Source organism: Metopolophium dirhodum, chromosome 8 (genome assembly GCF_019925205.1).
Source record: "Metopolophium dirhodum isolate CAU chromosome 8, ASM1992520v1, whole genome shotgun sequence".
In the NCBI taxonomy this organism is placed as follows: Eukaryota; Metazoa; Arthropoda; class Insecta; order Hemiptera; family Aphididae; genus Metopolophium; species Metopolophium dirhodum.
The window spans coordinates 3498461-3786818 of NC_083567.1; the positions used below are offsets into that span (position 1 = coordinate 3498461).

At 36.4% G+C, this 288358-nt stretch overlaps 6 protein-coding genes across 6 annotated transcripts; 1 reads left to right on the top strand and 5 right to left on the bottom strand.

Annotated features, from left to right (window-relative positions):
* The first annotated feature begins 16043 nt into the window (after window positions 1–16043).
* Window positions 16044–21846, top strand: LOC132950050 (POU domain protein CF1A). Its single transcript, XM_061021245.1, is given in 3 exon segments — window positions 16044–17860; window positions 17863–17949; window positions 17951–21846. Coding segments are annotated over 3 exon segments (1323 nt in total). The 5' UTR covers window positions 16044–16711; the 3' UTR covers window positions 18038–21846.
* A 15936-nt stretch (window positions 21847–37782) lies between these two features.
* LOC132950744 (uncharacterized) lies at window positions 37783–58460 on the bottom strand. The gene is made up of 4 exons (XM_061022285.1): window positions 57945–58460; window positions 50555–50615; window positions 49929–50066; window positions 37783–37997 (listed from the first exon to the last, which is right to left on the bottom strand). The coding sequence occupies exons 1-4, from the start codon at window positions 58004–58006 to the stop codon at window positions 37833–37835; spliced, it is 426 nt and encodes a 141-aa protein (XP_060878268.1). The 5' UTR covers window positions 58007–58460; the 3' UTR covers window positions 37783–37832.
* Window positions 58461–58930: 470 nt separating this feature from the next.
* Window positions 58931–64228, bottom strand: LOC132950651 (uncharacterized). Its single transcript, XM_061022172.1, has one exon. It carries the CDS (start codon window positions 64226–64228, stop codon window positions 58931–58933), a length of 5298 nt encoding a protein of 1765 aa, XP_060878155.1.
* Window positions 64229–75145: 10917 nt separating this feature from the next.
* Window positions 75146–81767, bottom strand: LOC132950652 (tigger transposable element-derived protein 4-like). Its single transcript, XM_061022173.1, has 3 exons — window positions 80621–81767; window positions 75265–75334; window positions 75146–75203 (listed from the first exon to the last, which is right to left on the bottom strand). Exons 1-3 carry the CDS (start codon window positions 81765–81767, stop codon window positions 75146–75148), a joined length of 1275 nt encoding a protein of 424 aa, XP_060878156.1.
* An 8962-nt stretch (window positions 81768–90729) lies between these two features.
* LOC132950745 (uncharacterized) lies at window positions 90730–212144 on the bottom strand. The gene is made up of 5 exons (XM_061022286.1): window positions 211969–212144; window positions 211710–211873; window positions 208729–208816; window positions 140202–140346; window positions 90730–90844 (listed from the first exon to the last, which is right to left on the bottom strand). Exons 2-5 carry the CDS (start codon window positions 211769–211771, stop codon window positions 90816–90818), a joined length of 324 nt encoding a protein of 107 aa, XP_060878269.1. The 5' UTR covers window positions 211772–211873; window positions 211969–212144; the 3' UTR covers window positions 90730–90815.
* A 23823-nt stretch (window positions 212145–235967) lies between these two features.
* Window positions 235968–239203, bottom strand: LOC132951262 (E3 SUMO-protein ligase ZBED1-like). Its single transcript, XM_061023058.1, has 3 exons — window positions 238499–239203; window positions 236734–237811; window positions 235968–236643 (listed from the first exon to the last, which is right to left on the bottom strand). Exons 1-3 carry the CDS (start codon window positions 238684–238686, stop codon window positions 236032–236034), a joined length of 1878 nt encoding a protein of 625 aa, XP_060879041.1. The 5' UTR covers window positions 238687–239203; the 3' UTR covers window positions 235968–236031.
* Between the last annotated feature and the right edge of the window lie 49155 nt (window positions 239204–288358).

Consider the following 288358-nt stretch of genomic DNA (forward strand, 5'->3'; position numbering starts at 1 on the left):
TCCTACACGCCGCCACCGCTCGTTAGTAATTCAAATAAAATTTGACAATCCGCCATCAATATATTATATTCCACTCCGTTGTTTTATTGCCCTTAGACAGTAAACTGGTATATAAACTTATACATATTACGTGCACAAGTATATATTGTATGGGTGTACACACACACACACACACATACACACACTACGTATACATTATATACCGGTAAAGACTTATTTTTCTCTCTCACTCTCTCTCTCGCTCTTTCTCCGTTTTTATTTTTACGATAATTGCGGTGGTAAGAAATAAAATATTTTTTTTTGTACAAAATAATATATATAGGTATGGATGTGCGTCATTTTGTCGATATCGATTTAAAAAGTATCTATATTATAATCTATTAATATTGTTTTTTTTTTTTTGGCATTAAACGCGAATACACCTACATATTATATTATATAAATTTATTCACTTAACTCGACGGACGTAATATTATATTATAATATGTTATATTATGTGAGAAAAACGAGTATAAATACACGGAGTACAGTACTTATATGATATTTTATAGTTACCCACGTATAGATACTAATTATAATTCAAAGTTAAGAGTAGTTTTAGTTTCAGTTTTGGTTATTATAGGGTGGGCCCGTTTTGCACTTCACCTGCAGTTCCCGCCTAAATCTGAGTTCAGTAGATATGTCTTGAAATAGCCGGTACTTGTTTCTAAAAAAAACGTATACAAGTCGAAAGGGTCCTGCCCGATTATCGGTTTTTACCTTTTATTTGAAAATTACGCTCGTAATTCACTCGACAATGAAAACATCGCCAAAAACGCAGAACACATGATATGTATGGAACACAGATAACGGTCTTATACATTGAAGCTCCTAGCCGAGGATTTTATCATAACATCGTCCGGGCGGAATTATTATTATTATTATTATTATTATTATAACATATGCGAATTATTGAAAACCTTGCGACGCGCGTCAAGTATAAAAAGGGACGATGATGTATATACCCACTCGGGTATACCCGTAGCATTACAGTCGTAGCTAAATACTCGCCCACGTGCAGTGGCATCGCGTGACTTATGAAGTCGTAATGCGAAGACGTGTCCGTGCTCGAGCGATGGCGGTCCATGGCGCCACGCCCATGACAAAGTAAGCGTTGACGCCGCTCGTACCTATATTATAATAGTTGTAGTTGTTTGACGGGAGCAAATGCATACGATTTTATAGTGGATTTCGCGTATAAACCTAACTACCTAATCTCATGATAAGTGTCGCATCGAAATCATTATAATATTATAATATGTAGTGTAACGTTGAGTACTTATATATATATCTACATACAATTGAATACTTTAGTGGATATAATATTATATATCGGCAACTCCAGTATTCGTGTATTTACTTTGGACCTACGCGCTTACGTGTACCTATACTGTAAGACGTCTCGTGTAAGTTATCTGAGTATATAGGTACATATGCTGTGTAATATTTTTGAATAATATTTCGAAAACGCATTACATCATATTTTTCTGAGAAAACGGTACACGGAATGTTCGCATAAAAATAGGTACAACACTATTTATTTATACGCACTTATTATTATTATAAACAATTTTCGTGTTGAATAAAATACGTAACAATGAATATATCCTTCTATTATATAACATATAGTTTTTTAAAGTGGTTTCGACAAATAATTACCTTGGCAACCAGTATTAGAGTTATTTTGTATACGTTTTAAGATGGATATAGAAAGATATGTGCAGATGAATAGACGCGTTACGAAAAGAAGAACAATATTAGAAAAAAATCAGAGAAAATAATAAACGAAAACGCTTAGCTTTGATAAAATTACATTATTTTCTACATATTGTAAAAACACTATATTTAGACGCATAGGCAATTTTATACGTCGCATTTTCACGATGAAAAAGTCGTGAGGAAATCTGGATTGAGTGAAAATGCGTAGAGACATTAATTGAAAATATTATATTTGATGAGGCATTACAACTATATAGTCCATGTTCCCGAACATAATATTTCACTTCAAATATTAATAATTTATTATATTTGCGCTATTACTTATTATTTCATAATAATCAGTTCGTAAAAAATGAATGCAGGTAGGATGAAGCGGCCAGGGGGCCAAGCCCCTTAGTAAATAAAATAATAATGGTTGAATCTTATAATATAGCTTGCTATACAGGGTGATTCATAAAGCGTAAAACACTCATTATCTCAAAAAGTATGATGAAATTATGAAAATATTTTTTTACATAGTTTCAAGTTGTTAAAAAAAACTATGTTTTTATTAAAAAATTATATTTTTAAATATGTTTTATCTATATAATTTTTTAAGTTTCTTACTTTTTTGAATGACAGCATAGAGTTTTAAATTCATATTCCAAAGCAGAATATTTTTCTAAGTATTTTGATTCATAAAAATCTAATTTAGGGCGAGTAGTCTATGAGGTATAATCATTTAAAGTTTAAATGGGCGGAGTGGAGTGGTATGGGTTTACCCCGCAAATGTGTGTCCACTACTCCGCTTGTCTAAACCTTAAATACTTATAACTCATAAACTACTTGTCCTAAAATACTTAGAAAAATATTCTGATTTGGAAAATGAAATTAAAACTCTATGCTGTCATTCAAAAAAGTAAAAAACTTAAAAAATTATAAGGATAAAAAATATTTAAAAATATAATTTTTTAATAAAAATGTTGTTTTTATAACAACTTGAAACTATTTAAAAAAAATATTTTCAAAAACATTAATACTTTTTGAGATAATGAGTGTTTTACGTTTAATAAATCACCCTGTATATTATAATTGCAGGTATATTTTAACGAGTTCATTGATATTTACCTGCATACTGCATGTAACAATATTTCCAGGGGGAATTCACCAATAATACAATTTCTAAAAAAATAATAAATATATGGTCCGTCTCCCGTTCAGCACCTATATGCGTGAGCTATAAGCAGCCGTAAATACATTGTCATAATATTAAAATATAATATTATAATAGATCGAAATTTTACACAGAGGTCTATACTTTCGGGTTATTTAGTATATAGTCCATACTGTATAGGTACCTACATATGCATATAGCTATAGAGTGTATATAATCGCAGACAATTTTATTTTGCTGTCGCAAATGTAAGACTTAACTATTGGTACCTATCTACGTATAATGCGTAAGATATAATTTTCAATTGAATTAAAAACACAAACGAAAATATATAGCATTCGGAATACCTATCCAGTTGGTCCTCTAAATACGACCTACCTAAATACGACGTATCCGCGAGTATTTTGCGTCTCAAACGCGTAATCATATTACATTATTATACACGTACGGAACACGATAGTATTAAAAAAAAAAAAAAAAATAATAATCTTATACCACGCGAACACGCGCACGCGGTCGAAAATTAATAGCTGGGCGGGCGAATAGTATATGTGTACCTATATATATATACACGCTATATACAGTGTACTACATATATAATAATAATAATAATGATGATAATAATAATCGAGGAGGCGGAGATGAACCCGAGACCGATTTAGCCACGAGCTACCGTCCGGGGCCGACCTCGCGTCTCTCGGGCGAGAGGGTACGCGAAGGACTTTAATATATATATATAAAAAAAAAAATACAAAAAACCAGCACGTCTCTTCTTCCGTACCGTAATAATCATAATAATAATATAATGTACGCGCTGCTGTGTATGACGTGTACGGCTCTCCGGAGACTTCGACGACTATTATATACGACGACGACGACGACGACGACGGGTAATCGGATGCTGTTATTGCAGTCTGCCGCCTTCGTGAAGCCCCCGTGGTCATCCGGAGAGTCCGTCGTGTATGTATAAAATATATGATATTATATATAAGTGAGCCAGTGAGATCGTATATATAATAATAACATATACCTCTATTAGACGCGCGTGCGTTTCGCCAAAACGGCGTTCGAGATTATTGGGTATTTATTTGAAAAAAAAAAATATATTATTATTCGTACGTCACACAATGTCTACAATACAACATTATGCACATTACATATTATGATATATAATCACATACCGCGCGCGCAGGTACCTATACCTATATTATATCGTGTGTGACCGCGGTATAATATTGAAAACCGCGTCGAAACACTTGTCACGTCACGCACCTATAACCTGCACCTATTCAGCGACCTCTCATTATTATTATTATTATTAGATACCTATCCGCATACGCGTGTGTTCATTTATAGCCTGTGGGTGTACCCGTGAAGGAGCAGCAGCAGCAGCAGCAGCAGCAGAAGCAGAAGCACGCGATGTCTCCGCGGCAGAGGCGCCCGAGATGAACCTCGCCGAACCGTTTATATACATATTATTATTATTTATAGGTATAAAAAAAAATAATATATAGGTATTGTAATATAGTGTTATTATATTATTATCGTACTGCACATTGTATAATAATTACCACCGGCGTAACTAGGGGCGCTAGGGAGGGGGAGGGGGAACGCAGAGCTCCCCGTAAAAGACGTGTCCAGTCCCCCGCTCACCTTGGCATTCAAACCGAGTCTTTGAAAAATCCGATGAAAGTTTGGTAAGAAAAATTGTGAAATTGGCGTGGAAAAAGCTCTACCGGCGAAGATAAAGTCCGACAAAATCTCTGCGGAGTGGTCTGAATGTATATGTCCAGCAAGGTACCTATATACATTTGTTGGATATATTCCATATTATATATGACGTGCCTTTATCTGTTATAGTCATCGTTGTACTACTAAAGGTATTTAATGAAGGTGTTCAACGGGTAAATACGCAAAATAATTTATGATTTCCCTACGTTATGTATTGTATGTGTATTATACCGATGAACCTATATTAAAGGTATATAAATCGTATGAATACAATTTTGATTATGAACTTAAATATAGAGTTGGTAAATAATGAATAATAATAATATGTAATAATGTATCGTATGTCATGATTATCACAAAACTGATATTTCAAAACAATAATGAGGCCACCGTCTTATAGAAACCGTTTTTTTCTTCAAACTTTTTAACAAGAGCTCATGACCGTAAAGGAGTTGAAACTATCTCGCGGTGTACGAACTAGGAGTTATAACACTATACCGTTGGATTTAACACTATCTCGCGTATATAGGAGTTCACACGACCGCAGTGTCAACTCAGAAGATTACTTACTTTTGTAGAAGTTTACCACGCGACGAATCCTTGCCCCGCGTAACAACACTCGTTCAAACCGTATAACCCTCCTAACACGAACCCAATTGCCCGGGTTGCCGAGGGTCGAAAAAAAATAATAATAATAATAATAAACAACGTTTGGTTTTTTTTTTTTTACTCGGACTTATCGCTAATATTGTAGTTTTATTGACGTGATGTATATCATCATCGTGTTATAATACAGCCGTGTAAGCCGCAGTGTACACAAATATAATATAATAATATTTTTACGTACGGTAGTCATAACGATATAGGTAGGTACGGCCATTTAACACTGAAGTCATAAATTGTTTTTGGCAGTAATTATGCATGCGCGGCCGGTCTTGTAATATTATCATGGAAAAAAAAAAAACCGGCGAAGAGAAAACTCAATATTTTATACATCGCGATCGTAATAATTGGTTGCACTTATTATAAACCTACCTATATTATATTATACATAATATAAAGTATATTTTTTATTAATAGAGTGTCCAACTATACTGTTTTAATTTAGGTAGTACCTATAAATATAATGTAGTTTTTTGACCTACTCGGCTTTTCCGCCCTTTCACCCGAAGTCAATAAATTTTAGGCGACCGATGAAAGAACTGACATATTATATTATAATATTTACCATAGGTACATTAGGTATTTGGATTATTATGTGGTGTATATTTTCTAGTTATAAGTAATATGTGTACCTATACAGGGCGATTCATCAAGCACGTGCATTCCCGTTTTTCCTTTAAAAATGAATTTCTTCAAATTCTGACTTTTGGAATTTTCAATTATACACATAGACCATTTTTTTTTTTTTTACTACTTTATTATCAGTAGGTATAGTACAAACTTTTGTTTTTCCAGTAAGAACGTCTCCATTTTTACTGTAAATTTTTAGTGGATAATTTTTTGAACATTTTGTTGTATCTACCTAATTCTAAAAACGGACGAGCGTTGTTTCTCAGTTATTGAAATGATTGTACTAATAGATGATAGTTCTTAAAAATGATTTAAAAAAAATATAAAACAGATTCATTACCTATTAGACCTGGTATTTATTACATTATTTTGGTTATTTTTAAGAATTATTAATATTAATTTTTAAAATGTTCAAGTCCCCATATATCCTCCAATATCTTACTCATTATCATATCCATTAAATAATATACATTATACGATATAAAATGTTGAGGGGGGGGGGGGGGGGGTGGTAGGTTTCTCATTTTAAAAACCCCAATAATTTTAAGAATATACTTTAAATATATTTAAAAATTAAAATATCACGTTTTGAATAACTACATTATTGAAGAAAAAACGGGAGAGCATGCTTGGTGAATCACTCTACTTATATATTAATATCACAATCGATAGTTATACGCACACGAAAAGATACGATGTCAATGGTGCTAATATGGAAAACTATAGGTAAATACATATTTTACGTATATTATTATACACTGCAGAGATTCGCCAGTCATGCTCATCCACCTCGTTTATCCCTTAAATATGTATATTGTATTTATTATATTAAAATCTAATTTTTCAGGACATTTTAATTTTTAAGTATTCTTAAGACGACCTGCACCATATTTCCGATACATTAATTTTTTTATACCATTTAAGTATATGGTCGTCTGTGAAGGTCACAAACTCTTCTTTTTTTCAAATAATAACTACACCTTTTTTTCCGTCGGTTGTTGAACAAATGATTTTTTTTTAAATGTTGATGTCTTACCTACTAAAACTCGAACGGCCAGTTTTTAGAGTTATACAGCTATCCATAGCAGTAAGATTTACTACTGCTAGGAACACAATATACCAAGAACAATAATGTAGGCATTTGCCAAAAAAATAGGATTATGACGATTCTATAAAATTGTACTAATTAATATTAATCTATTATTGTACCTTTATGTTCATTTTAGAATTTGGAAACATTTTTTTGCACATTCAATATACTATATTGCCAAACTAAATATTAAATCTAATTTTATGTATTTCAAACCGTTATTAAAGGCAGCAGCTAGTTTCAGTACCTACATGTATATTATACCCGTTTAAATAACTGAAAAACTGCTCTTTCTAGTCTCGATTTAGATAGATGGGTGTCTATATCAACATTTATACTATGTATCTACGGTTAAAAATCATAATTTGATTTAAAACGTAACTATTGACGAGAAAAAAATGTTAAGCGCTCGTGCTTTGCGCGAATCACCCTGTATAATATTATTTTTCATCGTAGTATAAAGTTGAACATTTTAGATATTATACCAGCTACTACCTAGTATACATCGATCGACAATTTTTTATCAAATATAAATCTTCGGTTCCATCTATGATAATCGCTTTCACGATCGGTTTTTGAATAACGTTCTTGACCGTTAAAATAGCTGGCTATACGCGCGTGGCTATAATGTGTATAGGCACCGTCCTATAATACCAAATAATCAATTAAACACTTATCGTTTCGTAAGTGTTATAATATGCGTATGGGATTAAACTTGGTTTCTCATTAAAATTTTCGAATCGGAGAAACGACCGCTTCTGTTATTTACACATCGTAAATTACTGTTTTAATGTTCGTTAACTGCGTATATATTATAATTAGGTGGTGTCCAAACGGTTGAAATAAAATTAATTATAATTTATCAATAGTATATAGATAGGTAGGTATATAATATATTATATTATGTATGGCTGTTTATATGTACACAATATGTATACAATAATAATATTATGTACCTGCATAGTATTCTGATCCGATCGGTAAACATTTTGCATGGCACGTGAAGCTCACTATGGTGGGCGATATAAATATTACCTGTTGATTTCATGGGAAAAATATCTCGAGAAAAACTCAAATTAAAAACATTGTTTGTACCGGCCCTATGGCGCGCAGGTATCGCGTATGATACATTTTATGTTGTCATAATAAATAGAGTCCGTAAACAAATTTTCGAAAGAAAAAATTCGAGTCAAGTATTATAATAATATTATAAAGCAACCGTTTCCGTCGATAAAATATTTTATTACGTATTACATCGACGAGATCGACAATGAATCAAAACGAGATTGGGCGCCGGAGGCGTTTTATTATCCAAAAGTGATATCGCGCGGCACGTTGATTTATGACTTAATTATTTGAAATATTATTATAATATACTGTGTTTGAAATATTCCGCGTAACAAATATTATGCACTCGCGCATAGTATAATATTATATTAAAATACACTTATCGGACCTGCGATAATACGTATCATATTAAAGTAGTTTCGATAAATATGTTATGACGTGTTCGATCGCAATATTCGTCGCCCTGAAAACGGACGCAGACAATATTATAATAAATAAACACACACAATAATAATATCATGTGCGTATGCACGATAAGCAGCTGATGATGTTTTGAAAACAGTAAATCGTGATCCAGTGGTGGCCACCATAAGTCCTGAAAACGAATAAGTGGTGTCGATTTACCATTGTAATTCAGCTGCATCCATCCCTTGCGCTGTAGACTATAATATAGTACACCCATTGGTTTATAGCTGTAGTGTTGCACGCGTATAACAATATTTGAAACTGCAGCGCAGCGAGTTGTGACGAAAACCAAACCTAACTTTTTCATACATAAAAATATACTCTGATGTACCTACAACCAGTTCTGACCTACACAGCATAATATTAAATGCACCCACCGAAATCGAAAGCGTGTCACGGGATGGACCGTGTGGGATGACCGCCAATGAATATTATTTTTGGTAATAGTTATGTACAGCTGTTAATACGTCTCATGTCCGTATATATAGTCAATGTGTGTGTCAATACATAAGGCGTATTAAGTATCTAAAGTTAAGACGGACGGAGTAGACAATTTAGATCCACTATTTCTCCGATCATCAAAACTTAAATAACCGATTACAACTATTTAATAGATACCTATTATATTCTCGTTCGAAATTCAAAAGTTTAGCCGAGCGCATTGTAGGCCAAAATGTTGTGATGCACAGACAACCCGCGGGTGTCCCAATTAACTTTTCGTCCGAAATTCGATTCTTATGTATCGACAAACACGCAGAAACATGATATAATTATAATCATCTAGTTACAGGAGTATAAAAACTAAACAAATCGAACACTATATAATGTGATATGATATAAGATATGTAATTTTTCTTTTATTTTATTAAAAATATTGTTTTGTAAATGACTAGAAAATTGAGTGAGAGAAATATTTTCAAAAAAAATTGATGTACGTAGGTAGTCTTTGAGACTTAACGACTATGTTTACTGTACAAAGAATCGCCAAGTATAATATTATATACATACCCATTGCGCAGTATAATATGAGCATTTAGTTGTTCATGACACGCGATACCTATATAATACCTACAACTTACAACCTACCTGTATAATGTGTTATTACCATTATTATTACTATTCTTATTGTATGGCGTTCCTCTCCTTTTGTTTTGACCGATGATTGGCAAAACAGCAGAAATGTGTGTATCGCGTATAACATGATATTATTATAATATTTTGATGTAGTGCTCGCCGGCGTCATAATAATATAACATATCATAATACCTATATAATATATATATATAATAATAGACCTATTATAATAATACATTATATCTCGTCCGCACAATGGCGAGTATATAATACACTGCACGCGTATCATCATACAATATATAATATATATTATATAAATGCGTATAAGTTCTCTTCGAACAAGCGTGAAACGATCGATGCGATTATTATATTATATTATATACGCGTTTATTGGTAATTATTTTAATTCGTTACCGCGGACTTATGTTTCTACACAATATCATATATATATCGAGTTTACCTACGTGTATATATATATATATCTCGAGTTTACCTACGTATATTTATATATATGTTTAGAATATCGGGGCTCGCGTGGACTGCGGTACAGCTGCCCCGCGGCGCGTATGGGTATAATTTTGAAGTGCACGACGACGTGTACCAGTTTATATTTTTTTTCTCGACAGTTTTCGGACGACTCGGCAGAGACCGATGAGATGCGTACGGCGGTAATAACAACAACAATAATAATGATTATGAGTAATAATAACCTGCTGCTGCAGCATACCTGTATAATACGAGTACAATATTCATAAAATAAACATAATACTCGACGGAGCCCCTGCAGCAGCAGTAGTCATCTCTGCGAATGATATACAATAATTGAGTGTACAGAGGTATATTGTTATACACAATATATTATTATTATACTATTGTTACGCATCATATCGGTTAGGTTTATCATGCCATATATATATGTACAGGTATGCCTTTAAATATATTATTATACGTCTATAGCTATAGCTGCTGCGATCTAATAATTTTTTTTTTCCTGTAACCAATGGCAACCCTATATATATATTATAAACGACAATTTTAAAAAATTTCATTTTTCGTGATTGGCTCATTCCTGCAGCGCGAGGCACTCTCAAAATAAAAATTTAAAAATTGGCTTCGAGACGCACAATATACATCGGTAGTAAACCTGCTATGTGCCAAATTGCAAAACCGTTTGAGCGAACCCGGACGATATAACCAAATGATATATCAAAATCTTTCTCCGTCCATACGATTTCCTGATAATATTAACATTTTTATTCATTGCATTTTACATATAATATTATATATAATATGTCCAAAAGGAGAACATATACAACCCCTTATCCCCTCCCCTTGGATCCTCTCCCCCGCAAGTTTTGTCTATGTTGATGTGTTTTATTTGTGAACGAGTATCCTTGACGGTGCATAATACCTTACCTACAATACTACTATACGGAGTTGTGCGTAAGTACTATATTACATAAAATACATAAAAGTAGTTATGCCAATAGACAATACATATTGGTGATAATATTGAATTATATTTTTGAATTATATAGAACGTCTGCAAGCTTTTAAACTGAGCCACCTCAACATATGCATGTTATAATATTTACCTAGTTATACATATTATCTGCATGCGTGCAACGATCACTGAAACACTTATTTATCCCTATATGTGTATTGTAATTTTTACGCAATTTTTCGGCAGAAGCCGAAGAAGCTGCGACTTCGTGTGGCCCCGGTGTAGGTATCTATAAATTTTAAATGTTGTCGTTGTGTTGCCATCATAAGACTTAAGCACATACAACGCATTATCTGTACGCGCTGTATGATCCATGCACAGGCGTAAATATGGTTAAAATCCTTGGAGGAGAAGGGGGGGGGATAAAATATAAATCAACACGTATTAATATTATAATTCATTATACACACGAGGTCGAGTCGGAAAATATTTGGTGGGGGGGGGCTTTAGGAGTCGAGGGGACAACACCACCGCCCAGGGTACACCTGTGGTGATGATGATGATGATATCATGAAGAGATCGCCGGTGATCAAAGCAGTCTCATATTTTGTTCGTGTTCTAGACTATTAGATATTATATGCATGCCTGTCGCTTAGAACCTGTGCGTAAGTCTCTGTGTCAAGTATATTATAATATTAAAGTTCTACGCGTTTTAATAACAACAATAATACATTCGGTCGCGCTGAAAGTGGCGCACTCGGATCGCACACGTCGATCGCTTTCGAGTTACGCGGCGTTCGCTCACAGATAGCGCTGCGCGTATGCGGCGCGAGACGTTCGGCGAGAATAATATTATTATTATTATTATTCCTCGGCCCGTTCGATTTATCACCGTCCCGTCCGGGGTGCAGTCGACTTCTGTCAGCCGCGTCGTGACGGTGTCCCATTCGATTTCCACGTGTTTCCGGTCCAACTGAACCGGAACTCGACAGCACAACCGTATATGTTGACTTATCATGAAATATAATATAATAGCAATAATTGACAATAATTGTTAATGCAATATAGTATAATATTATCAAGACGACCGCGGAGGAAGCGCGACGAGGAATATCGGCAAGGATCGCGCGCGATACCCCACGAACAATATATTAATACAGCTATTGTACAGTTGGCTTTGCAAGACGATCAAAAGACACAGTAAAACATATTATAAATGGATAAACAGTAAAACGCGCGTGCGAGCGTATTAAGCTATAAGTCCCTTTTTTCTAAACGAATTTTAATATAATATATATACAACAGACCATAATACAAATTAGATATAATTATTTCCTCTACCGGTGTTTTTATAATATTGACCGGTTTGAATCAATATTAAGTAGATATTTTTTAATACTGGCCAATATAAATTTAGGTATACTCGCGTATACTTTGTACATAGAACCGTATGGTGAAATCTGAATAGAAGCGAGTGACAATCGTAAATCGTTACGTACAGTGACACTATATATACGTCATAGACTACGGATTTTTAATAAATAATATACCGTGAAATCAACAATCGTATTACCTCGCCGCATATGTTGTACTTGTCACCAACGGATGGGCGGACACAACCACGGGGATATGAAGCGTTCTAAACTTACGTTTTGAAACCAAAAACTTTATCATAGTTACTCAAGTTCGCCTACATCATAATATTGTGTGCGAAATACATTTACGATTTCAGTTTTATAAAAATATATCATATCGGCCATTGGGTATATTATGAAATATTATTCACACCGTCGCGGCCATTTTATGCGGCATCTGAGTCCATTTTTGCCTATATGTAAATATATATATATATACATATCACATAGGTATATAACAAAAGTATGCGGAGCGATATAATATGCCTCTTTTCTTGGAATATACCTAGCCTATTTAATAATATCTACATGGATATATCCGACGAAAATATTATATTGATTTTCGAATTATCCACTCTGCGCCCATCGCGTTGGCACCTTACATAATATGTATATAACCATAACATAATACGTATTAAATTCTATGCCGGTTTCGATTTTTCTATATTTTCCCATAACATTGCATACAGTATATTGGGTATGTGTCGTGGAAATCCTTCTATGACGCGTATAGTACAGGGTGATTCTTTCATCACGGAAATAATATTGTACGTATAGGTACAGCCTGCATATATCGACATGTCTCGTGTACACATGATTTTTTGAAAATGGTAATAAATAGTTAACTATAGTTAGGTACCTATATATTAGCTGTTATACCTTTATTGAGTACAAAATAACTAAATCACAAATTACAATATTTGACCTGGCTAAAAGATACAATTTTACATTTTAATCGGTAAGAAAATTATACTATCAAACTTTTACAGCGGTTTTAATATCAAATATTATATATATAACAATATCCCATCGCGGCGCATATCTTTATTAGGTATATATGCCTTTAAAACACCCAATACCAGAGTTAACATTTAGGTATAGTCTATATTTCTAAAATATTAAAAAATGGTAATATACAGTATCAATACCGGTTTTAAATATACCTACCCGATTAAATTTTGAAAACCCGATATACCGCCAATCACGACGAAGAGAATACTTTATATCATAGTATATGAAGTCATTATTATTAATTCGGGTGCAGACCCCTGCAGGTTAATGTTGAAATAAGACTTAATTTTAATACTTCTATGTAAAAAATTTACTTGAGCGTATATAGTTAACACGTCAGGTGGGTATGTAGGTATTTATAAATGCATCCCTATAATATGCTGTTAATAAAGTAACTTATATACAATTAAAAGTTATTACCAATGAATAGTATACCTTTAGTGATGATATATTACCTATATAAAGGTAATATGGTTAGGTAGGTATACTATTACGATTTAGTTATATTTCAATATTAACCTAATTTTAATGTTATATTAACTCGTTAATGTCCTGCAGTAGCCTTGACTTTTTCGTGCTTTTTCGTATAAGTATATATAGGTATAGGTATAACCTACCTTTATAATACCAGCTGCCTATAGCTATATATAGGTACACAAACATGATAGCGCCGTGCAAGTACACTGTATGTCTAAATATTTAAATAGGTATACCATATACACAGTACACACACATAAGGTATACCGGATGTTATAGGTATTATATACACTATATTGGCGCGTGTAAATAAATTCTGTCGGCGCAACAATTCATTATTGTCCGATATACATTATGAGTATCATAATATATGTTATATTATCATGTGTTCTCAATAAAAGTGCGAATTCCGTCCGACTGTTTTAATATATTTGCAGTTTGCCTATATCGCGTGAATTCCACCGTTATCACGCATACATAATATAATGTATATAATGTGTACGTAATAGGTAGATAATATTATATAATATTATATAGCAGCTAAAATATTATAGTTATATATAATAATATTTAGTAGGTATTATCCTTTTCGGAGAAGGTCAACCGAAGGGTCGCCGTCCCCGCAGCAGCAGCAGCAGCAATATTAGAACATAATTACATTGGTATATATAATGATATGTAATATTATGCCAATACCTGGTACATGTTTTAATATCAACCCGCCTACCTACGTATATAAACATTTCGAAAAGCGAAAAAAAAAATTATAATATAACAGTAACTAATTCTTGCTGCGGAGTACGTAAGCGCCAGGCGTTATAACTATATCCACGCGCAGGAAGACGAACCCAATATAATATACCGCTGCTATACATACGCGATAATTGCAGAAATCAATCGTAAATCCGGCTGCGAATAAGTGGGTATACCTATAGGTCCGGGGTGTGGAAAAAATATCGTTGGCGGAATAAACGAAAATTATTGCAGTCTATAGGGGCGTTTGAACGGTGCCGCGCGCAGTTTAGCTCACTGGACCTATACCTACCTACCTCCATATGCATATATATATATATATATATATATATATATATATACAACTTGCGGCAGCAGCTAAAATAAAGCGGCGGATTCGCACCCGCGTAATTTTATTATAATAATATAATATGTGCATGATATATAGTGCATCAGGCATGAGGTATATGCATCGCCCGGTGCATCAATCGTGGACCGTGATATAGGTGTACTGTGATAAAGTGCCATGATATGTTATCACTACGACATCGACAGGTATAGGCGGAGCGGTATATACCAATACTGCGGCGGTATACCATTACAATACCTATGATTGTAGATTTGTGGTATACAATATACAGATTGCTTAGGTACCCGACTATATCATCTATAATACTATACGGGCGCCATCACCGTGGCGATGGATTGCGTCGCGCGGGAGTATGAATCGCGGGGCAAAGGGCCTTTTGGAAATCAATTTGGCGAGTGGATTGTTTTCGGGCGAAGACGCGTCGTCGGACGGACGAAAGGGCGGGCGGGGGTGGCCGTAGGTGTTCGGCACGGCGATAATGTCGCGATAATGTATCCATTTACGTCGGCGCGCGCGCGCGCGCGGCGAGACGACGACAGCGGCGACGGTGGCGCGGTCTCGCGACGGCGGCCCTTCCGACGCGGCACGACAATCGGTGACGCGCGCGCACGAACGCACACGAACGGCGGTCGGTGCGAGAGAGAGCGGCCGTTGTACATGCCGTTGCCGTGGCTACTGCGCTTGCCGCCGGGGCGCCCCGCCGTCAGCTGACCCGGGCCCGTCCCCGGGTGGGCGGGGCGCGGCCGCGCGCTCGGGCCCAACCGGCGCGGCCTGGGCGTGCACGCGCGACCGGCGGCGGGGGAAACTCCGCGGCGCGCGTCCCGCGGTCCCCGCCGCGCCATGGGTCTCGCTCCCGCCGGCCCCGGTCTCTCGCTCGCGCCCCGCGTCCCCACCACCGGCGCGCGGCCGCGCGGCTGGAACGCCACCTCGCGCGCGCCGGCAGCCGCTCTCTGCGGACCTCCGCCGCCGATCAGTCCGTATACGTACTGCGCGCCGGCCGCTATGTGAACGGTTCACGCGCGTGTGTGTGACTTGTGTGATATTTTTTTTTCTCCCAGAACGCAGGCGACCGCCGCCGAACATTACCGCCGCACACCTATGACATTACGCGTCGTCGGTACGATATTAATAAATTTTATTCGTTCGCAAAGCATGCACCACGCGATACGATAGCAAACAATTATATTTCGATCGTCCGTTCGTCGTTTTATTTTTTTTTTTTAGTTTTTACATTATTTTTTTGGCGTTTTTCGCCTCACGCGCCCGTCATACCGCAAGACACGGCGCCACGCGCCGCGATAAGGATTTTTCTCGGCCCGGTTTCGCGGTGAAAACCGAATGATAAAAAAAAACCTGACAATAACAATATAATAATTGTTATATTGTTATTCATCATATCGTTGTCGTAGTGGTGGTGAAAAAAAATCGCACGTCGCCGGGGACGTCGTTGTCGCGCGGACAAAGTGCGCGCGCGCCGCGCGTACCCACCGCACACGCGTGCGGTGCAACAGTGACAATTTTTTTTTCTTCATAGACCGGTGCACGAAAAACGTTCGCAATTACGGACCTAACGATTTACCCGCGCAGTGTTCGGGGCGCGTCGGTTGAATGTGATTGGAAAGCGCGGGTGATGGCCACCACGTACCTGCCGGTTGGCAGTGGCGGTGGCGGTGGCGGTGGCGGCGGCCCCGGCTCCGGTGACCTGGACGGCATGGGCGGCATGTCGGTGGTCAACCAGCCGGGCGGCCCGTACCAGCAGCCGTCACCGTCGCCGCGCGGCGGCAACGGCCAAGACCACCCGGCCGGCGAGCTGAAGTACATGCCACCCGGGCAGCACCACCATCACCACCACCATCACCATCAAGTTCCTACGTCCCCGTCGCCGGTGTCGCTGTCGGCCGCGGCCAGTTGGGTGGACCCGTGGGCAGCGTCCATGAGCATGCACCAGCACCATCCGCACCATCCGCACCACCCGCACCAGGGACTGGACATAAAGCCGCCACCAGACATGCGAGCCGTGACCGGTGGTGGTGGCGGAGGCGGTGGCGGCGGAGGCGGCGGAGGTGGAGGCGCGCAGACCTGGCACACGGGGCCGCCGCCGCCCGTCGTCTCGGCCGGCCACTACAACGGCAGCGGGTCCGGGTCGCCGCAACTCGGCCACCACGGCGCGTACCACGTGATGAACGGTATGCTGGGCCACACGCACCCGGCCGTCCAGATGCACGGCCACAGCCCGTCGTACCCGCAGCAGCACGACCCGCAGTCGCCCGGCGGCGAGGAGGACGCCCCCACGTCCGACGACCTCGAGGCGTTCGCCAAGCAGTTCAAACAGCGCCGGATCAAGCTGGGCTTCACGCAGGCCGACGTGGGCCTGGCGCTGGGCACGCTCTACGGGAACGTGTTCTCGCAGACCACCATATGCCGGTTCGAGGCGCTGCAGCTGTCGTTCAAGAACATGTGCAAGCTCAAGCCGCTGCTGCAAAAGTGGCTGGAGGAGGCGGACTCGACGACGGGCTCGCCGACCAGCATCGACAAGATCGCGGCGCAGGGCCGCAAGCGCAAGAAACGCACTAGCATCGAGGTGTCCGTCAAGGGGGCGCTGGAGCAGCACTTCCACAAGCAGCCCAAGCCGTCCGCGCAGGAGATCACGTCGCTAGCCGACTCGCTGCAGCTGGAGAAGGAGGTGGTGCGCGTGTGGTTCTGCAACCGGCGGCAGAAAGAGAAGCGCATGACGCCGCCGAACACCATGGGCGGCCCGCAGGACGGCAACGGCATGATTGGACGGCGGGCCTGGGTGGCGGCGGCGGCGGCCCGATGGGCCACGGCGGCCTGCACCAGGCCTACCACCATCAGGACCACGTGATGCACGGGCTCGCCGATGGGCCCGCACTCGCACTCGCACAGCCCACCGATGCTCTCGCCGATCGGCAACCATCAGTCGCTTGCGGCCCATTAACGTTTCGCCCAGTGGGACGTTGAGTACTCACGGCACCTGGCTAAGATGCAGCAACATCAGCAGCAACACCAGGAATGCACGTAGTACTGTTGTTTACTGTTTCGAACAACGTCTCGCTGAGGGCGATTTAAAAAAAAAAAAAATAATAATAATTAAATATAAACGTGTGCACGTCACAGCAACAGCAACGGAGCGCACGCACGACAAACGTGTGCTTATTTGCGCGGCTTTCGCGGTATGTCATGTCGCATGGCGTGTCGTATTTCGGGAGATCGCTGCAGCCCGCACCGCGACGGCGCACTATATATTATTATTATTGTTTTTTTTTACCAATTCGACTATACATAAATATATATAAATATAAAATATAAATATTAATTTACAAACGCGGATCGTATAATAATATATTGATAATTATAATATATATTATATGATTATTATTATTATTATAATATATTATAAGAGTAGTGCTGGCCGTGAAATGCACTGCAAAAATCGCGTACGGCGGCCGAAGAAGAAGCCCATAACAAACATTACAATATTATATGATATTTTCCGTAAACATTATTATTATTATTATTTTTTCCAATCGTTATTAAATATATAGAGATGTGTGTATAATGATATCATATTGTTATTGTACGCGGTATATAATATAACGATGATAAAAGATGATGTCAATAATGATGACGAATAATGAACGATATGATAGCGAAGATGATGATATATTATAATAATATAATACCGAAGACCGTCGATCGCATACCCACCCCGCACGAGTATATTATTACTATATACACGATGTACAAGACGAGACGGCGAGATGAAGGATTTGCGACCGGCGAGCAGGATATCGTCTTCGGAGACGCGGGAAGTCACCGCGAGCAAGGGAAGTCGCCGACCGCGAGAAGTCACCTCGAGCACGAGAAAGTCACCGACCACGATGAGTCGCCGAGCACGAGAAGTCGTCGAGCTAGAGGAGTCGCCGAGCACGAGAAGCAAGCACGGGACGGACGAGCCATCAATCGACACACCATCTTCTGTCGCACTGTGATATAAATCGATTAATTCTTTTAAATTTGTTTGTTAATTTTCCGTCTATAAAAAAAACTATCTCCCCCGGACAAGTATATAACAATAATATACCTAAGTATACATAACTTCGCAGCCACGTACACACACACACGCGCGCGCGCGCGTCCACCCACACACCCACTTTACGGGTACGGATTAGTTGGCCTATATTATTGTATAATATTTTATTTCTGTTTCGTTCATCGTATTATACTAAACGCGAGCGCAAATACCTGGACCGCGGTCAGAGTCACGATGCGAATATCCTTCCGATAAAATTCTTCGCGATTTTCCGATAGTTTTCCACGCGACGTCCGAGCCACCCGGACCGCATATTATATAATAATTATACGGCTAAAGTCACGACCCCCTCGCCCCCCCCCACCCACCCCAAACCGCACTGAAAAGCAATCGATCTCAACGCACGTGCCTATATATATTATATTATACGCAGATAAACGCCAAACGGAAACTACGAAAACAGTATAACGGCGACGGTCTCAAACTTCGTTCCGTTTACCATGCGAGTATAATAACGTAAGGTTTGGGTCGCCGTTTGGTAAATTTGGTTTTTCGTCGGTCTTTCAACGTAATGATATCAATTATATTGTACCTCGCCGAGGCTGTGCACCGCCTCGATTTTCTTTCCACCACGGCCCCCGAAAAACACTTGTTCGTCGCGCGTTTACCTCCACACCTCGCGCGATCATATACCCCGAAATAAACGCGCCCGGGGTACGATCGCGTACTTGTAAAAAAAAATTACAACACCTATCCCCATCGGCAGCCGGCACCGCACCGCACCACACGAATCAAAATATTACTATGTACGGCCTACGAATAATTTTAAATAAAATATTATATTATATTATTATTATCGTCGTCGTCGTCGTCGTACACACTAGCCATACACGCGACGTATATTATGTATATAGGCTGCATACCCATATGATATACAGTAATAGTAATAGTACGAAAACCGGTTCGTCCGAACGATTCATAATTTTTGTCCATATTTTTTTATTTTTTCTCCCGCCAGCTCGGTCTCTCGCTCACTCCTTTTTATTCGTGATTTATGTGACGGATGGAGAGAAAAAAAAAAAAAAACCGAAAAAGGTAATAATAAAATTACCCCGAAAATATAATAATAATATATATACATACGCGACCCGGCCGGCAGCAGAGGTATATAATATAATGTATATATGTGTGCGCGCGTACATCATACCCGCCGACATATATTTCGTGTGCGTATAATATAATATATATATATATATATATGATAATATGATTAGGTATTTGTGTGCGCAAGTGCGTACAAGACGCTATTTTTTCCTATATATAATATGATATAATATACACATGTATACTTTTTCTTCTCCTCGTTCATATTTTTTACGATCGCCCTCCAAATATATATTATCGGTCCGCGCGGCGTATAAACACATTATGAAATAGCGTATATTATCCGAATAAATCAACCCGCCGCCGCCGTACCTGCCTTATTTATATAATATAATATAGACGATAATAATAAATTTAAACTCTGAAAAATAAATTTCATATTCCGTCATTACAATAACCGTGTACAACATTTGAAACGTTGTGCGTATGTGTATGTGTGCGGCGAGGTATATAACAATATATTATATTATTATAATGCGTATATAGGTGTATGACGATAACATTGAGCGTTGTCCGATAATAATTATAATATATATATATATATAATGTGCCGACGACACAATTTTGGCGAAACGTCCAAATATTAATATTATACGTAAGCAATACGACAAGAATATTATATCATAAAATCGGCGTGTTTCGGTCGACACGTATATATATATATATATATTATAATTAATACCTATGATATGATACCTGTACAACGAACTACGCGTTATACTATATATATATATTATATACACTATATGATAATAAACTATTAATTACCTATACTTGTATAGAGGCACCTACGGACATGAGACGCGTTTCGCCGGCGCGCTTTTGTATTTTGTAACGAATTTATCGAAAAATATTATTATTATTATTATTATTACTATTATTATAAGTGTATATACTTACCTATATATACGTACGCGCGTATAATGGAATAATGTACAATATTATTGTGACGTAGGTGTGTGTATATGCTGTTTATCTCATTTTTTGATTATAATTTATTATTATTATTATTTTTTTTTTTGTTATTTTTAACGATTATTTTTAGTTTTAACAATCGCATGTGTCTACAATATAATATATATATATATGAATAATATATATTGTATAATACACCCCTCAAGTGTTTATCGATTAATTTCAAAATTGTTATCCTAGCGAAAATTTATCTTTTTCTTTCAAAAAACACTCGATTTGTCGTTAATTGACATTCGAACATTAATAATAATACTATTATGATTGATATTGCAATATATTATAATATTACTATGTATTATTATATATTTGATATCATTATACTATTGTCATCATTATTATATTAATATTGTTTATTTTTTAAAAAGAAAAGGAAAGAAAAGACGGGAAAATAATAATCGTAATATAAAAATATTATATACGCATACATGTATACATTTAGCCGATAACAAAAAAAAAGTAAATTAAGGTACAAGATCTTTTTTGTAAATACGAAAATAGATGTGTAAATAAAAAATTGTGTAGTTAGATGAATATATTATCATTCACGAAATATATAGAGAAAATAATAAAATACACTTTTGGAACGTGTAATTTTTGTTTGTTCGTATATATAATATTATGTTTTTAATAAAAATAAATTTAAAAAAAAAATACAATTGTGGAATTAAGTCAAAAAAACATTAACTGTTTGATGTTTTTTTTTTTATTTATTAAATTTATATGTGTTGTATAAAAAAAAAAAATGGGATATAAAAACGATTTGAAATAAAAATTTGAAAACAGAAAAACCAAAAGAATTTTTTATCAAAAGTTGTGCAGCTCTCACGACATGGTCACCACCACACAATAGTGTATTATAATACAATTGTTTGACGTGTGTGTGTGTATCGCAGCAGTCGTCGCTACAATATTATATACACAACACGTGAGGTAAATAATTATGATAATGCGCACCCGATCGAACCCGATCGTTCGTTATAATATAATATGGTCTTGAAAAAAATAAGATTATAATATTATTACCACATTACAATAATATGTATGGCAACGATACAGCACAGGTATAATGCGGTTGTTTGGTTAAATAGGTACGATGAGTCACACAGGTAGGTAGGTACGTGCGAGAGCAATAATATTATAATGCATCATTCGTTTGCGTGCTGCAAAAACAATCATTGCAAGACGACGTAAGCGACTTATTGCGAACCAACAACAATGCACCGTCGTCGTAACGCCATTGATCGTGATTGAATACCGTTTATTATTATTACTAATTGTTGTCGTCGTTGATCTCGAACTCGGTCTCGAGCAGCAGCCGTGACGTGCCATCGTCGGACTTAGGGGTCGTGTCGCATTCCGCGTCATCGTCGCGGACTTAGGGGTCGTCGCACGCCACGGGGGGGCTAAAGCCCCCTTCTACCAATATACCAATAGATTGGATTTTTTTTTTACATCGGTACACTCCTTATACATTATAATCATTTAATTTGAATTTATCGCTATATACCGTCTTATATTTTGCTCATCACATAATATCATAATATGATAGCGAACGCAGACGATAAGATTCAACAGAAGGATATAAACTGTTTTTCTCTCGTCCGTCTGTACGATGATAATAATATATTATGTCGATTCACTGTCAACAACGACGACTGACGAGTTGCAACAACACCATATTATTGTACTATGAATTATAGTGTATTATTATTATGATTATTGCATAATATGACATAGATTTGGCGTAGGTAAATTAATTAATGGCATGGCCGAGTGGAATGAATATGTTGTTAAACGATAATAGATAAGTGACTAAAATAAAATGCATACAAGTAATAGGAACAAAAATCATTGGAATAAAATATACGAAATGTAAAAATAAACAAACTAAATAAACGACATTAACCTAAAATCTAGACTAGAATCTATGGGATCGAGATATGGCAGCGTGTCAAAAATGGTAAAACGACTGGTTTAAAATAATTGCTCTTCCAGCTTTTCCGACCGTAGAAAAGCTTCCGCAGTACCTGGACCTTGTGGATTTTTGTCGATGCCTCATTTGGTTCAAACGGCTACGATGTGACGAAATGTTTGTGGGTACCTCGCCGCCAATAGTTCTCGGCGACTCACTCACTCACTCGTGTCCCGACTGAAAAGGTATACCATCAGAATACAATATTATAATATAGAGCTATACTTGGTAATGACAAAACGATTGATGGTATGAAATACTTTTAGATAAAAATAATATTCCGTGTAGATATCGACCTACATGTCGAGAGTCTGTAAAGATCGTTGGGGCCCGAGTTCTCCGCCTCGTCGCCCAAAATAAACTAATCCCGAGTCTGCTGCCCATATGTGCGACGATGTGCGGGACGTTAGAAGTGCTCTCGCCTGACCCATATAAACGCGAGCGCTTTGCAGGGGCGATCGTAACGCATATTGTAATAGGTATAGATGACGACGGTGTAGGTGCGACCTACAACTGCAGATGTGACGTATAACTCGTTTTCGCGCCACCCAAAGGAAACCGTTGCATATTACGCCCGTGTCAACATCAGCCCACTTTTCAGGAGAGTAAAATCAGTAAATTATACATATAGGCATACTGCTGCGGGGTTATTCGAAATCAATCGTCCGATGCTTTGCACCTGGCTTTCTGGGTCACCTGCAGATCTTGCGCACCATACGTCTTATTTTCGGGATAATACACTGTTATCACTTCACACTTGTCACCGTCGTCATTGGAGCCATCGACCACGGCAGAAGAGCAAAAACAAACCGCCGTGAAGTTGGCCCTTACACTTTTTCAAAAAAGTTTTGCACAGTACCAATATTTTGCAAGTAATTAGCAAGAATTTGCAAGTCCAATCCCAGAATTTGCAAGTCAAAAATAAAGGAGTTATAAGGGGTGGAACCGAGGAAGGGCTAACTTCACGCAGCCCTGACTTGTTGTCAGAAACTTTCAAAACTGGTGTCAAAACACTCGTTATAATTAGCAAGAATTTGCAAGTCCACTCCAGAAATTTGCAAGTCAAAATTCCCTACCCCTACGATTTTTCAAAGTATTTTTCCCAGCCCTGACATGTTGTCAAAAACTTTCAAAACTGGTGTCAAAACACTCGTTATAATTAGCAAGAATTTGCAAAGTCCACTCCCGAAATTTGCAAGTCAAAAATCTCACCCCTACGATTTTTCAAAGTATTCCACCCCAGCCCTGACTTGTTGTCAAAAACTTTCAAAACTGGTGTCAAAACACTCGTTATAATTAGCAAAGAATTTGCAAGTCCACTCCCGAAAATTGCAAGTCAAAAATCTCACCCCTCCTACGATTTTTCAAAGTTTTCCACCCCAGCCCTGACTTGTTGTCAGAAACTTTCAAAACTGGTGTCAAAACACTCGTTATAATTAGCAAGAATTTGCAAGTCCACTCCCGAAATTTGCAAGTCGAAAATCTCACCCCTACGATTTTTCAAAGTTTTCCCACCCCAGCCCCGACTTGTTGTCAGAAACTTTCAAAACTGGTGTCAAAACACTCGTTATAATTAGCAAGAATTTGCAAGTCCACTTCCGAAATTTGTACATCATATATTTTTCTTAGTATTATCATTCTCTTATTTTAGAAGTTGTAGGGGGGGGGGGGGGGAAGACACAAATTTTACCACTTTGGAAGTGACTATCACGCAAACTATTCAGTTAAAAAAAAAAGATATTAAAAACCTCAATATCATTTTTGAAGACCTATCCATAGATACCCCCCACGTATGGGTTGGATGAAAACAAATTATTGAGTTTCAGTATGGGCAACCTCTAAAATGTATTTTTTTTTCTATTATTGTGTGAAAATCTTAATGCGGTTCATAGAATACATCTACTTACCAAGTTTTAACTTTTAACAGTATAGCTCTCATAGTTTCGAAGGAAAAGTGGCAGTGACACCATGACGGAGAGACAGACAGACATGACGAATCTATAAGGGTTCCGATTTTTGCTACGGAACCCTAAAAAAACAGAATTTCAAACTTAATAACAAGATTTTGAAGATTTTTTTAACCATAATTTCCAAAGAAAATTTAACCGACTTTTTTTAAAAGTGCCATTATTATGCTTATAAAAACAAACATTTTAAAAAACAAAATTCATAAAAATCGCTTTAGAGCTAAATAAACTGGTATGGTTTCAATAATTCATATTTTCATGTATTACTTTTCTCTTAAATCTCTAGAAAAACAAGTGTTAAATAAACATTATAATTTATAATATTACATTTGACATATTAAAAATGAATACATTGATATCTTTATAAGGCATTTAATTTTTTTTTCTTATTATCAAAATAAATTACTGTACATATTATTTAAATAGCTATCAAACTGAAACTCATAACTATGTTAATACCAATGTTAATTTTTTACAAACCTAATGATTCTAAGTAATTATTTGTGGTGGGCTAGTTTTGAAAGTGTCTGACAACAAGTCAGGGCTGGGGTGGAAAACTTTGAAAAATCATAGGGGTGTGATTTTTGACTGAATTTCGGGAGTGGACTTGCAAATTCTTGCTAATTATATCTAATAATATTTATCTTAAGCAACCTATAATAAATTCTTAAATGATTTACATTGTAATTTAAATTATTTCATTTTAAATTATTTTTTTACATTTAATTATTTTAGCATAAGTACTATAGCTTACTAAATGCCATAATTATGTAATATAATATGTTAAAGTATAATTTTGAGTTGCAAATTTCGGGAGTGGACTTGCAAATTTTTGCTAATTATAATGAGTGTTTTGACACCAGTTTTGAAAGTTTCTGACAACAAGTCAGGGCTGGGGTGGAAAACTTTGAAAAATCGTAGGGGTGAGATTTTTGACTGAATTTCGGGAGTGGGACTTGCAAATTCTTGCTAATTATATCTAATAATATTTATCTTAAACAACCTATAATAAATTCTTAAATGATTTACATTGTAATTTAAATTATTTCATTTTAAATTATTTTTTACATTTAATTATTTTAGCATAAGTACTATAGCTTACTAAATGCCATAATTATGTAATATAATATGTTAAAGTATAATTTTGAGTTGCAAATTTCGGGAGTGGACTTGCAAATTCTTGCTAATTATAACGAGTGTTTTGACACCAGTTTTGAAAGTTTCTGACAAGCAAGTCAGGGCTGGGGTGGAAAACTTTGAAAAATCGTAGGGGTGAGATTTTGACTTGCTAATTTCGGGAGTGGACTTGCAAATTCTTGCTAATTATAACGAGTGTTTTGACACCAGTTTTGAAAGTTTCTGACAACAAGTCAGGGCTGGGGTGGAAAACTTTGAAAAATCTTAGGGGTGAGATTTTTGACTTGCAAATTTCGGGAGTGGACTTGCAAATTCTTGCTAATTATAACGAGTGTGTTTTGACACCAGTTTTGAAAGTTTTTGACAACATGTCAGGGCTGGGAAAAATACTTTGAAAAATCGTAGGGGTAGGAATTTTGACTTGCAAATTTCTGGAGTGGACTTGCAAATTCTTGCTAATTATAACGAGTGTTTTGACACCAGTTTTGAAAGTTTCTGACAAACAAGTCAGGGCTGCGTGAAGTTAGCCCTTCCTCGGTTCCACCCCTTATAACTCCTTTATTTTTGACTTGCAAATTCTGGGATTGGACTTGCAAATTCTTGCTAATTACTTGCAAAATATTGGTACTGTGCAAAACTTTTTTGAAAAAGTGTAAGGGCCAACTTCACGGCGGTCAAAAACAATTATCGCCGAGTCGATCACGGCCGATATATGGCGCATGTGCGATGTTCCGACCATGGATGATGTGTTGGTCCGAGGGAAGCAACGTAGAACTTTTATTATGTATATTATGTGCGCCCGATGTGGGTACTGTTATAAATGAATTTGCAATGTTATTCTTTAAATCGATTATTATATTATTATTGTATTTTATTCCAAATTTAAAAGCTGAAATCGGACGAACCGTTTTGAATAACCGAATTTAAATGTTATTAATTGTTGACATATTATTATAATTAATATTTATTTTTATGCAACAAAGCATATATTGTAATATCGTGTCACTGCGATGAATCATAAACATTTTATAGAATATTAGTCGTCAACATGGGAGATATTATTTTTATAAGACAGTAAGTTATCAACTGAATATCGTGCTGATGCTATAATAGGTAATATGTTTTCATAAAAACCAAAATTAACATATCATCGATGGGGTTTGTTACTTTCAGTACGTCACAGCGACTACGACGACAACGGTGATGGTTTTCAAGAGAATTTTCGGATATTTTACCAACCACCGCCGAACAACATAAAATTTTCATTCTGTTTATTGATGTAAATTTTGCCCATTTTGGTGACGCGTTTGCGGTAACCGCGGACGTAACCGCGTTAATTTATCACACAAAAGTTTTGTCTGTCGACTATATAATAGTAATAAAATGCATTATAGATGATAGCTGATCCCCTCCGCTCGCTGCAGCTGTCGCTCCTATCGATTTATCATTGTCCGCACACACCAATCGATCGCGCCAATACACGCATTATGTTTAGGTAAACGTTTTAACGCCGCGATTTAGTCCGTTTTGAGTATTATTATTATTATTATTTTTTTTTTTTTTGATCGATAGCCGGCGGCGATTATATCACATAATAGGTTAGGTACCCACTGGTCTTACGACCCACATAATTTTGTATCATTGTAATATTATCGTGTATGGCACTGCAGTCGAGCGCACCCGCGAAACTCTAAATAGGTACCCACAACCCACTCGTCGTGTGCAGCTCGCACGATGACACGTCGTCGTTAAGGGCGCAGGTACGTTTTCGCGACACAAATAAATCCATAAAACGATTTGGGTTTTGAAGATTCCGATCGATCCAGTCGCCGTATTTATGACAACATTGTTATCGTTGTCCGTTGTACTATATATATATACCTATACATCACACGCGTGGAGGGACGCGTCGCACTTATATACCACCACAGCTGATCCTTACAGAGACGGTTGTACCTTCGCTCGACGGGAACCGAAGTGCCGTCCTACAAAAAAACGTACGTATTTATATATCCTCAGCAGCTTCTTTGAATAGGAGGGATACGCATTTTTGACTATTCGCAGACCCCGTCGTAAAGACATTCATTGCTGTATCGTATGTTTTATATGGCAAAAATAAACCAAAGGGAGTGAGGGATATGACAACACCCCACCCTCTCCCCCCAACCACAACTCCGTGAGCACGTCCCTGATACTCGGGTACGTATGCATGACGTGTCTTGTTGGCCGCAAAGAAATGCTCAGCGATCGAACGCGAATGGTCGGGTATAATAACGCCATCAGATCTATGCTCAGGTATGCAACCCTTTCGCCGCCCGCGATGTGGGTCCGAATCCCGTCACCCACTTCGTCCAACCGCGTGTTCGGACCATTCTTAGACGGGCCAAGAGGGAATGGATACAATTTCAGTCCGCTATTGTCATGACATTTTTTTTTTGAAACGGAAAAGTCTTCAAATATTACACATTTGTACATATTGCCTATAGACGAGTATCGACCCGCTACAGTAGCGTAGTTTAGGAATTTTGTATGTGTATGGAAGGATTTATATGGAAGGAGTTATAGGGAGGGAGGGCTGTAGGGTTTTTGAAAATCATTTTTTTTTTTTAATATAAGATTATCATCATATGGGCTAAAATAAACCACGATTAATGGGGTGGAAGGGGGGGGGGGCTATAGCCGTCATAAGCCCCGCTCTCCGTGGGGCTCGGGCTGGCTAGGATAATATTGTATTATACAGAAAACTTTCTGTTTGCACACGATTGATGGACTGAGCAAAGTAATAAAACAATATAATATTGCTTATTTTGATTTATTATACTAGCAGGTTTAGGTATAATACTATATTTGTCTTATAAAAAATACATTTTAGTCACATATTTTCGAAAATTCTTTTCGTGAATGTTATTATTGGGTAGTCTATAGATTTCATCAACCTACAGCGTAAGGACCAGGTTTTTGGATAACAATTAACAGATAACAGATTGCTATTTTCCAATATAACATAGTCAGAATAAACATTATGTGGTAATGGGGTAAGTTATAGTGAATTGATCAACAATAATAATCTACGATTTCCTTAATATAGATACCAATCATTTTTTGACCGCCCAGCAGCTTAATTATTATTATATCATATCATCGTATGGATTATATCCATCATAGGTATAGTTTTTAATTCTTGTACTGAAATAAATGTTTATAATATAAAAATATAAAAGTTCTAAATCCGAATGTAATCAAAATTAATAGGTACCTATTACCAGTGGCGGCTTGAACTTTTTTTTTCTTGACTCACATTTAATATTTTTACACCAACCACCTTAAAAAAATTTTCACTGCTCTCCAAAAGGTGAATTCATAGTTTTTTAGCGGATAAGTTATGCCAGTTATAGGTATTTAATTGGTATACACAGTAAATATTATATAACCCTGTATCACCCCTGAACCATATAATAATTGTACTTATATTACATATCAATATATTTATATTCCATTCTTTACACATGCGGGTACCGGGATTAACCGCTTAACCTAATGTTGGCTGTTACTGTACGACTTACGCTGATACACATGTAGTCCATATAGAGCTGAACATTATATTTCTAATTGAATTACCAACTTTTAAAACTTCTTCAAACTAACTTTCCCAACCACAGGACACCCACCCACCCACCCACCCACCCATTAATATTTCTATGAATCACATGATTCAAATATACCTCCTTCGAGCCGCCACTGCCTATTACAACAGCCATATCAAACCTTTGATTTTTTGATAAACGCTTTGCGGTAGGGGAGGGTATATTTTTGAGTCGGCGCCAATCAATATAGCCAGTGAATTATCGCACTATATAATACAGTTGAATAGACAAAGTTTTTAGTGCACTATAATCAGAAACTTATTGTGTTTTTGAATAAATTAATCCGCTCACATACAACTATACTACCTTATATTATATCCTCTATACTCCTTACCACTGCGTATTATATTAAATTATATTTTATGGTTTCGAGTTTTCGACCAATCACAGAAGCAAGACCAAACGTATCCAACTATACCTATATATTATTATATTATTATCGCCGGACGAAATTACAACCATTCTGCCGGAACCGCGGACCTGCATTCCGCCCCTGCAGATCGACCACCGCGGTATACCATGGTATATAATATTATCAGGACACACCGACTGCGGTACACTATATAGTATGACGTTATCGATCGATTTATGCGCACTATAATCTAATAATATACTCACTTCGGACGACGGACGTGTGCCGGGATCGATCGACGTTTTTATTTTCTCTCCACGACCTGTTAAAATGTACAATATACCCATATAACGCGCATCATCATTATTATTATTATTATTATTATTGTCGTGCGTCTCTCCGCCCGAGGATTTATTATTTTTCTTTCGAAAATGTGTCGGATTATATTATTATACACACACACACACACACACAAGCCACGACATGACCGAGGTCCTTCGGGCGAGGTATTATATAATACGTATAAAGTATACCTTTATATTATATATATATCGTGACCAAGGGTCGTCATCGCTCCGTACCACGTGCATGTTTATACATACATATATATATGCAAGTGGCGGTAGAAATTGGAGGTCTCATAATATATATATATATATATTATATACTTGACAGGTCACAATAAATACGGTCGATCGTTCTTATATAGCGTACAGAAACGGTCTTTTCACGGACGAGCAAAGTGTACATATTATATTGTAATAATAATGAATATTATATTCCTTTATATACGTCTCCTCGTAGCAACCAGCGCCGCACACAAAAAGGATTTTCGACCACTGACGACGATGTGCAGCTGACGCATTATTATTACTATACGGATCGTCGGCGGTATGTCTGTGAACCCGTTACCGCGGAAAAATTTCACACGTCCGCCACAACGATTATAATGAGATATTATATTATATTATATTATGCGATCATAATGCGTTCGTAATGGGTGCGGCGTCGTCGCCTTTCTGGGTGCCGAATTCGGACGTAAAATAACAAGTGTGTGGATATACTCAACGGTACCCAGGTACCAGGTAACAATACGTACAACATAATAATACAGTCATATAGACGCGCAATGCGACAGTGCACTCGCCCGCAGTGAGCTGTTGACACGGTGCGGTGGACTGCAACTGCCAATTATTATGACGTCGATATTCCATTCGACGGGACGAACAATAACGATATTTATAATACGATAAGGTAGGTACCCGTAACATATAATACGTAAATTTACATTTTCAGACCTTGCGATACTCAAATATGTACTGCAAATCTATACGCCAGCGATTCACGACGATCTTTTAACGTCCGCCATTATACCACACGTACGATGTACCTGTGCATACATTTTGGAATTCGTTATTCGTGTACAATCGGATAGGCCGTTGTCGGACTGAAATAGTCTTTTAGGTACTTTGCAATGTCCTGCCAATACGCGGTCATAATATTATGATTTATATCAACTATATGGTTCTAAGTGTTTCCATTAAAGTCGCGTACCGCTGCACCGCTCGCAGACAGACGCTATTCTACGCCGTATAATATCATACATCATACGACCGATTATCGAATGGTTATACGATTCATGGTCCACATCGGATAGTATATCTTTAGTTTGTGTCTTTACGACTGTCAAAATCACCAGTATCGTCGACGATGAAAATTATTTAAAATATTATGAATATTTTGTAATATAACATTACTATAGTGGGTATGTAAATACGCACACGCGAGTGCATCTGAACGGTTTTATGTACTTGAATAACGGAGTCACCCAACAGTAATATAATTATTATTTATTACTTTATCCGATTTTCGTTGGGTATCAATATGTCTCCTATATTGGGATGTAAAAACGCTGTAGGCAATTACCGACGTAGATATATAGGTAGGTTAGGTACCTGTAACCGATTGACCGTTTAATCGTCTCCCCGTCAGATAGGGCGTTTCGAGACGATTATCATTCACACTCGAGAGTGTACGCCATTCGACAAGCGTTTATCAAAAAATTCCGATTCGGAGCTCACCCTGTATAACAGGCGAATACTTGAATACTTCGCGTATATTATATACAAGCCGCGGGGCACATTTTCTCGGTCGTCCGCAATGCATAATATATTATAATCAAAATTGTTGTTGTTTTTTTTTTTTACAAATTCTGGTCCAATTCTATCCATTTTTATTATGTCACAATAAAAAATTAAAATAATCGACCTCTGCTCCACGTAGTCGGCGTCGCGTACGATCCATACGTATATACACGCATTTGCGCCATTTGCCATCATAATAACCTGCACGCGCAGAAGAGTAAGTCATCTGTGACGGACTGCGGCAGAGACCACGGCGATAGAATTGCGTAGGTACCTATATGGATACTCGCACCTAGGTACTCGTCGTATCACAACGCCATATGGTGGTGAGATCAAAATAATAATATGTATTTCGTCGGTTAACCTATAAGAAGTGGACCGGACGAGGGGCGGCGATTGAGGGAAAACCGTTGGCGGATACGTATTACATATTATGTATCATATAATACACGTACTATAGTATCACCGTTATCTGTATTTTATATAGAATATTATATAAGTTCGTGTGCGAACGTGACACTGTCCTGTAGCGCCGGGACGAGAGAGCCGACTGAGCCGCAGCTGCAGTCAGCGACGTCCGCTCGGCGATGATATATTGTCGTCGTTGAAAAAAACTATGTTTACTCGGCCGGGCGCGTTTAACGAAAACAATAATAATAATAATAATATGATGATGAACACGGTGAAAAAAAAAACACACATGCACACGGACGTACTATAATATATAATACCAGCTACGGTATTTTATACGGGTTTTTAATGGGCTAATAACACGGTGGTTATAACACACACACACACACACAATATAATAGGTAGGTATGATATATAAAACGAGCCGGAAAGAAAAAGTAAATTAATTCGACGTCTTCTCTCTCGTCTCATCATTCACCGCCATCGCGCGTCGGCGTATATTACGATTCATTATCGCCTTGGTATAAGGTAGCAATGTTAAAAGTTCGCGAAGTGAAGCTTACCGAAGATGACTATATTATAATATGTATCATTTTGGGAAAGCGCAAATATTCCGATCGCGTTCGGACGCGTGTGACGAGAAGACGCAGCGGAAACCGCGACATTTGAGAGCGGAAATATAATAGTATATAGTACAGATGAGTGGAGACCGGCTGGAAAGAGACGAAGAGGACCGCCGAGGGAGCTAGTCGAGGGACGAATTGGCGAGCAATTATTTAGGTGATGGAAGGCCGCTGCAGTGACGGCGGAGGACATAACACTCTTTAAGAGTTATACTATAATGGTATTGTGATGTCGAAAGGGTAAAAATATAATATTTTAAGTTTGCGGCTTAATTAGGTACTCGCAGGGTCCGTCGTCGAAACTTCGATGGCGCGATTAGATATTTGCCTAATTTTTCACCACTCGTAACCTAACGTAATAGGTACTAAATTACATGCAGGTAAGGTTCAGTGGTGCGTGGTGAACTGTTTGAAATATATTGTATGCTAAAATCCCATCCGTATCTACTTATATTATGTTCGTTTACCCGCATGCGCACCCAATTTGTAGATATTCGTTTTTACCGCGCAGTACTCTAATTTGTTCTTAAATTGATATCTATATTATAATATCACTTGATAAGGCTAATGTGCTGTGCCCATATAATCAAATTATAACAAGACGTTTACACACGAATTTGAAATACATATATATATATATATATATCGTTGGTATATATGTTGCAGCTGAAGAGTAGCGTATAGGTAATAATAATATGGTATATACCTTTTCGGTTTCACGCCCCTCAAAACCGCGGTCACCGCATGCCACTTACTTAGGTTATGGTCAATTTAGGTATGCACTGTACAGGTACTTATACGCGCAACGCTCAGAGGCCATACTTAAAAAAAAAAAAAAACAATTATATATTAATTGTATATATTTTTTCATACTCGCGTCGTACTCGTCTACATAATATTATTATTATTATACAATATACCTTCATATATATTATTATATACGGTCTCGACCTGCGATGGCTATCTGAGCAGTCGTCGTCGTGGAGGTACCTGCATCTGTGCAGTCTGCGAGTGTGGGTACTTGCTGCACCTGCCCCACCCCCCACCCCCGAGGACGATTATTACGAGATAATAATAACTATTCGAGACATGTGCACCGATATCTGTGCCGCAGCACGCAATCCGGGCCGGGGGCGTGAGATTCGGTTTTTTCCCCTCAAAATTATTATAACGATATGACGCACAATAATTTATAATAATATATAAAATGTAGGGGGGGGGGTACATTGTGGAAATCCAAGCGCGAATATGTCATGGGATGCCGCGAGTGCGTCCAGAGTACGTAATACGGTAGGCGTACAAAAATGTAATACATTGTTTTTATATTATTATTATTATTGTCAAAATACCGTTTAGGAATTCGAAATGGCGTTTATGAAGCACCTCCTCGTCGCTATATATCATTGCAAAATTTGTCTTCATCTTCAGCACCCGTCAAGAGTTAAAATTCTGGGGGGGGGGCTAAATTGGAGTAGAGCGCTAAGCTCTCATCATTTACCCTCCTCCTCCCCGTAGTCGCGTCACAGTCGGCACCTGAACTGACCTAACCTATAAGCCCGACCTCAACAGTCGTGCAGTGATGACCCTATCGACTTAATATATAGTATGGTATATTAGGTACCCATGTTTTATACGAAAACGGTGGGCTACAAGTGTGACGACGGTGGTTAAAAAAGATCGAAAGACAGAAAACATCGTAACCGATTATGATAATAAATTAGTGATATAAGTCTTATACGCGAACATCCCAAGCGTTTAGAGCGTAAGTACACCGCACAACAATAATAATAATAATAATAGGTCTAGGAACTCGCCGAGTGTACCTATATATTATTATTATGTACCGTTTCTCGCGTATCGAATTATTAATATTGTTTTTTAATGTATTCCGAAAACGTTGTTTATTTATTCAGTCGCGTTTATATACATATTATTTATAAATATAATATATACATGCACTGCACGGGCGCCAGTGTGAAGGTCGTTTGAATAAATCAACGGAATTACACGTACGTCCAAATATTATTAGTTTGAATAAATCAACGGAATTACACGTACGTCCAAATATTATTATTATTATTATAATTTTCATTACCATAATATATATCGTTGACCTAATTAGTCGGAAAAAAAAAATGGAAACAAATAATACACACTGCTACGATAGTAATAATACTAATAATAACAATAATATAATATATGTATATTTATACAACGGGGAGAGAGCGCAAGTCACCGGGAGACTACCGCCGTCGCCGCCGCATATAAAATATTACAATACCGCAGCACTGCAACCCCGCTCGGAATCAATTGTTTAACACGCGTATATTCACACATCGTGGTATTACACACACTTACAAACAAACACACACACACACACACACACACACACACACACACACAGACTTGTGTGAGTGCCAGACAAAGTATTATAATGTTCCAACGATTCCTCCGCTGTGGCGTATGTGTTTATAAAAAGACACAAAAAAGCGTTATTATAATATGTTTTTTAGCTGCATCAACAGTACCTAGGATTATATACTTGTAGCCACTGCCGGATTTTGAACAGGTGCCGCCCTAGGCCTTTTTAAATATGCCGCCTCTAACCCGAGCAAAACAAATGTAGTATTCATCACTAATAAATTAATTTCATTATGAACAAATCAGGTCAGTATATTATATAGTAATATTGTAAATTCTAATAAACAATAATACCTTTTTTTTTTCAATTTCTTACAAAATTTGCCCGCCTAGGTGTAAATCCGGCCTTGTTTATAGCTGATATATATTATATAGTTGTGTGCTGCAGTCGATTACCTATTCGAATCGTCGCGGAAAGCTCGTGTGGCCAACCGCGGTATACCTTGGTTGTGGATGGGGTCCTGCAGAGTATATTTAGCCATTATATCATAATATAGTATGGGTACATATTATTGTGTGGTACATGAATACCATAGGTGCCTCCTACCCATATCGTTATTATAAAAGTGACGCCGCCTCGCGTACATTATAATATACGATTATTAAAACAATTTTTTTCCGCGCCGACGGTATAGGACGACCGCGGTGGAAACAGGTTAAACAATATATGCAAACGTCCATTGTTTAATATCATAATTAACAAGTGCGCCGAAATGGCACCGACACACCGACACACAGCTATGAGTATATATGCCCATGTATATACTTCGCACTATATTATATTATAGGTACCTATGTATACATTCGCTTTACATAATATATACAAGCAGCATATATCGCGTATTACCGTGGATACCATTGTTAAGGTAACCCATAGCCACTCATAAATACATATATAATATAATATAAAAACAAGTATATATAACCTATAAGGTTATATAGACATCATACTCATATTATTATATAGGTACCTAGCTAAATGCGACGCGAGCGCAGACCATAATTAACTACGAATTGAAATGAAAACTCAATTTACAGAAGTTCGGTCGATTGCGCAAAAATTATTTGTAAAACAATAATAGTCGAGCAACTACAGTATATTGGTAACGTATATAGGTAATACATTATAATAATTAATAATATAAGGTTGTAAAACTATGAACAATAATATCATCGCGAGAATACTGGAGACGACGACTTCGATTTTCACGGGATAGAAAACAAACTAGCAATGCAAACGCTTTTTATAGTTTTTATTTTCTGGAACAAGTGACGAGCATTATGTCGTTATTGCAGGTCAAATAAACGCGACCGAACTAATATTAATTATTTAATATTAAATGTATTTATCTGTCATACCTTTTTCCCTCTTATATCAGAGGTCACACCTAGAACAATATTTTCTAGAAATCTACCTATGATATCGGATATGTATAGTATAGTCTTTTGAATTTCCCAAATATTCTTCTGATCGCGCGTGTATATACAATATACCTATTATATTATGTTTATGAGGTAGTAAAACATTTTGAATAAAACAATATCAACTATTGCTCGGAATGAAGTCCGTCCACGCGGGGCAACACCGATAAAAGCAGACGAATTTCCATCAGTCTGGATTATTGTTTCCGCCTGCAATCTTCAACAGGTACGTACCAATTTACATAATATTAATACATTAATGATTACCTTTGATTCGTCATGGTAACCATAACCATTATGTTATATTATGCTGCACAGTGCAAACTGAAAAGCTCTTTATAGTGTTTAATCGGTCTGATTTGTTGTGAATAACTAACAATAATCGTACGGAAGATTTCAAACCACTTGTTTTTCGTCGGATTATACTGTATATTATTATAAAATACATATTTTATGATCAAATTCGAGTTAAAAATACGTAATTGTGATTCGTCGAGAACGGCTACAGACTTGTCGACGACTTTTTTTTCCACACGATGTGGCTCTTGTCATCTGCGGTATTTGGTGCTGCTCGTTGAACGTTTTGCGTTGACGGGTGCAGGTGTCGTGCACTGCGCAGGTCATCGTAAGGCTCTAAACATAATAATATACAGATAACAAATCAAACTAATGTTTTGATATTATTACAATGATCGCACAATAAAAATAATAATCACAATAGGTTTCTGTGGGGTAGGGCCTCGGGTACCAATATTCTATCCGTTCGCGGCGTACATCGATGATATCGGTCGAAAACACCATAATAATATTATAGTGATTGAAAATATATTATATCGGCCGCCGATCACGAATTTGGGTCACTTAATTTTTCCTACGCCGCTGCAGAGCACGCCCATATGGTTTAGTATATATATATTCTATATAATAACCGACATCAGTTCAAACGGCGAGACGAATTGTTTCCACCAAAACGCTATTGTCGCGGTCGTCGACCCCCCCGCCGCCCCCCCGCTGACAACCGTTTCGCCAGCGGCTTTCGAGCTTACCGATTATTCGACGACTGCTACAATAAACGACGACAAATCGATCGTTTGTACTATTATAATATAGTTGTAGGAGGTACCTACGTCGATAATTATTTCACTACAGCTGCTGCACAATCGCTGACGATATAATATAATAATATATATATATATTATGTTGTTTGTTGTGGTAGACGAGGTATAGGACCTACCGCGGTCACGCTGCAGCGGGAGGTGACAACGGCGTTGCAGTAGAATATTTTGCGGTGCCATATCTAGGAGGTATCACTAAAATGTATAAAAAATATACTATAAATATACTCTATATAAATTAAATTTGAGCGGAGGTTATAAAAAAAAAAATATGTCATAAACACCATCGGCCAACTACTATACTTTCTGCATATTATACATATTATAGCATGTGCATGGAAGAAACATCATTATAATCATTATTATGATTTTAATATTTTTATGTACTTGGTTTCAAAATAATTTAAACACAACACTTGCCCCTAGCATCCCCCTCCTCCCCCTCTAGGACGTCGTCCCACAAATACCATCCGACTAGTCCCTTGTATACTGATATCGCGTGTAGGGTACACCGGAATCGTAAAAAAATTAGTATATGTGATACATTATAACGCGTGAATTACCGAGTACGTGGAAACGATATCACTGTCGAGTTGTCCGTCTACAAAAAAAATATTACACATTTTTCATCCGTCTACCTTGACCGTCGTCACTCGTCTTTTTCGAAACGGTCCTCCACGCCCACGCGCCCACGTTTTTCGAGAGGATATATGATCATTATTATAATGCATTCGCTCCGGCAATGACGCGACTTCGATGACGATGACGACGATGACGCCATTTATACATTAAACATATTATATTATAACCGATACGTTTCGCGGGCATGCACGAGTGCACGACCGCTCGCATGCTATAAAAACCGTATAAAACGGAAATATATTTTATTTTTTAATCGTCTTTCCGCAAACCGGGCGCATCATTCGGCGATAAACGATGACGATAATAATATATGCATTAGACAACCATATATGTATATAGGTGTTATTGTACGCGTATATGTACAATTATTGTATTATGTGTATCGCTCGAACTGGTTATTTGTGTCCCCGGCGAGGCGTTCGAAAAATGTTTTTGTTCCGCTGAAATCAAGTACGGCTTTGAATTTATTACAAAAAAATAAATAACTGTGCGCGTCATTTCCGCGCAGCTCGGCGTAACCGCAGCAGGTACCAATGTCAGCTGTTGTAGTCGTACATAATACAATAATAAACTATTACGATATGCTTACAATATTATGCGGTGCGCTTAATTATTATGCACGATTAGGGAAGGGGTGCTTGGGGGGCTTAGTTCCCCCTTTTATCTGTAGCTCCCTCCAGTTTTTATAATCATATTTCAGATTGACATACAAATTATCACATGGTCTGTGCTGTTGATACAATTCTAGCCCCCCCCCCCCCCTGAAATAATTCCCTAGTTGTGCCTACGGTGCGCTTTTTAGTGTTTTTTGTTTTTGTCGATTCAAATTGAATTTCGTTTGACCCCAGACAGTATGTTGTACGGGTAATATACGCGTGGAGTTGCCATTATAGTTCATGTGGATTTATTTGTTGGACGCACTAGATTTGACGGAACCCAATTTTTTGATTATTCCACGTTGAAATCATTTGATTGTCAACTTCAACGTGGCTAACACATTATACATTAGAGTCGTGTCAAGACTTTTCGAAAACTGTCCAATATATGTATGTGTGACAATATTTCAGTGTTATACTTGTTGTAATTTTCACGGTCTTATAAACGATAACCATTATTTTACCAACGCGTTATAATAATCCGAGACTACACATGGCGGTTATACTGGTATTATTTTCAAATCTAACTTAGATTATCTAAGTATCGAATACTTCGTACGCTGAAGTAGGTAAGTAAACGCGTCAAGAAGAGTTGAATATGGAAATAGCGGTGGGTAGCTGCAGCCGTATGGTCTGCAGCAATAATATAAACGAACATTAAACAGTCATTATCGTCAAAGAAATGCGTTATTGAGAAAAAATGACTCGAGTGACGAGTTGTAGGTACCTATAGGTACCTAATAGTCTGAATAAAATCTGCTCCATAGTGTGCGAAAATCTCGTAGATAGAAAACAGTATACGAAAGTGTACGCAGAAGTGCACATTTTTTTACAGCGCATAGCTGAGAAATCGTTCGTACTGAAAATCAAAATTATAATTTAGGTATACAGATTATAATATTATCGTTCGCTCGCATCAATGTTATGATCTATTGACAGTTGCAGCTCTCGGCTATTATAATAATCAGCCACGTACACGCGAGCACTGACCGACACCGTCAATCGGAAACTATAATAATATGATTGTTATAATGGCATTATTCGGTGTATTGTCATTGTACTATACTGTTATTATTATGATATTATATACGAATCGGAATACAAGTCGTGTATAGACGTGGACCGCTGGCTGGGGCATCGTACGGCGTCGCGTATGACTGTATTACGTGTCCGTACATTTATATATTGTATACATATTATACGTAGGGTTCCCCGAAAACGAGTAAAAATGTAAGAATCAACCCCCACGCCGCGACGGGGGTACACACGCGCGTGGTGTGCGCTACAGTGTCGGCGGCGGGATGATCACGAAATATATATATAAAACGCTTTTATCCGTATAAAATATTATTACGCCGCGGCTGGACGTGTATGGGATATAAGCGTTTCATGCGTGCGCGAGTATATTACAATATATAAAATAATAAATATCATTTTTTTTCTCCTCTCTCACACACACACACACACACCCCACGTCTATACGTATACACGCCGACCGATCGCGCGGAGCTCGCCGTTCCTCTCCCGGTCGGTCCACGACGACGGCAGCTGATTTTTTCGAATCATTGTGTCGGGTACGGTGCGTGTACATATTATAATATAATATAATGCGTTATATACATACTATACGATAATATACACGGGCCGCTGCCAAACGCTCGCGTATATCCCATTGTTACGGTCATGTCTCGACCATAACTCGGTCCACCCGAAAAATAAACGGACAAAAAATAAAGAGAGAGAGAGAGAGAGAGAGACGAAAAAAAAAACCAAAAATACCAAAATCAAACACACGCGCACACACGAACGCATTGCGTATATATTGTGTGTAAAGCCGGTAAACCCGTATACATAATGTAGAGGAGGTTACCCATATATCTATATATCACTATTATATACATTATAACCGCGACACTCGAGCGTCGTGGGCTGCAAGGACTGTGGCGGCGGCGGCGGCGGCACACACAGAATGTGGAATTCGTGGATACCTGTTGCGCGTCATCCTGCTATCATATATATATATAATATTATTATGTACATAATATATAATATATTATGAACAATAGCACTCACGCACACCGCACACACACTCGCGGGTATACCCACTATACATATATAATATACGTGTCGTGAATATTCGCACAAGTCGTATGTATGCGTATATACAATGACGCGGTATGTACTTGAGGTGTATACCTGCTTCGCGGTACATACGAAACGGAACACCGGTAGCCGGGGCTCGAGCACACCGCGGCGGGGAGACGACCGCAGAGGTCATCGTGGTCGTAGCCGCCGCCGCCGTCGGTCCGGTCGCGGGTAAAAGTTATCGCGCAGAAAAATGCCAATATAGAGATCCGCGGCTTATGTGTATAGTGCGATCCTATAGGCTTTGTCCGAGACCGTAAATTCTAATAATATAATATGATCGTCTACTTCGTTGTATAATACCGTCATCTCTGCTATCTGTTTTTCTATAATCTTTTCGTTAATATTACGCAATAGAACCACAAACAAGCTGAATGCCCAAAATGTTCCGAAAAATTAACTCACGAAGACGACGCATTATTAGACTGTAGTGTATGTAAAAAAACCAACACATTTCTACTCATCTCGGAAACCAATTTCGAAAAAATGTCCAGAGTTCACAGGGGAAAACGTATATATGCTCTGATCGTGAGCAAATCGAAACAACGTCAGGAAAAATCAATCATATGTGTGACGTGCGAGCGCGTGCGCATGATACGATCCCGCCCGGGGCAAGATATTAATGAATGAAATACTTACGATTCGATAATAGTTATATAGGCATATTGATATTAGAGAACACGCAGTTAAAAAGTCCCAGGGGGGAGGGCCATTTCGACCCCCTCAGCGGGGCCCTTGGTGACGATCGCACGTACAATACGCATAACAATATTATACCTGGGTATATGTAGGTACACTTGGGTGCATTATAATGTAATAAGAGGTAGGTACCTATGTAATACGACGCGGTATATGTATATTATAATACGGGAGGTCCGATCGCGTCCGTCCGTAGTGCCTTGTAAAAACGCCGTCGAAAATTTACACCTTCCCATCCCGTGCTGTGGGATATAATATTATTGTACCAGCTACACCGACCTACACCCACCTATACCCACCTTGCACGATGTACGTATATTATGTATATCGCCGTACACGCGCATATATGACGCGCGTGAACACAATAACGCAGACCTGGCTGCAGCCACACGGGACGGGCGGCGGCGGCGGTCGCGCGACCGCTCGAGTGTGTGTTCGCGTGTACCTATATATACACACACATTCGTACATAGGTATATATTATGTATATAATAAACATGATGTGTACACTCACGGTCCGAAATGTGTGCTGTGTAAACGTCCCCTCGGCACGACGTTTTTATACACGTATATATAATATGTACCTATGTGTGTGTTTGTACCGAGAGCTGGTGCTGTACCTATGTGTGTGTGTGTGTGTGTGTGTGTGTGTGTGTGTGTGTGTGTGTGTGTGTGTGTGTGTGTGTGTGTGTGTGTGTGTGTGTGTGTGTTAAAAGCCCTCCGCCGCTGTCGGTGCGCGCTGGTCGTATATTATAATGTGTGCCGCGTGCGTGTGCTCCGTGTGTGGTTCGCGTCCGGACCTGCTGCTGCAGCAGTGTCGTGTGTGTGTGTGGGTCGGTCGCGCCAAAACGATGGCGTTAATAAAATATACCGAACGAGAGCCCCGGAAAACTCATCGACAACGCGAGTATCAAGACCTACGTCATGCTTCGTATACGGACACGACGCATGTCCCAACACTATTTTCCGACGTTCGGGTGGACGATTTCGTGTCCGGGCGGAGAGTTCAAAATTATCTCTCGATTAAAATACGCGTTACCGAAGAAGAAAAAAAAAAAACGTCCATCAGTTTCTCAAAATGTTCTCCCTCCCACTTGTGGGCCGCCGCTGGCACTATGCACTCAACATTATATAACAACATTCAAACGAGGTCGGGTCTTCCTGTGCAGTGCGCTGCTGTTTTATACCACCTATATAGTATATTCCTATTATTCCGAGTTTGTAATAATTGTAAATTGATTACAAGGCCACGTGAAACGTCATTACGACACAACATGTCGACATGTAGCCATGTTGGTGTGTGTTAAAAGTGCGCCGTGTTACCTGTTATTAACGATTTTCAGCTGCACATTTTCACCGGTACGCATCGAGTGATATAGAGTTTTCGGTCGACTCGTCTCCACATAATATATAGTATACCGACGCAAAGTAACAATAATAGTATAAGAAAAAAGAAAACGATACGGTGAAAGAATAAATTAATACGTTTTATATTATTACCGCATACCGCTGACCCCTGTGGTTAATCTCTCCTCGGGCGGAAAAACCGTACAATGAAATAATGTATAACAGCTGACCAACCCCGTCTCACATGCCCGTCGACTAGACAACGACAAGAGACGCGTCGTCGGGTGTCTTTCGGATCCTCAAATTTTGTAAGCGTCCAACTCTCGATAGCGACCGTTCGTGCCCGCGAGAATCATTGTCGACATTTATTATTATTGTTGCACGATATCGTTACGGCGACAGAGTTTCGTCAACGCCATCGGACTACGCGACGTGTGTGACAATATAACAATAATAATGTATATTATATTATTACGTCCGCGACGGAGAGACCCTGCACCAGACTATGTATAATAGACATTTAAGTATTTAGGACGCGCGTCCTCGACGTTTTCGATATTGTATTGAATTATATGTCTCCGAGTTCGGACCTCGCCGTATTCGTATTTTTACGATAATAGCATGTATATTATTGCGACGACGACGACGACGACGACGGCGAATACGCGAACGGGTTTTTAAACTCGTCGAATTTCCCGAAGAATTGGAAAAAGGTTTCGTTTAAAAGTTTACGGTTTCCGCCCGCGACATTTTGCATTGTCGCGCTGCAGACGCGAATAACAATAATATAATGTGTGTGCGTGCGTGCCACGTGTTGGCGAGTGTCCGTCGAAATTATTCAAATGCGCGCGAGTAGCTACCTATATATGCGATACGCGCATAAACATATTATTATATTACAGTCGAAGCAGTAAAAAAAAAAAAAAAAACTTGGTAAAAACTTCTCGGGACCGTCTCGTTAGCGGCGGCAAACGACTTTATCGACGGATTCGATCGTGACTGCGTAGGCACACTGCGTGCGATAGAGATTCGCGTGTGGTTCGATAAACGGCTCAGATATAGATCGGCGTCACATGCATAGTATATATATATATATATACATTATTATAGGTATAAGCACGAAAACTATATATATATATTATTATATAAACGCGGTGCAAGTACCTATATATAGGTAGGTAAGGTGCTTGCAGAATAGAGAGAGACCGCGGGGGGAGCACCGAGTTCTTCTTCCTTTTAAAAAATATATTTATGGGTGCCCCTTCTAACTGTGTATTCATTATTGGGACTGTCGATTACAACAGGACATTATCTAAATATGCAGTTAGGCAAATTTTTTTCACACCTCCGCATCTCACTTCGAATTTTTTTTTCCAATTCAAGCACTGCGTAGGTCTGATCTATATCTGTTGCGTTTTCATATATATATATATATATATATAGGTGTATATCTCAGGCTAACCTTCCTTATTACTTATCCCCATAGTATCTATATGCACCACGAATCACCTGCACCCCCTCGTTGTACAGGACGACGCGGATCGCCAACGAGATCGACAACAGATTTTGATGAACGGTAGAGCTAAATTATTATTTTTATGCAATCCCTCAATTGTATAGTGATTGTCACTATACAATTAATATCGATTTATTGTTCTTATTCCATACCTACTTTCGTTATTGACGTGTATATTATTACCAGCCATATAGATTATATTATATTTGAATTATTTTATAAAACGTGCATATAGAAGTTACTTAAACGTATTGTTTTGTCTTTTAACAAAAATTCAAATATATCTGTGTACAGGGGAGCCGAAAAGACGCGATCTGGAGAGGTCTACAGTGACTTGTACCACTGTTGTACCTATCGGTCGGTTTTCCGGCATTCCACTAACCAGGGTGCTGGGCCCGTCCACCACATGTAATGATAATAATACATTATATCATATAATATATTAAAAATATTATATTACACCGTGGAGGGTGTCCCGCGGACTCTCAAGGTTCATTGAGCTCGCACTCACACACACAAACACAGACACTCTGTCGGTTTATTATTTCGTATATGTAAATATATATATAATACGCGTGTATGTGTGTCCGGCACATATTATAGTCTTTGGCTCCGGTGCGTGTGTATTCTTCATTATTGAATAGCCGAGGCGGTGGCCGGCTTTTTTTTTTTTTTATACTTATTTTTTAAACCCGTCGTCGTCGTCGTAGTAGTCAGTCGTCTTCTTCGTCTCTGTCGTCGTCGACTTAGCCGTCGTTGTCGTCGTGCAACCCACCGCGGCGGACACTATGTGCTCGTGTGCGTATGTGTATAGATAGGTACACCTCTACATATATAATGATAATATATAGGTAGGTACGGCCGTCGGGTGATGCGGCGGCGGAGGCTGGGGGGGCGAGGGGGGGGGCGAGGTATATATACGGCCGACGATGACTACCGCGACGCGGCGAGAGGCTGCAGAGAGACGCGCGCGCGCACGCACGCAAACAAACGAGCCGTAGATTCTCCTGCTCCGTCGCCCGTTCTCGACTGGATTCTTTTACCTTTAGTGTATATGACACGTATTTTTTTATTATTATTATTTTAAACGATGAGACGGTTTGCATCCGTCCGCGCGCGCGCGCGCGCGTTCGCCCGAGAGCCGTTCGACAAAAATGTTTGTATGCGCTAGAAAGTAGCTATTAAAAAAAATAAAAAATAAAAACGGGGAACGGCTTTCTTGGTCCATTGTGATCTTCTATGTGTGTGTGTGTGTGTGTGTGTCTGTGTGTGTGTGTGTTTACAATAAGTATAATAATATATATTGTATGTATAGTCCGTATATCGCTGCCGCCTTCTCACAAAACCCGCGAGCTCGCGTAACGTCCGCCGCCGCCGCAGCACGGATTTTTTTTTTTCGTCACCGAAACGTTATAATACTTTATATTATTATTATTATTATTACAAGTTATATTATTTATTATTATATTGTATATTATTTGTTTTCGTTTCGTTTTCGGTTCCGATTTTCGATTGTTTACACCGGAGGCGCACAATGCGTATATACAATATCCATACTGTGAGCGGCGGCGAGGGGGGTGAGGAGGGTCTGTCGTCCGAAGCTGCAAACAATGGGGGCTTAACACACGCGCGCACACGTGGGCAAACGACGAAAAAAAATAATAAAACGCAATAATATAACCGACGGACGGTGGACGGACGGACGGACGACGTGTGTATTGATAACAATAGTATAGCGCGAAATCGGATTTTTCCCCTCACCGTGATTCGAGACGGACGGATCGCTGCTCTAGATTCGAGGCCCGGGGGTGACCTAACCTAACCGCGGGCCTTCCGAAAAACGGTATCAAACTAACAAAAAAAAAAACAAAATGAATAAATACGAAATACTACTGAAAAAAAAAAAAAAAACGGAAAAGGGGTCGTCGAGGGCTGCTGCAGTGGCGGCGGTGTAGAGATCCGACAAACGAGTTATATGCGCTCGCGAGATAAATGCTCGGCGATAATTTTCGCGGCGGCACCGACGTCCGGGCGTTGTAAAATCATTACGACAATAATAATTTTACTCCGCGGCGGCGGCCCCCTCCGCACACGGAAGTCTGCAGCAGTCGGGCCGCGCCAAGCCGGTGTGTTGTACAATTCCCCAAAGTCTTTAAAATAAAAAAATACCCCACCACCGCCGCCGCCACCGCCATCACCATCACCTTTATAATATATATACGTATGCAAAGGCCCTTACCGCCGCCGCCGTCCGTAAGAGCACACGTTCGGTTTAATTTATTCGAGGGTATGGGGAAAAATGAAAAAAAAAAGAAATGGAAAATTATATATAAGGGGAGAACCAAATTGCTATACGGTTAAAAGAAAACAGTTTTGTCGGCCTTTTCGTTATTTTATATATAATGTACCTAGAGAGAGTGTATGTGTGTGTGTGTATGAGAGAGAGAGAGAGAGAGAGAGAGATTGTGAGAGGGTGGGAATGAGGGAGAGTGAAGGGAGGAGAGAGAGAGAGAGAGATCTGCAGGTGGGTACATAGGCACCAACGCGGCGGCGGAACGGGCTTCTTTTTCTTTTAAATTATACTCGCGGCGGCAGAGAAATATATCGTCCGCTTTATTATCGGAGCGAAAGCAAGCAGTTTTCAACCTTCGAGTTTTTCCACTCTTCCTCGCGGCAAAGCGATTCGCGGACGACCCGATACGGTATTATTCGTCGTCGCGCACACAATATTGCATATTATTCAATATCCGGTCCGGTCGGTGCAAACGCTACAATGACAGTATGATATTTTTATATATAGGTATATAATATGTGCGGTTGAATCTCGTCGTTGTCGAGGTCGATGACGAGGGGCAAGAGATTCGAAAAAAAAAAATTACAAACTAAGAACATCGATCAAAAATAATATTTTATATAATATTAATACCGTTTCACCGCGGACATCCAAACAGTACGACAGTAAAATATTAGCTACACCCTAAACACTATACTCACTCCGCAGATTTAACTCAAAATTATTAGAACATCCTCCTGCTGACCTCGCTATCGTGCTGGTGCTCTCTCCCTTGGAAATCTGAGCTTGACCGGTCAACGTATGTAGAGACTTGCCTACTTCATACAATAAAAAGCTTAAATTATTGCACAATAATATGTAACAAAATAAAAATAATCCCGTTGCGGGGTTCGATCAGTGGACGGGGCGATTTCCCTCACGTCTTATTCCATATTTCGTTATTTATAATTATTTGTGCGCTATCCAGTTTACATATTGTTATTATTGTGTTTGAATTACAGATCGTAATAAAGTGCATCTTTTACGCGCGGTATATTACTTTTTTAATTGTTTTTGATCGCGAGTATTATCGTTAAATTTTTGTTCGTCTCGCGGACGGGCGCAGACTGCGGTCGACTAAATATTGTTAAGGTTGGCGAACAGTCCGTAAATAACGTTAATATTATTATTATATTATACGCGACGTCTTGTTTTATTACATTGCGGCCGCAAATCGCAACAACCTTGCGCGGTGCTCTTCGCGGCGGCGTACGCCAACTTGCGCGACCTACTGAACTAGTTGTGCTTTCCAAAAAATCGTGGGACGTTCGTACGTGTGTGTGTGTGTGTGTATACACCGATAGCTTTAATATAATATAATATAATATCGGAAACCAGTTATTCTGACGTCGTGCGCAATCGCGGATTAACACACTGCACATTCGCGTGACATTCGTGTAAGCAGTGATTTTTTAAAATTTTTTTTCTGAAATATACGCGAACGGCGTGCGTTGATCTCGCGGACTCCGAGAGTTTGTTTACAAAAATATTGGGGGGAAAAAACACACTAACACTCGCACTCGCATTCACACGATATCGAACGGAGCGCGCGGTTACAAGCGTTATTTATGTGGAATCGATTTAGGTAACTTTATGTAAATCACGTGCTCATATAATATATATATATATATATTATTATAAAATACAACGGCGTAGGATTATTTCGGATGTAAATAATAATGAGCGGCTCACGCACATCGGACATGATATCGTGTTATATTATACACTGATAATAATATAGGTACCTAATTATACTATATAATATGACGTCTGCCCCGTACAAGTGGACACCATAGACGATTCGATTCGTAATAATATGCAGCATATTATGCCTATCTATATTACGGTTGGTATATATTATTATAGGTGATCGGACAAGACGCGCGGCATGCCGGTATAAATAGACAGGTACTGACCGATAGTATTTACTTTATGCGCCTTGTAGAAAACGATACCAGAAAATATTACAATCTCGTGTGTTTTAGCGTTTAGACGAAAAAAAAAAACAATAATAATATTCAATAGTTCGTTTCGAAATAGGAACGTCGCACCCTACGCGCGTCATATAATTTATTGTCAAACACAATAATATTATCAGCTATTATAATATACCTTATCGTGTAGTACGGCCATGGCGGTATTTTCGAGGGCGATTCGCCAAACACGATCCGTGCGCAGTCGTAGCTTTGGTATATACCAACACGATTTCCTTGTGGGATGACCTGCAGCGGACCTTCCGTATCGTCTAAACTGAAAACAAACAACAAAAAAAAAAGGTATAAAAAAAAATGAGTAAACAGCCAAATAGAGGTGTATATACCTATAAGTAGGTAGCTAAGATAGATAGGTAGGTGGTAGCTGTGGGAACTATATATATTATAATACGTACATAGGTATGACTTAGATAAAAACAATAATAATTGGGAATTGTCTGTACCTATATAATATTATCGAAGTCACTATAGATCGATAAGCATATTATTATTTTATTGTCAAATTATTATAAAGTTTCAATAATACATCATTATAAATTGTAGCGTGTTATTTACTGATTATATATATTATATATATTTATGTAACACTCTGCTATACCGACACACGCTATTGATATAAAGTTGGTAGATAGTTATTGTATAATCAAAATTGTTTTTTTTTAACGACTTCTGTTATCAATATGATACTGTGATAGTATTATGTTATGACAATAAAATGTTTAAAAACAATAAAGATATACTTACATGCTTATGCGTATTAAAAATCAACGGTTTACTGGGGTCCCCGTAACTCCTTTTTGAACACCTGCGACAATTTTAATTTATTAGCCTATTATTGTTGTAAACAACATTTTTTGAAAAAAAATTATCTCCACTAAATTAAACCGTTTTTGGGTGCCGAAGGTGGTCTAGTTAAGGCGGTCCTTGCAGGATTAAAATCGACTCAGATTTCTGTCTAAGTGTAGTGGACATGACATACAGCCATACGGGCAAATACCTATACCTAAACGGCTTTTATATTATCATTAATGTCCATGTATAGGCGTACAATACAAAAACGCAGCAAAGATGTCAGGTAGGTACACCTCTCGCTGCAGCATAGAAAGGCACAATTATTATCAACACAATACATAATAATATTATGATAGGAAAAAAAATAAATATTATTTCTAAAGACCACCGCGGTAGATGGTGTATGGACATCGGAGTCAACCCATTGACGATTTTTCACGTGCTCGGACCAGCCGGGGCACCGGATATCCGCGTCCGAGGTCACCCGCTGCAGCACCCCTCCCCCGCACCTCATACAGTGTAGGGAATTCCTAGACGCGTGTCCTCGTGCGGCGGATGTAAAAACTGCGCTATGTGCGAGTGGCACGGAAGGGGGGGTGGGGGTCGAACCCACGTATTTTTATTACTATTGTTGTTTTTTTTTTTCAATTCCCTATAACGCTCGCGCGTGCGTTTATTATTATAATATAGGTTTAGAGTAATATTATAACAATACGATGCATCAAATAAAACGATAATATTTCAAATCTGTTTAAAGGTATAGGTGCCTGTGTGCAGATGCTCTACGAGGCTTTTCTGTCGGACACATCTAGTGGCAAATCAAATTCAAATGCATATTATACGCACATGATCCGTTGTAATTGTCTCCTCCATTTTTTTTCCTTCTCCATAGAGGTGGTGGATGACAATGGCAGGGAGCAGCACTCAGACTACAGTACATTTAGCATATCCCAAAAAGAAGTTTAGTCACTGGAGTATGATCAGATCTTTTGTTTCTATGATTTATTCCGGCTTTACGATCCTCCGAGCAACCGCCATAACCATATTCTCCCATTTCCTCTGTCATACGTTATATTTTGCCAATGTATTCCAACTTCTTGGGCTACCGTATTTCGTAATTCATTTAAGGTTATAAATAAGGTCTGTCTATCTTCTTCGAGGTCTTTTCCTTGCAGGTCTCCTCCCCCTGACGTCCAAGTCATTATATCTTTTTATGTCCGGCCCATAGCATTCTTATACCTTCAATAAGCTGTACAATGTCTTATCCATTTTGTATAAGTTTTCCAGCCTTCTGTTTCGCCTAACCTTTCAAATAATCTTCTTAGCTTCGCTCTTCATCACCAATAGTTGTGGACCACGTAGCACAAGTGTGAACTTGTCTTATATTATGTAGCTCACATAGAGTTTTTCTTTGACATTTTTCGTTCCTACTCGTTTATACTGTACGATAATAATAATATAATCTTTAGGTCTGCAGCTTTCCCGTGGTGGGGAGGGATGGCTCGGGGGGGGGGGGGGCGAAGTCGGCCGAAGTCTCGCGGTTCGTCATGACGGTGTACAATAATATAATGACGGACGACGCCGAACCTCTTACCAATTGAAATCGTATTTTATATTTTTTTATTAAATTTTTTTTTTTTTTGGCGGATGTGCCAGTGGTTACGTGGCTCCGTTGTCGTTGTCGCCATCGTCGTCGTCGTTGTCGTCGTATGGTCGCAGAGCAGTCACCGGTCGACGGGAAAACAATGGGCACACACACACACACACACACAGGTGGACACACAGACACGTCGTATACTTACGCCGAACGGGGGGGGGGGGAGGGGGAGCCCGTTTAGAATGCACCGCAACACGCGACGGCCGTTCCGCCCACGAGCGCCTCCAAAACGGACGTGGCGTAAGCTCGCGAACACAATCGAATCTCCGTTTTGTATTTAACGGCGCTCACACACGTATAATTTATTATTACGCGGGAATTTAAAATTTTTTTTTTTTACCTCTCCATTCACCGCGTGCAGCAGCGCACACATTATCGTCTTTCGACGCGACGTCGGCATTTAATCACACCATTTATATGCATGCGCGTCCATGTTAATATTGTTATTACGTTTCGATCGTCTCGGGCGTGAATAATAAAACGCAGTTTTTATTTCTATTCGTCTCCGCGCTGCACGGCTGTCTACCTACCCCCACACGCGACATGTTATTATAAATATAGTTGTTATTATTATTCCGAATATAATAATATAAAATTTCGGCGCGGGTACTTACCATCGTACGAGACACCGGGTGTGATAATCTTGCATGAAACCGATGCTGTTTACAACATATAGATGCAGCAGCAGCAAAGTTGGGAAATTTCAGGACAACACGAGACCTGCAGACTGTAATATGACGTACGGTCATAATGATGCGGTCCATCGCGGTTACGGATGGTTATGAGTTCTTTACTTTAGTGAATCGAACAACTTTTTCACGGATATTAGATTAAAATTAGGTTTGAATTATACGCACAATAATATTGTATTATTATACTGCAGCAGTTGCAGGAGAGGACGTCAGCGTGACATCTGTTTTCTGGGTCAAACTCTGTACACCTATATACAAACTATATATAATATTATAGTATGTACTTTAAGTACGTATAAAGCCAAACCTATCTCCTAGGCATTTGTAAGCTGAACGATTAAGTGTTTATTTTTCTTCGAAACTGGCCCAGCGGTATAAGCAATAAGATTAAAAGAGATTTGCTACATATGAATGTATATTATTTTGTGCATTGTTATCGATTAAACGCAGAGCAGACTTGGCCGAAATGTAGAAATCACAGTATATACTATGATAAGCACACTTTTTTGAGAGGGGGTCTAGGTCTTATACCCAGAAGTTGTTAGAATGTTTAGTGTAGTATATAGTGCATTAGTGCCCTAATTATGATCAATATTAAAATGTTAGAGAAACTATTATTACCTATAATCTTTATCGTTCGGTTATAATTTATAACTATTGAAAAAAATAAAAACAAAAATTTAAAAACCTATGCTAGGTAGATTAACTCGTCTTGTCACCTTCATAAGATGCTTAGGTTGGCCAATGTGATCTACATTCACATCGTATATCACGTATTTTGTTAAATTTTTCTTATTTTCATTTACCTAGTCTAGTTTGTACTCGAATCTATGCTGTTATCCATCTGATTTAAATACGTATATACTGTATACCATTCTATAAAATACATTTGGCGTTAATCTTATAATAAATTAATAAATAAATAAGTAGATAATATATTGTAACAGGTCCTGCTTGCCTACTTTGAACAGTTTAGCTATACTCTGGGAAATCCGAAGAGCGATAATAATATGATATAATATAAGAACTGATAATATATGTATAAAGCTATATTTAATCTATATAACACTATAGCTACTACGACTCAGGTGTGTATTGTTATAATGATGTGTGAATAATAATAATAACACAAATAAGGCAGAGGCATCGATTGTTGATTTTACGCGCTATCGTCGTTTTTGGGAATTTTTTATTTGTATATAATAAATAAAAAAGTGATACAATATAGCCCTAAAGCCCCAACCGTATATAGGCAAAGATCGAAGTCGTATATATTAATAGTTCGCTACGACTACTATACAACCGCCTATGGTGTTAACAATATATTATATATATAAAATACCTATATGTAGCTGCGTCAAGTTTATGGTCGTTAAAGAATGTGAGTATATTAAAATACACATTAAATTAACACGTCAGCGTGTTGAAATCGGTCGTGGGAGGGGTAGAGGGGAAATCATTATAAAATTCACTTTTTATACGCGTCATCGCCGTATAATAGAGAAAAGAAAAATGTAATTTTACGTCTAGACGAATAGTAAATTATACATATGTTATATTATGAGGTATATCGAGTGTTATTAACTGTAAAACTATAATATTATATGGGTAGAGGTACACGTGTAAACCTATTAATTGTTTTAGACGAAAACAATTAAAACACGATTAAATTATAATGACCGTTTTTTTTTTTACAAATTTTATATACGTTATCATACAATATTATAATATAGTGATGCCCGTCGATTAAAAACAATATTTTAACACCTTCGCATCGATAAATTATAATATTTAATATAATACAGCCATATATAATATATATAGCTAATTGTGCGGTGAATATTAACGTTTCGGAATTGTAAACGAGATTTACATTTTTACTTTCAAGCTATATGCTAATGCATATATAATAATATTATGGTATACGAATTTTTACTTCCATATCATTAATTTATGATATGTGGTGAACCCTGATTTTTGAGAGGACGAACTCGACCTGCGCAGGCACCATTCAAATTTACATCGTCGACCGAACCGAACATTAAAAAATTGTTTAAAAAAAATGTATTGCGTTGGTAAAGTGACGCGACGGCCAAATAAATTAAAACTTACAATATTATACTCGACCTAGGTACAATAAAATTTTCGTTTTATTTAATTTTGATCGTTCTTCACTAAATTCGGTACGAAGTTTTATTAATTAGGTGGTTTGATGATTGAACCCAACTAATCATTTAGTCATTTCCATAGAATATTTTGAAATGTTACACTCAAATTTTCGTTCGGGTGGATCAAAAAATCTTACAGTTCGCGACATCCCCAATAATATTACAATACAGATTTATCTACTTCATAATTTCGTTTTTAATATTTAGCGCACACCGTTAACGTGTGGCACGAACAAATTTTTTATTAGATTTTTGCCGTTTATAAATATTATATATTTAGTGAAAACCTAAAGTATTGGGTACATCAAACAGCTATGTACCCATCGAGTGTTGACATTATTACGCAATCGTTGAAAAGGAGGAATAATAACAACACGATTGTAACAATGTTTTTTTTCCTCGTCACGCGTACATGCGCAAGTCTTGGCAATGTACACCGAGTGTGTAATAATATTTAAAGATCGAGGTAGTAATTATATTATTATTGTATACACGGTTTGTGTAAAGAGTGGTTTGCAAGAAAAAATAAATAAATGACGGAATCTTCGTAGTTAGATATTTACCTATGTGTGTATATAAAGGTAATATGACGGTAATAAAAATGTACAGAGACGTTTCTTCATATCATAAAAAAAATTCCGTAGGAAACTGATTATGTTATTAAACTATCATTGTTTAGAAATAGTTTTATACGCATAACTCGATCGTACCTACTCATCCCACTGCAATGAACAGAGGTTTAGATATAATATATATTATATTATTCAAATGAAATTGGCATTTTTTTTTCTATCATTCTATTTATTCAAGTAATATAATAATCATAAGAATATCGAAAAAAATATTCAAATCTGAGCAAAAAAAAATACGAACGGGCTATGGCCCGACGGTACAGAGAAAAACACAACACATTTTGCACTGCAAGCGGTAAGTTCACATATTAGGTATCATGTCCTGTAATTGAGACAACCATATAATTTTTTTTTGGTGGGTTTGGGAAAACATTTTATCAGCAATTATTTAAAATCACTATTTATTACCTATAGGTTATTATATAGATTGTCATAAAATAAAAATATTGCTGTGTTTAGTTGTTTTATTATTTTAATCGTCTAGGTATTATAATAAATTGTATAACACGTCACAACACTTAAAAAATGGCATTCTAGCCAAAAGTTAAAAAAAATAGTACAAATAATAGCTGGTATACAGGTTTAGTAATAGCAGCGGCTGGTATATACTATAATATATAGCTGTGAAAATATTTCAAAACACAAACAAATTGTAACCAACTATAGATTTAGGTACGGTAATCACTCGTATATAGTTTTTGACATTATATTATATATAATTATATAGATATGTATAATAGCGGTATTATACTCGTACATATGGCGTATAACAATAATTCAAACATTGTATTCGTCTATGATATTATATATAATATAATATATATAATTGACATAAATTGCTAACGAACAGAGTTTACACTTAGTAGTTTTACAAATTTACTATAAACGCGAACGCATATAACGAGTTTTTCCACAATTTATATTTTATACATGCCATTTGTAGGATATAGTATCATAGATAATAATAATTTATAATATTATGTTGTCACGATAAATTAAACATTTTCAAGGTACCCAAATCTATATACGTCTATACCGAACTATATTGAATTTATCGTACAGGTGGTTTACATTTTCCTGCAATTACATATTATTATAATTATTAATATTACCTATATTATTTGAATTGTGTACATGTGCCGTATCAAAACGTGGAATATTATTTAACGATATAGTACTGCTAACGAGACGTTAGCAAAATGTATTCTATAAAACGTATACATTTGTCATTTATATACACTTTAAAAGAAATAAATTGTGGCCAATGTATTCATTGAACGAAATTACTTTTAATAACTGCCAAGCTGAAGTATTAGGTACTACGAAATTTGTTATAATATTAAATTAACCGAATAAATGAGCGCTGCAAAGCTTATAATATTGTATTAAAAATATAGCTTATATAGGTCAGGTAAGTGTGGGAGGATTAGAATTTGTGAAGAATTTAGTACACGCCCACCTTTAATCGTCGTTTTCCGTTAAAATTCCCGGAAAACGATAAGACTCGAGAGAAATCCGCGAGTTTATGGGTGACACCTGACAGATGGAGATTGTCCGGTGTAGTTGACAATTTATGGAAGAGTGCAGTGGACCTACGTTAAAATATTTGGCCGACTGTGACTTCCGGTTCTGGGCATGCTTCGACGGATGTCGTGCGATTACACTGACGTTAGCGAACGATTTGAATAGGTATCCAAGAGGCGAATGATAAGATAATATTATCGTACTAGGCGACTGGGTCAACCAATGGGATTACGCCGTTACCAGAAAATTTGAAAAATTGTAAATCTCGTTTTTAGAAAACTTTTGATCGTAAAAAAATATATGTAATGTAGTATAAAATCCTTACTGCCGACCCAGAGGCATCGACCGACTCGGCTACACTTAAATAATATTTTTATCGTGTTGTATTGCTCCACGCTCTGACTGAACAAAATGATAGCGCTAAGCACCACCACGCAAGGCACGGATGAGAGTGGGTCCCTTATACGTAACGTCAATATAAATAAGAATGAAGAACTCAAGGTAATATGTTCTAATGGCGAGCCAGAAGCATCGCCCTAATATTAATATGTAAGATTACAATGTTTTACATTCATATAAAATGGATGGGCGCCCCCTAATGGATATACATAGGTAAAATTAACACGTAGGTACAAATGATACAAAATAATAATATAATGGTACAATCACCGGTCTCCCTGGTACCCGCAATGTTGCCACTCGTTCACCTTCCGACTGCTTAATTGGTCCATACGGCGAGTCGACGCTGGTGGACTGGGAATCCCAACGATGGCCACTGACGGGTGGCGCACACTAATAATTCGGACGTCGCCGATACTCCACGCAACACAATGGCGACGGCCAACAACCAGATACCTGCCCGCGTACACCACGAGACAACGTACCACAGGTGATCGACGGGTAACTAATATGGACGGATCGACTTAACACACGCGAAACGCCACGGCCGATGGATACTTAACACGACACATTCACAACATCGATCACGCAGAAAAATAGTCTGTCGCGCAACACGCGGACGTGACAAAGGTGCCGGGGCCGTTGCAACAGTTGCAACGAACAGACAGAGGGTCACTAACTAGACGTTGACGGGTTCGCGGTGAGACGGCAGGCAGTGACCGAGATGGCACAGGCGGGGCGGGGGTATCGAATATTCTCGACGTGGAGTCTACCGTAATGACCGACGACAATTATTGTAGATAACAGGCCGGCGGCCAAATAACGTTATCGAGGATTTTACAGATATCCGACATCCTCCCCCTAGTAAGACGAGCACGTCTTACTACCAAACACTGCTGGATGTAAGGCTGCAAACTGTTGAAATATGGAGATTGAACTGGTGAACGTTGGATTTGTGCTAACTGATTAACCTAAAAATACATTCTTTTTTTTTTTTTTTTTTGTAAATACACATTATAATAATAAATTTTAAAATTCAGATAGGGATATAATTCAAGTGCCAGGGCTTATATATACATAAATTACAACGTGCCCCTAATTTTTATGGCAGCTGATCAAAGTGCCCCTCCCCCCGTGACTCACGAACGTGGTGCCTAGGCGCAGGTGCAAAAGAGTGTATAAGTCAGAGAAGGGAACAATAAAAATAAAAAATAAGAAATAAACAGACATAGAGATAGAATGGAGATTTAAAATCTCTAGGGATGGCTAATAAGTTTAACCACTTTTACTACCGGACGGGTCACGATACCCGTAGCAGTTCGGAGCCGGACGACTCGGACAACCTTGTCGGAGCCTGGTAATACCTCTATCACGCGACCCATACGCCATTTCAACGGCGGAGTGTTGGCGTCTTTTATTACGACCATATCATCAACCGATATATTTGGAGCGTCACTGGTCCACCGACTGCGAATCTGGAGAGTTTGGAGGTATTCATTGCGCCACCGACGCCAAAACGCTTGAACACATTGGCTGACCAACTTCCACCGCTGTTCCAAGGTCCGAGTTGTGTTTGGAATGTCTGCTTCAGGAACGGCAAGTAACGGTCTGCCTATTAGGAAGTGCCCCGGAGTTAGACAGTCAAGTTCAGCAGGATCGGACGAAGCAGGAGTGATTGGCCGAGAATTCAAAATGGCTTCACACCTAGACAATACCGTGCCAAACTCTTCGATGGTGAAAGTGTGCTCCCCCAGAATGCGCAATAACAATGTTTTGGATGAGCGAACTGCTGCCTCCCAGAGCCCACCGAAATGAGGGGCACCTGGAGGGTTGAAATGCCACGTACAATGGACACTAGCTGTTAGTTGGTCACGACACGATGGATCATTAACAAGAGCACGAAGTAAATTGTTTGCTCCAACAAAATTTGTGCCGCAATCACTGTAAACATCGGTGGGCAGACCTCGGCGTGCCACAAACCTGTGTAACGCAGCTATAAAAGCCCCGGTGCTCAAGTCGGATACATATTCTAAATGGACAGCGCGTACTGTGAAACACACAAAAACGGCAAGATACATTTTGTACTGACGCGGCTTTCGAAGTCGGTTCTCTTTGACTGAAAATGGACCTGCATAATCTACTCCAACCCTCGCAAACGGATGGCATTCCGTCACACGTGAAGATGGTAGATCCGCCATCACTGGCTGAGGGTTTTTGGCCGTGATGCGTACGCACGTGATGCAACGGCTAATGATCGTACGGATCAATGTGCGGACTGATAGTATCCAATATTGACGACAAACCAACGATGAAACGATTTGTGGACCACTGTGACCTGTGAGGTCATGCCAATGCCGAATTAATAGAATAGAGAAATGTGATGTCTTTGCCAGCAGTATAGGATGTTTCTGGTCATCAGACAAATCTGACCTAGATAACCGACCGCCAACGCGTACTATATTCTCATTATCGAGGAACGGACGCAGACGTGCTAATAATCGCATAGAGGCAGCACCCCCCTGCGACAACTCCTGAATCAACGTACTGAAGTGAAAACGTTGCGAAGACCGTGCAATCAGAAGCGCTGCTTGGTCGAGCTCCTTGCGGGATAAATACCCATGTTCAACCGGTTGTTTCCTACAACGCGCGACGAACCTAAGTATACGAGCAGTGGTTCGGATCGCTTGTACATAAGAAGAAAAACGCTCAAACCACTCAGATTCCTCTTCTTGTATGACCATAACCTTCGTAGATTCAATCTTAAATTCAGGCAGTTGATCAGCTGTATTAATTGGGATATACTGGTCCCATTGTTGAGGTGGCAGAGACAGGCATGGAGGACCGTTGAAATAGAGATCATGTTTAATGAAATCCGACGGAGTAAGTCCTCGTGAGCCACAATCAGCAGGGTTAGTGGCTGATTCTATATAATGCCACTGACACGTGGGTACCAACGAGTGAATTTTGTAAATTCTATTTGAGACGAATATTTTAAATGACTCATGCGGACATTTTAGCCAACTTAACACCGTTGTAGAGTCTGACCAGGCATGGACATCTGTGAGGTGTAATTTTAGGCTCAGCGTGGCTGAAAGACGGGCCAACCAGCGAGCGAGCAAAAGTGCTGCACATAATTCCAATCGCGGAATGGTTGTTGATTTCACAGGTGCAATTTTCGATCGTGCTCCAAGCAACGAGACGATAGGGTTACCCGACGAATCAATTGCCCTAAGGTACACCACAGCAGCGTATCCGGTTGACGACGCATCACAAAACCCACATATTGAACACTGCATGTCTCGGCGTGTGCCTATAAATCGAGGGATGCGGACACATTGCAGATTGGATAAATCGGTAACGAAACTGCACCAGATCTCCGCGATATCTGAAGGCAGCTGTTCATCCCATGACAGCCCAGCTTTCCATACACGTTGCATTAATGTTTTTGCAAAGAATGTGACAGGTGATAAGAGTCCGAGTGGATCGAACATTCGCGCTATCAAGGACAACATACCGCGTTTCGTGCAGACGTGTCGTTCGGGTTGAAAAATATACATAAAGGCGTCATCTTGATGGGACCATTGTAAACCCAATACCTTCGTCCCTGTGCCAGTAGAATCATCGAGCGACAGTGGTTCGCACGTTCTGTCCTCGGAGGGGATCTTATCAAGTAGGACGGGCGTATTACTGGCCCATTTTTTCAACTCCATGCCAGCACAATGTAAAACTCGAATAAGACCATCTTGAAGGGAGAGGGCCTCGTCCAACGTGTCGCCGCCTGCGCAGATGTCATCCACGTATGTCTGATATAATAAAGCTTCCTTTACGAATGGAAGGTCACTACAATCCTGCTCAGCAATAGACCGCAACACCTTGATCGCGAGGTAGGGGGCACAGTTGATGCCGTAAGTCACAGTGTTGAGTTCATAAGCTTGCAACATTCGATCGGGCGATGATCTCCACAAAATATGTTGGTACCGTCGATGCGACGGAGATACAGATACCTGACGGTACATCTTGCTTATATCAGTTGTGAAGGCAAATCGGTGAACCCGATACAATAATAGGACGTCCACAACATCGCGCTGTAACTTCGGTCCCGGAAACAAGCAATCATTCAAAGAAACGCCGGAATACGATGTCGCGGAAGCATCGAACACTACTCGTATTTTTGGGTCTTTATCGGTAGGGCGATAGACGGCATGGTGTGGGATGTAATAATCCCCATTGGACTTGGCTGGAGACATGTGTCCCAACGTCAAATACTCAGACATGAAATCACAATATAAACTTCGGAGACGAGGGTTAGTGGCTAATTTCTTCTCCAAGTGCTCGAAGCGCTTCTCAGCTACGGCGCGTGAGCCACGGAAAGTGTCAACAGAAATTGCTTGGCGGAACAAGAGCGGTACACAAAAGCGACCAGAATTATCGCGGGTACAGCCATCACGAAATATTGCTTCACACTGCCCCTCCTGCGTAAACTGTTCTGGTGCCGCGTCGGGTTCTTCGAGCGCCCAGAACTTCTCTAGCAGCGTTTCGACAGAAGTAGTAAGTGATGTATGGCAAGACACAGAAATATTGGACGTTGAATTTGAAACCGGCCCGATGATCGTCCATCCAAATACCGTTCCGAATGCTGTCGGAAAAGCATCGCCTACAGACACACGTTTTCCATTTAGAATTTGGGCAAACAGGTCTGCGCCTAATAAAACATCGATGGTACCAGGGTTAATAAATGAGGGATCCGCTAGGGCAAGATGCTGATATTTATCTGCTATCGAACGGGATAGCGGTTGTCGTGGCATATCAGCCGTAATCGTCGGAAACACCCACGCATCAAAATTGAAGACGGGATCTGGTGAAAATCTTGGTTGTACTTGACAGCGCACTAACCCCAAAACGTTTTGTACCTGAACACCACCGATACCGGATACAGGTAATGTCCACTTTTGCATCCGGAGTCCCAACCGATTCGTGCACTCCGAAGTAATAGCACTAATTTGTGAGGCTGAATCAATGAGCGCCCGGACCGTATGCAACACGCCAACGTTGTCAGACATGTGTATGAGAGCTGTACCGAGAATGACCGACGGTGAAGTATTTTGGCCAAGACATGACGATGTGGTGGCAACGTCTGGTTGCCCCTCATCCGATGAATTCTCTTCTTTGGACGGAGCAGCAAATCCAGCTGAATGCAGAAGCGAGTGATGCCTTCGGGAGCATTGACCGCATACATTTGAAGACTTGCACTTGGTCACCCAGTGTCCTGTACGTAGGCATCGAAAACAAATCTTATTGACTCGCGCCCAATTGTTACGATTTTCTTGCGTCCAACCCTTGAACTTTGGGCATGACGTTAGACCATGAGTACCCGTGCAACATTTGCAAGACGGTGATACCTTTGACGGGTTGCTGCTTGTAACCATAGAGGTATGCAGTGGCGGCTTCCTCGCATTATGAGATGCAGTCTTAGTAGATTTGTGAGAGTTTGATTGTTTTGATGTAGGCTCTGGTGGAATGCATTCTAATATGGCCACACGAGATTTTACAAACTTCAACAACTCTTGTACCGTAGGAAACCCGTTGGCTAGTTGGGCTTCGAATAACTTGATGCTATAGGTAGGCAAGCATCGAGCGGCTATGGAGAATAATATAAAATCGCCTAAATCTGGTAGATGCAGGGACTCGAGCAACGATACGCCTTCATCGAATACCACTAACAATTTGTTTAACTCAACTAAATTTTCTGAAGGAGCTCGTGGTGCGTTTAACAGTTTCTCGATTAGTGAGCGTGCCACCAGACGGGGTTTGTCAAATCTTTCCTCGAGAGTGGACCACGCCAGCCTGTAATTGTGGTCTGATACCGGAATGCCTCGAATAGCATCTCGAGCAGCCCCCTTGCAACACCCAACCAAGTAGTAGAACTTATCGATATCGGATAAATATGTTCGATTGTCCACCGATGTTGTGAATCGATCACGAAATGTAACCCACTCATAAATGTCGCCCTCGAACGTGGGCAGTGGTATCTCAGGTAAGCGGGTGGGTTTGATGACTTGACCACCACTAGACCTCACAGAATCTGCTTTAGTTGATTGGACGGCACCTGGGCTCACATCTATGGCAACATTGTCGGTAATCACTTGTTCGTCTGACTTTTGGACATTCTGGCCGACATCGTTTAATGACACCTGTGAACCGCCGTGTGTAGACGTTGTTATTTGGTCGGGGCAGTATTGCATAAAACGATGGGCGGTTGCTTTTGAAAACGAGACCAATTCGAACATCTCGACGCCCTCCGTGTCGGGATATTCATTGTCAAGCTCTAAATCCAACAAATAATTCAACAATGCTTCATCTTCGATGGTAAAGGACGACAACAAGTGATCGAGGGATTCAACCATTACCAATAGCTGGGGTACCACAGACGTGTCCTCCGCACTCCGAACGGCCACACTATGGACTGCACGTATTTTATTGACGTAACTCTTGCGTTTGACTTCACAACTACGTTTCAACCGCTTGACCCGCGCGACTTCTTCATCACCAGCCATGACGACGGATTTTTTTTTTTTTTTTTTTAATATGCAAATACAATTAAATACTAAGCGCAAAATGAAATAATTTAGCCCAAAGTAGATTCTCACGCGACCAAGGGCGCGCTTAACGCGACAAAATGATCAAAATTATTCAACAAATTAAATAAAAGGAGCGCGACAAGTAGCGCGCTTCACGCAAAAATAATAATAATAAATTATTAGACGCAAAATCAAAATATAATAAATCACAAAGCAATAAAAGCGCTTTTACGTGAAATAATAATAATTAAAATCAATAACGCAAATAAAAATAAATAGAAACGACAAGTTGCGCGCTTCACGCACAAATAATAATAATAAATTATTAGACGCAAAATCAAAATGTATCATTACGCCAACAAACGCGCGCTTAACGCTAAATAATAATAAAATTATTAATTTGCAGAGCCAAACATAAATCAGAACACCACAATTAATGCGCCTTTCGCGAAATAATAAAACAAAAGGAATTATTCGACAAATTAAATAAATAACGCGGCAAGTGACGCGCTTTACGCAAAAATAATAATAATAAATTATTAGACGCAAAATCAAAATATATTATTACGCCAACAAACGCGCGCTTAACGCTAAATAATAATAAAAATTAATTTGCAAAGCCAAAATAAATTAAGATACAACAATTAATGCGCCTTTCGCGAAATAATAATACAGAAGGAATTATTCGACAAATGAAATAAATAACGCGGCACGTGACGCGCTTTACGCAAAATAATAATAATAAATTGTCGATCACACAATTAAACAATCAATACGTTGATCACGGGTAAAACGTGTAAAAGCAAAATAATTATGCAATAACAATTACACGTAGCTTAGGACGGGCCCATAAATCCTAAACGGAACACTAAACAATATGTGGATATAACCACGCTATGCTACCAAAAATGTAGTATAAAATCCTTACTGCCGACCCAGAGGCATCGACCGACTCGGCTACACTTAAATAATATTTTTATCGTGTTGTATTGCTCCACGCTCTGACTGAACAAAATGATAGCGCTAAGCACCACCACGCAAGGCACGGATGAGAGTGGGTCCCTTATACGTAACGTCAATATAAATAAGAATGAAGAACTCAAGGTAATATGTTCTAATGGCGAGCCAGAAGCATCGCCCTAATATTAATATGTAAGATTACAATGTTTTACATTCATATAAAATGGATGGGCGCCCCCTAATGGATATACATAGGTAAAATTAACACGTAGGTACAAATGATACAAAATAATAATATAATGGTACAATCACCGGTCTCCCTGGTACCCGCAATGTTGCCACTCGTTCACCTTCCGACTGCTTAATTGGTCCATACGGCGAGTCGACGCTGGTGGACTGGGAATCCCAACGATGGCCACTGACGGGTGGCGCACACTAATAATTCGGACGTCGCCGATACTCCACGCAACACAATGGCGACGGCCAACAACCAGATACCTGCCCGCGTACACCACGAGACAACGTACCACAGGTGATCGACGGGTAACTAATATGGACGGATCGACTTAACACACGCGAAACGCCACGGCCGATGGATACTTAACACGACACATTCACAACATCGATCACGCAGAAAAATAGTCTGTCGCGCAACACGCGGACGTGACAAAGGTGCCGGGGCCGTTGCAACAGTTGCAACGAACAGACAGAGGGTCACTAACTAGACGTTGACGGGTTCGCGGTGAGACGGCAGGCAGTGACCGAGATGGCACAGGCGGGGCGGGGGTATCGAATATTCTCGACGTGGAGTCTACCGTAATGACCGACGACAATTATTGTAGATAACAGGCCGGCGGCCAAATAACGTTATCGAGGATTTTACAGATATCCGACATGTAAGTCAAGTATAGTTTATTTTTTTGAATTTTTAAAATATCAAATTTTTTTGATCTACCTAAGACTCATTAATTTGAAAAGTAACAACTTTTGAAAAAATATTTGGACTTTTACAAGTACCAATAATATATTAAAATATTTTACATAAAATATTTTAAAACTGTTTCTACTTTTTGAATTTAAAATGTTTTTTACGACTGGATCTACTTTATTTAACAAAAATAATGAGATCTTAAAAAATTGTAAAAACTAAACTACATTATTTAAATAAATTACTTTACAACCAACCTATTTTTTTAAAAAACCAGATTTACAAATTGGCTTAATACTTCAAAAAAAAATTAGTTTCATATTGTTTTGTTTTTTAAATTATCACTAACCTACTAATTTGTCAGTGCTTTTAAGTAATTTTTAAAATATACAAACTAAAATGGTAGGTACATAAATGTATTGTGATTTCAGTTATCACGATTTGTTATGATTAATTTATCCAAACTAAACTTTGGCTGAATATAGGCCATTATAGTTACCTATATACACAACTTTTATTGGTTTAGTTTTTTTTCTATTGAACTACACAAGGTTGGCGTTTTCCTTGAGAATAATAAAATGTCCTGGTTGTTTTTGGGCTCTTAGCGTTGCATCGAAAATGTTGGGTATCTTGCATTCTTTGGGTTCCCCTTTATACTCGCGACATTCCTCCGGTGGGTGTTTGACCGTCAGCCGTGTTACTCCACAGCTGGTTTTGGATATAGGTATGGACCTTTTCACATTAAAAAAACCATGTGTTATTCCTGCGAGTCCGATTCTCAGTCTGTATTATTTTATTATTATTTATTATAATTATGTCGTATGATGGTTATTATCAGTCTTAACCGCGTAAAAAAAATACAAATTATGACACCGTATAATAACTGTCATATAGCGAGTCCGTAGTGCATTCATTTTCGACAATATATTAGTATAATATAATATGTTTATTCAATAAAACTCATATAATCGTATATAAACGGGACGTAATATCGGGTACATAATATTGCTGAAGGAAGGTCGCGTCGTATCGACAGGTGTAGGTTATATTATAATTTAAAGGAGAAGAAAATAATTCATTAATATAATATTATGCACAACCGAGTCTCGGAGACTTTTAAACCGACACGGTTTTTCATTGATTTCAATTTATTTATTTAAATAATATAATATTTATATTCATATTATATATTTTCGTACCTTGATAATAATAAATTAATAATAACATATATAATATAATATATATATTATATATTATATGATTTGTTAATCATCGCATAATACGTTGTAATGTAGCAATTTGTAATATGGACTAATTGCAATATATTAATATTAAGCACCAAAGACATATTATAATTCAATTTAATGTAGTTTGCTCCAATATTATTATTTTATAAAATAAATAAATTATTCCTTTTACGATTTGCCAATGTGTATACAATATTGAATAATTTAATACCGAGTATACCATAAAACGTCAATAATACCAATACCTGGTGAAATTAGAAATTACATTTACCTATAAACTTGTAATACCTAAATGTTTTTTTGATGAAGATTGTACGTTTGGCGCTTTTGAACGATATTATAATACCTATTATAATATCTGAAATTGACCACTCTGCAGGTAGGTACCTATGATTATACAATGTAAGTTCCTACTATACTTTTACTTATTTTCTCGTTTTAGAGCCTATGCCAAATTATTGTCAACCGCCGATAATATGGCAACCACCTGTCCACCTATAATTGTAGGCGTGTAATCAACACGCCGAAAAATGATCTATAAGTCGGAAAGAAAATATTTGTAACAACGCTTTAGCCTTTCAATAATGACAACATTTTAGTCTTGCTATTCGAAAATAAAATGAAAAACTCAGTTTCTCATGCAGGCTATACATTGCAATTATAGACCTTTATTATTTTTCGACCAAATCTTATCGGATACCAAAATAATTAAAATATCGAAACAGTTGTCAATTTAATGTGCAATATAGAAAATTTGCAAAAAATTACAGTAAGCTATCCATGCAATCACAACAAAGCGCAATGGACCACTCCGACTTTTTGTGTATTATCGTTTAACACCGCCGTAAATACCGTCAAAACCATAACAACTGCGATTATTGATAATGTATAAATTATCGGATTTCGGTGTTTGAAATCAGCTGAAAGGACCGCGACCACGTGGTTTGTAGAAAAACATATTTTACATGTAAAAATACGGTGAAATTTAGAAAATCAGTAAACAGTCTGCGGAGTGTGGGTGTAATTTTTTTTCATTAAAATTTTCAAAATTCAAATAAATATCACAATATAATATATTATAGGTACACATGTTTATCGTGTTCTACCCATACAAAACACTTTTATTAAATGTTTACACAATAATATTATTATAACATATGAAGGTTTTTACCGTTTTCACTATACCGCGGCCTCTTCCTAAAAAACCGTCCATAATGGAAACATTTAGCTAGATATTATAATAATAGTCGTATAATAGACCCATATACCCATACATTAGCACCTAAATAAAAGTTGTTACGCGACCCAGGGTCACTGGATTTTAAGAACCGTTTTAAAAACATAATTACCCGGCAAAATAAACATCGGCAAAAATGTATACGTATAAATTTACTTTTACCCGTAAAATTCACCGGGTAAATACTAAATTGGCCGAGCGCTCTCTGCATCTCCAATTAATATTATTTATTCATGATAACATACATACTTAATAATATCATAAGTATAATAATACCGACTGCGTGTGCATATATAATTAACGAGATATAATCATCGTGCGTTCGCGACTGCCGAAGTATCGTTATAAAATTATACGCATAATATATATATATATACCCATGTTATACCTATAATAGTAACCTACCTAAAGGATATTATGATGTTGTACATTAAGTAATTTACTCGAAAACCATTCAAATCCCAAATCCTTGCCCCAATTTACGCCGAGTGCATATTATTAGGTATTATAATATGCATAAAATCCGTAATGAATAATAACACTACGTTAGTATATAGGTAGGTAAAAATATAAATACGAAAAATGGTTTTAATTATACTATTTATATCTACAATATATATCTAAATAATTTGTGTGCGTATCTGCGCGTGTTTACCCGAAAGTATGTGTGTGTGTGTGTGTGCGTGTAATTATCATGTCTTGGGAAACATTTGGCCAACTGTCTCACGAATTTTTTTTCTTTCCACAACACTCTTCCATACCTATTAAATTCGACCCTGCGTCGTGGCAATGAACATTGAACATAATAATAATAATAATAATAATAATATGTAATATTAATAAAATATATTATTTTATAACTGGAGGAAAAAAACTATATTCGAACAATGTTTGTGTTTTGCGAGAGAATGTGTGCGTTACACCTAGATATTATAATATCTTTAATAGACGCGTGTACATAAGAACCGGATAAATACATTATATCTACAACATAATATTGTAATATATCTATGTACAGGCTAATTATACGTTTATATTATTATATTTATGCATATTATTGCCTATATGTGTGTGCTGCATTATTGCATAATATTATTATTTTTTTTTCTGCTGAAAATTATTAAAACGCGTGTATATATAGGCGTAGGTATATAAACGCTGCACTCGAGTATTAAATTAAATATTTGAGAAGGTAAACAAATACAATCACAACGTAGGTATAACACAATCTGCTCGTCGTACACACATTATTATTATGGTTACCCAAGACCGGACTAAATAATAGTAATAATATGTGATAACTGATAATACTGTACACTTTCGCGTTGTTTCGATATCGCGGAAAGTAAAAAATCTATTTTGAAGAGACTCTGCAGAGACCGACCGAAACGACTTTGAGCAACGGCTCGGTGAATTCAATTTAATTCTCGCGAACTTGACGTCTACTTATAATACTGATCTATGACCCAATAATAAATGATACGAACAAGAATAGAAGAAAACATTCTCGAGACGTTTTCCGATTAAAAAATAAAAATCGCAAATATTTATTGTGCATGCCATAGTATAATACCACATACTATCATCAGGGGGAGGGGGTGAAAATAGGACGTGCTTTAGATGTCATATCATTAAGTTGTGCAAATATAACCCCCCCCCTCCCTTACCCCCTAAAATTATTTCTACGGACGGCCTTGCATGTACCATGCGCATTCGCATGTTTAACAATTTTTTTCCCCAAGTTCGCACAGCCACGTCGATATCTCGCGTACGAAATTTCTCCCCGTAAATTGTAGGTACCTATAATGTTATCGCGAAGAACATTGTCGAACGAATACGTTGTAGCCGGTATAATATTATAATATATGTAGGTACAAGGTATGTCTCGTTATAGTTGTTGGAGTCGTATGCAAATATGCAATTATGAAAACGCGTTACGAAACAAAATTAATTCTTTATTAATTTTAATAATCTTTTATCATATTATCTGACCTACTACGTTTTACTCACATATACCTACAGTGTTATTATGTGTACCTGTGCCGACAATAATCAATTACGATTTACAAAACATTTCTAATTTATTATTAATCCGTGTCAAATGGTATTATTTACCTACCATAATAATGAAGTATAGTATACACATAAAATTATAAGAAATTATTTTTTTATACCCATTCCCATCGCCGCACACGCGATAATACTAAAAATAAAATATTTTCTCGTCAGCGATGCACGCTCGTGTAAACATCGATGATCGATGGTCGTCGTCGTCCATATTATTATTATACGGACCGAATCGTTCTACTCAATACAATAATTATACAATAATATTGTTAAATTATTTTATTGTAACCGGTCGGCGTAATTCGGACGATGTCATATTAGATCGTAACATTTGCGGAAACCGGTGCCGGTTTTTTCCACCCGCGGAAGATCAATAAATACTACCTACCTATTAGTACAGGTGAAATTCTCAATCTGACTTCACTTAACTATCTGTATATACTATATATATTATATTATATTATACCAAAATTAATGTACGTTTGTATATAGACTTGAGATTTGGAAACTATTCTGAACCAATTGGCTCCAAATTTTGCGCACATATTCCTCGAGACTCGCGGAGTGTTAGTAGCTTCGATTTTCAACCCCCCACGGGTTTCCATATTATAGGGTGACTCACAGTTGTTTAAGTTTTGGTCCACAAAAATCGAATACTTTTTTGTATATTTATGTAGGAATATATTGCCACTGGTGACATAAATAAAAGAGATAACAATAAATGTTTATAAAAATCAGTGTTCGGTCGTAGCTTATGATATTAGACCGATTTTGACGAAAATGTCAAATATATTGTTCATAGAGATATCAGAAAAGTTGAAGCGCGCTCGAAAATATACCAAATGCTTTATCCAATCCACTACAGGTAGATTATCCATTTTAGTCAAGTTAGTTCACTAAAGGATATAATATAGGTACACCGACGCCGATCTTTCCGTGAACTGATGTACGCTAAAACCGAGATACGCCCATATTATAGAGCCGTATTTTATATTTTTTAATTTTTTCACGGGCGAACAGTGGTCAATTGTTGAATTATTATTATATTTATACCTATAGGTATAGCTATTATATTATTATGATATGAGCATAAGATATAAATTCATCCACTGCAGTTATTAAGAGTCACATTTTCTAAGTTGTGTAACGATATTGTGCAGCGGTCTTCTGAGCAGCAGCGCATTATACCCTTTGGTTTTTGAGTTTAACTTTTTTTCGAACGAGGAGCTCCGTTTTTTCAACACGAGATTTTGGACGGTAAATATCTAGCCGAATAACAATAATATTGCAAAGAAAAAAATCATCCGACCACAATGACGAATACACGACAACAACGACAACAATACCGAACAAATATAATCGCGAGGGTATTGCCGAACGGCTATGCTGTAGACGACCGCGGCGGGAGAGGAATAAAAACGGTATTTATTTTTTTTTTTATTTCAAACAATATAATAATATAATATAATGATATTGTATGTAATAATATAATGGGCGCAGTTTGGGTGTCAAAATCATCGATCGGGTGCGATCGGTGGAAAAAAAAATCGCGAACACCGCGCACGCGCGTCCCCAGTAATTCCTATACCTATATACCTTCGCGGTAAGCACATATACTTACATATACCTGGTTACGTATAATATTATACGAAACGCGAGCGTACACCGTCGTATTATATTATTATTATTATTATTATTATTATTCTATAGCTGCGGCAGGGTGAATTTTTAATAACGGCGCGCGCGATAGATTTCAATTTGAATTACAAATCGGAAGAGACCCTCCCCGGGGTCGCGTCGTCTCACCTGATGATTGTTGACTGTGCACCAGTGTTTATATTATATGTACACGAGCACAGGTGCAGGCCTTCCGCGGTGTGTTTTATCATATGTTATAAACGGTATTTACCTACCTGTGTACTATTACTGTGTAATAATAACATAATATTACATACGTGTACATCGTAACGATTATACGTATACGGGTGGAAATTGTTTATTCTGCACCGATATATTATACTGTGGTGTTGGCGGCAATTAGGGGTGCGATCCGTGATTTGTATAATATGCGTATCAAGAGTTTTAGGTACCTACCCCTATCCTATATATTTACTAGCTGTACAACCCGACTTCGCCCGGGGAAAAATAAACAATTAATAATATGCAATACGGCGTTACGTCGCCACGCGGGTGTGTCTCGGTTTTAGTGTATAGGTAATTAAGTTCAGATATATTATTATTATAGTGTAACCTCTTGGTATACTTCCACTAGTATGGTTCAAACTACACTCTAAACTTTCCTGATACCTCTAAGAACAATCTCTGAAATTTTCGTCAAAATCGGTCAAGTAGTTTTTCGGCCTATAGACACGAGACATCAAACATAATATAGAAGAATCGTTTTTAGCTAATAAACTCTTCTCATATATTGTTTTGAGAAATTGTTTATTCGAGGCCATAAACACTTCGATTTTATACTTGCTTTTACTTCATCTGCCCAAGTAACCAATGACAACCATTTCTATTATACCCTTTCTATATCCTATCTTACCCTTTCACCTTCAAAAATAGTTATTTCTATATTATAATTTCTACTATTACAATTATAATCTGTAACCATTTATAAAGAAAAATAATTTTGTGTGAGCATATCTTAAAATGAGCATTTTGTAAAATGTATTGACTTTTCCTTCTGAGTCTATGTATATATTATATATATAACTGTATGAGTATCTAGGTATATATCAAATTATCAACCATTATGACTAGTTCTTATACAGAATTATTAGGAGTATCGTGTTCCATATAAAGTATTCCAAGTACAGTATTCAGAATACTATTAGAATAATGTTTCCCAAAAGTGTTTATTGCTGTTTTAAGAAAACGTGCATAGAATAAAAATTTTTAATTAAAATGTAATGTTTATCCTTATGTTGTAAATCACAAATTATCACAGTTATAATAATATACATACAATTGCAATATATTTTAACATTGGCCATAATTTCAAATTTCCCGAAGACAATTTATTATTGGTATCAATTTTTTAAATATTATATTTTTAACAAAAACATATTTTATAAGTATTATATGAAGACTTCAATAGTGTTTTAAATACTTGATGATATTCGGAATACTATTTTTAAAAAGACGACAAGACGTACCAACTCCGGTATAGTTGTTTGTTCCAAATACTTTTAACAAGTACTCTACACCGATCATATTATAATATAATATTGTAACAATATCCAGTATATCCCAAAGTCACACCATATCATTAGGTATAAAAATACTACAACCATAATCTATATAGATGCTCATCCGTATTGCATTTCGACTTTGGGGAAAAATCCTAATAATAATATGACTTTGGTATGAGGTGCGCCTGCCTGCAGTATATTATAATGAGAATGTAAAAATATCAAACGATTATCACTCGCGTCTGCGGCTGGAAGGTTATCGTTTTTTTTTTTTTTTTTTTTCACTACAATATACGGTACAATGAACACACGTCTTATTATAGGCCGGTACCACATATATAGGTGTAGGTACCTACGTATATTATATAGATCGTAAATTTAATAACGCAAACGCCGCAGTAGTAAAGTATAATATAATATAATAGTATATGGTTGAAGTCAGAAGTTTATCGAAGAGACGAGCGGCGGCGGGCGCGCGTTCATTAGCGAAAGAATTAAAAATGGAAAAAAAAAATAATAAAGATAATATTATTATTATTACACACTCCTCGGACCGCGAAGATTTACGTCGTACCTAGGTATAATGATAATAATAATGATAATACGCGGACCTACTGCAGGTTTGTGTCGTAGCAGATAGGTATACATTAATACATATATATATGAGTTTTGATCCGCGCGAACTGCGTTGACCGTGAAACCAAGGCGTTTTTCGTGTATTTTGTTATTTTCTGTTTATGTTTTTTTTTTTACGTTTTTAACGAGCCAGATATCCCTGAAGATATGCTCGCACGGTTTTCCTTTGAGTCGCTCATTAGACGAATATTGCGCAAATCGCGATACGGCGGGCGGCGGCGGCGGCGGCGGCGGTGGCGTATGTAGCTAGGTACCTATATTATATACCTAGGAAATTGTATTTTACAACACGACGGTATATACCTGTCTGGTATACAATAATATATACTAGGTATACATATATTGGGTACTTGCGTACATCGCAAGACAATAATGAGAAAACCGAAAAACGAGCTGTCGTGTTGAGCACCCGTGCTAGTATATTTATTACTTATTAGTTATTACCTACACAGGACACAGGACTAGTAATACACATCCTATGTCTTCATACATTACACACGATCCGCAAATATATATATATATATAGCGGTATTGTAATTATTATTATAATTAATAAAAATACCAACTCTATATGTTATAATATGATTTGTGTTCAATTCGTAATTTAATACCCGGCGTTTAGTGATGTTCAAAACTTCCAGTGACAAATATTCCCGTGGATTCACCCCATAAAAATCTTCAAATTTAATACATAATACAATCATTAGTCGTTAGTACTTACGCCAATCATAAAATACAGATCTTTTTTTTCATGACGACGTGGCCGGAACTTCTTGCGAATCACTTCGGCAAATGAACTACGTGGGTCTAAAATTATTATATTCAATCATGATAACTATTTTAGTTTTCGCAACCAATCGCAATACCTACCCTATATAATAAACAAAAATATATTATTATTTCTATAAAATATTCTCGAATATGCGATAAAAAGATAAAGGCCACTTATCGAGATAAAATATAGCCTATTGATCCTTGGGATAGTGTAGCTTTCCGATGGTATACAGAGATTACCCCCCGAACAAACAAACAATTTTTCTTCTTTATATATTAGTGTATAGATTAATGTGTACAATTAAAATATTATAATCAGGTAACCACTATACCTACATTATATGATAAATCATGTATATGCATACTCTTCATCGGGGTCGAAAATCTATTTATTCGTCAATTTTTAACGCCTTATAGCCTTGGACAGACTTCTAATATAATATGTGATTCTTGTAATAAAAAAAAAAAAAATAAACGATCCTTGGGTATATTGTTTTTTTATTACACGATGCCTACGGAATAAAAAACATTTTTTAACCGTTGTTGCAGCTGAAGGCGATGCATATGTGTTTATTATTCATATTTAGTGCAGTTCGTTACATAGATGTATACCTATTATGTACTGAGTATTTCACCAACCACGATCACCCCATTTTTTCCTTTAATAATGAATTTTTTTCTTTAATGTTGATGTAGGCCAGTATCTAAATCGAAATATTCAGACGAGTAGTTTCCGAGTTGTTAAAATATATGCACCGTGAGGACAATTTATTAGGTTAGTCATCTTTAATATAAGTGTTTTTGAATTATCATAGTCTCCATATCTTCCAAACCCATTAGTATCCATATATGACAGAAGGTATATTCCAAGTTAAGTAACTCAAAACCTACTCGTTCAAATCTCGAAACATCGACGCTATCAAAAAAAAAAAAAAAAATGGTTTGCTTAACAATACATTTTACTGCAGATAAAAATGGCGATACACGATAATCATTAGTTGAAAGAAAAAAATTATATTATATAATCCTTTTAAATATTATAATATGCTTAGCAATATTCCAAAAAGCTACAGAATTTTAATAAAAAAATTATATTTCAAGAGCAAAAGCAGGGGTTGTGCGATTAGTATACACGGTGAATCTGCACCCCGTACCTATATACATATAATTCGAGTGTCCTGCAATAATGTCCTCATATATATTTTATAATGACATAATAATAATGATAGTTATAATACTATGATATCATTCATACGCCTACCACGGATACCACGACCGTGTACCTACCAGGTTTTAGGTGCGTTTATATGATAATAATATAAAATTATTACACACCACCGGGCGTGGAGCATATTATATACCTATATATATATATAAATACATATTATTATACTACCTCGCCGTGATTAATGGATCACTTGGATATAACATAATAGTGATATAATGAAGTATGTACACACAACGCACCGACGTATTGTACACGAGTATCAAAATATATATATACACGTCGTTATATTATTGCAGTGTGTATGTGTGTGTGTGTGTGTGTGAGAGAGAGAGAGAGTACCCACATGGTTTTATGTCAAAATAATGTGTTGTATTGTTTTATTAAAACTCACCGAGGAATTATGACCACACCGCGAAGAGTCGTCGTCGTTCATTTATTATATACTATATTATATACCTACCTACTGCACGACGTATAACCACAACCTACGTCATAAACATTTCCGCGCGCTCGCAAGTGTGTGTGTGTGTGTGTGTAAAATGTGTTGAACATTTTTAACTGTGAGAACATCCTCGTAATTGGATTTAAGGGTTTTGGAGAGGAAAAAAAACCCGACAAAACGCATACGCCACGTGAATTTTTTTTTCTTTTAAGCGTCGCGTTTAAAAACGTGTTTTCGTCGTTTTATTACTATGTAGGTACGGGTTTTTTTCGTTTTTTTCGGACCCATTGACCGAGTGGGGTAAATCATTATCACCGCGTATAACACTGCACCAGCCACACCGTCGCCACCGCCCGCGCGTTATATATGGGGCCCGGCAATACGAGTATAATAATAACAATAATATATATATACATTATACAGCTGTAGTTATAAACATAATATATAATATAATAGTTGAAACCATGTGTGTGCTCGCGATGACGATTAGATAATATTGTAATGGTATTAAAAAATCGTAAACCGCAATCGACCTCGCGCCGGTGAGAATCTTTTTTCCAGAAAAAATAAAGTCTTAGACGAAAACCGTGTAAAATAGTGAATACCAAAAATAAAACAAATAAATAAATAACGGCGTTCCCTCGCGGGAGACTTAAACGTCGTCCGGCAGAGAATTCGTATATATAAGTACCTACTATATATTATAGCCAGCTATACCTATATAAGTCATGAATATACGCACTCCGTCTACCGCACTGCACTTTAAATTATATACGTCACAAACACGAGCCTGGGCTTGACTGAGTCGATGTACACAAGTCACCGCTACAATATCTCCCGTTACCGCGGTTTATCATCGTTTCGCGATCTCGGTATAATATTATAATATACGCGAACCGGAACGCCGACGCGATATCGTTGTCGTTATTGTTATCATTAGTGCAGTGAGCGGTATCTAGTTTAAGTACGTATTTCGGAGAGTGCTTAATAGATTATTATTGTTATCGTCGTTATCATCTTCGTTATAATACCTATATACACGAGACTTGGAGAGAAGCTCGGGGGAAGTTGTAAAATAAATTTAACAGACTGATCGCGAAAGCGATTCGATTCGATCATAAGATAATATACATAGGTATAGGCAGGTATACTATGTATAAAATATAATATATAATAACGAGCGTGAGAATACCTATAATACCTATCGATAAAAATGTTTAAGACAATACGGCCGAGTGCCGACGCTCAAATGCGTTTAGGCAAACGGTCTATATATATATATATTATATTATATTATACAATAGAGACGTATACGAGTTTGTATATTATGGAGAAATCCAAAAGGGCTGTCTGCACTCTTCTGCGCAGTGAGAGCGACGATTTAGGGATGTGTACAGATAATACGTTGCACCGTCAATCGTTGTCATCGATCGTATACTATGTACGCGATAATCGCATACGAAGTTGAGTCAACCATTGCAAGTTGCAACGTCGGACGGAGGAAACATTTTGACGAGACATCGGCTATGTGTGTCGTAAATATACATTATTCATTTATTTTTAAGCGTACACATATTATGTACTTACCGATTGGACTTGCAGGTGAACTGCAAGGGTTGTAAGGGCTCGGCGGACTACCGAATTGTTGTTATACGCTCGAAAAAGCATCAGCGGTACTATGGCTAGTTATCTATTATTTTGATTGTGCAACGATGGATTTGAAGTGTGGTCTGTGTAAAAAATAATTTTCCGTTACAAAATAATTATTTCTGGCAACGCGAAAACACGAAAATGTCTTAAAAAGAGTAAAGTGAAAAGTACAAGAATAATTTAACATTTCAAACCGGTGAAAAATAAGTAAAAAATTGTGTTAAAAGTCTTAAGCAATACAAAAATACAATTTATATAATATACCACTTCGCTTAGTAAGATGAAATGATATGTAAACAATTCTGGAAGCTAACCGGAATATAAAGTTGAAGTTTCAGATACATTTTGCAACGTTCTGTTTAATTTTTAGCATTTTCATGCAGTAGAACGGTTTTTGCATAATATAATATAAAGTCAAAATCATTATAGCCATACAATGTGTGTATGGAGTCTCCTCCTTACAACGGTTAATGTATAATATAAAAAATTGCGCATTATCATACCACGTGGTATACGTTTGTATCGAAAGTAAAATAGGTCTTCGCAACCGGTTGCGATAAACAGCAATATACGATGACAACAAACAACCCTTGCGCCCGTGTGTATATAATAATATTATACCGACGCAATAACCACTGCAGCTGCAGGTCTGGTCGTGGTTTATACCGAAATCGCGGTACGAAAAAATTGGTAGGTACTCTATTGTGTATAGTCGTCGACTCGTCGCCTACGATGGACGTCATTGTGTGTACCTATGACGTGTGTCTTAAAGTCTTGGAACCAAAGGATACAAACGTAGCTTCTCGCGTAATAAGTTATCCGACCGGAATGACACGTGTTCGGCTCTATATGTAGGCCTTTAATGTACACACACACACACAATATTTATATATATATATATATTGTGCAAGAAAAGAGGGGGTGACGTAACAACTTTTGGAAAACGTGACGACCTTATTGGGTTTAATTTCGATTACAAAGTTTTTCGGCTTCAGCTCGTCCGTTCGTTTTTTTGTTACGTGCTGCGCATTTATGCGTAAAACGTCGATACATTAGTAAATAAACAATATATAATATCATTATAATATTTGGCCGCGATATTGCACCGACGGCATAATTACGGTGGGGGAGGTGTAGTATCCCTAAATTAATTTTTTATTTTACCAAAGACTACATTTACCTTTACTCATTTAACACCCCATACTATGGATTATTTTATACAGAAATAACACAATAAACACCGAACGTGTTGGCTGTACATAACTAAGTTAATAATATTAACACGTCATGATAACACTGTGTGAAAAATACAAATAAATTATATCATATTTCGTACGAAAACAAACTGCCGAGTGGTCTGAAATTATTATTGTTTTTACATGTATTATATTAAACTATTAGATTAGGTTAGGTATAATATTAAAATATTGTTTCCACGAGTGCAGTAATGGGCACAAAAATGCCATCCCTCGCCCCCGCCACAGTCATCACAACAAAATCACTCCATTGTAGCTGCGTTTAATCGGAACGATGCATATAATTACTATAATATCTGAAGAAATGTTTTGCCTACAGCAGATAACCGCGGCACGCATATATGTATACGTATTATATATAGTACCCCAAGATATGTATGGAAAACCGCTGTCGCGTTTACCGGCCGGATGTAAAAATACCGAAAAAGCGTACAATATATTATTACAGTAAAACTCGCTTAAGACGCTCTTTAAGGGACCAGCTCTCTAAAACGTCTTATGCGGGAAAGCGTCTTATGCGGGAATGAAACAAAATGATGTGGTTGAAATATCGAGTTTATTTTTTTATTATTAAACATAATTTAATGAGAAATACACTTAAAAATTAATTATAATTACGATATACATACATACTTATATTTTTGTGCTACTGAATTTAATTTAAAAAAATATTATTATTACATACATATTTTATTATTGTTTATTAAAAAAATGATCTATTTTTGATTGTTTAAGGTTCTGACAATGTGTTTCAGCAAGAAAGTTTTCAATTTTATTAAGACAACCTAACATTTCTTCGGAATTTTCAACACAGAATAATACTTTCCGAATTTCCGATAAATGTTGCAAACCAGTAGTTATTGTAGGAGTAGATACTGGAAAGTCTTGATCTTCTTCTTCTTGATCGTCGTCTTCTTTCTCATTGTCCACTAAGTTCGTATCAGCGATTATTTCATCTAAAGTCCGAGTGCTACTGGTTACGAGTTCATCATCTACTGTTGCATAATCAGCAAAATTTTGCAGAAGCTGAAAGTCCTCTTCTTTTAAAGGTGAGCTATCAGCCTGTTCAGAGTTGTTCAACATACCAAATGCAGCTTTCCGAAAACAGTTTATTATTACATCTGGTTTAATTTCATCCCAAGCGGCACTAACGTAATGTATGGAGTCCAAAACGTTAACTTTAGTTGAAATTTGGTTGGTACTCTCCATGTCTCTCAAGTACCGCTGAACTAACTTTTTTCGGTACTTTTGTTTTATCACTTTAATGATACCCTGATCTAGGGGTTGTAACTTAGATGTAGTATTTGGTGGAAAGAAAACAAGTTTTATATTGGTAGTAGGGATATCTTTAGGGTGAGCCGGACAATTGTCGACGAATAGAATAATTTTTCTCTTTTGTTTACCGAAAAATGCATCTAGCTGTTGAATCCAGTTTATGAATAGTATTCCTGTCATCCAAGCACGACTTTGAGCAAGGTATTCACATGGAAACGTACGAACATTTTTGAAACAGCGAGGAGACCTACTTTTTCCAATGACGACCAACTTCAATTTATGGGTTCCGGTAGAATTTGTACATACTAAAACCGTGAGACGTTCCTTGCTCAACTTTCCACCATGGCATGTCTCATTTTTAAAAACAAAAGACTTATCTGGCATAAGCTTAAAAAACAATCCGAATTCATCAGCGTTGTATACATCGTCAGGAGCATAGTCACGCAGTAATGAAGGCAACACGTTATTTTTCCATGAAGCTATATCATCATTATTAACAGATTCAGCCTCACCTGATATTTGCCGGTACACAATGCTATGCCTACTCCGAAATCTATCCAGCCAACCAGTCGATCCACTAAATTCGGTTAAGTTGAGACGTGCGGCAATCTCCATCGCCTTTTCCGTGATTATACCTCCATTTATTGGATAATTTAAACTACGTACTTTTTCAAAATGTTGAGTTTGTCCGAAATCGTTAGCGCTTTACGTTTTATACCACTAGCCATAACGAAATTACGGTTATACACATGCGAACGAACAGCACTTACTAAATCTCATAAGACGATGAAATACAGTAAAACTGTTATAATAAGTAATGATAAAATAGGTATAGCGATAAAATAAAACGATAAGAACACGTATAATACTAAAAATTCTATTTTTATTTTCACAAAACTACTAAAATTTATCGTAATCTGCTGAAAAAAAGAGCGTTTTACCCGATTAGACAGAGAAAAACTGAGCGTCTTAACAGGTGATTTTTACATTGACTAGTATAGGAAATGTCTAGGGACCGACTAAAAACAGCGTCTTATGCGGGAAAGCGTCTTAAGCGAGAGCGTCTTAAGCGAGTTTTACTGTATTATAATATTATTAAACACATTCGCGCACTCGGCGCACCGGATCCGCACCCCCTAGGAGACCGGAAGTTCGGTGGCGCGGCGGCGGCGGCGCCGGAGTTACATATAATATATGAGTGATTCGATATATAATCACACGCGGCGGACTCAGCACACACATAATATCAACCCACCCCCCCCCCCCTGGTCGATCTTACAGCGTCATATTATTATTATTATATTATATTAAACATACATTAAGTAGGAGGCGCTATAAATGTTATACATCATTATGAGCCGCGCGCGATTGTCGGTCGGTCAGGGGTGGTTTTCTGCGTCTCCGGTATATATATATATGGCGTTTGAGGCATATAAAGGCAACCTATTTAGGTTGTACATTTCGGTACAAGGTGGTATTCACGCACACAACAACTGCAGTGTAACAATAATAATAATAATAATACGTCGTAATTCGGTAGGGCCGCAGGTAACCGCAGCGACGTGCGAGTATAGTAATAATAATATTATAATCTATAGCGCACATGTGTGTGTGTGGGAAAGAGGAAGGAAAAAAAACGTTCGCGGTAGTGTATTATTATTAATGATTGTTATTTCGACGACGACGATAATATTATATTATAATATTAAATCGCGTTTAAAACGTGACCGCACCACACGCGCGACATTTTTTTTTCGACAGTCGCCGTCCAAACGAATTACCGACTCGACAATAAAACATATAAATTATTATAATACTATAGGTACGTAACCTTAACGTCCCGACGCCCATAACGTCGTGTGTGTGTTCTCCGGGGTACCAAGAAATTTGCATAATATGAGCGTATTGTCGTTATTTACCCACATACCCACACGCATATTACAATAATAATATTATTGTTACAATATATCGCAATACGACTATATAATAATAATAATAATAATAATAATAATAATAATAATAACAGGGAGTGCGTGCACCTGGGGAGTACGCGCCACCGATTTCAGCGAAAATGCCTAGCTCGTTATAATAATATTTGGGTATTTATTATTTTATCGTGCAGCCACCGCCGCCGATCCCTGCTGTGGAACTTATCAGACGCCCGTGGCAAAATCGTCCGGCGGTCCTTTGGTTTTACGAATTCATACCACACCCCCCGCGAGGGACACGCATCCACTCACGAAAATTACCTCTAGATCCACCCCTGCCGCAATAGGTCATAAGACGTAATTATTAATGCCTATTCTACTGCCAATGTGTGTTTCCGTGATCACGATAACCTGTACAACTGTAGTCTACGTCATATTTTCTCGATTGCCACGTGAGATCTTCAAACAGCTGCAGCACGGCCGACGATTTACACTTTTTGAAGCACGATCGAATGACACAGCCACCGAGATGTCCGATTTATAAAACAGGTGTTTTGGATTGTCCAGTACACCGCAAAACAATGTTTTTTCCGAAAAGGATCTATGCCGTCCAAATCGTTAACAAAAGGTCCACAAAGCTATTACTGCTACACTACTCGCCGGTATAGACCACACACTATATGACAGCCGGTCGGCTGTGCCCGTTTCCAATAGTAATTATGGACCATATCCCTCCTAATTCTTAAAACAAAATAATATATAGGTAGAAGGTATTTATCTTCCTTTAGAAAGTGAACGAGCGATAAATCTATTGAAAGTCGTACAGATAAAAAATAATAATAGGTATTACTATTGCATAGGATGCATAGGCAATCGGTATCAGGACATTTTTTATGAATGAACAGCGAGTTAATTGGTCTCTTAAACATGATTCATAGTGCCCGCGATTCAATTTTAGTGAAGATCAGTTTTTTATGCGCAACTCACGGCGATATAGACTATTATGTGGCCAGATACATATAGCGGTCGGGGTATACTCAAAATCATAATATTACTCGATAGCACATTGCCAAGCAGAATTTTCTGTAATTTTCTGAAATTGATAAATTATAATTTGTATATTTCTAGAGATTTCCTTTATTACTTAAGGCGTGTAAAAATTAGATACGTATATTAATTGAATTTTGAAATATATTTCACGACATAAAAATATATCTACTGTACAAATTTATTAATTTAAGTATTTTGTTTTTAAATATATAATTAATAAGTACGGAGGTAATAATAATGTTTAATATTTGTACGGTAGTACAGCACTTACAGTATTACTATTTTATCTCAAAAAAAAAAATTAATGTCAATAATAAAAAATTGTTAAATATTTTTCTTGGAAATTTCTATTGGCAATTTCCGAGGGTCAGAAATTTAAAATTTAGTAATTTAGAAATTTCCTACTTACATCACTAATTTTAACGATAATTATTTCTACACCGCGGAGACTTCTGCGAACAGGTATAGCGATCGCGTTATACTCAAAATCTTACCGTTCTAACTAGTAACTACAGCTTTTATTTCTGTATATAGGTACCAAATACCAGCAGACAAAACTTTTTTTTTTTCATTGGTCTTAAGCCCGACAACTGAGGCCATTAGCTGTGGGATGTACTGTAGAGTTTTCGGTACGGTGGGGAACGGTTAGGGGAACACGTTTTTTGTGTTTGGCAGAATTTTCTAGTGGGCACCCGTAGGTATCCGTCATGCCCGGGTGGAGGGTGGCAGCCTCTCTCTCCGGACACCGTGACTGCCCGAAGAAAAATGCCGCCCGTGGCCGGGAGATCGAACCGGCGAGCAGACAAAACTGTGATATAGAAAATCTGCAATATTATGAAATCTATTCCAAATACGGTCATGCTAAGACAAAAATCTCGAATCTATGCGTATAATGTTTGTGTCCTTGTTTCGATCAATATATATATATGATATGGAGTACCTACCGCGACTGTATTATATTATGGTCACGGAGTATTATATACTATCACCGACCTTTGCACATCGCTCCGTCCTTGATGCTTCCGAGTACGTACTTATAAAATATTATAGAACAATATATTAAACTAATATTCGAATATAGTATAATATGGATAAACCATGTTACACATTCCGAAACGTTTCGCCGCCGCACCTGTATAATATTATAATGACGTCCACAGTGCGCTCCGATGGGTATAAATCTGCTCGGCGTAATTATCGCCCCGCGCCGATGCCGCAGACGGATTCGCATCGAGATTCTCGCCGGACACAAATATTATAAGTGCCTTCCACGGTGTAATGTAAAAATATATTATATTGTAATGAAACCGCTGCAATTATTTACAAGCTGCAGCACACACGGGATGCCGCAGTGGAGGCGGTCGCGATTTTAGCCGTACATATTATTATTATTACTATTATATATAATATGCAACCACCGCCGCGTTCTCACGACCTGATTACCGCGAATACCGCGTTTGCGGGACTGGATACCGGTGCCGGCAACCTATACCTGTACAATGTAGGTATAGGCACCTCCCAACGCCTGTTGTAATGCCCGCAAGACGCCGCAAATTATTGCAAATTATTTGTCGCGAGGAATATCGATTCCTCGAGACGACGCGCAAACCGTGATCGCACATTTATACCTGCAGCACAGACGGGTTGAAAGAATTTCATATAGTTGTTGACAAGATGTCTGAAATCCCTACATGTACCCACCTACCTGCTACCCACGACTTTATGGTCATAGATAATCAATGGTAGGAAAGTTAATGAAAATAATTAACTGTGGAAAGTTAAGTTGATTCAATTAAATTGCCTTCAGTCAAGTTAAAAGTTAACAAAATTTAACTAGATAAGTTTAAAGTTAAGATAGAAAATAAAATTAACTTAACTCAGTTAAAAAAAGTTAATTTTTTTTCAAGTTACAATATTTTTAATTCAACTGCCCTAGTATTTTGTGATACACAAACATTTACCAAGGCGTTTAACACTGTATAAAAAATTAGATTGTTATAATATAAAATACTTGGTTCCCTATACACTTTATACACATGGTCTACTATGAGCGACGAGTCAACTTTTAGTTACCACTTACCATAATATGTGGTTACGATTTAAAAATTATAATTTTTATCCATCCGATATCCGCCGATTTCCGAACCAAATATACTTCCCCATATAAATGTTTGTATTGTGGTTCTATTCATCACGGTTTGTTTTGATACCTATCATCACAACTTGATAATTAAGGTATTGAAATTACGACCATTAGTAACCTACGACTTTCGCTACCTAGCTGCCAGCTGCGACTTCGGCAACGCATCCACAATAAAGGTGCAAGTTATACGTACAATGTATTAGGCCTTTCGCTAATTTTGCGTATACGATGCGCACCTATTCTCATAATACAACAAATCCTGCAGTAGCTCGCAGAGGAATTTCGATATCACGTAATATGTATTCACCTAACAAAAGTATTACCACCCAGCCCCTTTGAAGAAAAAAAAATATTCTCGCTGCTCTCGACAACATATTTTTTATTCACACATGGGCAATCCTCAAAAATGAAATATTATAATATACACATTGGGCTTTCACATGACATCGGTAAACCCACCCCCTCTCAAGAGCGCATGCTGTAGTTGCACAACTTGGCGATCCGTGTGGACTGCAACCACGGTCTCGCGTCGTCTTCCGGTTCGCGGTACTTTGGAAGAAAATAAAATCATCGTCGTGGTGAATCTTTTCGCCCGAAATCTTTTCCACCTAACGCCAATCAAACGCTTGTCGGCGGAGGTGATACGCTGCACTCTGTGTAATATTATTTCGGAAGGCGCATTAACTGCAACTACGGCGATCATCATCATCGTTCATCAATTACGACTGCGATCGCTGCAGCAAAAGAGGCGTCGCTCGTAATCGTTGAACAGTGGCGCGCGGAAGCCTCAACACCGCCACCGGAAAATTATCACGAAAAGCGTATACTGTCGCATACATATGTAACGAAAAATCGACAAACGTCGAGTGCAATAATATTCGTACTTACCCGAATGACTGCGACTTTTGAAACTTAATTTCTGTACCTCATCTCCACGCGATAATTTGGCGCCATTGGATCGCCGCACGATTGTCCATCACATACCACTGCAGCTGCACCCTCTCAAACCAGTCACATAACATGAAGGTTGAGGTAATTTGTACGATGACGCGACCTAGTCTGGGCACGCGTCATCGTCTATCTGTGCGTCGATATAATAATGATATAATAATAATACACATAATAATATTATCATAACGTCGTGTCGTGTGCGTATAATATATAGGCGCCGCCGACACGCGGTCGAGCCGTGAGTTTCGATTTCATTTGATGTTACACGTGTTGTACCTATATACGTATATTATACCTACGCCCGCTGCAAACGCGACGGACACGCTATTATAATATATTATTGTTACTATTACTATTATATTATATACGTTGTTATTATCATCGTCATCTTCGGTTTTTTTTTCATATATAGAGGTATACGTTATTCTTCCTCGACATCATTATTATTAGCGTTGCACGCGCCGGCCCGTTTCCACGCCCCGGCCATTCTTCTCCTGCGCCGCCGTACCTATACCTATATTATACCCATAATATAACATTATTATAACACGTACGAATACGTGTATGTGTGTGTATAGAGACACTCACTCCGCCCCGCTAATGACAGAGTTTATACCGCTCTGTACACGGCACTATACAGATAATAATATGTAGGTACCATACATGCGATGGCCCGGCGAAAAAAAGATTTATTACGATGTACAGATCATCTATATACACGTAGGTGGTTTAGTCTAGAAAAAAAAAAACGGTTTCGCCGAGAGAGGCTACTCCGGTGTGTGTCCTCCGCGGGGTATTCGATGACGATCGTCCGTTTAATATTCGTTGTTTGGACCGGCTGCAAGTCTCACGCCTCCGCATCACATCACACGACCAATCCGTCGGACCGGGTGATTGTGGTGACAAAAGTACGGTGGACTATATAGTTGAAGTCATACTATGGTATTCTTTCCATCCCCTATTGCAATATCGTACCAAATAATAAAGTAAGTATATGTATTTAGTTGCGAACATCTTTAAAAATCACCGCTGTAACCACTCCTCAAACTGCATCCCCTCATCGACACATGACATCGATGACGTCCTAGTACAGGCGATAAGGAAAATCCTCTAGACGACGATGATGGGCGTTCCAGCTAAATCCCGGGGTCCCGCGCGCAAACATCATCACACGAGATGTAGGTACTAAGACAATAAGATCGGTTAAGTTACCTGTGCGTGTCGGACGCGTATAATATCATTATTATGTCGTGTGTGCGACCGGCACGTGGGCAGAAAACGACCGTTCATTGTTCCAATTCCGTCGCACAGGCGTATAATATTATAATAATAATAACCTCCGATTTTGGACTCGCGGCCCGGACTCTCCGCGAGCGCGCACACGTGCATTGCTCGCATATTGTTGTTTGTAACGAGCGAGTAAAATTCGAAATAATTCTATATCTAAGACCTATTATAATATTCTATATACCTAGGAGGTATCGCGTGGCGGTGTTATTATTACACAAACCCGAAATATCGAGCGGTGTGTATCACGATTGTCTCCGCGAGCGAACATATACGTGGTCGGATGGTTTTTTTTCTTTTGGTCGTGGTTTTTATGGGGGAGGGGGGGGTGTCGAGGGTTATCGTTATACAGAGTATAATATATTAATATAATATATATGTGGTGACGCTGCAAATGTGAGAATAATAATTATTATTATGTATTATTCAATCTGAATCCGAGAATAATAAGGCTTAAATATAATATGTATAGTTGGAAAGAAATCATGTCGGTATCTATATAATATATTATATACGTATCGGATATTGAGCAAATAATATTATGTTTTGATTAGTCAATTATTAAAGTCTAGACGAACGTACCTATATAGTTTGAACATCGACGTTTTACGAAGAGTAGGTACTCTCAAGGTAAAATTAAAAATACTAAAATGCCGTTTAGAAAATTTAAAAAAACTACCACGATAAAAAATATTGAGCTTAAACTTGACATTGACATAGAACATTAATCGATTCAACTAACACTTATCCGTACACAGACTATTCTATATGGTGTGCTGATTGCAAAGTCCATGACTGGAGAATTCGTAAGTGCTATTTCGGGGGGCAAACTAATAAGACCATAACTGCCAGCAAGTGCTTCCCCACAATTGAGCAATCTTATACGTCGAAAGAGTAATTACTAGCGGGATTTTCGGACAAAGAGATATGAGGTGGGTGCTTTAGAATATAATATAGGCGAGAGGCGCTTCAGATAGCCTCAAGAAATTATCATAATATACGTGTAACAGGAACACGTTCGCGCATCTATATTTAATTATACCATAATAATATATTTTTCTACGGTACAGAATAGGGACATGATAGGGACAAAATAGGGACATAATAGAAACTAATATGATAACAAATCCAAGCATTTGAGATGTGATGCTTCAGTAGGATTGTCAACATTTATTGGAGTGACAAAGTAACAAACGTAGAAGTTTTAAGAAGAATTTAGGCAAAGAATCAGAGGTGATTTATAGTATAAAATCTATAGGAAACTGAATATACTTAAGATATTTGCTGAGGGATGAGGAATGCCAGTAATAACATCTCATAATACCGGGAAAAATTGCGAGAAGATGAGCTGGGGAAGACTTAGAACAAGTTGACTGCAAAATCTAAGACAGTGGTTCCGACGCAACACTAATAAGGAGCTGTTCAATGCTTGTCAAGGACAAAGACCATTATATAGCCATGCAGACCCGTCGCTAGGGCACGAGCAAGTCCCGCGTTGTTTTAGGGTGGCATACAATTTTAAAGAAATTGAAGGCGGCCAAATCGAATAAATATCGATAAAGAAGAGCGGCACTAGAATTTTGGGTTTGGGGCGGAGAACATCTAACGACGGGCCTGTAGCCATGATAATATTTCAAACATTCGATAGAAGAGGAACACGAAGAAGAATATATGTATTGTAATATTATGAGCCATTATAATAGGTACGCCTTGTACAGATCATTTCAATAACGAATCGATCGAATGATTTCTGATATCGTTTCGATATATTTTTATCACGATGTAAAATATATAATGTGTGACGCGTCGCTAAAACGTTTATGGCAATATTATATTACAGTCAATACTGCGATAACAATAAATTATATTATTACCTGTAATAGTAATATGACGTGCGATCGTGAAATCGCACGCATTTCTTTGGGAATTATAATATTATTAAAAAAAAAAAAAAAAAACTAAAAACGACTTTCGTGTCGCAATGTTGATTATCGCCTCACACAATCCGTCTATATGTTAAGACTGTAAGCTCACCACCTACGCCGCCGCCCGAATCGCAATAATAATAATAATAATATAATATGTTATTAATAATATCATTATAGGTATATGTATATACGTACACGCGTGGTTCGTCTTTATCTCGCATCGTAATTTATACACCACGCGCAAAATGTGTCGTGCGTTCAGCAATAACCGTTAAGTCCCACGTTTTGAATCGGCATCCGACGTATGTATAATATTGCATTTGATCAAAACTGTGGCGAACTGTATACGCTTGTTTTTAACTTCTGGTGCAACGTGTTACAATGCACGATGGTTCGAAGCTGCCGCTGAAATATGTCGAAAAACGCACCACAGGTAAAAATATAATCATGTCGGCAGGTAACTTATTCGGTATATAATAATATGACACCTGCTCCATCACCGGCTGCAGCCATCGAGTTCTGACGATCGATTTTCTTCAAAGATATCAATTATTGGTACCTATATAGTCCCTATGTGTTGTACCTAAACGAGTTCGGCGCCTCGTCGTGGCTTTCGAATACAACGCAGGTCGTGGAAAAACGATGGCTTTTAAAGCTGGTATAGTGCATTTATTGTTTGAATAATTTTTTTTTTTAAGAACATTACATATAGTGTTACGTGTTGATTTATTTTGCGAAGCATACTAAGTATATTTACTTAAAATTAACACCTATTTAGTATTTTAATTTGAATGTTACCCATTATATGGATAGTTACGTTTAGTTGTATAATATTAGAAAAAAAAGAATTTTGATTTTGTTATATAAGACTATTTATATTACACCATGTTATGTATATTTAGTAGATATTTAATTACATTAAGTTATATAGATAAAAAAAAATGAATAATGTGATACGGATTAGATTGTTGTTATCCTTATAGGTACCGCTAAAATAGCGATTTTTTCTATTTTGCTTAACTAAACACATTTCTAATTACTTATATATAATTTGCATAAGTTACGTCGATATAATATTAGGTATATCAACGCGTATTTTTTAAAAAACGGATTATCATCATGAAAAAATCTATTGACACATAATTATTTTAGTTAATTACGTATATTAGAATATTAGAAAATGTAGATTTGTTATACAAGAATAAATTTTATGTTATATACGCCATATTATATAATATATTGTATATTTAAGTGATCTTTTAATAATAATATTATAGAATTTAAGTATAGGAATAAGAATTTTATATAGGAATAAAATCAAATTATACGATGGGCACCTATTATACCGAATAGATTGTTGTTATCCTTATAGGTCCGCTAAAAAAGATATTTTTCTCATTTTGCTTAATTAAACACTTTTTCTTACGATACCTACGATTTGCATAAGTTACATCGATATAGTATTATAATACTAATGCGTATTTTTTCTTTAAAAAACAGATTATCGACATAAAAAAATTTATGATATTATACTGTTGCAGACTATTTCAGTATATTAGCTATATCGGTGTAGGTATATAATATAGGTAATATGCATACTGTTTATGTATACTTACCTATTGGACGTGTATAGGATACGAAATAAGTGAAAGTAATTGTATGTGTTTCGTATCAAAAAAAAAAAAAAGTATTAATTAATAGTTTTATGACATAATATATTATTATAGTAGAAGCGTATTTCAAAGATGAAAGAGATCGTATAGTGATCGAGAGTTTGCATTTCGGGTTCCCGTGTGTTGTTGTGCCTTTTCGACCCGTCGTCATACGATTCGTTCATCATAGATCGCATTGTATATAAAACCGACGATATATAAACAACGATTAATAAAAATATGTAGTAAATATAGGTATAAGAAGTGTGGTAACGTGCTCATGTTATTGCAGAGGTGCAACTCGAAACGATGAAAATCTAACACTTTCATCAGGATAATGATTTTTTTTATTATAATTTTAAGCTTCTATGAAAATCTACGCGGTATCTCAACATGTATTAAGATACATACCAAAAAGTCACATCAATATTAAAATTTGGTAATGTAGGTAATTTTTAAATTGATGAATAATTAATATTAAACAAAAATAGATAAAGGAGAGCTGCTGCAGATTGTGTCATTAGCGATAGATTAGTTCATCACAGGAAAAGGACAGAAATAATATTATGGACCGGTTATTGAATTTAAATTTAAAACGAGTTGTGTTAAAATTTTAGAAATGGTTTTATTGATACGACATGCTGATAAAGAAATTTTCGAGTACACATTTTCGGTCACTGCACCAGTTCGTGGCTTATAATATTATCAACATTTTACATACATCTATAACCTATATAGGTGTATATTATAATAGAATAATTTGTACACGTCGAGAGCTCTTCTCTCCGACGGACTGCGTCTACAATGGTCAGGGCGATGGTCGGGGTACAACCGTACACGGTGTAAGTAGTCGTGAGGGAGTGAAATGTACGGTTTAAATTCTCAGCCCTCAAGTTTCACCACAATGTTATATACTTTTAGCCTTTAGGTACGTATAATACACATTATATTATTATAAAATCGTTATATGTACTCGCGTGAACTGTACACAGTGTATACAAATAATTTAGTAATAATATCGTTCGCGCATACGGTTTTATTGTTATAATATATTATGAGGTCTTACAAGACGGTTGGACGTTCGCATACACATTAATCAATCATAATAATATTATAAATTGTGTTTTAGCGTTATTATTTTGCGTGCGCGAAAAACCACCGCCACCGCCACCGCATTGTGTCCGGTTACATTTTTTCCCGTATGTTCATTACTCAAAATATCGCTTTATGACGTTATTTCTGCAAAAGGTCACGAGACTCTTGTAAAGGGGTTGGGGGGGTGAATAAAAATACGCAACAACAACGCGCCGCCGCGAATCAGTATAATAATACAATAATAATAATGCGTATAGGTCGGTAGCAGTGTATGCCATACCTATAATAACAATATATGTATTCCTTTATTCTCAATAAAATAAAAATTATAATTATTGAACACACGCTTTTGTGCTCCTGTTATCATTGAGTATATTATATTATATTGTATTTATATTACAATATATACCTAATCAATGCTATTATGTTCGAAGGAGCGCCGAGCTATTTTCAGACGAGTGTTTTATTATATTTTTTATAGATAATAATCCGTTCGGTTTCTGATGATGACGTTCGTCTGTACCATATAGAGTGATAATACTCTGTGACCTGTAGCACACAAAAGCGCATTGTGACGCGATAAAGGAAATCGCGAGTGTCGGTATAACGAGTTCGGGTGATAAGGAATAATAAACAGGTGTCGGCGAGGACGCGTCCACGTCAAACTCTCTTTACACCGCGTTTAAATATGATAATATCTTACAATATTATATTATGTCATCTCCACCTCTAATACTTATACTCTGCAGGGCAAGCGTGGAAGAAAGCCGACGATGAGTGCTGGAGGAGAGTTCACCTGCTCAGGGAGAAGACATCTAAAAGCGCGCAACGAGGATATATAATCATCATCATGCCCATATATTATTTTAGTTCATAAATATACAGACGTGTCTAGACAACTCTAATCTTTGAGAGGATGACAAATTTTAAAAATTCAATTTATGTATTTTTTGAGTTGTATACGACCTCAAACACAATTTAAAATCACTTAAAATTCCCCTTAGGACAAGAAAAAAATTCGAATGGTCGAGGATTACGAGTTATTATTGGGGTTCGAGTTGTCGAGACTTGTCTGTAATTAGAATATTAATTATTTAAGGTATATGAGTAGGTATATTAGGTTAGTTGTATAATTAAAAGAGTGATATTCTAGCTGTGTAAATGGATAAGGGTGTAGTTATCAATACATTACATAAGGTAACCGGCCGTCCATCAATAAATGGACAATGTAACACCACGAGCTGAGGCTCAGAGGCCTTTATTATATTATAGTTAAATTAATAATAACTACAACGATTCGAGCATCAGCGCTATAGTGTTAGAGAAGGAGATGTATAATAATTACAGTTAGACGAAGGAGCTGCTGCAGACGTATACCTATTACAGTTAGACGGCGAGAAGGAGACGTTGCATAATTCGGCGTACATTGTAGGTATACCTCATGCAAAATATTAGTGCAGGCAGACACAATATTATTAATGTGCACAAAGATTTGGGTTAGCAAATTTTGAATTTCGTCTCTCGTGTAACGGTTACTGATCACCTAATGCGTTCGAAGTCGAAAATTTCGGATTCAGCACGATGGGCTAACGGATCTCTCGCGTGCATACTGCGCGTGTAATACGCTAAATATACCGGAAAAATAAATCATTGTGTGAACATTTTCATTAAATTGTGTACTTATTATTTGTTTGGGTTTAAGTGGTACCTACGTTATTTTGATAGGGATGTGAGTTGAATGCACCATATAAAACTTTAGAAAATGCACTTAAAATTTTTTGACTCGCCTAAAGTGTTAAAACTGTATTAAAAGATGAAAAAAAATATCAACTATTATTGAAAAGAAAGGACTATGTTTTCATATTCATAAGGAAAAATGAACTTAATTTACTAAGGTAGGTGTTTACTAATTATAAAAAAAACACAGCTTGCATGTAATGCAAACAATATTTCATAAAATAAATTTAAATAAATTATTATTTTTTATAAATTCATAAAAAAAAATTGTAACCGATAGAAACTGAAATATCATACAATGCAATAGAATTGAAAATATGAGCTAAAAGGCAAATAAATGCCCTAAAATGGCTTAAATTAATTAATAAATAAACAAAATCAAAAATGACAAAATTAATTTTCGAAATCCGACAGTAAATGTTACATTATAATTCCGAACCATATGCTATCAAAACGTCTTACAGCAATAGTAAAAGATTTCGCGTCCTATTATACCTATATTGTGGCACGAAAATACCTGCATTGCTCGAATCGGAATCGTGCAGCAGCAAAGGGATTAAAAAAAAAAAAATCGTAAATTATATAAAAACAGGCGCCTAAATGATTTCGAAAAACAAATAGAGTATACCGCCAGGTATCACATAGGTACCTGCACATAACCGAACACCAGACTAAATATAATATATACCTGCACATGACCACACGCTACCAGCTATAAACACTAGGACACACACACACACACACACACACACACACACACACACACACACACACACACACACACACACACACACACACACACACACACACACAAACACGATTTATATATTTTTCGCGCGGTCGAATCGATAACTTGACCATATATATGCAGGTTGTATAGTAGTGGGGCTACGGTGGCGGCGGCGGCGTGTTTTCCGCGCGGTCAAAAGTCGACCCAAAAATATATTATTATTATCATGGCGAAACGAACGTAGAAAAAATTAAATTCGGAAAACACACACACGCACACAATATAATATTATATACGTATATGGAGTCCTAGTGGCTCGCACGTATATATCTATACCTATATTATATTATCTCCATAACACATAATATAATAATATTATAATATCCGCCGTTGGCAGCGTCACCCGGTCACCTGTGCCAACGATTAGGCAAACCGTCATTATCACACCTTTTTTTTTTTTTTTTTAAACATTTTTTTTTCACCATAAAAATACAGACGGGCGTGTGTGTGTTGGAGTCGGCGAGTGAGTGTAGGTATATCATAATATAATATGTTATAACACGTGTGCGCGAACTCCGGAGAGCCTTGGGATCAGCGCGCGCGGCTACAAATCACCGGGTCGTTTTGACATCCGAGAAACTCATATCTCCCCGCGGAATAATTATATATTTATACGGCGATTATATCCAAGCAATAGCGAGCAGGCGCGCGCTCACTTACATATTATTATTATTATTATTATTATTATACAGTAACACATATTATATACAGACGCATGTACATACGAGCAGTAGGTAAATTGTATCGGCATATACATATTATGTATAGCCGTAAATGTATATAATGTACTGCATAGCGAGGTATGTGCCTTCGTATGTTATGTATAAGTTTTAAGTTTATAACGTTTACGCTTATACCGCATACATATACCGCGCGTGCTGCACGTAGGTAGGTATACTACAGGTAGGTAGTTATATATTATTATATATTAATATATTAATATTATATACATGTAGGGTATTCACTACTCACGCATATATACATTATACATATTACCATGTGTACCTACCACTAATATGGTATCGGTAAAATTATTGTTATTATATCCGATTTTACTCGGCTGCAGTGAGCAAATATTGTGTGTGTCTGAGTGTATGTATATAATATAATATAATATTATTGATTATGTATTATAATAAACTCAATGATAATAATATATGCATAGTCTAGTCTCCATAACACGAATTTTAAAAACTCGAAAACCTCGATAACTCGAATTTTATTCTTGTCCCCCGGAGTGTTTTCTAGTTGAGTTTGAGGTACCGACTGCTCGAAAAATAAATAAATCGAATTTATTGTTATTCCCCTTGAGATACAAGTTGTCGAGACTCGGTTGTATATAATATAAATAGGTACATACAACGATAATTATTAGTAATTAGTTATTTCAGAAGTGATATATCGGAACCAAAAAGTGATATTTTGCCACTACAGCGCCGCCGGGTGTTGGAATAGTGACGGTAGCAGGTAATCTATAGTAGGACACTATAAACGATTTAGATTTTAGGGACTATCGGTTCGCTTCAGGTCACATGATAATATTATATTGCGTCGTTACGATTTGAAAATATTCACGGCACAAGAATCTAGGCCGTACACGACAGCGGTCAGTAGACCATATCATACCAGATACCTTGTAGGTACCTGCAGTATCTTTAATGTGCGTATGCCAGGTACTCTATACATGAAACTGCACCGCTGCACGGCACCACTATTGAGTCTCTCAAAAGTCTATGACTTCACAATACATGGTATAACTCAAATGTGGCGCTGCAGAAGCGGTGTATCGGAATCCACGAAAGTGACATCTGACCACTGCGGTGTTGGAATAGTGAATGTAGCAGGACGTAAGCGGACATTGCACTATACTGCACGATTTAGGGACTATATCGATTCGCCACAGGTCGCATTATATTGCGTTGTTACGATTTGAAAATATTCACGGCACAAGAATCTAGGCCGTACACGACAGCGGTCAGTAGACCATATCATACCAGATACCTTGTAGGTACCTGCAGTATCTTTAATGTGCGTACGCCAGGTACTCTATACATGAAACTGCACCGCTGCACGGCACCTCTATTGAGTCTCTCAAAAGTCTATGACTTCACAATACATGGTATAACTCAAATGTGGCGCTGCAGAAGCGGTGTATCGGAATCCACGAAAGTGACATCTGACCACTGCGGTGTTGGAATAGTGAATGTAGCAGGAAGTAAGCGGACATTGCTATATACTGCACGATTTAGGGACTATATCGATTCGCCACAGGTCGCATTATATTGCGTTGTTACGATTTGAGAATTCGCGGCACAAAAATCCAAATCGTGCGCGTCGGCGGTCAGCAGTGCATGCGTATACCATGCAATATACCTATATATCTGCAGATAGGTATATACATGTATACCTTTAAGGCTATAATACCTACAATGTGCGTACGAGTTACTTCTATACATGAACGCACGACTCCGTGGTTTTGGAGAAAAACGCAGGTGCAGTCGGCGGTGCGCGGGCACAAAAGACGGCGGGTTGACGCGCCGCAGATGTCACCGGGCCGGCGATCGAGGACTGTGCAACCCTGACGGTTGGGGGAGGGTTATCGGTTTCGATGGGATACGGTCTTATGATATTACAGTGGTTCGTCGGCTATAAATACGCACATATAAAGATTATAATACCGCCGGCGGCGAGTATTTGGGGTTTTTTTTTTCAAAAGAAAGGGAAATCGTGAATTTAAACGTCGTGGTCGGAGAAACCCACGCGGGGGGTATTCTCGACACACGCACCCTATGCACCCGGGAAGTATTCCGAATTTATATGCTTATAGAATGAGATACGTGCAATCTACAGCGCCCGGTTTTGATAATAAAATCGTAAAAACTATCTATACATACATATATATAGGTAGTTACATGTAACGAAATCATAATAACCATGTGTGTTGCAGAGAAAAGATAACTAAAATGTCATCTGGACAAGATAATAAAATATAACATAGATAATATTGTATACATATTTACTTAGATAATATTATAAGATAAAAATAATAATCACAGTTTTATCTAGACCACACAATTAGAGAAAAATCAATTTTTATAGAATTAAATATTATATTTAAAGATGTAATGAAAATTAATATAAATAATTTGTACAAAATATGTTGAAAGTCTTGAGATTTTTTGAATTACCTAAGTTAGAGTGACGTACTAAAGTTTTAAACCTCTAAATCTAAAATTAATTTAAATCGCCTAAAATTTTAAAAATTAAATTTAAAAAATCTATTAGGTACCAAGACTTTTAAGAAATTTCAAAACTCAAAATGAACAAAATCTAGATTTTACCGTTTCTGATTTAATATTCGGTATTGTTTATCATTGTACGCGTATATGTGCAATGTACATCTAAAATACCAAAATTCTCAAAATTACATTTTACATGTACCCATCACCTATATTATACGATTAATTGCTAGGAGGAAATTGATAATATACGTACCAATTAAGAGTCTGAGTAGAGTCTTCTAATAAAAAATAACTATTATACCTATAATTCATGAGGAAATAATATTTTATTGAAGGTGGTTCAAATTAAGTTTATCTATATTAGGAAATTTTTTACCGGAGGTAACCATTAGCTAGATTTCTGAGGCAATATAGTTATCTGGATAAGATAATAATTAATAGTTATATTATTATCTGACTAGTCGTTTTTTTTTTTTTTTATCTAGATTAGTCTTTACACTTCTAAGCACATAACTAACGGAAACATCAGCGATCCGTTGCGTGGGGAGCTGTCAAACTTCTGCCGAAAATCTTCAAATTTTCGCGTATATTATAATAATATATTATATAGTTACTCATGATGTGCAGATACAATGGAAAAAGTGCCGGAAGTAGAAGTCTGGAGCGTGGGCAGGCCAAACATCGTCTCGGCTACACGTCATCGCACATTCGGCCGGCGCGCCTCTATGGTTACATTTAAGTACCTATATATAATAATAATATTGTACGCTTTAAGCGCGATGTAACAGCGATTTAAATATTATATACGGACGAATTGGGTTCCGGGCGTGATTCTAACCGATTAGATCACCGTGACGAGATTATGATGGACACAATATAATACTGTGATCCGTTTAATTTTCCAACAAAAATAATGTTTTCCCCGGTTCTTAAACCTCGAATACTTGTCCATCGAACGGTTTTTCCAAGACGGACGCGTGAATGATATACGTCATAATAATCTTGAATATAAATAATATTCAATTTAATCATAAATATCTTCGGACGCTATTAAATTCGTATGTTTATATACCTATCGGCGCGTGTAATAAAATATATGTTGCGGAGTTTAATTGAAAATATTAAGCATAATTATTTATGCCACGTTTCAAATAATATTACGCGATATAAATATAACATTATATTATCTTTCGGAGACTGCGATGCCCGCAGACGTAATATCATATTTTTAATACAGATATAATATCATATATGTATACAATATCTACTTACTATCTAATTACGTTTTAATTGCGTTCGATATATTTATAATAATGTATATTTACCTTCGCGAGTTTATTTCGATCGTGTCGAAGGCAAAAAAAAAAACCACTCGGAATTTGGAACTACTAAGTTTAAATAAATATTTTTTATTTACAATGTAACAACAAACGACACTGCAGTATTATGTACCTCTACCTATAAACCTATAGCTGTAAATCACGACGGTCCGTTTGTCGTACCCATAGCGATTTTCGCGTTACTCGAGAGAAAGAGTGTGTGTGTGTGTGTGTGTGTGTGTGTGTGTGTCGGTTTCACGGTTCGATTTCCCAACGATCTTGGCCCCCTTATTATTTTGCTCGGATCGGGTTAAAAATTGGATATAACAACATTTCCACGCGTCTAGTCGGCCTTGGGTGATCACAACTGCAGTGAACGTTTATCACACACACACACACACACACACACACACACGTGCAGAACGGATTTTATTGATATTGGTAATGTGTATATAATGTATATATACGAACGCGAGAGGCACGTAACGTATAGGTATAGCGTTATAGGTAATATAGGTATACGCGCGGTTTAAACGTTGCTGCTGCTGCTTCGGCAGCGCGAACTTAACCTCCTTAGGATATCGTGTCATTATATTATATTATATTATACCTATGTATAAGTAAACGCGAATCGCGCGGTTTAAAGGTCGCCGTCGCGTACGACATTATAATATTATTATGCATCGTGTGGTTTGTTAGATACGACAATAATATAATAATATTATTACAATGTACATAATATAATATTATAATGATTATTAAAAAATATATTAATATACTTCCTCGACAGCCGCACCATTAACTCGTATTTGATAAAAACTGCAGCAGACTCGATTACCTAGCTATAGGTAAGTAACATGTACATAATATTATCATTATCATTGCAGTAAATTATAGGCACCTAATTATACTTGTATGGTAAAAAAACACGATTATTCGCACTGCATTTTAGACTGGTTATGGTATCATATGTGATCCGCTTGTTATAAAATATAAAAGCTATTTATAAATCGAATTAATAAGTATTTATACAACGTAGGTAACGTCCTATATATTATTATGCATGATATTGTCACATCGTTATAAATATACATCTTGTTTTTATTTTTACTCTAAGATTTAAGAATAATAATATATACCATTCCTGGTACCTCCTATATAATTTACAAATAAAAATTATAATAACGCTTTCGTATTCGAAACGTATCGCGCTAAAAGTCAAGTTTAAAGTTACAATTTTTAGTGATAAACTGCTTTTTGGTTAGTGGTAATTTTTTCGAAATCTTTGTTATTGAAATCACAACAGGCGCGATGTGCATTGAAGTCACCAGTTCAAGATTTCATTATAATAAAAAAATCGGAGAAATATTATATACATAACTAATACAAGTATATAAACATTTAAATTAATATGATAGACTGTTAACAGTATTATATTATATTTTGAAATCGTTTCAGTTACACAAAATATATATAAAATTTGAACATTGATTGAAAAATGTTTGCAAAAAATGCAAAAACTTTGCAGCATTGATAAAGTCATAAAATAATTCACTAATGGGGCCTCTGTTTTGTTTATCCGCTCCGAGCGCAAAATCATTGATTATAAAATATAAATATTATTTATAGTCAGTCTTATCAATTTAAAAAAAATGTTCATTGCCATTTTGTTAATGTAATTTAATTGAAAATATTAAATATATTTAAGGTAAAAATGAAAAGGTATTTAAAAATTGGTATTTTATTTCGAGAAAGTAAATTTTAAGATACTATGTAGGTACTTCCATTTTTCAATAACACATTTTTGCTAAATACGTGTATTATTGAGTATATAGGTGCCTAATCGATCTGATCTTATGTATATACAATATTATACAAAGTCTTTACCTACTCAAGTAGTGGCATACTTAAAAATACTGTTTATAATCAATATAATCGTCTTGTACATTGACCCGGGTTACCCAGGTACCTATAATATTATATATTACACGTTTCGGATGGCCAGACGCGCTAAGATGATTGACGACAATCGCGGTGCAGCCGGTATACCCAAGACTGCGAAGGACTGTATACGATACAACAACATAAGTAATATAAATTATCGCGAGCTCTCGATTAATGGGCACCATTTATAATAATATTATACCTGCACGAGGATACGCGCGATTGATAATACACATCGGTCCGGTGCTCTGCCTCCGCTGCGTACGATAATAATAATAATAATAATAATAATAATAATAATAATAGTATAATGGCATCGGTGTACAACGAGCGGCGATCGCCCGCGGAAGGATTAGACAAATGTCCGTTTAATGCAAAACTACCGTCTACATCGGAGGAGAGAGAGTGAATGAGTAATACGGTGGCGGTCGATTTGCCGCGCGCGTCCGCCCAAACTCTGCGGCAGCGGCAATTTATAAATGATAATAGCATCGCAGTAGGTATATACCAACTATATACCTATAGGTTGTTAGGTACGCGTAATGTATTATTATTATCATTATTATAATATTATGTTATACGCGCGCGTTTTAAGAACGAGAAACGGTCGACGCTCGTGAATGAACCTCTATATTCTCTCATCTCTTATATACCTACCACATTAATAACATATTATATTGTATATACCTATAGTATACCAGCCAGTACCTATGATACTCTGTGACGGTGCGCGCCGGGTGTAATTATTATTTTTATTTGTTGTTCGGCCGTCGTTGGGAGGATCGGTTATCGATCGTGACTGCTGCGGAAGTCATCGCGTATATAGTTTCCAGTCTGCGCGCTCGCTCGTTAGATATCTCAGAGCGTCGTCGAGATAATAAGAATAATAATATTATATCTTCGTATATTGTACGGTATACGCATTATGCACCTACGCATAACATTTATCAATACGCACCCGACCGGCTTAGATAAAGCAACCACACCGTTTACGTGTATATACCCAAGTATATAAGCCTAAATTGAAAATTCCGAAATCTCCGTTAATATTCAACTATAGATACTATAATATAGGTAGGTAATAAATAATAATCGAAAATAAGCACTTGGAAATGTCCGTCCTCTAATTAGGTGACGTGTGTGAAGTTGACGCCCCCCCCCCCCCCCGTATCGGGAAAATCGATCCGGACCAATTGTAAGTTAAAGATATTCATTTGTAAGTATTTGTAAGTTGGTCCTCACTAAGATATCTACAGCCCTAGGTATTAACCCCCCATATCGTCGGCCGAATCGATCCGAATTAGGTGACGATAATATAATATTATAACAAGACGTAGGTACTTTCCTATATATATTATACATATATAATAAAATAACGCACCACAACTCATAGAAGTTAAGTTAAATCAAAATTCTAAACTAATTTTTCTACTTTACGTAACATTCTCGGAAATTTAACCATCGCATATAATATAGCTAATTAGATCATAATAATTATATTATCTTTCACCGTCACGCGCGTAGTTCCTAATCACTAATTTCCTTTATATATACAAAATAGCGTTTGAAAATTATTAAAAATTTCCACAATCTGGCGTCTGTTTTTATTCAGACTTATAAAATATTTTTCCACCATCTAATTGTACACTATAATAATAATAATTATAATATTCTAGTTGTTTCATACGAAATGAAATCTCGTTACAATCAAATATTCAAGTATAATAAATATTTTACTGGTATAAATATTGTCTATTGATACACGTTTTGACGACGACACGTCGCGTCTTACGATTTAGTAATAAATAATTAATTTTATTTTTATTTTTATTTGTTAGAATTAACGCCATGTGGCTTTTGAGAAAAATATTAGCAATACGAAAATTAACAGATCTATGATAAGTTATAAATTAAACATCAGAAACAATATACAAAACAATTAAATGAAATTACATATAAAATAATCGTTAAAATTAGCTGAACAGAGTATAAACTTATATTTAAAATTATAATATGAGTTTTACAAGTTGGCCGAGGTACGAAAAAACTATACTTTGTTATTGGCTATCGACATGAATCTAATTAGAGGAGAATTTTTGCAAAATTAAGTATACAGTTTACGTAGTACCAATATTACCTTTGATATTCACTAATTACTAATCGGGTACTAAAAATATTTACACGATACTGTCTTATAGTCTTGAAGTATATGACCTTGCAGCAATGATCCGATAGACGGTCGTAGCTGATCCAACATCTAACTTCAGGTATCGCTACGAAAGTAAAAAATATAATAATATTATATTTGGGTGTAAATAGTGTCCGAACCTCAGCCTGCAGAATACTCTTCGGCGGCGATTGGTAAAAATAGTAGGACTCGTAGACATGATGCATACAATGGCAATTCTCAAGTCCGCCGTATTATGTCAGACATGTGTGCTTACAAGTATCTATCTTATATATATATATATATATACGTAGGTATCCATGATAACGACGCCTCGAGCAATTCGGGTCTGTGAAGCGGCTATTATATTACATGTGTGCGCGCGAAGCAATTATCTAAACGTTGCGAATTTTTATTATAATAATGAATAGTCGATCAATAACGGTGAATGCTCATTAATTCGTCGCAGCCGTTTTGATGCAGCTGCAGGTGCGGTTGTGGTAGTGTGGTAGTATATTAGTTAACTCATAATATACTACTTAGTACATATTATAACGTCTTGTGGCGTATATAGGTACAGCTGGTGCATCGGCCGGTATAAAAAATATAAAATCCGGTTATGTGGGTTTTGGACGTTTTGGTACCTATATGGTTTTCGGCGGAGAAACTGCAGCAAGAGCAACAGCATATGCAGCCGTTGTGATCGGGATCCGGGGTGAGCGAGTTAGATTGGGTGGTGGAAACAGGGGGCGGCTAAGGGCTGCCGTCAAATACGTCATATATGTATATTATATTTAGAGACTTGGCCGCTCGGTTGTGTCGAAGAGGCGGCGAAGGGGTCGGCGCGTTAGAGAAGCGACGAAATAAAAAGTGGAAAGAATGAAATATAATAATAATATATAATATACGAGAGAAGGAAAAAACACTGCAACACGCGCGTGCCGAGCGAGGAGATGGCTCCGAGCCAAAGTACCTACATGTACGCGTAGACCTCGCGCTCGCCCGCGAGTAGAACGGAGCTGTACACCTACCTAGTGTGTAACGCATATGATATGTACAAAGTATATTATATGATATTATGTGAACGTGGTACGTGTGGTATATACCAACAGAGAGTTTGCCGCGTCCGGGCAACGTGTCTTGGCAACATCGCGGCCCCGGGACCCCCGGCTGCAGCACGCCGAGCGACGACGACCTCGAACAGTTTGGCGTGTGTGATGATTTTTTTAAAAAAAAAATAAACATTATATTTTTTTTCGTGTTTTCACCGCGGCCCGGAGGCGGCGGCGGGCCGCTTGCGAAACGCGCGCGCGTCGCGTCCGGTCTCCACGACACAGACTGCACGCGCGTGCCGCCGCAGCAGAGATTCCGTTGGCGGCCGACACTCGCGCGACGCATACCCAACTAGCTGCATATATAGATAGGTATCCACGTAACCGAGTTACCTATAGGTTCATATAGGTACTTACCTACGCGTTGCATAGGTACTTAACGCCGCGTAATCGTTCGTAGCGGAAACGGCTATAGTAGTAGTCCACTTCAATATTGAACAGAAAAAAATATTTATATTTAACGTATAGGTACTGGCCACGGAGGAGTGTCGTCTGCAGTGGGTGACTTTTCCGCTATCGAGCCTTTCTGTTAAACCTTCTTCTTTCATGTCATTTCAGCTTATTGTACAAAATATGTACCTATTCGTATAATGTATATTGTTTGATTTAAAATAAGACTTCAAAATATAAAAATTTAATATAATATATCATACGATTTACCATTATGGCGCACGTACACGCGTCATGCGATCATAATATTGTGGCAATACGGGTTGCGAGTTATATAACTTTTGCGATACACACAGGGTCGTTACTCGTTAGATTGTTGAGTTACGAAATGTAGACGACCCTGTGCTGCAGCATTTGCGCGTATATCATATAGTATATAGAGAGAGACTTTAAGCGTCGAGAGAGGAAATGATTATGAGAGAATACACACAATAAATAATAATTGCATACTATCTACGAGAAAAATCGTTTCTTGACATGCAACCTGCAGCAGCGATAATAATATTATACATATAAGATCGAAAAATTAAAATCGATATCGACAAACTGAAAATTCGTGTATTATTAATTATGTAATAAATTACACAGTGGGTATTGATAATTATGTATTTTATAACTTTCAGGTCACGAGGTCCGGACACCAGATACGGATGCATATCATATGACTGTCCAATAGCTGTGATAAGATTGCACTTTTGGGTAAACGATAGAACCATCACACTAAACAAATGAGAAGGACGTTCAATATACATTTTAGTAGGTAGGTTATACGATCATACATATCAGGTATATATTATACACAATAAACCAATTTTTGTGAAAAATGCAAAGTATTTTATAGAATTGATCGTAAACAGTCGATATAATATAATCAGTGAGATTAAAAAAAATTGGTTTAAATAAAATACACTATTACACTTTTACATATCCACTCGGTTGACCTGGTCAAAATGGTAATAGTCGAGATTGTCTTATTGTAACCAAGAACCTAACCTAACCAGCGGCAGTTATACCTATATACGCAGTAGACCTATTATTATTCTACATAACATATTTTTACAACAATTATTTTAGGTACTATCCCAAGTAGACCAAGAATTTAATGCACAAAAATACCACGAAATATATGTTTCATTAGGAAATAAGGAAATATGTACAAAAAAAGTTCCAAAATACATTTATACATGTGCATAATATGCAAATTAAACTAAATCAAATAAATACAAATTAGATATAATGATTATATGGCTTGAAATGTAATATGTATCGATTAGTAATGTACGTAAACCATAAAAAAATTAATTTAAACATGATAATATGTTATATTATTATGATGCAAAATTTATAAAAATAAATATATAGGTAAGTTGATGTTTCGTAAAATATAATATTTATACTAAAATGTTATATAACATATTAGGTAGTTTAAAACGTTAAATTCGTAATGTTGTTCTTTATACGCGTCATTTACATATTCTGTTAGCAAATTATATGCAAAGATAAGCGCAGTAAAATGTTATACCTATGAGTACTTAAAATGCGCTGGTAATGCCTTGTATTAAATGCGTTACTTCAAACTCTGCTAACCACGCATTCATCGATATGCAATAAAATCATCGAATTCATACACGGTTGCAGCCCTGCAGGTTATAGTTATTGTAACAATTTGTATATAATATGAATTATATTATACGGACAGGGTAGGTACCCCTATATGTATCGTATAATCGACTACAGTTTATAAATGATACCTATATATGTATATAGTACCTATACGTATCAAACGCAGTCGTATTCGCAGGACGACCGTTTTCGGTGTTGTTATTTCGGAGGGTAAATCGTGTAGGTATACCTCACTGACGAGTGATGGATTATACACCGCGAGAAAGGGTTCTTATATTATGTAGAATGACGTGCGGGGCATATATATATATATATTATACGTAGGTATGTGGTATAGTATTATATTATAAAAGTGCATATAATATGATGGTCGCGATGATCTACGAAACCCGCGCGATCCGATCGATACGCGACGTGGCCTGGTACATGACAAATATAAATATTTTAATTACTTTAGCATTCGAACGTCCACCCGCAGAAAATTTAATGGCCATAAATTACCCGGATAATAAAAAAATAAACACATATTTTATGACCTTGTACAGTTTAAAAAGAAAACGTACACACACATAATATACCTATATACAATATACGGCTCGCGACTAAATATATATATATATATATATACAATACACGCGCATTATTATAATAATGTGCAGTAGGTACATGTGTTAATATAATACGCGTTACATACTATAGCGTATACAAGCATGATATCGTATCAAGTTTTTTTCTTTCTATCCAAACGAAATATTATACGTTTAATTAATTATTTTGTACGTGTAATAAAAAAAATGTACGCTTCAATATTATTATAATATACACTATAATACCAATAGCTGGTAATTGGTATAGTTATTACGGTGCTCGCACCAAATCCCTTTAGCGGGCGCGCGAGAAACGTACGTCGCGCCACACCCACATAATAAGTTGTCCGTCTTACAGACGTCCGCAGCGTATGCGATGGCAAATTTGTTTTCAGCAGTTTCAATTTTGTGTAGTTATAGGCACCTTTAACGACAGCCGAGCGAATTAACAGAGTGAGTAGCTTAAAGGTATTAAAACATGTTATTATCATCTGTTTTTTCACATGATGGGATTTTCACGATATTTAAATTTCTCGCAAGCGAGTTATGAGAACTTTTAAACCGTATAATATTATATTATTATTTATACACACTCGTAATTATTCGCTACAAATATTAAAATATCGTAAAGAACCCACGCGAAAACACTGCGGTAATGTTCTCACCTTTAAGTTTGCAGATAATAATATATAGGTCAATTCGTGCACTGCTCTATTATTAATTAATATAGGTTAGCACACGAAAATGGAACACTGTTAAGCACAAAAATGTTCGTATAAGTTAGTCGTGCAAGACGGAAACAACATTGCACGCACGTGTGGCGGTCCTTTTAAACGACAATAATTAAACCGTGCAAATATATATATATATTATATTACAATCGAGTCTCTAGCGGATAATTCGGACGAATATTTTCATCGTCTTGTCACTCGAAGTTATATACTCGAGTTGCTTACAACTCGAAGTAAACACGCGCGTGATAAACGAATTTTTTTTTCACCTCCTCGAGGTTGACCCGTTGTCGAGACTCGACCGCAGGCTACATGATATTATGTGTCCGGCGGTAGCAATAGTCGGTAGGTGCCTATATGTTGTGTCGAAATCGTAGTCTTATCGTGTATAATAATTTATTACCCGACAATATAATAATATCGTATTTCGTTCGCGTTACAATGTTTAGTTCGCGAGTACCCGAAAATCACCTCTGATCCGCTGTACCAGCTATAATTATTATGTCGTTTCTGCAGTCAGAGACCTGCGGACGTACGACTTTAATACTTGCAGCGTTTAGGTATGCGGCTATATTATAATATAATGACTAACCACGTTATTATTATTTGACAGACGAAAAAAAAAATTAAGAAATGAATACGTCGCGATCTGCGAGCGTCGTCGTTGTCCGCGGCTGCAGGGCGGCGACAAGACGGTATCCTTGAAACGCTACCGCGTATACCTAATTTACACGGCGACGCGTTTACCCATAATAATATAGGTATGATAATGATGTTATATGGTCGTATATAGGACGCTATAAACGCGCAAACGGGGCAGCGATTAACCGCGGTCGTGCCTAATATTATTATTTCGATAACCTACATTTAAATCATTTGGCCGATTATGTATTGGAATATAGGCAATAGCTACATAAGCTACACAGGTAAGACGACGAGAGTCGTTTTTAATTAAAAAAAAAAAATCGAAGAAAAAAAATAACCGACACAAATAAAATAATATAATAATATTAGATAAGGAGTTATATATTATACCTACCTGTTGTACACTTTGCGCTTAGAGTCGCAAATTTCACGCACGCCTATTATGCACACGAGCGCGCAAACGTTTCTATTTTTTACGACACGTGGTTGGTAATTAAAAAAACAAAAATAATAATATTGTGTTTAATTATTACAATTTTATATACGCAGTAATATACTATATTTATGTATACAACTCGCGGGTTGAACGCGATGCGGTTTGAAAACAGGAAAATGTCAGCTCTCAGTCTGCAGAACTGGTTTCGATAAGCGCGTACTATTATTATTATTATTATTATTATTACTATAGGTATAAATATTATTATATATCGTCCGTGGTTTGTGCGAGCAGATAAGCTCAAAACCGCGCCCGGCCCAGATTCTGTGTGAGTGGTGTGTGTGTGTGTTAGTGTGTGACTATAATAATATTACCTATATGTTATTATTATTATTATTATTATTATAATAAAAATCTGTGCATGTCTTGATGTATTTGTGCCGGTTGATGATTTCTGCACTCTGGTAGCTAAACGATTTTTCCTACAAACTATACCCTTTTTGACCTATCCGGCGATTTCGACGTAAGCTATACTATAGTATCTACATATTATATGCGCAGACCGAGAAGAACTGATATATTATAGGTACATATTTATGAAATGTTTTCGTTTGATGCGCGTGTTCTATAATAATATAGTTATATTATATTTGGTAGATTTTTGAATTTACATACATTATCAGTAGTGTAGTCAGGATTTCTGAAAGGGAGAGCAAGCAGGAAGAAATTTAATAAAATTACATTCGTATTGTTGGCACTGGAGATAACATATATATTAACTAATATTAAATACACCCTACTAATACGATAATAACATTTTTAACAACTTTTAATTTATATATTATTGTTGTGTCCTATAAGTTCAATCTAAAATTTTTATTTTTCTAGAAAATTTTTTTATAAAATAGTGCAGTGACCATGGTCAATATTTATTTTTATAAATTACGTCATATTTGGCAAAAATACTGAAGATTTTGGGCAAGGCTCCTTTTCCCCCTTCCCCCACCTCCTACTACTGGCTATGCCGCTAAATACAAAATATTAAGCACCCAGGTAAAAACGTGTCTCGCTCTATCAAAACCTACCATTGACGACTGTTTTCTAAAGAGTTCGCGTGATCAGTATAATATTATAATATAATGTGAGAATTTCCAAATCGCGGCTACAACGACCACCTCGCCTCAAACAGCGAGCCCACAAAACACAAAAAATTCACAGTTTTATTCACGGTCTTATTCAGACAGCCACTTGGGTTAATGGGACTCAGGAAATATAATAATATAATACAACGGTTTTAATAAAGCGTATAATAGTTCATACACATTGCGATGTTGAGTAGTAGCGTCTTAAAAAACCAAAAATATTAATTACTCGTGACTGCTGCAGTTTACGTAATACATAATATTCTAGTGATACAAATTTATCGATTTCAGCAAACTATACCTATCCTAATTTACATTTCGGTGTCACAATACGAAAATGTCATAACCATTTCAATAATCGAGGTAATAAACATAATAGGTACATGTTTTAGACGACAAAAAAGTAAAAGTTACAATCGCTTATTTTACTTTTGGCAGCGCTTATACGGCGGCTATGTATTCAAATGTGATACGCGTAAAAAATAGCAAATATAGAGGTTATCTCGAGCGCGGAAAACAGATTCATAGTATAAAAAATAATATTATACGTCCACCGCAATTAAAAGCGGTAATTATGCGCGACGAAAAAAATAATAATACTCTAGCCGAGCGTGCTAATAATATAATTTAATAATTTATTATAATATCACACGTATACTAGAATACTGCAGATACAATTTATAGAAACAAGCCACAGTCAATAGAGTCATAGTTTTTAGTATATATTTGTATACGACTGACGGTAAATAGGTCAATGAAATATATAAATTAAATATAAATTGTATATAACGATAAATACAAACACTGAACATGAACAAGATAGTGACAGTGATGGTAAAAAAATCAATAAATATTATTAACAATATATTAAACAATTGTTCTAAGCGAGATGGTTGAAAATTAGATCTTATGAGAGGATAAATAAAAATTCAACATTTCGAGTCATCCAAAACACCGATAAATCCTCGAAGCACGCAAAAACAGTCAAACCTTTTTTGAAATGTAATTCTATTCGAATAGGTTATGTCACTTAAATTAATAATCGGCTCAGAATCGATATCGTACATTTTACGCGCTGGTTAGTTTTTTTTTTTTTTTTTTAAACCGTTATTGTCTGTCCATGTTTGCCATTCGTATCTTTTTGGTTGCGGGTTATACTTAGATCATATTTTAATACATTATATAGGTACATCGAGTGCTTTGTGATAAACTTAATCGCTGTAGGTTTATTATTAATTATTATTATAATATATATACTGGCGAGCTACGCGGTCTTCGCTTATGCCCCAAATGACGAAAAACGATTTTTCTTCCGCGGTGGCGCCAATAATCGACGCGATAATATTATTATATATACATTGTGTAATGTTTTTATATATATGTTATATGTTCACTTGCCGGCGGCTGTTGCTATATATGAATACAAATGTGCAAAGGATTCATTAATAATGTACTTATTATATATATATATATAATAAATTCGGTGGCCCTCGGCTCAAGTCGCTGCGCGTCGTCTCCCGTCCTATATAATATTAAATACATAAATATGTCATATTATTATCAATTATTATATATAATGTACATAATATTATATTATTATAAGGTATATTGTGTAGCTGTAGGTATAATTATATTTAGAAAATATCAAAAAAAAAAAAATTGCTACTCACTTTATCGATAAAATAATTAAGTACCTATAATAAATACACATTGGTATCCACAACTGCAGATGACTGCATCTGCAGTCCGCGGACGATTGCAACCAGTTAGGTCGGCCATTAACTCGTATACACATATTATATTATGTGTATAATATTATCATACGTCCATACAGGTACATAACGCGAGTACTTATACATATAATCTGCGCGGTGCAACGAACTTATAATATAAGTTTTCGTCCGCTAATTGGATATACGTTTTATATTTTCACACATATACATGCGTATATGAGAGTACCTATACATAGATACATTTAAAAAAATATGTCAACCGTAATGATAATATAAATAACGTCAGGTCGTATCATATAATATACACTCATATACAAGGTATAATAAATAGCTGGGGTATACACAGCACATTTCTGTGCAGAAGCGTAATACATATATTATTGTTATACAGAACATATACCTATGTTATATACACTTATAGATAAACCTAGTCAGTTTGTAGACAATTTTTTCCCCACCGGACCGATTGGTGCAATATTATCAGTAATATAGGTCACCATATTATAGTGATATCGCAGATCTATACCATTTTATCATCAGTCATCACGTGGATATAATATATCGGAATACAAAATACCCACAGTTTGAGTTAAAAAATTAAGTTGAGTGGTGATTGAAAGTGCTGATTTTCTGTCATTGTATGATATAACACTTATAATATTTGAAATCAACGTTAAGTCTACTAGAGAACGACTTTACCACATTTTTGATTTTATGATTGAAATATAATATTATGTAAAAAAAATATTTATAATTTTTTAGTAAGTAGGTACCTAAATGAGTTTTTTTTTGAGGATTTGCTAGGACGAAATCAAATGCATGTGGTAAACACAATCCCGATTGGACTTGAGAAGAATTAGAATCTGTTTTGAGAATTCTTATCGCTTCACTAGATCGATATCAGTACGTTACGTTGGAAATATAACACATCTAAGTTATTACTATGTTTCTATAGTGTGTAATGACTACTTTCAATCCATTTAAATGCACCAATATTTACACGAAAAATGCAACGGAATGCATTTTGCGGGATAGTGTTATTAAATTGTCTGCATTTTGAGTACGAGTGTACAGCAAGTTCAACAAATTCTTTGAAATGAAATCTTGAAACAATATTAATTAATGTGTCGCGAAAGTACAGAGAACCGCAATACAACTGTTCTCACGATTTAAAAGTTGATCTGTTAAATTATTATATTGCTGGACGTGTTGTACTCAAACGTTAAGGCCTGGTTAAAGCCTTTGGTTTTTTTTGCGAGAGACACCTTGTCTATGTATATGTCAATTCACCGAGCACACTAATATTGTCTTTTAATAATATTATACTCAAAGCCAATTTTTTCAATTTTTTTCGTACTATTCAAAGATTGTATTGTGGGAATACAAACTTGTTTTTTCCCAATAACAACCCCACATCTTTATTACTTAAAATTATTTGTTAATAGAACTTGAAAATATGGTCTTTGAGTAAATTATATTTAAATATTCTAAAAATCAGATTTTGAATAACTGCTGCGCAGTATTGTAGAAAAGTAGGGAATGATCATACTTGGTTATTCGATAACCATGTATAATAAACGCAATTGTTAATATTATAGGTAGGTAGGTACTGCTATGGAATGCGACGGGTATACTGCTTCGACTGCTCGTCTGAAGATTTCTAATGTATCTATACATGTAACAACGCGTAAATGAGCAAAAAATAAGAAAAAATGTAAATTTACTCGCTGGCCGTATTACTGTACACTATTATACATACGCTACACATGCAACGCGCACTCTGTAGATCTAAAAAATAGCGTGTATAATAATAATGTATAAAAAATATTTTATGTGATAATATATGGCGACGTTTGGCCGCCGTCGAAAACGCGCGCGTGTTTCACGGTTGTCGGACGGACGCATGCCGATAACCGTTTTTCACCTATTAGGCCCGCTGAACATAATATTATATAGGTACATACAACAACATTCGTTAAAGCCGTTTTACGGTTTTCATTAGTCACAAACGATACAATAATAATAATATGTAAGTAAAACACTACCTATATATAATAACAGTGATTCTTTTATCGAAAAACACTTATTATTTCAAAAACTATACCTAAACGTTTTTGAAAATAGTTTTTTATCATATTTTACTTGCCGTTACGATTTCTTAGTTTTTTTTTTTGCATATATTAATAACATGGTACTACATTTTTTAGTTCTGCATAATATTCTGAAGCGATTGAAGCAGACAAGTTTTCGGAGTAGGTATGTACCCTACATATAAAAATCGAAATTCAGACTAAAGTAATTAATTAGTTATATTAACTTATAATTTAAAACCACATAATAAATTGAACGTTTTAATGACCAGGTTATTGGTCTACTTATCCACGCGCTCATTTAAACAGAAAAAAATACGACTTATAACTTATAATTTATAACTATGGCTATAGGATGTTGTAGCATTTTACATAATTTTTGGAAAGTCCAAATTTTGCTTAATGAGATAGACTGGAGATTAAGCATATGCCATATGTTTATTTTGCTTATTTTGGAAATTTTGAGGATGACTGCATACTTAAATGTTTTGAAATTGTTTAGATCATATTATTGAGTTTATTTGTTAAATTTCCAAATACCTTAATTTATTACTTGTTTTTTTTTTTTAATATTCGTTTATAGTTTTATTTTAATCAACGAAAATGTTCGATTTTTTTAAATTCTTAAACACGTCTATGGTATGATTTTTTATAAATGCAAATTTAAGTTTTTTTCTACTACAAAATGAATTTATACAGCCTTAGTTTTTATTATATAAAAAAAAATTAAAATAAACATTAATTAAAGAAAAAAAATACGCAGGCCATAGACGTCATCAGCGTTACACAAAATCAAACATTTTCATTGACAAAAAATAACACTAATGCAAAACACAATATTTTTTTACATTTAATTTTTGAGTAGGTCCCTACTATTTTTGACAATTTTGCATCATAACAGTATATTATATTTTTAAAGTGCATATTTCGTAGTTCTCATACTCGGGAACTCGTTTTTTTGAACATTTTTTTTATGTTTTTGAATCAGTTAGGAAGTGTTCTTCGATAAAGAAAAATCACACTGTTTTTGTTGATCGTTCCACTTGTACACGATTGCACGGAACAGTAAAAGAGTGATGTATACATACTTAGAGCCTATATATGTATAGGTATGCTTGAATGGTCGATGTTTTAAAATTCACTGCGATTGGTCATTCGTTACCTAATATCCACCTAATATTTATCGTATTTTCGTTCATCGTCTTGTTATTGCTAATGATGTATATGTATACATATGACATATGTCATCGTGCTTATTCTTCTTTATTTAAACGATACAAACAATTCGTTTATAAGGTAAGTTTTGACTTCAGATTCAGGACATAGCGTGGACCACCGTTTCAGAGCATAGAATATTGTTATACGTCGGGTTACCTGCACTGCTGCAATAACTATAACCCTCGATGTTCGGCTGCCGTTAAGGGTGTCTCGACCGATTAACCCGCGTTATTTCAGATATGTGAATTTATTAAATTAATATTTTCAACCGACACTGAAATGAAGAACGAATAGTCACGACTCACGAGTAAACAATATTTACTCGTTTCTTACTCTTCTGACTTCAAATGATGGAGTTGGGAGGTCACGGGAAATTTTAGCCATTTTTTATACGGAGTTCGACTAAGTGTTTTTGTTGTGATATTATTTTATTATACAATCATCATAATATTCCAGTAAATTTTATTGAAAAGTATACCTACACAAATTGAGCCTATATACACTCTCGCTTTCTGGACATGCCTCGTATTTGCCCGCGAGAAGAAATAATAGCGTTATCGTTTGTTTGTTTTTATAACTAACGCAACCTAACCTATTATAGGTACTTTAATTATACGAAATCTCGTATTACCAATATTTATAAATTACATACGTACCTATATTATATACCATATACCTATTATTGATCGGGCGGGGATATATTCGAATTAAATTTTCAAGGACACTCCGTTCGCGAATGCAACCGGCAATATTATGATGATGATGATGTGTGAACACGTGTCCGAAGCGTATACAATTATATTTAGGTATACCTATCCGCATAATATTATAATAATTATCGTTGAAACATATACCACTTTTAGGCACCTTTCCATATTATATATATCATATGGCATTAAATTATAAACCTAGTAATTCGCGATGTGCGCTAGTTAATTACGCGTATATTATATACCTATATGAGTGTGTGTGTGTGTGTGTGTGTGTACAGATGAAGGCGCGCGACTCGCAGAGTTTTATATATTATTATCATATGTGTTTAACGCTCGTCGAGTCGGATCAGAATACAATTACAAGGTTTTATGTAAATTCGGTGGGTACATTATAATATTATTATATATTATATACATACATGATACACCCATTAAGCGTGTGTGTGTGTAAACACGGTTTAAAATATACGAAATCAAATTATTTTTATTGCATTTTAAGTAGGACGTCGTACAAAGTGTACATATATACACATGTAATAGGTATATATATACAAGTAAAACCGTATATATAAAAACTGTGCGCGCTTCATGTGAAAGTTTCGGGTGAGTAAAAAATGCACGCATAATGACGACGACGACGACGTGCTGTATATTGCAATTCGCACGTGGCAAATTATATATTTTGTGATTTGTTGTACGAATAATATATTATAATTTAATAGGTGTCGACGTAAACAAAAAAATTTGTTTCCGATCGAACGATAATAACCCTATAATAATATATTATGCGCGATCTATCACAGAGCACCATCTGCAGTTCGAGTCGCGTAGAAGATATTTCTTCATTATAATATTATATTGCGACCGAAACACTAAAATTATTACTTATTCTTTATAGGTACCTTTAACAATTAACACTTTATTCTTCTGAAAACGGTATTCGGAGACACAAATCGGTCGCGTTTTTGTTCGGAAATTTCAAGTGAGATTTATTAGATATATTCTATGTGCATACATTGAAACGTAGAAAATATTATTCATCGTTATAATGGAGTTTCACCGGAAAACTTTTCGGTACAGACGAATGACAATGACAATAATTATTATAGGAGGTATTATCACTGTATTATAATAACATAACTGTTCGTCCCGCATAATTTTATCGTCGTTTCGTATCTATATAATAGAGATTTAAACGAAATGTCGCGACCGAGCGTCTGTCTCATCATCGCGCATCCAACCCATACAATAATAATTGTGACCAAATTATATACCATATTATATATACCTACACGCAACCATGATCTATACCGGTGGTGTAATACTTACAGCTGGGTGCCTACATGGAGGTACGTGTCGCGGCGAGTCACGCCCACCGTAACAACGATATAATATAATATAATATAATATAATATAATATATAATACAAATGTATATACGTACAAATCGACTCGGCATGACGACGACTACAACAGCCGCGTCCAACCATCACGCGTATAATAATAATAATATCTACGAGGTAGGTACTGCAGTTCACGTCACATTAGACTTGTGTACGCACGCTCCTCAATATAATATGTAGCCTATAATATATATACGACGTGTGTATACGCCTCGTTATTATATAAACGATGTCGCGTCGTCCGCTGCAGCGTCTAGTCGTGCCCGTTTCGCATTAACCGCGGTTGTCATTTTCGCCCGATGATAATATACGCGCGCGGTGTCTGGTTTATTATATTTTTTTCTCTCCCGTTTGGTGCTTCGGTTTGCACATCACCGACGTGTGTCGCAGCCGCGCCTGCTGCCGCAGTGGTGTTCGCCGACCGAATCGGGTCCATTAGCGGCGGATCGACAGAAGTGTTCCTGCAGCATCACGATGATGGTGGCGGCGGTGGAGGCTGCGCGCGTAGGACCCGTCGAATAATGTATAATATATATATATATATAAAGCAGAGACTGCGACGACGAGGTTATCGAGACACGGTTGATCCGTCGCCCGCAGTAATAAGGGGCGGGTGATCGAGCGAGGGGTAGTAGATAAAGGAGTGGGGGTGAGATGGCAAAAAGGGATTCGTGATTGCGGACGTGGCAGAAGCGCGGGGTACGCCATACCCCCCTCCACCGTTGATACGTGTATATATATATATATATATGTGTGTATGGGATTAAGAAGGAGAAAGTGCAAAGTACGAGCAGCGAGAACCGGAGGGCTGACGGGGCACGTGACGAGGATACAAAAATATACCTTCGGCGCGCGATCGGTGGGTGGCTGAATGGGTGGGGTGGGACCGGGGAGACGAGGATACCTACTCTCCGACCGTAACATACACACACACACACACAGATATATATGTATAAGTCCTGGCGGGAAAGCCGAAATCGTGCTCGGCGCGCCCGTAAAAACTGCGCCGGCAGACGTGACGTGAGCTCGTCGACCGTACAAAAATATATATACACGTAAAATACACGCACACGTTTATGTATAGAAACACTCACACGCGCGAAAAACGGCGGGCAATAATATAAAAACGGAAGCGGCTTTGGAAAAGTACCCTCCGATGACGACGACGGCGACGGAGGAGATGCAATGTCGGAGAGGCTGCAGCTGCAGCGGAGGGCTGTGCTGTTATATATTGAACCACGCGATACCATCAGCCAGCTCGCGGTATTATTATATAATATTATTATGTTGCGGGTACCAGATATTATATTATACCGTGCGGCGTATACCACGACCGCGGTACAGTAGTGGTCATGACAGCAAATTAAAACATTCCGTATAATATTATATACTGTACATAGCTGTTGCTATACCTATATCATTATAAATTGTAATATATTGGGTAATTTAGGTTCGGACCGGTTCGGTATGATGGACAAAATATTATGCCGTCGTTGCCCAAACGGATTCTCTATCACGAAGATTCGACTGTAATACACGACTCTCGATGAGAACCGCGTTATTGTATACGGCTATGGATAGTTATATTATATATTTTATATCATACATTAGGAATAAATTATTATTTACTTGGACAATAATGCGCATAGGTCACTCGAAAACGATTCTGCGCGCGTGTACGATAATAAATAATAATATTATAATATCGCGTAATCCGCTATAAGGAGCGAGCGCGGGATTAGGCGGCGGGCGTAGGTATACACAACGACGTGTACACGCGTAGATCCGAATAAATTATCGAAGAATAAGAGAAAAGTCGACCGAAACGGTGGCGTTAGTTAATCTTGATAATTAATTAGTCGACGAGACGCGTCGTGCTCGACAATAATAATTCGGCGGCGACGTAGGTATATATAAGTATTACGATCATCTCTCCGCGAGAGCATTTTGCCACGCACACAATAATAATTGTATCGTTACTATATATTGTTGTTGTCAGTGTTAAAACATTTAGTGTACACTATAATCATAGGCGGAGACTTAGTCGATTTTTTAGGGGGATGGTTTAAATTTTAGATTTTGAACAGAGCGATGATTGTATATTGATTTTACGACGATGACAATGAGTGTTTTTTTACGTATTTCAAATTAAGATTTTTATTTTACGTTTGTGCTGGAAAAAACTTTATTTGGTCTAGGAAAATGCTTCGCGATGATCAACTTCAAAGGAGGTTTCTGCAGGTAGAAAATTGGATATAGTTTGTACTTTTATGGGTCAGGACTCAGAAGTAGAAATTTCTCTGTACTTTTTTAAATGATTCAGAAAATAAAATACGACTAAAAATACTTTAACAGTGTTTGTTTCCTTAATCATCACTATTCTAGTACCTACTCTATAATGCATAAAATATAATGTAAATATTTCATTAGATAATAATGATAATATTATTATCATTTTTCGTCTATACCTACCATAAACATTAAATAGGTAATAGAAAAAAATCAATAATGTATCAATTTTTTAAAATTAATTTTGAATAAACCTTTAATGCAATAAAAGGTTATTAAAGATAAAAACTATGGACACAAAAAATAAGCAAAATATATTTAAATTTTCTAGTGAAATTAAAAAAACGTAAAATTATTCTTTAGCCTAATAACTGTTTTAGGGCACTAATCTCCCGTCAGCCAATACCCTTCATCACAACACCGATCACCGCCTAGAAGTGCCTATACGGATACGGACAATTCCGAAACATCGTGTAGGCGTTCGCGCTGAAAAGCCCGAGCCACAGAATATAATAATATCTAATAATATTATAGACACAGGTAGGTTGAGGTACCTACACCTATAATTATACAGGTTGACATTCGAACGCCGGACGCGCGCGTATTGTTCGGGAAGGATGAAAAAATAATAACGTTATAATGACGTTATATACAGTGCCTATATAAAATATCGCTGCAGCGGTGTGGCGTACGCGACGATTCGATTGTTTTTATATTTCTCCGGGGCCGGTTGGGTAAAAAACGCCGAAAAAAAAATCCCGAAAAACAATGCGTCGCGACCGACAACAATATAAATATTATTATATATTATACATTATATAACATATACTCGCGATGGAGGTATAATATACGACGTATGAAAATACGTCCCGAGATCCGAGTTCGAGATACGGCGGCAGCGACGGTGGATAAGCCACCGGCGCGCCTTTTCCTCGGTGTGGACGCGGTGGGGGGTCCGTCCGTCCGTCAATTCACCGTGCATTGTTGTTGTTTTTAAAAAAAAATTTAAGGGCGAGGGATCCCACACGACCTACGCCGTTGTCGCGCGCGTCTGTATAATATAATAAACGAAAACGGAAACCGACCAAATATTATTGTTCACATTATACGACGCATGCCCATTATAATCTATATTGATAAAAGGCAAAGTCTATGGTTGTGCGAGTGTGTAAGCGGACCACAGCGAAGCCGATCGAACTATTACAGCGGACATAAAATAGTTATTATAATAATTATATATAATTTTAGACTGCTTTATTATATTTGATCAAAACCAGCCAAATGCACAGTTTACACATAACGGAAATCCACTGGCATTATCTAATATGTCACTGCAGAAAACGCCGTGCAGGATCAGCTATAATAAATAACTATACAATTTAGATCTACTATTTAAAATCAAAGGCCTAAAACGGATGATATTTATCAGTACCTATAATGTTTTAGACCGATTTTCATAACATTTAGTGCTACTTTTTATTGCTTAATTTTTTGCTTTTCAACACAATTCAATATTAATAATGTTTAATATAATTGACTCATGAAATACCACAATTTTTTTTATTATTTAAACATTATACTGCAGTTGCCGTTGGTAAAAAAATAAAATAGCTATTGTATAATTGGACATAATTCTATAGACTCTTATTTTACGTTTGGTCAAAACCACCCCCCCCCCCCCCCCTCCCCACTATAACTTCAGTGGTAAAAATCTGTTCATATCACATTACTTTAACCTCCTTTAAAGACGTTGTAAGTTCACGGACATTATATTGTAATCATAATATAGTGTCATCTGCACGGGCCATAGTGTAATATTATATTACCCTATATATGGCACGACCAACGCTTGTACGATCAGCTACTAAATAATACGCATGGGAGATCAGACGTCGCGGATGACCTACATATTAAATAACAATGTTCGGCTGATTGGGTACGCATAATATATTTTACGGACGAGAACCGATTATAAGAGCATATTTTTTCTTTTCGACATATCCCGTAGTGTCCTGACCCTGGCCCGTGTGCAGGATTTCTTCGTAGTGGAGGGTCAGTGATTGACCTACACCACGACTGCTGAGGCTCGTCGCAGAACGAGTAGGCTTAGGCTCGCGAAGTGCGGCTCGCTGCGCAAAACAAACGGATTTCGCCAGTGTCCCGCGTGCGAGGAGTGAGACGAGCAGCGGATGCGACGGTTTTGAAACGGTAAAAAATAAAAAACCGTTTGTGAATTCGTTTGCGAATTCGTTTTACCCGTTTTTACCGGTTTTGCCAATCGGCCCGGAAACGCGGGTCGTCGCCGCCGCTGTTCGATCATTATAATAATAAAAATAAATATATTACACGCATTATATTGTTATATAACAAATCTTATTATGCAAACAGGCAGGTATATATGGTTAGGTATATGGTTACGCGCGCATCCGTTGCGACTTAAACTCTCGCGCTTGCGCTCACGGACGTATATATATATATATATATATATATATGCGCAGGACACATAGGTACATATTGGGTATTATTATATTATATTGTATGTAGGTACATTAGTGTAGAGACGCCTGCAAAATCTTCGACGCTCCGCGGTCGTGGGAACCGATCGATCTGCATATTACAATAATATAATATTATAATGTATAATATGCATATAGGCGCGCACGAAGAGGTTCCTCTCCGTATCTGTAATATTCAATACCGTATCAATGGAAAGGGTTCTCTGGCAGCGCCTCGTAACAATATAATATACGATGTGATATATAATATTATACCCGCGATCTCTCAAGCGCGTATGCAAAAAAGGGTACGTCCCGCGTACGCATATGCAGATGATATATCATTCAGCGTGTGATATACGTATATATTATATTATTATATAGTACGGACGAGCGGTGGGTTATACCCCGCTGCCGCCGCCGCCGCCGTCGTCGCCGAAGACACCTATTTTAAATAACACACAATCGCGCCCCCTTCGTTTTTACGAAATCCAAAGCCCTCCGGTCTCATCCTCCGGAAAGTAAAATTCAAATGAACCCTTTTTTTCTCATGGTCTCGCGGCGGCGGCGTAGACCGATGGGCGGAGGGGTGCAGTGGCAGCAGCAATAACAGGTAGATCCGCCGCGCCCCCCTCGCGGCGCGCCCGTACATATGCAAACTAACGCTTTAAAAAAAAGAATAAAAAATCATAATAATAAAACTACACTAAGTTACCATTCAAATTTTATGCAAAGGGGCCTTCCTTCCTATACGTATACGCGTATTTATACACACATAACCCTTTTACCGACGATTTTTTTTCCCAGGTAACAATAATAATAATAATAATAATAACAGCAGCCGAGACGATAATAAATAATAATAATAGTCGAGCGTGTATTTGTATATAGGTATATGCATATTATATATATACATACAATAAAAATAATGTGTAATAATATTATATAATGTGGTGTGCGGGGTGCGGGGTAGTGCCGCGGGAGAGGAAACGCGGGGCGGGATCGTCCGGATATAGACGCGATGATGAGATGAAAAACGAGATGACTACAATATTATAGGTGCAATACGAGGACGACGACGGGCTTGAGGAGGAGGGGGGGGGGGTTATTGCGGTGTCGTCGTGTCCCGGACTCGGCCGTTAATTTTCGTATATTATAATCTTCGTAATATATGTTTCGTTATACCTAGGTGTATTCCTCTATTGATCTGCGGGTGATATCTGTTGTGCGGATGCTGCACGAGCAAAGGAGGAGCGGGTGCAGAGAGGCTGCTGCTTAACGCCACGCAGTTACGACAGAACAAAACCAGCAAAGTCGGGAGTGGAACGAAAAAAAAACCGTTTCTTTTTCATCCCTCTCAACCCGTCCGCATCCGAAATATTATGCAAATTATAACGTTTTTTTTATTTGTTCATTCCGCGCTCATTCTTCTTCGTCATCTTATTTTTTCGCGACCGTTGCGTTCATATAATATAATGTATTATAATAATATATTATACTGCAATATATTGCGGTACCTAGGTATATATAGGTACGCTGTTGCTGCACCCGGTGGTCCGTTACATTCACACTCGCAGAATCCGACGTTGGTTTTCGCGCCAAAATGTGGTAAATAATATTATTATTATAATATACAATACGGTCCTCCTAGGTCGGTTCGACTATAAAATATAATGTGATAATAATAATTACAATAATACGGCGACGACAATTAAGAAATGTCTTGCAGGAGGAGCGCGTGCCGCTCAAGTATTATATAGTTAATAAACCCCTGCTGTATAAAATATGATATATTAATATATACACGAGTCGCCCCGCGTGTCGCCTAGTTAATATTCATTCGCGATAATTTATTTAGAATATTATTATACATATTAATTAAGATTCGTACGTATATATATATATATGTATATTATATGCACGGATGTACCTGCGCCACGGTGTCTACGCTGGCTGCTTCGGCAGGTATACCCTCCCGACAAGATAAAAATCGAGAGAGTGCATACACACACACATTACACACTCATAACAATCATAATATTATTATTATTTTCCTCCGTCTAGAGCAATCATTATTATTATTATTATAATTCGTATATTATTATTATTATTATCATAATAATATCTATACCGTGTCGCGCGGTCTGCGGCGGGTACATATCTATCTATCTATCTATTCTAAATTAACGCGAACACGCGATATTATATTATGCAAATCGTGTTAGCGCGCACGCGCACTTTAAATATATACTTTCCGTTATGATGTTATATTATTATAATGATCGCTTCATCGTCGTCGCGCCGTCACATCGACAAGTGTATAGTTCGAGGTGCGATAATCGTTGATTACTATTATAGATACCCGGTATATAATACCTACCTATATATACGATTCATTTTTTCATAAATAAATATTATGTCATAATGTGTCTTACGCGGTCCACATCATAATAATTTTCGTCGGTCGACCGTATCTATCCGGCCTAGGTGCATATTATGCAATACCATAATATTATTATTATAATTATATGTATATCAGTTCTGAAATGTCGACTGATGATCAGTCACTGGTTGACTGTTGTTGTTATTGTTTATACCTTATACCTACGATCTTACAGGACAGAACAATTATTGTTATTATTTTCGAATCATCGTGGTCATTGTGAGTCGTGTGAGTGACGATGATGTAACTACTCTTATTAGGGGTAAATATTATATTTTAAACGCGGATAATATCTAGGTACAAGTGTAAAACCATTGCAACAATTCATATTGTATAATTACTCAAATATTTTCAAATAAATAAAGCTATAACAAAATAAAGACAAATAACATAATAAATAAAATTTTCTACCACAAATATTGTTCACAAAAACATGTAAAATATGATCAAACATTTATGTCGTAATTTACTTCGATTTTTTTAATTTATATTTTAAATCCCAATAGATTTTTTCGTACAACTATCTCCTAAACATTTCGAAACACAATTATAATTTATAATATATCGGCAGGTATAGTGTTTTAAACGGTTCTATAATACCGTTCTGTAATCATATTACTGTAACCAATCTTAACCTAACGAAATATCTGCAATTGGACAATTTTATTTCAACCGTTCTCCTTACACAACAATAAAATAATATTATTATAGACTGCGGGTTAAGAAAGTAATATATTGGACTAATATCGCGATGACAATATTTTGTATTTAAAGCCCTCGTGACTTCAACATTCATAAGAATATCATAATGCTCCCGTGTTATAGCTAGGAGGTTTATGCTTGATTTAATGGCAGAACGAAGACGTGTTTCAAGTCTTAAACGTTAAAAATATAATCTGTTGTCTGGTAGAATATAGAATCATCTACATATTATCGTCGTTATTAATACTTCAAAAGTCCCCCAGACTAAATACTAGTTCCCGATAATAGTGGAGTTTTTTTTTTGGGGGGGGGGGGGGGGGGGGGGGTGGGGCGTTATTAGTGGTTATTATTGATTAAAAGAATACATTTGTGGTGATTGGTAATACTGTACCGGCGACATGCCAAAAATGACCTAAGTAACAAATAATAATTGTATATAGATATGCTCTCGTTATTACTTTCGTTGATTTGTTCTTAATTTAATTTAATAAAAAGATGTTTTTCATAATATTATAATAATTAGTAAATCATTATTAAATATTATTTTGACATTCTGTGATCGAGTACCTATTAGACATCTCATAACATACATTCCTTTATAAGCACCTCAATTTTTTTTGAAAAACAAGTCATTTAGAGAGGTTCGACGACTGTTATTATTGCTAATAATTCGGACGACGTTTAATTATTAAATATTATACAATATTATGTATTTATAATAATACACAGGACATAGGTATTGTTTATTATTTGTTCGTTTTAAGTAAAAAAATAACATGTCTATAATATACAGCCACGAGTACCTAATGATCACGTGGTCTCTCATTTTTCCCGCATTAAGGCGTTCACAGCTCACCGCGGTGGATTGTGATAATTCATGATGACCACACGGCCCGAGTAAGATTGTAGTAAACTATATACGATTTCAGCGGTATAGGTAAGGTATTATAACAAAATATATGGTTGGCCTACGGTTAACTATATACTATATTTAGATAACCACATGGTTCAACCATTCACAGTTCAATAATATTTTACAGGTAGGTAATCACGTACTTCCCGTTTCACGGTAAACTGTTAATAACGTGTCTTCAGCGTCACCCGGACTATTAAAGTGACCACCTGAAAAAAGTAATATCGACAGCGGCAGTGAATAATAGTATTGACGCCAACGACACGCCATTGACACGCTGATGATTGGCAATCATAATATTATACCAGTTATTCGGTATACCTATAAGTGCCATACGACAACGATGACTAATAATAGTAATAATAATATGACCATAATAGTATATTATTGTAACCTAACCTAACCTAACCTAACAAGTCGAAATTATATTAATATTATGGTAATCATATAGGTAATATTATTAGATATCGAAATTAAATGGGTTTGCGAAAACGACCGATCGCTCTGAAACGACACTATATATTTTTATATTAAACTCGTGAAAAACTTGACACTAATCGACTGGAATTTCAATATGGAATAATATTCAAATCGTATTCATACGATTATCTATAACATTATTTTAATGTCGTCGACATCGAACGAAAATATATTATATTCGCGTAGTTATAATGTACCTACACTATAATAATATAATTATTAATTACATAGGTTCGCGGTTGGTATGCGCAGTAATATATACGTGTGTGTGCATTTTGCAGCAACCGTGAGCACCATATTATATTAAATTTTATTCATAATATAGGTAGGTAGGTATAGGTGCCTGAATTTAATCCGAACGACGACGACAATTACGACGATTAGTTATTTTGCAATAGGTAGGTAGTTGAGACGAAAACATTTTTATGTGTTAATGGTCGTTGCTACTTATATTATAGTGGTCAGTGGTCAATTAATAACATTTAAAAAAAAAAAATGTATTTGCTATTGTAAAATTATGTTTTTACAAACGATTTTGGCTATACATTAATATATAGTGCCAAGACACGTCAACGCGAATATCGGCGAAACTAAAAATAATTAAATTAACTTCGTAAGCGATATATATATAGGTACTAATACTTATTCATGCGAGTATAAAAAAAAATATTGTTTTATTGAAATGTATAAAGAGTTATCTATTAAACGTAATTATCTATAACGTAATTATCTATTGCGGAATTATTATTCACTTCGATACGAACTCGCACGTCATCATTCGTATATTATAGGTATTTACATAACTATATTATATAGTTTCTGCAGTATGTGTTGATAAGAAATCGAAATTGTAACTCGTCGAGTTAAAAAGTCAAAACCGACTGTAATATACAGATTATATTATTATTATACTTGCCGACCTACTAGGTATTATTACTAATACAAATTAAACATAATAAAAAAGTAGTAGGTATATTATTGCGATATACGTGAGACTCGCATAACATCAAAAAAGCATAAGAAACCAATTAATTTTGGGAACATTAATTTATTTTTTGTACTTATCTGGTGTAAGTACCGAGATTAATATTAGTATTGTTTAAATGCCAGTGACCACAAAACAGGACATTTTTTTCAAATGGTTTGGTCACTTTGGTTTTAAAATGTTTCGCTATATTTTTCCTTTTTTCGTTAACCTTGTGCATTATAATCATTATTATTAAACGGGTAGCATACCGTATTATAATTTATAATAGGTTTATACAAATCATTGAGGTATAACCGACTAAGTTTAAAATTTTTTTTTATTAACTCAACCACTTGTTTTATTGTTGTGCATATATTGTCTTACGATATGTGAATTGAGATTTTGAAGACAATATTGTAATACGAAAACAATATTTTGCGCAAATAGCAGCGAATAAGTACTATTCATACTTTTAGAATATAATTATAAAACATTTAATACAGTATTATAAACTGGATCGGTCGATTATATGTTTGCAAACACGTTATTTAATCGAGCTGTGTTATTATTATTATATTATTATCATTTATGTTCCCAACATATATGATTCATATACATAAACATATTATATAGGCACTCGTATGGTATTCGCATACCTATATAATATGTTTATGTATATTATAGGTAGGTAAGTAATACGCCAAGAGTGAAAAAATTAAACGACGTATAAATCTATTAACAATAAATGCGCGGTGTTTAAAATGAGAAATTACTTCTGTTGCAGGTACTGTACTGTGGGTACGTGGGAACGAAAAAAAAGTACTTTTATAAAGTAATAAATAAACAATAATAAAAAATACCAGAAGCAAAAAAAAACCTGATCGTAAAATTTTGATTTAGCTTAATCGAAAAAAAAATTTAAGTGCGCTTTATAATAATACGATAATATATGATAGGTATAGTGTATACTCCTGTGATGATGTACTTACCTACACTTCACACGACGTTGATCTATCTACTATAGGTATACTGTGCACAGTGGCAATTTGAGTATTTTTTCAGCTATACCAAACGAATGCATTTTCATTGAAAACTATATTTTCGATACTTTGGGATAGTTTTTTTACGTGTGGGTAATAATAAATAAGATAGAGGAAGAGATAGAGAGTGAGAGAAGAGAGAAGAGAGAAGAGAGAAAGAGACAGTTTTTTAGTTTCATTAAGTCTAGGTAGATCCTAGATAGTAGGTATAACACCAAGCACAACTAGCCAAACTGTTGCCAAACGACTGCTAACGATTATTTTTTTACGGATCATTTTTTATATGCTCAAACGGCATCGTAAAAGGCTAACATAATATAATATATATATATTTAGTAATTATAGGTAAAACGATATTACAATTATTATACATGTGGCGATAATTTATAATATGATAATATCGACTCAAAGGCTCGCGTCATTACAAGGCTGGCAGCATTAACGAGTTCAAAAGTTAAAAGTAAAGTATTAATTTTGACTTATTAACTTAACTTACTAGTTGGATTTATAATTAAATTTATTTTAACTTAACTCAGTCACCTCTACATGTTAACTTAAAATCAACTTATAGTTTTTTAATTTTTTAATAAATTAAATAAATTATTTTATAGAGGTAACATAAGTTACCCTTATAGAGGCATTATAGTATAGCCACGAGCACGAATTATATTCATATTGTACCTATTAATATAATTCATTAGTAGTGAATTCGATTGTCATGAATTGTGGCTGTTTCAATTTAAATGTTATAATATTAATATATTATTCAATTTTTAGTCATAAAGATTCCTATATTGGTATATACTCGTATTATAGATATACATTTATACAATTTCTCATTCACTGTAGCTCATTACAGTTGTATATAGCTGCTGCAGTATTATTTAGTAATTTTATTTCTACTTTTTATTTTGTGACTATTATTTAGATATTAATTTACACGTGAACTGTTACTTGGTACTTACATCGTATTGGGCACGAAAACCAATGAAAATAGTCAAAATTAGCTTAAAATTTTAACCGAAGTTAATTTAAGTTGATGGTATCTGTTAATTTAATTTATTTGTTCGGATCGTCTACCAATTTAATTTCTAACGTAATTGGAAAAAATAAATAGTTAATTTAATTGAACAGAGCTTTAAAACATCGCATTACCTACTTGCTGCAGAGTCTCGCGCGGCCATAACTATCATGTATATATAGGTACGATACGCCTTTCATAATACACGGTTGTAAAATCTCGAAACGCGCGCAAAGTACGATACAATAATATAATATGATGCAACGAAACCTCTAAATACCGGACGCTCTCGGTCACTGACATTTTGTCCGCTATTCGAAGGTGTCCGTTAGGAAAGGTTTCATCGAACAATACTCTCAACTGTCGCGAATGACTATGACAATAATACGCCATGACGATATTATATGGAAGCGTGCTTCTGCAGTTATTGCTCATATTATATTGTAATATTATAATTTATTATTTGATCTAACGAAATCAAACACCGTAGTACATAAAAATTTTCATATACGGATTAATAAATAGGTAGTTATGAGCTTATAATAAATATATTATGTACGACGACAAAATTTATGAATTTTAATCAAAAAATTTCGCAGTGCATACTATGTACTTGTATGCATACTACTTATGTATATACATTGTAGCTACGTATATACAGACGAAAGCACATATATTATTATGTATAGGGGTTACGCGCCTGGTATATGCAAATGCGCAGTGTGATTTATAACCGACTATTGCAGCGGTACCGCGAACGGATATTGTTGTGCGCGAAATTTATCGAGTTTGTTTTTTACTCGTCCTCCTTCCCCTCCCCAGCCGTAATCGGTCGAATGAATCGAAATTTTTACGTAGGATTTTGTTTTTTAAACCACACCTCACCTGAGTTGCCGGTCCAAATTTGCCAACTACATAATATATTGTATTACATATTTAATGTAGGTACCTACTATATTATATCATATTTTTTGTATACGTTTTATATTTTCGACTTATTCTTTTAACTGTAGTTATAACACTCATATATTCTGCTGGTCATTGGCTGCGATTCTGATGATCAATTATTGGTTTTTCAAAACAAAAAAAAAAAACGTTTCATTGCTTAGTTTATTAATTAATTTGTTTATTTATTTATTACTCAGTCGTGATGGCTGCTGTAGGATTAACAATAAATTAAAATAATTCAATTTCATGTACGTTTTTTTTTATAGTTTTCAGATTTTTAAATTGAAAACTACGAGAACCGAATCCATAGGTAAAAGATGATAAAATATATTGGGAGGAGGGTGGGGGACTAAAGCCCAACTTGACCTGAGTCATTAAATAATTCGATTTTTTATCAAAAATATAGAGTGATATTAGTTAAATTTATTTTTAAATCATCGTTTTTATACAAGCACAAAATGTTAGCTGAAATGTTTACAGTTGTTGTAAAACACGAGATAGTATACGTATCTACATAGTATAGAGTGACACGATCGAATTGAAAATCTCGAATTAAATACTATATATGCCTACGCAGTAAATTGGCTGATCATATTCCAAAATCTATTTGTATCGAGTGAATATTAGAGGTCACATTTTTTATAATTGGTGTATATATAATATTATAATTAAATTGGCAGGAATACACAAGTTTTTCAGGACTGCGATCGACTATCGATATTATTTAGGCGCCAACGAGCTATGATAATATTGTTATGTTCAGCGGGAATATCAAATTTATGCTAACATCGTGTATTGTCGCTATGCGTATACGATAAAATAAATCAGGAACTTTTTTTTTTATAGATATTTAATAGAATAATATTATTAACACCAAGGTATATAATATTATTCGATGATAAAACCCAGTATAACACGAAACGATAATTATTGTTTTAGCGTATTTCGATTTGAATTCGTTTACCTATACGTATAATGCGTGGGAAATAAAATACAAATGTAAGCATGAAAAAAAACGTCGTATATTCGCGAAAGATATCGGAGCCATAACGCGAGCACGAGTATGATAATATAACATAACCTAGCCTGTACGAATAAAGACACAAATACACGTTTTTCATCGCATCGTGTGATTCTCAAAAGTTTAACCGGTTTCTTTTTTCATTTTTTTTTTATATATATGTAACGTGGCGCCTGTGTCGTTCGCGATAACGCGCCGGCTACAAATAATAATAATAATATTTTATGCGTGGTAGGTTGTATAGGTAGGTAGGAAGGAATAGTACCTACCACGATATCTTGATTTGGAAAAAATTTACGATTATTTCCGACGAGAACCGTTGAAATAAAAAAACCTCGTTGTTAATGTCGTCGCTATACTCGAGCCGAGTTAGATCCGGCCGGGTGATGTTTTCAAAATAAATCGATCGTATAATAACTATCGTCGAAATATACGTATCGATTTCACGTGTGAGACCAACCTATGCCATAAATTCGTAAAAAGAAAACGCATTTTATAATGATACGACGCACGTGTATTGGTATTTTGAATATTAAAAAATAATTTAAAATCGGTCGGCGATTGGCAATTGACGACCTTATGAGCGAGGTATAATATTACACTATAAATAATATAAACGTAATATCAACGAGAAGAGTTTGTTTTCGTAAATATAATAAATTCAGGGCCGTGAATTAATACACTGCTGCAGCAAAGAATCGTGAAATATGCATATACAATTATGCACTCAAAAATAGGGAAATAATATGCATTGACAATATTCCAAAGTATATAAGCGTAATTTTGCAGAATTAATTCACAATTTTTATGTTTATGGCTTTAAAGGTACCAAAAATGTAATAAAAATATAATAAAAACAGTTATATGCATTTAGATGCACTGGCGATCCAAATATGCAAAAATATTCAAAATAAAATTTCTTATTGTAAATTGTTATATGTAATGTCTTGAATCAAATTTGAATTCAATATCTTTTGAATTTCGAATGAAATTCATTGATATGCAAAATCATTAAATTCACAGTCCAGCTAGTAATGGTTATGGAAATAACGCGCATAAATCGTTTGAAAATGTTTATATAATATATATATATATATATATAGTTAAATTTTAAGTTAAAATAAAACGAAAATTGAATATTGTTGAGTTTATATTTTAATATAGAGTTACTAGGTAATTAAATAGTTAGTGTGGTTGCAGAATAGAATTTTCTATATTATTATTGTATTATATTTTGTCAATTGGGTGAATTAAACCTAAATCAATAATATTATATTATATCCATAGATAATTGAGCGTGACCTGATTGACTTCAGATCAATGTGGAGCTTAAACTATGATATCTTTAGAGTAGAGACTGGACATTTTTATGGTACCTTCATACAAAAGGACATAAAAGGACATAAAAGGATTTTACAAAACTCGCAATTTAAAGAGGTACTTACTTTAGTGAATAGATTCTTCGAACATTATAATGTTTCTAGTTCAAAATTTGAATGAGTAGTTTCTCAGTTATTAAAATGATTATTCTAAGGATAATAGTCCTGGTTTTACAAAAATATAAAATGGATGTAATATTAGTGTCTTGTATTTATTATACTTGAACAATTTTTATAATATTTAAAAATATTGATAGATTTGTATAAATTACAAAAAAAATTAAATTACCATATTCCCGGCCATGTCATTCAAACCTATTGTCCTAAGTACACAACTCAACAACTACTAGTTGGAATTTTGATTCTGATACTACAACATGTGCAGAAGAATTATCTGTCAAATAACTTTCAGTAAAAAAGGGGGGGGGATCTTTTTTGATAAACTGAAATTTTTATCACCAAAGAAACACTCCTCAAGTAATACAAAAAATCTCAGGAATTAGAAAACATGGTCTTTAAGTATATTTAAGAATTCCAAAAATCAGATTTCAGTACCTGCATTATTGTAGAAAAAATAGGGTGAGCTCGGTAGGTGAATCACCTTGTATATAAACGGCAAAGTGTAAGGCTTATAGAATCAAAAAATATTTGAAAGATTTTGACGATTCAAGAAAGGTTTGATCATAGATTGAACCAGTTATATTAGGGTGGCTTACCCCCACTAAATAATATTATTATTTATTATTATTATCCCATCTCATATTCATTCATCCGCGGGCAACGTCGGGTAATACAGGTATAGTGTTTAATAATACTTAGGTATAGGAAGGTAATATAATAGTGGGAATTAGATTCAGGCGAAATAAGTAATTAATATAGGCCAGGCTGATGAAGCGAATGTTCTGAGACCACACAATTGTTATTGTTATATGAAACGCCGCCGTCAACGTCATGACAAGAATAGTTAGGTTGTGTCCCTATTCAGCTGTAGTTGTGGTGTCGGTTACAATATAAATTACTTCAATTACTATGATTTTGAAATCATTGTGGCCCCATATCTTCCAACCCTATTATTGTGGATCTATTATCTTTTGTAGTATTAATACACAAAGTTAAATAACCTGAAAATTACTCGTTAAGTTTTTGTTTAGAATCATGACCATTTAAAAAAAAAAGATTTAATATTTAAATTTTCAAAAAAAGCAGTTCTCGTTTGAAAAAAAAAACTTTTGGAAAATATTTTGCTAGTAATGTGCTTAAATTAATATAAACATCTTTTAAAGAGCAAGCTTAGAATCTATAGTAAATGCTTACATAAATATTTAGCAAAAAATATAAATTTATCTACGTTATAGGTTTTTGAATTAGGTACATATAATCAAAAAAAAAGAATTTTAATTTTTAAATAATTAACTATATATTATTGATCATACAAATAACTAAATTTTTTCTAATACCAGGTTATACATGTGTAGAAAGACTTTACCTATAATTTATTAACTATAATATATGTATAATATGTATATATAGACTGTACAGTCTTGAAGACTACCTAAATTATAGATATTACGCTTGTAAAAACATTTGAAATGAGGTGGGTCCCTGGATTTTAATAACGATAAAAAACCTATGTAAAATTTACCAGAAAAATTTCACTTGTGGTGCATCTCTACATTTGTGCTGTATACGTACGCGATTATTATATTATATCGTTATTTGGTGGTACGCCGTAGCGTCCACGGAGTGAAATAGTATATATATAATAACATATATTATGTTTCGATCGACCGCGGGTGAAACGCCCGAGACGATTGAGCAAAGAGAAAACGATCGAGTCGGTTGCCGCCGGCGGAATTTGTCGGGGATCGAGTGAGAGAGAGCGATAGACAGAAAAAATAAAACAGAATAAAAAGGTCGGTGAGGAAACGGAAACATCGTGTTTCCGGTGGAAAGATTCAATGATCGGCCGAGGTTGATATATATACACGCGTGTATATACGTATAGTAAACTTGTTGGCCCTTCCGGGATGACCGCCGCCGCCGTCCCATTTGTCTTTCGCGCCAAAAGCCGCAAGGCTTTATTGCCTTTTCGTTCGCGTATTAGCCGTGCATACTGCGGCGGTGACCCTTTTTCCCACCCCCACCAACCCTCCCATCATCGCGGTCAAATCCTCGGCGGTGATTACACATAGTGATAAACTGGTTCGGGGTACGGGACGGGCGGGTTGTGCTGCGTGAGAGGGGGCGAAGCGAGGGGGTAAAACGCATTTGGCCGAAAAGAGGTCGGCGCAAAATATTCGCTAATGAAATCTGTGATATATTTTTCTATTTCAAAAGCGGTGCGTATATGATAACGCCTTTTTTTTTATTAGATATAATATTTTTCGCTCTGCCCGTTTCATCATTTTCTTTACGTTTTTCCTACGTCATTTATTTTGGATGATATATAATATTATATCGCAGCATTATTGCGGCGGCGGAATTTTCTATACGCGTTTCTATCGCGCGTTGATCAAAACGAACATTTTTCTTTTGCTTTTTCGACTTCTTCGTTTATAATTTAATCTTTAGAGTTAAAATAAATAACGATTTCGTTTTTGCCGTAGTTTTATCAAAAATGTATGTCCGAAAAATGATCGAGTTCTTTTATATTATGCAGCTGCAACCAGGCAGCCTGCAGCAAATGCGTTTGACGACAAATTGCAAAATGCATTTATCGAATGTGTTCACACACCGTATGTATACAATTTAAATGCATCGAGTTCACGTCATTAAATTAATTTCTAGTTGGATAATATCGATAAGAATATTGTGACCTAGCTATCACATGTCAGAAATAAAAAAAAGTTTCAAGATACTAAACAGTTCACGTGATGCATATGTAACTGATATTTTCAGTTTTATTAAATCGCTTTAAATTTGTCTACAAGTTTTCCAGACGATTTTTTTTTGCAAGAATTCGTTTAGAGATTGAATATTTTATTCAGATGGAATGCAAATAGCAATGTGAACAAAAAAGCTGTAGTACGTTAGAATCAAATTTTGATTTCAACCAATAACCATTGTATATTGTAATAAAACGATTTACAATTTTAAACCACCAACATCCAATAAAATGGTTGCATCCGACTTGGATCCTGAATTTAAAACTTCCTATTAGTTGAGTCCAGTATTATTTTAGGTACTACAATAGTTGAGTCTCGTATTATTTTAGGTACCTATTCAACTAGTTTCAGAGTCCCTGATATTTTTTGGTGAATACTACAACATTATACCTATTAACATTTTCCTTGCCATTTTATAAAAATATGAGTATATGGCTAATAATGTTTTTGTACAGTTTATTGTTTTTAGTTTCTTTGCCATTGAAAATGTAAATTATGATATTATAATAAGAATATAGATACAGAACCATGAATTAATGTCGTATACATTTTTACCAACACAAATATGATTTTTTTAAGCAATATATTGTTTTTATTTATATTGTATAAAATCTATTTTTTGATATTTTTATTTTTAAAATTTTTAATATTTTTTCTTGGTATTGTATATTGTTATTATATTATAATTATTTGTAAAATTCTAAATATATACCTACTATGGTTAAATGTGTGCCTATACCGATGTTAGACCATATATTATGTAATACTATTATAAATGTAGGTGAATTGTTATTTTTTTACTTGCCTGACTTAAGTAACAATAAACTAGGTACTTCGTTAAGAAAACTAAATGTTTTGAAAATATTTTATACGAAAAATAAGTTGTATACAATAAACTTTTATTTATAGCATTAACGTTGATTCTCGTTTCAAAAATACAAAATCTATCCAAGGAAATAATCAGATTATCTATTATATAATATGTACCTACGTAAAAAAAACCACCCTGTATGTATGTTACAAATACCGTTAACCCTTCTTGACGATACTTATGAGATTGTTTCACCCATCGCCGCTGCAATGTACCTCTATAGTCTATTGGTATGTTTTTTCGATGCGTATTTACCCTAACGCGAATACTCGTAGTTTACACGGAGGGCGAAATATGTCAACACGTATATTTAGGGAATGATCTATTATAGTTTGGCCCTGCTGAAATGGTATATATTTATTATTTTCTGTCCAATTTTCGTATGATTTTGGAAAAAAAAAATGTTTTTAAGACGTAGACAAAGAGTTTTTAGTTTTTTAACACTGCAATAATCTATGTACCTAATAAAGAAAATGTGTTTAGTACCTGTATGGTTATTTAATGTTATTATAATGTAACAAGTAAAGAAAGTTCTACGAGCGTGCTAAATTCATGGTTTCAAACGTATTTTAATACAAAGCAATAAACGATAATTCTAAATAACATTTTGAAAGAATTCGGTAACCTTTTGGTGGTAGTATAGTATATAAAATACTCATACAATTAATAATCGAAATTAAATATCTTAAAACAAACAATCGCGTAGGTAACTATCATAATACATTATGTAGATATAGTTACCTACTAATAACTGACGGATGTCGGATGGACGGACGGGCACAACGGGGATACAAGTATTTCTAAGCTTATATTTAGAAACATTATATAGTATAATAGTAGTATATACTATAGTAATTAGTATTTACCTTTTATCAGTGCTCGAATTGGAAAAGTTAAATAGAGAATCTCAATCAGACAAATTGAAAAATGCGTTCCAAGTGAAAAATTATTTAACAGACAAAGACTCGCCAACCACCTGACCACCACGCATACATTTTAAATACTACATTTCAGCAGCATATTTTTTAATTCTATTTATGATACTATTATATGCAAGTGCATTTAGATTTTATAATAACTCAATTTTTCATAATTATTCCCAATTAGATTTCATTCATATATTCAATAACTTAAAAACAGAAATTTTCATATTATTAAAATTCTTATTTTGATAGAAATATATACAGGTTGCAGTAGGAAATAAAAATAATAATAATTATCTGTAATAGGTAGTATCTTAATTCCTGATTAAGACGCATGTCAACACTATAATCCACAATAATACAATAGTTTATTGTACATAATATATGTGCACTAGGAAAAAAATATAATATGGATGGAATATAAACAAACTGTTAAAAAAAATAGGAAGGTATTAGAGAAGTCTCGTGGCGTTTTCATGTTACATTTTCAATATATATTGGACTGAGTCCTAACATACCTATCAAGAGTCAAGACTTTAGAAAGAAGGTGGGCACGTAGAGTAAACACGACTAAATCACAATAATTATGAAAAATAAATGTTACGAGGTTCGGTATAGTAATATGATATATGACAATTGAAACGACGTACTGTCTTGCCCTGCGTCGTGTGTCCTCGCACAGGAGCTAGTCGTCCGGCTCAAAGGGTTTATTATAATATTATGCAGCCACATTCCTTTGGACAAGTCGCATCGGAGACAACATTAATACTACAAATATATAATACGGAGTCGAGTGATCTATACAATCTAACACTAAATATTATATAACTCACTCGGATATTTTTACATTCGGCTATCATCCTTTCTGGTGCCCCTCCCCTCGTAACCACCGTAACCCGAAGACTCCGTATAATACGCAGGTACGCGTCGTCCACAAACGCGACGACATAATAACGTCTTCCTCGACCCCCCCACCCCGCGACTGTCACAGGATCGCGCGGGATATCTCATACGAATCGCGGTGTATCGGCGGCGGCGGATATCTACTACAGCACAATGGTCCGATTTGTTACCGCAGCGGTGTCATTATATTATATTATTATAATAATATAATAAAACTGCGAGCGTAGCGTTGAATGCGAGCAGTTCGCGGCGAGTGACCTCGGCATATTTCGTTGGCGTTGAAATACGACGAGTCGGTCTCGGAACAATCGACGCGAAACCTTAAAACGAAATTTTGCGCGAGCCGCGCGCGATAAATTCGCCCGGTGTGCCGGTAGTCACGTTATTATTATTATTATTATTATTAGCGTTATATTATTATATAGTTGTGTGGTTCAGTCGTTGTTATATAGTATGACCGTCCCAGCAGCAATGCTCAAACTCGTATTGTATATTATTTTATTTTATAATGTCCGCGTGTGATGTTACATTATTATATTATGCCGAGTTATTATTATTATTTATTTGAAAATAGGTACAAGAACCGTGACACCTAGTGTTGTTTGTTGATCGTGGTATCATAAATACATACTTTATAATAATATAATAATATACCTTTCATAATAGGATCATTGCGTGGGCGAGACGACGAAGACCCGAAGATGAGCATGACGACCGGATGATGACACTTTTCCGCGGACATTGCGACGCCCTTTATCTGCCAAGTTGAACTGTTTTCCGGACTTTCAAGTTCAACTACCTATTGCAAACGAACAATTTTTGTAATTTTTTAAATATATACGGTTATAAATATCTGTGATAATAATTGTAATGTCTGCGACGTGCGTTTGACAGAACTCAATAATAAATAATATTACATAATATTATATCAATAACGAGACCACGAAAGGTACCGTTTCGAAATACAGTTGGCTCAACATTACGTGGCTCATCCATCGATTGAACCGCGGTCGCGGTGACGATGCGGGTCACCGCTAAAATATAATATAGTATTACCATAAAAATATTTTGTACCCGGTTTCAAAACCGGCGCCAACAACTTATTGCCAAGTTCGACATTTACATATATATTGTGTACATAATATCGTTATCTGATCGGCGCGTAGAAGTCTTGAATCGTAAAAAAATTTAAAAAAAACACCATCGAAAACGTTGGCAATTCGATCAATTAAATTGCGTTCGCGTATAGGTATTAGGTACCTGTATATATATATATATATATATCGTTATCGATATTAATACACATTATCATAATAACATGTAATATTATAATATTGCATAACACATGCGATCGTTAAAAAAACACGAGACGGACCCCGAGTGCGTAAACCGCGAAATAAATCTTTTTACGATCCGCAGAGAGTGAGCCGGTTTCGTAAACTATCGCGGGCACAAGCCAGCCGTCTCCAACATTGGTATAGTATTATAATATAGGCACAAATAATAATAATAATAATAATAAAAACAATATAATAACAGGGGTATACTTATAACGAAACCTATAATAGACCGCGCAGCGCGATGAGGCGTCCCGCGGAATGTCGTGCCGATCGGACGTTATAATTTAATATAATATTATTATAAGACTGCGCTGCAGATCGGCAGATAAAATAATAATAAAAATCGACCGAAATGTCCAATAATAATAATACCTATAGTCGGAAGACGATGAGCAGGACATTTAATATTATATAATATCATAATAATATTATATATCGAGATATGTGTGTAGTTTCGTCGTTATTAAACCCGTCTGGGCCGCAGACACGATATGACATATAAGGCGCTGCTAAGTCTCACGCCGCACACCGATCGACCGACCGACCACTAACCACTGACCGACCGATCGAATAATAAAATATCGCAAAACCCATAAAACCGATTGGCGATCAGCATACTTGCATACTTTACCTTGCGTACCTACCAAATAGCTATGGTCTTATAAGTTTTTCGATTTTTCCGACGAGATCCGTTTCGATTAATATTATTATTTCAAGTATATAGTATTAATATTGTTATCTGGGACTGACCAACCCATTGCGACCATCGACCAACCGAATGAATAATAAAATAACGTGAAACCCATAAAACCTATAGTGAAGATCCGATCACGGGCGCGTTTTACTCACTCGTTCTGATTATATCATAGTATTAATATCTTACCTTGCATACCGACTTACAGCGGCGGCGGCTTTTTAAGTATTTCGATTTTTCCGACGAAATCGTTTTCGAATAATATTATTATTTCAAGTGTACCTATATAATATACATAATAATCTGCCACTCTGGTCACGCGATCCGCGATATCGACGGCGCCGGGTCCTGCATATAATAGGTGGATACACGCGCGCGTACACATATGCGTAAGGCGTATTAATAATAATATACTGCAGATAAATACCCGAGTCGGGTTTGGACATTATTACGAATAATTCATTATATTCGCGAAAAAATCACGCCCGACGCCACTTAAACGTAAAAAATTATTATGATCATCGTCGTCGTCGTCGTCGTCGTTGTGGTCGTCAGTGTATAACATATTATATTTATGAAATATAATAACACGATACGCGACTACGAAACTCTCTCGCCACGACGATAATCTGAACGCGCGTGTTAGTCTATAATAATATAATATTGCATATAATGTGTACGATTATATTATATATATATATATAGATAGATGTGTGTACAAAATAAGTGTCCCGGTTTCGCGTCTCGCCGGACCGCATTCTTAGATCATATTATTATATATACGTGGCGGCGGCTGAGAGCTCGTTTATGCGCGCCGAGACGACGACAACGGGGCCGTTTGACTTTCGATCCTAATTGCTGGCGCGTGTGGCATACAAGTACGCGATGTTATTATATATCGATGTATTAGTCGCCGGTGTGTCGTTGACGTTGTCCAATATATTTAGATCGAAAACTCGCTCAAAAGCAGCCTTTCAATCTCGACGATTTTTCATTCTAAACATTGGTCTACGTCAACAGCTGCGTCCGAATTGCGTCCCGGTTATTTTTTGGGATCATACTTGTTGTGCCAAATAAATTATACAAATTAAACAATATTTGCCATTCCATTTTTACAGACTTAGGACTTTGAAATATTATTTTGCGCGTTATATTATATATCATCGTGCATGCGTTTTGTAATTTTGTAATTTATTGTTATAAATAAAAATATATTATGTGGTATTGGTAAAAACTTTGAGGATGAACGTTGATGTTGTTTATGAATTCGAATATTCTTCCTACCTAATTTGTTTGTTATTAAAATTTGTACTTAATTGTTCTTTATTCAATTGCATGAATTGTGGTATGGGATGAGTGCTTCTCGGACGTGCTCGAGAAAAGCCTGGAACGAAATAATTAGTATTAATTTGCGACGTGAGACGCGATTGTACGCATCGGATAGAAAACATCCACAAAATCGCGATGAACGATGCGATGGATGATGGGTTGTCTGTTAGGTATACCTATATTAAACGTATAAGTGACGAGCGAGAATACCGCAGCAGAACCGGTGTCATGGATATTATTATAACGGTGCTGCAGAAGGGGCAAAGGAGACAATAATTTTCTCGGGGCACACCCAACATTTCTATCAAATATAGGTATAACGACGACTCATGTAGTCGAGCCGGCGAATTTTTCAGGTCGGTTTCGCGGCGATGGGCGATGATACATATTTTACGACGTTTTTCGTTATCACCACGTACACCGCGTGGTTATATTATTATATACATACGACGGTTTACATATAGGAATTTAAATTCGTCCTATTTCCGACATACCGATTTAACGAAGCGATAAAGATAATACGATACGGAATCAGATTTGAGCAGAATTTGTCGTTAATTCTATGCTCGAGATCGACTTTCTCGCATTTTTATTCGTATATGTAGGTACTTATAGTAATTATTATAATAATATGGACATTTTTTGTAAAAGTCTTATTTTTCCAATTAACTTTGGTGCGACTTGTACGGCAAGATACAATATTGATAGTAATAATATGTGACCTGTGGGATAGTTGCTGGTTATCAAGCGGCAGAGGCGGCGGCGGTAGACTTCACGACAGATTCAAATCTGTCTTCGCGAACATCCATGTCTCGTGTGCAAAGATTGTAGCGAGAGATCGCCGCTTTCGATCGTTTTAACTCAATAATATACTCGTTCGTAGCCCATGGGTGAACAACGGCGAAGAGAGGGGAGGGGTATGGTGCATAAAACCTAAGGACTCTGATGCGATGGCTCGATGCGAATACTCTGCTCGGGGTTATGTGACATTAAAATACTTCTTTGTTTTTTACACCAAAAAGTAGTAAATGCCGATGGATTTTGAATCACACATTCACACTTTATAATAATTATTATATAATATTATAATAGGTACGCTTCATTAAAATACAGTAAAAATTTCATACCTACTACGAAGTCTCGTGGGCAACAAAAATGATTCGTATTATAGAGAAATTCGTTAAATATAATTATTATAACTAAACAAATTTGATTCTAATTGAGTATGGATCTCAAAAATATTTCGTTAAATGGAAGTTCGTTATATGGAAGTTACACTGCAATGTATCGTAGATTGAAACACTGTTCAACACTCCTTTTATAGGTCGTACACAATATAATGGTAAGCGGTAGTATCTTGGTTCTGCCAAATTCTTAAATAGTTTCAAGAGCAGCGGCGCTGTCCATATGCGGCCTTCGTTATAAAATATATTATACAATGTATGATACCCATGAACCGGACTTATACTAGCGTGTGTGTGTGTGTGAAGTCTTATATACGACAACCCAACGATCCTATTATAATCTAATATATGTATACACATAATAATATATTTAAATACGTGTGTTTAATAGAAAAAAACTTAAAAACCTACGACTATATCGTCAACCGATACGGATATATATAGGAAAGCGTGCGGGGGACAGATTTATTTTATTCGATTTTTCGTGTTATGCAAATAATAGTTAGGTACCTACATGTTTATATTCGACACCTCGCCGCGCTCCACGCCAACATAATCGCCCATTGCCCGATTTTCCCTTACCGTGGTACCTAAAATACCTAATGCCATATCTGTGTTCAGTCAAGTACATATTATTATATTACCCGGCAACAGCTACACGACAAGCACGCGGTATATTATTATTATTGTATCGTCGTCGTCGTATAGATGTACGCAACTACACGTTTCTAGCCGCAGCTGTCGATGATTGAGTTATGTTTATTGGTCGTTTCCGAGACGAAATAAACGAGCCGGAATCGACTTCTTCCGAGCGAGCTGCACCAGCTGAGTACCATGTCATGGTCGTCGCGTTGTTGTTATTAAATTATACGAATAAAGTATCGTGAAGAAAAAAAAAGATATCGTTAAAATTCTTGACCTGGACGCGTCCCCTTCCCACTACCTCTATCGTGTATATTTTATATGTATAGGTATTATATATATATTATTATTATAACCGTTCGCCCATTCGGTTTGACGACGATCGACGTGTGCACTGCACTGTAGTTGCTGCTCCGAGTATATATTATGGAGACGAGGACCTGGTCGTCACCAATCATCCCGTTTAATTGATATACCATATTATCGTTAGAGACGGCGACACTTTCGATCGTACTGGTTTCGGCGGCGGCAGCGTTATTAAACCGAATATTATAATATTATTATTATTATATTACAGACTCGGAACGAAAAAAATACACATAAACAACGTCCGTATACACGCACGCGCTCGCATTGTGCGCCCTCGTGCGTGTATATATTATTATTATTATATTTTTTTAAATTTTATACATAATAGTTGATGATGGTTCAGGTATACCCTGCACTACCCGCGGTGTACAAACGAAAATCATCAGTATCATAATAAAACCTGTTTCCGCCGTTACGCAATAATTCCGTCTTCAGCGCTCGTTTTCGTAAATTCCGTAATTATCCGGTCTTCACTCTTCACATCGTAATGGTATAGGTAGGTAAAACGCACAAAATTATTACGCCGCCGCAGCGTATATAATATAAGCAATAATGCATATACTTTACACGCGGTGCACCGGGCCAAACGATCTCGAGACGGCGCGCCGTGTAGGTACATGGGTGTAATTATTACATTATTACGACCCGAGTTCGTTAAACCTGCAGCTGATGCGCCGATAAAATGATTTTATTATATTAATATATGATATACCTACATATCCACATGTGACACACCGAGCACCTATACCATAACCGTAACACTATAAACCATATATACCGGAGCTTGCGTGTGTGTGATGGTCACCGCTCGTCGTGCGTCCATATCAACTGTAACCATCAACAAAAGTCGTCACGAAAGCCAATCACCACTTACCGCAAGTGGTATATTATGGTTTGATACCAAGTTTGACAGATGTGTTCGTGAGAGCCAGTAAATATATAATACTATAAATTATAATATAGTAGGTAACCGTTCCTGGTGTAAATACAACTGATATTTTTCGATTCGACGCGGGCGAGCTTGATAGTAATATAATATACCTACGTGAGTTGTGAACTGTGATTACCATTAATCATCATTATTATAAACCTAAATAATTACGTGCCTACTATATTCTGATTAAGTCTCGTTAGTATACTCTAGAAAGATCTTATTTAATATGATCATATTATGGTTTGTTTCTTTATTGCTTTAAAGTGTTATCGTTTATATTATATTGCTCAATAATTGATACAGCATATATAGCATATATACCTTATATTAATGCAAAAAAATAAACGGTTTGACATCGTAAAACAACAGCTTCTGTTCAATATAAAGAAAAGTTACATTACTGACTGCTGTCAGAAAACGCTCGTGCAGCTCGTATACTATAATATACTTCAATAATATTATGTTTCCTTAAATCCATCTTACTATAGTATCTACCAATAAGGAACTCTACGGGATTCCTTCAAGACGTATTCAAATAAAGAGTCAATAATAATTTTGGATTATGATGTAACACGATTATTTCATATATACATATATACGTTTTAAAAGACGCCTGAATATATAAACCCTACAAATTATAAATTCAACCATTTAGTACATGTGTGCTAATTAAAACATTTAAACATGTTTTTCTCAGTAAAAATATCCCTACTTTCATAACAAATTACAGTAGGTACCTATTACCTACCTAAGCTTTAACTTAGTACAATATTATACATGGTGCATCACGTTATATATCAGGCATACCTAATACATTTAATTAAGTAATTTCAACGTAAATCGCGATACGACATTATGGTGTCGATATTATCCCATCCGCGACCCGAATGACTTTTAAATCGCCTCATAAGAAATCTGCATATTGTATAGATAGTTTTGAAATTGTAATGTGCTATATGTGCATAATATAATATATTATAACATAAACGTCATAAACATGTCCGCGACGTCCGGCTGTGCAGGTATTGGGTGCAAGCTGTAAAAAGGATAGGTTTTTTCACGCAAATTAATGTAATTGCACCTATGCTGTAAAGCGAGTTTACTCGTTGAAACAGTTTGAAATATTAAAACGTACTTATCTATACACGTGTACATTGTACACGGGATTAAATATTTTTAATATATATATATATATTTTTTCATATTTTGTTCGTCGAGTCTGTGTCGCGTCCAGAGATATTAATCAAATTATTTACGACCATCGTATATATTAATACCGACTTAATATTTTTATAATATTACGTTTAAACGCCACGTGACAAGAGTTGTAGCGATAGACCCCGAACGCTTTAAACTAGTTTAAGCCATTAACCAATAAATATGATGTATCTAGGATATTCAGCTATACCGGAAGTTCGCAGCTTGCGGGTTAGCGATATTCTTATAGCGAAGTCTCAAGATAAGAGTTTATATCGCTTGCCACCACGGTATATAAGAGTGTAATCTTTCGATACCAGATTTTTCCGACTTGACTATGATAGATCAACATCATATAGATTATATAAGTACCTACCTATTAAAATATTGTGGTTACGATCATTATCGATTATAGAGTGTTGGTATACTATTCATAAGTTTTATGTCTAACCTACTGTAGATCAAATAAATAAATTTATATGCGTCTGCTGTAAAATATATATATCATAATTCATATAATATATAATTTAGAGCATACGAAAACCACGTGCAGCACTCTGCTCGACGCTAACAACTCGGGAGGTCCACGTGTTTTTCAAACGGGGCGTATATAAATCATTTATAATACAATTTATGAATGACTCAATGACGATTGTCGACGATAGCTGCACAAACTGAGTACCTCGCACGTACCGTGAATGGAGCACGGTGGCCTACCAAAAGGAATACGATCATTATAGGTCTCTCCTGCAGATGAATTCAGCCGGTTTTCGCCTCATATATGTAACGCTCGTTATATTATATTATTATTATATAGGTATACATGATATAATTATCGTGGTTTATAATTTTTCAAATTAGATGTTCAAAAATTGTTTCTGCGTCATATTATACCTATAGTATATTGGTACGATTTAAATATTAATATAATAATATTATGCTCTATTATATAACTTGTATTTATATATAATATTATAATGGTAGTTACACCGGTCGCGTCAATCTAGAGGTGAACGCTGCGTCTATATGGTACTTATATGTATTTATATATATGTCATGTGTGCCTACGCACTCATCCATCGCCCGCCGCATCACCGGAACAGTTTTTACAAAACCCAATATTATTACGAATTAAAAATGTAATATTATAACGCTCGAGGCCAGGACGAAAACGTTTTCGTCTCGTTTTTAAATCAAATTATCGTTGTTCAAAATTACTAAAATTTCAGCGAAACCACCAAATTTAAATTTAAAATAACCTCGCATATTATGTAATAATATATATCATTACGATATCTCAAAATGTAAATCTTAGAGCTGCCAAGCACGGAAAATGACCGCGAGGTTTACGACGTGTGCGTGCACACTCTATTATATCGTTATAATATTATTATTACATATATTTACATGTGTGTATGTTTGTGTACTACCGTTAAAGTTTCTGCTCGATCTAAACAACACACGTCAAGGTGATGGCGGCGGCTCGAGCGACGGACGCTACTCGTATAGGTAGGTACCTATACTTATTATTATTATGCTCATAGAATACCATAAAGATATTATTATTATTATTATTATAAATGAAGCACATGATATTGTTATAAATTATAATATTATGTACCTATGTATAATGATAATATATAAGTAATTGCGTTCGATATATATACCGTCGTCTGCAGGCTGGCAGCAGCGTGGCTACCGTAATCTTGTCCCGACACGAGTGGTGGACGTGGATGATACGGCGTGTACGAGAGGTATTTATATTATATTATATTCTTCTCTTTTTCGTTCTTCGCTAACTCCACCACCCCGCCGATCCACCCCTTCGCACCAGAACTCTCTCATACACGCACACGCTTACTCACACACATATACACGCGCTCACATACCGGTATCCCCATAAGGTATGATATAATGTACAACAACTGTTAACCTATGACAGTCCATTACTTTTTTTCTTATTATTCTTCTTCCCGACCCGAGAGCTGATATATACGAGTTGTCTCGCTGCTGCTGCAGTCGTCGTCGTCGTCGTCGTTGTTGTTGTTAGCTCTTTTTTTTTTAACAATTTTTTTCTTACGTTCTATCCTTTTGATTTGTTTCTCTCGTTTGTACTCGTCTCCCCTCCCACTCCCGCACCCCCTACATACACTTCGTCTCGACTACACCGCACAACTGCAGCGACCGCACCGCGTGCCTATATAATATATATACCGCGGTAACCCCGCCACGCTGTATATACCGCCTATACCACAGCCGACAGGCGACCACCTCGCGCGCGGCCAGGGAAACGAAAATATATAATAAACGGTAATAAAAAATAAAAAAAAATAATAATAGTAACAGCGACAATAACAGTGATAGTAATAATAATATATACCTGTATGGCGGATACAATATAGTAGCTTACAAGTTACAATATTTATATATATATATAGTCGGTTTGGGGACGGTCACTATAAACGATATCTCCAAGATGCTATTCTTATACCTACAGTAGCATCTGCAGAAGTCATATATAGGTACGCGAGCGTGATACAATACACGCGTCACTGCATTGCACGTTTTTATTTATCTACATCGATTTCAATGCATTATTATTATTTATTGCGTTTAAATTTTTTTTCGCGTCCGATCGTAAAACCCGACACTGCAGAGCATGACCATCATCAACGATGTCTGCTCTAGCTTATCCTCTCTCCAACCCATTTTATAGTATTATTATTACTATGGGTACCTACATATATAGGTACTATATATATTATTATATAACTTGAACAAAAAAAACCGACACGCCATCACCGGCAACGGGTCGTATACTTTGTACCGGTGCGAACATCATATACGCGTTTTATTACCGGTAATTGTCGACACATCATGCGCGTATCCTGCAATATCAGTAGCTTTATATACGTATCTTAATATATATACCTAGGTATACACAGGGCGATAACTTTATACGACGCGGCTCGTAATAGATCCAAAGATGTTAATTAGTTTGGTTTTAATGTCGCATGCACTGCACTAATGATGACTATGACTGGATAACTGAGATTTAAGGATATCGCGCGATATATAATATTATATCATAGGGAATTAAATAAATAAATACTATGAAGGGCAGAAAAAAAATTCATATCAGAGAATTTCGTAGAATTAAGTAAAATTGGTTCTAAGTTGTTTTGGTTACCAAAAAAATTTCGTTTTACAGACCATTTTGTAAAATACAAATCGTTGTATGGATACAAGGGTAGATACTGCAGGCGGGGTTCTCCGAATTTCACGCCATTGTGAGGCTGAATTCAGATCACTCTGTATGTATTTATATGTATAGGTACCTTACCTATACAAGTATAATGGCACGATTCGCAACTCTCACCGAGATAGATAGCTATCGCAACTTGCGCTTTTAACCAAGTCAGGAACGACATAAAAATACCAAACGAGCTTGCAGTAGGCAGACATAGATACTATTTTCTGCACATATTATAATATAATATAATATTATTGTTGTACATGGACGTCATATAATAGACATAATAATTGTATTTATAAAAACAAAACAATTAATTAAATAAAATAACAGCGGCGACTGTACAACATATTTATATGTACAATTGTTTTGTTTTTTAAACAGTTTAAAAATTTGACGATTGATTATAATAATACCAAACTTTTAAACCAAATAAAATTCATGGACTTATAAATAAAAAACCTATGAAAACATGTTTTATCCAATCATAATATAGTTCACACTATACTGTACATATACACTGTGTGGTTCACAACACCCGAAAGCTCAGGACCTGGGCATCCCGCTGATCATATAATATTATTATACTGTCATCAGTTAAAAATAAAATTTATTATATAACGATATTGTAAACGCACTAATCTGCAGCTTTTTTCGAATCACATAAATGCAGCAATATATTATGTATCACGCTGTATATAATATGCAATATGCATCATAATATGGACTTCCTGAGGCGGCGTTGTTAATTTATAATGCATATATATTGTATATTATATATAATATATATTGTGTAACTACCTATTTCTTCTCAAGTATAAGTTTTTGATAACGATGTGTGTATATACTATAATTACCTATACGCATTTCAGATTTCTGAGAAAAAATATTATGTTATAACTTATAGTTAATACCAAATAAATTATATAGGTATATAAATGCAATCAATCGACAATTATTTTCGTTTATTACATTATAATATTATGTATATATTATTATAACGCAGTTTTCTTACGTATTGACTATTGGTATATTGCGCCGTCCGATCCGAAATATTAAAATATAATGTAGGTATAGGGGTTACGCATTTAAATTCTGATTTTTGATTTAGGTACTTATATATTAATACTGTTCAAAATTCACGCAAAAATAATTCAAGATGAACGTATTTATAATTATATAGTTAGGTACACGTATCGGTGTACGATAAATGTTTAGAAACAAATAAAGCGGCGACCACAAATTTCCGAATGTCTCATGCCAACATAATATGTATGTCATATATAAATTCCAAAGCATTCGTGTTACTAGATATCATAATATGATATTATATATGAGTTATGAAGTGTATAATAATATTTGTGTATCATTTTTTTCTCGACATGCGTCGTTATGACTTTACGAGCAGCGTTCTCGTAGTATTGGTATATAATAATATATATGCTATTTAATCCCAACGTATTTGATATTTAATAATTTTATCGCACGTACAATTTTTTTTCCAATCAGTCTCGGATAATTTTCCTATTTGAACGACGTACCCAGAGCTGGTATAAAACCGCACGTAGATAATATAATATATAAAAAAATAATAAAAAATAACAGTCGTAGAAGTATGCGACGACGATGTTTATGTGCTCTTTACAATGAAGTGTTTAAGTACAACCGGTCCGGTCCGCGTATGTGCATAGCGTTCATTGAAGTGTCTCATTATATTACATATATAATAGCTGTAGTACCTATGGGCTATGACTATGCGGTGTACAGGGCGATCGCTTTAACTGGCGGTTATATTATAATATGGGTAAACGTTTAACCAATTTAAGTCACCCACCTCCCCTCCCTCTAAACTTTGAAATAAATCGATATTAAGTAGGTCGCAAAGTTTTTCCTCGCAGTCGTATTCAGTGAAGACTTGATCCAATATTTACATCATGATTTTCAAGCACCATAGCGTTATATACGCATTTTTTTACAATTTAGGTTTTTAAACTATTATAAGTTTCCATAATATGATATAGATAAATATATGCTTAAAATATAAAAAATAGATCAGAGCAAAACAGAGAATACATTGGAGCGAACACGCTTAAAAAATATTTTCATATTCGTTTTCAAAAAAACAATTAAAAATAATAATGACTTGAGCGTGTGCAGTACCTATATACATACACCATAATGTAACCTACCCATACGGAGACGTCCGCGACCAGACTTAAAAATATATCTAATCAGTCTGTATAAACAATATACAGAAACGCATATTATACGCAAATATTATTACTATTAACAGATATATAACGATCAAATGCGCGATCGTTTCGAGTTGTTTCTCATCATCATCATCATCATCTGCACTCCACGTACTGTGAGTACCCATATACAGGTAGCTTCCCGAAAGTATCATAATATTTATAATATTATTATATTGAATGGTACCTATGAATTATGATGCGTACTTAGAGATATTTACGGGCGTATATAATGTAATATTCTAATATGTTTGCTATATTAAAACGATTTCCGATCAAATACGTGCGACGTTATATATATATTATATACGTTTAGTGTATACATTATATGCGATATGGGTAATATTATTAAGTGCGCGTGCATATTATATATATAACTATCTATATAATACGACGACGACCTATCCATCGAAACCTGAGGTATTTTTTATTTTTTTAATTTTGCAATAAAACCACGTTATACGATTGTAAACGGATAAAAACGGGCCAGAAATTTAATGTTCACGTCGTAGGTACTTATATGCATATATATATACACGCGCGAGTATGCATAGCGACGTGGTGGAACGACCGCCGTCGCTGCGGTTCGAGTCTAGAAAGCCATTCTGGAATCGAGCCATCGCGATGATAGAAAATATTAATAAAAAAAAAAACCAGCAGGAGACTGATTGGAAAGCAAAGAACGGACGTATGTGTTATATTATGTATACGCTCTGAACTAAAAAAAAATAAAAATAAATAACGCACTCGTTACGCGTCGGACGGGTTAACACATCATCGTTATTTATACATTATAATATACTTGAATGGAGTTCGAAAAATGCACATCGAGTGGTTGGTTCTAAACAGTGAAATCTCAAAACGAGACTCTTTGTCTACCTGTACTCTGCAGTCGTCCGCACACAGGATCTTATCGACGTGACGATCGTACCTAGGTATCTGATAAGACATGAAATATTATAACTGTATAATTCTCGTGAGGATAAATTTGTCAAACAAAAATAAATTGTAAACCGAATATAAAATAATAGAATTAATTTCGTCTACGACATTTGCGTACTTAGGTATATTACTATATCAGACGTGTGCGTGACGTACGAGCGAGTCTATTAGCTACAATAAATGCGTTAGTTTTGAGTATCAAAACCTAATAATTGTCATAACGCGTACAAAAAAAATTTAAATAAAAAACACACTATCGTTACAAGACGGATACGGGTTTAACACATCGTCATTATTATATATATATTTATTTATTAATCGTACACATACACCTGTATAATATACCTGTGTACCTGGTACATAGCGAATACTTGAATAGGGTCCGAACATTCACATCGAGCCCAATATACCTAGATAGGTTCTACAGAGTGAAATCTTAAGGCGGGAGTGCGGGACCCTTAGCATACCGCGCCTACCACCCAGCAATCGCTTGTACGACCGTACCACACGATCTTACCTATCGAACGACGATCGTACCTAGGATTTAAATATTGCTGTATAATTATCGTGACAATAAATTCGTTAAACAATAACATAAACAGTATAAAACGAATATAAAATAATATAATTCATTTCGCGTATAGGTATGTCAGACGTGTGCGTGACGTACGAGCGAGTCTATTAGTATAGGTCCCTAGGTTACAATAAACGCATTAGTTTTAAGTACCTAAACCTATAATAAGTTATTATAACGCCTTATTGTACAGTCGTACATATTATATATACGCATTCAGTGGCGTGTTTGTGTCAGAGATCGTCGCAGGATAACGATTTGTTTGCATACGAGCTGTGTACCTATAATATGCGCATCGACAATGTGTTTCTTGGCGCACACTTATTCTGCAATGGCATCTGCAAGTTGAGTTTCTTTGTTTTCAATGTATATTAACACTAAAACATTCAAAAAATATTTTCGAGTACTTATAAACGCAAACATACTTGTAGCTAATATCTCGGAAAAAAAGAAAAATGTATTCTCTGCAAAAGAAGACTGCTTATATTTTTAATGATTAACTATTTTTACATAAACGTGTGCGCTAATTATTATACACTATACAGACATCGACAGACATGAAGAGCGCGCGCGGATTCGGTACCGCCGTTTTTTATATTATATTATGATATATATTTTTCTCAGAACGAGATAGTTCGGAAGCGACGATCGCGTCAGCTAGTGCTCCACAAACTCGTGCGTATAATATATAGATTATAGGTATAATAATAATAATAATAATAATAAAAGTAATAATAATAATGCGATATGTGTGGTCTGTGGACAGAGGAGTAAGAGGGGAAAAAAGAGAGACTCGATCCTTCAAAAAAAGGGGGTTAATAAAAAAGACAAATTTTCGAAAGAAAAAAATATACTCAGTTTTTTCATACACAGCGTACGAAATGTATATAATTTATATATATATATATATATAGTATATACTCGCGAGAGTGGTGCTTCTATGTGTGATTGTATATACGTATATTATATCGATAAATCAACATTGTACACACACACGCACACACAGATACACATATGTATTTACGAAACGTCCTGTGCGCCATATATTATAACAATATATATGTATATGTATATATATTATATACCTACGCGCATTTATATAAACTGTATCCTTTTCCGTGCAAAGGGAATGGAGGGGGGGGGGCAAACGCAACAGCGCGGTGCGACAACCGGTCCAAAATCTCCGGGGAGGAGAAGACGATATTGAAAACGTCTTCGGCGCGCATTCCTCTCGCACACACGTATCTACACTTATATATTATACGCTGCACTCGCGGGAGCGGCTCCACCGACGACGACTATATAGCATAATATATATATCGTCATCAATCTTTCGCAGACTCTCGGCCCCCGCACCCCCACCCCACACCGTTACCTGTCAGTCTTAAACTCTCTCACTCTCTCTTTCTCTCTTCTTCCATCTATCTTTCGATCACTGTTCGCTGCTCGTTCTCTCTCTCGTTTTCGTTCCACTTGGCGTGGTGTGTATATACGTATATATTGTTATACACATATTATTATTATCATTATTATTCTTTTATATATTATTATAATTATTGTTATGATATGCGACGACGACGACCAACACCGGTAGCCGACACGCGCACACCCATCCGCCCCCACCGGTATATTATAATAAGTGTGTAGGTATATTATATTATCGCGTATACGAGCCGTCGGCTGGCCGAGTGTCGTTCTGCCCACGCGGAGAAGACAGACTTCATAGTCAATATGGTTGCGTCACGGATGACAACATTTACAATTTTTGTTGTTTCAGGGGAGGGGGTCGTTCTCGGTGCATAACTCATAACTACAAATAGACAATACGGAGGACACGACGCATATGATATAATATGTCACATGTTAAAATATGTTTTGATAATATTATTTAAGCTAGTTAAGCAGTTAACGCTATTTAACTGTGCACGCTTATAGGCAGGTATAGCAGATTATATAATTATTACTATAGTATGTCGATTGCCGATATCTTAAATTTTTCGTAATTTCCAACTCGATAAATAATTGAGATCCCTTCGAAATAATTCTAATATACAGTACGTGTTTGACCTCCGTCCCAAGCACACGTGTGTTCCGTATTTCTTAGCTCCCGATAGCAATATCAGTATATACATGCACACAAAAATCAACAGCGAAAAAGGTATGTAATCTTATCTTACTCGTAATTGCAACGCAAAATTACACCGGCCGCCGGTACATAGCGGCCAATTAAACCGATAAAATGTCTACGGATATTTTATCTAATATGCACAACCAAAAACTATCTCAACTGTCATCACCACCAAAAATAAACAACACAAAAACCTTTGCCGAAACAACAGCCAACACAACGTTTCCTAAGAAAGATCAAGCCATTATATTAAATACGATAAACGAAATACCACAAATAGAATATGTTAAAGCATTTAGCAAAATAACACCGCCTAAAAACATCATCTTTGCGTCCCGTATTTCGAACAACAGATTTTGTATATATTTTAGAGACAAAATAACTGTTGACGAACTGACACAAAACTATTCGTATATAACCGTTAATGAAAATCAAATACCATTTCGTCGTCTAGTAAACCCTGCCAAGAGATTTATAATTTCTAACGCACACCCGATAATACCTCATGAAGTAATTACCGAACACTTATTACTAGAAAACATCAAGACATTATCTCCAATAACCTTCCTTAAAGCTGGTTTTCAAGATGAGCTCGCTCACATCAGTAGTTTTAGGAGACAGGTATATATTCACCCCGACGACACAGCAAATGTACCCGGATCGATAATAATCAAATATGACAATACAGACTTCAGAATTTTTCTAACGGACGACACTCTTACTTGCTACGCATGTAAACAAAGCGGCCACACATCTAATCACTGCAAAAAAGAACCAAATACCATGACCAACAATATTTATATTACACAAAAACCAACAATAGATGATGCCCCCACCACGTCCTCATATCCCACACATGATGACGACATAACAGAAGTAAATACTATTGCCATACCTAAAAACAGTCAAAACTCAAATATATTAAGCCAAACAACGACCAATACAAATTTACCCAATAAACAAATCAAAAGATCTCTACCAACATCAAGTTGTCCTACATCTCCAACAATTTCTGAACAATCAAACACACAGCCAAACATTGAGAAACCTAATCAGACCAAAAACCTTGAACATAAGTTATTAGAATCAAAAAAAAACAAGAAAACACCTCAAGATCAAATTAAAAAATTAAAAAAAAGCAATTCGCTTGAAAATATTGCTACAAATGATGAGGACCACCTAAAATCTGCACAAGACCTATTTTCCGAAAACGAAGAAATCAATATCTCTTTTTACCAATTCAAATACATAATTGAAAATTTCTCCAATAAATCAATTAACATACATTCTCTCTGTGAAGAAGCAAAAGTTGACATACCTTCAATGTTAAAAACCATCGAAATAGTCAGACCTAAGATAAACGACCGAGCAACAAAAACCAAACTCACCAAATTAGCAAATCTACTATTCCAAGCAACTCCACAAGAGTTATACTCGTAAAGCCCATATACAAATAAATTAATCAAATTCTCAAATTCTAATGAATGTAAATCAAAAAGAAAACAACCTCACACATAACACAAAACTAATACAATGGAACCTTAATGGCTTTAAAAAAAAAATAAATGAATTAAAAATACTAATAGCCGAGCATTCGCCCGATTTCATATGCTTACAAGAAACCAATTTTACTGACCAAACCCACAAAACTTTAAGGAACTATATATGCTACACTAAAAACAGAACTAATGGTTTAAGAGCCAGCGGTGGTGTAGCAATCTATGTCAAGTCATTCTTTCCTAGCAAGCAAATAAAAGTAAAAACCCATCTCGAAGCTATTGCCATTTCTATACATCTCAATGAAATAAATTTAAATGTATGCAACTTGTATTTACCCAACCAAACTAAAATCGAATTTTCCGACATCGAAAACATAATTAAACAACTCCCCAAGCCATTTATGATATTAGGCGACTTTAATGCACATTGTACCATGTGGGGATCAGAAAAAACAGACCATAGAGGCAAGATAATTGAAAAAATACTAGAAAACGAAAACATTGTAATTCTAAATGACACATCCCCCACCCACATTAACCTAGCCAATGGAACCTTATCATCTATCGACCTAACAATGTGCACATCCTCCTTAGCCCAAAGACTCAAGTGGAAAGTGCTGCCTGATATCTATAGCAGTGACCATTTACCTATACTCACAAACTTCATGCACAGGATAGGGGATACTAATACGAATAAAAACCGTAGATGGAATCTAAAAACACCCAACTGGACATTATTCAGTGATATTATAGAGGAAGAAATTACCAAAATACAATATAATGACCAATCCAATATAGAAAACGCAGTCAAAATATTAACTAACATAATCACCTCAGCAGCAGAAATATCAATCGGTAGCTGTATAAACCATAACCAAAAACCCAAAGTTCCTTGGTGGAATGATGAGATTAAAAGAGCTATAATCAATAAAAAGAACGCCTTAAACACGTACAAAAAAAATAAAACCTTAGAAAATTTCATACAACTCAAAAAACTGCGTGCCCAAGCCAAATTTTTAATAAAAAAAAGCAAAAAAAACTCATGGAAAGAATTCACAACCAGCATAAACTCCAAAACTAACTCATCCAAGATATGGAACAAAATCCATTCATTGAAAGGTATAAACCGAAACCAAGAAATTCATATAACTGACGAACAAGGAACAACATCAGCTCCAGAAGATGTCGCCAAAAAAATCGGCGCTTACTTCCAAGATAATTTTAGCAACAAAATCTACACACAAGAATTTATTAACGGAATAAAAATACCATTCGAAAACTCACAAATAATCTCAATGATAAACCCGAACAATAGCGACCAAATTGTCTTGAACTCCAGTATAACACTCAATGAAATGGAAACTGCACTAAATAAATGCCAGAGCAAAAGCCCTGGCCCAGACAGTATCCCTTATTTTTTTATTATAAACCTCGGCATAACAGCAAAAAAATTTCTATTGAATATATATAACAATATATGGCACACAGGAGTTATACCTAAAGAATGGAAAAAGGGAATAATAATTCCTATTCTTAAACCAGGGAAAAACAAACATTCCACTGAAGGATACAGACCTATCACACTCCTAAACACAATGACAAAAATTATGGAAAAAATTATAAACTTAAGATTAACATGGTTCTTAGAAAAAAACCAAATACTTTCTAAAGAGCAAAGTGGATTTCGCCACACTAGATCAACAATGGACAACTTAATTACAATAAAAACTGAAATAGAAAATGCATTCGAACATAAACAAATACTCGGAATGATCAGTTTGGATATAACAAAGGCTTACGATTCTGTATGGAGACATAGAATACTAGCTCTACTAAGCAAAATCTTAACAAACGGCAATATGTTCATGTATATTACAAACTACCTAAAAGAAAGACAATTTCAGGTCAAAGTATCACATACCCTATCAAAGACGTTCTACCAAGAAAATGGCATCCCACAAGGATCATCACTGGCAGTCACACTCTTTCTCTTGGCCATTAATGATATTGTCGAAACAATCAAAGTTCCTGTAAAAGCTAATTTATTCGCCGATGACTTTAACATTTTTTGCAGAAGCAAAAACCTAAAAACCGTCCAAGAATTACTCCAAATAAGTGCTAACAGCTTATCAGATTGGTCAAAAAAAACTGGCTTCTCATTCTCTAACCTCAAATCCAAAAGTATTATATTTACAAAACAAAAAAAAATAAAAGATCTCAATATAATACTAGACAACTTAGTTATACCTCACCATAATAAAATTAAAATTCTAGGAATAACATTCGATTCCAAACTCAATTGGATACCTCATCTAAAAAATATTCGTGACTCGTTATCTCAAAAACTCAACATAATCAAAATAATTGCCCACACATCATGGGGTGGTGACAGCGCATCTCTTTTAATGATCTATAAAGCGTTAATTCGATCTAAAACAGATTATGGATCAATACTGTTAAAAAATGCCAAAACCAACCACTTAAACATGGTTCAAACTAAACTAAATACTGCTATAAGACTTTCAATAGGGGGATTCAAATCCAGCCCAATTGAGAGTATTAGAAACATTGCTAATGAAATCCCACCTAACCTTAGAAGAGAAAAACTACTGCTATTATATTGTGCCAGAACCAAAAGAAATATCAACAATCCAGCCATCAAAGTAATAAATGCACACATACAGCAAGCCGAAAAAGAAAATATAAAAATAAACAATATTTTAGAAAGAAAACCGTACATTTTTCCCCCTTGGAACACAACATTCAATGTTAACCTTACTTTAACTCAATTCAAAAAAGAAAACACAATGCCATCCATATATAAAAACATGCTCAACAACATATTGCAAGAACACCCAAACAGTGTACACATATACACTGATGCATCCAAAACAAATGACGGTGTTGGTCTCGCTATGATAATAAACAATCAAACAATAGCATACAAACTTCCACCTCAAGCATCAATATTCACAGCAGAAGCGATGGCAATATACAAAGCTGTAAAATATTTCCACACTGAATATTCAAACCACCAAACAAAATGTATAATACTTAGCGACTCACTCAGCAATTTAATTGCCATCACAAATACTCGAAACCAAACAGATATCACTAAGCTAATACAAGAAGAAACTTTTCTTGCAGAAAATAAAAATATATACATCCAGTTTGTATGGATTCCGGGCCACATCGGCATTCCAGGAAATGAAATGGCTGACCAAGAAGCCCATAATGCAATCACCTCCAAATTAACTGCAACCATAAAGTCCATCACATTTGCAGATGCAAAAAACGAAATTAAACTACACACAAACAATAAATGGCATTCCTACTGGCGAAAACTCAACACCAAACTCAATAAAATAAAAAACAATATAAATCTATGGATAAATCTTGAACTCAGTAGAAAAGAAGAAACCATAATAAACCGTCTCCGAATTGGTCACACACACCTAACTCACAGCTATTTGATGACCAAAGACGATCCTCCACTATGCGACGCGTGCAATGTACTTTTAACGGTCAACCACGTCATCACAGAATGTCAAAAATACAACATGTATCGAAATCAATACCACATATCAGAACAAATTTGTCAAGCACTAGGACCAAACCCACAAGACGTTAAAAACTTAATTTTATTCTTAAAAAAAACAGAATTGTACAATTTAATTTAATGTAACCATGTAAATGCTAAAATACTAACAATGTAATCTAAAATTCATGTACTAATGGCCTAGTTGTCGATGTATATTTCAGATCAATAAAAAAAAAAAAAATTCTAATATAAAACTGGTTATCTCGAACCTTTTTCCGTTCCGCTCGAGTTTCGACTGTACGCGACGACTCTATTCTGTATTATGTTCGCCATCGTTATTATCATAATTTTTTAGGAGTTTGCTGGCTCTACGTGCACAATGATAGGAGTATTAAAATAATATGTATCACACTCTCATTTACCGAAACAGGTGATCGACGCTATGCAGTCGAATATAAAGTACCTATGCGTACAAATGCAGCTGCCAGATTCGTGGAGACGGCGGACTTTCAGGCGTATACTGCAGACTGCAAACTATGAGAATTTATTCGGATTGAAGGGGATTGCGTGGGAAGGGGAGGAGGGAGATGATTTATAAAATATTATATCTTACGCGGAGAAATCATTACGTGGACTTATATTGTACAGCGCGCGTCGTTACGAAACGCTTTTGCAGGTTCTGTCGTCCTTCGCTCTCGCACGGAATGTAAATTATACTAAATTCGTACATCGGCTCTGCGCGCGGTATGAATAATAAGGTGTCATACTCGACGACAGTTTTTGTGCGCCTATATAGGTATATTGTATTATTATTGTATACGGCACAGTGAGAGCTATACTGTTTCGATTTCGTAGCGAATAAATAATAGTATTATAAATCGACGGTAATATAATATAATATAGTGTCGTTTTGTAATAGGCTGCGACGTTTTGGCATTATTATTATCATCGTTATTAATGAGTAAGTACGTTACCTATAGGCTATATTATTATTAGTTTATTACGTTCACATAATAGAGTATACGCGTCACGCGCAATTCGTGAATCTTCCACCGAAGGGTCACAGGGTAGTAAAAATTGATGGAAACCGCGAGACGGGTATAGTTGTAGTTGACGGATATGCGATATAATAATAATATATATACGATATTTATAATAGTATGTATACTATACTATAATATTATAGCTATTATTATGCGCGCGCGCGCTCACTGTTAAACCGGTTATAAAAAAATAAAAAAATCATAATTCGGGCTACCGGACTACTGCTGTTGCAAATTATAATATTATTATTACAATATATATTTATACGACGACGAAAGTTTGTATACATTATTGGTATATATCAGACATTAATAAAATTACCATATTATTCGCATCGTACCTAAATATTGTACATATTTTGACGTTATGCCCACAAAAAATTCACATATTATCATTGTGCAAGATACCCGCGTGGTGTAATGAGCAATGTGCAATATGCAATGTGCAATGTGCAATGTGGAATGTACAATGTGCACATTTGATGCTCCGTGTTCTTTCACTTTTAAACACAAAATATATAATATAGGTAGACAGTTTAATAATATTATATGAGTAAAGTTTTTCGACGTTTTGGTCGTTACGTACGCATAAAGCGACTTGTTGTATTATTGTAATAATTATTTTTCAGTTGTACGATGGACTAGATGGATAGTTTTGTTGTTTCGGTATTAAAGTGAATCGCTATATACCTACATCACGAGAAATTATATAATATCTAGGTAGAGTTCAACCAATCACCCAAAAAAATTATCGGACTTTTACTCATTTTTAATTATATTTAATATTACCTACATGTAATACCTATACCTATACGTATATATACTGCATGACCGTGAATAGGGCGAGGTATGTATAGGTATCATTTGCGTCTTGCGAAGGACGAATTCTTTATTTATCGCAGAAGAATCGTAGTTGCCGTGAGAGATTCTTTGGAGTTGTACTTCTTAAAATAATAATAATAATATACAAACGATCGTATTTTAACCAGTAAAAACTATTTTCTACGTATATAATATAATAAATATGTGTAACATATACATAATATGTCATAGATATAGGTTTTGAGGTTCGCGCATACGAGTTTTTCTAATTGATTTGTCGAGCGTCGCGTGGAATTTAATATGTAAATCAATATTCATTAATCATTATAATACATATCCCGCATTATACCTTACTTCCTAGTAGGTACTACTACTACTACTACTACTACTACCAATAATACATGTTATATGTTATATTATATATTGTAAGAGGTCGATGTCTTTAATATAGTAGCTCGTATCGGTAGCGACAGAAAAATATTGCCACGATTTCATTATATGGAGGTGAGAAATCGAGAAAGATCCACAAGTATTTTATTATATTGGTAGGTATTTACCTACCAATATTATTTTAGATTTTGTTGCCCGTAGTACACTGCAGATGATAATGATGTGTTTATTTCAAACATGACTTTTGCGTTTTAATTCTATAATATTATTTTCCGTAAGTTAAATTTAGTATAGTATACGAACCGTTTAACTATTTAGCTCCGCTTGTTTTTAAGTAGTTTTTTGTGTTTTTAAAAACTAATGTTTTCACAATATTTCAACACTATTTAATTTAGTGGTTTTTCTAGTTTTTTAATGAAAATAATACTAGGTACCATAAATATTATTATGATACACATATATATTACATAATTAAATTAATTGATTTGATAATCGGGGAGCAGCTGCGAAATTCTTTTCTAAAAATCTTGATGCGGAAATATCGGAAAAATACATTTTCCAAAAAAAAAAAAATCACTGAAATTATTATTTTCAAACGATAGCCATCTGTACTCTGCAAGATGAACGAATCCTCTCACCGCGAACCACTGCAGGTGTCGGGGTGGTGGTGGGAAAAGAGTGGTAGGGCAGTGCAGAGAAGACCGTGAGGAGATGTGAATATCATAATAATAATATACGCTCTTACACCGCTCCGGTCGCGGTTCGCTGCAGCTTCGCGGCGTGCTTTTTCCGCATCAGCGCTGCATCTCCGCCTCGTTCGAACTGCACGTGAAACATATTATACGACAGCGTATGAGTAAAAATCGGGGTGAAAAAAAAATAAAGAAAGAAGACGTGAGTATACGAGAGAGAAAGAGAGAGTGAGCAGGAGAGTTTGGCATAAAAATTTACCGTTTCTTGAGGGTTACACACACACACACACACGTGGGCGAGCGCGTATATATGCTTACTACACATATATATAGGCGCATATATTATAATATAACCAAGGAAATCCCGCGGAATCCCCGGGCCGGAGCCAGAGCCGGAGGGACGACGTGATATTGCCGTTTAAAAAAAATTACTTTAATTTTAAAACTGCGACCGCGAAACTCGACGTCGGCGGTGGCGGAGGTGGAGGGCGGCAACAGAGGACTGCGCGAAAGTCACTTATCTTATATACAAGAGGGCCTGTGTTATTTATTGACGGGCACAACCCCTATTGTGTGGGCGCGTGTGTGTGAGTGTGTCGCTGCGGGCTGGGGTGAAGGTTATACGCTATACGTGTATGTATATATATACATATACACGATGATGATGATGATACTCTTATACACGCTTCTGTGAGAGACGGACATTATATATATAAACGGCAGCAGCAGCAGCAGTGGCGGAGAGATCGTATATGTAAACGTCGTCGGTAAAAGTCCCCACTGCTATATATATTATATACCGTGGTATCGGTTGAAACGGGGATTAAATTAAACGAGCAATATCGCCGAAGCGGCGGCGGCGGTGGCGGTTTTGTCAGACGACAAAAACGATGACCGTAAATCGACCGCCGCGGCGCCGTATTGCGCAAATTATGAAATTGATAGTTAATGGTTTTTACGACGACTTTAAAGCCGCCACCGCACACACGTATATATACTGCAATATCGCGTCGCTCCCTCCCGGTCTTCGACGAAATTAAAAATATAAAAAAATAAAACCGTAATATAATATATTATATTTCGAATATCCTCGCCGTCGTCCGATTTTACGACCGTAAAAACGGTTTTGCACATCGGTGCCAAATTTCGTTCAGAGTTTATTGTTATTATTGTTTTTTTTTTTTTTAAATTTAACTGTTATAACGTATATGCATATGTGTCATTTTATACGTACCACGAGGGTAGAGACTAGGGACAACGCACATCACACACATATTATTATTTTAAAATCGTGTGGTTGCAGGGGTGATTATAATAATATTATCTTCTTATAATGAGGAGCAGGATGGCGACAACAATAATTTTATAATTATTTCCCTGCGTTATTATAGTACGCCGAAAGCCATGAAGAGGTAAACTCGAGATGACTGGAAATAATGTCCATCGATCTATTCCATATATTACATTATACATACCTACCCGACGACTATAATATTATAACCTACACGTCATGTCGTCGTGATCGCAATGACCCACCCTGCAGCGACAACAGATTGCAAACAGTGGCGGCGTCGCGTCGCTCGCGATAATATCAATCGCTGGATCGAACGTGGTATATACCTTGCTACCACGGTCGTCATCTCGCTCGCAGACGAACGCCATTATAACGATATTATACACATAATATATGCCCTGGTCGAGTAGTGGATAATAGTAATAATGATAATAATAAAATAAGAGGCGGGTAATAGCGATAAATCGATTGTATCTATAAACCATCACGTGAACCACGGTTACCTAATGAGTTACGGGCTGCGACGACGTATTATTATTATTCTGATACAGTGACAATACAATAAATACAGCCATTTGACTGTTATAGACGATGCTATTAGCGGGGATGAATGTTTGAAAATCGTCGCCGCTGGTTTCGAAAGATTTCGGATTTTTATCATTGCCCGATCGTCACTATAATTTATAATAGGATAGATTACATATCGTTTGATATTAATTTTAACGATCAGTAGAACGATAGTAGCCACCTAGTATGTCAACCCCCAATTTTGTCTTTGATAATTCGTTTATTAAAAATCTGATTTTCGGGTTTATTAATCATATTTATACTTATATAAGGACCACATTTTGAAATATTCAGATTTTTTATTTAATTTAAGAAGATGTTATGTGACAAAAAACTACTGTTTTTAAGATGAGAACTTCCCTTTTTTACTGTAATTTGTCAAGGAACTGATTTTTTAATATAGATTTGATTTTGGGCTGGGTTTTTCGCAAGGTCGGGTTTCGGAACGCTTTGCTTATTACCATAGTAACGCAAATCAACAATAAAAAAAATGTTATTAAATTAAATGTCCAACTAAATGTATCATATTATGCTATTAGATATTGTACTACTCAACCATACCCAATGTTTAGATTTTCTCTTATCCTAGTGCTATTGGTTATTAATTTTATTTCTTATTTTTGGTAACAAATATATTTTAAATATATTTTCGTGGCAAATGACGTTACTTACGAACTTTCTATTTTAAATTCATTTTTTTCTAAGACTTATTGTTATAATAAGCAGATGATTTTTTGGGGAATTTTGAATTATGGAAATCAAAAATATAACGATTATAGTCATTAAAATGTTTGTAAATATTCTATTTTGCTGAGGATTTATCATACAAATATTAACACTATCGTGCGAATACCTCAATACTATCGTATACCTATCAAAAAATCAACTTCTTGACAATTCACATAGAAATAGGGGTAGGTACTAGTTTGAAAAAAAAAATTTGAATCCCCAGGGAATGTCCTTACAATTGCAATACAAATCAATGTATTTTTAAATCTATTCTAAACATCAAAATGTGAACAAATGCATAACAATTGGACAACCGTGCAGCTTATAAAATCACCCTGTGATCGTGCGTCGGGCACTTCAAAATCATTCGATTTGTTCAACGACTCACGATGATGAAGTCGTTATCTACACGGGTGCCCGTTTATAAATAAAAAAATTATATTATATAAACCACACGAGAACATAGATAGGTAGTCAATATCATAATAATAACGCGCATATAAAAACTTCGGTAATAATTATTTTCTTTCTCGATACACAATATTAGTTCACGAACGTCAACCATTGACTGACAATTATTATTTTATAGGGACTACACTTATATTCCAAATGACATTCTTTATTATTACCTTTTATAAAAAAAATAATTTCTCCTTATTTATTTTATCTTATCCAAATAACTATAAAGTTATTTTTTTAAGACTGCCCTTTTTATTTATTTTATAATTGGAATAAATTACAATATTCAATATATTTCTAAGAACATTGATGCATTCATATCAAATATTAAACAAATAGTTAATTATAAAAGTCTAGTAATACCTATAGTAGACTACAGACTTTGAAGAGTGCTGCTTCTTGTGAACACCGCTCACTTAAATTTTAAATTGCTATTTAGGAAATAAAAACTATATTTTCAATATTTAATAATTATTAAAATATGTTGACGTTTTTATAAAAGGTATTTACTTCAGTTTATATAGTATAAAACTATTGATATTAAAAAAAAAAAAAATTGTGTAAAAATTAAACTAGAAACCTATCATAAAAGAAACAATTTTTTTTTTTTTTAATTGATCACTAAGCCCCACAGTTATGGCCATTAGCTATTTGCTTGTTTATAGGGGAGGATACTGTTGGTTGGTAAACACGTGTGTGAAGAAACAATTTATATTCAAAGAATGTAGTGTCTTACTTAAAACTTTATGATAACATATTACATAATATATTTCAAAAACCACAAAAATTGAATGAGAACATTTTAGTGAAATATCTACCTACATGTTTATAGGTAGAATTTAATTTTCTAAGTTTCAATACTAATTTTATAATTCAATTATCATAAGAGTCCCCTATACAATTAATAAAAGCGTGGGCATATATTATATCATAATAGTCACTGCAGATCGAAAACCTATTAGATATTATTATGTACTATAATAACACGTTGTACGATATCAATACGTATCTGATTTTATAATGAAAATGATATATTTTGTTGTGTGAATAATTTCATACTTTTAGGTAATGACTCGTATAGGTGCTTTTGTAAAAGATGATATAATAATGCAATAACAATTTTAAAACAAGATCTAACACATAGGCACATAATAATACCAATGTATAATTATTAGGTACATTACAATTGCGTGGTAGTCGTGAAGTAAAAATAAAACGCTTGCCAAGTCAGGGATCGGCATGTAAACTTTCTTGGTTTTTAATTTTTAGAAATGTATTAACTGATATCATACCCAGCGGTATAACAATTTGAATCCAGAAAAATATCGGTGTGAACAGTCCCACAAAAAAATCATTTTCATTTTCATTTAGTGAGATAGGTAGATCTCCGAAACCGGAGAGCTAAATTCGTTGTTTGGGGTCTTGTTAGATTCACATTGGTTAGGAGAAGTGCAGTGAAGATTTTCAGAACTTTATCTTTAATATTTAATTCATTACAGAACATTACAAAAAATTAAAACAAATTTTATTGGGTGTTTTTTGATGTTTTTCAGCTTTTCAGCTTTGTAGTGTACTAACGATTGGAGAAAAAGTTCTGGAAGTCTTCACTGCACTTCTCCTAGCCAATGTGAATCTAACAAGACCTCAAACAACAAAATACGTTCTCCAGTTTCGGAAATCTACCTCGCTATATGAAAATCTAGCGAAAAATAACTTTTTTTTTTATCTGTTAAAAATTTTAATTTCACATAATTTGGTTATGAGCCAACTTTCTAGCTATCATAGTTTAGGAGAAAAGTTACAAAATAGAAATTTTGGGACTGTTCACGCCGACATTTTATAGATTCAAGTGGTTATACCGCTTGGGTGTGATATCAAATCTCTCTCATTAATATTGTATATTATAGCTAGCTAAATTACCCATTATTACTGAGTTACATTTTTATTATTTTCCTATTTAACACAAATTCTTGAAGTTTTCAAAATTCAGAATTTTTTCATTTCAATTACCATACTTACTTGATCAAAAATCAAGAAAGTAAAAAAAAATCGTCTATCTATGTATAATAACATGAATTATTATTAAGACTACACGATAATCGCGTAGTCGTTATCAATAATAGACATTTTTATTGTCAAAAATAAAAGTTGTGAGACGATACTAGTAATAATATACTCAACACTTATAATATAATTCTACTATGTGATCTCACATAGCGGTAACCATAATAATAATTATTGTAATTCTTTGAAAATCTCTTACCTTGGCGGCCGATAACTTGCACATCAACGTGGCTCGTTGGGATTTCGAATGAGCAGACAGACGCGGCACTCAACGCCTACAACAATCATGAGATGCTCGCATCGACCAGCCCTGCATTAGCCATTAGGTGGTGACTACGTCGCGATCGCCGTGACCACTATTACGGATGACTTCGAAAGTTTTCTTTTCTAACTATCTTTACGCGTAAACGATACGATAGAAGAGGGTATTTGTTTTTATAAACTATTATTACGTTAGAAAAAACACGGAACGAAAAAATAATTGAGGTCACTTGATCGCTTTATTTTTTCGATGGCGGGAAAAATACGTCGCACGCTCACTATATGCCTATGATAATGTGTTCCAATAGACGTATTTCAGATACAGACGATGATTGATCGTCGGAACGCAATCGGCCAATCTTATTTCGTCAAAAACTGTAATTTTATTATATATTTATCGATCGACAAAACGGCAGCGGAAATAATATCAGCTGTTTTGCCATTTTCGTTTTTTTTTTTTTTTTTAACACAAATCTTACGCATTATTGAAGTGAAACGTCTATACGGAGAATATACCTACGCAAAACATTAAAATTATTGTGAAACGCTCAGCCAGCCTGGTGGCGTCACGAGTTACGTTACTTTTCCATGAAAACGATCTCATGGAAGAAATACTTTTATATTTGTCATAGACATTAATATAATACTCGTATGAATCATGAGTATAAGGTCTATACTGGTGTACAACAAGCATATCTATATGATTATTATAAGTACATCCGTTTATTTTCTTCTCAGTTATCATACATTTCGTTAATTATTTTCCGTGGTGAAGGAATAAGGAATTTTGAAATAGTCGCACTAAACAACTTCAATAACCAATATAATATGGACTTACCTGGCAATAAATTGGTTTGTATACAATGTCAAAAAAAAAATGTAATTAACTTTACAGCTACCGTCGGCAAGGAAAATCATATGTGTTGCCGTATCTGTAAATCGTTGTATTATTATAATATCGGTAGGTTTTCCTGAAGTTGTGAATTATTAGAACAAAATATTATGATCTCAATTTTATTTATATGATGATCGTACCGCCATTATAGTTGTTCACGCATCAAGTCGAATAATTTTAAATTTCCCTTAGTCTTATCATTGTATATTAATATTAGGTAAAACATTAATTTCAATTGAATATTAATTTTTTTGTTTTATTCCAATACAAACCAAATATTCTATCGGTTGTTTGACTGTGAAAGAAGTTTGACTTCATCCACTCGTAGTACCTACTCACAACTCGAAATTCTATTACACAACTGCACGAAGTCGTTGAAAAATTGTTATTTTGTCGTTTTAAAATATAACAGGTAAATTATTTTTAATTGAAACTATACGATTGACGTTTTATAGCACGATAATTATACCTACCTATAAAATACGTAATATTACGATGTTTGTGAAGTGTAGTTATTTTATGCAAAAATTGTCGTTAGTTAACTGTCGTTAAAAAATTGAATTTATTTCAGCGAATTCAACTGCTTGTATACCTGCAGCTGTTACAGGATTACAATTATTTAACATATTTTTTTATAATCATAACCTGTTTTCAATAAAAAAAAATTACACAACCACAAGTCTGTGAACCGTGATTATTTGCAGAAGCTTAGGAAAGTGGGTAGGTAGGTACTAATTTTTTAGCGTGTTTTAAATGAACGAATTATTATGTTCGTCTTTCGGATATGTTTTATATTTTTTTGCACATAAACGTGAAGTTAGAGTAGTCGTATTAATAACGGGCATATAGTGTTTATAAGAATCTAAAAGAAAAAGATTCAGCTATTTGAACATATTATATTCTGCTGACGAAGGGTTAATGGAAAATTGTATTTGTCTTTCCTCTATCCCCCCCCCCCCCACACCAACAAATTTCCACCCTTTGTCACCTTCGATTTTATATCATTATACAGAGCAACTGCCAAGTAAAAGCTAACTATACTAAGTAAAAACTAAAAGCCCTAAAAATATAGGTACGGTATATAATGCGTTTTTGCGAGTAATAGTGGTGTGTTTCCACTTAACTGTTCGACCAATGGACGTGTACCTACGTGAATGTTTATAGTCTATAACGCGTTTTGAACATATCATTGACTACGATAAGCATGGGTATAATATTTTTCATCTTTGATCGCTTCGATCACCTAGAGCAACGTTTCTAAACCTGTGGTACGTAGAAAGCTCATAGGCGGTACGCTAAGAAAATCTCCCTTTATAAAAAAACCATTTGATGGATCGTAATTCACATTAAATATTATTTTGGTTTATTTTATATAAATAATAATTATTCTTTATATTTAATTTTCTTTTAGTACCTACATTGTAAATGCTTATAATATTATCATAATTTTGTAGTTCCTAATAAAATACAACTCCATACATGCAAAATAACGTATACATTTTTGATAAGGAAGAAAAAAAGGCGGTACATGGCAATTTTCAAACTGTGTAGGTGGTACGTGGATATAAAAAGGTCGAGAACTGCTGACCTAGAGTATAGACCGTTCGAACCGCTGAAATGGTTGAACTAGATCCAACTCCGTGGTCACAAGGGTATACCTATATAAGCGTTTCAGTAAACCAGGAGGATACCGCGCCAACCGTCCAACCACAGGACGGGAAGATACGCGCAAACACGCGGCAATGGTCCTGCAGTGGATATTGACGGGAAGGTCCAGTCGCTGTGAGTCATTATACGTATCATCATTATACCTCGGTATACATGATACCGCGGACCGCCCGCACTATATACCACGCGCGAGATATTTTAATTAGCCGATGTCTCGTGTGCGCCGTGTGCTGCAGTTCAACAATAGTATACCCACCCATCTATCTACCCGATATAACACGCGGTCCGCAGGTAGGTACCTATGCTCAGGTAACCTACCTATATGATACGCGTAGGTATATTATGTTATTATCTTCCGCGGACGATCCCGAGCACTACGCAGCAGCATCGCCGCCGGTCCGGCTCGCGCCGGTGGTCGCGCGGACCCAATCAGTCGGCCGACCAACGTCACGACGTCACATCATTAACGCGTCACACACCCGCCGGACCCGCCGACACGCGCTCCCGTATCTGCGCCCGACGATCAGCAGCGGCCCGCGCACCGGGACCGGAGCACGCGCGCAAGGCCCACACAGGCTCGAGTTTTTCCTATGTAGGTACATATAATATTATAATATATAACAATATAAGTAATGTACGTACGCCATGTAATAATATCGTGTGTATATATACCTGGTACCTACCTAACTATACCAGCTAGACGCCTGTATAATACGACCAGCGCAGTTGTGCGTATCGCGTCGAACCTATTTATAAATTATTTTATATTATTATTATTATTATTATTGTTGTTGTTGTTGTCCTCGTCGTCGTGTTTGCGCGGGACGACTTGACGGACTCAGTTCAGCAACATCGGATAGTCTCTCCGTCACCACTCACAGGTCGGGGTTATTATATTATATTAGGTATACATAAGTACCTACGTATGTTAAGTAACTTACACCTTATAGCTGCAGCACTTTAATATTACTATATGCTTGGACTTCGCACAATATACAAAGTATAATATGGCAATTAATTAATATCACGAAACTATAATATATATTATGCTACCTGGCAGATATTATATTGTAACTCCCCCGCAATGAGGTCGAACTATAAATTATGGGTTTTTTGTCGATGAGTATAAATGCAACTCTAAATGTCAGATGTGTTGAACGATGTACTGAATAATTGTACACAGGAAAAACTCGAGCCCGTGTGAGTATTATATAGATGGTAATATTACAAGCTAGTGAATAAAGGTAAATGAGTTTATCTGCGGTAATGATTTATTGTAAATTATGAGTACTTGGGTAGAAAGGTAATCTTAATTCTTAATAAATATACGCGTATTTTTTTTTGATTGTCGTCAAATCAATTTTTAATTTCATATAATAATTTGTACTTTATAATTTTGTACTAATTATTTAATCAACAAATATTAAAAGTAATTGCAATGAATATAAATTGTAGTCATAAAAGTTTAGGTCTTTTTTAAATTTTACATCAATCATAGATCAGTAATAATTGGGCTATGTACCTAGGTACTAATCAGAAAATAATTTTAAAGAAAAAAATAATATACTCTTTGCATAAACTGTAAACAAATTTAAATTGTATTCGTAATAGGAATTCAATAAAATCACTGAAAAAGCGTAATAAAAAACTACGTAATTTGCATTAATCCATTAACATTTAGTATCTATATGTAGAGCTCTAGCAACATTGGATCGAAAAATATAACATTAACATAATATTGTTATTATATTGTACAACGATATATATTATGCACACTGTAGGATGGCGTTTGTAGCGAAAACTATTTTACCGCGTTAATTAATATAATTACCTAGGTACTAATTTAAAACTAGTGTACGCGACGCTAATAATATTAAATAAAACTTGGCAATAATTATGCGATCATTTTTTTTTTTTATAATGTAGCTTTACACTTAATATACTGTAGGCACACCTACCCATTCGAGAACGTTTTTAATGTAAACATTATTCTTATTAATTCACTGGTATTCACGACATATAATAGCAGCAGTACGCACTCAGTAGGTATATCGTACATAATATATTATAAATTATAATATGTATATATTACCGCCGACAAACAAAATTTGCTTTCCATGAGGAACAACGGTATAGTGTGTATCAGCATACTAGGAATATAATATATGATAATAATGCACATATTATCCAATTAAAAGTGCATATGTATAATAATAAAATTGTTATTTTTCAAATATGATAACGGTACCAATATACTAATATAATAGGCTACTGCAGCTGGACGGTCTTTAACAAGTTTAAAAGTTAAATTGTTAATCGTCATTTTTCACTCGATTCACATTAAGGACATAACTAATCAACGGGATGAGTGACATATTGACTTACATTTTACCGGAACGTAGTACATAATATATTATACTATACAATGTAAGCACATCGAGTAATTTAAACATGCAAATAATAGATAACAAGCTTTTTACAATAGTTTATGGTGACTATATAGATGGATTTGGTCATGATTCATGAAGTTAGTCCCTAAAAGATTATTGTTCATCATGTAGATATAATAATTGTAAATTAATAATATTAATATAATCTTAATTAAACCAATAACGTTTAAGTTTAGACTTGAGATAATGTATAACTAATAGTTAATATTATTTAGTTGTATGATAATACGATTCAATAAAATAGGTTCCTATAAAAACGAACGAAAAAATGTATTGTGTAGCAATTTGACTTGCAAAAACATAAATTATGATATTATTCATGTTTACTAAATACATATAATAAACAATTCGATAAATTATACATCGATGAACCGTTTTTAAATTAGAAAGGACAATCTTTTTAAACGGTTTTTGCCATTTACATATTATGTATAATATTAATTTAAATATAATTATTTGCAACTTAAATTCCTTTTAAAAATGGGCTATTTTTAAGCGACCTCCGTTCTACACTATTAGGTATAATATTATAATACATACATAATAACTTGACGATGTAGTTTTGTATATTTTATGATCAAATCTTGTGTAGTAATAATAATTTAACGACACAAAGTATACGATGTGTATAATATTATATATAATGCGTGTTAATGGTACGGTAAATATAATAGTATTGTGGAGTGAACACCGAATACGCGTTAAAATTAAATCTCTTGGCGTTGGCCTAATTCAATATTGAAATAAATCGAACAATACCTACATGTGAGCATAACGCGATACACGAGAAGACGTCTCCTTATGATTATTATTAATTATTATAATATTATGGCTGCAGTTATTATTATATCAGTACCTATTCGGATTTCGATCTCGATCAGAGCGTGGTATGATATGGTTGTTATAAGACGGGGTGCGCGTGTATCATCTCCGGAAACGGTGCGGTCGCGTGTAGGCGAACGAGACGTCGTAGTAGTCGTTGTCGTTGTCGTCGTGGTCGTCGTCGTACAATCGAATGATGTTCATATAATATAATATAATATAATATAATAATAATACCTCTACACCTAAACTTTGTTTGTACACTGGCGCACAGAATAACGTTTTCGGCATAGGTCAACGTACTTGCGCGGCTGTATGATGCGTGTACCTGTATAATAATGATAATAATAACACGCCTCGACACTCATCGCAGAGAAGTGCGTTATATTTGTAAATTATTTTTATATTTTTTTTTCCCAAGCGGACGTCGCGGTCGGTGACGACGCGAGGACGAATTTTCTACTCGCGGGAGACGACGACTCGGCGGCGGCACAGATTAGGTCAGATTTATGTGTGGAAAAACGACCATACTCAGAATAACTGCATTCGATTAGTAAAGTAGACGTAGAAGTAGTAGTAATATGTATATATAGGTATATAATATAGTATACACGAATCTGATCGCTAATGGAATTTCAACATTTTCTGTACGTATTATATATCTCGAGCTATGTATTTTAAAAGCGTGAGAATGATTTCAAGGCGACCGTCTGTCGTCGAGCGCAGTCCGTCGCGATATGCGCACACTATGTATATTGACGATAACTAAAATTTGACACGACTTTATTGACGAATTAATAATATATAACGCTAAACGTGCGTAATAGTAGCTATAGGTAGTATATTGTACGTATAATATATTTTATAGAAATCTGTCGCTAAATTGTTACTCTATATTATTTCCGTCAAGTTGGCACTGGCACATTATGCTATAACTATGCAACTAGTACCAACAATTTGGTAGGCCAATTATAGATTTTGCTAGGGCCCCTGACCTTTGTAAATAAACAAACAAACATGCCGGTGCCATATTTGCCAAAAACACCCTAGCAATGTCTAGCAAATTCGGCTGAATAAATAGGTATGTTTTTTTTTGATTCGGACAATGTTCCGGTGCGCTCACAAAGATGGCACCGGCATGCTTGTTTGTGGATTTACAAAGGTCAGGGGCCTCAGCAAAATCTATAAATGGCCTAACAAAATCTAGCAAATCCCTAGCAAATTGTTGGTACTAGTTGCATAGTCATACCATAATTTTCCGGTGCCAACTTGACGGACATCTCTATATTCTATAATATGAAGCGGATGAGCGTATATTGTTTAGTTTATATAAGAATATTATTATGCTAATGTGAACGGTGCGCATAGAAAATAGTTAATTAATCTGTTTCACGCGCATGCTCATATATGTGTGTGTATGTATCATTATTATAATATAGTCCGAGCGGACGTGCATCGTTAGCTGAAAAACTATAAAATAAAAACTCACTCGTCTACGATCACTGAACATCATCATATTATATTATCTAGTCGCTGCTAATTATTCTGTTTATTTCACCATCGCAGTAGAATATAATATATATATGGACGAATGCGCAATAATAATTATATTGTTATGCGTATCACAATAACGAAGAAAATATCAATCACATAGTTATAATGAGTGCAGACTGAAGAATCGCTGTAGACCTTACACTAAGTAGAATTCTGTTCACTCTGAGGGGTCACGGACATAGAGGTCGCTATTTGCGTGTGACTATTATGACAGAATTAATTATAATTCAATTTTTATTATTTATTATCAATAGAATATTAGAGGAGTAGAAAAACCCTGAAAAAACCCAGTGAAAACTACAAAATATAGAAAGGTTTAGAAAAATGTGGGTTGTTGCGGTGATGAACCTCCAAGTCTCACTATTGGTTTGAATAAAATAATAGTTATAGTAAATTGTGACAGTTTCGTATATTGTTTCAATACTTAGGTTTTTACTGATGAACTTGCTTACGAAAATCTAACTATTTCTACGTATATTTAGGGTTGCCGTTGGGAACAGAAAATAAAGTGGTAATTATGTAACCAATGGTCACCAGAAAGAAACAAATAAAATAAAATAAAAGACTTATCTAATCTATCTTTAAAAAAAGGCAATACAGGTAATACAGGCAATACAGGCAATACAGGTAATATAGGTATGTTTGCAACTAGCAAGCGCACAAATAAATTTCTGTACTAATTTTTATAGAAATTTCAGAGATTGATTTCAGAGATATCGGAAAAGTTTAGCGGGAAGTTTGAAACACTTATAAAGATATTTCAAGACTTATATACAATCCGCCACTGCACCGAGCACATAGGCATATTAACTATATAGCGCCGTATTTCGTATAGGTGCACAAAAAAACTACTCTACCGATTTCGACGGCGACAATTTCAGAGATTGTCGCGAATGTGATGCGGGCGACGGGTGCAAACGATTGCAATTATTACTGTACTGAAAACGCCCTACAACGTACATTACATAGTACTCACGTCTTTACTCGACGGGCGAATCGTCGTCATCGCTTTTAGAAAACACAGTCATATTATACTATGTCGGTCGGGGCCGACGCGTGGCGTGCCGGAATGCCGGCCGGGCGATTCGGCTCGCCGGACGACGACCGATGACCGGACGGACGGTCCACTCGCGCGATACGGGCGGGCCGACGACGGGCGGCGGTCGTATAACACACGATAATAATAATAATAATAATAATAATAATAATGATATATTATAATAATACCCGCGGCTGCGACTGCGTGTATTATGTTATCGCATTGTGTCATGATGCGTGCGTGTGTGCATTAGTATAATATCCGTTTCGGTTTTTTAAGACGAATTTTTTTTTTTGTTTTTGTCGTCCGACCCGCACGGCCGAAAAAGAACGCGCGCGGGCAGACCGACCAGCAGCTATAGTATACCGCAGCTACGACCGGCTAGAGCATAACTTTATTATTATTATATAGATGAAGCGAGGACCCCCGTGTGGTACAACTGTCGTAATAATAATAATAATAATATAATATGTGCGTATATTGTTTGTGTACCTACATCGTTATTATAATTATAATATATATCGGTGTAAACGCGAGTGTGTCGAGACCGCTGCCACAGTCGCGAGATTTTCGAACGCTCGCGCGCCCCACAAAGACGCCGACGCCGCCAAGACGCACATGCGCACTTTGGGTTCATTAGACGGCATTGTAAAAAGCGTATACGTTTCGTTATTATCATATAGGTAACGATATATATTATATTATATGCGATGTGTACGACGTGTACGGGTACAGAAGATGGCCCACAATCGGCCGACCTAATTGCCGAACAATCGACCGACTAATTTCCTTTGGGGACACGTATGCTATTATATGTAATATTATGTGTGTATTATAGGTACCTCGGCGTATCGCTATTATATTACTATATATTATATTATATTTTACACCACGAGAATCTCTTTTATTGTTTGTTTATTATTTGTTTCTTAAGGTTTAAAAGAAAAACGAGTGATTTTTTTCTACAGATTTCGTTCAGACGCGTCGTACCGCGAGCACGCCCAGATCTCTCTCTCGAGAGAGACCGGATGACTCGACAGTGCCGCGGCCTGCTGTCTCGGCTTTTCACCCGCGTGTGACGTCTTTTCTCCCCGGATCACCGCCAAACTGGGTACCGGTCATCGCCATCGTCATCATCGATTGGGCAAACACATCGTTGTCCTTCTTGGTATTTAAAAATCGAGAAATAATTAATGTCCTTTGGTTTTTGTTCATCCCCCGATCCCCGCGAAGTTGCGCACGAGAGTATATAGTCCCGTAATGGAATTATCTATCCTCATACGAAAATATAATAATACCTATGTGTAAAGGTATATAAAAAACGTATGTGGTCCAAAACATAATTTTTATTGCTGATTTCGCTTTGAATACTAAAAATGGCAATTGATTTTATTTGATAATATTCTGCAGAATCGATGAGCAAATGAGACACTCAAGTCACACTACACCTGCGCAGCTGTTACTTTATGGACAATATATTATACAGATTTAAAAACGAGCTTTTGTTATACCAACCAACCAGTTTCTGGAAATTTGTTTTTTAAATTTCGGTAATTTAGAATAATCGTGGCGCGTCCTCAGAAACGACATTATACATTGCTGTTGGCGATGATCGCGCGACAAACGACGACAACTACGATGATTTCCATTAAGCCAAAGTTGTTTTATCTTTATTAAAATAACGCGATTACGTAATGTACAACAACATTATTTTTTTTCCGAAGTGATATTCTCCGTTAGAGAAGTCGCTCTTCAGAGGTACCTCTTTAAATATACATTATTACGACGACATATATTATATTATTTAGGCACCTATCATTAAATTTAATTAAAAGGGTTTGGTAATTACCGTTTGAAAACAGTTTATTAAAAACTAAATGAAAAAAAAGACAAACAGGTATAGATATTATATTATATTAAATGGGGTGGGTAGGTAGGTACGTATTATATTGTCTTATTATTGTATATTATAATATTATTATATTCGAGAGTGTTGCGTTCGAAACTTGCTGTATATTATATATAAGCAGCACACCGTCAGTGCAGCAATGTTCGTGTGTGTGTATTTTTTTTTTTACTATTTAATTGAACATTTCGATGCAAATGATTTTCAACAGGTAATACTATTTACATAATATTATATACACCGCCGTGTCGTGTATTTATATAGCGTCGCGCGATTAAAACCGAAAACGATTTCAATCTTCCTATACAATAATATACACACTAGCACATATATCGTATATATATCGTATATTATATATTATATATATTTTATACACCGTATATTATATATATTATGTAGGTATACACACTGCAGTTCCTAGGCTCCCACGAAATTCAATAAAATATAAAAAAAAAAAATATAGAAAAAAAAACGTTTACGAACCGCGACGTGTGCACTGCACACACTCGGGTGCGGGCGCACTCGATTTTTATAACGTTCTCTCCGATAGTATTACCGCGCGCACAGACACACACTCCTGTACACACAGAAACGCTGTGAGTTGAATATAATAATATATACTCTGCTGCACTAGTATATATAGGTATGTGTGTATTAGGTATCTCTGTATGTATATACCTATAATACGCGTTCGGTATACGAAATTACTTGCGCTCAAGTCGCATCAGTGATTCCGCAGTCGTATATGCGCGTACCTATAGGTAGGTAGGTAGGTACGTCGTACGTACCTGCACACCGTCTGCGGCGAAAGCCGTAAACGTCGCCAACGACGACAACCAGTGATAAATTACTATGCGGTTTCGTTTTTTTAAGGCGAAGCCAACGAAATACACAAAAATCAGAGTATTGTGTTCGGCGACCGCCGCCGCGTTTTATACGCGTGCGCGCGCCCGCGATATTATTAAGTGTAATAATATTATAAAAATGTCTGTGATGTGTGTGTACGTGTGTGTGTGCGAGTACTTGGGGGTGACCGGGCGTGTATAATGATAATATGTACGAGGTGATATTTTTTGTTTGACCCGACACAGGGTTAGGTATTATGTACAGAGTGCTCCATGAAGACCCGAACACTTAACATTGAAATTTACCCACGGCAGATGTTCGTGGCACACTGTATATATGCGTAAGTCATCGTTTCTCGAAAGATTTTCAAGTTTTTTAGAGTGGCTATGTAGCTGTACTGAGTTTCTGTTTAGTTTATTTTTCCAAGTGACTTTATATTTTATTCTAAACGACAACTCGAACATCAGATGCGTTTAAGAACAGCGTGGTGTATCACAGTGGAACTCCGATAACTAGAAACAGTAGGAGACAAAAATAATAATTAAATATTGTCATATTGAAATGCAGGGGCCAAGACATTCCCTCGAGTTATCGAAAATAAATTTGACTTATAGACAGTCGAGTTACCGAGGTTCCACTGTGTAAGTTACGGGGGAGATGGATTCTCGAAAGATCTCGAATATAAAGTCGAATAAAAAGATCTAAAATATTCTCGATAGATAGATTCGATCGTATTTTATTGGGCACGAATGACCCCAACGAACCGGGGACGGTTAGCTCCAAACTATTATACTACACCACTACAGAGCGGTAGGTACAATAATCACTAAAATCCAAACGCTGGTATCATCAATGTTCTTAAATTCCTCAGGGATACTGAACTCTTCAATCATATTTAGTAATGTTTATTAAATATGTATAAGACAAACACCTATAATGTTTTACTAGTTTATATGTCTCTCTTTGCTTTCCTTTTAATCTATTTATATTATTATAGTCATAAGCTTTTACCAATTTTAATAATTTTCCCCTTAATGTAACAACAATTAAAAATATTAAATAATGTAGCCAATGGCCTAAGTCACCGAGGCAGTTTTTGTCAATAAAAAAATAATAAATAATAATCATTGTATATTAGAATATATTATAGGAACGAGCCGAGTGCAATGAGTAAAAAACGTACAAATTTGTAAATTTCTATCGAAATTGAAAAAAAAAACCATAAACCGAATAAAGGTCATTGTGTGATGTGACTGCAGTTAAATATACACAATATGTGAATAATATATATTCGGCTTTAACGCATCGGATCGTATCAAACGTGAAATATACATATATATATATATATTATGGTCGATTGAATAGTATTATATTATTATTATATTATTATAATATTATATTATATGTGTATACAGTGTATTATATTATACTATCGACACATAAAAAAACGCAGTAAAAAAGAAAAAAAGAAATTTCGTTACATAAATTATACTATATATATGTGTATGTATATATATATCTATTTATATTTTATATGTATATTTGACTTCTATAGATCTATTGCAATAACATATATGCGGACCTATAACAACGCATGATAGAAGGATATCATCATAATATAATAATATGATTATTTAATTCGGAAACGAGCACATAAAATCGAAATATAATATAGAATATGTGTGCAGCTTTGGTTTATATGTATAATATGAACCGGAGCGTTAACGGTGATTCAGTCCAACTCTTTTAATTGGCCACAGATATTTATACAATAATAATAATAAATATATATCTATACCGCGCGTGCAGATAGTAATTTACGACTCTATGAGCCGCATAAACCGATCGATACCAGCTCTATAATAATATGAATATATGATAATATACAATATAGGTATATAATGTAGTATATTTCAATAATATTATAATAATTCCCGAGCGGACGCTCGCTCGTTAACACTTAGGTATAATATTATACTATATCTATATATTCGCGAACCTCGAAAAACGACTTTTTTCTTGGTTTATTACTAAACATTATACCGCGAGTGCATCACCACGATGTTCACAAATTTTAATTGATTTCAAATTTTTTTTTACTATGTTTAGGTTAAGTATAGAATATTCTTCGTCGTCCAGAATCGCACGTGAAACGCAGTCCGCACGAGTGTTTATTATAATATACGTTCAATATTTATAAAGATACATAATATATTATATAGAGGTATATTATATTACTGGTACCTGTAATATATCGACGAACCGCGGTCCGAATCACTAATTAACGGACATCGCGAGATCTGCTTCAGGTTGATTGTAACGGGTCGTATCGACAGGTAGGTGTATATAGGTATATGTATCGTATCATCCGCAGCGTATCTGAGATAACCTATTAAACGCGTACCCATACATACATTTATTTTTTTCATTCTTACTCTGAAAGGTTTTTCTAATAAAACGATAATATATTATAACGTTTTTACGGGTTTAGTTTTTTAGTTTATTTTTAATTATTTCCTGCGATCCGACACGTTTGTTTCGGTGTTTTTCGACCCACCACCCCACCACACCCCGCCGCACAACAGCGCCGTGTGGTTAGGCTATTAAAAAAAAAAATACGCGTTTTTCTGTTCCGTTTTTTTCATTTTTGTTTTGTACATATTATGGGTATAATAAACGCACATCATATATAGGTATAATATATTATATTTATCTTGAACCGTGTGTGTTTATTTTTTTCATTCTAATTAACTAACTAGCTATATTCGGAGACGACTCCGCGACGACAACCACTAGCTACCACAGTCGGTGTATAATAATATGTATACGATAGTAAATTATTATAGTAATATAATGTAGCGATCGACAAGTGTCTCCGTGTAAGATGGCTAGAATCTGCTGTGGGACAATCGGGGTTTTTTTAAAATATTTTTTTCGTGTTTCCTTGCAAACCCTCTAGGATGATTTTTTTGTTGTTGTTTTGTTTCACCTACTATACAAGCCACTATACAGCCATCGTTAATTAATGGGACCACAAAATAATAATAATAATAAAAATGGTAAAAACTGCATACGTAATGAGCTGCAAATATGCGCACACCGCGAGTCAAGCACATAATAATATAATATAATATAATATATAATACACATATACCTCCTACATATATATACATTAATGCATATTTACTATTTAGTACCTATATAATATTATTATATTTAACAGTGTGTGTGTGTTTGTGAGTGGATAGGAAGTGCGTTGTTATGGAAAAAAAATTGAAAATTAAAATTAAAATGACGTGGCGCGTGCCAAACACGCACTTCACGTATAATATTCGTATATAATGAAATATCGTCGAAAAGCGTACCTATATACCTGTCAAAATGTGCCTGTACGGGGTTTAAAAAAAACTAGAACAACACATTCAATATAACTTTTTCCGACGAAATAATTAATGAACCGATTGTGAAAATAATATATTATACACATATATAGATAGGTATAGACTAACGTACAAAATATGTAAAATACGTTATTCGTTCGCACGCGCGTTTCCCGAAGGTGTTCGGTTATTATTATTTTAACCGGCTCAATGCTATTATATTTCTGAATATGTACGCGCGCGCGCAGTAAATCATCATTATATCGTACGATATTTATATGTCCACGACTTTAAAAAAAAAATCAACCCATCGGCGGGACCTGACTTGACCTCACCTATATATTTTACGAGTAGTTTGTCCCAATAGTCTTTCGGCCCGAACCGAATAATATAGAAATTAATTTATAATCAATTGTACCTATATATTATATAGCAGTGCTGGTGTTATAATAACGCTCGCGGATCGCGTTTACGACCACCGGAACTGCAGGTCGACGATTTCGTCTCTGACTATACGCGTGCGGTCAGCCAATTCCAAATTATACTTACATCATCATCATAATAATATCACGGACACGAAAATCGCAACACCTACGCGCGCGCGTTATTAGCCGCTAGTTCCCGACTACGAGGACGACTTTCTCGCCGGATTTATATTAGGTATAATAAATTAATATGAAATACGCGGTCACCGTGATTTATCGCATATAGCACGTGGCACGTCATATTATACCTACTGCAGCAGCAGTTGAAAGTCGAAGAATCGAAACAACTGCAGTTATTGCGGCGGGCTCAACACCGAATTGTCGCGTTCATCATAATGTAGTATAACGGGTAGTCGTTATTGTAATTAAATTATAATTATGATCCTTCAGGTGAAAACGAAATCCGTTCATGTCTGTTTTCCAGTGAAAAGGGATAAGGGATGTTCGCTTGTATCCGCCATCTGGGACTAAAACGGAAAAGGTCCACGTTGCAGGGTTAATCTATACGGGGTGATCCATGTAAAAATAGTTTTACTTTTTTTTATCGTTATCGTTTTTAAATCTTTTAATTAAATTGGACTTTTTCGATATGTAAAAATAAAATTTCGGACAAACAGTTTTTTTAATAGTAGGTATTTAAAGTTTTGACGATCGGACTTTTTGTGGGTACCCTAGCTGCGTACCATTTCACTCGCTCATCTAAACTTTGTACAATTATTTATGAGGTATAACACGTATATTAACTGTTCGATCAAAAAAATGATTTTTGTGTATCAAAGTACTCCAACAAATAAATGCGTGCTGTCATTAAAAAAGTAAAAATAAAAAAATTATAACAATAAAAAAATTGTAACAATATCATTTATTTTAAAATAATAATATGTTGTCTTGTAATCTATACTTATAAAATCCAAATACCACTCACTCACTGATATTTTTAAAAATTTTAATATAGAAGTAGGTATAAATTAAAAAGTAATAATAATAATTTCTCACGTTAATATTAATGGACTACCTGCTATATATACATATATGTGTGTGTGTATATTTTAATATAAGCGCTCTTTGTCTTTTGTCTATTAAGTTTATCGTATGAAAAATATTACGACGATGATAATATTATTATCTGTTTAGGTAGGTACCCGCCGTGAGTCGTGTTTTTGTCGGTACGTGCGTCCGTATTTTCGTAAATCGAAATTTCCTACCTTCATATTATTATTAAGATAAATATTATAATTTATACGTTTCGGGCGACCATTCGCAGAAAACTGCATCAGCGCAATAATAATTTATTGTGCAGTTAAGTCCCGGAAACAGTACGAAACCTGAAAATCGTCGAGATCTCTTTCAAAACTCACACACGACCGCGGGCGCTTCACCGCTGAAATCGTTCGCCAATATAATATACTTTACACGTCATGTTATAATATATATTATAATGCACACGCTCGTGTGTGTACACGCGAACGACCCGCGCGAACTCGTTTTCGCTGTATTATAGTATTACCTGTATTATATACCACCATACCAGATACCTACGTTACGCGCGAGAGACAATAATAATAATAATAATAATATGATAATAATTTTATTAGGATTACCTGCTTGAAGGCGCGGCGTCGTCGTCCTGGAGCACCACGACCCGCGCAGGATCGTAAACCGAAACGAAATCTCCAAACTGCACGCGTGGCGTACTTATAATTTATTATTACATGCATATCGTTACGTTAGTATTTGGACCGCGACGAAGGCGTGAGTGCAACGAAATGCCGGGTGCCCATTATTATTATTATATTTAGGTAGGTAGGTACCTACATATTATACTACGCCAATTTTTATAAAATTTCGTTAAATACTAATTACTAAAAACGAATATCTTCCCTCAAACCAAATAAACTTAGTAAAATATTATTTTTAAAACACAATCATCCGATGTGATAGCGTAGTTCATAATGAATAAGCAAGTACGTTTTTGAATTGTTAATAATTGTCAACGAACCGTCATCGTACGAACCGTTTTTCTATGCATACCTATATTATATACTGCACAATATCTTGGGGCGTAGACCGTTTGTGCGAATCGACTCAAAACCTGGTCAGTCGTTATTTGGACAAATACATATATTATGAATGGGTTTATAGGTAAATTAATTTATGTAATCTATGGAAATATGTATACTGTTGATTGGAAAAATAAAAATAATAAAATAAATCCACTTATACTAGGTATATATAATAAACATGTAATAATTAATTCATTCATTACCTAATTTTATAATACAAGCTTTACTTAAACTTCAATATTTAATGATCGATGTTAAACATAAGATTTTTTTAAAAATATGTTGTTTTTTAAATATTTAAACTTTAAACATTCAAAGAAATGTTATCCTAACTTTAAATTAGGTAACTAATAGTTTATTTTTCGACATTTATTAAATGTCAATCAAACCTTTAATATTTATTTAACTATATTCAAATGATCCATTTAATATTTAAAATTACAAATTGTTTATTGGGATCGGACTCCAACTTTAAAAATACATAGGTTTAATAGTAAAATAAAATTAGGCGCACGTCATATATAGGCCATAATATATGCCATATTGCTAACGTAGGTAACAATAACTCCACTCACCCAAACTGCAGTGGTTTGATGACCTGCTGACTATTAACTTATTAGACAATATTATATTTTACTCGACCAAACGACCATCATCGCGTATAATACCTGTACAATAATAATATCACAGGTGCGGTCCGCTACCCCGGTAGCTGTAGCTGGTTACCTATACATTGCACCCGGCTGTACTGCACTATGTGACATGCAATGGTTATAAATCACTGCGCCACAGTGCTACGTGTGTTCTATAAAACTATAAAAGTTAATATAATAATATATTTTATGTGAATAAAATGATATACGACTGCGCGATAATTGAGCGCGAGACATATTATATTATAATATACATATGCGATGCGTCGATCGTGTATAAAACGATATTAATTTAACGCGTGTTTCGTCGCCGCGGTAGTTTAATGATAATATATTATATATATATGCATTTCCATTCATGAAAATCAAATATTATACGGAAGCAGCCTCGGTGGCGGCTCCGGAGGAGATCGAGTATTATATTATAGTATGGTAATAGACGCGTATATATGTATATATTATAGGTATAGGTATACCATATGTATCATGCGCCCGCGATAGTAAAGATAAATATATAAATCAAACGCTTTTTATAATATTATTATTTAGATAACTACATAATGATATACATTAAACATTATTATTATTATAATATTATACATTCGGCGAGGTCCACGGCCACGCGCGCGAGTGGTTGGCGCATATTATAATAAGGAAGACTAACTGCAATTGGAATATAGTATACCTATAGTATAATATTATTTATAACACAATAATAACAATATATTATAGTATGGGGACTTTCGGTGGTGCACTTAACGTGCAGCGTTGAATTCGTTCCAATTTCGATTAAGTAGGTAGGTATTTGATAATTTATTTCCAAACAGTTTTATTTTTTTAACCATTTATCGACGCGATTGACCGCCTGCATTGCAGTACCTATCCTTGCCTGTCTCTATCTATCTAATATTATATTATATTGCGATATGTAAATTATATATATTTATAGTATATTATAGTACCCACCTAAACGCGTTCACGTGTTTCGGTGACATTAACGCATTTATAAAATAGTATAGGTACAATTTAATATAATATTATTGTCGATACCTATTTATACGCGAGCGAGGACGACATAATAATATACGTAGACGACATAAGTACCGCATATCATCATCATATCTTATATGTTATATTATATACCCGCTGCAGCTGTTATTGGCGCACATAATATTATTCACTCAGCGCAAAACGTTTTACGCGCGTGTGTATAGGATGATGATAATAATATAATAATATAATGTATGTGATACGCACTCATACACACTCACCCACACACATACAAACTGCACATATGGATATTATTATGATATTATATTATATAGTTAAAAATGTTCGCTTGTACAGGATGTAACAGGAAGACCTGAAAAATGAAATAACTTTTATTGTTCAAATCAATGTTTTAAATTTTTTTATATATAATTTTTAACTCTTGCGTTACACACGTACAATACACAGTTTTTTATTATTTTTTAATACTGAAAATTAAAACATTTTATTTGGATTTAATTTTTTTTTGAAAATTTTAATCAGCCAATTTGAAAATTTGGGTTTTAGAAAACTTTTGACTGCGAAAACATACGTCTAAGTCAAATGGTTTATTTTTTATGATTTTTTAAAATATCAAACTTTTTTTGAAGAAAGACTCATTAATTTGAAAAGTAATAAGAAATTTTATATCGGATTAAATTTTTTTTAATTTCAATATTAAAAATAAAAATAAAAATGTATTAGGTAAATAAAAAAATTGAATATAACAAAATTTATTTCATTTGTCAGGTCTTCCTTTTACATCCTGTACAGGTACATAAAATTACACCCTGAATATTATCCGTCTTCACGTCGTATATATGTTATTTAAATAAATATTTTTTTTTTGTGTAAAAAGTTGATATATATTATCGTCAGCGTACGCCCGTGTGTGTCTTAATGTACTTCTATACATACATATAACTCGAACTGTGTTAGTCGATTGACCTTTTCACGCGGGCCCCAGATTCACCCAAACAGGTTTATTTATATATTATATACTTCTCGGACAACCGATTATTTGGTGATATTTATTTTTATACAATGTATACGCTGTGTGCCTATAATAGGTAAGTGTAATATCTCAGCGAGCTAAATCATACTATAATGTGTATTGTATTATTTTTTGTGTGTGATGCTTATGGCACGGCGAGAAACGAGCGTAGGTGAGTTTTACTATTATCATAACAGTTTAATATTATAATGATATTACATTATGTAGGTATGAGTTGTAACTTATAGTTTTTTATAATATTATTCAGGTTCACGTATTTTATTTATTTTTTTGTTTTCCGTTGTTTATGTTTCGTTATACGCGCGGTAAACACACGTTCTCGAAATGTAATATAATTATATATATGTATGCACCTATGTGTTATTGCCAATATAATATTATGTACAATCGTTCGCATATTTTTTCAAACAGTTTCCTCATCGCGCGTCATAGGTTATTTTGAAAAGAATCCGCAATAGATGTATAACTATGATATCGATATACTATGTGCGCGTGCGAGTAAAAAAACATAATTATTCACACACACACAACAAATTATAATATACGCGTCAATAAAAATACTTCTAGAATACGCCTATTATAGGACTAGACTTCGCACGTGTAGACAAACAAATTCCGAAACACACCCTGAAAGTTTTTTATGTTATCTATTAGGTATTCGTTATGGCGGCAAATTACTTTTATCCATCCTACGGATCATGCGTTTGTAAATAATAATAATAAAAATAATAATAATGATAATAACAATATAATATGCAAATACAGTGGTTGTGTGTACGGCGGACACTGCGCGGTGACATGGAAGATCTAATCGTGTCCGATAATATAATAAAACAAGCGCGTTTTTCTATTAATTGTTTAATTGTTTCCTATTATAATATACGAGTATAGTACCTATGATATCATGACCATTTGAAAGCTGCGTACACATAGACGAAAATAGGGTGCGAAGGTGATCTGCATATAAAATTAGGAGACTTGATACGTCACGCGTTGCAACGACAACACCTCTGAAATCTGTGAAATCGTTTAATAAATATATTATGTGTGTTGCCGCCTAGACAGGAAGTGCGCGTACTTGACGTGCAGTATACCTACCGCATATTCTATTTCTAATGTGCAGGGTACCTGTATCGATGTACATTATTTGGGTTGGGTGTTATACGAATGCGTCCCGCCATTCCAAGCGTTTCGATATCGGCTCCCCGAGTCAAGAAAATTAAAAATAATACAATAGAAAGTGTGGTGGTAATTTTTATTGAGCCGCGGGATAAACTTCGGCAACGTTAGGTGTGCAGATCTCGGCGGGTATGACAGGGTGGTCGAAATTTCGCGTTACGAAATCGGTGGGGATCGCATATTGTTATTATTATTATACAATACGAGAATTCGATTGCCATTCCTATGTTATATCATATTATACCACTGCAGCTGTAATTGTAGTAATAATTATTGTGGCGCAAAGTTTGGACGACCCCGCGTGGCAGTAGTACAATATAATAATATATTGTGTACAGCACGCGTAATACAATAATATGCGTGTACGAACCCGAAAAAAACGAAACGCGCGGGAGACAGCCGTGGTATATAAATTGCGGTAGCGGAGTGAAACCCATTAGATTTTATAAGGTCCCGCGACACTTATACACGCGCGCAATATAGCCGCCTGCACCGCCGCCACCGCCGTGGCAAGACCTGGCCCGGCCGGCGTGCGGCATTGCGAAGCTCATCAACTATTGGAAATTGGTTTTTTTTTCGCCGCTGTATATACCTACCCCTCGCCGCCGCCGACAGTCGCGGGGGCTGTAAAGACTTCTCCCCTCCGGTGCGCACGCGAGAGTTTTGCATGTCCCAGTCCGCAGATAAAACCGAATGGAATAATATCTTCTTAAAGAGTTTTCGGGCGCGCCGAGGGTCGTTGCGTTCGCCGCTTAAGGGTATACATATATATATATATATTTGTGTGGATAATGTATATACACGGAACGGACGACGATGACGACGACGACGACGAGGAGGAGGAAAAAAACAACCGACTTTTTCGCCCTATTTCCAGCCGCCGTAAAATGTGATTTATACAAATAGCTTAACCTTCGATTGGCAACCGGGACGGAGAAGAGTGCGAGCGAGAGAGAAAGGAGATATGGAGATGGTGAGAGAGAGTGAGAGTGTGTGTGTGTGTGTGCGCGGAGGTGGAGTGGGAATTTTGCATGTTTGTTTTGTTTATTGGTCGTCAATCTTAGGCCGCCAAGTTTCGCGTCTACCCCATCCCCGCCCCGCGCGACATAATGAATCCGACAACCTTACGTTCCTATATATACATACAGACATATATATATATACTAAATAAGGGCATGGCAACGCAAACTGCTACGGGAAGCGTTATTTCTTCCCTCCTTTTTATTGTCAAAATAATAATAGTCACCGTTTCTTTCGTTTCGTTTTTTTTCTCATTCCGCTTTAAATCGTTAGACGGCTAATGAATTTCGGGACCGAAACACACTTTGCTCGTTTCTTGGGCCATTTGTAACCAAATGATGCTTTCTTAAAGTAAACAACGAACGAAAAATAATAATAATAAAAAAACGAACTGAACTAAACCAAAAAGAACGACGCGCGACCGACGAAGACGCTGCGGGGGTGGCGATTCACCGGAAGAGTGCACCTAAACATAATATTATTATTACTAACTGTAGGATGGGGATTATACATCGAAAACAGAGAGCGAATACCTAAGATATTTATGTGCAATTGGGATTAGAGTGCCGAAAAAAAGTACGCGTCAAAGTCGATAACTTTTTAACTCGCGCGTGGTACTGCGGCGGACATGATTATTTACCGTATATTGTATTTGAAAAAATTACATTTAAAACAAAGAAAATAGAGTCATTTTTCATATCAGCCCTTTTTGGCGCTTAAATCAATTCTTTATTCTAGCACCTATAAAATGAAAAATATGTATCACAATGTAATATTATACAATGTGTATAGTAATAGTGTTCATCGCAGCGTTAATGAGGTGGTTCTCGAGGTCGTCACTGCGGCGCCACCGTAAACACACGAGTACACAACCAGATGAATAGAGTTTACATATTATTATTATTGTTATTATTATTATTATTATTATTATTATTATTATTATTATAAACAGTGCTCCGCGTCAACGACTTTACCTGATCAGTATATACATTGTATCGATCATCGTTCTGTTAATAGTCCTATATTATACACACATTAACATTATTATATCATATACATTCATAAATGTTTGTGTACAGAGTGATTCGAAAAGCATGCTCACTACTTTTTTTTAATTACTTAAAATTCCGATTTTTGGAATTTTTAAAGATTGCTATAAGGGTAGTTAGGAAAGATCAAAATATCGAGTATTTATCATACATGGTCACTTGGACCATTATCATAAATATTGTCAATATCGATAGACTAATAATATATAAATTACTGACATTTTAAAATTACCATAGCCCCCATATATTTCAAACCCATTATCACGGGCTGTTATATCATAATATTATTGGTACACAAAATTAAATTACTAAAAACTGCTAGTTCAAACTACGTCGTCATATTCATAAAATATATCCGGTGAACAATTTGCTGTATATAGGGGGATTATTCATTTAAAAAAACAGAAGTTTGTATCCCCACGGGACACTCCTTAAGCAGTTCATAAAATCTCAATGATCTGAAGATATTATAATATAGTCTTTAAGTATATTTTAAAATTCCAAAAATCAGATTTTGAATAACTGCGTAAGGGGGTGTGCATGCTCGGCGAATCGCCCTGTATGTACGCACATAATATTATATTGTGACACGCGGATGTACCTATATAGGCATATTATATCTGCTATGCATTAATTGTCCTGTGTTTTTTCGTCGCCGTACCATTACCCTGTTCACGGTGGTAAATACGAATAGGCGAACTGTCAATAATATATTTAGTACGTATACTAATATTGTGTGTCAGTGTGTGTTGTAATATTATTATTAGTACACTTCCCATCTGCCGGTTTAAATAATATTATATATTGTCTACATTTGTTTACCCATATTTATGTGAGTAAGTAAGTACTCGTTTTTTTTCTCATAAATACAAAATATGTACATAAAGGTTTAGATACGTTTACAAAGGACGAAATTTCCGGTACTTGCGACATTATTCTGTCTCTGTTGTACTATTATACATTTATATATGGATATATTAAATAATATACTCCGTTTAGATGTGTTGCGGTAATTGATTATAATTTAAATGATATACAAATTAATAATTGTACGATCAAATAATTTTTTATACCCATACCTATTTGTAAATTCTTTTCGGATTTAATATTATCATATTATAATACCTATAAATACATAATATATATTTATTCAAAAATAATAACTACCTCAAAGAATGAATCTGATTTTGAATATCCAATAATGCTCAAAAAAATAAAATTAGTAGTTTTTCATATTGTTTAATCTGACTAACGAGAGATGCAAGGAGGTAGGTAACTCCAGTACATTTTTTATGTATGGTTAAGTTTTGGTTTTATCATTGTAATAAACACTTTTGTTTATTATGTTAAATATAAATTCAATGTATTTTTAATTAAATTAATGAATCTTAATTATTTAGTTTTATTTTCTCCTGTTTACAAAAATATGTATTTTGTAACTAAATAGTTTAACATAATATGTGTTTTAAAGTGCTATCCATATAGAATTAATTGTTTATGCTTAATTATTAGTTATTAATATATTTCCTTATATCTCTAACGCAAGCTATTGGCTTAAAACAGATAGATAATCATGTAAATAAATGTAGTAATTTCTTTTTAAAAAAAACGTGGTAGTTAATTATATACATATTATATAGAGAATTACGAATACTAAAAAATAATGAGGTTATTATAACATTATAATATACTGAAGAGGTTAACTTATTATTGCAAATTATCACATATTACACATTACGACGATTTTATTGAACTTGTTTTCAAAATGTTACAAATTCGCCTCCAACCTCCCTGCTAAAAAACCACGGTCTAGGGACGGTACGACCCTAGAGATATCTACGCGGTGTACATATATAATATGTAGGTATACAAGTCACATATTATACGACCAGTGGTTCGGCTCGACTTGATTGTTTAAACGCCGCCGCACATTAGAGAACGACGTTTGATTCCAGTAAACAGTTTTTCGAATTTCACACCCAGCGGTTTTCTCGATTGCCCCCGGACATTATATTTTATTATTATGCCGAACGATCGACGAACAAACCGGCGCCCCGCGGCGTCCGTTTACACGCGACCTGCGGCGACGAGTACTTAACCTATACCTATGTACATGCATGTACGTCGCGATGATAATAAACCGCACAAAAGTACTTACGACGCACTTATCTACGTGTTTGTAGTATGTACGCTTAGGCGTATATCGTGTGTAGTATTATAATGATTTCGACCTCTTCCGGTGGAGGTCTGTCGATATAGCAGGCTGATGCTGCTGCTGCTGCTGCTGGTGCCGTCGGCTGGCGGAGCGTTGTGGAGTGCAATCGACAGTTTAAAAAATTATAATAATAATAATAATAATATCGTCGATCACCGACGCCACCGCGCAGTCGCTCCGTGGTGGAACACGCAATCCCGCGTAGAACGGTCCGCGCTGGTGCTTATAATATTATTATTATTATTTTAACGACGACACGACGGGCGTCTGAGGGAACTTTGAACATTATTCGTGTCCAAAAAATTAAGTATTGGTACTTATTACGCCGCACATCTGTACATTGTTTGCAGTTAAGTGCGCTGCATCAAGGACTATATAGCGACGCCGAATGCGAGTAAAAAAAAAATTGCCAAAAAATCGCGTGGACGCGTCCGCAGTTGTTTCAATAGTCAAATAATATACGAAAAATCCGAAAACTGACGTCGCGTTAAAAATATAATCACGGGCTTAATGCGTATATCATACTCATATTATAACGCGAATGAAATAGATGGTTGAAACATTTTTAATAATAATACCTATATAATATCGCCGAACACCGCCACCGTAGCGGAACACGCAATCTCTAATTGAGGACCGGTCGAGCTTATAATATTATATATTATATATTATTTTAACGACGACCCGACGGGCGCCTGCGGAAACTTTGGACATTATTCGTGTAAAAAAAAGTTGAGTAGGCACTCTGCACATCAGCAGGAACTTAAATCGTTTGTGAAGTGCGGTTTAGCGATGCGGTAGCCGTCCGAGAATAGAAACAAATTGCCGAAAAAACGTGCGTAGACGCGCCGCAGTCGTATCAAATCAAATGATATACGAAAAACCCGAAAAGCGACGATGCCGCGTTAAGACAATCGTGAGTTTAACGCAGGTATACCTATTATACTCATATTATAACAATACGTGTGCGTAAGACTACAATTATAATATACGTATCAAAAAGAGACAAAGTAAAATAAATCAAAGGCGAAGACGACGAGGACGTCTGCCGCTGCTGGTGCAGCAGAGACATACTATAGCGGATTTAACAAAGACCCGTGTGCGCAGGTATTTCTTGTTAACGTTAAGGGTTTAAGGGTATAATACCGTATATCAACAACACCATCGTGATTAAAAGAAGAAAAAAAATATCAAGCGCGGTCATAAATTGTTCTGTCTTCCGGCGTAATTACCTTGTTATTTCGTTGTTATTTCTTGGTTTTTTATACATATATAAATTTTTTTTTTCATTCGTTTTGTTTTAAATAATATATATATTTTATTGGCGGCAGCGGTGGTGGTAGAAACGCGGGGGATAAAGGAGAACCAGTCAGCGGCGGATCCACCGAATTCGATACCACAATTCATAATATATTATTATAATAATATTGTTTTTCAGACAGGGAAAAAAAGTTAGAAAATACCTATCGCATCGTGGACTACTAAAGCAGTGCGTATTTATAAAAGATGCCAAAACGAAACAAAACAATATTCAACTTTACATACAGCCATGATACAGGTACAATCAATGCTATATTATATCAGAGGCCGATTTAAGGAGGTCGGTTACTTGGGCGCCAAAGCACTCGCCGTTTTACATATTGAATTTTTTTTTTATTATAAATTACTTATAGTTATCAGTTACCTCGCAGAACTAATTGTATTAATTGTACACTACAGGTCTAGGTTACTTTTACCACAATGATAATAATATATAGTTTTAGGTATCTAATGTTTTATAGTTCATCAAGCGAATTCAACCCAACGACTGCAGTTTACGTCCTGTAAGCTGCAGTCGTCTGGCTGTATTAGACAGTGTAATAAAATGTTATTTGCTACACGAGAAAACCCGTTGGTCCGAAACACGTCGTAACGAATTTTTCCGTTTTGTAATACATATTGTATGCATCATTGAAATAATTATTAGTTTTTTTTAGAAACTAATTTACCAATTATTACTTATTGACGCCCAGAAGTCATGAATACTTGCACGCATATATTAAAATATTATACCCACACTTTTGTGCACCAGTAGAAGTATAATTTAATAATAATAAAAAAAAATATAATGCATAATTAAACGTGAATAGTTTGAATTTGTTTCAGCTGCAGTAACACAATGAAATCACACGAGATAAAAACAAAATAACATGTACATTTTTCATACAAATATCTTACCAGAAATTTATATTTCCGGGATATAAGCCCGTAAAAAACATTGACGAGGAAACAGAATAACATACGGGTTGATTTAATTATAGCAGAACACAATTTATAGGAACAGCTTATGTACCTACATAATATGTTCTAAGGATTAGAGTGAAAAATGTGCAGAGCCAAAGTTGGTAATGTAGCAGTTTTAGCAGAATGATAGGGCGGAATCGCTAAGATCTAAGTTTGCGGGAGAAATAGTGATGATACGTGGAAAGGGACAGTGAGTGAAATCTAATTTAGAATCTAATAAGTACTTATATAAAATATTAGATATTATATCTTCGATTTGATAATAATATCGCCGTAGAAAAATCAAGACTAGAGGAGAGTATTTCATCACAGGAAAATAGCATAAGAAATTATTCTCGGCTGAATAAGTAAAAAATCTGGCACTTTGAGACAGATTCGGTCCAGTAGTTCAGGGAAGTCAATTTTATTGATAAGTAGCTTATAGATAAATATTATTATATATCTATATTTGGCTGTCTAGATTCTAAAGGTAAGATTCGGCATTATAATATGGCGACATATTTTACTGGATAACCAACCAAATCAATCCTACGGGTAATCATACAAAAGAATCGTCTCTGAACTTTCTCGAGTCTATCTTTAAGGCCGACTTGAGTTGGATTCCATACGACACAGCCGAACTCAAGAACATATTTCACAGGAAAAATATAGGTATGAGACAATATCTAAGCAATTATGATTATTAAATTCCGAGCTTTTCAAAAATCCTAAGTTACCTACATGGAATATCTCGGTTATAAATTAGGTTAATATAATAATATGTTCAGTGAAGCCCCTTAAAAATACTGCAACATCATAAGGACGCGTGTCCGCTGTAGCCGGTCACCAAGAATCGAGAGATTTGGGAGACATTGGACACTAGATGAAGCTGTATAATAATGTTATATACCATTATATATTATTACGTTAAATACGAGTGATATTCAGTCGTTGCGCAGTAGACGAAATCGCACGTAGGACATACTAGGTATGTACCACGTCTTTGGACTCTTTCGACCGTATAGCCCGCATAATATTGTTATTACCACACTATACCGTCACCGTGTTTGAGGATATATAGGGCGTGCAAGTGTGGCTCGAACCTATATAATATATCGTGTGCCTTGAATTTCCAATACAATAGGTGGAAATCACGCGACGTGCGAAGGATAAAGTCATGAAGCCCAACAGTTCGAATGCCTCGCGAGTTGCGACATAACACCTCGACTCGTGTTTTATTGGTGAGAGGTTGCTCGCGGTGTATAATATTTTAGTATCAGTACGTTTAAAATGTTTCAACGCCATGTAGGTACTACCTATATTTTTAGATCGACTCTTTTCAGACTTCAAATACGATATTATTATAATATATGCCGTTAAACGATTCTCGCGATGCATTTGTGTACATGTACGATATACCCAATAAAAGTGCAGCGAACAACCGCGAATCTTATTTGAATAAAGATGCAGTTTGTTGTAATAAACATTCTCCGATGTGTGATCAGTTGTCTACAGTTTATAGTTTTTATAGCTTTACCCATATTATATTATCATTATGATAGTATTATACTATGTAGGTACAAGGTCTTTTAGATTTTGTGTGACAAAAATGGGGGAATCGTGTACTTAAGTCCCTACGGCCTACATATTATACGATCACCACTGATGTTGTTACAAAAAATAATTTAATATATTGTGCTACATGATAAAAAAAAATATATATCATGGTCAGAACTGCAATAGTTCTTACAATTTCCGATTCTGGCGTAGTGTGAATCACACATTCAAAGCTGCGTTGAACAGAATCGCATGAAAAAAATTACAAATTGAAATTAAATTTTCATACGTGAACAAAAAACTTAATTTCACAGTTATTTTCAACTTTCTTTTTTCTAAAATAATATTTAAATCCTAAAAAAGAAAATAAAATATTATCTAAGCTATTACCTCAAACATAATTGAATTGGACTAAAAGCGTTTGTTATAAATTTTCATATTCAACCGTTCTTCGATTTGGAGCCAATAAGTAAAAACCAAAGTAAAATGACGTGAACAAAATTGAAAAATTTTAAATTGTTTATCATATTGTGTAAATTCAACAAAATAGCAATAAAATTGAAAAAAATCTAATAGTTGAGCTTAAAATGTTTAGAATTTAATTCGTGATAACGTAAAAAGCATTTAAAACTTACTTAGCGACTAACTGTAATAAGATAAGCTGTTGCAAATTCAACAGCATCCGTGCCCAGCAGAACGCCCTTGCAGATCATAATATTGTACATACTTTATAAAAACGTCACTTGCGGATAGCGGACACCTAATAACGATCACGCATGTATCTATGTATAATATAAGCGGTACAAGCTGTATTAAAGTATACATTTAAATAATACTATATGCCTATATAACATAATAATATATATTATATACAGTTCCGCGCGTTTTCCGTTGCGTTTTTTCGCGCCCGACACGCCGTCCCCCGGGAAAATCGCGAGAGTATACCTACATAATATTTATACATATATATTATATCACACACACACACACACACACACACACATTACACACGCATATAAGCAATACCGTTCGTTTCAAAGTATCCATTACTGACGCGTTGCGGACACTGATCCGCACGCACGCACTCAGACCGATCCTCCGAGTTTCCCTGGGGAAGGGAAGGAGCTCGAAGCCGGGCGGGTCCTTATATATATATATATACGTATACAATAATTGCACTACGGTTTGTCTCGCTGCACACCGAACGAACATATACATATATATATATATATATATAATATAACAATAATATATTATATGATTGCGCATAAAACAAACGCGTCTGGTGCTTTGCGCGGTGCCCTCGCGATCTTAATATTTCAGTAACTATATATATTATTAAAATGATCGAAAACAAAAATTTGTCGTCATAATATTATTATTGTTAATAACTACGTTATCCTATACCTACACGCGATGCCCGGGATTCCAGAGAGATGAGACGCACTGCAAACAACGCCAAGGACGATAATGTTATATTATATATATATATAGTGACGACCCATAATAGTACGAGAGCGATGGCGAAACGCATATATATATATATTATATTGTATACACAGGTACCTACGTATTATTATTTTAACGCTGACGCTCTATACGCGCTGCTCTCTCTCTCTCTCTCTCTCTCTATAAATATATATATATATATTATTATTACACTTGTACGCGCGTAACTATATAAGTATTATTTTTTTCTCTCTCTTCATATAGTACCTATGTATGCTTACCAATATCTATATATTTATTTAACGTACCTGTATATACACGCGGCCATATCTCCGCGTATATCTCTCATCGATCGCGCTTCGAGTTTTATTATTATTATTATTATTATTATTACTATTATTATTATATATTTTTTTCATCATAATATACCATCCTGGACGTGCATACGACGTATTTCCTCGATATCGTAATGTGTATCGTTATCGCCGCGTTTAATCGCGCGCGTATATGAGTAGCGCATCGCGTACTCTGTGCACACTGCGCAACGGCCGCGAAAGACCCCGTACTTACAATGTCTATAATACATATTGTTAGGTATATATATATATATTATACGTAGATACCTACATATATACTCGTTTGTTGTGCGTCAATTAAAAGGTCACCCGCGCACCGCGCCGAAACGTGTTCCTTTTGAATAAATAGGCCAACTCCATATCTGATCCGATAGAATATAATATGTTGTCGCAATGCGTTTTATTTGTATACAGCATTTTTTTTTTTTATCCACTCCGTTCTCGCGCATTATAAAAAAACCGATGAATAAGTGTATATATATATATACACACATGTGTGAGCGTGTGTGTATATAATGTGAACCGGTGTGCCCACTCGAGATACTCGTTTCGGACATTCTAGCCAACCTTCACAAGCTCTACGGGAACATATAATATATATATATATATGTGAAAAAAAACACGTGAAATAAATAACTCGATACACACACACACACAAACACACACACATAAATACATACTCTCGAGTGCAGTGTGTGTGTGCGTGTGTGTGTGTGTACATACGACGACTGACCGACTGTTTTCTCGATGGGTTTTCTATCACACCACGCGTACCTATATATATATATATATATATATATATATATATATAGTCGTATATATGAGAAGAAGAAGCAGATGAAGAAGAAGGAAAAAAATAAATACTTTTTAGTCGATATACCGGTTTTAAAAACGTTGAGACATTTGGTTGACTAGATCGGTCGACTCGACGACGACCGACGGCCGACTACAACACGTCTCTTACGGTCCCGTGGGCCGACACGCGAATCGGACTCGTTCCGTTATCGCGTCTCCCGTGCACCACACACGCGCGTGTTTGGCGACTTTGGAGCACTAACGGCTGCTACTGCAATATTTTCAAAAATAATATCGTCACGTGTGAGGTCGAAAGTAGAGTTTTTTGACATTGCTGAAACTGCAACTAATTCAGTTATAGGTACCTAATATTTACCCCAAAAAACCATAAACAGCATTCAAGGGATGAGTAACATTCTACTGAGTAACGCGCAGTTCTTATTGTGAATGTTATGTTAATTTCTATTTACTGCCGTTGGTCACAAAATATAAGCTATTATTAATATTTATGATTGCGACTTAAGCCGTGGCTGGTATACCAAGTTAATACGGTAATTACCTTGGCGTAGGTGACTTTCGCGATGGTATTGAAAAAACAAGAAACACGCGTTTTTATACAGTGCTTTGGTATCAAGTGCGTTACCTCGGACTCCCACTACAGGACAGAAACTCAAACTTGACTTTACCGTTAAACGGGTACCTACAGCAAGAGTTACGAAAAGTGGGTCAGGAATAATTCAAAGGAACTGCGCGAGTACTTTATTTTCGCGTGAAAAATTGCTGCAAAATTCAAATCGAATGGGACGGGTAACGGGAACGCGTATGCGTAATAACCTAGTCTTAGGAGGATGTTAGTGTACTCTTTGGCCCACGCGCAACATAGACAAAATGCATTTGCACAGAATCGTTTTTCTATGCTTTTAAGTAATCTTAGAGCAAAATCACTCATTACAAAAAAGTTAGAGAATAATATTTTTGAGGAATGACATATTGAATTCTTTAAATATTGTTTCAAAACAATTTAAACATAATTTAAATTTACATAATTTTTTTTGTTTATTTTGAAAGTCAAATAACAATAAAATATAAAATCGATATGTCATTCCCTCTAAAATATTATTTTCTATCTTTTTTATAATGGTTGATTTTACTCTAAAATTACTTAAAAACATAGAAAAAACGATTCTGCGCGAATGCGTTTTGTCTATGTTGCGCGTGGGTCAGGGAGAGAAAACAAATAGTGCGCTGACATCCTCTTATTATTATAGTCGTATTATATTTAAGACAGGTCATGGAAATAATTGTATTCAAAGTTTTATATTAATACGTATTTTTAGGTATAAGGTGGCAGCATATTTTAGCAATTAATCAATTGGTGACGCTAAAATTGATTTAATGTTGAACACCGCCGCACGCGCCTGCGCGAGCAGTCCCACTGCAGTTGTGAAACTCAGCAAGAGCGTAGTACGGTGATTGTGGTACGGCCTAAGTGATCCAGGACGTGATAATCGAGGAGGTCAAAAATTTGTATATTATCACATTGTATTCTATTATGTAAAAACCGTTGTGTTTCGACGAGGGCCGTCGTCGCTGCCGCACCGTTTCGAATCTCGACGAATCTAACCCTCCCCCTTCACTCCAGCTGCGGGTGCCTGGCCAAGACTTTCAGGGCCGTTGCATGAGCTAGGACAATGCAATACGCTATAATTTAACGCGTAAATCATATTATATAATATATATATTGAGAGAGATATAGAAAATAACTCATACTTATTGGTCACACTGGATTTAAAATCAAAATTGGCTTAACCGTTAAACGGGTACCTATACAGCAAATGTTACTAAAAGTGGTTCAGAAATGCAAAGAGATAGAGTACTACATTTGTTTAAATATTGAAGATTACTACTATAGGCATATATTATATTAATAGACCCTGACGTGATTCCCGGAGGAGAACTAAAATTATCTCCCCTCACTCCAGTAGGTGTCTGCTCGAGAATTTCCGGACCACTGCTGCCGCTAAGCATAGGCACAAATATCGTTTGATAGTTGGGGGAGGGGGGGCTGAAGCCCTACAATAATATTATTTAAAAACTAAAAAAAAATTAGGAATGTATTGAAATTTCTGCGGGGTTTAGCCCCTAAATCCCCCCTATTTCCACCTATACCGTTGAGCCAGGGCAACGCATTGCACTATAATACGACTATATATAGAAACTTACTTACTTCCGGTCACATTGGACTGAAACTAAAAATTGACTTAACCGTTTAATGGATACCTGCAGGTACAGCAAGAGCTACGAAAAGTGACCCAGGAATTCCAAGGAATCTAGTTCTGCCTTTTTGGCGCGAAAATTGCAAAATTCAAATATCGAAAGGTTAGGTACTACAGGCATAGTATATAATACGTTTAGAGACGAGACTCTAATCGATGAGGAAAAACTAAAATTCGTAAAGCATATTAAACGTGGAGTGCAGTAAGTTGTCGTATCTCGACGTCGAGGGTCATCGTCGTCGCCGCAGCCACACCGTTTCGAATCTCGGCGAATCTAACACCCCCCCCCCCCCCGCGCTTTCCACACTCTAGCCGCGGGTGTGTCTGACCGAGACTTTCTGGCCGCCGCTGAGCCAGGACAATGCACCACTATTATAATATTACGACGTATATACGCATAAATATATAGAGACTAACCTAGGGGGGGTCCGCCCTGCGGTCGCGGCGCACAAAAGCTACGTCGGCGACGACGGCCGCGCGTTGTAGTATTATTGTGTACAAACACATCGCGCCGAGGTCAGAGTGTAGTACTTTTGTGTGTGTGTGTGTGTGTGATATAATAATATAATCTATATAATATAATATTATAGTTTATGTACTCGAGACAAAAGACTAAACATTTCGTACACGGGTGGTGCTCGCGTATGGCGTATACTATAATACGGTTTAGGGGTTGTAGGACGTCGCCACGAAGACGTCGCCAAAAGGCGGACGTCGGGGCCGCGATACGGTGTGCTTGGCAAACCAAGCGTGAATGCTCTCGGGGATGAATTAATACGCTCGTGTTGTGTATTTATTTATTTATTACGCCAACTATATAATAATATACCATAAGGGTGCGTACACACACACTGCAGCACGTCGTCTATTGCGCGCAGTTCCGGTATATACCAGTCACTATATTTAGGTAGGTGCTTATTTACTCGCACGTAATATATTATATACTGATATATATATAATATAGTGCTGGATGTTCTGTATTTTTTGCGATGGCTGAATATTTTTTACTGCGAGGTATTATAGAAATCAGAAAGATATACCCGGAAGCCGGAAATGAACGCGAAAATTAAATAATTAAATGAATAAATTATATTATTATGATAATATCAAACAAAGGTCAATTAAAAATATAGTCGCATATTGGGCTGTATATTTTTCGATATCTTGTGGCAACGCCGTTTGAGCAGTTTTCCCAAAGTATATAATATAATATGGACGAATCAGATATTTATTAATTAAATATACCATTATAAATAATGTAGTATACGGCGAGCGTCCGTAGGACGAGTGATGTCGATCGAACAATTATTTGTCATATCATATTATTATTATGTTGACTTTAATAAATGCTGCAGGACATCGTACTCGTGTATCAGGCAAATCTCGTAGGTGTGTATATATTTATGAGATAAAAACAAAACATACATCAGATTCGTCTTGATTGCGCCGGGAAACTCCGCGCTTCTGCGATGTCTTTCGTCAAAAATCTCGACCGGCGTGGCGTTAAGCTCGCGCCGACATAAGCCGTCGCCTTTGGGATTTCACGGCCATCTACCACCTATATACGTATATACACGCGTACGGTTTAAGTCTGTATGTATAACGTGCCGACGGCTATTTCGAATCACGACGGTTTCGTCGCGAGAATAGTAAACCCGCACGAGGAAAATCGCACGGGAAATGGCGGAAAATCATCTCGCACGCGCAGTTGCCAACGTGAAAAGACCACTGAACACATATTATATATTATTATGTTTTATCGTTATATTTACGACCATATAATATTATATATTATATAATATTATACATCCAGAGTTTATGTGGCGGGTTGACTGCAGTGGCAGTTGTTTTCCGACAATTTTAAAGGAGCAAGTGCAGGCGAGTACTGGAGTTAGTGAGAAATCGAAGTACGAAACTGACCTCATCTGAACGAGAATAAATAACATCAACAATAAGTCTTGTATTAAAAGTACAGTAGAGGGGAGGGCAGGTCGTTCAAAAAATTAATTGCCCTATAAAATATTTCATTTCGCCGCGCCACTGCGTATACACGTTATTTCGACTTTTGGCTCAACCCATAATTGTCATCGACTCGCCACCGGCCTCGCACCTGTATAATAATAGTAATAATAATAATAATATAATATGTAGGTACGCGTGAAGAATTATACGCGTAGTATATTAATGCCCACCCGATAGTTTTTTACGGTGACCAATATACCACGGTCACACACTCTTCAGCCTGTGGTGCAGCTGCGTGGTACACTATGCGCGTATATTATGTATATAATGTACATTATGACAGTAATGTAATAGCACATCGTCGCCAGCAAGTACTCGCCGCAATATAATAATAATTGTTGTACGTAATAATATAATAGCGTGGACGAATAACGCGATATCCTCTACGTCTGCATAATATGGGAACACGTTACATGGTAGTATAATATACAGGGTGATTGACCAAACACGCTCACCCCATTTTTTTCTTCGATAACACTGCAGTTGAAAATGTGATTTTTGGAATTTTTAAATATTATATACCTACCAAAAGCCGTATACTAATTATTGTAAGGTCGTCGAGAGTCCCGTGGAGATACAGACTTTTGTTTTTCAAGTGTCGCCCCCTCTTTTTTCTCTCAATTATTTAGCGGATAATGTTTGCGACATTTTAACGTATCGAAATCAAAATTCAAACGATAGTAGTTTTCTTTAACTTTGTGTGAATTAAAAATTACATAAGGATATGTGGGATTTATAGTAATTTATACAAAATGTGGTATAAGACGTTTCATAAATACTATATTCGATGTTGCATTTATTTTATATTTTTGTAAAACCATTTTTAAGGACTGTTATATAATAAAATTATATACATCCTTGATACAATACTGTGGTTTCAAGAACTGAATGCCCACTCGTTTGAAAAACAGAAGTTTCCATCTAGCACATGACACTCCTTAAGCGGTACAAAAATGCTCAAGAAATTTAATATAATTTAGTCAAAGGGTACCACAAGTAAGTATACTTACCTACATTTGGAAATTCAAACAATTAATACCGCCTGAATAGTCAGCAGATGCAAAAACGGGGGTGAGCGTGCTCGGCGAAGCGCCCTGTATAACATATGATATCGTGTACACTACCGGCGGGGTGGGTCGGAGGGGAAAAACACCTGCGCGCGTTAAGACAACAACAGTAGGTAACAGTGTATAATAATATAATAATAACATGACCGCGGGAAACCGGTAACATGGCGGCGGTCCATTGTTCCCCGAAAGCTTTTCCGAGCTCTGCAGCGGAGAGGACGTGTCGGAGGAAAGGGACGTCTGCGAGACGTGTAAACCTATTGCACACGCACACGCACACACACACTCACACTCACTCTCACACGCACACGGACGCCGGTCGACGTCTTACGTGAACCCACACGCGGGACGGTTGACCACACGCAAGCGTTAGCGCGTGTGACCGCAACGCGCAGTGCGAATCCGTCCGTGAAATTGCCATTACCGGCCCCGCGCCCGTGCCCCCCCCCCCTCAACGCCCGTACGCCCTCGGCTTCTTCCTCGACTTCCTCTTCTCCGCAGTTCTCCCGATAGGTCCGTTCTCGGAAATCCGCCGGTCGGTCGTCGACTGCGCTGCCGTTTATATAATAATATTATATCATCATGTCGTACGCGACACGGCGGGCAGCTGCTGCAGCTGTAGCGAGTCGTGTATAGTATGGTCGTCGTGACGTATTTAGGTATTGTACAATACTATAGGTGAGACCCGCCTTGGACACCCTTTCCCCGCGGACCGTGCTGGCCTATATGAGATCGCAATAAACGCTCGCGCGAATTCGACACGCGTATCGAAATTATATCGTATGACCCAGGGCGTAGTTTCTCGGCCTTCGTCGCGACCACCGCGGAACAGCTGAAAAATATTATAATCAGTCGCCCCACGACCCCCCTCAACCCCTCGTAATGAAAGGCTTTTGAACGCACTAAAACAATCTCAAATATCGAATTAATATGCGTTATTGTTTGTTATTAATGTCATTTTTCTACATCGGCGTTTAATTATTTCTGACCGATGCGACCCCCCAGGTCGAGAAACGCTGGTACAACCTATATACTATACTTACTATACGTACATTGTATAATAATATGACCAATAAGTTGTACGTACGCTAACTTTTTTACGCCAAAGCTCTGTCCCTGTGATTTATTATAACTTTAATGGCAAATATGTATACGTCTCTTTGGGAATTTTAATCTTTTCAGGACGAATGGGACGTATGAACTACTACTGTTGTATCGAGTGCTGCAGTTATGCGCGAGATATGAACAATATCACCCTAGTTGTCTCCTGCCAACATCTCACTGTGTGATAATAATTTAGTCTCGTCGACTTTAATCGCTACACTAATCGTGTTCCATTACACAAACCATCAAAAACGCATAGATGTGATAATAACTATTATAAGTAGCGGTTAACGGCAGGCTTCAGACCGATCGGTGTGAAGCTGGTGCAGCCGTACAGGCAACAGTGGAGGTATCGCGGACGTTATTATAGACGCTCGTTACAGAATGTTTGCAGAATGCAAAGACGTGTTTCGTTTTCAGCAGTATCAGCGGATCACACTTGTAAAATATAAATTTTAAATTTATAAACAAATTTACAAAAGAACTCTAACACCGCGGTCGCCCCGCGCATGGTAATTATTATAATTTGACGAAACCGTTTTCAAAATCTTTTTTTTTTTTTTGTATAACGGCCACACAATACAATATCATATATTTCACTCTCGTCGAGAGTACCGCAGCTATCTGTAGTATATTGTGCGAAGGTCTAGGTGAACGCGACATTCAATATATCGAACAATTAATGCAAAACGCAGAACACTCTTCGAGGGGGGGCGAGCAATAAATTTCACACGAGACAGCGAAAAATGTCGAGATGTTTTCAACGCACGCACGCACGTCAATAGGGCGTCTATCCGAATAACGTAATATATTTTATTATACTCACCGGCGTTTGTTTGCCCGGCACTTGACTCCGCTGCACTGCACTTCGATGACGGGAAATTTCTACGAGGACGCGAAAATCAATGTTCAACCTAACGCGTGCACAATATAATAAAATTTGTTATATTGGTTAGAAATATTGTGTAAGTATAATATAATATGATAAGACAATACGAGAATCGACAATTTTTCGAAATTTTTGAACAGCGACGCGTAGGCGCGAGGTGCGACGGTCATCGCGTATATTATAATGATATTGTATAAACGACAATTATTACTGTCACTGATTTGGACATAGCGTAATATTATTATTGTCACACGAGATAATACGGTTTTATGTTTATACCTAGGTCACGACTGCAGTAGGTGGGTGCAGAGGCGCCAAAGTCGTCTTAAATTTATATTCGAATATTATAGCGAAATACTCAAATATATATCGGTGATCAACTATACATTTATACCGCCAAGCCCCGCCCGCAGTATTTCGTATATTTTATTATTATGACGGTGCAGATTTAGATACCTACTCGTTTTAATAGATTTTATTCATACACATGTACAATATTTAATATTTATAATCGATATCCGCTCACGAACGTACAATATAATAATATAGAGACGATAATATTATTATCGTGTGATGAACACAGACATTTTACCTAATTGGAACAATAATTATTATACTCATCGACAGACTCGATCGATTGTCAGGAGCAGCAGGACTATATACTCATTAAAACATTTGCAAAGGTTTTTTTTTTGTTTTCCGTCCGAGGAAAATAACACATGGCGGATTGTTTCGTTAAAACATCACCTATATATCACGACGAGCGGCTAACAATGTCTTCGTAATATAATGCGCGAACCACGCCCGAAACACTAACCAAATAAACTCTGCAGGTTGCAGGAAACATCGGTTTTTCGCATCACGCAAAATATAGGAGCGGCGAGCGACTGCCGATCGATATATTATATTATTATTATATAATATCATCGTAGCCCGCACCGCCAATTACTACAACCACACACGGCCAAAGCCAACATCGTTACCCACCCACACCCTCTCCCCTACCCATATTGTACACATACGCCGTGCAATAACATCGACTACGACGACGACAACAGCAGCAGAAACTTACTTCAGTGGCGATCGCAATAATAATAATAATATACAAAGGCTAGTGGGGTAGGTGTGTTCGCGTATATTGTGCTGCACAACTCACTACAACTGTGTACCGTGTCATACTCGCCCGCCCGGCAAACAATAAATTCGACGACGACGACTACGATAATAATAATAATAATAATAATAGTAATAATTTATAATATCGTCATTTCTCCCGCGGCGGGCGTCTGGAGAATTGGCCACCGAACAAATTGTCAGCTATATCGGTCCCCGGGGCCGGTTGCTGGAAATTATTAACGGCGGCGAAGCGAGTGTGTGTGTGTGTGTACTGTGTATACATCATGTGGGTGTGTGGGTGGTTCTTCCCGACACGCGCGGCGGTCGTCCTGCGGGACCTTGCTGGACTCGGTGCCCGCGTTTTATTATACCTCGTGCGTATTATATTATTATTGTTATTATTATATACGGTGCGAGTTTGGTGTTCGACGGTCTGACGGATAACGATGACGATGATGGTAATAATAATAACATCAAAAAGAAAAATTACACGAAAGAAAGGAAGAAGAAGGAGAAAAAGAAGCAGACGTCGACGTCGACGACGGATAAGGACGACGGACCTGTTGCGACGCAAAATCCTGGCCGCGGGGACGTCCCGTTTTTCAATTTTTACCTTTTTCGTAGCTCGGACCATGTCCGATCAGTCTTATCGACGATCAATTATAATAATACATCGATTATCGGGTCTGAGTGCGTCCTCTCGATTTGCAGCCAAAACGTTAAAGAGATAGAAAGACGATCGGTTATGATACATTTATAGATTTATAATAATTATAGTGCAAACATGTAGAATATTGTGCAATTTTTACGACAACGACTTTGGCAATGGTGGGGAACCCGCATTTTATTTCTACTTGGATAATAACACCTGAGCACGACTTCGACTTGTTTACCGTCAACAACTGCAAGCAGTGAACTGATCCGCGAAATAGTTCCATGACGGACAAGCAGTAGTTATACGTGTTTTTAATTTTAAAAAATGTGCAACTAAATATTATATAGATACTAAAAAAATACCTTTAAAATGAGTACACTCGCCTAAAGTTAAAATGCGTAAAAATAGTAAAATAGCCAAAATAATAAAACAAATAATAATGACATTTTTGAGACGTTCACTTCGGCATGGTGCACCACCCAGGTTATCTTAAATAAACTACGGGTGGGGGGGGGGGGGGGTATCGTTCGGGCTTCGTCAAAAATATGATATTTTTTAACGAGTCGCACTCGGGTGATGCCTTGTTCCGGGCGCACTCGAAAATACACACTGCACACCCGCCGCAGAAGACCGCCAATATGATCGTAATATAATCACACGCGTGGGAGTCTCGAATGAGACAATAACGATCCGATGACATTTCTGTCGAATGAAATATTGTCGTTAATCAGCTCCTATACGGGTTGGATAAAGTGACTTCTGCAATTATGACTAGTGTCCTATATATACCGGTATGTCGTCGTCGGAAGTTCACCACCAGAGGCATAATATATATATTAAATAGGTGAAAAGGATTGATTCTCAAGCTGAGGGAGTCGGTGCAAACGGTTCGGCCGTCTTAGAATAGGTAAGGCTTGAATGACATAATCATATTAGCGTGTAGTACGCGCTTACAGGTTGCTAGAATAACATGTGGGTACGGTTGAACTTGATTAACTCCAAAATCTTTTAACTTGAAATCGTCGATACCTCGAACTTTTCTTTCGAAAATTGTCTTTCGCACACCTCTGCACCTCAAGCTGGCTGTACATGTGTGTAACGAGTGAAATAAAACTTAACTGCGGGGTAACCATATTATCACACCTACCTATGGGATCCATTTCGTTTTCGCGTTTTTCTCTCGTGGATTTTCGGAAACCTTGTCATCATTGATGTGCGAATTCATTAAATTGCATATTCTGTATACAAATATATACGGATGCGAGCTCCGGTCCGCGGCCACTCCAGGCCGGATTGGTATATGATGTCGAACTACAAAAAAAATATTCAAATATAGGATTTTAACGGTACCTTCGACCCGGCACCCACTACAGGGTGTGCACGGGGGACCGCTGCGGTCGCCATACTTGGATCCCCCTGGACCGGCGCCTCTACACCGGGCCGGAAACGTTTTTTTCGGGCCGGAACTCCGATTGTTCAGCGGTTTGTACACCGACTCCTCTCAAAGTTCCGCTTCCTCACGATTTCACCGCAGTAGATACGAGCGCAGTGCAAAGGAAAATGATATTATGCTCGCACACACGTGCAGCACGGGCATAGGTATAAATACTTTTGGCCACCACCGCCGCCGTCGCCGCCGACAGAGCCGGTTTTTTATAATTTTTTTCGCCGGCTCCCGGGCACCGCGCAGTTCGCGCTTTACTATATATATATATATATATAAGCGTACACACACACACGCACAATACGTATATATATACGCCTGCACGGTAAACCTGTTGAAAACCGTTTCGAACACACACCCCGATCGTCGCAATACAATAATGACCTTATATACCCGTTTTTTTTTTTTTTTTTTCTAAACGACTGCCGGACGCTGATTTACGGTAAATGCGTTCAACGCGTGCTTATACCGACGCGATCTCGAACACACGCACACACACATGCGCGACGAGAGGAAGAAAAAACTCGATAATATTCCTGTCGGGGAAAAAAAAAAAAAGAAATCGAGTCCTCGGGACTTTACATATTACCTATACACACACACACACACACACACACACACACACACACACAATTCAACTTGTTACGCGCGTGTAAGACCAAACCCATCGGAGCGCGTACCTATGTGTACGGACGCGAAACGTTTGTGGATAATAATAATAATAATCGTATCGTGGCCTGGTGAGGTGGTTGCACGCTTCGGTCGCCATCGGCCCGTGTCACTATAGTTCCCGGATGGGTGACCGTTTTAGTGACGAATCCTCGACACATGCGCACATGTTCTAACCGGCGACTGATGACCATAGGGGGGACTCGATAGAACAATATCGTTGTACACGCGGGATACGGTCCATTATATCGTACACCTCTATATATTATTATCACTCTTGTTTCGCGACCGAACGGATGGCCGCGCGTGTGTTGGTATAAACCGCGATCGAGACCGGGCGAACCGCGTAGTATACCGATGTATACCTACCCATACTACCTACCCACACTGGCACACTACGCATTTATACACGTCCTGCATAATGTAACATATATAATACAATGGTACGCCGTGGTATATATATCGCGGTTGTGCACGTGACGTACAGTAAGTTGGTGTTATGACCGCTACTATGAGGTCGTGTAATTAAGAAGCGAATTGTGTTGGACCCGTCGGCCGCGGATTGCCTTTCGCTAATCTAATTTTAGCGCTCGTTTTGATTATCGGTCGCCAATAACTATACGTGCTCAGCATGCCGTAAATTAAACGCCGCCGCACGTCTCCTGCAGCTCCTCCTACGACGATCCTCCGCGACCGCGACTCCTCGTACGCCATATAATAATACTATCGGAAACAAAATAATACGACGAATGCGATACTGAGGTACCCCTATAGGTATATATTATCGTCTCCGGATTTGGCACACAGCTCATTTGTAGCTAAAGGGCGTCGAAGCCGCGGCGCGTTTTTGATACTGCGAAAAACGGAAAAAAACGCTCTGTACAGCATATTATAGTCGGATTCCGTCGATTTTCGTTTTTATCGTAAATAAGAGAACATTTTTCAGGGCGGATCAGAGACCTGTTTTCGGTATTATAATATTACTATAGCAAACCAAAATATGCAATTGAACGACGCGCAACATCAATTGTTATTTCTACGGTTATAACGTAGCATATGATATTATGATGACAGTGCGTGTCGAGCGTATAGTATGCACATTAGTATAACGACGGGAAAAAAAAGATCAAAACGGTCATTATCGTGTCGCGATTATCGAAAAGACTTTGGCAATTATTATTGTCTTCGCGGATTATTGTTATTGCTCTAAAACAATAACGACAAATGATATATATATACATATATTATGCGTAACGCGCGCGCGCGAGAGAGCGTTAAGTGAGCGAGGAGTTTTGAACCCCTGCAACACAGCCCGGGGGTTCCATAAACAAATAATTAATCGCACATTAAAAAGGGGGTCGGATGATTGTACGACGTTAATGACGTAAACGTATATAATTATATTATTACACTCGATCGGCACGTAGAGTAATCAATTACTTATTTTATTATTGTACCGGGACGAGCGTACAAGAGTGCCTATTATGACCAACGTACAAGTCCTAGTTGAACGGCACGCCGTCGCGTCTTCTATACTATATATTCGGCCATCGAGCTGTATATATATATATATAATACTATATAACTTATACTAGCCGCGTGCACTCCGTCGCCCGTTAAAAAAGCCGATATTATGATTTAGACTTTGGTCAATAGCTGTAACCAATGGCAACCGTTTACGAACAAAAATCTCAAAACAAGTGAAATGTTTAAAACGTTCGATAAAAAAAAAAAATTTTGGTGCAAATGTACACCCTGCACCCCCCCAAATGACGCCCCTGGTGTGATGGCCAGCTCCTCTACACATTAATGTTATATATATTCGCGATGACGATGACCATATTATTATTGTGTAATATATACGGCGGACGAGATCGGACTCGTGAAAACTACACCCCCTAGGACAGCAGCGGGGCGCCGGGCAACATATTATTATCATTGTTATTAAACGAAAGCCCTTCCCGTTTCCGTATGCAGACAACGGTTTCTAGGTCAAACGCACACACGCACACTGGCGCACGCGCCCAATAAACAGTATAATAATATGAATGTGTGTATGTATTATAATGATATGCGTGTGTGTACATATGATATTGTATATATTAAAATTTATAATGTTTTATGCACTTGCACCGGTTCCGCGCGTACCACCTCCACCACCCGCTCGCCACCCCTCTCCGAACTCTACCCCACCACGATATAATATTATGTATATATACATTATATATATAAATAATATTATTATTATATCCGTCGAATATACGGTCGTGTTGTACATATTATTATATATATACGCGGCCGCGGCAGGTGACCGGGTAGAAGGGGGCCGTGGAGGGGAGAGGGAGAGGGGGCGTTCATTTGAATAAAATTTAAATATCGGCGGCGGCGGACCCGCGCGATCCGCGTAAACCTTACCGTAGGTCAGTTTTGGCCCGACCGCCGCGGTAGTTTAAATATTAATAAATAATAATAATAATATATGTAAATCCATGCGCGCGCGCCCAAACACACGAGACTGCAGCGTACAATTATTTATTTAACGATTTATAATCATAATCGCAATAACCATGTATAGATATGACATTATAATATGATGGTATCCCGTCATCGCAGCGGCCAGTCGCCGCGTTCGTATGCCAGCTGTATGCACAGGGCAGTGATTTTGTCGTAATCGTCGCCGGAGTATGGGCCACCTATATATTGCTATAAAATATATCATCGTTTCGACGTGGCGCGGCTCGCCGAGACGAATAATAATTTTAAACCACTATCAGGTATTACAATATTGTCGTTTATGTATTATTATTGTATTGGGTATACCACGGCGTCGTATATATTACACGGTATACCTAATAACCCGACCCGCGGCCATCGCCGACGATGGATCGTAATAACACTATAATAACGTAAAAAGAAATTGATCGGAAGTTCCACCGCGCTCGTAACAATAATAATATATTCGTCGACGATTGAGTGAGTGACTGGGCCGCTTTTTATCTGAAAATGATTTATTAATGGACATTTTCTTTTTTTTTTTTATTATTTGACAATTTTCTGGAGGGGCTTACACCCATTTGGACGGGGGTCCTGGAGGAGACCTGGATACGCCTCTGTAATATACCATATACACTCGATGCATGCGTTTCGGGGAATTTTTCCGGAGTCTGCGCGCACGAGATATAATAGTAGTTGATGAGTAAAAATCGTTCGACAGTCGTACCTATATATACATGTATACACACGCATATATTATTGTTATAAGGACACACACACACACCTATTTATCTACGCCTACCTACGCGCGGCTTATACTTGGCGTGTAGGCATATATAGGTACCTATTATATTATTATATTATATTGTTGTTTGGTGTGTGTGTGTGTGTGTGTGTGTGTGTGTGTGTGTGTGTACGACAAAGCGCGCGCGGAAGAGCTGCTGCGGGACAACGAGACACGACGAGATCGAGAATCTTTCGATGGTGAAACGACGATAACGCGTTTATATACTGTACGGCTATTAGTTTTACCGCTTTTGAAACCTCCGCGAGATAAACACACTTTAAATGACAAAAAAAAAAAAAAATAAGAAAAAACCCATCACTACCTATACCTACTACGCTTTTTACAAAAACCTGTTTCTCTCTCTTTATAATATATGTTTATGTGTGTGTGTGTGTGTGTGTGTGTGTGTGTATCCTTCGTTATAATATTATATAGGTACCTCTACCAACGGATTATGCTATTATCTTACTAATACATCTATACAGTATACATAATATACAAAGTCAGCCGAGCAAATTTTGTTTTCACGCCAAAGAGTACACATAATACGCACTACATAACGACCCGAATACATCTTTACGTATATATTATTATGTACTCAAACTTGTGAACCGAAAGGCGCACTGAAGAGTGTGTGTACACTGGTTTTTTTTTTTTTTTCGTTACAGCAATTAAAATTGTTTCCCCCGACCGGCTCCGATACGAATCGAAGTTTTTCGAAAAATCGTTCGTGATATGTATCTATAGGAGGCGTCGTCAAACCTAGATGTACAATGACAGTGATATAATATATCTAATATAATATAGTCTTCCACAAAACGTGGAAACGATATATATGATATGATATCACAACAACGCTGAACAGAAATTAAGGACGAAGAAAGATTGGTAAACACTGCAACTAGAAGTTGTCGATCATACTTTATAGCGCAACACTGATCATTATATTTTTATGCCAATATTACGGTTAGTGATTTTAACTATATCGCTTAGTGTTCCGAAATCAACAACTGCAAGTTCCTCTCGGCTCGAAATCAACACGCACGACAAACGCCAAGCACCAGGCCCCAAAATGTGTACAGAACCAACTACCTACGGATTTCTATAACTTCAGTGTGCCGAATACCGAAAAATCCGACATCCTATATTATAATATCATGTTGCATTCCTCGCACCCGGACGGTAAAAAATACACGTGAGTGCGTATGGTGACTGTGCGGACTATAAACTGTGTGATTTATGACGAAGAACCGTCGTACGCACGTACACCGATAAGTTCACATTTCGCGTACACCAAGATGGTATACATATATAGGTACGCGTTAGACATGCTGCAGTTTACGTCGCGTTTTAAAAACGGGACGAGGATGCATCGCGGCTGCAGCAGACGTGCTGCACTTTGCACCCTGATGCAACCGGCAGGGTCGTACGACGTGACGCGCACTACGTATAACAATTCGACCCCCGCAGATAATGATATTGTCGCACTAAACCTCGCAGACGATAATATTGTCGCACTAAACCTCGCGGTTTATACCGCGTGTTACCTATGTAGTACCTACCCACACGTCACGATGGGTACGAGTGGCCGAGCGACGTTCACACCGCGGGATACGCGTCGGGCGAGTGGAACGAGACGAGCGTGAGTGTCATATTGTATACTTACGTTTTTTTTTTTTTTGTACATATATATTCATACCTATAGGTTTGGGTATTCTGACGCCGTCGCAGCGGATTTAATATTGGAGGGTTTCGTAATTACGGGGTTGAGACGCGTCAGGCTTACGAATGCGCATGCGTGTGAGTGTGTAAATCACACACACACACACACGCACACGCGAGTACACGCGTCCGTTATTATAACCGGAACGGACGTACGTCGGACGCGTATTAGCCGTTGGCCGTTTGCTATATTCGATGTGTATACATCACGGGCTGAGATCGTAAAACTCGCGCGCGTACGCTGCGTAATGGGTGTGCACGTTAGAATATAATAATAATATAATATTATGTGGCCATGGGAAATAATGAAATTCGTCGGACCGAATAACGAACGGCAATGTAAAAAACAAAATCATGAAGGAGTACTATGACACCTGCAAGCGCCGACGTCATTTTTACTCTCTTACGAGAGATCCGCAGGTGCTATATTGTATTATCAGTATAATATTATACAAATATGATAACGTGCGGTGCACTAGGTATGATGTGTCTGAAAACCTAAAACGATACGACTTGCTGATCCTCTGCAGGTCAACAACAATTTTGTTACCGTATGGCGAACGAAATCTGTAGAGCCTATTACTAACCTATATGTAACGGAGCACAGTTGTGGTCCGTGACACCGTTACAAACCGCATTAACATACAAATAAATAATAAGTAACTATAATTATAATATTTTCACTTCCAAAGACCACTTTTGAAATCCAAACTCAATCCATCTAATGAACTAAAATATAGTCTTACCATATTGTACAATAGTCGATAATTCGACCAGTTTGGAAATACGGTATTCAGTTATGGGCTTCGGCAAAGCAATCCAAAACCAAAACGCTTTAGGCGTTTTCGTACATCTGCTTACAACTATAGAAATATCTCCTCCTTGGCGTTTCACTAACAAAATCTTCTCAAAAATTGTACTCTTAATCGGTTAGCAAAATGATATTGCTTTATATTACATACCTACCTACTAACTATTAAACTCTCTAATATCCATTAATCAAACAACAATTCTCCATCTCAGCTCCCGGTAACGTACCTACAATCGAAATACAGTTGGCCTAGAGACCAACTAAGATTAAAACAAAACTAATATTTCCTAAAAAAACACCTGGTCGGGTGGCACTGCCTATAAAATAATGCTGACCTCCAGTCAATAACCATTGATATCAAATGTATACTCATTATATACGTATTGAACTGCCTGTATAGATTGCAAATAATTTTAATAAAAAAAAAAGTTATAATATGCTTACAAGACATAATATTATGCTCTATTTTATTATATTATAGTCATCCACGTTTACTTGCACATCATAATATGTTAATACTAAATAAGAGACACGCCGTGTTAACTTCAAGAGGACTGGGCCAATAACTCTGAGCCGGATGGCTCTATTTATGACGGTTAAACGAGTAAGTATTCTTCGAAATCCTATGTCATGTTATTTTTAATTTAAGATTGTGTACTGATGAAATATATCAGCAGGAAATTATTATTTGAACTATATTTTCTGAAGATCCCAAGTCATAATATACGGTTAATATTATAATGAAAACCCGCACCGCAGAATACCTATATAGATATAACCGCTGGTTCCCCGACACCGTTACATACCCATATAAGTGTATAACCGTTAACCCCAAACCGACCATAAGTGGAGCTCGATAAACTTATATTTGGAGAGGCTGAAGCCGCGAAAACGAAGAGCTCTATTTTGCATAAACTTAATTATTTACATGAATAAAGTCATGTTATACACTCGTAGGAAAAATGTAAAATTAACTAGCTTGAATATAATATTATATTATATTATTTCCACGAATATATTATAATAGCAGTATATAGTTTGAATATTAATTAATAGATTTTACGAAAAAATATAAAATAGATATTACGAGTGCCCATTATTCGCGATATCATGTTTAAGCACTCTGTGAATCTTAGGGGGATGTAATTTTATATTTGAGAGGGCTCATTCAGTGTAGTGTGTAGGTACAGTCGTTATATTAGAATACCTACAGTATTGGAATTTATAACTACTGCTAATAAGATACCTCGAAAATCGGTCGAGACAGCTATAAGGAACAACAGACGTGCCAAGCAAGACGAATCCGAAAAACCTGCAGAGGCCAATGTACGTAACTGGTGAAACTTTTCATTTCGTATTTTCCGCCTGAAAACGCACCGTGCGTCTGACCGCATGTGACCGGTCCACGGACATATTATAGCCGGTAGGTATACCTGGTATGCAACACTACAGCTGCCCGCCGTTTTCCCAGCACGTCCACCTCGATATACGTTACAATTATTATTATAATATTATTATATAGAATATAAATTACGAAACGCGCGAGAATAAAATATAATAACATGGCTGGTGAGGTCTGCTGTATACGGAAAACAACAGCTACATAATAATAATAATAATAATAATAATAATCATTCGTGTACCAGTTGATAACAGTAATAATGGTAATTAATTATTTTCGGGCTCCCGAGCGCACAACTCGCCGTGTAGGTACGCTCGGTCTATTATAACCTGTAACGAGTGTAACGTTATAACAACACATTATGATATACGACATTATAATGCGTCGTGTGTTGGGTTCGTATATTTCAAAAAAAAAAAACCCCCCAAAAAAACGTGAGTGCGCCCGGGCGGCGGCGTCCGCAGGTATTCGAAATATTTCCGAGTCGGCCAAAATCCGTGCGCGTCGGCCAGCAGCAGAGGGGTGGCATTCCGTGTGATGATGATGATAATAATAATAATAATAATATCTAAATAGGTAGACGCGATAATAACATACGATATTGTATACCCATAATAATAATAATAATAATAATATTATAATGTGCATTGTATAATATATTATTATCATGGTGCCCATATTATAATACGTGTAATAATATTATATTTACCGTATGGAGGAGAAGGGAAAAAAAACGACAAAGAATTTTAATAACAACGCGGTGTGGGCGGCTGGACCCGCTGCTGGAGATCAATTAACCGAGCCGCGTATCATATATAACTCTAGCCGAGTGGAGGGAGCGGCGGCGGGGGGGGGGGGGGGGGGGCGCGGACGGACCGAAAACCCTTCCGGCTAATCCGCGTGTAATAATTTATCGGGGCGCGCGCGACCCCGGCCCGACGGACCTATGGCCGATGACCACGGGCGACAACGACCACGACCGCGGTCCTGCCGCACCGCGTATAATAATGCCTGTGCGATGCGTTATTATTATTATTATTATTATTATTATTAGGTAGGTACGCCGGTACATAATATTATATACGTGTACAGTGCGACTGCGGGCGTCGCATTATTATTACTGTAGTATGTGCATTGAAATTCGATTTAGTTTTACGTCGCGTTTACGTTTGTTTTCATTTTTTTAATTGTTCCACGAACCCCGCACCTCCGCGCCCCGTGTAACATGTTACGACGTGTGTTATTACTTATTACTTATCTCCATACTATACGGCTGGTAAGCGTCTCAGTCTCAGTACTGCGTACTCAGTCGTGGTTCTCGACGGGTGCGTGTCGCGAACACGCTGTCTGTTATTATAGTGTCGCCGAAAAATGTGTTTATTTACGTCCGTATACTATTGTATACGCGTTCAAAGTTTAAAATGACAATCCCACGTGACGTGCTAATATCCGTGTCGTGCCACAGACGAGAAATCCAATTGTGCGTCATTCTCGATTACATCATGTAATAGATATTTTATAACTGTCGCCTTTTCAAACGCTAAATGGTGAATTATAATATAATATCATAGAGATCCTCGAGTCTCGCGTTTAGTATGTATGGTATGTATTGTGTCCCGTGAGTGACGCGAGCGCGCCTTCAGGATAAGATCCCACCGGGGGCAAGATTTGAGAATAACTCAAAATTACTTGCAACCTATTAATAGTTATAGTGTTATTGATGTGCGGCTATATACAATTAAAGATATCTAGGGGGAAATGGCCCCTTACCCCCTTCCCCTGCGGGCACCCTTGGGGTGATGTATGGATACAGTGTCCGGCGTCGCGGTCGCAACGTTAATAATTCCACGGGACTTGGATTCGTATAATATTTTGGTAATAATAGTGTACCGGTGCAAATCATTGTGGGAGTGCCAAGGATGCACCCTGAATTTTAATGGTAGCACCCTGAAGCCCATGATTATTCTATACAATCGTACCACGTACATGGGTCAAGATACAGTCTCCACTATCGGACTGATCGAGTATTATCCGCATCGAAAGATATAAAATAGGTAGTCGTCAATGATGAAACTGTTTCAAATGAATATGATGAAAACAATCGAAGGTACGCTGTTTTGATTAAATTGCTAGTACAATAATTATTATCACTTGTAATCAAATAAAAATAAATTGTTTCGCATAAAATGTGTTATTATGATTGATTTGAACCTATAATTAATTTGATCGGAGATAGCAAAAGTAACGGAGATGGCTATCAATGTTGAATAAGGAGTGCGAGGGTCACGGGTTTGCTTCCTCCAAAATTCGTATTTTGCCTCGCCCCCCCCCCCCCCTCTCCCCAATATTTTATGGTTATTTGTGCCCACGGTACACACACACGTCCGCGTACCGAGGGTATACGACGTGCAACGTGTCACCGATAATTCACCATACGAAGCTAACTACACAATAATATAATATAATATTATATTATAATTTATATTATTTCAGTCGTATACGGCGACCATAATATTGTATACTAACCCCGAGTTGGTGTAAAACGGACAAAGGACATCTTATATATTTTATTACAGTCGGAACCGACTCGGACGCGGCTACAATTTTAGGACACTATGCGGTTGTCGCTTCCAGTCCCGAAGACGATTTGTTTATGTTTCCGTTTCGTTATAATATGCTTTACGCACACACACACACACATATATATATATACAGAAACAGAGAGGAGAGAGAGAGTACACAGCATATCTGACCATGCGTACACCTATATACCACGATATACCATATCGAACCATCGAATCTCGGTATAAACTGGTTTTCCGTACGGTACGATATTCGTCAATTATACATAGGTACATAAATATATTATATATATATTTAACACGATGCGTTTTTCGTTTTAAAATATTATTATTATATTATGCACTGGAGACTTATAATAATATTGTAATAATACAATATAGGTCCGGATAATATTGTGGAAATTACTTGAAACGGCAAGCGGTTAATATAATATAGGTACGAATATTTAATGTATACCTAGGTACTATATCAAATGACTTACCGCAGTATGAGTAATAAACACAATAATATCGTATACGGGGAGCTCGACGTATGACGCACTCACTATTACCGTAAACTATAACGTTTCTGAAAACATTTATTTCATACACTTAATTTTAAATAGCTAAAAAACGACGTTTTTGGAAAAACATTATATTTTTAAGTTGTTTACCCTCATGAATAACTGCATGTAACGAAGCAGAATATTATTAAGAGCATTGTTGACTTTAAATCGAATTCGATCTGTATAAAAATCAAATTTTAGACAAGTGGTTTTTTAGTGTTGTAACTTATAAGTATTTAAAATATAAATGAGCGGACTAGTGGAACAACAATTTTCGGGATACTCCTGCAGTACCAGTATACCACTCCCCACTCCATTCTAAACTCTAAACAGGTACTAATAACTTACTCGTATATACTACTCGTCCAAAATCAGATTTTTTATCGAAGTATTCCTAAAAAAATTCTGTTTTGGAAAAAAGAATTGAAAATTCACGTCATTGTCATTAAAAAAAAATCTACAATTTAAAAACGATAACGATTAAAAAACATTTTTTTTTTAGAAATATGTATTCTGACTTGAAATTATGTGAGAAAAAAATACTTACGAAAAACGTTAATAGTTTTTAAAATAATGAGACGCGTCTCACGTTGAATGGATCACTCGGTGCAGGTCATATAATATTGTCGTGTGTGCTGCAAAGTTGCAATCCATAAGTGGTATTGCGATTTCTTTTTCCCTTAGTATGGAATTTATTCGTTACACCAACTCAATATTTTATGGTTGTCAGTCTATGAGATTTGGAAGCGTGCAATTATAACGAAAGCGAAAAAAATCGTAAAAGTTAATTTTTAAACTCTGGCCCATCTACTGCATCTTCGTTTCGAATCGTATTATTTATTGCAAAACTCATCATCAACAGCTATTACTCGCACGGCTCGACTTAAATCTGTAAACACCAAAATACCTACTTAAATAGCACGTTTAAAATAAAAAAAACTCGGCTACAACACGTTTTAAATAAAACGTTTCGTTCGCTATAATGTAGGTTAGATGAAAATACGTATATAATACGTTTGAATTGAAGTTTGGCGATAGCAAGTTTTGCACCCAAACCGCATTTTTCTAACTCGTTTTGGCCAAACAAACAATACAGATACCGTAACATTGAATTTTTTTTTCTAATTAAATGACATTTTGAATAGTAGGAATACACGTATAACTCGATTTAATACGAAATTGGTAATATCACGTTTTGAATAATTGAATATCGCAATTAGTAACGACACAATTTTTGTTCAGCTAAATATATACGATGGAATTAACCCCCGACATTTAAAGAAAATTGTGTGCGTTCACGGGTCATAAAATTATTGATGTTACAGACTTTGGTAAAATATGTTATCTCGACCATCACAGAGTACCAGTACCTATAAACAAACATTTATTAACATTTCTTGAACCGCGATTATTCACGAATATATTATAATACCGGTACGACGTGACATAATAGGTGGTGACAACTAACATATAATATAGGTAAGTAATGATGATGATGATGTGCGAGTCGTCTAAGTCTCTAAGATGGTCCATGTATAGGTAATGTGTCAATGTAATATTTACAAAAAAAAACAGTTCCATATGATATAATAATATTGGATAGTCTGTGTTTCGAAAATAGCTGCTGCGATCGGTGGATCGTATACATCTATTAATAGTAATATGCCTGTTGTTCAAACTATCTGCGTACCAGCAGTGATGATAGGTGGCGAATACTTTTGGTTTTTTTTTTTGATATGTTTACCCGCACAAGACGTATCATCGCATTGCAACAGCCGCACAGTGCGTGTTTTGTTTATTTATTTTTATATTTCGTTCGCTATTGTATCGTGTCGAAATAATTAAAACGAAACGGTGTCCCGACCCGTCGCCGCCGTATAATAATATTACGTGTGCCTATATACGTTGTAAAGTCTTACCGCTGTGTACATAATATATTGTTATATTCTTTGCTAGCTGCATGTATACTGTGTGCACGACGATATAAGTATACATAAGTGACTATAATCAATTATTGTTCGTTTTATTGGGTACGTACATCGTAAATTTCAATTCCACTTGGTGCTGCTGCTGCTACTGCAGCATTCACCTGATGAACCGAGGTACATTATAATATTACGTTCGTCGGATTCGTTAACGATATAATAACAGTATAATATGTATTATAATACTCTGCGCGCCGGCGTTCGAATTATTGACGAAAAACTAGCTCGTACAGTATAATATAATACAGATATCACATAATATACATTATATTATTATTATATAGGTAGGTGTAGTAGTGGTGGCGAATTTGATATTCCCAAGCACAAATACACTATCAAGCATAATAATGTATTATAGGTAGTGGCGAGTACGTTTTAAGCGCACGAAACTATCAAACCGGTCACACGCAGTATATATAGGTACAGCGTGTATTACTGTATCGTTTGTTATTTCTTAAACGTTTCCATTTTCGTCGAGCCGCGGTAATAGTATGAAGTTTATATATAAGTAAAAAAAAAAGTACATATACATACCCAATACCCATATACATATATATTATATATTATATGTATTTAGATGCGCGCGGTCGAGACGTCCTTCGTCAAGCTTTCTCTGTCGTATATGTATGTCCATCGCGTGTCCATAGAGGTTTAAGTCGCCCGCGGGTACCCGTTAGATTTTTTACGAATCCGCCGCTCGTTGTTTTTGGCAAAGACGTGATTTTAAATCAAACTATATATATGTTTGTAACTTAAGCGTTTCTCTGGACTGCAGCACGCGGTACCTCGGCATCGACGTATAATATGCCAAATTAATTTTTTTTTTTTTTTTTTTTATTCACAATTTATGCGTGCAATTTTTTTTTTTAGTCAGTCCCGGCAGTATACTCGTGGTGGCGTTTTTTTTAAAATTACCTCCAATGTATCCGTAGACGCGGAGTCTCGATGACTCGAATATCAAGGGAAATTATGCGACTTGTGTATTTTTCGAGTACACGGACTTACTAAGTTCGAAGGGCGAGAAAAAAAATTCGAGTCGTCGAGGTTTTGGGTTATACGGATGTAATAAAATTCGAAGAACTCGTAATATATTATGATAAAATATCGCAGCTACTCATCTGCATCCACCCCCGCCAGTCGGCCTGAGCTCGTTGCATTATTTCTATTATTATAATATCATAGCGTAATAGTCATTCGACCGGTTCCGCATTCGATAGGTAATGTATATATAGATTTATAAAAAAAATAATGTTTCATTTTGTTTGCACGCGGAACACAATAAAATCGAAATCACAACTCGCGTCTTTTTAAGAATTAAAAAACAAAATCACCTTTCGTCAACTCGCATATTATATTACAATAATATAGTCTCACGGACGCCGTTCGGACGCGCCGTATTGTAATATCAATCGTACGATTACTATTGCCTAGTGTCCGCGTCGTTTGTAAAAAATATTATAAATTTACCTGTCGGCCGTACCTGTTATAGAAAAAAAACTTATCGTACGGTGCCAATGTACACTCCGGTCGGTCTCGGTGCAGCGCGGGGGCGGGGGCAGCTCATAGTCGTCGTGTGAGAGCTAAATGTGTAGTCGTTATCTGTACACAGCCATCTCCTCTGTCGGAGTGAAAGCCGCCCGGGACACGACGACGACGATAATAATATTATATTATAATAATATGTACGGCCCGTGTCGGATTGTCGCCATCATGCCCGAAACGCATCGGCGGAGCAGCAGGCGTGCACGAGGCGGTGGGAGCTGCACCAGACAACGGGAACCGGGTATGTGGTATAACGAAACCGAACCCGTACGACGTCGTGCGGGGACATAATGTTATTATAGTGTGGTGCCTACATTATTTAAAACGTCGTCGTCTTCGGCTGGTTTCGGCACGGTCCGAGGACCTGTGCAGCAGCCCGCGGGAGATGGTTATCTGCTTCCTTTTTACGGGCGACTGGAAAGGTGTCTGGCCGGCAATAATAACATTGTAATCGTCATCGGTATATGATATTATTACAGTACACAGTGCGCTCGGTCCGTGGGAGGAGGAGGCGGAATTTTTCCACCCGTCGACTCCGCCGCAGTGTGTACAATATACATATTATCAATAATATAATATACTAGCTGCAGATCCCGCTGGCACTTCGTTGCCCGTTAAATGTACCAATTCTATGTGACTCAAACTTTGTTCAATTCGTTATTTAATATTTGGTGTATGGTGTTGAAAATTATTGATCTTAACATTTCTGTTGCCCGGGATAAAAATTCTGATTCGCGGTAGATCGCGCACCCCGTGCTGTTTGTACGTAAGTGTATGATTTAACTCTAAAGTATCAAAACTGTACAAAGTTTGTCATTTTTACTTAATTCCACCTTCGGAGGATTAATATGATCAATTAATACAAACGCAACCGTACTGAAATCCGATGAATAAAAAAATAAAAAACAAATTTAACACTTTTTAAATCAGCCTATCTTCTTCCCAGAGGTCTAATCTACACACAAATATTCATATAATATTCTACACATTATCGGACTTTATTTATGCCTAAGACCTGCTCCGTGATATCCTCTTTCATTTAAAAAAAAACTGCATGACGATTGGATAAGACGTTTCGAAGCCAAACCGTAACAAAGATTTCCTCTTTTGCTCGATTTCAGTTTAATATATATATATATAGACATAGTATAGATACATATTATTATTATTATTATAGGTACGCACGACGTTTCCTCCTCGCATCGCGTGTATTACATTTTTTGTTCCTAACCCAACCTATTTGTATATTATATATACGTTTTAACGTGACGAGACGCCGTAGGTTAAGTATACCTATATAATAATATATAACCGTGTAAAAATAAATCATTATAGTACATGCGCGAACGACAGCGCGCCAAAGAAACGGATGTCGTCGTCGTCGTCGTCGTCGTAAATAGAATGAGCCGACGAGGAAAAAATGAAAAAATATAATATACGAAAAAAACAACTGACGCGCGCAGATCTCCGGGACGAGGCCATCTCCTAATCCGACGGATTAAATATTACATTTTATTATATTTTTCTATTGTGTATTATGTGCTCCGCGGGAGCCTTTCAGACGACGAGCGCCTTTTTCTCGCGTGAAAGCGTCGTCACTCGCCCCCCCCCCCCTCAACCGTCGCCAGAAACAATGATAATAATAACGCTAAAGAAGTGATGTCTTACAATTCTGCAGGGGCGAGTGTTAAACGGGTGAACACGTTAATGCGTTAAAAAAAAAAAAAAGTATTGAGCATAATATTACTATCGACGATGCACATACGCCATTATAATATTATAATAACATATATTATTATGTAGTTAGGTTGGACTACTATGTACACTCGAACGGATAAACTGCATTTTACGAGACGTGTGTATTATATTATTATTATTATGCGTACCTACTTATAATGTATTATTATGTTATAATATCACAAACGTGCGCGGTCATTATATATGTTTTCGACACGACCTGTCACTACGCAATTAATACTGTTTTATATTATAAGACACATTTTTTCCTCCGCCGTTGTCACACACAGCGACTACGACAGAAGTCGTCCGATATGTGTTCACATTATGCGCCGGCAGGCTTCAGATGTATGCTCAATATAGTATAATAATATTGTCGACGCGACCCGGCCGCGATAACTTCCGACACGTCGGTACAGCGGTCTTGTTAATAGAAAATACTTTTCAAATGCACTCGGAATATTACGCACTCGATTGCTATAATATCGGTGTCATTCGTGTTTGAAATGCGTGTTCGAGTACCGTCTTATTACTGCAAAAGCATAGGTATTCGAACATAAATACAAATACATTTCAATAAAAGTATTCAAAAATACCTTTTTTTTTTTTTTATCGTATCCAGAGGTGTATAATATTAAAACGCGTTTATCACAAATGTTTACTCAAAACTATTACCTAATATATATTTAATTTAAATGACTAGGTAATAAATACCGTTCTTTAATACTGGTTCCTTCAGATGTTACACACCAAGTTAAACTTCAGCGAGGTAGACATGGGTTTCAGGCATTAGATCATCTGTGCGTACTTAAAATAACTTAGACCAGTTTAAAAAAAATATATTGTAATATACGCGGAACAAAAATATTGTTCGCTGAATTAATAAGACGGCAAAACAGTACCTATTACGTATTGTGGAATGAAATACGGAAATAATGTATTCTGAAAGTATTTGAAATTCACTTGTCAAAAAGTAAATTTAAATCCAAGTACGTTATATTCTCGGGCACTCGACGAGACTGCACATCGAACTCGTTCCATACCTAAGACCATAATATGTATTATGTACGAAGTACATAATCCAACGAGAGAAGACCAATTTTAATAAGACAACACGATAATAACCGGTAACAATAATTGCATAATAATATTATGTTGGCTGCAGCAAACTATGGACACGAGCTGCGAGTATTGTATTTAATGCACCCGAAAGTTTGCGCACAATAATAAATAAGGGATGAAAATATATAATATGGTACCTATATATATGTATACACGCATCATTGCATCGACTTGTTCGTACGGTGCAGTATACCTACCATATACGAGTTTTGTTTTCAAGTGTTAACTTATTTTTCCGGCCATCATATACCAGCTGATATAGTATGCCTACTACACGAACCGTATACTGTTCTGCGTGCAACCTATACACAATATTCAAGCAAATCACAGAATTTCTACGGTGTTGATAATAATTATTCGACCACCGATCCGTTTGAGACTCCCGTATACGAAATATATAGCAAGCATTATTGACGTTTATCCTGTTATTATATAATATTTTATCGTTTTATTAGGTATTATCGTTATTATTACTATTGCGTTTCGGAGATTTGGAGAAAAACGATTTTTCTACAGATGACCGTCTATCACGTTATATTATAATCGTGCTTCAAAATCGACCACTTACATTATATAGGACGTACGCGCGTATCATACGATGTATGATATAATAACGTATATTATTATACATCGTTCCAAATTTACAATATTTACGAATTTTATTTATTTACTTGGCCAAGGCTGCAGGTCACAGGTGTCGCCCAAAAAAAAAAAAAAAAAAATTAAAAAAAAAATAACTTGTAGGTTTGAGTTAGTATATAGCTCGTGTACGAAAAAAACACTCACACTCACTCACACTCACTAACACGCGTGTACAAAATTAAAACGCATCACCTTGAGGTGACTATCTCGACGTGCACCGCGTCGCCAGTCGCCACCAACCGGTTATACCCGATACGCACCGCTGCCGATCGGTTTTGCAACGTACACACTTGCGCGATATTCGCGTGTGTGTGTGTTGTGATGGCGGCCTACAATAATTTTGCAATTTAATTGCAATTTTTTTTTTTTTTTTCGTCCAATTTTAATCTTCCCACGGGCTATTTTTCGCGTGTGTACAACAGCGGCGTGCATTTACGTGCCACGGTCGAACGCACGTTGGTAAGAAGCCAAAAAAATAAAAAATAAATAATATATAGAAGCAGAAGAAGAAGAAATATAAAAAGACCCGATCGCGCGGCGTCGTCGTCGTCGTCGTCGTCGTCGTCGCCGCCGCCGCCGTCTGAAGGTATTTGCCTTTTAAGGGGGTTGGCCCCGTCGTCGTGTGTGTGTACTTATCTCTTGAAAACTATATACATAGTGCGTACAGTGGTGCTCGGGGCTATATACACCGTGGTTCGACCACTCCACGATGATGCGAACGCCGCCGTCGTGTCCGGACGGGTTCGGCAGAGTCATCGTCGCCTTGTCGTAATAATAACGTATTATATTATCGTACCTATACCTATGTATATTATATTATTATGTTCTTGCATAGTAGGAGGTTAAAAACCCGACGAGTGCCATACCGCCGCGCAACGCAGCTCTCGAGTCCGAAAACCGTTTGTGTATAGGTCCTCCGCTTTCGGGTGTGTGCGAGTATGTGCAGACTGGTCGTCGCAGGGGGGTTACGTGCGTATAATATATGTAAAAGTACAATTTTTTTCCGCATCATTCGGCCTGACGACTTGTTTTTTCAACGCATCGATTGTATGCGTAGCTGCTGCGGGTATATGCGGTGTGAGCAAGAGTTATTAAACAAAATAATATTGTACGGACACGTTTTTATTTCATATATATATATGTTTACGACGATAGTGTACTGACGATATATTATCATGTACGTACGAGTTAGTGATCGCACAATGACATCACGCAAACACGACGAAATCAATTGGTGATGAACTGAAATTTGAAAAAAAAAAAAAAATTTTTTCTTATCGAAATGACTCGACTGCGTGCGATGCTCTTCGATACAGTAATTATATAGTTATCGCTTAGCCCACGCGGTGCGTATAATATAATATGTAGTTACAATATCCACCGACCGCAACTTTTGATTTGTTTCGCGTGTAAAATATAATAATATACGAATACGCAAGACCAAAAGGCTCGCCACTCAAAAATCGTCAACGAAAGTCCTGACTCGACTACTGCTGTACAGTTGTAGTGCTGCAGGTACGCGAGCAACCAAAAAAATCGAATAGTCCGCGTGAAGAATTCGTGGAATAAAACAAGACTGCTGCTGCAGCAGTCTACTGACCACTATGCGTTGTTGTTTCACGCCAAACCGACCTTGGCCGGAATCGAACATTGAAACGTGTATGCTGTTTACTCGAATCGGTGTCGAATCTCAAGAAAAATCTACAAAAATTAACACGTTTTCTGTGCGCAGCGTGCAGCTGAAGCTCTGAGTTTTAATAACGGCTGCTGTACCAGGTACATAGTATAATGATTTATTTTATGATATTATACTAAGTATATAGATTTGCGCAGGTACGCCGCCGCCTTACACAGAAGTTGCATAATATACGATCAAACGTAGACGGCAGTCGGGTACGTCGAGTGCATTAGCTTTACCTATAGCTACCACCGCTGACCGCTACATTTATATTTTTTTTTTTACAGATCTCAATAGTATCGGAAACTATAATATAATATGGACATGAGCGTTTTGTGGAGGTGTAACGTTTGGTCGTATGTACGTGGGGCTAGGATTCGGTCCACTAAAAACCCGGGTGGTCACTCAGCCGGTAACTAGCGAGGCCGACCGATGCTTGACCGCAGAACACGTTAGTGACCGAGGCCAACCGCAGAGCTACACCGGGCCCCTACATTCTCATTGGATTTCGCGTGTAAGAATCGTCGACGAATAACGTTTAGAGTATCCTGACCTAACACTGTAGTGTTGCAGTGCATGCAAGACATGTAAAACATCGTAATATTGTGCCTATGTATTTACGCGAAGTCGTGGAAAAAAAAAGACGTCCAATCAAAGTCCTATCCGGTAGTAAGTATATCCTAATGCAGAAGTGGTGCAGGTAACGAGCCTCCAAAATATCGAAGTTCAGCCTCCATCATATGCGCAGAACTTGCACGGTGAACAAAATAAGACTTCAGACGGTGAAGCTTTGAGCTTGATCTACGATTGCAATAAACACGGTAGTTATAATCTATATTCCGTACTACTTCCATAGATTTTCGTAGGTCTTGTAATAGTTACATAATATACGATAAAATAAACGTAGACGGCAGTCGGGTACGTCGAGTGCATTAGCTTTGCCTAGCTACCACCGCTGACCGCTACATATATTTTTTTTTCCTTACAGATCTTAATAGTATCGGCAACTATAATATAATATGGACATTAGCGTTTTGTGGAGGTGTAACGTTTGGTCGTGTGTACGCGGGGCTAGGATTCGGTCCACTAAAAACCCGGGTGGTCACTCAGCCGGTAACTAGCGACGCCGACCGATGCTTGACCGCAGAACACGTTAGTGACCGAGGCCAACCGCAGAGCTACACCGGGCCCCTACATTCTCATTGGATTTCGCGTGTAAGAATCGTCGACGAATAACGTTTAGAGTATCCTGACCCGGCACTAATCGTAGTATCGTGCTTATGTATTTACGTGAAGTCGTGGAAGAAAAAGACGTCCTATCCGGTAGTAAGTATATGCCCTAATACAGAAGTGGTGCAGGTAACGAGCCTCCAAAATATCGAAGTCCAGCCTCCGTATGCGCAGAACTCACGGTGAACAAAATAAGACTTCAGACGGTGAAGCTTTGAGCTTGATCTACGATTGCAATAAACACGGTAGTTATAATCTATATTGCGTACTACTTCCATAGATTTTCGTAGGTCTTGTAATAGTTACATAATATACGATAAAATAAACGTGGACGGCAGTCGGGTACGTCGAGTGCATTAGCTTTAGCCATTATATTATATTATGTCCTAACCGTAAATAACGTCGTTTCCGCATACTCAAAACAATATATATATATATACTTTACGTTATAATGTCATGTCTGTGTGTATAAATAAATTTCATATATTATTATAATATTTACAACAACTACAACGACGGCACCGTGTTAAACGTGTGAAAAATTTAAATAACACGTTCGGTGCGCGTCCGCAATATTATACGTATTAACGCATAATATAATATAATATTATGTGTATACAAGTATGACTAACGGTTCGTAATCAGCTAATAAAATACACGCGAGTTGCGCCCGGTCATTATTGTCCATTACCATAATATTATACCTAGGTAGTAATAATAATATCGACTCGTAAAATTATCTCGTGTTTGTATAGGCGCCTATAATATCCGTTCATCTGTTGTAGATACCTACATATTATATGTATATATATTGTAATGCAGCCAGAACAGAGGTCAGAGGCGGTCTTAATAAGTACATTGTTGCGACGTCCCGGGCCGGTCAATCGTCAGCTATGATCGTACGGACTTGAACTTGAAATCGTTCGCGCCGGTCACTAGGTATATCGTATGATATTATACAATAATATTACGTTAGGTGCCGTACGCGCATATTACAATTTATAATTCCATGCGGTAATTATTTGTCATCATCATATTATTATAACGTTCACGATAACGATGATAATAATAGGTACACTAGGTGGCTTGGTCAACTGCGTAAACGCTCTGAGTGTACGTATCGGCCGGTGTCGCTAACTCCCGGATGGGTGACCACCCGAGATTTTTAGATCCCGTTACGCATCCTTGCCAACCACGCATAATACAAACGTGTTTCGACCAACCGTTCCAACCATTCCTCCACCATACGAAAAAAAAAAAACAGCTAATGGCCATAGTTGCCGGGCTTAAGCTCTATAAAAAAATAAATAAATAAATACACTAGGGTTTGCGTATAGTACTATTATAATAGTATATAGTTAAAATATAGCTTAACCGTTTTCAATTGGTTCGGACGTCCATACACCGCTGGCAACGAAATCGCGATTTTCAACAGAAACTCCAAACACCAGCACGGAGTGATATCTCTGTGACCGGTGTGATCTCTGGTGGTTATATTCCACTCTTTAACTGATTATATTTATATTATCAATATGTAACATCGAAACGAAAATTCGTTGGATCGAAATAAATACCAACCTACACATCACAATAATAAGACAAGTGTTATTGACGATATAATATATAATATATAGACTGATACACGATATTTGTGCGGATTTGTTATTGCATTTAATCGATCGTACATTCGCATAACACGAGAAGGGTAAGACGCACGTTATAATATAGGGGACCAGAGTTTATTCATATATTTTAGAATAAATGATATTATGATAATATAATATTATATTCAAATGCATTCAATAACATTACGTGTACACGTCGTTGTAATAGGTACCTGTGCATAGTAAGTATAATCAGAGATGGATAATATTATTATATTATAATAATATGTCTGTCCGACACTTATTGCGAAACGTTTCGCTAATCCGACAGACTGCATAGACGGAGGTTTAATGTCTTTCGATATTATATTGGTTGACCATGCACGGTGCACGCCTATAATATATAATAAATATATATATACAATACGTAAGCAATAGTAAAAATGTATATTATTTGAAACTTAAAAAAAGTACATTATTATTATTATTATTAAAATATATTATAGTTGGCGATTTTCGAATACCTACAACGATTACGTCATGATATAAGTGTGTGAAGCACCGGTGTTTCACTGTTGCGTACACATCGATGATCCGTGTAGGCGGAAAGAGGAGGGGGGGCAAGATAACTCGCGGGTTTTTTTTTTTTTTTGTCGTCCAACAATTAATTACTCGCGTGTAGGTACAGCGATCGCGCGAGACGTAATATAAAAATAATAATAATATATTTTATTATTATTAATATCGTCATCGTCTTCATCGCCGGCAAAACACGAGGTCGCCACAATGTGATCGCGTATTTGATTGCCACACACTGCTTCAGGTAAATGCAAGTATATTATGTACCACATACACACACACACACACACACACACACACACACACACACACGCACACGCACGCACAATTTAATGAATGTACCTCATATGTAGTGGTGGGCATATCCGGATTTCAAAAATCCGAATTATTCGGATTTGTCAAATCCGGATTTAGAAAATCCGGATTTCACGGATTATCCGGAGTATCCGGATTATTCAACTCGATTTTGCTGTTCAATGACTCATTTTTATATAATAATAATATTTTAATTCTATAATATAATTTTCAGACATGGGTATACAAAATTTCGAACACATTTTAAGTACTAGTGATGTTTTGCGCTTAGCTGTAATAAAAACAATTACTTAATTATGTAAATGGTTTTATTGAAATTTTTAAGCACATTTTTATTTGTAAAAATTAATTATTATTTTTTTATACTAAAAAAAAAATGTAAAATAATGTAACATAACATTTTATATAATAATTATTAAATAATATCTAACAAAAATCAAAATAACAAAATAAATACTTTATAACATAGCAAAAATTATATTTAATCTCACTAGGTAAATAATATATATTAATAATACAACAATAATTCATACAAAACAGTAAACATATTCATGCATATTACTTAAATTATTTTTTTTAATTAAAAATTATTATTTTGTTTTAAAAAAACTAAGGCTGACAAATGGCATGGTGTAATTCTATTACGTTTTGGGGATAATATATTACCGGCTGTTGAAAAAACTCTTTCTGATGAAGCAGAAGATGCTGGTATACATAATATTTGTTTAGCTAATACGGCTAACGTTGGATAAATGTTTTCATGATCTTTCCACCATGCACATGGATCTGCATTATGATTTATTTGAAATTCCGCCATATACCTTGAAAACTCGTCAGTATCATTATTTGGTTCTTCTTCAAGTAATTCATCAAGTGCTGTGCGTTTTTCTGTAGGTATACGTACATCAGTATTTCTGCTTAACAAAACCATTTTTGAACGTACTATTTGTTTAATACGATTTTTAATATTTTCGGAAGATTCAAATGACATATTTTTGTATCTAGGATCAAGTATGCTAGCCATTTGAGTGATACTAATTTCTCTTTCGCAATCGTTGTCAACATCAATTTGTACAGAAAAACGTGTTGATAATTCGTGAATAATGGTCTCTTTGAATAGAGTTGAAAACCTACTATCTAGATTATTGGGTTTATAATGTTTTACAATAAGACTTTTAACAATTGGTAAAACCTGAAAATAAACACAACAATTTTATGATATTTACAAAATAATAATTATTGTTGAATATTAATTTATACTTATAATTTTTAATCAACTTACCATTGATATAGTGACATTTTGATCAGCACATAAAACTGTTGTTGCTGTTTTTAATGGTTTCAATAAAGTAACAAGTATTTCTATTTTTTCCCAGTCTTCTTCTAGTAATTCTTGATCTTTCGCGATCTTACTATTAAAAAGTGTCCGATCAGACATAATGACAACTACAGCTGAACGAAGTTCCAACAATCGTTCTAACATACCTAGAGTAGAATTCCAACGTGTAGGGCAACTTTGTACAAGATTAAGTTTTTTGCACTCTTTCTCAGCTAAATAATTTTCTAAGGCATATGTTCTTTTAGAAGATTGTCGAAAACTAGCAACAATTTTTGATGCGGTTTTTAATAAAGGACGACATGTATTTAAATCTAAACATTTTTTCACAGCTAATTGTAGTGTATGAGCAGCACAACGATTTGAATAAATATCTTGATCGTAAAATAGTTTTACAGCATTTGAAATGTTTGCAGCATTATCATGACTAATTCCCGTTATTTTATTATTTAAATTCCAAGACTCAATAACATTCATAATACTGTCTTTTAAATTTTCAGCCGTATGACTTTCTTGTATTTCTTCAATTGAAAGAGTTACACTATACAATTTCCAATTATCATCAAAATAATGAGCAGTAAATGTTAAATATGAATCAATTGCTGTTGATGTCCAACCATCAGTTGTTAAAGAAATATAATTAATGTTTTCTATGATATTTCTGATACTTTGTGATTTATCTATATACATTTTTTCAATACGTGTAGTAATGCTTTTTCGCGATGGAATAGTATAAAGTGGCTCAATTGTTGAAATTAATGAACGAAAACCTTTATTTTCAACTGTACTAAATGGTAACATATCAACAATTATCATTTTGCAAATACTTTGCGTAATAATTTCACATCGATTTTTATCTAATGGTCTTGAATTTCTTTTACAAATGTTATCGTTATGGTAGTGCTTTTTACGTTTCAAAGCAGGGCTGATTGATGATGAGGAAGTTGACTGAGAAGAAATGAAAGTTGAAGATGTTGAAGCTATTTGTTCATTATCGCTATTGCTCTCATTACTATCAATTTCTCTACAAAAAAATATTTTGGGATTTTTAATCTAGTGTAATAACAATTATTCAATAATTAAAATTAAATAAAAAATGGGAGCGTCGCGAGACGTACCGTAAAAGTGAGAACTATATTTTCAGGTTAGATATTATGATGACATGGTATGATAAATGCAAAATTTTTAGTAAAGTATCAAAAGTTATTACCAAGTTTGTTATTTTTACTATATTCCGCCTAAGTTGGATTAATATAATTAAATAATACAAAACCAAAACAAACCTAAACGTACAAAAAAACAAAAAAACCAAAAACAAAAAAAAAACAATCAAAAAAAAAAAAACAAAAAAAACAAAGAAAAAACAAAAATAAAAAAAACAAAAAAAAAATAAAAAAAATAAAAAAAAAAAATAAAAAAAAAAAAAAAAATAAAAAAAAACAAAAAAAAAAAAAAAAAAAAAAACCAGAGGTCTAATCTACGCACAGACATTCATTTATATACATAAATATGTATATTGACAAAAAATAATAATAGAAATCAACAAACGTGCCAGATTAACCAATAGCAACCAATTATATATTTATTTACGCGGACGTTCAACGAAATAGGTCCCCAATTAAGCGCATATAGCGCATATTATAGCGCAATAAAGTTCTCACTTTAATAACTAATTAAAGCACAAACAGTGTAGTATTAATAACATGCTTACCCTGTATGTTCTTTAGCGTGCTGTTCTTCATTAATTTCGTTTGCAGTGGGCTTATGCCACCGATTATAATGCGACCATAAAATAGATGTAGATCCCATATTTTTTAAAACGTCGTTGCATACAGAACATATAGCAGTTTTATTTGATTCGCCACGCGTAAAAAAATTCCAAATTTTACTTGGAGGCATTATAGTACAATTATTCAATGTTAACACGTTTGATGCAACAGAAATACTATTCCTACAAATATGTCTCCACTCTCCACTTGATATTTTTCGATAATTTTTATTTGATAATTGTAAAAGAACATGTCCGAGTAAACAATTATATCGATAACAATTATTGTTGTAAGATAAATTTAACTTATCTTCAAAAAACCTTTTTCAATAACCATCCGAAGGTTATGCAGTAAAGATTAATTAATTGGGTATACACTATACTTATCTATTTGGAATGTATACATTTCGAACGATTTTTATGATACGAACTTTGATATAATATAACATTTTGTTAAATTTTCATTATAATAAAATAATTTATTTTACCATACATTAAAAATATTTGTAAGTCTGAAGTCACATAAAAAAGCAAATCCATAAATCCGGATAATCCGGATAATTCGGGAAATCCGGATAAGAATTTGATTCAAATCCGGATTTGGATATCCGGATATTCGGATAATTCAGATATTCGGATTTCATGCCCATCCCTACTCATATGTACCTAGGTATCTAGTGTGCCTGTCGACGGGCCCGTTAAGCCCCGCTAAGCGCTGTTATACGGTGGAGGGGCTGTTGCAAAATTTTAGTTTTGTTGCTCTCAGGTTTAAATTACTAAATTATAGCAACAAATTACGTAGTGTTGTGCGGCGTTTGAGACATTTTTTTTTCTAGTGCAATAGTATATACCGTTCGATTCAGAACCAGTTGTTTCAATGGAAAAACGTCATATTTCATAGTCAAATATATTTTTTTTTTGTGAACCTTTTAATAAAAAAGTGATTATTTATTTTTATTTTCGTAAATTTATCATTAGGGTGGTCACTCCCAAGAATTCCTTAGAATGTTCCACAGAATGTTCCCGGGAATTCATGAGAAGGCGAGAAAAAAGAATTCCTGGAACTCCGAAAATTTACAAAAACGACAAATTTGTTCGATATCATTACAGTCTGTTACTATAATATAGTCACCTATACATTGATTCACTAGTTAACCCTTACCATTGATATCGACCTGATATTGACATTAGAATTTTATCAAAATTAATAAAAAAATAAAAAGCGTAAATAAAAGACATTTTTCATTTGTATTTTTTGTATTTTTTTGTGGGACTTGCCCCCCCCCCCCCCCCCCATAAAAAATTCCTGGCTACGCCACTGATTACGTATATCTTACGTGTAGCTATATGTACTAAGTTGCGATTCAGACGATCCGATTTTTCAAAAAAGTTATCCTATATTGTCCAGAAAACCTTCGAGATACGACTTCGATACGTCCCAGAAATATAATTCGTTAAATTCACGTAGCATAATAATTTATATTACCTTTCTGTGATATCTCCCCCTTTTGTCTTACCGATTTATCATAATTTATTAAATCATTTATTTCGTTTATCGGATTATTATTCACGGACTGAATCGAATGTAAATGTAGACAATTGAAACAAATTTGCAACAAACTTGTGATGCAATTCAAAGTTTAATAATAATTTAGTCTTTAACCAAAATGTATTGTTAAAACTAGTGAAATCGAATTCAAAAAAATCTACGATTAAAAATTAATTAAAGAAACCATTGTATACCCTAATGTATTAAATTTATATATTATGTACAGATATGCCTACGCGTAATTGATTAATACAAATAAAGATTTTTATGAAGAAATTATAATATATTTCACCGTGGAATAAATTGTATTAGTTCCGGTTTTCCTTCCCTAGTGTTGATTAACAGCTGCTTATGAAAAGCGTTTTGCCGTTGACGTTTGCTTTGAACATTGAGACAATTTTAATGAACCACTTATGCAGTAAATTTGTACAACTCGGCCATCGAGTTATCCTGTTTCTTGAAGAGTGTTTTGAGGAAACCAGTTTATTTGGACTTAAGATAATACTACTAAATCTTTAAGCTGAAGGAAAGGCAAGTAAGTAGCCATTCTACAAAATGTTGCAGAAATAATACCGAGTAACACTCAAATATCAACTGATATACACTCATATACGGAGCAATTTTTCTCCACATTTTCCTCTATGCGCGAAACAGGAAGAAACTGTTGAAAGGGGAACTAAAATTATTAGTTATATTACTCATATAAGGGAAAAAAATTCTCAGTGCATAGAAGAAGATAAAAGATTAACTTGGGCCACTTGTTGACTTAAACCAAAGATACCTTTACTAATATTTCCAAGTTAACGACGAATTTACCGAAGATGAACGTTCTATAGTAACCGCTTTTACTTTGTTTTCTGACTCAGATACAATTACTATGATAATACTATCGATACAGATAGTTCAGATAATGTTTGTATTGAGGAAGATCAGACTGCAGGAATAGTCTAATAATTCGCAGAGGTGCATAGAACTGAAAATCTTATCAACACGAAAGATGACGTTGAAGGTTTTGAGGAATTGACAAAAGTGCAGTTGTCTCAGTCGACTTTTTGGCGAACACGTCTAGTTTGACTATAGAAAACTATAGTTTATGCTTAGCTACCTATGTATGTTTCGTAAAAATTGTCAAACACTGAAAACTGCATTCAAAGTTGTTGGACTACATTTTTATTTTGTACCTATGTTTATTGATTGTTTTTGTTTAATTTTTTGTATTAATGTATAGCTAAATAACCCAGAAATTGTAACGGAACCCATAGATTACTCCTGCAATGCATCTTCCATTCCATCAGGAACCAGTACAATCATAATAATATTATCCCGTTTTGAAACCCACTGTTTTGTTCTTTTTAATATTTTTAAAAATTTTTTTTTTTTGCTTTATAAATTGAAATTTAACAACAACAAAAAAACAACACGAAAATTGAATTGAATTACATAATGATTTATCCTTACAATGCGGTAACCATAATTCATTACCACAATTTTTGTATATGATTCCCATGGATTTCCTTGTGTTTTTGGGGATTCTCGATTTTTCCGGAAACGTATTACTATTATCATTTATCAGAATATGAAGGCATCAAAACGTAAGCCCAACTTACAATAAATTCTTAGATAGTAAGAGGCAAGTCTTAAACTATATTGGGAGTATTGGAACGTATGTTGATATTAGAATAGTAATACAAAATAATATTATTTAAACTTACCGTCGTAAGTCCATTATTTTCAACAAGAATTTTGTTTTAACTTTCATGTAAAATTTGATTTTTGTGACTTTGGTTTTATAAATATTATCACGCTATAATACTATTTGATTTATCAAAAGGGTAAAAATCATTAATTTTTTTTTTGTGTCAATTTATGTATCGAGGTATAGGGTCAACTGGTTTACTAGTGGTCCGATATTATACTTACGTAAACAACAAATATTGTAATCAAACACGTTCGCCAAGAAGATGCCACGTGAGATTTCCGATTTTTTTTTTTTTTTGGTGAAATTCTTCGGGTCTTATAGCGTCGAAAACACGCAATATATTTTAGGCAGTTGTAATGCAACAACACAACCGTTCAATATTATATGTCTTGAATGAAAATAATACTCTTCGCCTTATACGATACGAGTGAAGATAATAACATACTACACGTCCAACCCGAACAAATGGAAATCATTATATTTCGTTATACAGTCACACTTTATTCCAATTATAGGTAGGTACTGAAATATAATACACCTGTAACACCGAATTGGCCAAATACACTCTGCAAAAATATTGGCGATCGTCAACACGCACTATATCACTTGAATGTGATATTATATACTCGTTTTGTCAAACATTTATATAAGCCGTTTTCACATTTTAGCACATATCATTTTTTAAAAGTGTCACATACCAGTTGCACACACGCGCTCATAATTATAAGATTTGGTAAACCGTAATCCAGGTATAGGTAAAATTTGACTGCAACAAAATAAAAAAGTCCGACCAAACTATAAACGTTAACATTATTTTTTTTTACAGTCTATGTACGTATTAAATCTAAATTATAATTGAAAAATCATTTTCCGCCAGACGTAATAATAATATCAATGAATCCGTGGCATTTTCATCGCCCCCGAAAAATCGAGTCGATACAATGACTATAAAATAATAATAACTATATTATGATATATTATGCTATCTGGTGGATTCCGCTGCATATGATGATTTGAAATACACCTTGGCTAACAGTAGTTATAATAAATTAATTTTATTATGCACAATACATTCTGCTAAAAAAAATTTCAAAATGTCAATTGTTAGTATGCCAACATAACAATGTCGGTATAAAACGTAAACATAAGACAGAGTATAGTAATTATAATACATCTAATATAATTTCCAAACATTCGATTGGTTATTCGAAGGCGCCCCCCATAGCACATAATTATGCGTTTTAATTAAATTTAAAATTTCAGATTATATGGTTCGTGATTTTCGCAATTTTTTTCCACTGGCGTTTCAAAACCATTTGCCTATAATATGCGGTTATTTTATACATTATATTTTAATAATATATTGTTTGTGCGTTTGATAATTGTATTATTGCAGTCGTGTTTTAGAAATATTTTTTCCTGGTCTACTTCCCGAAACGAAATTTTTCGCAAAATGTCGGTCCATGTACGGCCGCGCCCATGATAATATAATATATAAAACGATATCATATAATGTACACGACTCGTGTGGCGTGTACGACGGCAGCAGCAGTTCCGTGCTAACCGTTTAATTATCGCCGCACATAGGTACCTATATAATAATAATAATAATAATAACGATATTTTATCGATCATCTACAGAGACGGTTCCATTAAAAAAATAATAATAAATAACTAAACATGCGCGAGCGCAATACACGACGGACTACAATTATATTATAATATAACATAATAGTGATGATAATCGCGAGTGTACCTACACTGTTTATAAACGCGACGGCGAGCCGCTGAGGGCTATCGAAACTGGTATTACACCATACCAAGTGCCCCCACAGCAGCGCAGTAACTGTACCAGGAAAATAGAGAGAGAGAGAGAGAGAGAGAGAGATGGACTACCGCCTATATGGACGAACAACAACACACAGACATAAATCCGATAGACTATATAATGTGCTCTAAGTACGAGCGACTTAAACGGTGTATAATATATCATATCAAAAGGACGAGGAAAACACGACCGTCTAGGAGGAAAAACGCTCCCTAGATGGCGAAAAATGAGTCGATCGGCGCCGCCGACGATCGCGAGGTTTATCGTATGTATACGGTAAATGCACGGCAGCACTACTGCACAATGATAGTAACAATGAGGACCTATTGTTATAGGCGATCGATTTATCCGGCAGATCGGACGAAGGAGGATAGTTCACGAGACGTAATATTATAATTTATGCGCACAGAGTGATTCGCGCATGCTCTACACCCTTATTTTTTGCCAATTTTTCAGTAGACTCGTATATTTTCAAATCAATGAATTTATAGTTTATCCGTATAGTTGTACGCCCGTTGTAGTCCGTGCGCACCACAGTTGCATCGAGTGCATTCCGTGGATGACGCCTGCAGTTTGCACCTATAACCTGTACCTTATCACTTTGAGTGCTGGACCAAAAATGCAAAAACTGCAGTGATTTCAAGTGATAAGGAATTAGTAATAAATGGGCACGATATTAAAAATTTTTTTTTGGGGGAGAGGGGATGAATAAACTTAACCGGCTACCGACTAAGATAGACAATTAATCCAACTTAACTATGTAGTTGTGAAAACTTCAAAGAAAAATTTTGTACAGGTAAACCAACTAAAATATTTATTTGAAACAGCTAAAATAATAGTTGATGTAATTAGACAGTATAGTTTGACCAACTATACGGTTTACCTAAATAAATTTAGTAACTACGACTAATTATTGTCCAGTTATGCCATATATAAATGTCATTTTTGGTTGGAGTAACTGTAAATTTAGTTATACCAACCAATATTTTTTTTTTCGTTTGACCATTTTGACCGGGAAATTTTTTCATTTTTTCGATGTCACCCTAAGACACCAATGATATTAATGTAAGCTTGAACAATTTTTTCGGGCAAAATTGTGAAAACATTCTAAACTTCTCCAGAATTCTTGTACTTTTCTAAAATAAGCGATTGACCGTAAGAAAATTTGTATATCATTTGAAATACAGCACACAATGAACACGTTAGTTGTGTATTGCAGATAAAATGTGGCACTCAAATAGCGTTAAGACAGTCACGGTCGATCGCGAAATATTTCTTTTTCGTGACGCGTATTAGATCTTTCTATCGATTGGTAATGTAATAATAATAATAATATAATTATCAAGATAATAGACGCGCGTTTCGAGGACAACTGTGCAGCACAGATAATGATAATGATTAATAATATGTAAATCATTTATGCGGATCGAAATTATTTATAATGTATAATTATAATAATAATAATAGGTAGCACAAAGTATGAATGGGTGACCGGCCATCGTGCGAGGATTTCGATCTGTAGAGATAAAAAAAATGGTAAAAAGCCAATGTGATTCGAGTCCTTGAAAAGAGGTCAATTTTTATTTAAGAAAATATCCACTCTGATGTGAAAAACATAAAATCCGCATTGGAGATGTGTAACGTCAAATTAACAGTTTGCTATGCGCATACACGATCCGATATTTTGTCTGGGTCGTCTCGATTATATTATAATATCTACTCTTGCGGCGAGCTGGTGACGTTTAGATTATTTTCGGTGCGATTTTTTCCACATTTTTACCACTCGATAGAATCCGTCGAAAACATTATTTTTAGGGACACGTGTGTGTCGTTGCGGGTATAACGCACTTTGGTGGGTCACCATCGCCGTTGCCAGTACATCGAGAGCGTGATAATATATATTACCCGTTTGATGGTATATGGCGACGATTCGAATGACGACCTAGTATAGAGCTCGCGATGGTTTACGACGGGATAAAGACGCGCGTGTCGATCGACGGGGAAAAAAACAAACAGAGGCAAAAAAAAAAAAAAAAAACGAGTGGCCGTAAAAAAACCGACGGAAAAATAAAACGCCCCAACCACGCAGCGATATCACGAGCGGCGCGAGAATCTAAACCGAAAAAAGGTATTGGGATCTCACGACACGCGAATGACGACGTGACATCCTCGTTACACGCGACGTTCGCATCGTCGTATAATACAGACGACCCACATATTAATCCGTTCTAATAAAAATAGAGTGACTATAATGTAATAATATTATACCATACGCGACTTTGGGGGGAAAAAAAATTGTAAAACATTTCCGCGCGGCTCTCGGAGTCGGTGCGCGCGACGTTTTTTTTGGTTTTTTTGGTTTTTTTTCGTTTTCGTTCGTTACGCGCGTCTTCTTTTCTTTTCGGTCGTCGTTAATGTTTTTTTTTTTTTCCCCCGGTAGATACCTGCGGCAGCAGCTACCTATACATATACCTTTTGTACACCTTTTCGTTTCAGTTGGACCGTATACGCGGTATATTTATCTCGGTCTCTGGAGCGTATGATTCTATGGCGCGTACGTACCCGCCGCCGCTGCAGGTATCGAAGAGGGACCGTCGCTTGCCCAGCGTGATACCTGTGTGCTCTCTTGGTTTTTTGTTTTTTTTTTTTATTGTTCCAACGAGAGGAGATTACGACAAAAGAACACACTGTACAAGTATATAATGTGTGGACATCGTATTATTATAAAAACCCCGTCGTATTGTGTGTGCATATAACATTTAAGCGCGCAGCATCCGCCGCAGAGCCCAATGTATCAATTGACCTGTAGAGGGGATGTAAAAGTCTGAGGCGCGTTTGTTTTGTCGGTTGACGAGCGATTCGGAAAGAAAAACACACACGCACGCTGCACTGGGGGTCGTCACTATAGGACTTATTATTTATTTTTTATTTTTTCCATATCTGTCCGTCTGTCCGCGCCCGTCTCACTCTCTCTCTCACTCGCAAGCTTTCTCTTTCTCTATTCGATTATTAACACATCGCGTTGTAAATATTTTTACTGTAAACTATCGTGTAAACGCAAAATGTCGGTTTCGGTTCTTATACGCTGCGGGTTTTCATTCCGTATGCTCACTCTCTCCGATGAACCTCGTTGCGTATAATATCCAGTTGTAAACGGCACTCGTCTCCGTCACCCCGAAGTCAAAAGGTATTAAAAGACCGAGGAAGTCGCCGGGCGGCAGCAGTATAACAGTGATAGTTCTGAGTGTACCTCTCCATTGGGTAGGTCACTGTAACGGTCCTTTCGATTTCGAATGACGACCAAAAAACGAAGGCGTAAGTATTATTCGTATTTTTTTTTACTTTTTACCGATTTTTTTTGAAAATTACTAGAAATGTTTTCAGTACCGACACGATTTACTACCGCAGCCTCGAAGTCGACGACCGAGATATTTTCACTCCTAAAGTCGAGGTGTATGATGATTGTGACGTCTGCAGACACGAAAAAAAATTACACATAATATACCTACAGCCAATCAGATAATGATGCAGTTGTGATGCAGTGTAAACTTGTGAACTACTATGACGTATTGAATCGGCGGCGATCGAGGGATATCGCAAAAACATAATTCCACGGGGAAATGCAAAACGATTTGAATCCTGTCGTCACGATTCGAGCTGACAATGTTTGACCAAAGCCATTCGGACGATATGACAGCGGGCTATATTATATATTATGTTTCGGCCTATACACTATTACCAGGTAGGCGACATAGGCCCACGCCTAGGGCGGCACTCAAGCTGCACTTTAGTAAGAGGGCGGCATTTTCAAAATACTGATAATATTCTATTGTTAAGGGCGGCAAAATTTGATTTTGCCTAGTTCACTATTTTTGCTTGAGCCGGTCATGATTATTACGATTGGGTGAGAGGCGCGCGAGAAAAGATACCCATGGGTAAGTATACAGTTGTATTAGTTTTAAGCGTTATCCGTTATTTTTCTCTTTCGGCGGGTTTTTTTCGGCCGCGGTGCGTAGTCGTATAATCATTTGATACAATCGTTACAGCGCCGGCATAGGGTCTCGGGTCAGTGTGCGTATTGTTAAGTATACGTGTAATGCGTGTATGCCTCCTACCTATATATTATGCGTGTACAATAATATAATAAATGGCGTTTTTCACTCGGTGTCACTATCAGCGTGTACAACAGATTTCTATACGTATACACTGCACACTATAATGTACAGTGCACTACACACATGGTATAATATTGTATATCATGTACATACCTATAAATGTGGCTGTTGACGTTAATCGCAGCGTAATATAATATTATTATTATTATATATATATACCAAAGATTCGCACCTATACATGATATTATTGTACGCGAAATGATATTTCCGACAAAACGATATTTTAACGCCGAGCCCATATGTATAGGCCGAGCACTGCGCAGTGGATAATCGTCCGTGGAGTAGATATAATAACAAAATAATAACTGTGCGAAATTGTGCGATAAACGTACAGAATGTACACAGCGTACACGAAAATGGCCACTTTCCGTTGACCGAGCTCAAAAACGACCGTGCGAATTCATACGGTAATTACGTAGGTATACTGACACTGAAACACTGAAAAATTGACCGTTTTAAGAAGCGGGAGAGGCCTAAAGCCCTTTAACGCTATGCTTCATTACTGCGATGTGTGGGAATCGAGTGACTACACCGTGCATTGTGATCGTCCGGTTCGAACGGTTCGCGAAGAGGGCACGGCGATTGGGTTTTTTAATCTCGTAAAATTGACAGCAGACCGACAGTGAATTCTCGTGACCATTCTCCACTCGAATGGTCGAACACGGTTATACGTCTTGATTCATAACTCGCTGAACGGCTGAAATTTACCGTACCTACCATGCAATTTGTCCTGCCTAATGATAACATGACTGTAATAAAACGTCTATGACATAATTTTGTTTTTCAATCGCAATTTTTTGCCGGACGTCAGAATATCTCGTAGTTGGAAACATAACGATATAATAATACTCGATAGTAATAATAATGCCGTATTGTATAACATTAATAATAATAATGCATTACGTTCATCTCGCTTTCGGTTTCTGCAGATATCACATCGTGTTTCGAGTTTATAATAATAATAATAATATAAATTGTTATAAGACGTGTTTGCGATATCCTATACGAAAAAAAAACCCAACGTATAGTGCCGAAGAATGTCGTCGCATATTATATATATTATTAATGTTTATCCGTCAATCGTATACAACAAGTCCTAAACGATTACACGTCACGAATCATACGAAACGAACGGTAGGTAGGTAGGTAGGGAAATATTTCAGTTCGTCGCAAAATAAAATGTGTTTTCGCAATTAAGTGCGATATAATATAATATAATATTTATTTTATGATGGACCCCACGTGGTAGTGTCGGTCGTCGTTATCCGACAGGTCTTAAAAATCACGGACTCCCGTAATATATATATTATAGGGATATCATACACGTTAGAATTATTTCACACCACTCGGAATACTAGCAAAGTGGTCGTGATTAAAATGATATCATCATAAAGGCAGAAAACAAAAAAAAACCACGACAATAGTTTTTTTTAATAAAAGAACGACTCGGCTGTTCATGTCGCAACAACAAACACAGTAACCGAAATTCTTATCAAAAATAACTTTTTTTTACATAATCATTTGTAACGATTATTCGTGCGAGATTTGTCTTTCCAATCCACTTTGGAATCACACTATATGAGTACAGTACTCGGTACACAGCAAACTTACACACTGCCGTGTCAAGCCTGAAATACTTAACAAAAATAATATTATCCTAAAATATTATAAAAAATACAGATACTGTGTTATCGTGACGTATAGCTGATTACTATATTATGTATTATGTTATTTTTTATTAATATAATAATATGTTGTAGTGGTGGTGCATTCAACCACAAAGTGTTTATTCTTTATAACGCAGTAATGATGAGTGTCATTTAACTACAGTTGTAGTAAGTATAGGTACCTACAGTAACTGTACGGTTTGGTGTAGTTGATTTTAAACGCTTTGTGTCCTAAGGGAGTTAAGTATTTTTCTGTACTTAACCTATGAAATATCGATGAGACGAAAATTAGTCGTTGTATTTGAGTGGCTCTTTCTTATAAATTAAAAACAGGAGCAGTAGCAGTAGAAGTATAATATTATTTTCTCTCGGTAAAAAACACGTTCGAATATTTTAAACAATCTCGCGGATCTAATTAACTGTTTTGTATTTGCAAAGATGGCTCAATCATTTCTCAGAGAAAATTCCTCTAAAATCACGAATCCTGGGTCTAGATGTACATGTTATGTGTAAAATAAATCTCTCGAAATTGTATGTATTTATATCATATTTAGAAGTATAAAGACTAACTTTGGCGCTGGCGATAACGCTGAAGTCCAGTATAGTACACCTATGTAATATTCGCGTATACGCGTGTAAATACGACAGTGGAAATCTGAACACAATGAATCATAATCATAATATGTGATATCGAATCGACGCAGTAATCGTATCCAATAAATACTCGCGAGGTCGAAATCGAAACGTAAGCACAAAGATGCCTAATAACAGTGGTCGGAAATAATTTTGTGCTCGCGCATTCAACAATATTAAAAAGCCCCCCTGGCCGCGCCGGACAGAAATTAAAGTCTTTTGGTCTCATTTCGAGCGGGGTCGCCGATTGTCGACGACTGCCTAAAATGGTGTAAGTACGTCATACTGAGGAGGCGACGATGGCAGAAATTCAGGAAAGACCTAAGAAAATATTAAAACGATCACTGCAGCACAATAGTGTTATGGTCAGCACTATACCGATCTACATAGGCGTATGTGTTCCAGGTGGCACAGATCGGTGGTCCTCGTCGACCTGGGGGTATACATATGGGTACATACTCGCGTATATGCACACAGGAGAACGACTATATTGTAATAATACGACTTACGAGTATACGCAGATAGAACGGGTGGCAGAGAGACGATATTATTCTTTTCTCTCCCGCCGCCATCGCGCCGAGTTCTTTGTACGCCTATATAGTATAATAACATATACATATATATATATATATAGTGCGTGCGGTACATGTGCGGGTACGTGCGACATGCGGTTAGGTCAGGTTCGAACCAGAGTCGGTAGCCCGGCTGTGGCGGCGGCGGTGGTACAATCACCCGCACACTGCATCGGCAGCAGGCTGTGGAGACGTGGAAAAATCGTTATCACCTTAATTATTGTCGCACGGGCATAAATTTACTCGTCGTAGTATTTCTTTTGTCGGCTCGTCCCTTTGATGGTGTCCCGCTTCGAATACATTTTTTTTTTTTTCTAAGAGTTTTCGAGTACAAATATTCGTTTATATACATACACAGTATGTGTAACGCGAGGTAAAAAGAGTAATAACAATAATAATAATAATAATATAATATATTATTATGTATAATGAGTAAAGTTAAATACACCGTATACGCACTATAGCTACTGTTGTAGGTTAACGCTATAGGGGTCACGTGAGGGTAACGAAGTCTGCGTAATATTATTATTATTATTTTGGAATTTCTCTGTACACGCCGCACGCGGATTCGTTTCCATCGTGATGATAAAATATATGGTCATACGCATCGCTTAAATCGGTGAGAAAAAATTATATAATATTATATAAAAGCCGTTTTATTAAACGGCCGAAGACGATGAGCTTCATATAGTCATTTAGCTTTTCCGGATTGTTAATGCGTTCTGTGAATTTCCTACTTTCGACAGCCCGAAACCATCTTGCAGATCAATTAATATGCTAATCAGACCATCCGCAATTTTGACGATCGGAGCTTCGGCAGAACGTTAAACTCACGTATGTTGTATTCACAGTCGCTCAAACAAAGCAACACATTTTCCGTTCAGCAAAGAAACTGTAATATAATTTTCAGAAACTGGAAGACGTATATACGATTATTGTAATAAATTGTTTAAATTTATAGTTTAAGTCTACTTTAAAAATAGGTTTTATTTCTGTTGAAAATTATGATACAATTTTTGGTAGGTACCATCAATATCGTTAATAATCCAATATAATATACAAACTATATTATTGTTTAAGTACCTTGTACCTAGGTATATGTATCGAAATATTTCATATCGATACCAACCAAACAACCGGCCGCGGCACTCTGCAGATATTATAATCATTGTATATTTTGTGTTATCGGTCCTAAATATATAGCTTTATAGTGACATTACATGAATTTGACGAGGCAAAAAACACAGTTAATGAACAAAAACCCACGGGAGAAAAACAAAAGTAGAACAGAACCGGAAGTTTAAAAACCCGGAAGAAAAGGTCAGAATGAAAATGAAAACAAAGAAGATTGTTCATATTATTTTCAAACAATATAAAAAGTAATTCGAAGTTTGACACCCGAGCCCAATAAACATTAATATTGATGACTTGGGCATATCTAACATTGACGAAATTTAACTGCCACTTAAACTATAGGAAAAACGTGATAATATACTTAGTATTACTTAGTATATTTACGGTAGACGTAATTTTTCTATTTAAATATTGTATTGTAAATTTTGAATAAATTCAAAATTTTTCATGGTGTCGCAGTTGATAAATCAAGAACAGCATGTAAGTACGTATGATGGGTATACATTGGAAGGTAGGTAGGTTATGTATGATAATAATAACGTCAGCTTGGTCTCGTAAGCTGCAGTGTAAATAATATGCGGTATTGTTGTTGCAGCTTGACAAGAGATGCTCCGTAAAAGAATTTGCCACGAAATTCAGTACGCACAATTAACTGACTCTCCTCCAGGCGTAAATTTAATGATGCACCGTTTATTTTTATTATTTAAAACTGTCGTAGTGTAATTCGTCCCGAAATTCTAGAGGGCATGTAGGTCATTGGGTTCACACTTTTCACATCACCAGGATTAAGACTTCCTTTATTAGTCATTATACACTCGCAATATTATATTTAGTTTTAATGGGTCCAAAAGTCGTGTGCTTTGGATCATTAATGCCCTTGATGATTTAGACTTCAGTTTTGGTGGTGGTAAAAGTTTGAATTTTGTAAAATAAAATTGTACCCACTCTTATAGTTACTGGTATCATGGTTTTCCCAGTTTTTCATGAAACAATTTGTCGAAAAACACTCATCATAATACATCACATATATTATTATCGTCAGCCTATAATATTGGGGTACTCTGCAGAGACATGTCTTGAACCACTACCATCTAGACGTCTGACCCTTAGTCTTATCTCGGGATTATTAAATGGACAAATAGACGTTTAGGGACTCGACATCCTCGTTCTCGGCAACACTCGATTTCGGGGCACTTTTTTACACACCGATCAGTCTATCTGACTTTGCCGCCCCTCTCCAGGATGATGCTCCGTACATACTTTATGACAAATATTCGTACCTCGGTCATTAATCAAAAATTAAAGAAATAAAAAATACATCGTCGGGACGAATCATCGCGCGTTTCAAGCAACCCATTTAATAATAATAATAATATGTCGTGCACTCGATCGCCCTCCAAATGGGTGTCAATAAAAATATATTACGCGCAATAATACATTATTAGGCATATTATAACATCAAACGTCGCGTATAATAGCAGCAGGTGCCTACGCATTATTTAAAACACGCGGTTTGTCTGCGGTAACGACGTGGTATACACATATAGGTACCTATTTGTTTTCAAACTCGTAATCACACACGACCGGTACGTACGGTATAAAAGTAGGTTCTCATAGAAAATTAAGACATGTGTATAAACGTAGGTATATAATATACCTACACATATAACGCACGAGTGTGTGACTGTGTGTGTGTGTATGATATGTAAATGGCTTTTATTTTATTTTATTTTTTTGTGCCGCATAACTATTAAAACGCGTATATTCCTCTCGGAAGAATGCTATTGTCATATCGTATTTTAGGTACCATAATAATAATATGTAATGTCGTCATCAAAACTAATGACTCTATTTCACCTCTAAGACTCGCACGTACACGTTTTATGTGTTATACCTACCTACCTACATACATACATGTGTATATAAGGCGTGTGAATAGATAAGCGCGCATAAGCGTATATAACAATGTATATATTATTATCATCTACTGTTGAAACGCGAAAATAATACATACCTATACATATAATATGGGGCAGAGTTTAAAAAAACCGAAAATTACCACTGCGTGCCTGTCCGGTTTAGCTTTAATATGCTAAACGTAGTATGATGTAGGTACAGGGTGTGACAGAAAGATCTGACGAATGATTGATGCAAAACTGATACTGTCTATTATAGTCGACGAAAAATTATCGAAATTGAATGAATTGAGGTCGTAGTAAATAATTTAAGATTTACTTTTGATTTTACGAATGTTTTGAAAAAAAGTTAAATTGATTTACATTTTACACCATAAAAATATTGATAAAATCGTAAAAAATTAAGTACTCGACTATTAAATCAACGTTATAATTACCATCAGCGTTTTTGTAAAATCTTGATTTACAATTTGGCTGCTTTTAATTTTTCCAAATCTACTTTAATTGCATAATTTAAATATTTTATTTTAAGTATCAAAAAATAAAAAATGTTAACTGTACTTGTTGAGTCTATATAAATATACATATATTATATACAAAAAAATTGTTTTAAATATTGATTAGAACAAAAGTTATTTCGTGACCCGGTGTGACACAGTGGTTGGCCTCGTTCACCAACGCGTTCTGAGGTCAAGCATCATCGGCCGATGGCAATAGGCTCCCGGATGGGTGACCATCCGAGTTTTTAGTGATAAGTCCTAGCCACGTATACACGTGTTCCATGTTCCATACCGTTAGTAATAACCAAAAAACTAAAAAAAAACAAGAAGTTACTTCATTCGTCAGGTCAGTCTGTTACACTTTGTACGATAAATTATTCACCGCAGCTGATCGGGTATGATATTTTAACTATCAATATATTATTGTTTCCTCGGGAAAAGGTTAATGATGATAACAATAAGCCATTTCCGCTTGACACACAACAGTAATCAATATAATCGTATCGCGGTGGATGACTTGTGGTTCGTAAAAAGTACGAAAATCTATACGGTTGTAAAAAGTCGTAGGGTACTTAGACTGGTCACTCGTTTACCCTAGTCAACAGTAATTTATTGGTACCGCCGCGTGTCTCTCTCCGATTACGTCGGACGACGTAGAAAACACCAACTCCCTCCTTCTACTCACTTTTATCATCATAAATGCCTCTACAGTCTGTTTAATCTGCCTTTTTATTTATATTTTAACCTATATTTAATATCAATTGTTCTTATTGTTCTCTTTTTTGTAACAGATTGAATAAAAACTTATGAACCAAAAACAAATTATGATTATCGTTAAGATCAAAAATTTAGGTACGAAGAAGCCTCTCACGACGGGCGTATCTCTAAGACGTATCTGAAAACCTTCAAATAGCGGACAATATTTCAGCAAGATATAGTAGTGTCCGGTATTAGCTAGAAACGATTTACAGCTATATACGACTGTTTTTTTTTTACGGAATTTTCGTTCTAATATATTATTATTATAAGAGACACGCTATATGTTATTTGTTATATTTTCTCATTCGATTCGACGATCATTAAAACGCGATTGCATACCGAGTTCAGCGTAAGACCATTCCTGATGGAAATAAGTTCGGAGCAGAGTCAATTCTAATAATTTATTGCACGCTGATCGTCTGCACGGTCGTCGGGGAGACAGACGCTGTTGCAGATAGTGTCCGGTATTTAGAGGTTCCACCGGATATGTCAGAAACGATTTGCAGAAATCCATACGACTGTTTTTTTTCTCGGAATTTCAGTTCTAATATATTATTATAAGAGATCGTTGTGTTGTGCATATAATTTGTTATTTATATATTCTCATTCGGTTCGGCGATTATTAAAACGCGATCGAATACCGAGTTCGGTGTAAGACCATCCGTGATGGAATTAATAAGAACGGAGCAGAGTCGATTCGTGCAATATTCATTACACACGCTGATCATCGTCGCGGGGGACAAATACTGTTGCAGCAGTCGTCGTCGGTGAATAATTAATAATAATAATAATATAACGAAATACAAAATAACGTCTCGTTTTCAAAATATCGAAAGGTACTTATATTACATAACATGGCCGTAGGGTTTGTGTACAATCTGTGGACAACGTGATGTGACGTAACAGCTTTCGACAACTGCATGATAATAATATGGATTATCGTTTGATAGTATACAATATTTTAATCGTTCGCGAAAAAAATCGTAAAAATTAAAAAAAAATAAAAAAAACCAAAGCCGGATACATTGTTACGATATCGTGCATAATACAATAATAATACAACCACAACAATATGTACGTCATCCGAGTTCGTTGCAATAACATAATAAATACGACGACGTTTGTGCATACTAATTGTGCACCGAAATCGTTTAATATCCGCTCGCGGTGGGATACATAATATAATATCATTACGATACAGCTGATTTACCATGAAATAAAATATTATATACACAACTCTACGATATATATATGCCCAAGATCTATATATAACATAATATAAACAGCTACATGAGCTATTTATGATTTATATACATAACTGCGAGCTATATATAACAATATAATGTACACATGCCGGGTGACTCTTTTTTCATCAAACACTCACTACTTTAAAAAATTAAACATGTTTTTTGGAAATATATTGTATCGTTTAAAGTTTGGATAAGCGTATAGTAGTTGACCAATTATTTGCGGGGTAACCGCGTACCACTCCGCTCCGCGTTTTTTTTTACTTTCAATAGGTACTTAGGTATATTATACAGTTATGTACAACTCATATTATAAACCACTTTAAATACGTTACTGTTCTGTATCGAAATATTTAAGAAAAAAATGTTGCTTTGAAATATGAAATTCAAGGTGTATATCGTCGACGGGTGAGTAATTATTCACGTTTTTGTCTCTCCCGAACATTTTGCCTTTTTACGATACGTCGTGTATCACTTCGTCCATCGACGATATTGTAGTTCGAAAGAGTAAAAACTTAAAAAATGTTGAGCAAAAAAAAATATGTTTATATTTTAAAGTCTAACGACTAGACACCGCGTACAATTTTTTTTTTAAAAACATTTACACTTTTTGAAAATATAATGACGGATGAATCGTTCTGTATATAACATAACTACGAGCTTTATATTATATATTATACACTAGTTGCGCAGGTGGGGTTAAAAGCCGACCTTTTTTTTCGTCATCACGTCTTAACGTCCGGCGCATAAAATAATATTTCAATTTATTATAATATCGCCACGGTAATTTATTATTATTTGCGATTGAAAATTTGCGCATCGCATTATTATATTATTACTAATTTAATAACACTCGAACGGAACAAAAATCAAAACATATTATATATTTTTTATAATTTGTATATTATTATATATTTTTATATTATACGCGCGTGACGTGTCGGCCACCCCCCCGACGAAACGTAATATATTATGCAAAACAATTATTCACCACATAATATTATTATTATGTAGGCATTACATGCACCATTGCACTTATATATATATATATATATATATAGTGATTGATGATTTAATTCTGTTTAATTTTTTTATGCCACGAACGTATTTCGCGCACCTATAGGTAGCCGGGTAAGTATAGGTACTTCGGTCTGTGCAGCAGTGTGTCTATATAATTAATTCAAATTCACTTTACTCGTTTAAAAAAAAAACACGCAAATACACCGTAACATCAAATACGTACACGTCACGCGTATCTGTAGTTTATGTTATTATAATATTTTCTTTTTTTCTTTCAATGTTTACTCTTTATTCCTCGAGAAGACAACGAGACTCCCACTGGACGTACTATACGTTCGTTCACGAGTTCACAGTTATTTGAAATACAAATTATAGTCAATACAATCAAATACTAATTGCATATTTGTCGCATGACCAAAATATATCAATATAAATAAAAACACATTATTGTATACGTACAACTAAATTTATAAAAAAATCACTAAAATCATCATCGAATATATTTTGTAATGTGTAACAATTATATGAATGTATTGATTTTACAATGATGTGTGTTTTTTTTTAATTTTTTTATTTTTGTGTCTGTCATCACCTTTTAGGACAGTAAAAGTGCTTGGATTTTCTTCAACAATAACTTTTCTGATAGGAAAGTGAATCTAGTTGGTACTTTGGGGGGGTCAAAAGTAAAAATTTCTCAGTAGTTTTCAAAAGCGACGTTAAAAACAAAAGAAAAATTAAGGAAAAACGGGAATTTTTACGCAAAATCTGTTTTCGAGAAAATCGATTTTGGTTTTTGGTGTAACTCTAAAACAAATGACCGCAGGGACATGAAATTTTGACTGAATGTTTATATTTTCTATACACCATAAAATTTTGAAAATATTTTGACTCTTTTTGAGCTGTTTACGGACATTGTCAGTTTTCAATTTTTTTAGTTTTTTTTTTCTATAAATATCAATAAAATTTTATCTGTTGAGTAAAAAAGCTTGAAAATTTAATAAAAGGCTCCTAAGTTATTGTTTCAAAGGCAGATGAAAAAAATTAAAAATCCTTAGTCACAGTTTTTATTTATAAACATTTAAACTTCAAATTTTGACAAAATACGGAAAAATCACGAAAATTAGCAAATTATTTTGAGTTGAGAATTCATAAAAATTTTTCTTTTTAAATCTAAGATTTTAAAATGTAATGTAAGATTACTCATAAGTTTGTCTACCTTTATCAAAAAAAAAATGTCTACAAGAAACTTAAATTAAATTTTTATGAGCGTCTGAAATTTATATTTTTACAACATTTGATATTCACTCGATTTCTCATGTAACAATTTTCTTATTTTATTGTAATTAAAAAACGAATAACTGTAAATACTTGAAAATTTTACTGAATGTTTATATTAGCATTTTCTATACACCATAAAATGTTGAAAATATTTTGACTCTTTTTGAGCGGTTTACGGACATTGTGAGTTTTCAATTTTTTTAGTTTCTTTTTTCTATAAATATCAATAAAAAATTTTTTGTTGGGTAAAAAAGCGTGAAAATTGAATATAAGGCTCCTGATATATCGTTCTAATAGCAGTTGAAAAATATTAAAAATACATAGGCACAATTTTTTTTATAAGCATTGAAAGTTCAAATTTTGACAACATTTATCAAATTTATAATTTATTAATTATTTTGTAGTTAAAAATGTATAAAATGTTTAACTTTTATGGCTAAGGATTGAAAATTTAAAACAAGGCTCCACGTAAATAGGTTATATTATATAAATTACTTTATTCACAATAATATCATCAAATATACTTCTTAATATCATAGGCTGACGGACTGTTTTCGCACAGAATCTTTTTTCTTATTCAATGATATTATATCATTGAATTCAAATTAAACGCCATCCATTACAGTGACCCACTTGTAACCTACTGTACAGCAGAGCGACATCCACTTACCCACGTTTTAGTGGGTTGTTTTATACTCTAAGATTACTCAAAAACATAAAAAAAAAAGATTCTGAGTAAATGCGTTCTGTGTTCTGTCTATGTTGCACATGGGCCAGAGAGACAAAACAAATAGTGTGCAGACATGGATCTTAATGATAATTGAAAAGGTTTATTAGGTGTAAGAAATGTGCAAAAAAAAAACTCTTTTCTTCTTATGAGATAACTTTTTACAGCAGAGCGACATCCACCTGTCCACCACTTTTTTTTAAGAATCCATAAAGGTAGTTACCACGTTTTATTTCTGATTCGGTGATATAAATCATTATGATATACAAAATATAATAATATAATATGCACGTGTATCTGCTGAGATGGACGTGGGACGTGAGTACCTATGTACACATATCACACACAGTACGTTTTAATAATATACCTACCTACAATACCGCACGTATACCACGCATACCTATATAATAGTGGTAATTTGCCGCGTCGATAGTAAGACACGTAAATATCACGGTTAATTACAATTCCGGGTCTTAGCCGAGTTTAGCAGAGCCGACGACAGTTCGGAAGGAAAAAAAAACCTATGACGCGCTCATGAATTCCACGTCAGACGAACGTCAAGTCGGTTTTTTTTTCCGTACGAATGTTTTGTAGATTTCCCATCCAGTTTCCATCACACGCGGCGCAGCAAAGTATAAATGCGAGGTGGTTACCTATTATACCTACCAGTTACCATGACGCGTTTATATTATGATCACAGTTGACGATTATTATAATGCCGTAGTAAAATTCCATACATCATAATATGACACATTGACACGCGTACCGTATAACCTGGTATAACGCCGAGTAGGTACCTAGCTATTACTTATACGACACTATAAATATTATAACACTACCGCGGTTGATTATCGATCCGGATTTCGTTTTTCCAGATTGATGACGATTCGATCCTAAACATGTGTGAACCGGGAACGAAAAATTCGGGTCCCAAACGACCTTATCTCGGTAAATTGGGTACGTGCCTATAAAAAGAAAATCTCACTTTACAAAAAAAAAAAAAAAAAATGGACCATTATTCACGTTAAATATTATTTGGTATATATTTTTGATATTAATAACAATATAGATAATAATTGTACATAGGTATTTCATTTATTTTTTTTGTGCATTAACAAATGATATTGTTATATTGTGATGATTTTTGATGATTTACTAAAACGCGATACATTTGAAATAACGTAGGTATAGGTATACCCTTACTATACCTACATTTTTGATAAGCAAAAAAAAGGTTATTTGGTCAAGCGGTACATGCATGATTTCGCGTTAACCTAACGCGGATATAAGAATAGGTTAAGGTTGAGAACCACTGGTATAGAATATTCCCGGATTTCGGCCTATTAGCGTTACCCAGCAGGCACCACGGGGAGGTTGACCGGGCAGGTTTTTTAAGTTTTAATATAAATTTAGTCGTCTACACTATCATGGCTATGTATAAGTAGGTTGAACTTTATTGGTTTGGCTATTAAACGTTGTCGATCATTGTCATAGTTGGCTTTTCTCATATACTGTCGAGGGGACTACTGTCGAGGGGAAGCTGGAAAGTCGTCGCTTTCAAAAATTGGCCTCTGCCCACGAGGTCTCGATTATAATACTTGCGTGCATCATTCCCCTCATAAATATTAATTTTTCCTCAAGTTCCACTGGTATGTACAACAAAAAGGGAATCGACTCATACATATTATACTCATAGCGATGTACTGCCCTGGAATCAATTCACCTGTCTAGATTTAGGTAAACGGGTACGTGGGAATCAACTTGTACGCAGCCCGTCTAACATATATCCGCTACAATAGGTATACAATATATGGTCAATCGTCGCGCAATTAGTCGGCGATTAGTTATACGCATTATAAAATATATTCGTTGATGACGTTCGGTCTGTATTGAGCGACCGCCCGTCGGATTATTGATTTGTTGCCAAAGAGTATTTCGTTGGCCGTATAAAATCGCGGTTTTAGAATTGAATTGAATTGGAACAAATTGGCGGACCACTATAACACGTCTTCTCGTTTATCCTCGTCAGCTTTATGGAGAAATAGAAATACCCGCGCATTATAATAAGACAGATAAAACGAGAATCGTCACTCGACGCCTCACATTGTACCTTTCAAATCAAAAAAAGCTGCACCTATAGGTTATAGGTACTCGGCCACCCGAAATCCATTTTTGACTCGACGGGGCCGTGTCTTGCAAATTGGGGGTTACAATTAATTCACGACCGTTTGCGATAATTTTGAAAATGTTTCCATAGGTATATAATATTATATTATATTGTATAAAAGTCGCGAGCCGCTAAAACTATTATAGCGTGTCTCTATATATTGTTATTATGTGCGAACCGCAGGACTAACCCCGCCGAGAACAGGTGAATACAAATTCACCACGACGATTCGAGGACTTTGGACGAGCGCGCGGCGACACCCCCGCCGCGAAGCTCCGCCGGGAAAACTCGATCGTCACGAAAGTTTTCCCCATCAAAACTCGTATCGGGCGGCGCGAACGTCTCGTCCTCAATTTTTTTTATCTATAACAATACAGTAATAATATATTATGTTGTGCTGTACACAGAAATACGTTTGTTTTTTTTTTATCGTCGTTTTTCAAAACATTCTCAGAAAACAGAGTGTTTATTTTTGTACACGACGGCGGCGGACGTGTACCTACTTATTTTTTTTTTAAAACTTTTTTTCCTCCGTCTATGGGTTATGCTATCGGATTGATTGACAGACAACAATCGACGACGACGACGACGACGAGCAAGGTGACATTCAACCTCGTGTGTGTCCGTGACTGGGTTTCTCATTTGCTCGTTTCGAAAACGTCGGGACTACGTCACACACTCGCATACACACGTACGCACTCGCGCACGCACACACAAAAGAAAACTATGGCGTCGCACTCCCTCCACCCCCCCTCGCCACGTGAGACTTTGCAGACAATACGCGGTTCTCGGCCTCCGAAAGTCCAATAGTACACACACGAAAATCGTTCGTTTTCACCGCCGAAAACAACACGAAATAAAACAAAACACATGTAGGTAAGGTCGTTTGAGTTTTTTGGCAGACGGTGCAAACGAATGGTTTTCGTACGGAGCGCGACGACGACGACGACCAATAATAATATATTACGAGCGAGCGCGTCTAATCAAAAAATATAAACGCTTCGTCGTCGTCGCTTTTTACTACTACTATCGTCTTTGCCTACGCGCTATTTCTAATTTCTACGGTCGCGTACAATAAATAACGATAGTTGTACATAATGCACTCCGCAGTGGAACGCAAAGAAACAACACGTCTCGTCGACAGAGTAATATAATTACCGTCGCGGAGACGGGGTTTTTACTTTTTTTTCTTCTTCTTCTTCTTCTTTGTAATTACCCATCAGTCTTGTCACCGAGCACTCGGACGCGTCGTTTTAATACTATTACTTGTGTATATAAATAAGAAGAGAGCGGCGTCACGTCTCCTCGGCCTACCTATTATACACACAATAATAATATCGTTGACGCGACGTCGAGTTTTCTCCGACAATATATATATTGCAGCATTTTTTTCTCTCTCTCTCCCTCCCACTCTCTCTCTCTCTCTCTCCCACTCACTCTCGCCTCAAGTCTACACACACAAACACAATATACGTATAATTATTGCTCTAACGGTGTCGTCGCACGGACCCGGCCCCGTTTAAAAAAGAGCGTTTCACACGAAAACTGGCCGTCGGCGTGGCTGCCACCGCGTTGAACTCTAGTGTCAAGACATGTTCGAAAAGTATCGATTACCCGCGAGCGCAGAACAACAACAACGTCGACGACGACGACGACGACGACGAGTAGGAAATAGGAAACGAGAAACAGCGATGACGGGGGGGGGGGGGAGAGAGGAGGAATGGGAGAGGGTAAGTACGTGTGTGCGGCGCAGGGGTAGCGAAATATATGGGAGGACGGTGAGACGGCGGGAAAGCGGCGGCGGCGGCGGCGGTGGGCTAAAGGACAACGAGAATGATTTTTTTTCCTCGAGAAAGGAAAAAGGTCCTGGATTACCCGGGACGACGGCGGCGGGGGTGGTGGTGGTTGTCAGGCGGAGCGGCGGCGGAGGGTGTGTTACGTGTATATACGCCGCCGCCGTGCGGTGCGTGCGTGGCGGGTGCGCGCGTGCAAGACTGTTTTGTATGCAGGACACAACAATTCTCCACGTTTCGGGAGCCGGAGCAAAGGAGGGGCGGTTGCCGGAATTATGGTCGGCGGCGGCCGTCTATATACGCGGCCGGCGAACGCGTAGAGGGTTACGAGGGGAGAGAGAGAGAGAGAGAGTCGACGTTTGGAAGAGTATATATATATATATATAGCTGTTGGTATACGTATATAATATGTATATACAGAGAGAGAGAGATAGCGTAGTAGTAGTAGTAGTAGTATTATAGTAGTAGCTGCAAAAGTATATATAGTATAGTGGTATAGTATAGCGTAGTACGGCGTATATAGTTGCGTTATAGCAGCGAGGCGAAAAAAAAGAAATACTGGCCGAGAGATCAATACTGGTTTGACTCTCGAACACGCGTAGAGAAAAAAATAAATATTACTAAACCGAACCCGCGATCCGAGTGACAGAAACATCGTGTGTGCCAAAGATAGAGACAGACAGAGACAGAGAGAGACAGAGAGAGATTGAGAGAGACGGACACGGCACCGCCAAATCGAGCGCGCGAGATATATTTAACGAAATCGCATCGGAGGAGGAAGAAAAAACCGACCGGGCCTTAGGCTAATTTCGGCTGCGTTACACGCGACGGACAACGAATAATAAGGAGGGTCCCGCAACGTGTAAGCGTGTGTGGGCAACCCGAGGGTACAATCCCGGTCGATGTGTGCTGCGTCCGACGGCGATGTACAATAATAATAATAATAATATTCGGTGTATCGGCGGACTTCGAGCTCCGTCTCAAATTGCGTTTGCGAGCATTATATCATGTTATACGACTTGGCGTGGCCAACGAATATCGAATATTTATAATATATATATAATACCTACGTACGCGGTACACACGACAGTTAGTTTTGTATATAATATACAATATATAAGGTCGTGGGTTTAGACGAAAAACTCGTGTGTTATATATACCGCAGGGTGTTCGCAGACGCTCGTCTATATACTCTGTGTATATTGCGCAAGGAAATGTCCTTTTTTAATGTAACGCTGCAGTCCTCCCTCGTAGACCGTACGCGGCTGTCACACGATGACGCGAAACTATGTCCCACTTTTTATGCGAACGACTGTCTCTGCTGCTGGCTAACTTTAATCGATCGCGTTCTGTATTAAGGTTCGCATGCACACGCCTATTCTCACTACTTTTACCATTGTAATAATATGATAAAGTGGCGTGGAAAAAAGCGGAAAAGCGTAGCCACGGTGCCTATGTAATTTCCAGGCATATTCCACGGGAATGAACAAATAAATGTACGATAGGTATCATTACACTTCGGTCGAAAAGTGATTATAAATCATTCAACTTTGAGATTGTGCATTGTAAGCGTTTTCAAACAGTTTTGAGACAGATAATGTACCTTTGAGTACCCACTCGGTAGTCGGTTGTTACATTTCAAATTGAGATATTACTATACAGACACATTAGTGCCACTAATGCTCTACAAAATATTATATATAAATATACTATTACGTTACGTTTTATAAATAATAGTTTTGTAGTAAAGCGACGTATGTCCAATCCCGTCCAAGTCCACTTACGTGCCTAGTAATATTACTATCAATTATGATAATATATACCAACATTGATTGGTGGAAATTTTGGATTTTATATCATCGACAACAGCAGCATCTTCTATAAATAATTTATAATACATATTATTATGCGTATTAAATTATGTACCTATATATTGTGTAATGTGAATTATATAATAATAATAATAATAATATGCGAACCAACCCGCGGTGATATCGATGACGACCACAATATATTATTATATTGTTGTGTACATATGGGTAGGCAGTGTTGTATATATATATATATATATATATATATATATATACACACGCACACACATCCATGTAGAAAAACCGCGTAACCACGATTACCATGCGTATACCAGATAAACCGGTGCGCGCGACCGCTAATTGGCTGTAGCTATATAAATGACACCAGCGGCCACGTCAATATTAGGACTACCACACTATATTTATTATACAGACCGTATGACATTCTTATTGTTGTTGTTGTTGTTGTTGTTGTGTGAATGGACGTAAGACCGAAGAAGCATTGCACATGCGACTCAGGAAATTACGGCAATTCGATGCGCGTCCAAACTGTATTATAACTATTGAAACAATTTCAATCTGCCGAAATGTCTTGTGTCTTAACTCTTATGACTATAATCATTTAAAATTTTTGATTTTAAAACGATATCATATCACATGGGTAATAAAAATATACATTGAAACTTCCATACTATGAAATCTCATTGGCAACGAAAAAAAATTTGAACTAAATATAGAGGCATCAGTTAAATATAATTAAATACACTGGGCTCTAATTCGGTTTGGTTCTCAACAGTATTTCGTTGAACAGAAAATGTTGTTAAATAGAACTTTCCCGCGTTGTCCGTGTCAAAGATTTGTTTCATTTAATGTCATATTGTGTCTACCAACTAATTGTAATATTAATATTATAAAATGATACGTATCCAACAACGGGAACCATTATTGAACGATCCAAAAAAATCATTATTTTTTCGCGAAAAATATTGCACGCGTGAGCTACCATTTAGCCACCTAATGGGGTTGAAAAAATGAGCTTTAAACACCCTCCCAGTCACAAGGAATCTATTGACAGTAAATAACTTTTAATGAAAACGGTCCGGCAATTTTACCGACAGACGGACAAGACAGACCACTCGCGTCCGTCATTTCTGAACATCGCGATAACAATGGAAGTCGCAGAATCCATAATAGCTGTTGACAAAACTGGTAGAAATAAACGTGTCGCGATGTCGCCTGCGACCGAAGACAAATCGGTAAAAAGTCGGCGGGTACCTACATATTTTTCAAACCGATCTCGTCTCGAGGCTTTTGCGTACAGGCAAGTGAATATTACGTAAGTGAAACCTCCAGAACTCGAATTGTTCGGTGGCGAAAAAAAATTCGCGTTATCGAAAATTCGAGTTATAGAAAAAATTGTGTGTACTTATTGAAATGCGGGGGCGAAGATATTCTTTCGAGTTATCGAAAATACGACTTATAGACGTTCGAGCTATTGAGGTTTCACTGCGTATATCAATAACATTGTACTATCATATAATATTTTAAAATAATGTATAGACATAATACTAATATCATAATGATATGCAGCCGCGTACCACGCGGCGTGTGATTCGACGGGTGGGAATACTATTATTATTATTATTATCATCATCATCACGATAATAATATTATATTATACGTCTATGGAACGTTGTCGGCGCGGAGAACTACCATAGATATATATAATACGATTATGGAACTCGGAGCGTCGCGTATGCAGTGTATACGATATAATGCGCTCGAGCGTCTTTTGAAACGTATATAGAATATTACTGACTACGATTTATATGTATTATACACCTATACACGTCATGTCGTCCCGAACGGCTTTGAAACCGGCCCCCGAATATAAACGTTTATAACCATACTGTATACATATATATATATATACGGTGTGTGCAGCCGTGTAATCGCGATCTCCGAGCTCGGAGCACGGTGCGGTGCCGGACGACAGCGGGATTTACGGTCGTCACCGAAATTACTGCGTGGAAAAAATCAACCAAAAAAAAAAATCCGAAATCGAAAGACCGGCTTGTATAGGGTGGGGGTGGTGAAGGGGCGGCGAGTGAAGTTTACGGCGGCCAGAGAGTGAAAAAAATATTTAAAAAATCTCCGTCGCTCTGTGTAATATTATACACTGCACACGCATTGCAGTACACGCGTATCCGTAATACGGGCAAACACGCGCGGTCGTGAAATGCGCTTATATGCGTCCGTGTGTACCGGACACGACGGACGCGTCTGCACCCCTCGCCGGTGGGTGAGCAAGGGTGGGTGATATCAACACATCCGCCGCCCGGCAGGGGAGAGATTCTTCCAATATTTCCGGCGTCGACGCCGCGATAAGGGTGTAGACGCGGAACTCGCGGAGGACGCGGAACTCGCGGAGGCCGCGAGAGAGGCGTCTAATAATCTATCTATCCTGGTATAATAGTGGCGGCTTCGGGGGTGGAAAGAAGTAGGAGAAGAATAGGGGTTGAAAAAAATACACACAGCACAAATATCGCCATCGGCACGCGAATAGCTGCGCTACCCACACACACACGTATATGGGGTCGGTGGTCCGCGGGGCCGAGACGACGACAAGAAATACGACTTTTGTGTGACGGAATGCGAGCGATTCACCGCCGCCGCGTCCAAGAGGGTGTCTGTACGCGCTGTCAGATAGTGGGCCGGGTGCAGCGTGTGTGTGTGTGGGTGCGCGCGCGCGACGATGACAAATTGGAATACTATGACTTTGTAGAAAGGCAGATAGAGGGAAAAAAAAAGCCGACGGGAAAAAAACACTCTCGACAGCGGCGGCGGCGGCGGATTCTTTGGCCGTAATGCGTACACGGCGTGTATATGATATTATTATGAATTGTACGCGTTGCCTATTTGATAATAATAATATCATAAAATAATACACAATTTATTATATTGTAATGGTGCGCTATTGTACCCGGCACGGATATACGACGACGTATAATATAGACCGCGAACGTGTTCGGCCGGTGGGTCCGGAGATTACGCGCCCGCCGCCGGTCCGAGTACGGTGATAATAATATAATAATATCGTCTCGAACCGGTGCAACTCTCCGGCCAGGTGGAACCGCGGAGAAAGACACGCACATCATCCCGCGAGGGTCGAGGGGACCCGCCTCCGACTGCTGCAGCGTATACGTATAATATGTGAGCATAATAAAAAAATAATATAAGTACGCGCGCGCGTGTGTGTGTGTGTGTGTGTGTGTTTTTAACGGTTATATGTGGGCCTAGGAACTTGTATGCGATGCTCGTAAAAAGCATACCTACTAAGACACGTTCAAGCGTTTGTATAGGCCCGGCCGAAAAGTACGCCGGAAGTGCACTCATTTTCACGCCAGTGGTGGATCCAGGTTGGGGGGGGGCAAAAGGGGCATTTCCTTCCCCCCCCCCAAAAAAAAATTAAGCCCTAGATCCGCCTCTGTTTCACGCGGACACCTTCGCAAGTATACGAAATACATGAAACCATGACGTAAACCCTGCAGTTAGACCCAGCGAGTTAATAATATTCTCGGGAAAGTGAAATTAACGTGTCCGTGGTTCTTGAAATAAGTTACGTCATAAATTGTAATGTTATGAAATGTAGACAGGCACCTACGAACTACTGAGAAAATGGAGGAACCATAGTATAAAGCGTAAACTATGTATTTAAAAATTAGACTTTCCACAGCAACTAAATAGGTATTCGAAAAACACGATACGATATAAAAAGTTAAGATCTGAGATCTCTCGAAAGATACACGTAATGTACGTACGTATTATAATATTGAGCGTACTTCAATTTACGAATTTTCAAATTGTACCCACCTATTACAATCTCAGATATTATTATGCTATTATTAACTGTTGTATCTCTCGGCGAGAGAGAGAGGGACAGTGTTAAAAACGTGGGCCAGCAGCGGCGTACACCCTCGACGGGCGCCTACGATGACAATACACGATTGTTCGTTTATAACAACTTGCGCAAAGGGGGTTGGGGTAGTTCCTACGCGACATATATGTCAAAATGAGTTATGCGAAAACGCCCCGCCGCACGTTCCAGCAGACTTCTGGTCGCCAGCGCGCCGTTGTGTATTATAATATTATATTATTATATTTTATGCGCTGCAGGCGGCGAAAACGAAGATTATTAGCTATATTATAGTACCCCCCCCCCCCCTCCCCGCCGGAGGACATTTTATCGATCAATTTATATTTCTAAATTTGCGTCCCGAATAAAAAAGTATAAAAGGAATAATACTGACTGCGTCTCATGTTTTTCTTGAACACGACTGAATTTCGTCCCGACCACCTGCTGATTACGAACTCGTATCAAAGTCGAGATAATTTATCGGTATCTGCACGTTGACTCGCATAATGCTCACTATACAATAATAATAATTGAGCGACTATAGGTCTGCTATATGTATGCAAGACGATATTATGCACTTCATAATATATATGATTATTGAGTCGTCGTACTTACCAGTGACGAATCCGGCGGAAGGGGGCTTACCCCCCCCCCCGCCCAAGCACCGTAGTTGTCATATTATGTTTAAACTCGTGTTTTCCACTGTAGTGAATGTCTACGTAGTATTGATGCAGTAAATTGTTTGTTCTTTTGCCCCCCCCCCCCCCCCCCAAAAAAAAAAAGAAAATTAAGCACAGGATCTGCCAGTGGTACTTACCGCAGACAAGTCGGTTAGAGAAGATCGTGTGCGTATCATAATATAGTTGCAGTAGCCGTGTAAAGTTATCCTGGCACCCCTAAATCAAAATTTTAATTTTAGATTATTATGTTACCTATAGGTACTTACATTATTTAACGATGTTATTTGTAACTCATTTGCCGATTTCCGCACCCCCGAAAAATAAGTTTTTCATAGCGGGGTGCCAGCAGGGGGTAACGCGTGGACCTCTTCAACACCCCCGAGTACGTCATGGTGGTCGTTGATTATTCTATTGTATAAGTATTATTGTAACCGACTGTAAGTACCTACTTACATCTGCGTTATCGGTTCGTTATTAAGTTCTATCAAGTTACAATACGTTTAATTTATTTGTTCGTTTAATATACTTTTGCTTTTCTCCGTTTTCCAAATTCGCAATTGTTTAAATACAAATGCAAATATACGTAATGGCTTTTATAGTCGTACAAAATCAATCAAACCATAATATTTTACGTATTACTTTTTTGACGATCGCTTGAAGAAATTATTACCTACGTTCTAGACGTACCCTCATACTAGATTTACTTTTATAGAAAAAATGTTTGTATTTCTAATATCTATGTACATGTCGTATAAATTTAGTATTTATTATATTGTTCATAATAAGTCTATAGTGTGATAATATAGCCTTTTAGGTGAGTATGTTTCTATACGGCGTCTGTCCATCTATCTATTTCTAAGTAGGTCTCTAGGCCAAATATTCCTCGTTCGTCTTCTATATGGTCATTACTTGCAGGGAGTGATATGGTATCCACTATAAGTGGATAACTATATGCTAGTTGGAATTTCTATGGATTTTAAAATAATATATGATTAAGCTAATTGATTGAGGGTAAGAGATTTAAGGGGTGAAAATGTCTGTAGATAAAATACCAAGGAGGGAATCTGTTATTTGTCACAAACAGATTGATGCCAAAAGTGTTTCAACGTAAGTCAAGACGTTTGCCCACCACATAACTGAATTTCATAAGTCGAGACTGGTCGACGAATTATTGATTTATATTATATTATTGTGAGTTAATTACCCAAGCGAGGTGTCATATGTGATAGGCACTTAAATTGTTCCAAATTTAACTGCTGTTGGAATTATTCTGTTATTTAACGTAACCTACAAAATATAACAAATATGCCAAATAAATTCACAAGTCAAAACTTGATATTTTCCTTTATCTTATATCTTTCTTGTATACATATATCATATTATTGCATTAATCTTTGTTATAACTCAAGCTTTCGAACAACACAAAACACTAATTACCTGTATGTTTACTATTTTTTTTACCTATAAATTGTTTTCTCGAATATTTTATACAATTGTATTTCTTCTTCCTGCGTTTCTTCATTTTTTTTTCTATTAAATTGTACGATTGTTCATTGATAATAAATTATTTGTTTAATAACAAGACTCAAATGTCAAACAATACGAGACTCAGTACTGAATTCGGCCAAATACTTTTTTGCATATAACATTATAGTCAAGTGATAACACTTTTAGACATAATTACTATTTTAAACATGTTCGAACTGTTTTTATATTTTAGCACAGTTATTCGTGAAACTGTTAATGTATCCACGCAGCCAACAATCTTCATGCACGTTCTCACTTCTTTTAATGTTAAATATTTTTAGATTTCGCTCATTTCATATCCCAATAAAATCGTAGTAACTATAATAGCTAATAAGCTATACATAGTTTAGAACTTAAGAAAAACAGTTGACCGCGGTGGGGACGACATTCTTTGCGGTGTCCGTAGTTACGATCCAAGAATTTGTTGTCCTCCTCTGATGAACACCGAACCAAATAATTGTAATAATAACGTTTATTTCTCTTTGAACATAGGTAGGTAATACCTCACAGTGTCATAAAGAGATTACAATAAATAAATAAACGTGATTAAAATAATACGAGTTTGTAAACACTTGCAACCTTCCCGTGAGCTAAAAAGTTTGTGGTAGAAGGTTTTTTTTTTGAGACTTCACATAATATTGTGTTAAATATTGAATATTTTGGGTACTTATTACCTATAATGCGTATCAGCTCCTTCGGAGATCTATCGTCGTGCTTATGGTTTACACAACTATATAACCTCTGCAGCAACCACGTGATTTCCTGTGTGTGTGTGTGTGTGTGTGTGTGTGTGTGTGTGTTTTTCCTCATTTCCCCAATCACCCTTGACGATAATGACTATATCGTGATGGTCGTAGTGTTAATAATCCGCTTCCGGCCGCGTACCCAGGGTTCACGCGAGCGGACACGCGAGGTTCAAACAAAATATACGCCAAACCGCTTTAGGATTTCGACCGACGATCGCAATTATTACTATATAATATCATCGTTCGAGATGAAAATATCGTAGTTCAGGTATTATAATATTATTAAATTATCGAAAAATCGCGACGGGCGGTCGAACGATGTTTGCGTATAATATAATATTATTACGAGTTTATATTTTATTCGTGTTTATATTTTTGTTTAAATTTTCGTGCACACGTAGGACGTCCGGAGGCTCCGGCAATGAATGATTACGTCTTTAACGACGTCGTCGTTATAATATTATTATTATCGGTATGGTAGTGTTACCTATACATGCGTGTCAGGCCATTCATTCGGGAATCAACTTCCACCCCTAAGAGAATTCGACGCACTGTACAGACAACTGCTCTTGACGTATACGATACCGCAGTTTTCGCCACCTTCGTGTTTGGTTGGAACCCATGTACCACAATTATTCTCAGGGCCGCAATCCATTTAAACAAACAATTAGTCTTCCGGTTATTGGTTCCAAGAAATAATATAGCAAACAGTGCGTGTTTAAGTTGGTTTTGGTTTTAACCAAAATATAAACACGAGTGATCTCAGCGGCGACGACCCGCGAGTACAGTTACATATTTTCGTTATTTATATTATCTCCGCTTTAAGCCTATAGTCGACATTCACCGCAGGTTAGGTTAGGTTATAGCGATGGGCACCTAACTTTTATCGGGAAATATAATACGCACGTTTAGGAACCGGTGAATACCTGCAGTAGCGGTATATCAACCGGAATCATTATTTTACAATTTTAAAGACCAGAATCGGAACCGAAAAAGCCACCGCGGCTCCTGAAATCCCTTCGAACCCTAGGGGCTTTCCGTCCTGTCTGGTACCTCGTCCGTCAGTTTCCGCGTCTAATGTTATAATAAAAAGCGATGCGCACGAGAGGTAATAATAATATAATTATAATAATAATAATATATATACGTCTCCGGTCCGAAATATCTCGGCGAGGCGCAGCGGCGGCAGAGCAATAATAATAATAATAATAATATAACCGCCCGTTAATTGTTTAATAACCGCACGAGCCCGCGGCGTTCATTTGCATACATTATAATGTAAACCGCGAAAAACCATCCGATAACAGCACACCGTATATACATTATTATAAATATTATTATTATTATAATGCTGCACACCGACCTCGGTTCGGGCGTCTACATAACAAAGCAATGGGGGGGATTTACGGAAACGTAGTTGGTATAATATGATAATAATATGGCGTATTGGCGTGCGCTCAAGATGACTCCTCGCGTCCTTTTATTTATTTATTTATTTTTTTTTCCATGGGGTTTTGGAAATTCGAATAAAACGTCGGGGAAAAATGTTTAATATTGTCCATGATGTTAATTCAAAGCAACTATTACAAATGTTGCAAGTGTTAATAGTCAGTAGGTATATACCATTATATTGTCGGCATACAATTGCCACGCACAATTTATAGAAAAACAGTTTCGGGCTAAAAAAAAAACACTCACGAAAAAAAGAATAAATTTATGCACAACAATAATACACAGATATTTGTCGCTCTATCGTAGGGTTTCTTAACTACAATATTATGATTTTAGCTCGAACTTGGTTGTTTTTCTTGCCGTCCGTTACGGGTCATAATAAAAGTAATACAAATTAGTAGAAATTAGTATTTTTTTTCAGTTTATCAATATTTGCAAATGGCCATTTGTCACTCGGGCAGATCTAAAAAAAAGCATTTATCAAATCGTCACGAATAAAGGAATTATATTATGTATCGCCTCGTTTCACATACCCGGTCATGTTTTACACAGCCAAGTCTGCGGGTTATACGCACAAACGAGCACAGACATAGCACAAGCCCCGATGGTTTGAATCCAAAATTCAAAGGTGGGGGCGCCGACGGTAAATGTACCTCGCGGCTAGTACGATTTAATAACAATATAATAATATGCATTTTGAGGGCGAAATGAAAAACACTCGTGTCTATCATGCAGTCATATTTTGCTAAAACGATTCGGACGGTACGACCATCCCACAGACCCCGCCGGAGTTGTCGCAAAATATAACTAAGTAAACACTTGTTGTTATTATATAATACGTATCGTTATCGTAGTTAAATATTACACTTCATTAGACGCACGCCATGTGTTCCGGATCGTCGGCGGCCTGCTCGCGCCGTAACTCATCTGTACGGCGGCGGCAGCCGAAGAGGGTTATATATTATTATTATATGCACTCGACGGACGAGCTGAAAAAAAAAAATTAATTAGGCGAAAACGATATTTATAACCTCCGCGCAGCAGTCCTTAACACGATTTTTTTTCGCCTTTTTCCTCGTCCCGCATCCCCCCCCCCCCCCCGCCAACGCCGTTCAGCCGTCGTCGCCGGACTTAAAGAGACGTGATATATACACCGCGCGAGAAGTCTCTCTCGTGGGTCGAGGGGTCTCCCCCCCTCCCCCCGTGACGTTAACCGGTGGGGCGAGGGGTGCCGAGCGTCGGCTTCTGTTTCTCGTCCGAGAGCATAAACGGACTCATAACGGCTATATTAATTAATCGGACGAGCCCCTTCAACCCTTTTATTTCTGTTTTTGCGCGGCGCGAGGGCGTGAGAGAACTTTTTTCGGGGGTTTTCACGTTTGGTTTTAATTCTCTCCTTGTTTTTTTTTTCCCTCTCGTTCGAAGCAGTGCTCCCCATCGCGAAGAGCATACCGCGGCGACTCGTTCGAAATATATACACACCGGCGCCGCGATAATATAGCTGCAGTCGAATAAGTATTAAAACGAGCGAAAATACCACCGCGGAAGCCGATGCGGCAGCAAGCCACCGAACTCTGAAAAAAGGGGTAGGGTGCACGTTATACGATTATATATATATATATGTACACAATAATAGTGTATACTGCTGCAGCAGAGAAGAGAAGATATTCGGCGATGACTTAATTTTTATTCGGGAATTAAAGTCGCTCTGCAAAGAAGGGTCGGTCAGACGCAAACGAATAAATGAAAAAGAACAAAAAAAAAAAACAATATAGTCTCCGGGGTGCAATATTCCGCGCGCTTCTCCCGACGAAAACTTTTTGAATTAAAACGTTATAATACGTCTATACAACATCTACATATTATATTATATATATACACAGATACACACACCGTCGGGGTAGTTTCCATTATAATTCGCGCCGTATGCGCCCCCGTTTATCCGCGGCATACGGTAAATTTTACGATTGTGCGTGTACGATGTATACATTTTAATTATTATATTGCACTATAATATTATTACATTCGCTGTACCGCTAACCTAACCGTTTATTGGGATCCGAAGCGACCCGTGAAAACTCGCGGCAATGCCGGAAAAACGCAGCGTGGGCGATGATGATTATACCGCAACTGTGCTGCAGCCAGTACTTAAGCTATCCGAAACGTTTAGTCAAATTCACAGGCGATTTTCCGGGCATTCAAATTGCTGCCGGTTTCCACCAAAGGTTTGCGTTTGCATTTTCCGCCAAATCATGAATTGCAGGTGGGGTGGTTTACTCTACCGCCAAAACCACACGATTCGCTTTTCCGCTTCGATCACACAAAAGTCACTAGGAGGCGCCTACTTATATACCGTGCGTTATATCTTTATTAATTGTGGTAAGAAAATGTTTCGACTATAATTCAGGACAACTATATCTACGAGGAATCTATTGTATACAATTTTTAATCTGTTTGCTCGTAAACAAAAATTCTATCACACATACATCGAAAAGTAATCGGAAATTTGTATTTTTTTTTTTTATCTATTTATTCGTCTATAATTGATAATATTCGTCCGTCCCCACTAATTTAGTTACGATCGTTCAATATTATTCAAATGATATATCCAATAAGTTTTTTCATACGGCGAAAAAGAGAGTAGGTATACCAATTCACGTTTTAGCGGAAAAGGGAAATGTATATACTTTCAGCGGAATCGGGTGACTCCCGGGTTTCCACTGGATCGCTGTTCACGTGTACGTGGACGAATCTTCCTGTCCCGGAGCGATTGTACGCGGGTTATCGTGGTATAATATTCGTCTGGTTTACCGAAATGATTAACCGCGCTTACCACATCACTGTATACCATAATCATGTAACCGCGCGAAGTTGGATCTGGTTCAACTTTTTCCTAGGGTCAAACGGTCTATACCCTAGGTGAACAGGTAGCAGCAATCACAGATAAACAACGCATTAACCGACGTGCTTACCTGCGTCTAATTTTTAAGACGTGCTTGTACGTGCAATAATAAACGTTCACGTACACGCGAACGGTCCAGCGGAAATCCGCCTTTAAGATAATTACGCGTACCGCGTCCAAAACCACGCATACGTGGCGCAAGGGGATTAAATTAATGTCCGCAATCGAGAATATAATAATACTGTTCGGTTTTTTTAACCAACATAGACAGCGCAGTTATATAATAATCTACTAAAAACAAAAGTAATATAATGTATATGGGTGATAGACCCGATTTTTCGTTGAACTCCGCATGTAGAACAATAGAAGACGAACCGTCGCACTTGACGAAACAGTTCACTAGGATATTATTTTGACAAAAGAGAGAAAACTTGTGTTTTTTATATTAGGTAAATAAAAAAAAACCGATCGTGACACTTGGCTCGTAATTGTATTAGTACAACATATAGGTACCTAGACGGAAAAACGAAAAATTACAATCGAAAACATATATTTGTATTTTAGTTGAATATAATATAATATTCTGCACGTACCTATACATAGTCATCCAAATGAGACCGCAGCGTGAATTCAAATCGGTTTTTGTTTAAACATTTTTAATCCGTGACATATTATTATTCGAAAATAATATTGTATTTGTGAAAAATATTTTTAATGCCGATCTGCGGGTGTTTTTTCGGCGTTCGAAATCGGCGACATAACTACACGTGCACTTAACTACACGTAACGACAAACGGTCATACATACGGTTTTTTTTTTCAACGATAAGCGTAATGATTGAGAAATTCAGCTCGTATTATGCGACTTGCGAAAAGAAATCTTTTGGTTTCATTACAAAACGATTCAAAAAATATAACGCGGTTCGGCGCTCATCGTGCATTTGCATATTATTTAAAACCCGATTCGGTACAAACATGTTTCACGGACTCTTTATAGATTTTCATTTCGAAAACTGTTGGCGCATAATTTTGCATATATTTTTTTATACATTTTGTATATTATTTTGAAGATTGTGCATATTTTTTGTTTTTATGATAAAATATTGCTCTGCACTGCACATGGCTGTTATTTCAAAGCATTTTTTCTTAAGTCAACAATAAACTAAAAAAAAAAAAAAACCAATCACCTAGTTATATATTATACATTATACAAAAGCCAAAAAAGTGAATAACAATGATATATTTTATTTATTCATATCGGTTTTATTTTAGTTGAATTTCATACTTTATTTCAACATTCGTCAATATCTGAGAAAAATAAAATTACCTAAAATATATTGCATACGCCCACGACGGTGCGTGAATGACCTAACCTAACCCGACCTTTTGCTCCGCTCGTTTAAACGGATAACGTCCGGTTCCAGTCTCGGATGTGTATAGATGGAAAATTTCCGAGTGGCGAAACGAACATGGTCTTTTGAGAAACGATCGCTTCTCGGTTTTTTTTTTTAAGGATTAGGGCAGGGCTGGGTGGGTCGTGGGTGAAAATTTGGAAGTGAAAAACCATAACTAAGTATTACTAGTATTAGTATTTATTACAATTTATAGAGATATTCAGATGTACTTACTACAATATGGGTAGTATCACTAATGGATCAATTCGTTATTTGTATTACGGATTACTCTATAAGGCGGGCGCTAAGAACAGCTGCAGCAATTGTAACAGTGGGTCGCCTGTATATTATATGTATTAACGACAATAAGAAGGACCCCCCCCCCTCCTTACGCTGACCTAATTAATAAGACGTCTAATGCATCTGTCTTTTCGTACTTTAATTAACATTGTAATAATAATATGGTTTAATCGGACGGTTTATTTTTTTCAAACTATTCTATCGCCGTATTATATACGGGACAGGGTACGCGCCGCGATTACGAGAAATAAATTAAAAGCATATAATATGGGCACCGACGGCACGCAAACAACAGTTTTACTTTCGTCGACTTATCGTCTCAAAAATAATAATATTATATTATAATAATTATTATGTGTTTCGAGGCCACACGTACATTAGTAAAAAAAAAAAAAAATGATAAGAAGTAATCGATTGTTCGAAATCTGGTCAGGGTCGGACTACGACTGCGACGACTGCGACGACTTAGCTATATGACGGCACCAACGGCCCGCGATCGTTTCGAAAAACCAGTCACGAGTATAATAATGTTCCGACTATTATAGGCATTGGATATTATAATATTCACCTAGGTATATATAACGATTTATCTTATCGTGTACACGCACTCTGGTTCGGGGGCAGAACGACGACGACGGCGTGCTCGCGGGAGCCTGAGCACACACACACAGCACATAATAATATACCAGTAACCAGTGCGGTAACCCGAGCTCCCGTGTCGGTGGCGTTTGTGTAGTATAGGTAAATAATATATATATATACTGCAGCGGTATTGTACGGCCACTATTGTGTTATTGGCGGCGTATCGTTTGTAATATAATATATATGTTATAATATATAATATTATGTATATCGTCGCAAGCGGGTAGGTACCTATATTATATAGGCGCAACTGGACGATGACTCTACTCGTGGAACGGGCAGGACTGAAACCAATACATTTTACGTGAGTGATCTGTTTCGCGACGCGTAATGGCATCGGAGTAATTGTGTTGGGAGGGTTAGAGAGGGGGGCCCATCGAAGTTTTTAGCCCATCCTGGTTGTGATCCTTGCATAGAGAAACTGTCATGGGTTACTACGATGGGTTATAAAATATTTTGTAGTTTACATTTTCTTTTTCAAGGCGAGGGGGAGGGAGGCGCTTTTACTGTATACGGTCTGTTTTCAAATTTGATTTCATAGAACTCCCTATATACTCGAATGACGCTCGTGACGGGTGTGTGGTGTGAAAGAATATTTTGAACTTTGGTTTTCTAAGACTCTATAGCCCCCCCATTACAGTGGCTGTAACCATTAAATCCCATGACCGTGAAGAGTTGCAGAAAAGTTGCTCTAAAAACGGAATTCGTTCGTGTTCCCTGCCTGATAATACGTCATAATACGTGTTACAATGATACGCCTATGTTCAACAGTTTATATTATATTAATTATACACAATACGTGAGTCGTCGGCGAAAAGGATATAAAAAAAATCTATTCGGGATCCAACTGTCTGCGAGATAATCCTCTTACGGGGATTAACTGCACCGGACATTCGTATGTATTACGGTCGAGAGATCGGTTCGGCTCAGTCGCAGTATTTAAGATATCGTACAAGCAGTGTTCGGATTAGATAAGTAGTTTTTTATCTAGATAAAGATAAAGATAATGCAACTCTAATGTATCTAGATAGAGATAAAAGATAAGTTAACTCATACGATTTGTGTGCCGCGAGGGTCTAAGACTTGGAGGTAAACACAAAAATTCTCCAAGTATATATTTAACATTCTTTTGGAAATATTGTTTTACATATTAATTCGAAGTAATAAAAAAACCGTTATTTTTATCGACATAATATTTTCTAAGTCTTCCGAATGCGCATTTTTTATTCTTAAGTAAAATGTTTTTTTTTTTAAGAATTTTGACGTTTAAAACTTGAATTTTGAACGAGTGGTTAATCTGCAGCTAAAAGTATTTCTCGTTTTGATGAGTTGAGTAGAGAACAAAACATTTTTCGGGGCACTCGTGTGCCATTCTATTCCGCTCATCAAAACTTTAAATGGGTACTTATAACGGTACCTATAACGAAGTACTCGTCCGAATTACGTTTGTTATATAAAATTGAAGTTCTCCGAAAATTCTGCTTAGGAATATAGAATTAATAATGCGTACGCGATCGTTCAAAAAAGTAAAAACTTAATAAAAAAATTATAACGGTTTGTATAAAATTATATAAAATATTTTTACTTTCAAAAACGTTATTTTAAGACTTAAAATTAGATACTTATGTAAAAATAAATATTACCACAAACTAGACGCGTACTCTTCTTCGAGAAAACGAGCGATTACCTTTAAAACAATCACTTTGAACGACTATAGTACTAAATAATATACATATTACTCATTTTGAGGGGAGGCCAGGTTGAGTTATAACATTTACTGCTCCTCCCCCCATAGGCGCAAATGAGGGGGGCTTTAGGGGCTAATCCCCCAAACATGTCGATAGACACACCAACAATTCCTACATTTTGTTTTAAGCGTATTCAATATTATCAAATTAAGGCTTTGCCCCCCCCCCCCCCCCCCCAACCACTTAACGACACATTTATTTCGTTCAAAACTTCACGTCACGCGTGTTCAACGCGCGCAGGTCGCAACTATACAAAACTAAAATTTTGTTCAAATATATTATAATATTATATAATTATAATACAATATCTCGACGACTGGAATCTCGATAAGAATAAAAATAAACTCGAATTGTGTATTTTTAGATTTAAATATCTCAATCGCGACCACTCGATAATCAATATTAATAGAGTAAAAAAAAAATATGACTCCGTCACTAGAAAACTGTAGGTAATAATATCGTCAATGCGGATGTGCTGCAAAATCGAGACTGCTTAGAGACCTTTGCCGGTGCACGCCGCGAAGACGTCATATAATAATAATAATAATAATAATATATTTGATATTATAATAATAATATATAGCGTGTCGTGTCGAAATGCGTGTTTACTACATAAGACGAACCGATGGAAACTACGTTGATAATAATATGTAACGCGTGATGGCCTTGTCCCTGAACGGGTTTGTTGTTATTTCGTCCGATTTATTACGCGTTGGTTATGTTTGTTTTTAGGCGCCTATGTGTTATAATATTATATTCAGTCTTTTAAGTGGTGCAGATAACACGCGTATAAGTATTTCGCGTGAAACCTGTGCGATTGTCAACAAATCGTTTTTTTTTTTTTTATTTATTTATTTATTTCACCGAGTTTCAGCGCCTGAGGTAATTAGCCCGAAGGTTATTTTTTAGACAGTTCTTAACACTGTGGTACGGTTTGGAACGCGTGTAGGTACGCGTATATATGTGGCGAGGATATGTCACTAAAAACACGGGTGATCACCCATCCGAGAACTAGCAACACCGGCTGATGCTTGACATCCAAACACGTTAGTGACTGAGGCCAACCACCACGCCACACCAGGCCACCATCCAAAAAATTAATAATATTAACAAAAGCGTTTTTTTTTTTTTTTTTTTATCAACGAGTCTTCGCAACGTCCTCGGCCCGATGAGTGCACGTGCAAGCGTGTAGTAATTTTTCGTGGTTTAGGCGCCACACCAAATGGATCAAGGATTATGATGGCAGGTGGGCGGGAGGGGAAGGAGAGGGAGGTCTACGACACTATGCAAGACGATTGATTTCGGTGTAAGAAAAACAACAACAAATTATTATATCGAATAAAAGGGGTAGGTATGGGGTGGGTGTCTGATAAATTTTCTGAAAACGTTTTTCTGTGCGATGTCAAAGACACTATAACACGCATACCTATATACGCACTTGTATAACCTAACCGCTTTTTTATAAGATTGTTGTCTAAATAGATTTTGACGAATTAAAACGTTTGATAACCTCCTCGAACGTCTTTAATATTGTAACTATCTGTGTTCGAATTTCGGTCAAGAGATAATATATTGCACCGCTCGGGAAATGTTTTTTATGCTTTCTATTTTTTATAGTCCTCGCGGAAAAAATACACATGGCTGGAGCTGTATAAAACCGAATGCATGACAGGTATGGGGTAAGCATCGGAAATCTTCTAAAAACGCTTTTCTGTGCTTTGTCAAAGACACTATTATACGTATGTTAACCGTTTTCTTTTATAGCATAATATTGTCCAGATGGATTTTGTCGAATTAAAACGTTTGATAACCTCCTCGAACGCATTTAATATTGTAACGATCTGTGTCGGAATTTCTATCCAGAGATGTATTGCGGTGGCTCGCGAACTTTTTTATGCTTTTTATTTTTTATAGTCCTCGCGGAAAAAAAAAACACACCGTTGCTAGCCGTATAAAACCGAAAGCTCTCTCCCTCTCGCTCCACTTAAATAATCTAATAAATACGTAACGCAATTTGACAGGCCCTAAAATATGTATATATAATGAAACTTTATAGTTTAGGGGTGATGCCATAAGCAGTCATGTATACGACTCGATATAATAATATTACGATCGTCGTAAGTGTACCTACCTATATATAGTATAATATGTAATACGATGTACGTTTTTGGAAGAAGGAAAAATAAACCGAAATAATCATCATTACGGAATAATAATACAACATTATAATACGCGTTTGATGCGGTATCCGGTTACGCGCGGTATATAACCAACGCGTCTCGCCCGCTCAGTATCTATCTTTGTCCGTCCCTCTCACCACTCACTCTCCCTCCAATGTCTCTCACTCTCCCTCTCGGGGCCGGTTACGACGACGAGTGCAGCTGAAACGATTTTTTTTTTTTGTTTCTTACAAAAAAAACGTGTAAGTACAAAAGAAGAGAAAAATCTACCGCCCCATTCAACGCGTCTATACATTTTGGTCCATCGACCCTATTCAATTTTTACCTGTCGCGTTATCTATCTACCCCTTTTCGAAAATGTGCTAACGACCTTCGCCCGTCGTAATTTTCTACGAATCCGTCTATATACGAGGAGCCGTAACACAATATAATAATAATAATAATAATAATAATAATAATAATATAGTCTCACACCAAGCGTAGGGCACACGTAGGTTACACGACGTACAAGGTTATTTAAATGTCGTCACGCGGTTATTTCTCGGCATGTGTCTATGTATATAATATATGTATACATACAAATATATTAAATTACTTATCACGTGAGTGCCTACGGTGCATATATTTTGGTATAGACTCGGTAGTTGTGTGGAGATCGAATTATGGAAACGATAAATGAAACCGAACCGTTTATCAAAAATAATACTGTCATCGTCGCGCAACATGAACTATAGTACGAAAATAATTAAATAATTAATATTAGTCATACCATTAATTATAAATACTAGTATTTAAAATCAATGGTCATACATATAATCATCCTTTTGACGTAAGACACCCGTATTTTTTCAAAAACTATAGATATTTTCGAAATGATTTGTTTAACATAATATTATAGTTAATTTTTAAGTCGTCGAAAATCCACATTTTTCCAAAATTATATTACAATATATTTTGTTATTTTATTTATCGTTAATCGTAATCGTACTAATTTTTTTAAAAATGTTTGAATGACAACAAAGCAGACAAAGCATACTTGGATGGGTAAAAATCGACTTCTTGCCGAGTAGTTTATCGGTTACGAGTATTTAGAGTTTAACTACCTAAACGGAGTGGTAACCCGCGAAACGTTGGTCGACTACTATTCGCTCATCTAAACACATGCCTATATAATATAACTGATAAGCTTCTCGTCCGAAAATTGGATTTTCATAGACCATCGAAATGCTCGAATAATATATTCCGCTTCAGAAATTAAAAATGTATGATATCGTTCAAAAGAGTAAACGACTGAAAAATCGATAACGAAAAAAAAAACAGTATACAATTTATTGCGTTTAATAACGACTTAAGAGGACGTCCCTTAAAACATTGACGTTATATCGGGTATACTGGAAAAAAAACCCAACGACTTGTCCTCAGAAATATTGTCGCGATTCAATTTTTACTTTAAAACCAAAATTGTTCTGCTCGGACCGCGTAAACGCGTTTCGTCTGTCGTACGCGCGTATAAGACGGATACATCGCAAGCGGGTGTGACGTCCTCTTAAAATTATTGTATAAACGAAATAACTTCGAAAACATATTTTGTGTTTTCTAACACAACGGACCTTAAACGGATCACCCGCGCATTGTCTTGGTGTACCTATAACGTGCACTGCAGTGTCGAAGACATTTCATAATAGCACAGAATAAATAGTGTAATTCAATCGTAAATCGTAATAACTAATAACTATAATAATAAGCTGGCATCGCGTTAAAACCTTAGCACGCGTACTAATAATATTTATATAGGTACATTGTAATATAATACAAATTGCGCATAATCGGTACACAAAAGCGTACATGTTATAAGTACCTATGTGTGTGTGTGTGTGTGTGTGTGTGTGTGTGTGTGTGTGTGTGAGCTTAGGTACTTTGTCGCTTAAACGTATTGAGACACATAATGTAACGCGGAATTATTATTATATAGAAATGCGCGGAACGTATTATGATATGACATTATTATTATTATAATTATTGAGGAAAATCATCGTTGCCCGCGCGCATGCGCATATTATACCTATATATAGTGTATAATATAATAATTATTGTAAAGGTACTGTAACACAGATCTCGTTGCATTATTGGCACACGATTCGCGTGTATAAATCGCAATAGTTTGTGTACATATCATTATTATTATACACATGGTACGATGATATTATATATACCCACATGATTGTATTACCTACGTTGTCACGCGCGAATAAATTAAGTCGACTGAAATATGTTATTATAATATTATGTATAATGATATAGGTGGAGGTACCTATGACGTTTTTTTTTTTATATATATATTTCAAATAATAGTTTAAAATTATGAAGACGTTTAAAATAATAATAATAATAATAATAAATCGTTTGCGGAACAGTACAATATACTATATTACAAGTATAACAAGATACGTATAAAAAAAAATTGTATTCGCTTAATTTGCACACTATTCGTCTCACTAGTGCAAATAAAAAATATTTAAATTAATTTTAAAACGTGGATTTTTTCAGCAGTTTATATCCGAGATAAGTTATACCTATTAAGATGGGTATCTAATTTAAAGTATTGGTTTTTCTAAAAATGTTAATTTCTAGTTTTTTTTTTTTATGCTAGTTATATAAAATAGCACTTTGAGAGTTGTAGGTGCCAGATATACCTAGTTATAAATATTATAAATTAAAAAAAAGAAATGTTTTTTTATGAAAATATATAGCTGTTGTATAATTGCCGCTGCTCGTCGTTAGTACGTAAAACATTGACCAAGTGTTGATAATTATTATTAATATTGTGTAGAGTAAATAAAATTAAACATACAATATAATAATGAGGCGTATCAGTGTATCAGTATAATGTTATCGTCATCGTCGGTACAGGATAACCACTGGTCGCACTGCAACAAGTGGCGTATTAACCAGGAATAAAATAAATACTTTCTCGATTAAATTCAAAATTTTAGACACCCCGGATTTGATATCTCAACAGTTTATATTTTTATACAATAATTAAAACCCAACAACGTTCAAACTGCAATATTATGTGTATTTTAATAGCATTTAGAATAAAAGATTTAATCGTTTTCGTTTTGGTTATTGTATGACAGCCGATATTATATACGTATACATAGGGTACGCGTACGCTGCATAATTCATCTTGTTAGAATAAAATATAGTTTCGAAGACTTTTTAGTTTTTTTTCTCACAACTTTCTATTATGGTTCGACGACGTAAAAGTGAATTTCGATTCGATCAAGACAAACTTTTTCGGGTGGATACGTATATATATCGGTATGGGGTAAGGGCCGCGGTGGCCGGAGAATCATTTGCTCGTCGACATATTACCACACATATTATACCTAGGTATAAAATATGATACTCGAACAACACACGAGCAGCGGTGTATACATCACACATACGATCTCGAATTCGATGCGTATTTCAAAACGTTATCATTACAACGATATAACGATGATATAATAGGTAAGTAAAATATATATTATGTATGTTTCTTGATTTCAAATAATAATATAAGCACAATACAACGGCAATCGATGAATAGGTACGTTTAATTTGTTCGACAATATATCCGGATATCCGCCCACGCCGTAGCATTAATAATAATAATAATAATAAATAATAATATGTACCTAAAGTATCACTATTATAATATTATGGTGTTGCACCGTTGCCTGCAAATTAACATAATTTTTTTTTTCAATTTGAATTTAACTGACGTTTCGAACACATTAAATACAATTTTTCGCTGTATAGTTTTCGATACCTGTGGGTAATAACAATATATACATTAATTAACGTCAGCATGTCTTAACGAACCGCGTGTGCGGAGAATCCTTGCTCGAGTACCTACCTATATATGGCTTTCCTGTGTAACATTGCATACTTAGGTTTGTTTTCGAATCGTTTGAATTACGCATCAACGACTGTTATAATATGTTGGCCTAGGCCTACAGGGGTCCCCAAACCGCGGTCCGACGCGTCTTTGTTGTTATTGAGGCCCGCCAAAAAGGTTATCTAAGGAACATTAGCGCGTTTGTATTTTTTTTTTTTTAGTATTATTGTTCATAATTGTAATAATTTTACCGTAACCGTGCAGTAGCTCGAGAGCAAGCCCAGAATCCTTGTTCTGTCTGTTCAAGTACCTAATATATAATATAGTGTTACTTACATGACTATTCCTATGCATATAATATTAGGTATATTATACATATTATCTTCTACGAGTCATACTTTGACGACTGTCATATCGGCATAGCTGCAGCTGGAATCCTCAACCCGCGTCACGCCATGTCTTTATTCGAGGCTCGCGGCGAACAGATTATTCAAGCACATGATTTATATGATTTTTTTTTGATTTTGTTATTATATAATATTATATATTTTTACTGTATACCTATTGCACGACCCGCGAAAGTTTTTAAAAATAATAATTTAATTTCACTAATCGAATTGAATTTACGTTTCATATAAACATTACCAGCTAGGTAGTATTCGATACCTATAATAGTATATAAGACGTAATTGACATCATTCGGTGTGTTTCAACGAACCGTGTGTGGAGAATTCTTGCTCAAGTATATAATATTATATTCCACTTTTTAAAAGCGTTTGGGTTGTACATTGATAACTTTAATATTGGCCTAGGCCAGGGGTTCTCAACCCACTGCCCGTCATGTCTATATTTGAGACTTGTAAAAAGATCATTTAGGCTTAGGGCGCGCATACTTATTTTTTAAAATAATTATCATACATATAATCACACTGCATGTACGGCTCACGAAATTTTTCAAAATTAATATAGGTGGCCCGCTGTTTAAAAATGTTGAATACCTCTGCGCCCTAGGCGAAATATATTATTATATAGTCTCATCGGAAACGTCACGTCATCGAATCATATAATATACGATGTATGAAATCACAATGTGTATCATAATTTAAAACTGCAGCAGTGTGCATGGCGGTGTTTAATACGAGTTTGCAGAAGACCCTAGATTTGTGTCCGGGGATCAAATATGATAAAGCGCGACGACGAGATTACAGATAACACACTTGACAGCGGTAAATAACAGGAGCGTGCAGCATATCCATTAGAATTTAAGCGAATCGTTTATTTAATTATATTAATCATCGCTGCGTGCGATATTCAGATCTCCGGCAGCACAATTTTATTTTAGGGTTTAAAATTATATGGTTGTTTTTTTTTTTGTTTTTTTTTGTTCTGTTTTAGAAAATTGCATTTCGGGAGGATATAGTAAAATGTATAATGTCATTAATAATTTTTCATGCACGCCGCGAGACAATATTAATAATGTTGTTGTCGTTGCTGTTAACATACAGTATTATGACGTGCCACGATGATTGTGCAAACGGCTTGAATAGATAAAAACTGCAAATAGACAATAAATAAATACCTATTTTAGCGTAGGTGAGTGCGTGGTGTTATAATATCATGAGATGCGTATAATTATAGTATGAATACGTTCAGCAATTCCATATAAGTGTTAAGAAAAATCGTGACGACTGAGCGACGACGATCTGTTCTCTCCGGTCGTGGATATCACATTATATTATATAGGTACACTATAATATACCTACTACTATAGGTGTACAGAAGACTATCGTTGTGTCGAGTCTTACGGGCAACGGGAAACATAGTTCGAGATATCGAGTTTTATATTAACAGTATCATATATAGTGCGTTGCGGTAATTGCAAAGGGGATATTTAATTGGGTTCGATTTGACGAAAAACTCAAGACATAATAATAGACATACCCTGCACTGTACGAATCG

Bases quoted from the DNA above. Each gene is read 5' to 3' on its own strand.
- LOC132950744 (XM_061022285.1), bottom strand. From the start codon at position 58,006: ATGGACCAATTAAGCAGTCGGAAGGTGAACGAGTGGCAACATTGCGGG. The intron at 50,616-57,944 runs GTGATTGTACCA...AAATTGTCGCAG, and splicing joins TGCGGGTACCAGGGAGACCG to GTGTTCAAAAAGGAGTTACG. The intron at 50,067-50,554 runs GTAAGTATATCT...GTTTGTTTTCAG, and splicing joins TTTTTAATACGCATAAGCAT to TTTAGACGATACGGAAGGTC.
- LOC132950651 (XM_061022172.1), bottom strand. From the start codon at position 64,228: ATGGCTGGTGATGAAGAAGTCGCGCGGGTCAAGCGGTTGAAACGTAGT.
- LOC132950652 (XM_061022173.1), bottom strand. From the start codon at position 81,767: ATGGAGATTGCCGCACGTCTCAACTTAACCGAATTTAGTGGATCGACT. The intron at 75,335-80,620 runs GTCAGAACCTTA...TAATAATTTTAG, and splicing joins CTTTCTTGCTGAAACACATT to ACCCACGTAGTTCATTTGCC. The intron at 75,204-75,264 runs GTATTTTATGAT...TTAAATTTGAAG, and splicing joins CGTCATGAAAAAAAAGATCT to ATTTTTATGGGGTGAATCCA.
- LOC132950745 (XM_061022286.1), bottom strand. From the start codon at position 211,771: ATGATGACAAGGTTTCCGAAAATCCACGAGAGAAAAACGCGAAAACGA. The intron at 140,347-208,728 runs GTGAGTATAATA...CGTTTGCAATAG, and splicing joins TGCCGGGCAAACAAACGCCG to GTAGTTGAACTTGAAAGTCC. The intron at 90,845-140,201 runs GTATATTATTAT...GACATATTTCAG, and splicing joins CAATGATCCTATTATGAAAG to CGGCAGCTTCGAACCATCGT.
- LOC132951262 (XM_061023058.1), bottom strand. From the start codon at position 238,686: ATGCCTCCAAGTAAAATTTGGAATTTTTTTACGCGTGGCGAATCAAAT. The intron at 237,812-238,498 runs GTAAGCATGTTA...ATTTTTTTGTAG, and splicing joins CACGCTAAAGAACATACAGG to AGAAATTGATAGTAATGAGA. The intron at 236,644-236,733 runs GTAAGTTGATTA...GTTTATTTTCAG, and splicing joins AAAATGTCACTATATCAATG to GTTTTACCAATTGTTAAAAG.